At 46.2% G+C, this 285,624-nt stretch overlaps 4 protein-coding genes across 6 annotated transcripts; 1 reads left to right on the top strand and 3 right to left on the bottom strand.

Moving 5' to 3' along the window:
- Positions 1 to 5,464: 5,464 nt before the first annotated feature.
- Positions 5,465 to 86,108, bottom strand: LOC119445505 (dehydrogenase/reductase SDR family member 7). 3 transcript variants are annotated; one of them, XM_049663343.1, is made up of 8 exons: positions 85,952 to 86,108; positions 85,040 to 85,189; positions 83,030 to 83,136; positions 82,732 to 82,927; positions 79,586 to 79,632; positions 72,506 to 72,628; positions 6,905 to 7,071; positions 5,465 to 6,013 (listed from the first exon to the last, which is right to left on the bottom strand). In XM_049663343.1, exons 1-8 carry the CDS (start codon positions 86,079 to 86,081, stop codon positions 5,953 to 5,955), a joined length of 981 nt encoding a protein of 326 aa, XP_049519300.1. In that variant the 5' UTR covers positions 86,082 to 86,108; the 3' UTR covers positions 5,465 to 5,952. The 3 variants fall into 3 exon arrangements, with proteins under 3 accessions (XP_049519300.1, XP_049519301.1, XP_037565705.1); XM_049663344.1 differs by lacking the exons at positions 72,506 to 72,628; positions 79,586 to 79,632; positions 82,732 to 82,927; positions 83,030 to 83,136; positions 85,040 to 85,189 and adding exons at positions 10,032 to 10,154; positions 19,359 to 19,405; positions 22,007 to 22,202; positions 22,305 to 22,411; positions 29,600 to 29,749 and having other exon boundaries at positions 5,466 to 6,013; positions 85,952 to 86,107; XM_037709777.2 differs by lacking the exons at positions 72,506 to 72,628; positions 79,586 to 79,632; positions 82,732 to 82,927; ... (1 more) ...; positions 85,040 to 85,189; positions 85,952 to 86,108 and adding exons at positions 10,032 to 10,154; positions 19,359 to 19,405; positions 22,007 to 22,202; ... (1 more) ...; positions 29,600 to 29,749; positions 30,505 to 30,656 and having other exon boundaries at positions 5,466 to 6,013.
- Positions 86,109 to 88,462: 2,354 nt separating this feature from the next.
- Positions 88,463 to 91,289, top strand: LOC125944269 (uncharacterized). The gene is made up of 3 exons (XM_049664616.1): positions 88,463 to 89,618; positions 89,731 to 89,920; positions 91,002 to 91,289. Exons 1-3 carry the CDS (start codon positions 88,519 to 88,521, stop codon positions 91,287 to 91,289), a joined length of 1,578 nt encoding a protein of 525 aa, XP_049520573.1. The 5' UTR covers positions 88,463 to 88,518.
- Positions 91,290 to 93,650: 2,361 nt separating this feature from the next.
- LOC125943823 (uncharacterized) lies at positions 93,651 to 111,770 on the bottom strand. The gene is made up of 2 exons (XM_049663345.1): positions 111,480 to 111,770; positions 93,651 to 94,051 (listed from the first exon to the last, which is right to left on the bottom strand). Exons 1-2 carry the CDS (start codon positions 111,525 to 111,527, stop codon positions 93,746 to 93,748), a joined length of 354 nt encoding a protein of 117 aa, XP_049519302.1. The 5' UTR covers positions 111,528 to 111,770; the 3' UTR covers positions 93,651 to 93,745.
- A 72,480-nt stretch (positions 111,771 to 184,250) lies between these two features.
- LOC119445506 (3-oxoacyl-[acyl-carrier-protein] reductase FabG-like) lies at positions 184,251 to 226,496 on the bottom strand. Its single transcript, XM_037709778.2, has 9 exons — positions 226,385 to 226,496; positions 224,295 to 224,434; positions 215,018 to 215,110; positions 211,833 to 211,971; positions 195,006 to 195,046; positions 193,897 to 193,966; positions 191,499 to 191,535; positions 186,949 to 187,012; positions 184,251 to 184,539 (listed from the first exon to the last, which is right to left on the bottom strand). The coding sequence occupies exons 1-9, from the start codon at positions 226,419 to 226,421 to the stop codon at positions 184,327 to 184,329; spliced, it is 834 nt and encodes a 277-aa protein (XP_037565706.1). The 5' UTR covers positions 226,422 to 226,496; the 3' UTR covers positions 184,251 to 184,326.
- Between the last annotated feature and the right edge of the window lie 59,128 nt (positions 226,497 to 285,624).

A 285,624-nucleotide genomic window follows, 5' to 3' on the forward strand; every position in this document is an offset into this window, starting at 1 on the left:
GCCTACTGCCAGGCTGCGCGTCTAATAGATGATGTCATTCGCTGTTGTGGATTGTAACAACCGTTGCCAAGCAATAGAGCATAAGCTAAAGACGAATAAGTGGAATTGAGCGCTTTTACAATTCCCAAGGCGTACACACGCGAGTGCGATAAGATCCAGGAACTGCCAGAACAGCGACGACGAGATAGATCTCCCCTTCAGCATGCGCTGACTCGCTTTGAATCCCTACAAATACAGGGTCTCTTTCTCGATACTTCTTATCAGGTACGTGAATTATCGGTTCTTTGATTATTCGCATTTATCACATGCGAACGTGTCGCATGGCGGTCATGCGCCTTTCTCTGTGGATTTCTAGGCGGGGCAGTATAGGCATATTTAGCCCATCGTTTACATGAAATTAGCGCAGGTGTAACTTCTAGCTCGCATGTGCCGCCGCATACTCTTTAATTCGGAAACGCATCATGTAAACGAGGCTTCAATTTACTGCGTTTTCGTGTCACAGGCCACCCGTCGGAACTCTTCGAATACTGCCACCCCGACTGGTCTCCGTCGCAACACATGGGGTATGCGTTGAATGCATCCGCCTTGGAGCGCTCAACACCTATTTGGCAGTGGCTAACTTGAATAGCAAAAAAGGATGAAGAAATGAAATACGAGCTTTAGCTGTGAATGACAAAAGGGGAATTCTAAAACTTTTGTTGACCAGTGAGAGGACGATCACGGTGCCGCCCGATGCTTGCTTCAGCCATGGCTCACGCACTCGTCGTTTGCAAGCAAATTGTTGTCTTCCAATCATCATCATCATCAGCAGCAGCAGCCTATATTTTATGTCCACTGTAGGACGAAGGCCTCTCCCTGCGATCTCCAATTACCCCTGTCTTGCGCTGGCCTATTCCAACTTGCGCCTGCAGATTTCCTAACTTCATCATCCCATCTGGTTTTCTGCCGATTAATTGTCGGAGTCATGAGGGAGGTAGCGGCCGAATACTTGCACCAGGGAGGTCAATTCCTGTTCTGGTGAGGGAGTGACTTTGATGAAGCTTAGTGGGCCTTCCTAGTTTGGTTGCACCTGAACTAGTATAGCTCCACTAGCTATACTAGTTCAGGTGCAACCAAACTGCCTTCCAATGCGATATACAAATTCAGAAGATTCATCGTCAGAAAGCTTCGTCCCACCCCAGGCACTGACGCTTAACCTTTTGCTTGTAGCTCAGCCGCTTGGGCGCCGCGGAAGTGCTCGGCACCGCATAGCTTTACCTCCTCGTATCGCGTCCTGTCGATTCCACTGATACCACTTAGGGAGCATGAATATGCAAGCAAAAGCAATGCTTCGTCACATTTAGCCCGTCACTGCAAGGACTGTAGTAGCAAGCAGTTGTTAATTGAAACGAATATCCTATTCATTCTGCTTAATCAAATTACACGAGAAATTGTGTAAGCGTTCCATACAGGCAAACACAGGGACATGTGCATTAGTCAGGCGTCTATATCGCTCTCAGTGGTAAATTAGTAGCATTTTTTTTTGGACAGAGCATAACTCATTGGTGAGAAGGAATTGCACCGACACTGTTTAGGAGGACACGCGTTAAGCCTGCGTCAAGACCACATTCACACGCGCATAGCGAGAAATCATGGCTATGCTTAGAAATGTTTATCTATGATAACAAATGTATATATTTCACCCGGTTTGAACAAAGCCTTCAGTTGCGAGTCAGCTCTCGTTCTTGTCTTTGCTTCTGTACGTATGTGTTTAAGTTGCGCTTTTTCCACCATGAATTTGTACCAGCTCGGCCAACTTTCTGCCTTGCTCCACTGAGCGTTGTCGCGTGGTGGGAAGTAGCCATAGTAGCATTCGTTGTCGCCAGCGCCAACCCCATGTGTTGCGATGGATTCCTGTCGTGGTTTCATTCATCGAAGAGTTCTGACTACTGACCCACCACAGAAACATACAGAAAAGTGGAGCCTCGTTTGCAAACCGCGTTTCCAAATTAAAGAATACGCAGTGACACAAGCAAGCTAGAATCGATTCTATTGCCAATTTTATGGTGACAAGCTGTAAAATAAATCTCAGCATAGAGACCCGCCTCGAAAATCACAGTGAAAATTGCGCGTGACAGCGATCCAACACGTTCGCACGCAACAAGTACGCACATGGTAACATAGCCGATACTTCACGTATCCCATAAAAAGTGCGGAGAACCGACCCTGTGTGTGTTGCGGATTCACAGCGAGGTCGCGCATGTTGATATGGGACATCCATCGCGTCGTCACTGTTCGGAAAGCTTCCCGGTCGTATCGCATGCGTGTGCGCACACCTGTGGGCATTCGAAAGCCCATATTTCCGCTGCTTCGTCTTTGGATTATGTTCTTTTATGGTGCACCGGTTGCTGGCACACATGACATGCAGCGCATGACACCATTTATGCAGCGCGCAGCTGTGGCAGTACGCGCTGCTCCTCGAGCAGCCATCCTTAACGGGGGGGGGGGGGGGGGGGCACATAGGGGGGTTTAGGTAGCATGGAAATGGTCGTTATTGCGTGCATATGCCCTACACATTCTCCTTGTGGCTTCCAAAGCCTTTGTGACTTTATTAAGAAACATTTTTAGTATCATAGTCCGTAGTAAATGCAACAAATCGCTATATGATTGCGCATGTGCGCAGGCGCTCTTTCCCTTGACGTATTTAAAAAGATAATGTTATTTGGAAACTTATAAAGATAAAGCGCAGTAACTACAACACAAGTGTCACGAGAACGTTTAAAGCCACTAGTACGAAGGTTAGACAAATTCATGTATACTAACCATCAACGATCACAACGCCAGACTTCCCTCTACTAATTCTTGTAGGAAACATTACGGCATCAATGGTCTTGTATTGGAATCCGTGACTTACTAAACTTTCCACGCTTGGCAAGAACTCCTGTACTTTTTTGTTGCGATAACAATTAGATGGACAGTCCAAGCGCATTTCTGCCGTCGCCGCTGTCGTCGCCGTGAGGTTCCGTATAAAGTCCAACGGCGATAAAATCGTCGCCGCACGCCGTACGCCGTATGTGCGAGTGAAAGCGTACGAGGGTGAGCCGGCAATAGTGGATCAATGAAGCGCACGCGAGGGAGGAAGGCCGGCCGGAAATGTGAGGTCTCTCGTGCGAGGGACGAGGGCGAGGCTACGGAGAGGGAGGGGAGGGGGTTTGCGTTATGCTCCCTCGGCTGCTGCTCACAGCGCGGCGGCCGCGCGCCTGTATCTTGAAAGCGATATGCGACGTTGGCGAAGTTCCCGCGTCGCAGATCGCGTAACATAGGAAGAAACTTTCCTCACACAAGACGCTTAATCATCCCGCCTTGTCTGAAGAAAATTTCTTACTAGTTTCATGACGCAAGGTAAGTACGCCACCTAACGCTGATGAAATAGTTTTTCCTATCTGCTTCACACAAGTCGGGGTGATAAACTAAGCTTAACACTTACCTTAAATAAGTCATAACATGCAACACCATGCGCTGCGGCATAAATAGTAATGAACGCCCTTCTGATGTTGATATGCGTTTTTGAGCCAGAAAACAAAGATATCGTCGTTATTTCACTTGAGAATGCACTCTAAAAGAAGTTTACAACCATGGCGGCGTATCTTCTCCCCAAACGACACTATTGAAAAAGTTTGCATTTTGGGGGGCTTATCTTGTCCGACAACAATAGTCGCCATCTATCTCGTCCCCATTTCCTTTCTCTAACACTGCGATCCATGTCGAACATGCGCGTTATCAGCGTGACAGAGCATTCTGGACAGGAAAGCAGCGAGAGCGGAGTTTTCAAGAAAGGAAAAGTAAGCAAGGGCGATGACGAGTATTGTTGTGGAACAAGATAAGCACCAAAGGATGTACACTTTTTAAGAGTAAATATTGTCCCATATATTGCGTGCATTTTCGCCCTGTACACTGTAAACAATGCTTGTCCCACAACGATAATCTTCATCTACCTTGCGCGCCTTTTCTTTCCTTAACGCGGCGTGCCCGGTATATTCAAGTCGTGAACGGCATGCGCTATCAGCGTGACTTGGCATTCTTGGCACAAAAGTAGCCAGCGCCGAGTTTTCAAGAAAGGGAACGCAAGCAAGGCAGATGACGATCATTGTTTGGGGACAAGATGCAACCCAAAGGGTGTAAACTCTTTTTAGAGTGCACTATTAAGCTCCAAAGGGTGCAAGCATTTTTATCTTGCCCTACAATAACAGTCCTCTGCCTGACTTGCGTATCCTTTCTTTAATACATTGCGCTCGCTACTTTCCGGTCAAGAGTACAATGCCATGCTGATAACGAGCATGCCAGTCGTGACCTGCAACTACCAGGCGCGCAGCGGTAAAGAAAGTAAATGCGGGCGAGGTAAATACCAATTGTAGTCGTAGGATAAATCCCTAAAAGCGTGTAAGTTGTTCTTTAAGTGAACATATGGGAGTGCTTGGGATTTATATTAAGGCGGCTCAATTCACCCTATTAAATGCTTCCACCAGTTGGGGCATATGTTGTCCCCAAACAATAACCGTCATCTATCTTAAGTGTCTTTTATTTAACGCTGCGTATCGGTTATTTCCAGGTCACGAACGGCATGCACGTTATCATCATGACGTAGCATTTTTGACAGGATAGTAGTAATCTCAGAGTTCTCAAGAAAAGAAATTCAAGTAAGGCCGATGAAGATTATTGTTAGGGGACAAGATACACCCGAAATGGTTAAATTTTATTAGGTTATCACTTGGTTCACCAACTAGTTGTCTTTATTGTGTATCCTTGCAGCAGGTGTCTTGATGACAGCAAACGTGGTAAAAGCCAGACACATCACATCGTCCCCGGGATCACCAGGCACCCATTAAACAATAGTCCACAATCACAGCATCAGCATTGTTTATGGCAGCCAGCTTGATGTCATGCAGCACATCCAATTCATAAAAAACTAAGCTGTGGGCCTGCACAAATAGGCTTCCTATGTATATTGCTGGAATCCCAAGTCAAATACAAGATGTCATATTCATAATGAAAGAAAGCGCACAGCCATTAGCACTAGCAATTATAGGAAAACATGAATGCACTAAAGACATGGGTTCGCGTAATCAGTTTTCTTAGCACCATCACATGGCTAGACAGCAATGGAATATGATAACTCTATGTTATCGAGCACAAAACAGTGCCGTAGTGGTGATGCCTACATTTGCTTATTGATACTAGGGTATTTATTCATGCAATTCTACATAAGGTAATCGCCGGGACAAGCTTTTTTAAATGCTTAGGTTGCACTGCTCCCGGTGTGCAATTTATATAGCTGTGAGGTCGCTTCTTAGCCTTATGCAACCATGTTATATCGCTGTCAGGCACTAATCACATTACCCTCACCTGCCCTTACAACGCAAGAAAACAACAATAAAGTGGATATGCTAGATTGTTTAACTACACTGACACTTTTAATTTGGCACACTAGTGCAACATTATATTTTTTAGTGGTTGGCACTGTAAGAGTTGTTAACATGCATTTAGAAAGTGCTGAAAGTACTCCACAATTCTGCCAAATATACAATAGAGAACACAGAGCCAGCAAAATGTGGTTATAAACTCTACATTTTATTGTGTATACAAACAGGTATCTTAGCAACAATATCAGTCATATTAATACAAACTGCGTGGCAACGAAAGACTGTCCTCGTGAAGTTACCAGGTTCATAACATTGCCAAAACAGGGGCACACAGCATCTAACTGTACATATACTACGCTTATTCACAGGCCCCCACTTTAAATTAAGCTTGATCAACATGCTTTGTACCTGCAGAGTGCTTCCGCATGCTCCCGATGTGCTGTGCTTCAATGTTGATACAAGAGCACAAGGAAAAGTGTATTGAAAAACAAGGTCACTTGACAAGCATATGGGCAACTATTCAACAACCAGCCACGGGAATGTTTCGGCGACTCTACTGGCCCTCCCTCATCTTCCTCACCCTATCCTCTGTGAACAGCAACTTCACAACATAGCTGCAATAAAAAAGGCCAAAACAAGTATAAGCTTCACACATGTCCTCCAAACATGCACCAAGCATGGTATGTACTGTGTCTCCTGGTTATCTTAAATAACTATGGTATAAAATCCTGGCATTAGTGGCGGTAATCTGTCGAGTAATGAGGAAGTGACCTTGTAAGAGACTGTCCCCTGCAATTTAATGTGTGACAATTTATTGTCACTTGCACAAAACGTTTTAACTTGGATTTACTTTTACGTACCAGTGACGAACGCATTATGGAAGCAGTTCCTCGACAAAGGTTTATCAGCCTCGCATTCAGGACGTAACCAAATAATAAGGCACTGATGACCCCAAATTCGACATCAAAGCCTTGATCTTTTGAGGGGGGGGGGGATGTGGGGGGTGTTGTGTGCCTACATGACACATTGAAAATCCCTGAAGATTTTGCAACCTTATGTTGAAAAGTGAACAAAAGTAGTAAGCTACAGTATAAAAAATCACAATTTTAAGGCGAACAAAAACTAAAACGACATATGCCAGTGCAGTTTTACTCTAAAAAGAATGTATTCATATGGCGAATATGCAGGGTGCACGCAAGGCTGAATGTTACGTTTATAGTTTGTACTCACAGTGTTGCCAAGGATAAGTTTCAGCTGTTATTACGGCAGCGACATGGCAAATTTCTTCAAGAAATTTGTTTTATAATCTGGCCACAATAATAGTGAATCGCATGCACTAAACACCCATGTGTGTGCCTATACTTGCTGTGCCAGTACCAAGTGCTCCTAGAAGATTTAGCCTAAAAAAACATAACACACTCATTTCCTCCATATTTCGCTCTGCTAGACTTTAGCTGTATCACAGCGATAACAGTGAATGCAAACAAAAACGAAAGTGCACTCACTTTCTGAATATGGATGGCATATACTGTGCCAAATAAACGAGGAGCAGTATGGGATTCTGGGAAATCCAGACTTCGTCCATCTTATTGGCTATGGCAACAGCGATGAGCTGAGCGCAGCGTTCGGTGGGCATGAGTCGAGCATTAGGCGTGTCCTTCTTGTTGTACAGCTGTAGGAAACAGCGTAAAAATAAAGTTGAATAAAGATGAAAAGCTATTACTCATACATGCTGTAATACATACGAAACAGCAACCACATCAAAAGCTGGTTTCACATTGAGGCAATGCATAAAAAAATTTCATATAGGAAATGGTATTCCCCCTAATTAAAGGAATACTCACATAACACTTTCATTTTCGTTTTTGGGTAATGAAGGCTCAAGCCCTCTAAACTTTAATAAAACTACTGGCAACCTTTAGAGTGCAGTGCATAATTGACTATAACAAGTATTGGTTTACTAAACCAAGCTTTGGTTTCGATATGCAGGAGCTGGTGTGTCGTGACGCTGCGACAGAATTGCTTGCTCTATTCCTGCAATTTATACGGCTGCTAGACGCGAGCGCAGCCAGAAGAATTAAGTGGTATGCAGAGTCATCATAATTAGATTTAGTGCTACTATTCTATAAGATATGTAAAAACCTTGCTCTGCGTATTACGGCCTCACGATAAGGTGGAAGCCAGGTCTGGCATTTCGAGAACAGCTTTAATACCTAAATGAAAGACAGTTTAGCCTCCATATAATGAACTTTAATATAATGAAATTCGCGATATATCAAATTTTACCTTTATAACTTCTTGCGCATAGTAGACCATATATTTGGAATCTCGATATAACGAGGTGTGTTTATTTACCGCTTAAATATAATTAAATTTCACTGCCGCCGCGACGCACTACCAAAACATTCAATGGATGGGGCACGTCTCAGTTTCTATTGCCGTCGTGGCTGCACATGGCTGTCCGCGCGGCTGAGCGCATACGCAGCCTGCTAGCCCTGTTTTAGAAGTAATCTGTCGCGTGTGCAAAGAGTGGGCGTGCTGAGATGGCTTGGCATCACGTGCGCTGTCTTCCCACGCGTTGAGTACTGGAGGTTGTGTATTCTCGAGCTTCGGAGATGCGTTGAAGCGAGAGGCAGACGAAGCATTCGCTCCCCCCTGCCAGCGCTTGTCATGACAGTGGTGTCCCACTGTGGGCGACACTATCAGCCGCGGGGGCAGAGTGGACGTGAAAGCGTGGCCGGCTTCGCTTTGTACCACAGATCTGGAGATATCGTCTACACGGCATGAAACCGTATCTTTTGTTGCCGACTCTCAAATTCAGCAAAATGATTTTTTTTTTGTCTTATTCAAATTTTCCTTTTTGAACTGCCTGATAGTTCGGAAAATATTGCGGCCCCTGCCGTGCAAGAAAAATTCTTCGGCAGCCTTGCTCATTTGCATTGAACAAAAAAAATTCCTTAAAGGAAACAAATTTTACCAATTTTGCTATATGGAGGTTTAACTGTGCTGTTTCATGTTTTGCAACCTTCACACTTGCTAAGTGTCGTTCAATTAGGTGCAAAAGGAGTGTGAGAAACGCGTGCAAGCTTAAAAATTAAATTGATTAAATTCTGGTGTCTTGCGTGCCAAAACCACGGCCTGACTATGAGCCACGATGTCGCGGGAGACTACAGATGTGTTTTGTTTCACTTGGTGTTCTTTATCGTGCACCCAATGTACGATACACAAGCGTTTCTTGCATTCTGCCTCCAACGGAATTAGATCGCTATGGCCGGTATCGAACCTTCAACCTCGTTCTCAGCTGCACCACTGTGAAATTATGACTCAGTCAGTGGCGTCCCTAGAGTGGAGGGGGGGGGGGGGAGTCTGTAAGCAACGAATACTGTCACCACCAGTCCCACGTTTAAAAAGAAAGATAAACGAGGCTACTGAAAGACCTTTCGGAGACAGTACTGCAAGGAGCGCTCTGCCTGCCTGCAGCCATGAACAATTGACTGGCACAATACAGGGTTGACTTTTGCAGGCCCTGGACGACTTCACGTACATGGTTTACGTTGCCCAAGGCTGCACAACACTGTCTCCGCGCAAGATGAAGGCTAAATAAAGGGAGGGGTTGCTATCATTATGCGTGTAAATGCTGCCAGCATTCGACAAGCGCACAGCAATACGAAAACGTGCTGCCCACCCTGACAAGATTTCAAGGCAGTCAGTGCATGCGCAAATTGTTGGATTTACTGTAACTGTTACTTGAAACCTGAGTGAGTGCTATCATTGTTCACTTCATCATCATTTTAAGGTCACAGATCTTCTTGCCTTCTTTTTCTGTTGATTAATTTTGTTTTCTTCAGTCACATGACTATTCATTAGTTTGAGATATGCTAAAGAAATGTATCTTTTTCTTCCATATAACCATTTCTTTACTATACCAGACTTCACCATATCAGTGAAAGAAACACACCGACGCCTATGGGAATGTATTTGGGACCGGCGTTTGTCTTCACAGCAACGAGGTTCTACTGTCCAAGGAAAATGAATACAATAGGCAGGGATAACAAAAAGGACTAGGATGCACAGAGTCTAAATTCTGAATGCCGACAGTTATACATAAAATGTACTTTACGGGCGCGTGTCACGTGGAATAATGCAACAGGCATTCACAACGCGGCCCTTTCGCGATACATCCGTTTAACGAGATGCACTGCATGTATAGGGTGGTTCAGCTAGCCTTTTCCAAGTTGTTAAATGAAAAACGATTTGAGAACACCGTGCAAGGTACAATTTTAAGACCTGTGGTCTTCGGTGGTCACACCTCCGACGACCGAGCACCAAAGTCTTATAACTGTATCCTGCACCATGATTTATTTATTAGTTATTTTTTCATTTTCTACATTCTGTTTAAACATTTAGTAGACCAACGATATCGGTTTTCTTGGGAATATTCCACACTTATATCCTACATTGAAACGACAATGACAGGGCAGTTGCCGGCACTTCTTTCCATTCCACAAAACGCAACAGTCGCCCGTTCTGCGTCGGGCCAATCATCGCTCTGAAGGTCAATAAACAAACCACGTGGTGCCGCCACCATCTGTAAAAGTTGCGGATCTTGAATATATTTGGAAAGACACCCACCTTGCCAGGGGTGGCAGTAAGTGCACGCTCCCGGATACGCGAGAATACGGGCCCCGGACAGGTGATGGTGACATGTAAGCCTCCTAGGATCACACCTTCCATGCGCAAGCACTCATAGTAGCCCTAAAAATTCAAGCGCGCACTCTTAACAAACCCGTTGGCACATGTTGCACGATGCTTCACACAATACATGATCATCGCTTACGCGAGTGCTAGTTCGACAATTTATGAACAAGCAGCATGAATAGCAATACTTGCAAATAAATGTGGCTCACCACCACCTAAATCCTGTATAAATTACACACGCAGCAATGTAGATATGACTGCAGTAAAGCACAGCTCAGGGCATAAAATGTTGAAGCCAAGGATATCTTCTAATACATTAAAGTCTTTATATGTTTCTTTCGTTAAAACGGCTTATACTGAACTATCACTGCAATAAAATTGCAGAGACCTACAGTAAACAACGTATAAATATTTCAAACTGTGGAACTTTTCACACAGCAAGGAATGCTTGCAACAAACAACCGTTGGTAATGATGTTCAGAGTTGGACTAAAACCAAATGTACAAGTTACTGAAAAGAGCTGTTTGCATAAAAAGGCGCCTGACATAAATGAGCGAACAATGCTAATACTCATTGCCTACCCAAGCATGTCAACGAAGTTGGGCATGCGTTCCCCAAAACACCTTGCCATTAAAGACACTAAAGGGGAAAAAATCGGATTAGCTTGCACTAGTGGCGCAAGGCTAAAGACACAGCGGAGCTGATCAGTTCCTACCTGGTCATGGCTATACGAAGTGATGTAAAGTTATACGGAGTAATGCCAAGTCATGCTAAGTTATACGAAGTGTATAAGCATTTCCTCGTGGTCCGTGGCGTCGGGGGAACGCCTCGCGAAGCACTTGCAGTCCGAGCACACGTAGGGGAAGCGGGCCGAAAGCTATGCACAGTGTACGGGCGGCGCCCAGCAGACGTAACGCTGGGATGACGTCACGGCGCATGCGCAGTAGCCCGCAGCTGGTGGGAGCTCGATCGAGCCGCCGCCAGAGGCGCCTGCTGCAGTCACGGACACCGCGAGCCTTCAGCACTATGCGGGGAAACGGAGAAGCGCGGATGGCGTCGGCAGCACCTTTGCGCGTTGCCTCGTTGGTGCTGCTATAATTTGTTTCTCTGTCTGTCTCTCGCTCTCATTTTCTCTTTCTCTCTCCCGTGCATAGCGCGCGACGCGTGCCCTCTCGCTCTCGTTTTCTCTTTGTCTCTCCCGAGTATAGAGCGGGACGCTCTGCGAGGTAGTTGCTAGGCAACGCAGTGGCAGGAAGCTGCGGCGTCGCTGGTTGCCATGGCTACGGCTCAGCTGGCTTTTCGCGAAACGCGCGCGTTTTACAGCTGACAAACAAATTCGCTGTTAAGAAAGCTCGGCAGCACGTTACAGGCCTGTCACATGTGAAGGCTGCACTGTTGATAATGCGCCGTCTCGCATCGTCGCGTTGCTGCTTTCGCAGTTCGGCTTCTTCGGCTCGTTTCCGACGCTTAGCTGCGGCTTCGCGCGCTCGTATAGCGGGGTCAGATTCGCGCCAACGAAGTACTTCTTCGACTAAGTTGCATCCTCTCAGCAGGGGATTGAAACCTATGCTGTTAGGTGTTGTATGGGCGATTTCATTGAAAGTATGCACTGTTCGCTTGATATTGCTGAGCGCTTGTAGCCTCAGCCTTACGCGGGTATAATCCATTTAGAAGGTCACGTGTTTTTTACAGCGTAAGCTGTTATGGGCTCATTCCAATAGCCATTTCGGGTCGCGATGATGCCGCCGCCGCTGCCGCGTAGCCGCTATCGCATGCGAAAAAAAGTACCCGCTATCCGCCGGGATCGAGCCCAGGCCCGCTGCGTGGGAGGCGGATACTATACCACTGAGCCACGAAAGCGCTTTTTTTACAGCCATCCACTTCATTCTTAATGTAACATAGCAAGTACCCAGCCCTGAAGCGTTTATTTCACAGGTTTTATAAACACAAAGAGAGGGAATCACACATCTACATGAAGATCAGTCTTTGCTGCAGGCACTTCTGCCACACCTGTCATTGTCTTGCTAAACTCAACTTCACCGTCAAGCAGCGAACTTATGTAAAAGCATCACAAAAGTGCGTCCACGCCGGTTTCGCGTTTTTTAGAGCTAGCATGTAGTCCGTGATCTCCAAATTGCATACAAACCTATTAATATCAGGGTTTCAACACAGCTGTCATTTTTATGGTGTTCAACTCTAAAAAATTTACGTCTTCCCAATTTGGGTATATCTGTACATTAAACACAATTTGTATGTTGTGCCAAAAGTGTGCTGCATTTGTACAAACCAAACAGACGTGTTGCAACGATTCTGGATAGGGGCAGAGCATGGAGTTCGCTGACCACGGCACAAAGAAACCCTTATTACTTAACCATGTTTTGATGGGTAAAACTTCGACATGTAACTTAACAAAAAAATCCTTAATCGCTGTTTTTACAGGATATCTTGGAAGACGCTTAAAAACGTCAGACTCGAGCTGGCTTCCACATCGAGACCGATATAGTGGTGGTGGGAATAGCATATCTATAGTGTTCCAGTACAGGCTCTTCCGTTTTACATATTTTAGGTACTCTTGAGAAAAACGCTGCTGAAAAAATCGAGCTGCCTGCTCCACCTCCCTGTAGAATTTTAGGGTGTGCACACGTGGGACTCCTTTGGCACCATCAATCCACTCACCCAAGTACCCACCGCCTAGTTGTTTCAAAGAATGACGATAATATGATTACTTTGGTTTTTGAAAAAAAAGATACCTGTGAACTTTTAGTTTTACCTCTACGTTTACAAGCCCTAGGCCTCCTTTCGCCTTACTTAAAAATAAATTACTGCACCTCATGCGCTCAAAATGTGGCTCCCATATAAATGTTGCGCAAAATCTATGCACACGATTCACGTGTGCCGGCAGACAGGGCATCACCTGCGCTGAGTACCACACAGCTGGAAAGAACAAAGTATTGCACACAAGGGCTCTGTTCAGAAATGAGACAGTTCTTCCGTGCCACTGTTGCACTTTTGCCGCGAGAGTGTCCCTTCGAATCGTAATCCGTCCGTACTGTAGGTTGGCAGTATCAAAGCACACACCGAGATAGCTATTGATTTCAGACGTCCACTTCACATCTAGAAAGGTGGTTGGTTTTGAATCCCATACACCTAGCCATGCACCGCGCACTTTTCACAATTCACTTTAGCACCAGACACTTTACAGAAGTCCATGACATGCTGCATTCCTTGGCAGACTCACACATAAGCAGAGGCACACATAAGAGGCACACATTCCTTAGAGGCACACATAAGCGTCGGCTTAGGTGAGAACTTTCAGAGAGGTATCGGCAAAACTGAAGCCTGTTATGTCACCGTCGTTTAGAATTGTTCGACAAAGGGGTTCCAAGTACACAGCGAAACGAACTGCTGTCATAGGACATCCTTGCCTAACGGACCTGTTGAGCTGTATTGTTGGTGTTGTTGGCTCATTGATCACTAGTCGCGTCGATACTTGTCGGTAGCAGACACTTATGTATTTAAGAAGGCGGTCCCCACTGTTGCAGGCCTTAAACAAGGTGAAGAGAAAGTCATGTGCTACTCTGTCGAAAGCCTTGCTCAGATCAACTTGCAATACCGCTACCCTGGATCCATCAACGGAAGTGGCTTCGCACATTATTCGCATGACATGCAGATTGTCACTGATGCGACGTCGTTTGATGCCGTATGATTGATGGTACCCGATGACATTTCCGAGGGCAAAGTCAAGCCGTCTAGCTATAATTTTAGCTAGAATTTTGTAATCGGTCGTTAAAACACTAATGGGGCGGAAATTGCTCACTGTCGGCACGTGTCGTCGGCTTAGGCGAGAACTTTCAGTGAGGTATCTGCAAAACTGAAGCCTGTTATGTCACCGTCGTTCAGAATTGTTCGACAAAGGGGTTCCAGTACACAGCGAAACGAACTGCTGACATAGGACATCCTTGCCTAACGTCCTCTGGTGAAACACCAGAGGACGCAAGCACTATGGCTGAGAAGATGCCTGTGCCTTGTTCGGACGAGGATCAAGGCACGTCAGGGAGGACCGCAGATATGAGCAACACGGTGCCAAAAGCAAGATCTAACGCGGCCATCAAGAGGAACCGTGTTAACGAGGCTCCTCGGAAACCGTCCCTGAAGAAACGTCACAAGCGTACTTTGTGACCTGTGAATATCACGCCTCCAAGGTATGTTGATCGGCCGGAGCAACGATAGTTTTTTTTTTCAAAATGGCTTACTTAAAGCTAGCAACCTTTAACTGCGTCAACTTGGTCGCACGCAGGAGGAAGCAATGGTTTCTAAATCGACTCTTACAAGAAAACATTGACATTTTATTTATTCAGGAGACTAAACTTTCATCTAGTGTGCATTTGGAAGACATGAACCACTTCGTTCGCAACCATTACTCGTTTCATTTTCCCCTGCCTTTGGAGACAGTGGAGGGACGGCCATTTTGATAAAGAAACACTCAGCGGTAGTAGTATACCCCGAATGGGACAAGGACCGAAACGGCTGTATATGCAGTGTGGATTTGGTGTACCGTAATGAACTATACAAGCTCATTTCGATTCATGCTCCGAATGACGCATCGCTGCGAAAAGAATTCTTTTCGGACCTGAGGCAGTATCTTGACTCACCGTGCCGTACCATATTTGCCGGAAACTTCAACTGTGTTTTACGTGCTTGCGATTGTTCGAAAAAGCGACTTCAGGATAGTAGCCTACCAGAGCTCCGAAAGCTTTTGCGTGACTATGACTTGCAGGATGTAACCGAACTGGCGTCAGGAAATAATGACGGTTTTACACATTGGCAAGACGACTGTCACTCAAGGCTTATTTATTTATTTCTTTCATAATTTTATTTATTTCAAAATACCCCTAAAGGCCTCGAAGGGGTATTACATAGGGGGAACGGATACATGAAAAAATGCGAGCTTTGCGCGTAACCGAAAAAAAAGAAAAAAAAAAAGAATTATACATAAGTACGACGACTAGCAAAATACACAAATAAAACAGTATACGAAATAGATTAGTCGAGTAAAAATCACAGAGAAAATACAAAACTGTCCGAAAAACAAATTAAGGGCATAAAATAGATACAATGTACAAGAAGCAATACGAGGTCTTGCTGGAAACTGCGTCAGTTGTCATCTTAAAAATTAATAAGACATGAATACACTTATACAATGTACACGCAGAACGGTAAAACAAATGATCAAAACAATATATACATTGAACAACGTATGAAGAAACGCTAAAATAGGACATTATGGATATTTACACGTAACTGTTGCGTAAAAGTTCCTGAAAGGTTGCGAAATCGGTTTGAGTAGCAATGTGTGATGGCAGGTTATTCCATGCAACTATTGTTCGGGGAACGAAGAAGTTAGCATAGTGAGCTGAGCGAACAACTAATGCGTTTTATCTTGAAGATATGGTCTGTGCGTGGAAAGAAGGCTGTCGCTGGTTCGAAGATATGGTGAAGATGCGGATGATGATAAAGTTTGTGCAGCTGCGAAAGGCGGGCAGTTCTGCGGCGATAGGATAAGTCGTCAAGCTGAGCGCGAGCTTTTAGTGCTGAAATGCTAGTATAGGGTGAATAATCAGAGAAAATGAAACGGACCGCGCGGTTTTGCAGTGATTCGGTTTATTCGGTGATATAGGTGTGACAAGGATCCCAGATGGCTGATGCATATTCGATTTTGGGGCGTATTAATGCGATGTATGCTAGTCTGCGTAGTTTAGCTGGAGCATGCTTAAGGTTGCGTTTGAGGAGGCCTAATGAGCGGTTAGCTGGTGCCAACGTCAGGCTGATGTGATGATGCCACGTTAGATCAGACTGTAAGTGAACCCCAAGATACTTATATGAAGTTGTAAGTTCAATTATGTTGTTCTTTATTACGTACGATGTTGGAATACGGTGTCTGCGCCTAGTAAATGATAATAACTTCGTTTTAGCTGTATTAAGAGTCATCAACCATGTTGAACACCATGTGTTAATAGCGTTAAGATCGGTTTGAAGAACATGTTTGTCATTGTCACATGAAATTAATCGATATATTACGCAGTCATCGGCGAAAAGTCTGATGTGGGAAGACACACAGTTAGGCAAGTCATTAATATATATTAAGAAAAGTAAAGGGCCAAGAACACTGCCCTGTGGAACACCGGAGGTTACATTGGCAGAAGGGTAATTGCTGTAGTTAACAGATGTGTATTGTACTCTGGATGAGAGGAAATCCTTAATCCATCCAATAACGGTTGGGTGTATGTTAAGGTTCATTAGCTTCAGTACTAGTCTATAGTGAGGAACGCGATCGAAAGCTTTTTAGAAATCCAGGAAGGTAGCATCAACTTGAAAACCGAGGTCTAGGTATGAAGGTAAGTCATGTAAAAAGCCAGCTAACTGTGTGTCGCATGAATAACCCCGACGAAAGCCATGTTGGTAATCAACGATAATTTTGTGGTCTTCTAAGTAGTTAATAATTTCAGTATACAAGATGTGTTCAAGTAATTTGCAAATAGTACTAGTTAAGGAGATGGGGCGGTAATTCAATGGATGAGTTCGGTCTCCAGTCTTAAAAATGGGTATGACTTTTGCCACCTTCCAGTCGTACGGAATAGTGTTGGTTGATAAAGAGTGCGAGAAGAGTGCACACAATAGAGGTGATAAACTAGGTGACAAATGTTTTAACACTTTATTATTAATGCCAGTGTGATCAAATGCCGAAGTTTATTTAGTAAAGAAGAAATACCTGCTTCGCTAACAATTATTTCTGGCATTGATATGTTAGTGAGATTGTCAAGGGATGGTGATAATGTGGTGTCTTCCTGTGTAAATACAGACGAAAATGCGCTATTCAATAAATCGGCACACTCCGAGTGGTGGACCATATCACCGTGCTCATTAACGAGTGTTATATCGGGATAGCTCTTCGGGTTTATTACGCGCCAAAAACGTTCAGGATTGTTAGTGAGAATAGAATATAGGTCATGGGTAATGAAATGTCGTTTAGATGATTTTAGCAGTGACTGATATTGCTTATCGCAGATCTTATAACGATGCCAGGAATCTGAGACGCTGTCTTTGTTGGTTTTACGATATAAACGCTTTTTCTTATTATTAAGGCGCCGAAGCTTTACGGTAAACCACGGGGCTGTCGGAGTGCAGGCTATTTTTGTTAGAGGGACGAATCGATTAATTAGTTCAGTAAGAGTGGTTTTAAGTTCAGCCCAGTTACGTTCAATGGTTTGAAATTGGCATCTATTGAGGAAATGTAGCGAAAAGTCACATAGTGTGGAGTTTATGCTGTCAAAATCCGCTCTATTGTAACATTGGATGTATTTATCAGAGCTCGGACGTCTTGGAAGGGAAACTGCAAGACTACCTGTTATGATATCATGATCAGATAGCCCATCTTGATGAGTTAAGATGAAGCACACGTCAGGATCACTGGTTAATACTAGATCTAAAATATTAGTGGATGTAGCCGAAGATCGCGTGGGACGGGTAATAAGCTGTGTTAAAGAAAAGTCGAGACAGGACTGCAGGAAACTGTGTGCCTCAGATAGGTAGGTTGCTGTTGAAAGGTTAGCCCAATCACTACCGGGGAAGTTAAAATCACCGAAGATTAGTACTACAGATTTAGGAAAACGAACAGTAATGATTTCAAGAAGCCGTTGGAATTCACGAGAAAACGTATTGTCCATGTCAGGAGGTCGATAAAAAGCACCAATGATTATAAGGCCCGCTTGATCGGCTTTACGTGTCTAGCGATCTCTCATCATACAAAGTGCGTTATAAGGTGAAGCCCGTCGCATTCTCAGATCATGCATTTGTCACAGCCATATTCGAAGAAAAGAAAAGAACAACAAGGAGGCGCAAGGAATGGCAGTTGGGGATGCTAATGAGAGTTTACTGGATGACAAAGAGATATGGGACAGCATTAGGAATATAATCAAGGAAAAAACGCATGGAGGAAGCATAGATGCCATATTGTGGGAAGACTTGAAAGAAGAATGTAAGATGTTTTACTTACAAAAGGTCACGAAAAAGCAGCTCTCAAGAAGAGCGAAAAGCTGAGCTTGATGTGAACTCTGAAAAATCTAATTGAAGCCGAAAACTGTCCCCCGGGCACCTTTGCAGAAGATATCAAAGAGTGCAAAGGACAGCTGCTATCAATCCTGGAGAAGGAGTACAAAGGTGCTATGATCCGGTCTAGGACGGAATCGCAGCTAAGAGATGAGGAACCGCTAAAATTTTTCAAGACAAAAGAAAAACAGCGGGGCAGGAAAAACAGAATAGAAGCACTACAAAGCGTCGACAGTATTTTCACGTTACAAAACGAAATCGAGGTGGCTTTTACTGAAGCATGCAAGGACCTCTTCGAATATAGAAGTAACAAATGTGACCGTGAACTATTGCAAAAATATGCCTGCAACGTTAATTGCATAAATAACGAGACAAAACAGCAAACGGATGAGTGCATATCAGAGAGTGAAATAGCATGGGCCTTTTGTAAATTAAAACCAAGGAAATCGCCGGGAGTTGATGGTCTCAGCCCTGCTTTTCACATGAAACTTTCATCGGAATTAGTGCCAATAATACGCGAAGTGTACGATGATATTATGAAACGACGATTGCTGCCGCCATCTATGCGACGAGGTCTTACTGTCTTTCTGCCGAAGAAGAGAGTTTACTGGATGACAAAGAGATATGCGACAGCATTAGGAATCCGGAATCGGCCCACATTTTCGGGTGAACACCGCGCACGCGGACAGGAAAAATACCGGCCAACTAGAGGCTAACAGCTTCTCTGCAAAACTGGCGCGCGCGACACCCCGCCGTGCAGTCGCGGCGTGTAAAGATGAAGAAAGATGGACTACGTTTTATTTATTCTAAAAGTTTTATTCCAAATGTTTTATTTTAAAATTTTATTTAAAAGTTTTCATAACATTTTACGGCACCGTTACGACCCAAACAAATACCAGAAAATACTTCCCAACTCAAGATATTGCACTGACGTACCAGCACTAGGGTTTTGTTGCTAAATCCCAAAAGTGGAAGCTTGGCATTCACTCTATTTGAAAATGATCACAACATTAGCGAAAATAAAGTTTTCATTGAAAAATTTCGCAGTATTTTTTATGAGCGAGAAGGTTTCACCATGAGTACGAGTGAATAGGGTAAAAATATGAGTGAATAGGGTAAAAATATGTGTTTAGTAAGTATGATTCTTTCACGTACCTGCAGTGCATGCTTGCAACCAATGTAGGTGGCTGAGAAAGGTGCACCTGGCCGAAAAACAAATAACTTGCTATATGCGCAACAAGGCCAAAAAATGCGTGACAGCTACAATTACGCTAGACTTATATCAGCATACAGTCAAACTTGTTGCATTTTTTCTTAAAAGAATTTAATCATTATTTAAAGCCACATGCAGCACATTAATTATCAGCTGCAGGTATTATGAGAAAGAAAGAGCTATTCCTTCACTATTGCAGTGGGAGCATGGCGCGTCGAACATCCCATTAAACCTGGTAGCAAAGTGACCGTTTCTTGGAATACTCTTCAGTCTCAAGTGAACAATTTTTTCAATTATTCACCGGGGTTGCCACGCGGCACAATGTGTTAATAAAATAACACATACGCATGGAGGTCTGTTTCAAGCAAATACTACAGCAGTGACTCATGAAGTGTATTGTACATATTTGTCAAGTACTGGAATCAAATTGCGTGAGCAGAGCATGGCAACAGACCCAAAGATCAAATGTCCGTTTTTTCTTGCCACTACAAGATAGAACTACAAAAACAAATTGCACACACATTTGTCTACGCTGTGGCTGTACGGGACCAGTAGGCATGCGTTTGCACATTTGCAAATTAAAATTAGTGTCAAGCTGCAGGATGTGGATCTGGTCCTGCACATTGCCACCCACGCCCACACCTGGGCACATCTTTCATGGTATGACAGCTATCGAAAGCATAGCAGAAACCCCTTACATGCCAATGCTGAAAAATAATGGTCAAGTTCCCTGCAGCAACATCACACACACTTGCTTATCTTTTACAGCATTAACTCCAGCTCTTGTGATGCAATGCAATAGCACAGAAAAACCGGCGATACGATAGCACATTAGTAAAGCTTGTCTACAATATCTGTAGAGGTACCTCCATCCCTAACCTCATTTCTCAAACTGGCTAAACTTCTGGAACAAATAAAAATTGCATATAGAATTATTTTATCAGCTAATAAATTAATTGCCGCTACAATACTGATACGTCGAGATTTTTCGCCTATTTGACAGGTTATGCTACCGGACCCAGACGGTGTCTAGCTGCAACTCCATTTAGTACATGTATTGACTGTTTTGAATATACATATTTTCCTAAAAAATATAATTGGCCGGAATATGTTGTCTGACAAAATGGGAACACGGAAGAGGATAGAAAACTGGGCAAGTTGGTAAAGGTTCATGGCTAATGACGGCGCAGTGAAAAAGAAGACTAAGGCATGCATAGACACAACATAAGCGCTTGTGTCCTACGCATTCCTTCCTCTCTGTTTTTCAGTGTGCGGTTGTTATTAACAATGAACCAAAATGATAACAGGATTCATTGCCGGTTTTCGATATATATCTTCAGTGGCAATTTTGTTCTGGACGAGATTATGTGTTTCGCTCATTTCACCATACTTTGATGTACTTTCAATTTTGTTTCATCATACATAGATAGTATCAAAATCATAGTAATGACGGTTCCTGCCAAGTCATTATATTGACGCGTACTCTATCTAAACGTTTCAACGACGATGACAGTATGTGCATTAACTGACTCTGAGTAGTAGGACAGGCTAATTCGAAGACGAAGAAGACGTCTTTTGTGCTTGTGATTCTCAAGCTGTTCCGCCGTTTTGTTTAACAGTGCTCCCTCTTGTTCGCGTTGACTCGTGACAATATATTAAGTTTTTTTGTATTGAAGGTGCTTTCCCTTTTTTTTCCTCACTTGTGCACTTACATGTGTACCACCCTGCCAAAAGTTTTGCATAAGATTACATAGGATTGCGATTTGGGGCGTGCAAAGTGATTTTTGAGGCCGAAGGGAATACAGATCGAATAGTGCAAAGAGCAAATCGATTATCAAATAGTTTTTGACTAATGAACAGCCATTATCTAAATATAATATAAAATAATGTTCACATCCTAGTATTATTAAAGTTAGCAGGCTTCTGTCATTACATAGTACACTATAAAGCATTGTTTATTGAAAACATAAATGGAGCATTCGGAGCAAACAAGTAGTTTCTTCACATGCACAATAATCTTAAGATAGTGCGAAGGATCACTTTATACTTGTAAAGCATGGCTACCAAGGCGACGTAGCCGGCTCCACTACGCAAGTTCTCCTCTTTTATGTCTATACTAATCCCGCTGGGGAGCAATTTTACCGTACTTTCGCTACAATTTTATCGTTAATTGTGCACAGTTGACATTGGAAATATCCGAAAAAATATTATAGAAATATTTGCATTTTATAATGGCGACTATAAGGTTCGAAGACGAATTCTAATGGGACGATACTCGATGCGTTATTTGAAACTTTCGAATATTCACGTACACACGCCTACTACTTACGCATAAATCAAAGGAAAACTTATAGCAGCTGCTTAGTACATATTACATAAAATACTGCTGCTAAGAAGCTCTCATATATTTCAGTGCCTTCTTTTTATTACACAGCATTTGTGCTGTGAAAACAGTAGTGCGGTGCAGTGAAACAATTATCGACCCTCAAAGCCGAATACTGTCTATATCGGCTACTTAGTTCAAGCAATACTGAAACTCTTGTCAAATCTACCAAATGTGCAAAGAAGAGGCAAAGCAAGAGGGACTTACCAGCTCTTCCAGCTGTGCTGCTGGTGACCACAATATGACCTTGCACGCCGTTTTCCTTAAAATACTTTACAACGCACCGCGTGAGAGATACGGCACCGAAGACATTGCAGTCAAACATCTCTTTGTCCACCTCAACAGAAATATCCTCAAACAGGGCTCGCTGGCTACGGCCAGCATTGTTAACCAGGACATCCAACTGGCGAGAAAGAGTTTAGTAGTTTAATGAGCAAGCCAGTTGACGCACCTCCACACAAACACCCGTGAATGCTAAGTAACTGTAGGGCAAACTAATGCAAACCTTGCCAAAATGGTCCAGGACCTTCTGAAGCTGCTCGCTGTGTGACGAGAAGTCGCAAATGCTGAATGGGAGAACAAGGACTTCCGTCCCTTTGTCTTTCCCAAACTCTATAAAAGTAGAGCAAATTGAGTACAATTGATCAGTGGATCTGGGTAAAATACCGAAATGTGTTACACATAATTGAATGAAAGGGGCCTTAAACAAAAAAAATATGTTGAGCGGTGTTTGTACACTACCCTTCTATAATATCAAAAAAATCACAGCATATCCACGAGGTGAATGAAGATGATGGGGCGAAGCTCCGGAAGGATCATCGCTAAACCGTGAATACTCCGAGTAATTCGCCCAGTATATGATCAAGTAAACACGTGAGAAACAGTGTGTGTATATATACAATACACTTTATTTTCTTAGACGCTTCTTCTTAGATGCTTGGTTTACGGAGTCCCTTCATTACCACGGCTTTGTGGTCCGTGAAATGAAGGGATAATGGTTCTTCTATAGGTCTCAGTGGGAAGTTAGAGAAGACAAGATCTATGCAAGTCCCCCTAATTGTCGTGAGTTTCTTATAGTCTAAGGAGACACACGTGAGTCCATGTTTTGCTGCCATGTGTTGTATGAGCCACCCGTTAGTTTGTTCTGTAATGTCCACATTGAAATCCCCGACCAACACAAAGGGTCCTTGCTTGTAGTTGTCGTGGTCGAACAACGCCGCGTCAACGAACGCCTTGATATGTCCGTTCGACAAATTTGGTGCAAGATACATCGTCATGATAATGCACCCATCCAAGTTAATGGCAGCGTATTCACCATTGTGGCTCTGAGTCGTGGGTAGAAATTTTAGATCTTGCGCATTTTCTGTTTGCTTTACGTACACCGCCAAATCACCAAGGCACGGCGTGATATGCTGTGGATATGCTGTGATCGGCATCGGCGCCGATTTCCTATTCCTTACAATTTGAAGATCCGCTTCGCACCGCAGCCGCGTGGCTTCTGCCTATCGTTCTCGCACTACGGGGTCTTCGCGCCGCCGCCGCGCTGCCTGTCGTGAAGCCGCGGCCTCTCACCGCGGGATTCTGCCGGCGAGCGCGCGCCGCTGCCGCCTTCCGTGCTCTCCGCTCCGCAGCCTTGTCTTCCATCCGGCGACTCCGAGCGAATAAGGAAGCGCGCCAAGAGCGAGCCCCTTTTATTATAGCACCCCTAGCGGTAACCCGTCGCACTACGTTGTAGGTTTTCTCATCAACTATAGACGTCAGACTCTGCCCAGGCGGCGCTGCGGAAAAACCCGCCACCAGCGCCCCCTTCGCAGCCTTGGCGCAAACTGAGTAGTGCAAAGAGAGCTGTCCGCAAGCGAAGCTGCATAGGCCACAATAGAGCCCCGTCTTTCGGTTTTGTAAAGGCACGGTTTCCTAAAAATCAAGGACCTGGAAAGCTTCTTCCGCCCATCCACGCTTCGGAAAGGGAGCAGAACGAAGTACGTGTACAATGTAAAAGAAGTTTCAGGTGTTATTTCGGCGCGCTGCAACTCGCAAGTACAGCGAGCATCGTACAACGTCGAGTTCGGGGCAAGCACTCCGACGTCCGTTCTCTAGCGCCTAAATGTGTTAAATTTGGGTACGTACATAATATCAAAGCGATGAAGTACATATATGATTAAGTCAGGTAACTATGTAGCTTACGGTCAGTGGTACAAAGCTCGCTTTATCAGCGGCGGACGGCCCCGGCGACCTTCGCCTTTTCAGTTGCGTTCTCGCTTCAGCTCTCGCTTCCTGGGCTTTCGAGCGTGTTATCGCGCATCTTCGAATGTTTTCTTCACGGTTGTCTTCCGTTTGTATTTACTGCAAATGGAGATACGTGCGTGTCCGCTTTCGCGGGATACAACCGAAGGCAAAACAAACCAGCAGACGCTTAAAACAACACACGCGCACAAATTAATGTAAAGAAACGCGACATTTTTTTTTTCTAAACACGTGCGTTACTTCGCAATTGCTCATCCAGTGCTCCCACAGCAACTTTATTGCTCAGATTACAAAAAAGAAAAACGCTGTCAAGAGGGCTCAGTGCATTGCGAAACGTGCTCGTTGTATCGAAAAAGCCGAAACTAGAAATAAGCTCGCGATACCACAATTCCCTAGAACATGATTTTGAATTCATAAAGGAACCAAAATGTTTGGTTAAACTGACCTGCCAAATCTCTCCGTTACACTTGCTGAGTAAAGTGGAGGCGGACGTGTACGTGTAAACAGGTAGAAACATCAATGGCACATACGCAGGATGGTTCACAACTTTGTTTATTCTGTTGCCAACGAAGAGGCGGCTGCAGATTCCTCAGTTTTCGCTTGGTTTCCATAGTCCCCCGTGAGGGCTACGCAACACAATTACAGCAGAACAACATTATCACACTTTCTCATGTGAGCGGCTGTGTTGTGGAGAATGCGAGTAATTCGCTTACCCAACACGCGAACGGCCCGTATCTAGCGCTCTCTCCTTTCTCCTTCATACGACCGCGATGGAAATCGGTAAAACTGAACGTTGTTATTCAGTCCTTCACGTTCATGGCAATTTACAACGCAACAGTAACGTCGATTGCGGCGTTTCTTCGTAGCGCGCGGAGCTGTCGCGGTTGCCGTCGTGCTCGCCATCGAGTGAGCCAACAAGAACTTTACGGCAGTTCGGCGGCACGTCCGACTAGCGGAGAAATTCATAGCTCTCATTCTGGCTGTTAAATGCGCAAAACATTCGCAATATGAACAAAAATTAAGTTAAATCGTTGTTTCGCACTCGCTAGCTGCTTAGGCAACTTAGCAAGGGAGTCCGACTTTGCACTACTCAATTATTACTTCTTCGCACCGACAGGTGGCGCTACGCGTCTTGCAAAACTCCAGAGTCTGACGTCTATACGAAAACCTAGCGCCATCTAGTGACATTATATACACTTATATATAGAAAGATCGACACTTCCTCTAGCGCCATCTAGTGGCATTATATACACTTAATATAGAAAGATCGACACTTACGCCATCTAGTGAACATTTCATAAAACTACAGGTGGCTACATACTACATCGGAGGAAGGACAGACCCACGCCCTAAGGAGCTTCGCCCCTAAAAAGCCACTTTTTATGAGCAGGCACTTCATAAGCCAAAAGACAAAAACGAAAGATGTTGGTGCCGTCTTGGCGTTCACGCACTAGTTTGCCGATACATCGAGGAGTTTGATGGCGCGGCTCGGCTGAAATTTTTATAGCGATAGCTACATTACACCAGGTTTTCGCCTCTTCGCTGTCGCCCCACTTTGATCCGTGGCCGCACAGTGACATCACACCACGGCCCTCGATTCTCCAGCAACTCGGCTCGTCGCGGTCGCCGCCCGGCCACCGCTTCTGCCGTTGGTAAAACCCATTGATGTTAGAAAGTAGCGACACGCTTTGATCTGCGCCGCAACACCCTCGCCGGCGCGGTGAACCTCCTCTTTTTCTCCCCCTCTTTCGCGGAGGCAGCGCATCCGCCACGCTGAATGGCTGCGACGCGCGATACTACCCCGTCAGATGACCCTGACGTCACGAAAACGGCGCCAAGCTTGCTTTCGCGCGCCTTCAGTTTCTCCCGCCCGCCATGCGCTGTCCAAGTTGTGGTCGCCCTGCCGCTCCGACCGTGCGTTTACTTGTTTACCGTCTTTCCGTAAGAATCTGAGCTTCGTTCTCTGTGGAAATGCCTGGCTGCTGCGCGTTTCAATGCAGCAGCAGGTCAGAGAAAGGGCTAACATTATTTTCTATTTCCCTAGGACAACGGAATGTCGTTGGCCGGTTGCGTGGCTCCATAACATCGGGACAAACGATTTCGCGCCTTCTAAGCACGTCTTCCTTTGCGAGGTGAATCTTACAGCTTTCCTTATATTCGTAGGTGAAGTTGCATGGAGATTTTAATGCTCTTTGCACAGCCGGACTCTTTGTTCAGTCTCAATACAAAGCACCTATAACTGTCCATATACTTTTTTTTTCAAGTGAGTCGCTTAACTTCTTGTTGACTCTTCGTGCAGTGACAAAGCTTTTTTGTGTTCTCGCGCGCGCGTTTGTTTTCAAATGTATGTAATATATAAGTTAATGGCTGTAACTCTTATTCTGAAATGGTGTGTGCGTGCGTGTATGCATGTGTGTGTGTGTATGTGCGTGTGTGAGTACGTGCGTGCGCGTGTCTGTGTGTGTGCGCGCCAAGGAGAAATACTTTGTAGTTAACGTGGTACTTTTTTTCTAACCACCCATCGGTCTGGTCCACAACCTTCGGTGCCGCCAAGATCATTCTGTAGTTCAGTGCCGTCAGATAGTAAATACTGGTAACGATTTTCATCGTGCGAAAAAGCGTGAATAAGTAATATTTTGTTGAATTAAACCAAACAATTGTCATATTTCCTGCATATATGTAGGCATATGAACTTGAGTTGGTTACTCGAAGATTAAAAATACTTCAATTATCAACTGCTCAATGATATCTTGGCAGCCGCCGTGAAGTAAAAAGCGATACGCACGGAGGCGAAGTTACGTATGTGGCATGTATTATTCGCGCATGCTCATAAAGTACAAAGCACGTGCTTCCGATAATCTGCCTCAATTCTGATAAACTTGACATCTTGAAGTCTGTAAATTAATCATCAAGTGCCATAGTCTTAGAAGTTTCCGTGTGTGCAATCAGCTTTTTTTAGAGACTTAGGGTACTCACAGAGGTGGTAGAATGCAATTTCTCGTCGTTTCATAGTGACGGAACACAGACGCGTGTGTAAAGTTCTACGTTGGCTGTTTCGCAAACACAGCACGTATTTTGCACAGTGGCATTCCGACAAAGGCTTTTGGCCCACTCATTTTGGCGAATTCACTTTAAGTAAACTATCACATTTCTTCTTGGTTACCTTCTCTGAGCCTTTTAAGAGCAAGGATTATGAACCAAATTCTCGTTTCTACTCTACGCAGCTTATATTATATGCGGCCAATACACCTTCTCGTTACAGACAACCCAAGTAGCGACGTAGAGGCAAACAGCTCAGCCTCTGCTTGGCACTCATTTTTCGGAGCGTATTTATCGAAGCGTCCTCAAAAAAATGTCACGACGTTCTATCGGAAGCGTACTTTCGTCATGACAGTTTCACAACAGTTAAATTCCCATACAACGCTTCAAAAAGCCGAATAAACAAGCGCGCGCATTGATGGTAATGCGGCTGCAGCGAGCCAAAGGACGTTTCTGCGTGCCGTGCGCACTGCGTCGGCCCGGGGAGCGGAGAAATCCGAGGAGAATTGAAGAGGAAAGCGAGCGCGCGGAGGAGAGTGTCGCTACTTTCAAGATCAAGGGGTTTTAGCGGTTGGGTACTCGCCGCCCCCTCTTTGTGGCGTCACACCACGGACCTCGATTCTCCGGCGACTCGGCTCGTCGCTGTCGCTGCGTGGCCACCGCTCCTGCCCTTGGTTGATCGCTGCAGTTTTACCCGTTGGTTAACCACAACGGCTCTCCTTTCTTAGTCTAGCGGGAAACACTGCACTAAGTTGAATAACAACCTGTCTAACTAGAAGCGAAGTCTAAGCGCAGCCGGGGGTCTGTAGCTATCGCTACTCGACTAGGTTTAACCATAACTAAACCACAGCCAATTTTTATTGGTAAAAATACATTTCTTTAACTTCTAGAAGAAGATGCAAGTATTCTCGTTCTCCTAGCGCCTCTCAGCAGATGTTATCGCATGTTCATAACGGTAAGGCGGATTTGCGGGGTGTCACGATAATGGAAAAGGTTGTAGAAGCTATTTGTCAGCATCACATCCTTTACTGCAAATTAACACATTCGTAACGTCCTTTACTATTATTTCTGTGTGACAAATGTACCAGCATTTGTGCTGTTACTTCCCCTTTGTCAGCATCTGCACAATGATGGCCTTCATTTACACACACGTACACTATGAATGTGCTGCTTAAAAATTATTTGCCAGTTTGATAGCGGGTTGTCAGCACTGAAATGTTGCGCGAAAATAATTCTTTTGCGCCATGCTTTTTCCATAAAATTGATAAAATTCTGGGGTTCTTCGTTCTCAACGCACTGTATAAACATGAAGCACGCCGTAGTGCGGGACTCCGAATCAATTCTGACCACCTGGGATTCTTTAATGTGCACCCAATTTACAGTACACGGACATTTTTGAATTTCACCCCCATCGAAATGCGGTCGCCGTGACCAGGGTTTGATCTCACTCCTCGGGCTTCGCAGTGCAATGCGGAAACCACTGCACCAGCACAACGGGTTTTCCGCAACACATTCGGATTGAGTAGTTCTTTGGTTCAATATGGAGAACTTGTGTGGCCTTTGATCCGAATACTCAGAAAAATGAAGAAACAAAGGGGAGTTTGTGTAGAGGGTTCAGTGAACTCGTTTTTGCCAGAAATGCCGAGTAACTACTGAAGCCGAAAGTGTGCTGTTAAGCAAAAACTTAAGATGAAATACGATCAGTTGGGTTTGGTTTGAGTGCTGGCTAACTAATGGTAAGTTAAATTTTTTCACACTTTTATTACATAAACTGTGAGCAAGCAATCTCAAATGCATAAGCAGCAATGCTGGATAGTCTGATAAAGAAATGCACATACGGCAAAGTCGAAATCAGGCGCAAAATAATGCAAAAAAAAAATTCAGAGCCATTCCACTCTGTGAAGGTGGCTGACCAGCGGAGCTGTATGTGAGCTTTGCGCAACATTGAATGCCGGACCTTTCTAAGAGAAACGCCACGAACCACTTTCCGTCTGGCCGAGACACGTCAATGTTGAAATCACCCACCATTACGATGGCAGTGGAGTCGGTAGGAGTGATGCAATCAAAGGTGCATACGCTTGGCGTTTGCGGCACGATCTTCGTTCGTATTACGTGCCACCTGCCATCGCTGCGCACATTCCCGCTTCCGTTGACGACGGTGTTCTTCGTAGTCCTCACCGCACGCAGCCTACCCATTGCACGGGCGGAAGGGAACTGAGATAAGGTTACGTGGTTTGTCTATAGAGCCCGTGACGTCAAACCGCAATCCATACTAAACAGTGTCCATTCTGGTTTTACTTTTTTTATTCCGATATTGCTTATCACATTATGTTTTGACACTTCTCGCCATTAAACGCAGCTGGGGAATTCCCGGCGATGCGCTTTTCTCACCCTTTTTTACACCGGGATGGGCCGGTCGTGAGTTCTATGTTGCTGCCATATTTTTTGCCAACGCATACAAACCGCTAGAACCTAGCGTATAACAGCTCCGCTGTAAAAAAGTTCAGGACGTCTTACCAATGCAGTTGTTTTTTACAAGCTCTAGGTTCTCCAAGTTGGTGCCAGAGAGGATTAGACGTGATCCGACTTTGGCCAGCTCATATGCAAGGTACTCGCCAATGCCACTTGATGCTCCTGTGATCCATATTACTTTTCCTCTCAGGGTTGCTGCAGTTTAAACCATGAAACGTTCATAGGTGACCCATTTAGCAATTATCACATTCGTAGCATTGTAATTATCAGCTAATTTAGTGTTTGGAAACTCGTATGAAAGCTAGAAAGGGCTCAGGTCGGTGATGCACGACACGCCCTCGCGAGTTTACTTCCACCCCTCCTCTTTATTGGTATTTACTTTAATGCGAAGAATGACCTAGTGTGTTTTCTCCAATTGCACTTGTTACTTTTCTGGATACATTACTGGATAAGAAAACAAGCGTTACATGGTATTCGTTAAACGGCTAAAGGATAGTATGCTTCTCGAATTCTTTATAGTGCTGCAAGTTATAATGCCCGTCGTGACGGAATGTTCACTGTAGGAGGCTTGTATTTCCCGTCCTTTCTCGCAAACGAGAAATGCACATTGCGCAATTAAATGTGTGCGTTTTGACCACTTTCAAGACTACAACTGACGCACGCAACCACTGGCACGTGTTTACCAGATAAGCATGTGAGCACGCTAAGAGTTTTCAGTGAACAAATGAGGACAAAATTGAAACACCGTTTTCATATCAGAGCAAGAGCTCCCAGAAAGGGCATGAAATGTAGAAAAGCTATAATGTATCGCGGATAATTACGGAAACTGAGGAGCAGCCCTACAGCGGGTCATTGAAAAGCCGAGACAAACATAAGGAAAAGCATAACAAGCAAAAATATCGCTTTCGCAATGAAAAAGGTTTGTTCTGCTAGACCACAGCAAGGCTTACCTATCGAAAGTCCAAACTTCGACTTGAACAGAAGCGTCAGGTCGGCGTCGGCTAGCTTAAACCACGCAGCGAATGCCACGAGCCATGAAACGGCTGTATAAAGGAGCCACGACACCAAACAACACGCCATGATTGCGAGCACGTTAACACCGAAATTAATCAGGGAGGTAAGCACTGCTTATAAGTGCTGACGAGCAGCACACAGCTTCGCAGCCGTGAGTGCGTCGGCGCAGCTGCTCAGTTCGCACGGTGCACTCAAGTCACCAACACAGGATATAAGGGCCCAACGGAAATAACACAACTGCGGAAAGCACTCGGGTAAAAACAAGAACGACTGATACAAGTGACTGCCAGTCGGTGCTTAACTACATTAGTTGTTATCGCTAATTATCGAACTTGATTAAATATTATATTTAGAGTAAAGTGTGAAGACGAAATCGTAGGTCCACCTGAAAAATTCCCGATCCCCCTTTCTATTGCTGAGTACGTGCTACGTAAACATTTTTTCCACACCTGAAGGAAAGCTCGCGAAACATACCACATGCCATATAACATAACATGCCATACCAGATGGCTGGAAAGTGGGAAATGTCATTGCCATCTTCAACTCTGGTAAAAATAATTTCCCGCTAAACTGCCGACCGATCTTTATGACCAGCGTATCTTACAAGCACATGGAACACGTCATTTCCTCCCTTGCCTTGAACGTTCTTGATTGTAAATATTTCTTTCCCTCCAGCAAGGGTTTGGCAGGAGTCTTTATTCTTTAGCTTTCTTTTATTTTAGGTCTTTAGCTTTATTCGTCAAAGGCCTTCTTGCTATTCGTGACGGTAATGTTCAGACAGATGCCACTTTTCCTGGAAGGAAGGAAGGAAAGAGTGGAGAAGGAAAGGCAGGGAGGTTAACCAGTTCAGCACAACCGGTTACCCCACTTTTCTTGGCTTTGCTCATAAGGTACCGCACCCACGCTTAACATCAAAGTTATCCTATTTAAACTGACACCTTTAAGTACTAGGTTGCATCAATGACTTCTCATCTAATGTTTCCCAGTCAGAGTTTCTTTTTAGCGAATTGTTTTCACCGATTTCAGAATCATTTGTGGTCTACCTCGATGTTCTGTACTTAGCCACTTTTATTATTAGATATTTTCGACCTTGCCCTGAATGTATCTTCTTAATATTGGCATGTTCACTGACGGCTGTATGATCTTTAGGACCGTTACTAACTCATCAGATGGTCATCATCACCAGCCTATTTTCATGTCCACTGCTGGACTCATCAGATCAGATTGCCCTTATTGAAGACGCCAATAACCTCCGAAAGCAGTGCGAGGACTGTCTAATCACACTGAACCCTATTAAATGTCCTTTAGCCGCCTCTGTTATCCATTCTTTTTCCCTTGCAACATCGCTAACACACAACTTGAATGGGTCATCTTCATCAAGATCAGCCTATTTTTATGTGCACTGCAGGACGAAGACCTCTCCCTGCGATCTAAAGTTACCTCTGTGTTGCGCCAGCTGATTGCAATTTGCACCTGCAAATTTCCGAATTTCATCACCCCACCTAGTTTTCTGCCATCCTCGGCTGCGCATCCCTTCTGTTGGCACCCATTCTCTAACTCTAATGGTCCACCGGTTATCTAGCCTACGCATTACATGGCCTGTCGAGCTCCATTTCTTTCTCTTAATGCCAACTAAAGAATATCCGCTATGCCCGCTTGTTCTCTGATCCACACAGCTCTCTTCCTGTCTCTAAACGTTATGCCTAACATTTCTCGTTCGATCGCTCTTTGTGCGGTCATTAACTTGTTCTCGAGCTTCTTTGCTAACCCCCATGTTTCTACCCCATATGTTAGCACCGGTAATGCACGCATTGTAGACTTTTCTTTTCAATGACCCTGGTAAGCTCCCAGTCAGGATTTGTAAGTGCCGGCCGTATGCACGCCAACTAATTTTTTTTCTTCTGTATATTTGATTCTCATGATCAGGGCCCCTGTGAGTAATTGACCTAGATAAAAGTACTCCTGTACAGACTCTAGAGGCTGACTGGCGATACTGGTATGGGTACTTCAGTGTGTATCTACTTACAAATACCGCGGGGCTACCTTATCTAATGATCTGCTGTGGAAAGAATATGTAGCTAACGCCATTTAAGCAGCTAACAAAACATTGGGTTACCATAGACGTCACCTGCGCCACGCACCGCAGTATGTAAAGCTTTTTGCTTAAAAGTATGGGTCTGATCAAAACTACAATACGCGTCTCTCATCGGGATCCCTCTGTAGTTGGTCTTACTAACGAACTTAAATCAGCTGAAAACCGCACCGCAAGGTTCATTCAACCGTCATATTCCTATAACGTCAGTGTTTCAGCCTTTAAAGCACAATGCGATTCATGTCCTCTCTCTTTCGCCGTTGCATTGCCACCCTCTCCCATTTGCTGTCAAAGCTGCATTACGCTACCTCGGGCAGCCGTAGGCGACTCTGTTTTGTTCACCTTGAGAGCTAGAGGTCAAACCACAAGAGAGCATTAAGGCGCGTTTATAGTCCGACGTTGTCGGTGTGTGTGTGCGTGCGTGCGTGCGTGTGTGTGTGTGTGTGTGTGTGTGTGTGTGTGTGTGTGTGTGTGTGTGTGTGTGTGTGTGTGTGTGTGTGTGTGCGTGTGCGTGCGTGCGTGCGTGCGTGCGGGCGGGCGGGCGGGCGGGCGGGCGGGCGGGCGGGCGGGCGGGCGGGCGAGCGTCATCAGACGCCGGGCGCGTCGGAGCGCATTGGCCGCGCGTCCGGTCACGTAGACGGCGGCCGCCTACCTATCCACACACTTCCGCAGCTTTCAGGTTGAGATGAACTGCATTACCAGCGAGTTTGCCAAGGCCACTGTCCCGGACCGGTACCCGATTTTGAAAATATATTTATTGCAGCGCACACACCCTTATGTAATAGCCCCCCCCCCCCCCCCCCAGCGGCTTTAATAACATGAGCTGAAATGCACTACGGTTCTCAAGAGGTGCGTACACAGCCTGACAGTAGAGAGGCGATAATTTGGAGACTATTCCAAATATCGCTGTCACTGTGTCGACTTTTGGTCTAACTATGGCTTATTGTTTGTTCTGCGCGAAAATTATGCCAGTTTTATATACAAAAGCTTTTCAAGCTAGTACACGACAGCTTGCTTTCTCGCGCATTCAGCTTTAAGGGCAGATAGTTATATTAAGATTGTCGGCAGCTTCCCACAATTCTGTTTACCCATCAGCTGGAGGTCCTTATAACAAGTTTTATTAGATACCATAAAAAGTTTACAGTTTCGTAAAAGTGAGGTATATTATTCCGATTAAGAGCCAAGTTGCAAAACAGACAGGCAGCTTTCGTTTCGTAAGAAATATAGCCCACGGTAAATGAGTTATTTTATTTCTTTCATGTTGAGCAGTACAACGAAATATCAAAGTACTTCATTCGAATAGAGAACACGCGGATGTGTACTGCATGGTTCTCCCATTCCGATCGGAGTACAGGCGACGCTCAGCGGAGGGCTGGCGCGTATAAGGCCACATAGCTATTGTTCAGGGCGCCTTCATTGTCCTTGTCAGGTGGTGCCCCTGCATCGGCAGTCGACGTGGCAGGAGTGGTAGGCGGTTCGGAGGGCGGACCCTTGAGCTTGCCGCCAGCCGCGGGGCTCAGAAGATCGTAGTGCTTCAGGGTGCGAATAGCCAGAGTGCTCGAAAACAAGATGGCCAACAGAAAGGCCACCATGGCGCAAATGCCAATGCAGAGCTGCGGCAGAGACCATCTGGAACCGGGACCGATGTCACCGGGGACAGCGTGCACCTGGATCAAACAGCCGACGAATGAACCGTTAGTACTTGACTATGAACCGTCACTGACTAAGAGCCACGATTTCACCTGTACACGCGACGCACGTATACCATGAAAGACGACGTGGTTAATGGGTACGTATTAAGTTTAAGCACCTTGAGATTGTTTGGCCCAGGGCTCGGTACTCGAGCTTGTTGTCAAACCACCCGCAATCGAACTGTTGACGCCGCAGTCTGAAGTCGCACCCATTACTTCGTACTTTGCACTGGGTCAAAACCTAAACCTAAACCACACCATATGCTAGCACATGGGAAAACCTGTGCCTAAAAATTGAACTAAGAAAACTGGGCTTTCACATAATCCGCTTGGCTCAGATGCATGTATTCTAACAGGTTGCATACACCTGCTGTGCAGAAACCTACTGAACTTGCGTGAAATTCTGACGTTCTCAGCAGGCTATCAAACCGGAACTGAAACGAAAACCAAAAACTGGTAAGAACCGTTATTTTTGTTCTATTCTGGGCATTCAACCAGAGCGTTACGAGTTTTGTCCCTCCGGAGCGAAACGGAAAGAAAAAGTAGCGGTTTTCGATTCAGGTTGGCCACGTCTTCAACAGCTTTTCAACCATTCATTGCCTCCACTTGTGTTTTAACTACGCTACCTCATTTGTAAGTACACAATATTTTGCCGTGATTTTACAAGTAGCAGCATTTTAAGTACAGTTTTCACCGTACTGTGCCAGGGGTTGAGTCTACGTAACAATATTTGCATCTTATCCGACGCGTGTACTCGCCGGACAGGGATGCGTGCAAAGTACGTGCGACGTGGACCATGCACACTTGTTACTTGTCCCCAGTATGACTGTGAACGGCAGGCATTGATCCATTCCTTAGAGCCAAAGTACATCAGGCTGTTGAGATACAAATTGTTACGGGACTGTCGACCGGATAAACCAACGAAGCAAGGCATCAATGCCCTGTAATGATATTTAATTAACAAGGCCTCGATTGAAGCTGTGAATGGCACCTTCGAACATCAACGTCTACATAATCTTGTCCTGCCGCCTGTCCGCATAATTACTCTTCATTATCTGCCATTTTCAGCTGAGCAGAGAAGCATGCTAAGGAACTTCACTGCGTTTCTTGAATATATTCACCTCTCGGTCTATTCCCCAATAAATGTTTGTTTCACGTAGATTGTAGCAGTAGTGCTGGATCTCCATCATTCGTTTGTGACTACGTGCTCCTTGAAGGAGAAAACAATAGACATAATTTTTAAGTGCAGCCTAGCAACAGCGTCAAGGTTTTGCAGGAAATAAATTTGTGCAGTTGTCCTGCTGCTATTCTATTATGCAAGTGAACTTGAATCGGTTCGAACAGGCATGAACTGTTATTTTTTCACTGTGGAGTTGAACCGTAACGGAAGCGTTTTCAGAGAACCGAAACAAAAACCGGAAAAAGAAAACATTCGTTGCCCGTAGAAAGCAGAATTTGCCAAGCTGGCGTCTCCTGATAACGCACATGTGCAAAGCCTCCAGGTCCTTTTATTTGACGGTCTTTATACACCCAATCTGACTTCGCGTCACTCAAATGTTCACAACGCGCTTATGAACAATGATGTACCAGCCATGTTATCCGTTCTTTCTGAACAAGAAAAGTGCCAAAGTGTGCGCTAATTTGAGATAACGGCTCATTTGGATGCACCAGGGTAAGCTTAATAACACCCAAAGATCGCTCATGCTTTCCTGGTACTTTTCGCCACCGTATCGTTCAGCGTATATTATGGCGCTGTGGGGGAATGCTACAGCTGTTATCCAGACTCATACTGCGTCGCCGGAAATTGGTATTTTGGAAAGAGGAAATCATTCCTCGGTCAATATTGCGATGATTTTTTTAATATTTGGCTCCTTGCCATGCACGTGAAGACTTCTGAAATAGCACCGTATTTCCTTACGATCATAATTTAAAGAACGTGGCTGGCAAACACCAAGTTCTATTTATTTCTCTACATTCGTCCAGCTCCTGTACCTAATTTGGAGGCTAACTGGTGATTAGGAATTCTTGTTGCCTTTCCAGGTAATTCAAGATTGCCTTTGTCTTCTATATAACTATCTTCAACCCTGCTCTTTCGCTTTCTCGGTTAATGTTTTCAATTATTTGTTGCAATTCGGCCCCAGTGTTGCTGAACAGGACAATGTCACCTGCAAACCGAAGGTTGATGGGACATTCACTATTGATCCTCACTCCTAAGCTTTTCCTGTCATATGGCTTGAATACCTCTAAACATTCAGTGAATAGCGTCGGAGAGATTGTGTATCCTTGTCTGACACCTTTCTGGATAGGTAATTTTCTAGTCTTCTGCCGAAGCAAGAGAGCTGTGGTATTCTTCTAGATATTTCCCAATATATTCGTGCATACCTCCTGTACACACTGATTACACAATGTCTCAGGTGACATCTGGTTTCTCTAGTTAATCAAATGCATTTTCCCAATCTATTAAAGCCATACAGAGAGGTTGATTGAACTCCGCAGATTTCTCAATTTCGTCGTTGATGACATGGACGTGATCTATTGTAGAATAATCTGTACTGACGCCAGCCTGTTTTCTTGGTTGATTCACCTGAAGTGTTCCTTGACTCTTTTGCAAACTATCTCAGTGAATATTAGCTAAATACCAAAGCAATCTATTCGATTTATATTTCTTCAACGCTTCAACTTCTGAGTTCTTATGGATTAGTATTTTGTTGAAATTCTGCCAGCTCTCTGGCCGTCTTGAACTGCCGATTCATTGCATGTAATAGGGATGGCCGATAAATTTTTAAATCGATTAACGATTAATCGTCCATCGGTTTAGCCTATAATCAATAATCTCTTTCGATGCGAGGTTCTTCGTCGATTAATCGACGTTTTTTTCTGGCGTTTTAAGAAGCACAGTTTTCAACTCACGTAAGTACCTATTTTAACGTTTGAAACGTGGAACCAGGTTAAGAAATACAAACGTATAAACTTTGGTAAACAATAATGTTTAATTTGTTAAAGGGCAACTGTAATTGCCACTAGTGACTAGTGAAGTAATAAACAATATACAGGGTGTTCATATTTAGGTTTTACGGAATTTTAAAGATCGCCTTTGGAAGGCAGCATAATTTTTATCGTTTGGCTGGGTTATTCGAAGAGGCGGACATTATTAGCACGAGAAATCGAAAGACATATTCAACCAATTAACTAAATTGACTAATGAACTTTTTAGTTAATTACTTTACGACACATATTGTAATTTACGAGTTGTAGGGGGTGAGTTTGCAAGACACATCCACTTGAAATGAATTTCCAGGCTGACACCAGTTTCGAGATATTATTTCTCAAAGTGTGGCAAGAAATACATGGGTGTTTCAGTTACTTTTGTGCTTCAATGCCTTTTTGTAAAGAAGTAAGTAGAACAACAGTGCATTTTTACCGCGACTTTGATTGCGCATATCTCCAAACTGGTGTCATTCTAGAAATTCATTCCAAGTGGATACGTATCGCCTGAAAAGCTCACTGACTGCAATTCGTAAATTGCAATATGTGCACTAAAGTAATTAACTAAGAAGTTAATTAGTGATATTTTGTGAATTAGTTGATGATGTGTTTCGATTTCTCATGCTAATGCCCTCCACATTGAATAACCGAGCTCAATGATTAGAATTATGCTACCTGTCACAGACGATTTCTAAAAATTTTGTAAAACATACCCTATTGCAAAAACCAGCGTCTTCCAGTGCTTTCCAGTGTGAAACCAGCGCGTTTTTGGACACTGGGTGGCACTGGGGACGCTGGCGCACGCTGGGAGTCACTGGGAGTCACTGCGACACTGGTGATATCGCTGGAGAAGTGCTGGGTCACACTGGTCGAGACGCTGGTTTCACTGCTATGACGCTGGGGCGCACTGGTGTGCGCTGTACACGCGCTGGTTGTCGCTGGCTCGTACTAGGGACTGCGCTGGTTTCGTTTGTGCCGCACTGCCGGAGTATAGGCGCTGTTGAATATTAAATGCTTGATACAATTTTATGGGCATCTCCTGTCCAGATAACAGACTCCTGTCCTAAATATAGCGCTATAAGTTGGGATCATAAATGTCTATGTCGTGTCGGCGATGCTGCAGCTTGGAATAAAGGTGCGTGATGCTAGCCCATGCATATATGCTGCACTGAAGTTCACTTTCGCTTTGTACATTTTCCTTTTGACTGTGCGGATAGCTGTATTCATGAACGAAATTACGCAAACGCAGATAACGCCTCGTTTTCTAGTAGTTTGTACGCAATCGATGACTGCGAGTTGTCGCAGTGTTGTACAGTCGACACGAAACCGAGCAGCCGTTCAGCAGCGTTCGAACGGACCTCAGAAAGAATGGCGCTGATTTATATTATCGCACCGACAACAAAGCTGCGATGATTCGTGTGCTTCCACTTTCCCTGCTGTGCTAAAAATAACAGTTAAAAGGTTCTGAATCTCAAATACAAACATTTTCGCATCCGCCGGTACCCACACCGAGATCGTTCGCTTCAAACGAAGGTTAAGCCTACCGTACCCGCCGAGTTCGTCTACACTCTATCGGCCCGTCTGGGCTGAGGAAACAACAAGTCTAACGAGGATAAATCACTCTGTAGTTCACCTTTCCCATCGGTGTTTTTAAACAGACCATTCTTTCGTGTGTACAGTGTCAGCATAACAAGCGATGAGCGCTGATATGACGTTATAAACATACCTATATGTGCGGTCACCGAAGGCTGTCAGCCGCATTAACCGACCGCTTCTCTTACGGAGATATGTGCCTAAATATACGTGTCGATTGAAAAGCATTGTCGAGCTATGGAAATGTTGCATTACCTTTGCGCGAAGAATAAGAAACGGCTGTCAAAATTAGCAGCAACGCCCGAACAACATTCCGGGTCGGCGGTTCATTTAAGGCTTTTTTCGTTGTTAATATACCAATAGCAAAAGCAAATCAGTGTTGCAGCACTTCCAGGCATACTATGCAATACGGACAACAACTTTTTCGTTCTGATAGAGGCGTAAGCTTTAGTTGAAGGCGATATCGCATCTACCATGTCTGTGCGAGGTCTGCGCAAAGCTACAATTGTGTCTGCACCTTGACATGGCAAAATATGAAGAGGTAGCCATGGATCGGCGTTTGTACCGGATTGGGTTCCTAGATTGGAACTTTTGTTGCATATCCCGAAATACTGATTACATGTAGTCAGCAAACAGCTGACGGTTCACCGATATAAGATCCTGTTAGTACGTTCTTCTGCGCTCGTCAGATCTGTGACATACGAGGCAATAAAGAAAAAAGAATCGGCGTGGTGTAGTGGTAAGATGCTGAGGTGGGGATCTGTAGGGCGGAGGTTCGAATCCTGGCAGATTTTCCTTGTTTTACTTTTTTTACTTTTTTTATTGCATTACAACGTTCTCTGTTTCTTTTTGTATTCGAAAAAATATATAAAGTAGCCAGGCACCACGTATTTCTCGCTCTAGAGCTGCATTTCGCACCAGTACCCCGCGCCCAGCACCTCCCAGTATGCCGCGCCTTGCCAGCGTCCCAGTATCCAGCGCGCGACACTGGGCCCATAATCAGGCATGGCACTGGGCACTGGATACTGGGTTTTGCAATAGGGTATAAATGAACACCCTGTATGTTAAAAATGGCACTTACGGAGGAGAGTGGACATGACGGAAGGAGAAATTCGAAGAGATCACCGCAGTACGACTGACATCAAGAAGTAACGGCCCAACACGTGATCGCCACATCAGAGCGCGTGGTAGGTTTAATGCACCCTCTCGGCAGGGTGCAAGGCAGCAGCGCAGCTGAACGGATGCGCGCTGATTTGAAACTACTGCGAACCAAACATTATCATTCAATACGTTGCCTCTCAGAGTCACGTGTTGACCCTATACTGCGAGGTAAAAAGCGAAGGAAATGGCTTGACGGTGAGTTCTCTTGCCAAGACTTGCTTCTTCACGTAGTGCTCTCTCCTAGTTTATTTCTTCATCCACGGCGGCGGCCTCTCTCCGGCCCCAGGCAGCCTGTGTGACGTGTGCGTAGAGCGGAGAAGCACTTGGCCAGCTCGGCAGGGCTCGGGAAAACAGTCAACGGTCGCACGCGGTCTTCGCAGCTGCGTTGTCGTTGCTGGTACTCCGCATTCTATAGTACGATTTCAAAACTCCCACGCCACTTTAGTCACTGTCTAGAAAACGGTTAATTGAACTGCTTTAATCGATTAAACCGAATAAATTAAAGGTAGACATCGATAACAATTAATCGTGTTGCGGCATACTTTTAGTCGATTAATCGATTAACCGTTCATCGATATTGCCATTCCTAGCGTGTAAAGGTCCGCACGCTTTTCAAGCATATCATCACTCATCTTTCAATTCATCGACTGTTATTCCATCTTCTGCCACTTTTCCCCGGGACATGTCTGGCATGGCCGTTGCAACTTCATCGCTAGAAGTAGTAGTATAAACTTGATTCCGCTTATCCTTTTAATCATTACTTCCAATGAAGTTAGCGTTTCTGCTCGGGGTACTGCTCCGCAGGAGCGCACGAAAAACAGCGCTCCTGCCGAGCAGCTCTGTGCACACCACACCTAAGGTACATTGACACGAACGGAAGAAGGAGGAATTTTCACAGCGGATGGCGTATCACGTGACGCGCGCGTCATCAAAACGTGCAGCCCTCGCCTAGTCCGGCCTTCCCCGCTCGCTGTCCGGATTGAAAATGCTCACCGGAATTTCCATCCATCCGTTTGGCGGTAGTCTGACCTCAATTTAGCGTAGTAAGTGTCAAATCTGTAAACATCGGACGCATTGGCGTGGCTACGATGGCGTGTCGTCGGCTTGAAGCCACGTGTGTTTTTGTTGTGCAGCAGTGACCGCATGTACTTTTGTTGTGGTGCAGCGGGAAAGGCGAGTCATGGTTGCGCGCGCATTTCTATTTACTCTGACCGCGAAGTCTCCGTGACCTCAACATGAGTGAGGTGCACAAGTAAACGCTAAGTGACGAGGCAACCGTGCTTTTTTGGCTCTTGTTGAGGGATTCACGGTGCTAGAGAATATACAGCACGCCGATCCACCTTAAGGTGGATAGACACACGAGGGCAACATCCCGCCTTCTCCGCGGGCCAAACAGTCACGTGATAACTTGAATCCGACGCAGCCAAGTTAGGTCGCATTCCCCTAGCCAGAGCGCCGTTTTCTGAATCCGCGTGCGTATACTCTCGACTCCAACGCTTGTTAGCTACTGCGCGTTTGCATACTCGGCGTGCTCTATATGCCATTGCGCTATGAACGTTTCGCGTCGTTTTTCTTGCAAAACGACATTCACCTAAGGAAGAGCTTCTCTCCACTCCGAGGAGACTACATTCTCGTGGTACCTTCAGCATTGCGCCCAGAGGTTCTGCAAGCTCTTAATGATGACACAACGGCTGGACACCTTGGTTTTTCCCGCATGCTCGCGAGGATACAAGAAAAATACTACTGGCCTCGCCTCACTGCCGACGTCGCCCATTACGTAATGGCATGCCGAGACTGTCAGCGACGCAAAACACCGCCGATAAGGCCAGCCGGACTTCTACAGCCGATAGAACTACCTCGCCGACCGTTCCAGCATATCGGGATGGATTTACTTGGGACTTTCCCAACGTCGACGTCCGTGAATAAATGGATCGTCGTAGCTATGGACTACCTCACCCGCTACGCCGAAACAAAAGCCTTGCCCAAAGGCAGTGCCGCAGAGGTAGCCAGATTCTACGTTAAGAACATCCTCCTGCGTCACGGTGCCGCAGAAGTCCTTATCACCGACAGAGGTACGGCCTTTACGTAAGAACTAACTCAAGCCGTCATGCGATACAGCGAGACAAGCCATCGCCGGACCACCGCCTACCACCCGCAGACGAATGGCCTCACCGAGCGCCTCAACAAGACCATCGCCGACATGCTGGCAACGTACGTTGGCGTCGAACACAAGACGTGGGATGCCATCCTTCCGTACGTGACCTTCACATACAACACGGCCGTGCAAGAAACGACGCACATGACGCCGTTCAACCTGGTCTGCGGAAGGCACCCGGCAACGACGCTTGACGCCATGCTACCGGACGTCACCGACGAAGAGAATCTCGACGTTGCCATCTACTTGCAGCGTGCCGAAGGTCGACAGCTCGCCCGCCTGCGCATCAATGACGAGTAGAGCACCGAGAGTCAGCACAACAATGTTCGACGACGCTATATCGAGTACCAGCCCGGTGACCGTGTTTGGGTCTTCACTCCGATACGCCAACGAGGACTTAGCGAGAAACGGTTACGTCACTATTTCGGACCCTATAAGATGATCCGACGTATTGGCGCACTGGACTATGAGGTCGTGCCAGATGTCATTTCGCAATCAGAGCGGCGCCGCGCACGACCTGAAGTCATCTACGTGGTACGTCGTAAGCTTTTCTACGCGCGCTGACGAACTTAGGTACTTTGTTGCTTTGTTATTGTTTTTTTTATTAGGCGTGGTTTTGTTTTTGCTTGCGTGTTTGTTTGTAGCATCGTGACGATGCTTGTAAGGGGATGGTGTTGACACGTGTACATGTTTATCTTTCACCGGTGACCGCTTTTCACCGGCTAACAATTGTCAAAACGTTATCACTAGGCACAGGACACGCCTGCATGTATCAGAAGTTTCTCGAACGTTATCGATGCTTCTATCCGTTGTCTGTTGTCACCGACGCTTGCGTAATCTGATTGTATGACCAACGCGATGTGTCTAGTACTTTATGGAAGACACGCGGGAACCAGGCATTACTCTGGAACCTTCGATGACTCATGAGCCGCTATTCTGGACATTCCGCCATTTTCTTCGAGGCGTGACGTAGGCGCGACGCTTACAAAATGGCGCTGATGGCCCCTATTTGCTTTCGTAACGTGACGCAAATTTGACGTTTCGCCTAAGAAACTGTAATGTAGGCATTGAACCTAACGTACCTGATAAAGCAAAACTGTTTTCCTCCCCAGTAAAAATAAAGCAGCTAGCTCAAAGCGTACGATTATTCCATCAAAATGTTTCTCGCTTCCGTCGTCTGCATGCGCACAAGCTGTCGTCTGCTTCATTAGCTAGGATGCGTGTCCTCGGGAAACGGAATGAGTCATCGTATATTGGCGCCCACGCGCTTGCTTTCTATAGCTTGAAACAACATGCGCGACCTACCAGTGATGATGAGGGCACGCCCTAGGCCGCGTTATCGCTATCTCGTGAAACGCAAGTGACTCAGCCCGACTCGTCCTGGCTGAGCAGCGGCCGAATATCATCGATAGCGTTGCGCGCGCCACATGTATCCGCTTGCGCGACGCAAGCGCCGGCGCTGCCATCTCTTGTTTACTTCGCTGCTTATACTCGCACCGCGAGAGGAAACTTCAGGGCGCCGCCTTGCGAAATTTTTTTTTTATAAATTAAGAAGTCACCATTGTCATAGCCTTTATGACGCGATAAATCATTAATAATAATTACAACACAAACGCAATAGTGAAAAGTGGAAAATGTCACCGAAAGTTTGTAAGTTTCAACCAATATTATTTCAAATAAGCGTGTTTTAAATAAAAATGATGGATCGAAACACAAATGCTAACACCACCCGAGAGCGATGCAAGTGCTATGAGCACGTGTTGTGAACAAAAGATTTTCATGACCCCAAATGACAGGGAAAATGCGGCGATACGCATGCCTCTCGACCGCCGTTGCATATGGCCGCTCATTACCATAATCCGCGCGGCTCATCGCACCACAAATTATGGCGGAAAATCTCTGCAAGTGGCGGCCCAGCGCAACGTCACGCAACGGTTTACGAAACAGCCCTTTCTGTGACGCTCCTCACAGGATATTCCTTCAGCCAATTAACAAACTGACATGCCGGCTATCTTGCAACGCCGCCACATATTCGCGAAATTGCAGATACATAGCACGGGCTTCTGCACGCTACCGTCCACTTTCTTTTTAAAGCGCTAAAGTCGCTATATAGGTGCCAAGGACCACAAAAATGTATTAGTCGATAAAACTTGCAGCTCCACGTCACGTTTCGTCATTCTGACGAAAACGCAAAATTGCATTTTGCAAAACTTCCGTTTCCCGGCACGAACTTCAAAACACGTGACCTCTGGACCGCCAATGAGACAGCCAAGATGCCTGATAATGGCGGCCGTGCAGCCGCCATGCGTGTCCAGAATAGAGCCTATGTATAAAAGCCGACGCTTTTCGCCGCTGATCAGATTTCGACGATCGCCGACTGTGTTCGCCACTATCGTTCTGCTTCGAGTGAAACTTGCTTTTGTGGGCACATGTTTGCCCAATAAATAATCGGTTTCGTCATACACAGTTTTACGACTGCTTTCTTCACTGTCACTACCACGTGACAATACGAAGAGAACTTTCCGTACCGAAGTTTCGCGACTAGAGAGTCGTCTGGAATACTCCGTGACCAGCGCCACGAGTACACGAATAGAGACTGTTTCCTTCTTGTCTAAAGCTGGGACGGGGTCGACTTATTGATTTATTATCCTAAATGTTGGCAATAAATATGTGATTTCGCTAGCTTTTAAAACGTTAAATTGCTACATGAATAAAGGATGGCGATAGGGAAAGTGAATCCTTACATCTATTTAGCAGTTGGATACCAAACGGGGCGCAGTCATTTTCAAGGTCAAAAACGGCACGAGAGATGAGATATGGCACTTTCTATATAGTTCTAATATCTCGAAGGCAGGGTTGGGGGTGCAAGCTTCCCATGTGGTGGTAGAGACGCGTGGCTCACCTCGAAGCTCACGTTCTTGGTGGTGCAAGCTGCTCGTGCTATACCAATGTGTGTCTCGCTGATGTCGGAGCCCACGTAGCTTCCTAAAGTACGGACGAAGAATTTCCGTTTTCTGTCCTGGACGGCATTCGACGTCGACGCAAACACCATCCTTGCATGAAACATTCGGCGTAGTTAAAGAGGAACAGAGAGGGAGAAAATCGCACAGACATTTTTTAAAACTACTAACATCATGGTGCAGGATGCGACAATAAAATCAGGCTCTACATTTGCACTGTGGACGCTCACACTACTCCGGTAACGCGCATAGCTTCCGTTGCCATTCCGGTACTCTTTGTACCGGCCTATAGACTAACAATAGTCTGATGCGTTGGCCTGTTTTGTCCATCAAATCTAATCATTTAAAAGTCGTTTTAATAGCTTCCTATAGCTAGTCAATTTACTTCTGATGAAAGGCTTCTCACTTAAAGCTTGTTGATGCATATTGGAATAACTTGTAATTAAAACAGCGAGACATGTACACTCTGTACCAATGTAAAAGAGAATGCTCAGAGAATGAATTAATTTGAAGCAGACGAGGGAGCGAGTTGTGAAAGTCCATCTACTGATGGTATGAAACACGTACAGCTTGGTTCGTGTACTGGACGATGTCTGCAACCATCGCAGGCGGCACTACGGACCTTGCCAATTTGTACTGCGCCGACAGGTGACCGCCGACAAAGCAGCGTTTGTACAACTCTTCGAGGCTCGTAGGAGGCCGCTCGCATGCAGCACCGTGCCACTCGCCCGACATTCCTGCGCTCATATCGCAAAGCCGTGCTTCAGTCGAATGTACAGGCGTGTGTGTATGTGTGTGTGTGTGTTTGTGCGTGTGTGTGCGCGCGTTTGAGCCTCTCCTGCGCAATGACTAAGTTTTGCCACGAGCAATGTCCCGAAATGAACACACCGACCCATAGTCTAAGATATAGTCCGTACATTCGAGTGCAAAAGTCTAGAGACCACGGCATCAGCAAAATAATAATAATAATAATAATAATAATAATAATAATAATAATAATAATAATAATAATAATAATAATAATAATAAAGTTGGAGTGGCTTAGCTCGGCTATGCCAGGATATACGTAGCGTTAGCAAAGGTTCAGCTGATTATTCTTAGCTTTCCTGGTTGTCTCCTACGCTCAACCGCTAATTGCCAGGCAACTACTTCGGGATCCGATGAGTCAAGCTTCTCCGTTCTTCTGCGCTCTTGAGCAGCATTTGCGCTCTCCTCCGTGGCTATACCACACTGGCAAACGCCAGTCAGAAGCGCAGTGGCTCCAGCACAGTGTCAGACGGCGACTCCACAGCGAGCGCGCGCCGGCGCCAGTGCGTCTACCACGTACGGCTACGACGTCACTCCTCTGTAATGCGCAGACCGGCGGCGGTGAGTCGCGCGCGACGGCGGCGGAGTGCGCGAGAGGTGCCGGCTCCGGTGGCTCCGGTGCGCAAGCCGTGTGACATCACTGATCCTTGCGCATGCGCAGCACGGCTCTTGATGTGCCGCGCGAAACGGGCTTGGCTAGGCCAGTGTAGCTAACGCTACAATAATAATAATAATAATTTCGTCTAGCACAGCCGTGAAATATGATATCGTATTGACCCTTTTCGCGGGGCAGTTTGCTCAGGAGGAACGAAATGGCGCTGTCGGCGGCACCCCACACGTCGCCTCAGCGAAAGCGCACAGATGTGAAACCATTACAACTTCAACCATGCGTCTGTGCAATCAGCTGTCGGAAATCCAATTGGGTGTTCGCTAACGCACTGTGCTCTATTCAGGCTGCAAAATGTGTAGCGGTAGAGGGAAGAAGTGTTGTGTTGTCGGCTGCAGAAATAGTGACTGGCGTATAAAGGAATGGAATGAATCTGTGTGACCCAGTGCACGAACCACTGCTACATTAGGACTGCCTGTGTTGCCGGCCCTAGCGCGATACGCTGCCTTTTTTCGATTATAAATAATTCACTCATCCGCCAGCGTTGTATCGCTAACTTCCAAAGAAAACACTTCAACCCCAGAACATCGGCAACAGTGAATACCGCTCGTTACTCAGTTACAAAGGGAGTAGTGCCGCTTATTTGCATAGTAAGTTTCTGGCACGTTATGTACACGCATCTAGCCCAACTCACACGCAAACCTACGCCCACTCTATCGCCAACGTATCGCTAATAAGTGAATGGGCGCACACTTCAGTCAATGCGCCGATACATGGGTGACAGCGACTACACCGACAGCACACGAATGTTCGAACCTGAATGTTTTGCGGCGTTCCACATAGCAAACGACTGGCTATCGATAATGCGTCTTTGCTATAAGCTACTGCAAAGTACAGAAGGTCTATGTTCCAAGCCCTTGCACTCAGCAAGAGCAAATCTGTCGAAGCTAAGCACAGCCGCGAGTGATTAGGCAGGAAATAAACAATCAGATAGTGACCACACCGAAGAAATTTACTGAGTCAGAAACGCGACAAGCTGCTGCTTCAAAGTGTTTGCCAAACAAAAACCGAAGAGCAAAACATACTAATGCTGATTTAATTCATAAGTGCAAAGTTTGGACAGCTTGGAATACATTTCTAGCGCTGTTTTAGTACATACAAGCCCCGTATACGCAGCTCGGGTCTTTTGGACGAGGCGTAATTAAGGAGCTCAGAAAGATCTTACATGCCCTCCGAAGCTGTCGCCAAAGCTTCGTGTCGTTCAACCAGCCACCGTCCACAATATCCGCCTATACAGAGGTTTGCTGAGCCGCACCGGGCGTCATGCCCATCTATTGTAAACTAGGAGGCGACTCAGGCAGCTCAGGCTAGGAAGGGACGCCTCACCATGTGATCCTACATGGCGGCACCCATGGGATCGCCGCGAAAAGGGTCAATAATTGCATGACACTAGTCACACCGGTGCACTTAAGCAGTGCCACTTGATTTCAGCCTTTATGCCTTGCCTACGAAGAAAAAAATTTTAGCGGCACCTCTGGTCTTTGGCGGCGTGACGACGATCGCATGCCAACGGCTGCGCACCTGCGTTCTTTCTCCTTCGCTCGTTTACAACACGGAGGCCAGATTCTCCTCTGAACCTTCGCTTTACATTAAGGCAGACCCCACGCACTGTCAGAGTTGGTCTAAGCGAAGCTTGGGCAAGCCGGCGACACGTGTGACGGCACATCTAGGCAAGAGATGCGCCGGCAGAGATGCGCAGCAAACTTGGCGACGATCCCACCATCAAGCTTATTGAACAGGCAGAACTTCTGAAGTGCCCGCGGCGCAATGGAGCACCGCAAAGCCGCCTTTGATTTTGTGTGTGTGAACATGGCTCCGTACTCGCAGTAGCGATCGTAGTGGTGCCTAGTGGTTTAGCTCACTGCAGTTCGACGCGCAAAACAAAAGAAAAGAAGGAATGAAAGAGAGACAGAGAGAGAGAGGGAGAAAGAAGAAGAAGAAAAAAAAGAACACGTTATATTCGTGTCACGAGTCTGAATATAACGCAAAACGCCATCTGAGGCCGTAAATTTCTTAGAAAAAGCTCGCATCGTACTCGTGTAAATACGTTATGACGCGGAGGTAGTGTGGTTTCAAAAATGTAAGCCATAATAGTTTAACATGTTTTTATAGTACATGCGGTTCCAGCAAGCCACCGAAAGAAACGACGTTTCACGTTAAAAAATCTGGGGTTTTACATGCCATAACCCCGAACTGATTATGAGGTATGCATAACGGCAAATTCTTATGCGGTATTTGATATCAAATATGTCCGGCTTACTAAGCGGCTCAATTATTATGCGTCTCAAAATAATGCAGCCCAATGGGCATTCTTTATGAAAAAAAATATTTATTCATAAATAGGTGCCACTGAGAGTCGTTTTGCGCGCGGTTCATACACATATATAGCATAGGACCACATTATAGGAAATTTATAACACTCATCAAACAAACGTGGAAACGCACATTACACAAACACTGAAACACTGGGCATAGAAACCGGGAACATCGCGTGACAACCAAACACTCTAACCACTACACCACATCACTACGCTGGTGCAGAGGCCTCGCATAGCTGTTTGTAGATACATTTGTACTACCAAGGCTACCGTTTTACGTATGTCGATTGTTCTCCGTCGGCGATCATGCGTGGTATACATGTAGTTTGCGAAACTGTTACCGATGCTTATGTGGTTGGTGATAGTAAATGTTTATTTAAATGAGTAGCAGTATACGAATACTGCTTTCAACAGCTGTCATGTGGGGCGGAAAGGCTAAAAAGGGTAGGTTACGGAGCATGGGACTGCGCGAAGATAAACTGCTTCAGCAGGCGTCTGTTTTAAAGCAAAGCTTTACATGTCCAGGCGAAATCGAATATGGCTAAGTGAAATCGCCTGTGTACAGAAAACTATCATTCATCAGCACTGACTCGAGCGTCGTCGTCTTCTTCGCAGTCAGCTCGTTGGCGCCCCTCGTGTTGCACTCATGCTCGTGCTCGGCAAGCGCTAGTACCACTGCTCCCGTGTTCATCGTCGTCGTCTTCTATCCACTGTTGGCTGCGTTGCCGCTCATCATTCCAGAGTAGAACTTCACTTTTCTTCTGTCGTCGTAATGGGAGGCCGCGTTTACGGGGGTATAGCCATTGCTTAAGGGGTTATGAGCCATTCATTGTCTTACCTAACGGACAGACTTAATTTTGAAAAAATTTAATTTCTTCTAGTCAGCCTCTAGAGTCTGTAAAGGAGCACGTTTATCTAGCTCAATTACTCACAGGGGACACTGATCACGAGAAAGAAATTTATAGAAGAATAAAATTGGGTTGGAGTGCATACGGCAGGCATTACCAAATCCTGACTGGGAGCTTACCACTGTCGTTGAAAAGAAAAGTGTACAATCATTGCATTCCACCGGTGCTAACATATGGGGCAGAAACTTGGAGGTTAGCAAAGAAGCTCGAGATCAAGTTAAGGACCGCACAAAGAGCGATGGAACGAAAAATGTTCGGCCTAACTTTAAGAGACAGGAAGAGAGCGGTGTGGATCAGAGAACAAACGGGGATAGCCGATATTCTAGTTGACATTAAGCGGAAGAAATGGAGCTGGGAATGCCATGTAATGCGTAAGATGGATAACCGGTGGACCATTAGGGTTACAGAATGGATACCAAGAGAAGGGAAGCGCAGTCGAGGTCGGCAGAAAACCAGATGGGATGATGAAGTTAGGAAATTTGCAGGCGCAAGTTGGAATACGCTAGCGCAAGACAGGGGTAATTGGAGATCGCAGGGAGAGGCCTTCGTCCTGCAGTGGACATAAAATATAGGCTGCTGCTGATGATGATGATGATGATGATGATGATGATGATGATGATGATGATGATGATGAATTTCGAAGTATCGCGAACGGCAATGGCAGGCGAATGCTGCTAGCCACACAGCCGAGCAAACTCGAGACATCGAATGCAAGCGAGAACGGCGGAATGCGGGCATACCGTCAGTGACGTCGTTCTCTCCGTAGCAGCCGAACGTGTGCGTAACCTCATAATTAAAAATATTTAAATGAACCCTCGGAATTAACCCAGTAATAAACACCGGGGCCGCACGTTCCAGCGTCGCTGGTTAATCCTCTTCACGGAGTGGTAGGGTTGACGAATTTTTTCTTCAATGTTTTGACTTTATTCGCTATGCTGTAGATTGTTCACTGCGGCCTCTACTCAACCGGAAACGTGGCTTTGTCTGAGAAACGTTTAGCCTCATTCACAAGGTTCACTTAAAATGATTCGCTGGCAACATGCGCACTTGCAACTACATTTAAGTGCGCTTGCTTCAAGGTTGCCCTGCCTTGACGGTATAACGGCAATAGGGCTCCGATATTCTGAGACGTGGAATAAGCGGACGAGATTTTGCCGGCCCGTCGAAGTTTGTTGAACCGACAAATATTTCCATTCACCTCCGCTGGCCTCAAGAGGGATGCCCTGTCCGAAAGACTGACATACATAGCTTTTGTGAGTATCAAGAAGAATGCGCTCGAACCGATCCTAATATGCTGCTTCGTTGTAGTTAATGATTCAGTGTTTATTTTGAAGCAGCAAGGCGCACCGGTATCTCCGCCATCAAAGACTATTGTAACTGTATTGCAAATATTGGAAGCTTCACTGCTTTGTACACGCTAGCTTATTTTCACCTCTTCACCTACCAGGCGCATGTAAGGTTGCGACTAGCTACCGTGGCCATACCTGCAGTTCCGTCGAGGTTAAAGAAATGAAGGGAGAAAAGAAATCGAGGCATGGTTAAAGAACTTATTTTGTGGTACTTAGCGTCCCGAAACTGTTGTAGATTACGAGGGACGCAGTAATGGAGAGCTCTGGAATAATTGCGGCCACCTGGAGTAATTTAACGCGCACCCAAACAATGGCACAAGTGTTTTTGCATTTCCGTCGGAATGCGACACGAGCGGACGAAACGCTGTCATCTTGTTACCGTGGTGACTATCGCCGAAAAAACGACTGACCTGTTTGAAAATGTCTTACAACCAGGCGGGATTTTCCCGCCATGTCGATGCTGGCAATGGCTCCATTCATAGCCTTGCAAGGCGATTTTTTTTTACCTCGGCGGCGCTTTCGCCCCGACCGCCTGCTGTCTCTCCTTCCTTCACTCTTTGTTTTTGCTTCTGCCGTGGTTGGCGACTCGGACGCATATTCGAAAAACCGCCTCTCTAGGTTGTGATGCGTATTGACGCTGGCGCGATGCTTGTGTTCACTGCAAGCTTTTCCATACCAGTTTGCGCGCCGTCTCAACTCGTACTCCTCCGCCCCTCCCCCCAACCCTTTTGCAATACTGTCCCCCCTGTCTACACACATGGATGCCTTTGCCCGAAAATGTCGACGACTGTGTCTGCAGAGGTCCGCGCAGCACAGTCGTACACGATGAACTGTGCTCCATCTTCCTCCGTACAAAGAGAGAAAGAATAAACTTTTGAAAGCATTAGTTCGAGAAGCCAGCCGAAGCAGGAGAGCCCACGTAACTGCGGTCACGGCGGCGCCTTGCCGAACCCCGACGCGACGATTCGCGCTGAAGAAAACCCACGTTCACTCTGTTCTAAGGAGCTCTATTCTAGGGTACGTAGAGGTCCTGGTGGCGCCTGGAGAAGCCCAATGGTTTATTTGGTAGCTCGCTCATACTGTTTATGCTAGACAATGCTTCGAAGCATCCTCCTCGGCTTTCTTTGCTACCACCCCCATCTCCTTTCTAGCTTTCTAAATAAATAGAGCTTCCATAACGCACTGCCACGCGGGTTCCTGCGCCCAGTGGCTCACGCACGCAGTAAGTCCACCAACATGGCCCATTGGAAACAGCTTTTTTTTTTTTAATTACCCGCGAAGAAAACAAACAAGCTGCACGCTGAAAGCTTTGCCCCGAAACTATACATGCTGTAGTCGAAGTTTCATCTAATTGGATTCGGCACCTAAAAAGAAAGCACAAAGGTGAGTACACGCAAAAAGAGAAAGGGCTGGCGAGCCAGCCGAAGATAACGTCGGCCTTCACCGCTGGGTGCAGCTCGGTGCCTGTTCATCGAAAGGCTGCTCTTGATGACGCCATAATCAACATGATTTGCACTGACATGGAGCTCTTCCGTGTTGTCGAGAGGGAGGGATTCAAACAGTTCGTAATGGTAAGTTTGACAATATTAGAAGCATCTAAGCCTATAATATTGCTACTCCCTTAAGTGCTACTTCTGTAATATCATGCTAAAGTTGGTCATGTAGGCCTGAGCACATGTTTTTTTCTAAGTCGAAGGTCACAACGCACCGAAGGTCCACCTTTAGTTAGCTAGAGCCAAGGGTCGGCGTAGTGTAAAAGTGTGAACGATCTGCCAATTTCTAAAAGAAAAACCAAGAGATAAGTTAGTGTACAAACCAATGCATTATTCCAGCAGATACTGGAGGGAGAAACAAAATATCCCTGCGCATTCGTTCCCATTGAGAAAAATTGAGGCCCACACGAAAGTCGCAAATACTCTATGCACGGCCTGAACTCCTCTCGCGCGCAGTTTAGTACCTGATGCACGTAAATAAGCTTTGCGACGAGGAAGACATTGCGTACCTGCGCACAGGCGAACACAGAATGTTCTCCTCACCCCATCCATGCTTGCGAGGCGCGCTTGACATGCGTGAGTGCGGACGAGCTGTGCGGCCCAGTGTTCCGTATTTGATGCAAAGGCACGACAAGGTGCTCGAGCGGTGCACTCTTGCAACTAATACCAGCAGATCTGGAGGGTTCTGTTCCCCATTAGCCAAATCTTAGTTTTCTCCACATTCATGACCGCTCCAGGCGCCTGACAAAACTGCTCAGTTAATATAAGGTCTTCTTGAACACTACTTCTTTCAGCATAAAAATACGCTATGTCGTCATTTTAGCATTATCACGTTTAAGCTTAAACAATATTATAACATTACAAGCCGTTAAAACATCCTGACCATGCAAATAATGTAGATAGCGGGAGAACTGCCCCTATGATTGGAATGGTGGTTGTACTGCAGGAGATATGTCACCAAGTTACTATCCCTCGACCTTCTTAACATGTTTTGCGTATTTTTGCAGTTCTTAACGCGTTTGATGACATCATCTTTATGGTGCGTTCATCGGTAACTTGATAAAACTGTCAACATGTCCTTCCTACGTTGAGGAATTACAGGAATGGAATCGAACTGTCCGGCCATTCCCGGAGTGGGAATGGGCTAAGTTTTTCATTCCGAGGAATTGAAAGGAATGGAAACTACGGCAAGTTCTAATTCCCTGGAATGGAATTGGAATAGAATGGGGTGCACATTCCGCAACACTGGTGGCAAGCCGGTGAGATATGGACAGCACGCCTGCATACCTAATTATCTTGAAGGAGAGATTCAATTCGGATTTGGTATCGTGTACGTTAGTTGAGTGCCTCTGCCTTCGTTGTACGAACTGCGCTCTATCGACACAGTTATTAGTAGAATAAGTTTTTCTGCTACCACCTGAAGTATGCTTTAGCGGCATGTCCACTTGATCTGTGTACGCGATCTGAAAGCATGCTGTACACAGAACACAATTTTCAAAAGAGAACAATTTACTAACAATACAACGAACTGCCCAGCAAGTTTCGCTGTAGGTTTTTAACATAGAACGAGGACTTATATATCAAGCTCCGAAAGCCAAAAGTAAAAGACAAACTGCAACAGGAACTACAAATGCATATAGGCTGTGTTCGGGCCTTCAGCTTTTAAAATGTGAAACAAACATAACGCATGAACTTGCATCAACTTCATGCGGTTGTGACCAACAAAAGTTCGGCCTCTCAGTACGCCGTTTTCTCGCTCATTAAAAAAAGTTTTGTTCATAACCAAAATTATGTAAAATAGCAGATAGGTACCACATCAGAAACAGAACACACATACGTACTAAACTTGCTGTAAGGTCATATTTTCTATAGATAAGTTAGCTAATTAGGAACTTAGACAGCTAAGTGATCGCAGCTTTAGTGCAAAGGTAACAATCCATGACTAGCATCGAAAAGAAAGAATGAAAGCGCTGATGAAAATGTACGTATATGAATTGAAGACCTCTTTTGGGAGCCCAGTAACATAAAAATATTTTGTCCTGCGGAGAACACTCCGTATACATGTCGCAGTGTTTGGGTGAACGCACAGATATCCAAGTGAAGTTTTTTATGTATACATTTCCTTTTCAAATATGTATTTCATTTTGACATAATTGCTTTGTCATCACAAATACATCAGATATCCTTTGTATATGTTCAGAATGATTTGTCCCGATGACTCCTGGACCCCTAGGCGACCGTCGTACCTGGAAGGAAAAGCAAATTCCACTCAATATTAGACAATTCCAGAAACTTGTTCACCGTGGCCATGTTAGGGCTATGTTTTGTTCAATAGTTTGTCAAGGCCATTATACTAGTGATCTTGTACAAAACAGGTCTCAATGTTAACCGCAAGCGTCTGAGGCTGCGAGATAACGATCCGATGTCTTTTATGTGACTGCCCTCATTGTGGTGTGGCAAAAAAAAAAAACTCGACTGCACTCAATTGCACCTTGTTGGAGGGGAGAATTTCTACAGGCTGTGCTGAACACTCATTGAGCACACGTTCTTTCCCTTTTTAATTTCAATATCGGCTCTTCTGTTCATTTCGTTCCCTCTATACCCTTTCCCCAGTACAGAGTAGGTCGCTTGTACACTGGTTAACCTGCCTGTCTTCCTGTCTTTCTCCTATCTTTCTTCCTCCTCCCTCCAAGAGCACGTATCAGCATTATCAAACTAGGTGTCGATGATTTACTTCAGAAAGCGGAACATTCTATATCACACACTTGACATGTGTATACCTCAACAGATTATGAACTACATGCAAACGTGTCCGACCTTTGAATTTACAGCATTGTATTTGAAATTTCACTGGCATGATTAGAACCAAAGTCCATCCCTACTTAATCTGGATACAGTGAGCGCATACGTAGTGTAAACAAAGTAATCAAACCGTGACAATAGGCGAACGCACATAATGCTCTGAGCAAGCAACTAAAGCGAGTAAAATACGTTCAGTTGCGTTCTTCACGCTATGCGCAAACACATTTCACATATACTTGGCCTCTTCGAAATGAACTCAATGTGCTTGGGCTTATGGTTTATTTCACACTCACATTTCTTCACACTTGCAGGTAATAACCAATGGGCCCACATTGTCAGCTGCCACTCAGAGGCACTAATTTATGTCCCTTACACTTACTGGCATTCAGCTGCACCTGCGTTTATTTACACTCGCCTAAACTAACTCAGTCACTTCCCACTTTTGTGAAATTAGCAGAAATGAGTGTGTGTCTACCTGTACTGACATTACAGCGCGTGTGAGTGCTTCAATGCCATCCGCATGCCAGCAGTATTGTAAACACTTGTCTCCTTCTGAGCCTCACCTCAGTGTTGTGCTGGCAAAATATCACCTTTTGCTTCGTGTACTTCATGTACTGCATGCTCTTTGCGCACTGCGATGAACAGCCACTCTGGTCCGGACTTTCGCTTACCGGTGCTGTGGTCCACTCTATAGTTCCACTGGAGAGCCGGAGTCTCTGCTTTCTTTGGTGGCGTTGTTATTAGTCTGGGCCACTCCGACTTTATATATAAGTTCATAATAAAGGTCTTATTAAGGCCTATTTTGGGGCTAGTAGGTAGATCGTGGCCGAAAATCAACGCTACACCATAATCACTAGACAAAAACAAAATGTCGAACTAGTTGACAAGTTCTTTTAGTTGTTTCATAGTCATTTAGCTACGCAGCGCTGCTTTTTAACAACGTTATGAAACGTCGCAACTACTAAAAGACCACAGCTTTTTCAGCCTGCAATAAAACTTAAACTGCTGCGCTCGACGTGAGATAACGTGCCGTTGAAATTTTGGCAGTGGCATAGAAGATCGCCCATGTACCCGTTCGTTGTGTTGTTTGTTTTTTCTGGCTTGCCAAGCGTCTTATCACGCTAAGAGTGGTGTTTTTGGTATTGTGGAAGGGTAATTTACTGATACAGAACAATTAATTTTTCTCTTTAGTGTCTCTTTAACCCCGGAAAGCCTAAACACCATTCCAAAGGGAAATTGAAAGCAACTTATTCACCTTTATATCTGGTCACCGAGAGTACCTTCGTACAAAGAAATGACTTTTTTATAGTAAAAGAAATAGTGTGAAAATAATTATTTAGTAATTCATTTTCAGAACTACCCACAATTTACAACTTCCTCCAACATATGAAAAAACAGAACTACGCTCCTATGCGCTTTGCGTTAACTTTCCTGAGTTTAAATCATAGTCCGGAGGCGTCAAATTGAGCTTGTCAAAAGTTACGTGCAGTTATGTAGGGTCAAGCCAACGCCTGGACTTAGCTTCAAAAAATGACAGTCAGAACAAGAATATAAAGAGAAATAAAAATTCACCTCCCATGCACCCCGTACAGATGGTAAACCAGTGAAGCTGAAATGTGCGGCCCCGGTATGGGCCTCACGTGATTTCTTTGTTTCTTTCCTTCTTTGTTTCTTTGTTTCTTCCTTTCTTTCTTTCTTGTCCCTGGCTCATACCCATATCCGAGGCACGTATGCGCCACACGTAATTTTATTATTGTTAATCGGGACGTAACTGACGAGCATGTGACGTTATTGATGGCGTGACCTATCAGTCATGTTAGTCATACATTTGTACCCTTCCATGCCAATTTTGGTTATACCAAGTGATCGAGACGCGAGTTTTCGATAGCTTAATTTCCACCGGAGAGTTCTTGGGGTCGGACCACTAGTGTTTCAGCCTAGTCATATACAGCTTCGCTGTAAAACCTCTGATGCTCAGTCGGGCCGGGAGTGTAGATGGAGAGGATAAGCTTGTTGGTCGCCAGAAGTCGACTCTCTAAACACAGCGTCAGTCCTGTGTCACGAATAGCAATGAGTCAAGGAGCCGCCACACCATTGTTTCAGCTGCGGATCCCGTCGCAACAGTGCCAGCAATGAGTCTAAAGCTGCTGCGCGTTGCGACACGTCCGGAGAGAGACTTCCTCCACCCGAGATTGATTGTGGGGAAGGGAGCAGACACGCGGGAGGATGAGGGCACGCGTGTCACGACAGAGGATGGATTTTCGGGCAATGAAAACAGAGCGGGGGTCAGAGGGAAGGGAGAGAGGAGGTGTTACGGGTGTCGAAAAAGAGTCGACAATGCGATCCACAAGGTCATTGTTGTGGTCGTGACCATGTGCATGCACCCAGTGGATAGCAACGTTCAAACGTGTAGAATCTTGAATTTTGTTTATCTGCTCACAAATACGCAAAGCTTTCGTCACTTGTTTGAGAGGCTTAACTGCGCCGAGGCTGTCAGTATAGATGTGGGCTTCGTTGATGTTAGGAAAGTTCACAAGGGTTTCAGTCGAATCGTGTATAGCCTGCAGCTCAAAAAGTAAGGGGTCTGAAAATTGTGGTGCATAGCTGCGACTGGCTTGGACCTCAGGGTGTGCCGGACTTGAGAAGGCTATTTGTCCTCCTCTGGTGATAACCGCCGCGTCCGTGTATATCACACAGCGTCCCGTAGGTACGTTCGTTTCTGTCGGTGCAATCGATTGAACCCACCGGCAGAGCTTTGTCGTCTTGTTAGTGGTTACTGATGTATACTTCCATGATGGAAGATTTTACAAGTTCGTAGCCATAGCACAATCTCCATAGAAATAGGAAAGGAGCGCCGCGACTGTCGCTCTCGGGCATATTTTGAGTTTTCTTGCTTGCTGTCGCTGTTCAACGAGCTCAGAAATGGTTTAAGCTGCGCGTGCTCTTTTAGCGTTGGTATCAAATCAAATCAAATCAGGTTTATTTTTCCATAAAGAAATGGAGGGAGGCCTGAGCAAAAAGTGAAAACTAGTTCACTTGACAAAGGCTCAGGCACCCGTTTACATGGCAGACAGCAGTCATGACCAGAAGGTGTTAAACGAGGGAGGGCCGTAATTGCTCTCATGATACTTCTATTGATATCCTCAAATTTGTCCCACTGTTCAGCAGTCAATCTTAGGAACTGCGCTTGATATATGATGCGAGGCTGCAGGACGGAGCGCACGAGCCAGCGCGCCACGTCCGTGCGAGCCTCACCACTCCCTGGCACAATTCTGCGAATCGGGTGAACTGTTTCCGCTGATGTCTTGCTTATCTTCTTGATCCACTTCACGCTAGAACCCGACTCATAGAGTAACATACAAGGATAAGAGAGGACACTTCCATAGGCCCCTGCGGCCGATTTTGGTTCGCAGCGCACCTAGCGGGTGTGTGGAATCTACGCAGACTCAGAGATTGGGACCACAGGAAAACTGATCTGGAAGGCTATCTTCTGGCGATTAGAAAATGTACACGGCCTCCAAGATTGCTCCCGTGCGAGTGCTCGTCCCGGGGGCTATCTTATGGCCATATTTTGATTTTTTTAACGCGTTGCTTGCATGCATCGAGTAGCTTCGTGTAAGCTGTACCGCCAGAGCTGCAAGCACACGATGCCACTGTGTGTTTATGCAGACACTTTAAAAAACATGACAAGTGTTGGAAGAGACGAAACTTTATTTTTCAGTCATTCTCAGTAAGCACATGTACACTTTTTTTTCGCAACGTTAGATGAACGCAAGCACAAAAAGATGGGTGCACTGCAAAATGAGAGGCATGCCAATACAGCTGCCACATGTTGAGAATAAATATTAAAAAGAAGGAATAAACAGGCGATATTATGAAAAACCCCACAGAACAGTAAAACTGCGGAAGATGGCATTAGCATTAAAGAGGAAAACAACGCTCGTCCTTTGAAGCCTAACCTTTCTTATTAAGTGGTAGTTTCGGGCTGCATAGCAAACAAGGAATGAAGGCTGCTCACTGCAGTTGTCAGCCAACCACGCTCTCTCCCTGTCCTGCCGTTGTTACTGCACCTCGCAACACAGCAGTAATTCCCGTAGTACTTGACTATGGTCGGTATGACCTGAAAAAAAAGTATTGGTGATGTCTTCTCTCCCGCCTTCGCACAAATTTTCACCTACGCACTTCAGATCGCCCTTTCGCGAAAAGCGTCACGTGGAATTGTCGCAGCTAAAAAAAAGCAACCTTCGGTGCCATGCATGCGCTACTGAGGCAGGAGTGTTTCTTCAGAATACGTCGTAGCCACAGCTTACAAACATTCTTCTCAATTCGCAAGTTCTCTCTAATTGCGCTCGTAACACAGGCTTCAAGCAATCTGCGGACGCCACGAATAACGATCCTAAGCATAACGTTTGCATTCTTTCACAGAAGTGCAACACACGTGCATTAAATTCAGACTACGTACACCGCCGTGTGCCGACTCACTTTCTCGAGCCCAGAAACGATTTTATCGCAAACGTGCTGCACAGCATTCCAAATTGCTGTTTCTTACATATTGTGAAGCAATCCACGAACATCATGCGCGAAGTGAAGAACACAAAAAGTTGTCGCAGTTTCACCTTAAAGGCGAAGCATCAATTGCGATAGCAAATTTGTAGAGAGCTATACGGAGTAATGATAGTAGCTTTATCAGCTGTATAAACTTGGACATGCAGCAGCACCGGCAACACGCAGAACTGTTGTCGACGCCGTCGGCGTTTTGCCCACGTTCGCACAAAATGCGTGCGGCGTTGGTGACTGTTGCCGGAGCCTCTGATATAAATAGGCACTTGGTGCCGCAGCTAAACGTCGCCTCCCCCCCCCCCCCACCCACCCCCGGCCTTTCGCGCGTCCGAAGAAGGCGCGTTTGCTCTACATATATGGTGATTGTGAAGGCGGGAAGAGACAGAGACGCCTACTTCTGCAGCCCTTAAGGAGAACCGCGCAGAACGCGCGTTTGTTCTCCGCCGTGCGTTCACTCCCCGTGAAAGCGCGCGTCCCTCGCGCCCTTTCACTCGCACATACAGCGTTCGGCGGCGCGCGGCAACGATTTCATCTCCATTGACGTCATACGGAACCTCACGGCGACGGCGACGCCGACGACAGAAATCTGCTTTGGAGTGTCCATATAATTGCTATCGCAATAAAAGCTCTCTGCGCCGAACAGCACAATGCGACAAATGTTAACTTACGGCTCAAGTGACAAATACATAAGCAATTTGCAAAGTAATGAAGGAAAAAAAACGTAATGAAGGCATTCTTACCAAGCAGCAGCCATGCAGACAGACACGTTCTGGCAGGCGAACCCAGCAAAGACCACGCAGACGTTATCGCACATCTTTTGTAGCGTCGCCTTGCCTGGTCACACCATGGCCGATATTTTGTAGCGATGCGTTATTCTTTATACTAGTCTTATCATCCACCGCTCACGGCCGGCTGATCCCGTTGATAACGTCTACGTCTACAGCCACATAGACAAGTAGACATATAGTGCACTATAGAAAAGTTACTACAATAGATAAGTAGTACGCGTGTTCCCTTGGAAACAGGGAGTGTTGTATTGCCCTCTAGCGGGCGGCATGAAGCTGCGTAGCTCGGCCGCTTTTAGGCTCAAGTGGCCACTCTTGTAATCCGTATGTTACTCTATGCCCGACTGGCGAACTTCCAGGCCAAGAATATCTAGCTTTTTAGTCTCAGGAATCTGCGATGAACCAATCTTGAGATGGAAGTTGCTATCGGAAACTGACTTTCTGCCCGCTTTGTTGGCAACGCGCGCATAGCGAGATTTCTTTGTCGATCTCTGGAGTCCCGCAGACTGTACGTAGTCGTATAACACATCAAGACCTTTCTGAGTTGTTTACATTGTATCTCGAGGTCTCTGTGAGTGGACCACAGTGTGACGTCGTCGACATAAATGGCAAATCTTATATTATCAGCGTCTTGTAGTGTATATGCTAGAGGCAAGAAGGAAATATTAAATAATAATGGTGCCCGAAAGGAGCCTTGTGGTACCCCACGGTTTCATGTAAACTAACCGAATTCCTGCCCGTCTACACTTTAAGAAAAAGCTCGGTAGGTTAGGAACGAGTGTACTAATTTCTTCACCTGAAGCGGCAAGCCGAGCGTGTCCATGTTTCGTAGAATCGTCTCGTGATTTACATTATCGTACGCTTTGGTTATGTCAGTAGACCCACAGTGCACACCAAGTGACTGTAAGGTGAAACGTGCGGGACTTCATCTGCCAGTATGGCTAGCCCATCATCCGTATCTAAGTAAGGCCTGAATCCGATCTGAGCTGGACGGTATTTATGGTTGTGCTCGAGCCACCACGAAAGCCGAGTAGCCAGCCATCGCTCAAACAGTTTGGAGAAAGTTGGTGTCAAAGAAGTTTGCCGGAGAGCTTCAAAGCTTGTTGGTGGCTCTCCTGGTTTTGGTATGGGCACCACTACGGAGTATTTACACTCAGGTGGGAGTGATCCATCGATCCATACGCTATCCATAACCTGGAGTAAAGTTTCGATGGCCTCACCTTCCAAGTTTTTAAAAAGTTCATACGGAAGACGGTAATGTCCAGGCGTTGAATGTTACTTTCCGCCTTCGATTGCAGCAAGTATTTCGGCTTTTGTGAAAGGCATCGTAATGCCCAAATTATCATCCGCAGCCACCTCCAGTTCAATTTCCGGTGCAAAAGCTACAGTGTAATACCGAAATCACTGCGGCTGTCAATTTTGGTGCAAACTTCATTCGGAAGACACGTCATTGCCCTGGAGGAACGACGTCTACTGCAGGCACGCATTATGGAAACAAAAGCCACTATCAAGCGACTGGAAAACGAAATTTTTTTTCGCAGGACGTGCCCTTTAGACTGACCAACCCAGTGACTACTTCGACATTGCGCTTCATGCCAGCAATGTCGCCGCCGGATCTCTAGAAAGGAAACGTCAGTCCCAAGAAAGTAAGTTCTCTTCTCCTATGGCAGCACATACGAGTGTTCCCGCAAGAGGCAGGGGAGTGACAAGTGTACACAACCTTTCTTCGCACAAACTTGTTTACGCTGAACAAAGCCTTCTGAACCGAGGCCTTAACTTCAACACAGGCGCGTTACCGGACGCAGCTGAGATTACTTGTGCCGTCCAATAAGCAGTGCGCTTGGTTGACGCAAAGAAACAAGATGAGGCAAAGGTTCGGGCCATTGGTGTTCTCTCCAAACTACAGTCTGCTAAATGAAAGCCGTTGCCGTTGCCAGAAAGGCAGGCCTTGAAACGGTTGAAGGAGAACGAAAAGATAGCTATTCTCCCTCCGGATAAAGGGGGATGCAACTGTTGTTCTCGGCCGCACTGACTACGTCTCAAAGATGAAGGACCTGCTTTAGGACGATGAAACGTATAAATTGATAAAACGCAACCCAACTCGAAAAATCGAATGTGAGCTGCAGAAACTTCTGTTCAATGTCTTCCAGTTCGTGCCACTTGAGAGTAAGCACCTTTACTACAAACTGCTAGGTCATAACGGGTCTGTGCCGGCAATTTATTGTCTGCCGAAAGCGAACGAACCTGACGTGCTCCTGAGACCGATTGTCGACTTTACCCGTTCACCACTTTAGAGGCTATCCAGCTACCTTCACAGTGTACTACGCCCGCTAGTTGGAAAAACTACGTTTGTGAAAGACTCAAGACATTTCGTGGAAAAGTTAAAAGAGTGTACAATCGACGAAGACCACATCACGGTCGCGTTTGACGTAAAATCTGTTTACGTGCGTGCCTGTCGATTTTGCGATACAATGTTGCAGAGAAGCACTGGAACGTGATCCCTCTTTGCCTCTCGCACGCCTATTCACGTCGATGACTTATGACGTCTGTTGGAGTTCTGCCTCAAAAATACGTACTTTGTATTCAATGATCATTTCTATCGACAAGTCTTCGGGACCGCCATGGGGGCTTCTGTATCAGTCGTGTGCGCTAATATAGCTCTGGAGGCCATCGAGGATGCCGCGTTGTCGTCGCTCTCCCCTGCCCCGAATTTCTTCGTCCGTTACGTTGACGACTGTTTTTGTGTTATTCGCCGCAGAGACGTCCAACAGTTCCTGGCCCATCTGAACTCATTCAAGCCCAGTATCCAGTTTACGGTGAAATATCAAGAGAGCAGCCGCATCGCTTTCCTTGATGTTCTCGTGGAACGCATGGACCAAGGTTTCGCCACAACGGTATATCGAAAGCCCACGCACACGGGACAATAGCTCGATTCCCTTTCCGTACACCCTAAGGGCCATTAAGCCCTCGGTTGTGCCATCCCTATTCAATCGCCCCTTCAGTCTCTGTTCGAGCCCTACAAGACGCAGAGCAGAACTGGACACGGTACGGAAGGACTTGTCGAATAGCGGATACCCACGTCAACTGCTCAGAGAGCAGGAAGGTCGTGCCTCAGCGCCCAACCGCCAAGCAGTTACAAAGAAATGTAAACGCGCAGCCATTCCGTATGCGTACGGGGTAAGCGGAACTTTGGCAACAGTTTCCAATAAGTACGACGTTTGGGTTGCGCATGTCCCCTCAAGCAAGTTACGTGGTCAAATGATGCGAATAAAAGACCCCTTGGAACGATCGCGGTACCCCGGTGTTGTGTATAAAATACCGTGCAGAGATTGTGACACATCCTATGTCGGCGAGACCGGTAACTTCAAAAAACGCATAAAACAGCGTCAGTACGATGTCGCCAAGGGCAACTCGTCTTCAAACGCTTTATCCGAACACCACGAGAACACAGGTCACTGCATAGACCACTGCAGAGACAAGAAACTGCGATCAAGACTAATGCTTGAATCGCTGCACATTCAGACGAAGCAACATGAAATAAATAGGACACGTGGGCATCTGCCATAAATCTACACACGCGCACTGCGCCATCTATCTCATATTTAAACAAGAGCCACGGCGTTTGCTTTCATTGTTATCAAGGGTCCCATACGGGGCTCGAAACGTCAAGTTTTATTTTCCAAACATGTATTTCCATTGGCGAGTGTTAGTGTTATTTCGCTATTTATGGACAGTGAAAGAGCAATTCGCGCCGCACTTATGGCTGTAAATCCATCGCCATTATTGGTAATATATTGTTGCTCTTAACGTTGCTATTTCTTTATTTTTTCTCATGAAGAGCTTACTGAGTCGCGTTTCCAAACTCTTTGAAGTTAGAAATTTATAGACTGAAGTCTGACCATCAACGATCTTGCCACATGCACTTTAATTCAAGGCGTATGTAACTTTCATTTGCATCTCCTACCAGAACCCCCAAATGACACACTGATTGGTGGCTTTCCCGCCAAGCTTGCTGCCGCAAATGTACTTCATTAGAGCCAAGACGACCACAAATGTGACGCTATATCTTTTACTCAATAAAGACAACATTCGTGCTACATCCATGAAAGAGATACGTCACTACCTGTGCGTTATACTGCTCATAATTTAGGTGAGGTCAATAAATCCAAGCTGACAAGGAAAACTTTGACTCGAAACTTGACGCAAGGCTGACAGACCAACTTGACGCGAGACTTTAAAACGGGATTACCGTCATGTGGCGTTGCGCTGGCGGTGAAATTTAATGAGCACAGCCAGTTCGAAAGCGCTAGTGAGGGACGACTGTTCCTCAAGTACAATTTACCCACAAAACTGCGGGCAAACAAGGTCGGTTTGCACACAGACAAAACAAGTTCGGATACAAACAGCATGAGAACCTTGGATTGACTTCAGGTTTGATTTTTTCAACCAATGTAGGACCTTGCAGTAGTATTGAGCGTACTTTCCCCAAATTTATGCAAAAATATTGACCGACACGCTGGCACCCGCGAAACAGAAAAACAAGCATAAACAGTTATGAAGTTTCATTCCTGTAACTGCATGCACAGTCTATATGCATCTCCTGGCGGCATTTTCCTGGCAGTTTGGACAGGGTAACTTTACCTTGCGTCGACAAAATAGTAAGAAATTTTCTTCACACAAGGCACTTAATCACCCCGCCTTGTCTGAGGAAAATTCCTTACTGTTTTCATGACACAAGGTAAATACCCCACCTAAAGCTGATAGAATAGATTTTTCCAATCTAAGCCAGGGTGATAAAATACATTAACACTTACCTTAAAATGTCATAACATGCAACACCGTGCGCTGCGGCATAAAAGTAGTGAACGCCCCACTTCTGATTTTGATCTGTGTTTTTGTGCCAGATAGCAAAGATAGCGCCGTTAATTCATTTGAGAATGCACTCTAAAACAAGTTTACAACCTCGAGGGCGTATCTTCTCTCACAACAGTAATAGCCAACTACCTTGGCCACATTTCCTTTCTTTAACACTGCGATCCTTGTCGAACATGCGTGTTATCAACGTGACATAGCATTTTCGACAGGAAAGTAGCGAGAGCGGGGTTTTCAAGAAAGGAAAAGTAAGCAAGGACGATGACGCTTATTGTTGTGCAACAAGCCCTAAAGGGTGTAAACTTTTTAAGAGTAAACAATTGTCCTATATATACCGTGCATTTTCGCCCTGTACACTCTAAAGAATGTTTGTCCCACAACGATAATCTTCATCTACCTTGCGTGCCTTTCCTTTCCTTAACACAGCGCGCCCGGTATTTTCAAGTCGCGAACGGCATGCGCGTTATCAGCGTGACATGGCATTCTTGGCACCACAGTACCGAGTGCATAGTTTTCAAGGAAACGCAAGCAAGACAGATTACGTTTATTGTTATGGGACAAAGATTACTGTTGTAGGGCAAAGCCAAAGGTGTAAACACGTTTTAGAGTGTACTTTCAGGTCGCACAAACTCTAAAAAATGTTTACACCCTTTGGGTGGTTTCTAGTCCCCAAACAATAATCGTCATCTGTCTTGTCCTCATGTATTTTCTTTAACGCCACGAGCCCAGTACTTCCTAGTCACGAGCCGCACGCGCGTTATCAACGGGACATTGCATTCTCGACAGGAATGTATGCTAGCGCCGAGTTTTCAAGAAGGAAACGCAAGCAAGGCAGATGATGATTATTGTTTAAGAACAAGATACAACCCAAAGGGTGTAAACTCTTTTTAGAGTGCACTCTTAAGCTCCAAATGGTGCAAACATTTTTATCTTGTCTACAATAACAGTCCTCTGCCTGACTTGCGTATCCTTTCTTGAAAACTGTGCGCTCGCTACTTTCCGGTCAAGAGTACAATGTCATGCTGATAAGGAGCATGCCGTTCGTGACCTGTAACTACGAGGCGTGCCGCGGTAAAGAAAGGAAATGCGGGCGAGGTAAATGCCAATTGTAGTCGTGGGATAAATCCCCAAAAGCGTGTAATCTGTTCTTTAAGTGAACATATGGGAGTGCTTGGGATTTATATTAAGGCATCTCTATTCACCCTACTAAATGCTTACACCAGTTGCGGCATATGTTGTCCCGGAACAATAACCGTCACCTATCTTAAGTGTCTTTTATTTACCGCTGCGTGTCGGTTATTTCGAGGTCACGAACGGCATGCAGGTTACCATCGTGACGTACATTTTTGACACCAAAGTAGTAAGCTCAGAGTTCTCAAGAAAGGAAATTCAAGTAAGAGCCATAAATATTATTGTTTGGGGACAAGATACACCTGAAATTGTTAAATTTTATCAGGGTATCACTTGGTTCACCAACTATTTGTCTTCCTTGTGTATCCTTGGAGCAGATGTCTTGATGACAGCAAACTTGGTAAAAGTTAGACACATCACATCGTCCACGGGATCATCAGGCACCTATTAAACAATAGTCCCCAATCACAGCATCAGCATTGTTTATGGCAACCAACTTGATGCCATGCAGTACATCCAATTCATAAAAAGTCTAAGCTGTGGGCGTGCACAAATAGGCTTCCTATGAATATTGCTGGAATCCCAAGTCAAATAGAAGATCTCATATTCATAATGAAAGAAAGTGCACAGCAATTAGCACTTGCGATTATAGGAAAAGATGAATGCACTAAAGACATGGGTTCGCGTATTCAGTTTTCTTAGCACCATCACTTGGCTAGACAGTAATGGAATATGATAACTCTATGTTATCGAGCACAACACAGTGCCGTAGTGGTGATGTCTACATTTGCTTATTGATACTAGGGTATTTATACCTGAAATTCTACATAAGGTAATCGCCGGGACAAGTTTTTTAAATGCATAAGTTGCACTGCTCTGGGTGTGCAATTTATATAGCTGTGAGGTCGCTTCTTAGCTTCTTGCAACCATGTTATATCGCAGTCAGGCACTAATTAAATTATCCTCACCTGCTCTTACAGCATAAGAAAACGCCATCAAAGTGGGTATGTTAGGATGTTTAACTACATTGGAACTTTTAATTAGGCACACTAGTGCAACATTATATTGTAAGTGGTTGGCACTGTAAGAGTTTTTAACATGCATTTAGAATGTGCTGAAAGTACTCCACAATTCTGCCAAATATACACTAGAGAACGCAGAGCCAGCAAAATGTGGTTATAAACTCTACATTTTATTGTGTATACAAACAGGTATCTTAGCAACAATATCAGTCATATTAATACAAACTGCGTGGCAACGAAAGTCTGTCCTCATGAAGTTACTAGGTTCATAACATTGCCAAAACAGGGGCACACAGTATCTAACTGTACATATACTACGCTTATTCACAGGCCCCCACTTTAAATTAAGCTTGATCAACATGCTTTGTACCTGCAGAGTGCTTCCGCATGCGCCCGATGTGTGTGCTTCAATGTTGATACAAGAGCACAAGGAAACAAGTATTGAAAAACAAGGTCACTTCACAAGCATATGGGCAACTATTCAACAACCAGCCACCGGAATGTTTCAGCGAGTTTACTGGCCCTCCCTCATCTTTCTCATCCTCTCCTCTGTGAACAGGAACTTCACAACATAGCTGCAATAAAAAAGGCCAAAACAAGTATAAGCTTCACACATGTCCTCCAAACATGCACCAAGCATAGTATGTACTGTGTCTCCTTGTTATGTCAAATAACTATGGTATACAATCATGGCATTAGCGCAGTAAGCTGTCCAGCTATGCCGAAGTAACCTTGGAAGAGACTGTCGCACAGCAATTTAATGTGTGGCAATTTATTGTCACTTGCACGAAACGTGTTAATTGTGATTAACTTTTACCTGCCAGTGAAGAACGCATTATGGAAGCAGTTCCTGGGCAAAGGTTTATCAGCCTCGCATTCAGGACGTAACCAAATAATGAGACACTGATGACCCCAAATTAGACATCAAAGCCTTGATCTCTTTCAGGGGATGTGGGGGGTGTTGTGTGCCTACATGACACATTGAAAATCCCTGAAGATTTACTTATGCAGCCTTATGATCAAAAGTGAGCAAAATGCGTAAGCCACTTTATAAAAAAATCACAATTTTAAGGGCAACAAAAACTAAAATGGCATATACCAGTGCAGTTGTATTGTAAAAAGAAAGTATTCATATGCCGAATATGCAGGGCGCATGCAATGCTGAATGTTGTGTTTATAGTTTCTGCTCAAAGTGTTTCAGCTATTATTATGATAATGACATGGCAAATTTCTTCAAGAAATTTTTTCTAATTTGGCCACAATAAAAGCGGACCACACGAACTAAACACCCATGTGTGTGCCTACTTGCTGTGCCAGTGCCAAGTGCTCCTAGAAAATTTAGTCTAAAAAACATAACACACTTATTTCGTTCATATTTCGGTCTGCTAGACTTTAGCTGGATCAGAGCGATAGCAATGATTGCAAAAAAAAACGAAAGTGCACTCACTTTCTGAATATGGATGGCATATACTGTGCCAAATAAACGAGGAGCAGTATGGGATTCTGGGAAATCCAGACTTCGTCCATCTTATTGGCTATGGCAACAGCGATGAGCTGAGCGCAGCGTTCGGTGGGCATGAGGCGAGAATTCGGTGTGTCCTTCTTGTTGTACAGCTGTAGGGAACAACGTAAAAATAAGCTTGCGCATAAACGTGAAAAGTTATCACTCACACATTCTGTAATACATACGAAACAACAACCACATAAATAGCTGGTTTTACATTGAGGCAATGCATAAAAAATTTTATATAGGAAATGGATCTTTCCCCCTAATTAAAGGAATACTCACATAACACTTTTTACTTGTAATTTTCTTTTTTTTTGGTAACGAAGGCTCAACCCCTCTAAACCTTAATAAAGACTACCGGCAACCTTTAGAGTGCCCTACCTAATTGACTATAACAAATATTGGTTTACTAATCCAAGCTTTGGTTTCGATATCAAGGAGGTGGTGTGTCGTGACGTTGCGATAGAATGGCTTACTCTATTCCAGCAATTTCTGCGGCTGCTAGACGCGAGTGCAGCGAGAAGAAATAAATGGTATGCAGTGCCATCATAATTAGTTTTACTGCTACTATACTATATGTTGTCAGATAACTTTGATCTTAGTATTATGGCGTCACGATAAAGTTTAATCCAGGTCCGGCATTTCGAGAATAGCTTTAATACCTAAATGAAAGACAGTTTAGCCTCCATATAATGAACTTTAATATAATGAAATTTGCGATATATCAATGTTTACCTTTATAACTTCTTGCGCATAGTGGACCATATATTTGGAATCTCGATATAACGAGGTGTGTTTATTTACCGCTTAAATATAATGAAATTTCACTGCCGCCGCGACGCACTACCAAAACATTCAATGGATGGGGCACGTCTCAATTTCTATTGCCGTCGTGGCTGCACATGGCTGTCCGCGCGGCTGAGCGTATACGCAGCCTGCTAGCCCTGTTTTAGAAGTAATCTGTCGCGTGTGCAAAGAGTGGGCGTGCTGAGATGGCTTGGCATCACGTGCGCTGTCTTCCCACGCGTTTAGGTTGTGTGTTCTGGAGCTTCGGAGATGCGTTGAAGCGAGAGGCAGACGAAGCATTCGCTCCCCCCTGCCAGCGCTTGTCATGACAGTGGTGTCCCACTGTGGGCGACACTATCAGCCGCGGGGGCAGAGTGGACGTGAAAGCGTGGCCGGCTTCGCTTTGTACCACAGATCTGCAGATATCGTCCACACGGCATGAAACCGTATCTTTTGTTGCCGACTGTCAAATTCAGCAAAATGATTTTTTTGTGTCATTCAAATTTGCCTTTTCCGACTGCCTGATAATTCGGAAAATATTGCGGCCCCTGCCGTGCAAGAAAAATTCTTCGGCAGCCTTGCTCACTTGCGTTGACCAAAATAGAAATTTCCATAAACGAAACAAATTTTACCAATTTTGCTATATCGAGCTTCAACTGTGCTGTTTTATGTTTCCCGTCGTTCACACTTGCTAAGTGTCCTTCTTTTAAGTGAGAAAGGAGTGTGTGAAACGCGTGCAACCTTAAAATTAAATTGATTAAATTCTAGTGTCTTGCGTGACAAAACCACGATCTGACTATGAGCTACGATGTCGCGGGGGACTACAGATTAGTTTTTTTTTTCACCTGGTGTTCCTTATAGTGCACCCAATGTACGAGGCACAAGCGTTTTTTGCATTCTGCCTCCAATGCAATGCGATCGCTGTGGCCGGGATCGAACCTGCAACCTCACTCTCAACTGCGCCACTTTGAATTATGACTCAGTCAGTGGCGTCCCTAGAGGGGGGGGGGGGGGGCGGCGTCTGTAAGCAACGAATACTGTCACCACCAGGCCCCGTTTAAACGAAAGATAAACGAGGCGACTGAAAGACATTTCGGAGACAGTACTGCAAGGAGCGGTCTGCCTGCCTGCAGCCATGAACAATTCACTTGCACAGTACAATGTTGACTTTTGTAGGCCCAGGACAACTTCACGTACATGGTTTACGTTGCCCAAGGCTGCACAACTCTGTCACCGCACAAGATGCATACTAAAGGAATGGAGGTGCTGCTATCATTATGCCTGTATAAATGCTGCGAGCATTCGACAAGCGCACAGCAACACGAAAACATGCTGACCACCCTGACAAGAATTCAAGGCAGTCAGTGCATGCGCAAATTGTTGGATTCACTGTAACTGTTAGATGAAACCTGAGTGAGTGCCACTTCATCATCATTATAAAGTCACAAACCTTTTTGCCTTATTTGTTCCATTTATTACTTATGTTTTCTTTAGTGACATGGCTATTCATTAGTTCGAGCTATAGTAAAGAAATGTATCTTTTTCTTCCATACAACAATTTCTTTACTATATCACTCTTCACCATATAAGTGAAAGAAACAGGCACTATGGAAACAAGCCTATAGGAATGTATTTGGGACTGGCGTTTGTCTTCACAGCAACGAGGTTCTACTGTGCAAGGAAAATGTATACAATAGGCAGGGGCAACAAAAGACGAGGATGCGCATAATCTAAGATCTGAATGCCGACAATTATATAAAATGTACTTTACGGGTGCGTGAGACATGGAATAATGCCACAGGCATTCATAACGCGGACCTTTCGCGATACATCCATTTCTACGAGATGCACGACATATATAGGTGGTTCGGTGGTTCAGCTAACATTTGCCAATCTGTTAAATGAAAAAGGATTTGAGAAACACCGTGTAAGATACAGTTTTAAGACCCATGGTCTTCGGTCGTCACCCCTTTGACGACCGAGCACCAAAGTCTTATAACTGTATCCTGCACCATGATTTATTTATTAATTCTCTTTTTAATTTTCTACATTCTCTTTCAACATTTTAGTAGACCAACAATATCTGTATTCTTGGGAATATTCCACACTTATATCCTACATTGAAACGACAATGACAGGACAGTTGCCGGCACTTCTTTACATTCCAGAAAACGCAGCAGTCGCCTGTTCTGTGTCGGGCCAATCATCGCACTGAAGGTCGACAAACAACCGCCTGGTGCCGCCACCATCTGTGAAAGTTGCAGATAGTGAATACATTTGGAGAGACACCCACCTTGCCAGGGGTGGCAGTAAGTGCACGCTCCCGGATACGCGAGAATACAGGCCCCGGACAGGTGATGGTGACATGTAAGCCTCCCAGGATCACACCTTCCATGCGCAAGCACTCATAGTAGCCCTGAAAATTCAAGCGCGCACTCTTAACAAACCCGTTGGCACATGTTGCACGATGCTTCACACAATACATGATCACCGCACACGCGAATGCTAGTTCGACAATTTATGAACAAGCAGCATGAATAGCAATACTTGCAAATAAACGTGGCTCACCACCTCCTAAATCCTCTATAAAATTCACACGCAGCAATGTAGATATAACTGCAGTAAAGCACAGCTGAGGGCATAAAATGTTGAAGCCAAGGATGTCTTATAATACATTGAAGTCTTCTATATCTTTATTTCAGTAGAAATACTTACACCGAACGGTCACTGCAATAAATTTGCACAGACCTACAGTAAACAACATATCAATATTTCAAACTGTGGAACTGTTCACACAGCAAGGAATGCTTGCAACAAACAACCGTTGGCAATAATATTCAGAGTTGGACTAAATCCACATGCACAAGTGACTGGAAAGAGTTGTTTGCAGAAAAAGGCGTCGGACATAAATGATAGAATCATGCTATTACACTTTGCCTATCCCAAGTGCATCAACGAGGTGGGGAATGCGTTCCCCAAAACACCTTGCTATAAGAGGACACTAAAGGGGAAAAATCGGGTTACCTTGCACAAGTGGCGCAAGGCGAATGACACAGCGGAGCTGATCGGTTCCTAGCTAATCATGGCTATACGAAGTGATGTAAAGCTATACGAAGTAATACCAAGTGATGCTAAGTTATACAAAGTATATAAGCATTTCCTCGTGGTCCGTGGCATCGGGGAACGCCTCGCGAAGCACTTGCAGTCCGAGCACACGTAGGGGAAGTGGGGCGAAAGCTATGCACAGTGCACGGGCTGCGCAGCAGACGGAACGCCGGGACGACGTCACGGCGCATGCGCAGTAGCACGCAGCTGGTGGGAGCTCGGCCGAGCCGCCGCCATAGGCGCCTGCTGCAGTCACGGACACAGGGAATTGTTATGGGATATTCTTCAGCACGAAGGCATAGATGACGATTTCGTGGAGCTGCGGAGGGAGATATATAGATACAACCAAGTACAAGTGGTATGGGAAGGTCGAAAAGGTAATGAAATGGTGGCAATTCACCGAGGATTGAAGCAAGGATGCCCTCTGTCCCCATTGTTGTTCACGCTTTACGTTAAGGCTATAGAAAGACGACTGGAAAACAGCGCATTAGGTTTTGATTTATTCTGCATGCGTAATGGACAAATGGTGCAACGGAAGGTCCCTGGACTGATGTACGCAGACGACATTGTGCTACTAGCGGACAATAAAAAAGATTTGCAGATACTTGCGAATATCTGTGGGAATGTAGCGACAAATCTAGGCTTTAAGATAAGCACAGAGAAATCAGGAATTATGATCTTTAATGAAGAGACGAGTAACTTCAAGGTGTCGATTCAACAGCAAGTAATACGTATAGTGAAGCAATATAAGTGCCTCCGCGTACACATAAACGAAGGAAAGAATTACTCAAACAAACACGAAGGTAATCTGAAAATACAGGGGAAGCGGAATGCTGCAATAATGAAACAGAGAGCACTGTGGGGCGACAATAAGTATGAGGTGGTGCGTGGAATCTGGAAAGGAGTAATGGTGCCAGTGCTAACATTTGCAAATGTCATTCTATGCTTCGGATATCTTGTCGGGTTTGGAAGCTAACCAAAGGTCAGTAGGCCGGTTGGCTTTGGGAGCCCACGGTAATACCTCAAATGAGGCAGTGTAGGGTGACATGGGTTGGGCCTCTTTTGAAGTCAGAGAAGCACAAAGCAAAATTAGTTTTGAAGAAAGGCTCAGGAACATGGATGAAAATAAATGGGCGGCTAAAGTGCACAAGTATCTCTTCATGAAAAGCGTGGACACAGAATCGAGGAAGAGGCCAAGGAAATTGGCAACCTAGTACAGGATAATTGAAACTGTAAATAGACAACCAGGAGTCATCAGAAAGAAAGTGAGAGAAATAGAGACAGTGGATTGGATGCAAAGAATGGAAACAAAAAGGACAATGGAAATTTACAAGAACGAGAAGAAAGAAATTAGAAGGGAAAATCTGTACAGTAACACAAAGGGCAGTGTCTTGCCATTTGAAGCTCGAGCCGGTTGCCTAAGGACAAAAACATACCGGAGCAAATATTCGGAACTAGATGAGGCATGTGTATGCTGCAGTAAAGATCCAGAGACCACTCAGCACATCCTAATGGAATGCGACGGGATCCACACAGCGAGAACCGTAGGTAACGCGCAACTCCCAGAAGCGCTTGGGTTTACAGTGGAAGGAAACATCAACAGATCAGCCATAGAGATAAGCAAGAGACGAATTAAGTACTGGTGGAAAAAAAGTAGGGGAAAGATGGATATGACCTGATCTCTTAAAATCATAGGTAGCGGTACAAGGTAAATTTTTGAAAAAGAAAAAGAATAATGAGAGGTTTACAAAAATCCTAGATAAAGAACATGTATAGCAAACCTATGTATAGTATACTCCGTTTCAAAGGGGATGCCAATAAGGCATCATCATCATCATCGACACCGCGAGCGTTCGGTGCTAATGCGGCGAAACGGGAAAGCGCGGTTGGCGTCGGCAGCACCTTTGCGCGTTGCCTCGTTGGTGCAGCTACGATTTTTTTCTCTCTCTCTCATTTTCTCTTTCTCCCGTGCATAGCGCGCGACGCGCGCACTTTTCTCTCTTTCTCTCGCTCTCATTTTCTCTTTCCCGAGCATAGCGTGCGACGCTCCGCGATGTAGCTGCTAGGCAACGCAGTGGCAGGCAGCGGCGGCGTCGCTGGTTGCCATGGCTACAGCGCGGCTGGCTTTTCGCGAAACGCGCGCGTTTTACAGCTGGCTTAAACAGATTCACTGTTAAAAAAGCCGGCAGATCCCACGCCCTGTGGGAATCGATGTTATGCGAAGCAGTGTGCCTACCAAGTTAACGAAACGACCATGAGAGCACCAAGGCTTAGGCGGCTGTTTCATGACCTTCATAACACGCATGTCATGACATTCATCTCATGATTCCTGAGGAGTACCTTTAGCTAGGCCCAAGAGACCTTAAGGCGAAAGTCTTAGTCATGCTCCTTTCTATGACTATAAATGTTTAGCCTTTTCCTTCATTTAGTATCACATCCGAACCCATTACATTGGTTTTCGAGTGTTAATCATCTTTCGCTGAGTCAGTCATGTTTGCTGAGTCATGGTGATGACTATGGCTTCTACCACCATCCTTTAGTGTTTCCCTCACTTAGTAGCCACGTGCGAACCCATTTCAGCGGTTTGTGAGTGTTACTCTTTTGTCGCTGAGTCATTGTCATTTTCGCTGAGTCATGCTCATGACTATGGTTTCTACCACCATCCTCTAGTGTTCCCTCCCCTTAGTAACCACGTCAGGACCCATTTCAGTGGTTTTTGGGCGTTAATTTTTTTGCTATGTCATTGTCATTTTTGTGGAGTCATGCTCATTAATGAGTTTACCATCATCCTTTAGTGTTTGCTTCACTTAGTACCCACGTCACAAGCCATTTTGGTGGTTTTTGAGTGTGAATCTTTTTTCGCTGAGTCATTTAATTTTTGCAGAGTCATGCTCAGGACTATGACTTCTACCATAATCATTTAATATTTCCTTCCCTTAGTATTCACGTCCGAACCCATTTTAGTGGTATTTGAGTGTTAATGTTTTTTTCGCTTGGTCAATGCCATTTTAGGCGGCTCTTTCATGACCTAAATGACAGACGTGTCATGATATTCATGTCATAACCTATTATTTATGTTCGCCATACACACTTCTCATACTATGCCAATTTTGGTAAATACCAAGTTAACGATGTGACCATGAGAGCACCAAGACGTAGGCGGCTAGATAGATAGATAGATAGATAGATAGATAGATAGATAGATAGATAGATAGATAGATAGATAGATAGATAGATAGATAGATAGATAGATAGATACTGTCAACGTAGCAAATGTTCACCAAGAAATGCTGCGCTATATAAAACGTTCGGCAGCATGTTACAGGCCTGTAACATGTGAAGCGAAAGCTTGCTGCGCTCTTGGTAATTCGCCGTCTCGCATCGTCGCGTTGCTGCTTTCGCAGTTCGGCTTCTTCGGCTCAATTCGACGCTTAGCTGCGGCTTCGCGCGCTCGTATAGCGGGGTCAGACTCGCGCCAACGACGTTCTTCTTAGACTATGTTGCATCCTCTCAGCAGGGGATTGAAACGTATGCTGTTATGTGTGTTGTATGGGTGATTTCAGCGAAAGTATGTACTGTTCGCTTGACATTGCTGAGATCTTGTAGCCTCAGTCTTACGGGGGCATGAGCCATTTAGAAGGTCACGTGGGTTTTTTCTTGTACCAACAGAGCAGACTCCGCGTTCTTGTTCGTTGTATAAGTGATTCCAATGAATGTATTCACTGTTCGCTTCATTTCGCTGCGTGCTTGTTGCCTCTGCATTACGCGAGGGATGAGTCAATGCATTTTTACTTGCTTTTGCTGGTGATGACGATTTTTGTAGCAATGGACGGGATGACGCGTTTTGCTTTTCAAGGACATCGGGGGTATGAGCCCTAATAACTGAAGCTCTACTAGTAAATCACCTTTCTAGAACACTCAAAAAGTCACGCTTGCTGCCAGTGATGTTTGATAAGCTAGAAAAGATTGAAAAACGAAAGCATCAGCCTCGATTCAATTCTGTGAAAATGGAAGCAGAGCGAAGCTGTTGCCGTTGATGATGAGCAGCATGATGAGCAGCACCGCCGCATGATGAGCAGAGATGAGCAGCACCGCCACAAGCGGCGTTCGTCACGCGCGCACGCACGTGTGCAGGAGTGCGGCATACATGCTCATTCCTCAGCTGGTCCCAGCGCGAAGCGTAAATGCCGTATTGAACTAATTAAATTTTTCAAAGTAAATTGCGTCAGAGAATTCGCAAAGAACGACTTGCACACAAGCTGCAGGCATGATATCTTCGGATTGTTTTTCGAATATACGAGAAAACGTATTTCCGTTACGCGGGAACTCAAAGACAAAGCCCTCTTCCAGCTGCCGTTTGAGGTCTGTCCAAGTGGCCGCGACCGCGAGGTGGAGGTGCGGTTTTTGGATCGTGTCTGCCATTATGTCGATTACGGTCGCAGCACACGCTGTGCGGCAGATGCAGCGGGCAGAGCGGCCATGCATTGTGTGCGCACAAAGTACGTGACGCGCGCACGCACGTGTGCGGAAGTGCCGCACACGCCCTCATTCTCCAACGCTCTCCACCAAGCGCAAGTGCGTTATTGAACTAAACGAACTGCGCTCAGGTGTCGCGTGTTGTTTTTCTCGCCCAAGTCCTGTCCCTTCGTCGTTTTGCGCAGCAGGGTTAATGATGTCGAACCAACTAGCCCAGTGATGGATTTTTCCTGATTGAACTGCTCGAAGTAAACTTCGTGAGAAAATTCCTGAAGTACGACTTACACACAAGCTGCAGACATGATAACTTAGGATTCTGATTAGAATATACGATAATAACGGCAGCGTCATATGAGAATATCGTCTGTTGACGTCATCACATCAAACGTGGCGTCACGCGATGACGTCTGCGTCAACTGATGTGACCTGATGACGTCATGCGATCCCTCTCGGAGAAGCAGCACACTGAGCTTCCCGATTCATTACACTGTCTCCGCAATCGGCCCCCAATTCCGTGGGACCACCGCGCACGCGGACAGGAAAAATTCCGACCAACTAGAGGCTGCCAGCTTCGCTGTAAAACTGGCGCGCGCGACACCTCGCCGGATTTTGACAGCGTCTGCCAAGGCTTAGTGTAGTTTTCATGAGTAAAGATGGACTACGTTTTATTTATTCTAAAAGGTTCATTCAAAATGTTTTATTCTAAAATTTTATTCTAAAATTTTATTATAAAAGTTTTCATAACATTTTACTGCACCATTACGACCCAAATACCAGAAAATACTTCCCAACTCACGATATTAAACTGATGTATCAGCACTAGGGTTTTGTTGTTAAATCCAAAAAGTGGAAGCTTGGCATTCACTCTATTTTCAACTTATCACAAAATTAGCGAAAAGAAAGCTTTGCCAGAAAATTTCGCAGTTTAAATGGTCTATTGTTTTTCTTGAGTGCCCGTTTAATTCTGCAATGTAGCAAAACTAGAACTTATCGACACACAGGTACCCTGGCTAGCTTGCATAAGTTGGTTCATTTTATTGCTGACTGTTTGATTGATCAAACAATGAAGTTAACTGATTTAATCGTCCCAACGCTGCACATTTCTAATAAAGAGTACCACAAGGGTGAAGGTTAATTCTGACATCTTATTTCATAGTGTTTAACAAAATAGCTCTGAAAACACACATAGGTGCCTTCAACTATGTCTCCATCAGAAGTACTGTGCGCAGCACCAGATAGGCAGAACATCCAAGTTGAGTCATTTTAGCGCCAATAGACTTCAAATTGTGACACTGGATCTTAGGTGCGTTCTGTGTTTACGCCTTAACAAGATGTGGGGCATCCAAGAAGTGTGAAGGAAGACGACGAAGTGCGGCTAGCTAGCTGAATCTCGATAGGCACTCTGCTGATCAAGGCCGTCGCGACTCACTCTACTCCGCTTATCAATAAACGCCTTTTGTTGGCGTAACAATGTGTATTAAAATAGTTATCGCTTTACTAGTCGCGTATTTAGAAGCAAGGTGGCAATGTGGGCAAGTTGGTTAGGATTAATTCTGGTGTGAAACATAGCCAAAAAACAGAGACAAAAGGCGGAATAAACGACAATCAGAGCCGTGTTGTCGATTATTCTTTCTTTCTTTCTGCCTCTTGTGGCCTTTAGGGTTGTCTCCGCTTATAATGCCGATTAAGCAGAAGCTGTAAAATATTTTTTTCATCAGCGAGAAGGTTTCACCATAGGTACGAGTGAATAGAGTAAAAATATGAATATAGTATGCATGATTCATTTACATACCTGCAGTGCATGCTTGCAACCAATGTAGGTGGCTGAGAAAGGTAAACCTGGCCGAAAAATAAGAGACTTGCTATAAGCGCAACAAGGCCAAAAAATGCGTGACAACTGCAATTACGCTAGACATATAACTTGTGTCAATGCAATACTCGACAGGATTTTATTGATTGCAGCTGTCATCTACAATAAGAACATTAGAAAAATGTTGCATTAACACTCAGCTTCACGCAGGTTTCTTACTAAGGTCAGAAAGAAACAACTTGCATGACCTAGCGGTACAATTGATGACATGCTTGATAAGACTTCAAAAAATGTGATACTGGTAATTTCCTTGAGCTGTTCAGTGTTGCTATGGGGAGGACTGAACAAAGTTGTACATGCCAATCTACAAGTATATGACTGCAAGAACATAAATAAGTAAAGTTAATCACGTTCCACCAGCACATGGTTCCATCAACACCAGCCATGTGCTTTCACTAATAGTAGTAATAATGATGACAATGACAATTATTAAGATCAAACGCGGGAGTTACATAATAGCTCCAGCCCAGATTATCCTAATCTAAAACAAATGACAGGCAATTAGCATCTTGTAACAGCAGCGAGAAAGCAGTTAGAAACACATTTGGCTAGCTCTACAGTTATGAAAATTATTTATTCACGCAGTGCTTCAAACTCTTTCCTTGCTATTCAGGACATACGTTACGTAGATATCCCCTTCAGTAATGAATCTGATACATTGTAAAATGCGTAACAATTACGTAATTTTACTCCAAGGTGCTGCAGACTCGTTCGGAAGAAGGTCAAAATGGTCGGATAATATTTTGGCACTTTGGCCTGTCCTCATAATGATAAAGTATTAAAATTTTGATCTAGCATACAGTCAAGCTATTTGCATTTTTTTCATAAAAGTTTTTAATCATTATTTAAAGGCACATGCACATATTAATTATCAGCTGCAGGTATTATGAGGAAGAAAGCTATTCGTTCACTATTGCAGTGGGAGCATGGTGCGTCGAACATCCCATTAAACATGGTAGCAAAGTGATCTTTTCTAGGAATACTCTTCAGTCTCAAGTGAACCGTTTTTTTAAGTATTCACCGTGGTTGCCACGCGGCACAATGTCTTAATGAAATCACACATACGCATGGAGGTCCATTTTATGTAAGTACTACAGCAGCGACTCATGAAGTGTACTGTTCATATTTGTAAAGTACTGGAGTCATATTCCATAACCAACTGACAAGGGTGCAACTGACCCAAAGATCAAAGCAGTGGACATAAATATAGGCTGATGATGATGATGATGTCCATGCTGTGGCTGTATGGGACCAGTAGGCATGCGTTTGCACAATTGCATATGAAAATTAGTGTTAAGCTGCAGGATGTGGATCTGGTCCTGCACATTGTCATCCACGCCCACACCTGGGCACCTCTTTCATGGTATGTCAGCTATCGAAACCATAGCAGAAACCCCTTACATGCCAGTGCTGAAAAATAATGGTCATGTTGCCCGCAGCAACATCACACACACCTGCTTCTCTTTTACAGCATTAACTCCAGCTCTTGTGATACAATGCAATAGCACAGAAAAACCCGTGATACGATAGCACATAAGTAAAGCTTGTCTACAATATCTGTAGAGGTACCTCCATCTCTAACCTCATTTCTCAAATGGCTTAACCTCTGGAACAAATAAAAACCGCATATAGAATTATTTTATCAACTAATCAATGAATAGCCGCTAAAATTCTGATTCGTCGAGATTTTTCACCTATTTGAGAGGTTATGCTGCCAGACCCAGACGGTGTCTAGCTGAAACTCCATTTAGTATACGTATTGAATGTTTTGAATATACATATTTTCCTTAAAAATATCATTGGCCAGAATACGTTGTCTGACAAAATAGGAACACGGAAGAGGATAGAAAACTGGTCAAGTTGGTAAAGGTTCATCGCTAATGACGGCGCAGTGAAAAAGAAGACTAAGGCATGCATTGACACAACATAAGCACTTGTGTCCACGCATTCCTCCCTCTTTGTTTTTTAGTGTGTGGTTGTTATTAACAATGAACCAAATGATAACAGGATTCATTGCCGGTCTTCGACATCTATCTTCAGTGACAATTTTGTTCTGGACGAGGTTATGTGTTTCGCTCATTTCAGCATACTTTTATGTACTTTCACTTTTGTAGTAATGACGGTGCCTGCCAAGTCTTTATATACTAAGTTGTTTTGTATTGAATGTGCTTTCCCTTTTTTTCCCTCAGTTGTGCACTTAAATATGTACCACCGTGCCAAAACTTTTGCATTAGATTGCAATTTGGGGTGTGCAAAGTGATTTTTGAGACCGAATCGAATACAGATCGAATAGTGCGAGAAGCAAATCGAATATCGAATAGTTTTAGAATAATGCACAGCCATTATCTAAATATAATATAAAATAATGTTCACATCCTAGTATTCTTAAAGTTAGTAAGCTTCTGTGATTACATAGTACATTATGAAGCATTGTTTATTAAAAGCATAAATGGAGCATTCAGAGCAAACAAGTAGTTTCTTTGGATGCAGAGGACTCTTAGATAGTGCGAAGGATCACTTTATACTTGTAAAGTATGGCTACCAAGGCGACGCAGCCTGCTCCACTACGCAAGTTCTCCTGTTTCATGTCTATACTAAGCCCACTGGGGAGCAATTTTACAGTACTTTCGCTACAATTTTATCTTTAATGGGGCACAGTTGACATTGGAAGTATCCGAAAAAGTATTTTAGAAATATTTGCATTTTCTAAGAGCGAATATAAGGTTCGAAGACCAAATCTAATGGGACGCTAGTCGATGCGTTATTTGAAACTTTCGAATATTCACGTACACACGCCTACTACTTACGCATAAATCAAACAAAAACTTGCAGCAGCTGCTTAGTACATATTACATGAAACACTGCTGCTAAGAAGCTCTCATATATTTCAGTGCCTTCTTTTTATTACACAGCATTTGTGCCGTGAAAACAGTAGTGCGGTGCAGTGAAACAATTATCGACCCTCAAAGCTGAATACTGTCTATATCGGCTACTTAGTTCAAGCAATACTGAAACTCTTGTCAAATCTACCAACTGTGCAAAGAAGAGGCAAAGCAAGAGGGACTTACCAGCTCTTCCAGCTGTGCTGCTGGTGACCACAATATGACCTTGCACGCCGTTTTCCTTAAAATACTTTACAACACACCGCGTAAGAGATACGGCACCGAAGACATTGCAGTCAAACATCTCTTTGTCCACCTCAACAGAAATCTCCTCAAACAGGGCTCGCTGGCTACGGCCAGCATTGTTAACCAGGACATCCAACTGGTGAGAAAGAGTGCAGTAGTTTAATGACCAAGCCAGTTGACGCACCTCCACACAAACACCCGTGAATGCTAAGTAATTGTAGGGCAAACTAATGCAAACCTTGCCAAAATGGTCCAGGACCTTCTGAAGCTGCTCGCTGTGTGACGAGAAGTCGCAAATGCTGAATGGGAGAACAAGGACTTCCGTCCCTTTGTCTTTCCCAAACTCTATAAAAGTAGAGCAAACTGAGTACAGTTGACTTACAGTGATCAGTGGATCTGGGTAAAATACCGAAATGTGTAATGAAATGAAATGAAATGAAATAATTGAATGAAAGGGGCCGTAAACAGAAAAATATGTTGAAATGTGTTCGTACACTACTCTTCTGCAATATCATAAAAGCCACTTTTCATGGGCAGGCACTTGATAAAATAAAAGAGAAAAACAAAAGGTGTGTTGGGGCCGTTTTGGAGTCACACACCAGCTGCCCGATACATCGATGAGTTTGATGGCGCGGCTCAGGTAAAATTTTTTACCGGTAAAAATGGAACAACATTCCATTCTAAAGCAGCCAATGACTTAACTGCTGTGCCACAATGGCCCAAATATCAAAAAACACTTCGACATCTGTGATAGTCCTAGGGTTCCAATGTGAAATAAAAAAATGATAGCGCGGCCTTCATTTATCCGTCGAATACTTTACCTCATACAATAAAATATAGTAGAGTATTGACGAAACGCTGAATCTAAATAATGCAGTGTTTCACTTCAGTATTTCTTAAACTAAATAATTACGCAAATATGCCTGCACACTGCATACAAGTTCAAAATGATGTTTGAAAAATTGAGTCACTGACCAAGTCAAAACAAAACAGCGTAAAGTCCAAATAATTGTCAAGATGTTTTTGCTTCGACTTAGGTATGACCCAATTTTCAAGAATCTTTTTACCTGGCCCTATGGTATTCCGTCAAATGCTTTATTTCAGGTCTGCTTTCAAAACTGAAGGTTTCTAGGCAGTAATCCTGCAAAAGACAAGCACCTCCTGAACACCACTCCATTGTTTGCATCGTCCGGCTTAGAGCATTTCTGTAAATGCTAGAAGCAGATGCAAATACTCTCGTTCTCCTAACGCCTCTCAGCAGATGTTATCGCATGTTCATAACGGTAAGGCGCAGATTATAGTAATTTGTGGGGTGTCACGATAATTGAAAAGTTTGTAGAATCTATTTATTAGCATCACTTCCTTTACTGCAAAATAACGCATTCATAACGTCCTTCACTGTTATTTGTGTGACAAATGTACCAGCATTTGTGCTGTTACTTCCATTTTGTCAGCATCTGCACTATGATGACACTTCTTCTACACTTCCGTACACTGTGAATCTGCTGCAGCACATACTCTGACAAGCTTAAAAATTATTTGCGAGTTTGCCAACGCGTTGTCGGCAATGAAATGTTATGCCAAAATTACTTATTGCACAATGCTGTTTTCATAAAATTAATGAAATTCTGGGGCTTTACGTTGCAAACTCACTATGTAATTATAAAACACCCCGTAATGGGGGACTCCGGATCTATTCTGACTACCTGGGATTCTTTAATGTTGAAATCACTGACAATTACGATGGCAGTGGAGACGGTAGGAGTGATCCAACCATAGGTGCATGTGATGATACGTGCTGCAAACGCTTGGCGTTTGCGGCACGATCTTCGTTCGTATTACGTGCCACCTGCCATCGCTGCAAACATTCCCGCTTCTGTTGACGACGGTGTTCCTCGTAGACCTCACCGCACGCGGCCTACCCATTGCACGGGCGGAAGGGAACTGAGATAAGGTTAGGTGGTTTTTCTATAGAGCCCGTTACGTCAAACCACAATCCACACTTCCCAGTGTCCATTCTGGTTTTACTTTTTTAATTACGATATTGCTTATCACAATTCGTTTTGCACTTCTCGCGATTAAATTCAGCTGGGGCATTCTCGGCGATGCGCTTTCATCGCCGTTTTTATCACCAGGATGGGCCAGTCGTGAGCTCTGTGTTGCCGCCATGTTTTTCGCCAACGCACACAAACCGCTAGAACCTAGCGTATAACAGCTCCGCTGTAAAAAAACGTCAAGGACGTCTTACCAATGCAGTTGTTTTTTACGAGCTCTAGGTTCTCCAAGTTCGTGCCAGAGAGGATTACACGTGATCCGACTTTGGCCAGCTCATATGAAAGGTACTCGCCAATGCCACTTGATGCTCCTGTGATCCATATTACTTTTCCTCTCAGGGTTGCTGCAATTAAAACCATGGAAATGTTCATAGGTGACCCATTTAGAAATGGTCACATTTGTTGCATTCTAATTACCAGCTAATTTAGTGTTTGCAACTCATATGGAAGCTAGAAAGGGCTCATGTCGGTGATGCACGACACGCCTTCGCAAGTTTACTTCCACGCCTCCTCTTTATTGGTATTTCTTTTAATTCGAAGAATGACCCCATGTGTTTTCTCCAATTGCACTTGTTACTTTTCTGGATATATTACTGGATAAGAAAACACATGTTACTTTTCCACGGTATTCGCTAAGCGGCTAAAGGTTCGTATGCTTTTCGAATTCTTTATAGTGCTGCAAGTGTTTCATGCCCGTCTTGAAGGAATGTTCACAGCGTGAGGCTTGTATTTCCCGTCCTTTTTCGCAAACGAGAAATGCACATTGCGCAATTAAATGTGTGCGTTTTGGCCACTTTCAAGACTACAACTGACGCACGCAACCACTGGCACGTGTTTACCAGATAAGCATGTGAGCACGCTAAGAGTTTTCAGTGAACAAATGAGGACAAAATTGAAACACCGTTTTCATATCAGAGCAAGAGCTCCCAGAAAGGGCATGAAATCTAGAAAAGCTATAATGTATCGCGGATAATTATGGAAACCGAGGAACAGCCCGACAGCGGGTCATTGAAAACCCGAAACAAACATAAAGAAAAACATACCAAGCACAAATAGCGCTTCGACAATGAAAAGTATTTGTTTTGCTAGACCATAGCAAGGCTTACCTATCGAACGTCCGAACTTTGACTTGAACAGAAGCGTCAGGTCGGCGTCGGCTAGCTTAAACCACGCAGCAAATGCCACGAGCCATGAAACGGCCGTATAAAGCAGCCACGACACCAAACAACACGCCATGATTGCGGGCACGTTAACACCGAAATGAATCAGGGAGGTAAGCACTGCTTATAAGTGCAGGCGAGCAGCACACAGCTTCGCAGCCGTGAGTGCGTCGGCGCCGCTGCTCAGTTCGCGTGGCAGCCCAGCTGCTCAGTTCGCACGGTGCGCTGAAGTCGCCAACATAGGATACAAGGGCCCAGCGGAAATGACACAACGGCGGAAAGCACTCGGGTAACAACAAGAACGACTGACACCGGTGACTGCCAGTCGGTGCTTAACTACATAAATTGTTATTACTAATTATTTAACTTGATCAAATATTATATTAAGAGTTAAGTGTGAAGAAGAAATTGTAGGTCCGCCTGAAAAATTCCCGATCCCGCTTTCTATTGCTGAGTACGTGCTACGTAAACATTTTTTCCCCACCTGAAGGAAAGCTCGCGAAACATACCACATGCCATATAATATAACATGCCATACCAGATGGCAGGAAAGTGGGAAATGTCATTGCCAACTTCAAATATTGTAAAAAGAATAATTTCTCGCTAAACTGCCGACCGATCTCTTTCATCAGCGTATCTTGCAAGCACATGGAACACGTTATTTCCTCCCTCGCCTTGAACGTTCTTGATTTTAAATATTTCTTTTGTTCCTGCAAGGGTTTGGCAGGGGTCTTTATTTTTTTGCTTTCTTTTATTTTAGGTCTCTAGCTTTATCCATCAAAGACCTTCATGCTATTCTTAACGTTAATGTTCAGACAGATGCCTCATTTCTTGGAAGGAAGTAAGGAAGGAAAGAGTGGAGAAGGAAAGGCAGGGACGTAAACCAGTTCAGCACAACCGGTTACTCCACTTTTCTTGGCTTGGCTCATAAAGTACCGCACCCACGCTTAACATCAAAGTTACCCTATATAAACTGACACCTTTAAGTACTAGGTTGGATCAATGACTCCTCGTCTAATCTTTCCCAGTGAGAGTTTCTTTTTAGCGAATTGTTTTCACCGATTTCAGAATCCTCTGTGGTCTACGTTGAGGTTCTGTACTTAGCCACATTTATTATTATATATTACCGAACTCGCTCTGAATGTATCTTCTTAATATTGGCATGTTCACTGACGGCTGTATGATCTTTAGGACCGTTACTAACTCATCAGATGGTGATCATCATCAGCCTATTTTCGTGTCCACTGCTGGACTCATCAGATCAGATTGCCCTTATTGAAGACGTCAATAACCTCCGAAAGCAGTGCGAAGACTGGCTAATCACCCTGAACTCTATTAAATGTAATGTCCTTTAGCCACCTCTGTTATCCATTCTGTTTCCCTTGCAACATCGCTAACACACAACTTGAATGGGTCATCCTCATCATGATCAGCCTATTTTTACGTCCAATGCAGGACGATGACCTCTCCCTGCGATCTAAAATTACCTGTCTTGCGCCAGCTGATTGCAATTTGCACCTGCGAATTTCCGTATTTCATCACCCCACCTAGTTTTCTGCCGTCCTCGGCACCCATTCTCTAACTCTAATGGTCCACTGGTTATCTAGCCTACGCATTACATGGCCTGCCGAGCTCCATCCAGCTCTTTCTCTTAACGCCAACTATAGAATATCCGCTATGCCCGTTTGCTGTCTGATCCACACAGCTCTCTTCCTGTCTCTAAACGTTACGCCTAACATTTTTCGTTCGATCGCTCTTTGTACGGTCGTTAACTTGTTCTCGAGCTTCTTTGCTAACCCCCATGTTTCTACCCCATATGTTAGCACGGGTAATGCACTGATTGTAGACTTTTCTTTTCAACGACAGTGGTAAGCTCCCAGTCAGGATTTGGAAGTGCCTGCCGTTTGCACGCCAACAAATTTTTATTCTTCTGTATATTTGCTTGTCATGATCAGGGCCCCTGTGAGTAATTGACCTAGAGAAACGTACTCCTGTACAGACTCTATAGGCTGACTGGCGATACAGGTATGGGTACTTCAATGTGTATCTACTTACAAATACCGCGGGGCTCCCTTATCTAATGATCTGCTGTGGAAAGCACATGTAGCTAACGTCATTTAAGCCGCTAACAAAAGATTGGGTTTCCATAGACGTCACCTGCGCCACGCACTGCAGTATGTACAGCTTCTTGCTTAAAAGTATGGGTCCGATCAAAACTGGAATATGCGTCTCTCATCTGGGATCCCTCTGTAGTTGGTCTTACTAACGAACTTTAATCAGCTGGAAACCGCACCGCAAGGTTTATTCATTCTGTTATGTACTGACGTCACATGTACATTTCATCGCTTATCACCCACGCAAGCAGCGGTGGCCTTATCACGAGTTTCACTCATGCTATAAAAGGAGTGTGCGTCAATAAACCTACGTTCATTTCACCACTGGGCGTCCGACTGATTTACTACATTGGCGACGAGGCGGACCGGCCCGGCGAGGCCGCCGTTGAAGAAGGCGGGATGGCTGTCGGCAAGATCGGCGAGTATCGTCTTGGCACGGGCGCGTCTTGGGATGAGTACGTCGAGCGGTTGGAAATGTTTTGCGACGCGAACAAGATAACGGACGAGCAGAAAAGAGCAGTTCTGCTGAGTTGTTGCGGCGAAGCAGCGTACGGGCTCATCGTAACCCTGGTGAAGCCAGTAAGACCGACCATGGCAAGCTACGACGAAATCAAGACGGCCGTTCGCAAGCACCTGCATCCGAGGCCTTCCGAGCTGCACGCAAGGTTTTTGTTCTACAGGAGAAACCAGGCGGCTGATGAATCGGTGGCAGACTACGTCACGGCTCTGCGGAAGCTAACGGAAGACTGCGGTTTTGGTGACAAGCAACTACCGCTGGACGTCATGATGCGAGATCGTTTCGTGTGCGGCATCAAGAACGAAGCAGTCCAGCAGAGACTTCTCGCCGAGCCCAACCTTACGTTCCAGGTCGCGTACGACATGGCCGTGACAGCTGAGGCTACAGCAAAGCAGCAGCGAGACATACGCAACCAGGGACGAGACGAGACAAAAGACAGCCAGGGCCTAATTCAAGCAACTCGCACGAAGCAAGACACCGCAGCGGAAGAGTCCAGTTGCTATCGCTGCAACGGTAAGCACGCTCCGCATTTATGCAGTTTTAGAAAGGCGGCATGTTTCAAGTGCAAGATAATCGGACACATTGCGAAAGCCTGTCGTTCGAAAGACGAAGTTAGAAAGTTTCAAAGAAAAACTTCACACGAGCAGAAGAAAAAAGAGAGTAAAAGCAAGGGCGCCTACGAAATGACCGAATTATTTTCCCTCTGCGAGGTGAATGAGCAAGAAGAAAAATTCATGGTTGAAGTACAGATTGAAGGGCAGAATGTACCCATGGAAATTGATTCTGGAGCATCGTGCTCAATTGTGAGTGAAGAAACGTTTCGCTCTATCGAGGGAAAGCAAAGTAAAATACCCCTTCGAGAGTCAAGCACAACGCTCGTAACCTGGTCAAGAGGCGTTGCCTGTAGTTGGTCGCGCAAGTGTTGTGGTGGAATTCAAGGGTTGGACGGCAAAGCTGCCTTTGTTGGTAGTGAAGAGAAGCGGTAACAGTTTGCTTGGGCGGAACTGGTTTAGGCCGTTGGGCATTGGGCTGCATGGAATTCAGCAACTGAATGTTGAAGACGTCACTTCACGATTTTCTGAGGTGTTTCGCAGTGACCTTCCTGGCTTCAATGGACCGCCAGTGCACATCGAACTGAAAGACGACGCCAAACCAACGTTCCTCAAAAGTCGTACAGTTCCACTAGCACTGAAAGACGATGTGGCCAAGGAAGTGGACCGCTTGGTGCAACAAGGAGTCTGGGAACCAGTCGAGTACTCCAACTGGGCAACTCCGCTCGTGGTGGTAAGGAAAAAAGACGGAACCTTGCGTCTCTGCGGGGATTACCGTAGCACGGTAAACAAGGCAGTTAAAACCAGCGGGTATCCTTTGCCTACTGCCGCGGAAATATTGTCGACTCTCGGGTCAAGCAAGATATTTACTAAGCTCGACCTAGCTCAAGCTTATCAACAGCTTATTCTGGATGAGTTCGGCCGAAGTGCTCACAGTTAACACTATCAAGGGGCTACACAAGGTCAGGCGGCTACCGTTTGGAATTTCTGTCGCGCCATGGGTGTTTCAACGAGTCATCGACACGTTGTTGGCAGGCATTCCTGGCGTTAAAGCTTATCTTGATGATATCCTGATTTTCGGGCGTAACGCAGCAGAACACGCAGAAAGACTGGAGGCTGTGCTGTCGCGTTTGCAAAGAGCGCAGTTGAGAGTTAACAAGAAGTGTGAATTCAACCAGACTAGCATTGAATTCTTGGGACATCGGATTGATAATACAGGGATCCACCCGAGCCAAAGCAAGACTGACGCCATCCAGCAAGCGCCAACGCCCACTAGCAAGAAGCAGCTGCAAGCCTTTTTGGGGCTACTGAACTTCTATAGCAGTTTCCTCAAGGGCAGGACCGGAGCGGCGGAACCTCTATACCGGCTCCTAGACCACGACCACGAATGGGAATGGAAAGGTGAGCACCAACGTGCTTTCGAGAAGCTGAAGAAGCTACTTAGCTCCGATGCCGTACTTGTTTCTTATGACCCCGAGCGTCCCTTGATACTGTGCTGTGACGCATCCCCTGTAGGGGTGGGGGCGGTGCTGGCCCATAAAGCAGCTGACGGGAGGGAGCAACCCATAGCTTATGCTTCACGAACTCTAGGCGCAAGTGAGCGTAACTACGCCCAAATTGACAAGGAGGGTCTAGCAGTCGTCTTCGGGGTAAAAAAATTTCATCAGTACCTGGCTGGGCGAGAATTCACGGTGATAACAGATCACAAACCGCTTTTGGGTTTATTAAACACGGACAAGCGAGTGCCGGAAGTACTGTCACCCAGAATGCTGCGCTGGATTTTGTTGTTGTCTGCGTATAACTATCGCATCCAGTACAGGCGAGGTGAGGACAACTCCAACGCTGATGCACTCAGTCGACTGCCAGCCCCCGGGGACGAGGACGAACCACAACCACCTGGAGACGTGCTTCTACTGGAAGCTGTCGAGTGTGCACCGTTACAGGCACCGGACATCGTCAAGCTGATCAAAAAAGACAGCGTCTTGACCAGGGTGAAGGACTGGATCCTGAGTGGTTGGCCTTCGACACAACTAGACAGCACGTTTACACCATACGAGGTGAGGAAGACAGAGTTGTCGTTGCACCGGGGTTGCATACTCTGAGGGAATCGTGTGATAATTCCCGAAGCCGCAAGAGAGCGAGTGCTCCAACTACTGCATGCAAATCACCCGGGGATGAGCGCTATGAAAGCAGCAGCTAGAGGGCTCATGTGGTGGCCAAAAATGGACCACCAGATTGAAGAGTACGTACGGTACTGCCAGACATGTCAGAGCAACCGACAAAGTGACCCCAAGGCTCCCGTTCACTTTTGGGTCAAACCAGACCAACCTTGGAGTCGTCTACACATGGATTTCGCGGGCCCAGTCAAAGGAGATGTATTCCTTGTCGTGGTAGATGCGTACAGCAACTGGGCGGAGGTTGAAATCATGTCATCAATGAAAGCTGCGGCCGTCGTGACAAGCTTAAGGAAAATGTTTGCGACACATGGTGTGCCAGACGTTATCGTTTCGGATAATGGAACGGCCTTCACAAGCGCTGAGTTGCAAACCTTTTTGAAGTGTAATGGTGTGCGTACTGTTTTTACTGCACCTTATCATCCCGCCAGTAATGGCAGAGCCGAGAGGATGGTAAGAGAAGTGAAAGAAGCTTTAAAAAAGCAACGGGAAGGAACAACACAGTGCAAGATTTCGCGATTCCTGTTTAAACAGCACACGATGCCACATTCTGTCACAGGGAAATTGCCAGCAGAAATGATGATGGGGCGAAGGTTGAGAACTGCGCTGGATCGTCTTCATCCGGACCGACAACATGCACCTGAGGTTCAACACCCAGTTACCAAGAGGTACTGTGTCGGTGACACTGTCTACTCTAAAAGCTTCACTCCAGGTCCCAGGTGGAAGGCGGCCAGAGTGGTGGCGGTCAGAGGCCCGGTGTCGTATACGGTCCAACTGGATAACGGCGAGCGCCATCACCGACATCGGAACCAACTGAGAAGCGCCTGGACGAGGTCCGAATCAGACAAAGGTACCGGGGAGGGCTGCCATGCCGAGTTGTTTCCCACGGCAACACGACCCCAGCCGCAGCCGACGGCCCCAGAAGCAACCACAAGGGCAAGCCCGAGTCAACCTGTTCAAGAGCCAAGCGCAAGACGCCCACAGCAGCAGCTGACGAACCCAGAGGCACCAGAGGCAAGCCCAGAGCATACCAACCAAGATTCGATCGCGCCTCGAAGGTCAACGCGCGTTCGACGGCCTGTCCTACGTTATGGCATTAATGAATAGCCCAACGTAGCTTTGTATTCTTTGTATAACTAATCTTAGAAGGAAGGAGTGTTATGTACTGACGTCACATGTACATTTCATCGCTTATCACCCACGCAAGCAGCGGTGGCCTTATCACGAGTTTCACTCATGCTATAAAAGGAGTGTGCGTCAATAAACCTACGTTCATTTCACCACTGGGCGTCCGACTGATTTACTACACATTCGTCATATTCCTATAACGTCAGCGTTTCAGCCATAAAAGCGCCAATGCGATTCACGTCCTCTCTCTTTCGCGGTTGTATTGCCACCCTCTCCCTTTTGTAGTCAAAGCTTCATTACGCTACCTCGGGCAGCCGTCGTCGACTCTTGTTTTCACCTCGAGAGCTATAGGTCAAACCACAAGAGAGCATTAAGGCGCGTTTATAGTCCGACGTTTTCGGTGTGTGTGTGTGTGTGTGTGTGTGTGTAAGTGTGTGCTTGCGCGTGTCTGGGCGTGCGTGCCTGCGGGCGAGCGTCATCAGACGCCGGGCGCGTCGGAGCGCATTGGCCGCGCGTCCGGTCACGTAGACGGCGGGCGCCTACCTAACCACACACTTCCCCAGCTTTCACGTTGAGTTGAACTGCATTACCACCGAGTTTACCAAGGCCACTGTCCCGGACCAGTACCCAATTTATAAAATATATTTAATGCAGCTCACCCACCCTTATGTAATACCTCTCCCCCTCCCCCCCCCTCCCCAGCGGCTTTTATAACATGAACTGAAACGCACTACGGTTCTCGAGAGGTGCGTACACAGCCTCACAGTAGAGGGACGATAATTTGGAGACTACTCTAAATAGAGCTGTCACTGTGTCGACTTTTGGTTCAACTATGGCTTATTGTTTGTTCTGCGGGAAAAATATACCAGTTTTATATACAAAAGCTTTTCACGCTAGTACACGACAGCATGCTTTCTCGTGCATTCAGCTTTAAGGGCAGATAGATATATTAAGAATGTCTGCAGCTTCCCACAATTCTGTTTACCCATCAGCTGGTAGTGCCTATAACATGTTTTATTAGATACCATGAAAAGTTTACAGTTTCGTAATTGTGAGGTATATTTTTCCGATTAAGAGCCAAGGTACAATACAGACACGCAGCTTTCGTTTCGTAAGAAATATATCCCGTGGTAAATGTCTTTTTTTATTTCTTTCGTTGAGCAGTACGACGAAACATCAAAGTACTTTATTCGAAGAGAGAACACGAGGATGTTTACTGCATGGTTCTCCCATTCCTATCTGAGTACACCCGACGCTCAGCGGAGGGCTGGCGCGTATAACGCCACATAGCTAGTGTTCAGGGCGCCTCCATTGTCCTTGTCAGGTGGTGCCGCTGCATCGGAAGTCGACGTGGCAGGAGTCGTAGGCGGTTCGGAGGGTGGACCCTTGAGCTTGCCGCTAGCCGCGGGGCTCAGAAGATCGTAGTGCTTCAGGGTGCGAACAGCCAGAGTGCTCGCAAACAAGATGGCCAACAGAAAGGCCACCATGGCGCAAATGCCAATGCAGAGCTGCGGCAGAGACCATCTGGAACCGGGACCGATGTCACCGGGGACAGCGTGCACCTGGATCAAACAGCGGACGAATGAACCGTTAGTACCTGACTACGAACCTTCACTGACTAAGAGCCACGATTTCACTTGTACACGCGACGCATGTACCATGAAAGACGACGTGGTTAATAGTTACGCATTAGGTTTAAGCACCTTGAGATTGTTTGACCCAGGGTTCGGTACTCTAGCGTGTTGTCAAACTACCCGCAATCGAACTGTTGGCGCCGCAGTCTGAAGTCGCACCCATTACTTCGTACTTTGCACTGGGTCAAAACAACCACTCATGTCAACGCGATAGGTGAAAGTTCGATGGCGCGAACGAACTTTCAAGGCGCTTAGCAACGCTTTGTAGACGTGGTGCCTAAACCGCACCATATAATAGCACATGCGGAAGCCTGTGCCGAAAAATTGGACTAGAAAAACTGGGCTTTGACATAATCCGCTCGGCTCAGATGCATGTATTCTAACAGGTTGCATACATCTGCTGTGCTGAAACCTACTGAACTTGCGTGAAATTCTCACGTTCGCAGCAGGCTATCAACTCGGAACTGAAACGAAAACCAAAAACTGGTAAAAGCCGTTATTTTTGTTCGATTCTGCATTGAACCATAACATTACGAGTTTTGTCACTCCGGAGCGAAACGGAAAGAAAAAGTAGCGGTTTCCGATTCAGGTTGGCCACGTCTTCAAGAGCTTTTCAACCATGCATTGCCTCCACTTGTGGTTCTGACTATGCTACCTCATTTGTAAGTACGTGCACGCTAACACAACAGGAGCCAAAAAAGTGACGGTTGCCTCGTCACTTAGCATTTTCTTGTGCACCTCACCCATGTCGAGGTCGCGCAGGCTGCGCGGTCTCAGTGAATAGAAATGCGCGCGCAACCACGACTCGCCTTTCCCGCTGCACCACAACAAAAACACATGCGGTCACTGCTGCACAACAAAAACACACGTGGCTTCAAGTGGACAACACGCCATCGTAGCCACGCCAATTCGTCCAATGTTGATAGATTTGACGCTGACTACGCTGAATTGAGGTCAGACGACCGCCAAACGGACGGATGGAAATACCGGCGAGCATTTTCAATCCGGACGACGAGCGGAGGAGGCTGGACTAGGCGAGGGCGGCACGTTTTGATGACGCGCGCGTCACGTGATACGCCACCCGCTGCGAAATTTGCTCCTTTCGGTCGTGTGAATGCACCTTTCACGTAACGCGCGCGTCATCAAAACGTGCCGCCCTCGCCTAGTCCAGCCTCCTCCGCTCGCGGTGCGGACTGAAAATGCTCGCCGGTATTTCCATCCGTCCGTTCCGCGGTCGTCTGACCTCAATTCGGCGTAGTCAGCGTCAAATCTGTCAACATTGGACGAATTGGCGTGGCTACGATGGCGTGTTGTCGGCTTGAAGCCACGTGTGTTTTTGTTGTGCAGCAGTGACCGCATGTGCTTTTGTTGTGGTGCAGCGGGAAAGGCGAGTCGTGGTTGCGCGCGCATTTCTATTTACTGAGACCGCGCAGCCTGCGCGACCTCGACATGAGTGAGGTGCACAAGAAAATGCTAAGTGACGAGGCAACCGTCACTTTTTTGGCTCTTGTTGAGGGATTCACAGCGCTATGAAAAATACAGCACGCCGAGTATGCAAACGTGCGAGCTGCTAAAGGTGCATTCACACGTACGGGCGGAGGAGGAATTTTCGCAGCGGATGGCGTATCACGTGACGCGCGCGTCATCAAAACGTGCCGCCCTCGCCTAGTCCGGCCTCCTCCGCTCGCGGTGTGGACTGAAAATGCTCGCCGGTATTTCCATCCGTCTCCTTGGCGGTCGTCTAACGTCAATTTAGTGTAGTCAGCGTCAAATGTGGCAACATTGGACGAATTGGCGTGGCTACGATGGCGTGTTCTCGGCTTGAAGCCACGTGTGTTGTTGTTGGGCTGCAGTGACCGCACGTGCTTTTTGCTGTGGTGCAGCGAGAAAGGCGGGTCATGGTTGTGCGCGCATTTCTATTTACTCAGACCGCGCAACCTGCGTGACCTCAACATGAGTGAGGTGCACAAGAAAACGCTAAGTGACGAGGCAACCGTCACTTTCTGGCTCTTGTTGAGGGATTCACAGCGCTATGGAATATAGAGCACGCCGAGTATGCAAATATGCGAGCTGCTAATAAGCGTTGGAGTCGAGAGTAAGCACGCGGATTCCGCAAACGGCGCTCGGGCTGTGGGAATGCGACCTAAATCGGCTGCGCCGGATTCAAGTGATCACGTGACTGTTTGGCCCGCGGAGCAGGCGGGATTTTGCCCTCGCGTGTGTATCCACCTTTAGGTGCATACAGTAGTCTGACGGAATTGACAATAAACTTCAAGCTATTGACACGTGTATATGTTTACCTTTCACCGGTGACCGCTTTTCATCATCATCATCATCAGCCTATATTTTATATCCACTGCAGGACGAAGGCCTCTCCCTGCGATCTCCAATTACCCCTGTCTTGCGCTAGCGTATTCCAACTTGCGCCTGCAAATTTCCTAACTTCATCATCCCATCTGGTTTTCTGCCGACCTCGACTGCGCTTCCCTTCTCTTGGTATCCATTCTGTAACCCTAATCGTCCACCGGTTATCCATCCTACGCATTACATGGCCTGCCCAGCTCCATTTCTTCTGCTTAATGTCAACTAGAATATCGGCTATCCCCGTTTGTTCTCTGATCCACACCGCTCTCTTCCTGTCTCTTAACGTTGGTCCTAAGATTTTTCGTTCCATCGCTCTTTGTGCGGTCCTTAACTTGTTCTCGAGCTTCTTTGTGATCCTCCAAGTTTCTGCCCCATATGTTAGCACCGGTAGAATGCAATGATTGTACACTTTTCTTTTCAACGACAGTGGTATGCTCCCAGTCAGGATTTGGTAATGCCTGCCGTATGCACTCCATCCTAATTTTATTCTTCTGTAAATTTCTTTTCTCGTGATCAGGGTCCCCTGTGAGTAATTGACCTAGATAAATATACTCCTTTACAGACTCTAGAGGCTGGCTGGCGATCCTGAATTCTTGTTCCCTTGCCAGGCTATTGAACATTATCTTTGTATTCTGCATATTCATCTTCAACCCAATTCTTACACTTTCTCGATTAAGGTCCTCAATCATTTGTTGTAATTCGTCTCCATTGTTGCTGAATAGGACAATGTCATCTGCAAACCGAAGGTTGCTGAGATATTCGCCGTTGATCCTCACTCCTAAGCCTTCCCAGTCTAACAGCTTGAATACTTCTTCTAAGCATGCAGTGAATAGCATTGGAGAGATTGTGTCTCCTTGCCTGACGCCTTTCTTGATAGGTATCTTTCTACTTTTCTTGTGGAGAACCAAGGTAGCTGTGGAATCCTTGTAGATGTTTGCTAAGATATTCACGTATGCCTCCTGTACTCCTTGATTACGCAATGCCTCTATGACTGCTGGTATCTCTACCAGCAGTCATAGTCAATCTATGAAAGCCATGTAGAGAGGTTGATTGTACTCCGCAGAATTCTCGATTACCTGATTTATGACATGGATATGATCTATCGTAGAATATCCCTTCCTGAAGCCAGCCTGTTCTCTTGGTTGGCTGAAGTCAAGTATTGCCCTGATTCTATTGGAAATTATCTTGGTGAATATTTTATACAACACTGAAAGCAAGCTAATGGGTCTATAATTCTACAGTTCTTTAACGGCTCCCTTGTTGTGGATTAGTATAATGTTGGGGTTATTCCAGCTCTCTGGTACACATGAAGTTGTGAGGCATTGCGTATAAAGGGCCGCAAGCTTTTCAAGCATGATATCTCCTCCATCTTTGATTAAATCTACTGTTATTCCATCTTCTCCAGCAGCTTTTCCCCTGGTCATGTCTTTCAAGGCCCTTCTAACTTCAGCGCTAGTTATAGAAGGAGCCTCTGTATCCGGTTTATCACTATTTTGAATGAAAGTAGCTTGGCTGTTTTGGGCACTGTACAGGTCAGTATAGAATTCTTCCGCTGCTTTTACTATGTCATCGAAATTGCTGATGATATTACCATGCTTATCTTTCAGTGCATACATCTTGCCTTGTCCTATGCCAAGCTTTCTTCTTACTGATTTAATGCTGCGTCCATATTTTACGGCTTCCTCAATCTTTCCCACGTTATAATTTCGAGTATCCCTTACTTTTTTCTTGTTGATTAGTTTTGACAGTTGAGCGAATTCTATCTGATCTCTTGAGTTGGACATTTTCATCTTCTGTCGTTTCTTTATTAGGTCCTTTGTTTCTTGGGAGAGCTTACCTACTGGTTGCCTTGGTGCCCTACCTCCCACTTTTCAACGCTTTTCAACGGCTAACAAATATCAAACGTTCTCACTAGGCACAGGACACGCGTGCATGTATCAGAAGTTTCTCGAACGTTATCGATGCTTCTATCCGTTGTCTGTTGTTACCGACGCTTACGTAATCTGATTGTATGATTAACCCGAACTCTCTAGTACTTGCTGGAAGACACGCGGGAACCAGGGATTACTCTGGCACCTTCGATGACTCCTGTATAAAGCCAACGCGTTTCGCCGCTGATCAGATTTCCACGATCGCCGACTGTGTTCCCCGCTATCGTTCTGCTTCGAGTGGAACTTGCTTTTGTGGGCACAGGTTAACCAAATAAAGAGCCCGTTTTGTCATTCACAGTTTTGCGACTGTTCTTTCACCGTCACTACTACGCAACATTGAAGTGCGAACACACTTTATGCTTTCCTCTTCTTCGTTGTGTGTTGCCTTATATGCACGCTAGATATTGATACTTCTGCTTGCACAGACTCAATTAATTTGCAGAGCGACGGTTTTCGCTCTAACAACCTTGGTGCCTCCAAAAACGTACGAAGACTTATTGTTTGCTACATTCCGATCAGTGAAACGACCACGTCATATAAGCTCGAGAATGGAGAGCACAGTTTTCACACTTGCGGTTGACCCTCTCGTGCCGTAGGCAAGGACACAGACAAGCCACCCACTCAGAGCCAGAACAACAAGCTGCTCCATCCCCAACCACAAGAAACAAAACTCCTTAATAAACGCCGCACCGAAATGGCCAGGAAGCAGCCAAGGTAAAGAGCATCTGATCCCACTTCTGGCCCAGAAAGAATCAGAAAGGAAACAAACTACGAACACAAAGAAAAAGAAGCAGAAAACAAAGCCATGAAAGAGAACGTCCAACCAACGAGGTGCAAGAAGCATTAAGCGGTGTGCGAAGCCGACAGTATCTATGGGACAAACGTAACGAGTAATGGGCATTCCTACGACCAACAGACAAGCAGGAGACACCCGCCGTGATGGCGTATTGGCTTCGGCGTTGCGCTGATTAGCCCGATATCGCGGTAGCAAATCCCGGTCACGGCAGCCGCATTTCCATGGGGGCGAAATGAAAAAGACCCATTTACCGTACATTATGTGCAGGTTAAAGAACCCCAGGTGGTCCAATTAATCAGGGGTCCACCACTACGGCGTGCCTCGTAATCAGATAATGTTTTTGGCACGTAAAACACCCTAATGTTTTTTTTAAAGACGATAGTCTTTATTAGGCTACCTAAACGCGAAAAACTTTGTCTGTCTCTCGATTCAACCGCTCGACCAAAACTAACCAAGCTACTAGCACTGGTGGCACGGGGTCATACACGTCAACATTAAACAGCGAAGAGGAAAGCTCAGACCTACTTGTGGCAATATATATGCACATAAGCGTGATCCGCAGCGTTCATTTAATTAGGAATACACATTGGCCTTGTTTTTCGTTAGAAAATGAAAAATCAACGCATTAGAAATGGTGTCGAAGACACGCTACGCGTAAAAACAAGCTGACTAAAGCCGCGGCTCTCTAGCCGACTTAGAGCCAACAGTAATAAAAGGTCCCAATAGATGGCGCGAGAGCAGGGCGAACACGGGAAATTTCAATTGCATGCAGCAAAACCTCAATTGCATCCATCATGAGAGGAGTGAGAGGGGAGGGGAAGAGCGTGAGGGGTGGGAGGGGGGAGAAGAGAGGGTTTCACGTATCAGGGGCGGCAGAAGACTACCGTATTTCGACGTCATTTGCAGTAAAGCAAGATGCGGCCATTTTTTTTTGAAACCACAGAAACAAGGAACAGTCGTCGCCGCTTGCGATGAAAGCGCGGTTCGTGCGACTGCTGAAGCAAACGCGTTGGTCATTCGGTAAAGTAATTGTGATACAGAGGAGATGGCTTGGGCGAACTCACTAGCGCCGCCGCCCGCGAAAGCCACTGCGGATGCCTGGATGCCGTACGAGGATGATGTAATCAATAATTCAGATGACACGCGTGATCCCGGTAGCGCCCATCCGCTTAGAAATGCGAAGCTCGGAGCTAGGTCTTCCGAAATCTCAGTATAAGCAGAGAGCACCATTGTTAAGAATAGACGCCGAATGCAACACCATGCGAACCGTTTCCTCTTTCCTTCACGTCTTTTTCTCTTTTTCCTCTTCTCCCCTTCTCCTGTGTTACCCACCTTCCATTACCACTTCATTACAATGAAACAAAACTAATCACAAACAAACATGGATAGATAGATAAATAGATCGCCACCTGAAAGTCTGCGATATACCCTAAGAATGCTAGCGCTATATAAAATTGGAGGGAGCGTCACCTGACAATCTTGAGGTCCAGTCTAAAAAATATAATGAGGAATGCGCCGTCGTCAGGTGATTGGCAAGCGCTAGCTTTTAGTCGCCTATTTTTACATGCGTAAAGTTCTGGCGCCATCTATCGCACAAGCAAACATTTGCAGTCATTAGTAGTGTACAACCTCTGCAATTTGGCAGCACACTTGGTTTGCCGTGGTTAGTCGCGCACGCCGTAAGTTCTTGTAAATCCTAATGGGCCATGAAACCGAGCATGGATATCGAAAATAACGCATGATTGTCGCGCATACTTTGCTGTCGAAGCATCGAGACTCGTATCTAAAGCAAGTACATGTGTCTGTTTGAAACGATAGGACAAAACAAACGTTGGCTTCATACACACGAAACAGGCGGCCGTCACCTCATGAACGCACGTGTAAACGTTACTACGAACGAAGCAATCCCTTGAATTCTCCGGCAGCCCTGTAGGCGTATTCGTTTTCGCGAGCCACCGCGAAAAAGGAAGCCCCGGAGAGAAAGAGGCGTCAGATGAGATCGGCTGGATGAGGCTAACGACGATGCCATGCTCCATCCCAGTCTCTAACTGCGTTTCTTTTATTAGCGTATTTCACGCACTTTCCGGGGCTATCTATGTGTGTATGTTTATTTGTATCTAGCCGTTTTTCCACCTACCCGGTTCTCCGGGCAGTCCGTAGTCGAATGGGTAGCGCATCAGGATGCTGTGTTGAGGTAACAGAGTTCAAAACTGGACGTCCGGCCAAATTGGGTCACTGAATATGTGGCGATGTACACAAATGTGGCAATGTACACATATGTGCCGATCTTCAACCAACCTTTTTCACGCCGGCAGGGTTAGATGCAGGACAAGGTAGGTACCATTGTTCTTTTTAACGCCGCCATGGAACACTGGATATTTGCCACCCATTCCGTGCTGGTCTTCAATTAATCTTTTTGATGCCAACTTGGGCACGGCGGCACTCACGGAATGCGGTCCCCTAATAACAGCTTATCTTCGTTCTACAGCATCTCCTCGGACTGCTGCTCCACGCCGGTCCGAGTTTCGAGCCACCAGGACACGCCGGAACAACATGTGGCGTCAATGTCACCAGTATCAGCGCACGACATTCCGTGCCGATCAAGTCATGGGATCCCGTGCTGCATCCTTGGTCGCCTACCTGCGCGGACGCTGGGCGCATAAACTGTGCGCATAGCCTGTGCTCAGCGCCACCACTCAATCCAGGAATGGATTACTTGCTTGAGATATACCATCTCAAGCAAGGTGGTGCCATTCGGCACGGCGGCACTCACGGAATGCGGTCACCTAATAATCCGCTTATCTTCGTCCTACAGGTGAGGAAGCGATATGGAAAGTGTATCCGTTAAACCAACCCTTTCTTAGTTGTGCAGCCGTGCCCACGACTATGTGCTGTTGTGATTGAGCGCGCGGTGCCTATACATAAACTTTTATTGCTAGGCGGAGATATTGAGACGAATCGAGGCCCTTAAATCAAACAACAATTAAAATAAATAGCTACGGATACAAAAGAGATTAAGGAAAGTCGTCTGACTAAAATAGACAAGAAACTAGACTCGCTGACAAGTCTAGAAGAAAAGGTCGACTGTTGTCAAGAACGAATAGTAAATATGAGTATTCTTATCAAATCCATGCAAGAAAGAATCGACGATCTAAAGAATCGTAGCAGGCGAACTAACCTGCTAAGCATATGGGTTACCGGAGGTAGAGAGAGAGGCACCCTTGATACTTGAAAACGCTGTGAACAAAAACATAATTGTAGATACCGTAGAATTAAAATCAGTAGCAATCTAACGTATACATCAGATTGGTAGAGCAGCGCCAAACAAGTTTAGGCCTGTAATTCTTAAACTACTGGACACAAGAGACAAATCTTCAATACTAAAACGGGGATACAAGCTTAGAGATACAAGCCTATCCATTGGAGAACACTTTTCGAAACGCGTACGCGATATCCGAAGGAAACTTTGGAACAGTGCGGCAGCAAAACGATGAAATAATGAGAAAGTTGTCCTTGTTTTTGAAAAGGTATATATAAATAATCGTGCATATGTTGGAGCAATGAGAAGGAGGACAAGGTACCAGTTAATAAAAAAAACGCGTAGAAGTGGACTTAGCTATATTGCAAGGGCAGCAAAGTCGGTGAACGTACCCAGTGACATACCAAAAAAGGGAGCTATTACTCGTCACACTGTAAAATCCGCAAACTAACACTCCTCACGGTGAATACAAGAAGCGTAATCAACAAGTTTGAATCCCTTGAAAATTTTATCATTGCTCAGAACCTCACCTAGCTGCCATCACAGAAACATGGCTCACGCCTGACGTTTTTGATGACAGAGTTTGCACCGCCTCTCTATTCGATGATCCGAAAAGACCGCCCCACATGTGGTTGTGGAGTGGCGTTATTGATAAAAACGGGGCTTTCCTTTGTAGCTCTTCCAGAGGTACAAAGCGCAGAAGCAATTTTTTGCAAACTACTTTGTGACGGTACGAGCACATTCATAGGTTGTGTTTATCGGAGCGCAAACTCTGGTGACGCTTCTATCGCTGTCATTCATGATTACATGGAACGTCACTTGTTTAGTTCACGTGTTGTCCTCATGGGTGACTTTAATGTGCCAGATAATAACTGGAATAGCCTGTGCTACTCATCATGAGCTTCGGATGCCTTGTTTGACCTCACGCTAACCTCCAATCTTCATCAGGTCATTTCACGCCCAGCCCGCTCACAGGGAATTACTCAGAATTGACGTGATTTGATCTTTTTCAGTAATCACTTCGAAATAAACCGTATAAAAACTGATGTAATCCATGGTATATCTCGTCACGACGTATCAGTGTGCATCGTACCTCTTGGTGACACCATAAACACTCATTCATCTATATCTGTATAGTAACAGACTTCGAAAACGCCGATGACGATAGCATACTAACGCACCTCGCTTATGAATTCCAGCATTTTTTTAGAAATGGGTTCCGTTCCTTCAGTAGATGTAGATTCCCTTTGGTTTCGCTTCAAATCGGTTGTACTTTACTGCATCACTCATTGCGTACCTACAAACACAAAGCGCCCTCCAAAAAATCATTCGTGGAGCACGCGAGAAGTAATTCAGGCAAAGCGACGTTTGAAAAGGTTATGCAGGGCTATCAAAACCAAAAAGGGCGGAGGGAGGGGAGAATACAAAATTCACAAATTACCGGACGCCATCGCGGAATTCAAACTTATAGCTAAGCGTGCTAAACAGCACCATTTCGATGTATCATTACCTAGTTTTCTTGTTAATATGCCCCAGAGGTTCTGGAATTACTTTCGTGCCAGTAAAACTGTTACATCGGATCTCCTTCCCGAAGAAAAAACTGCTAAGGCTAACGCATATAACGAATTCCTTTGGTCAGTGTTTACTATAGATTATAATATTATACCCGCAAATATAACGCAACATTACACGAACATCGGTAAACAAGACATTACGGACGCTGATATTTTCAATCTACTCCTTCAACTTCACCCCAAGAAAGATACTGGCTTCCATGATATACCTAGTACTTTCCTCAAAAGATATGCGGAGTGGTGTAGTAAATATATTGGCCTAAGTTTCCGGTAATCATTCACAACTTCACAATTACCGTATGATTGAAAAATTACAAAGGTAATCACGATCCACAAAGGAGGTGACACAAGATTACTTTCAAATTTTAGACCAATTTCACTAACTAGAACATCATATAAACTTCTCTAACGCATAATCCTAAAGTACATGACAGTATTCCTAGAGCGCATAAATTTTTCTGTGCTAAACAAGTTGGTTTTCGCAATGGTTTATCGACGGTAACTCAACTAACACAACTAGTCCACTAAATTGTTGTTACAGTTCATAACTGCGGTCAAACTAATTTGATTCTACTCGATTTATCTAAGGCTTTTGGCTGTGTGTGTCACAGCAAATTATTAGCTAAAGTTGAAAATGTTTTTGGTATAGGGGAACTTTCTGCTTAGATAAAAGGCTTCTTAAGTAACCGCTCGCAATTTGTCGTTTACGAAACAACGCTTTCTAACACAGTCGCAGTAACATCCGGTGTTCCTCAAGGGTCTGTTCTCGGACCATTGCTTTTCCTACTCTATATTGACGATACCACAGCTAACATCAAGCGCAAATATACAACGATTCCTGGACGACTGCGTCATTTACAGAGAAATTAATCATTACAAGGATCATACTGAACTCAATAATTCTCTCGCTGACATAGGTAATTGGTGCTCTAAATGGCAGATGAAAATCAACATACACAAGTCCGCGATCAGGACTGTAACCAGGAAAACAGCGTCATCGATCTTTATATACTCAATGAACGGTGCTCCACTTAACAAGGTTGACGAACATAAATATCTAGGCGTTACATTAGGTTCGAAGCTCAAGTGGGACAAACATATCGGTAACATAATCTCGAAGGCGCTGAGCAAACTATTTTTCTTAAAAGGAAGCCTGGCGTTCGCAACCAAGTAAACGAAGCTGCTAGCCTACACATCATTTGTAAGGCCTGTTCTCGAATACGCTAACACAGTCTGGTTTCCGCATACGCTGACTAACATAAGCAAGTTAGAATCAGTAAGAAGAAAAGCTGTGAAGTTCATAACAGATATAAACGTACAGACTCGCCAACAAATCTTTTAACCCAGTCCGGTTTGCGAACACTATCCACAAGAGCGAAACACGCTCGCCTTAAATACTTGTTTCTACTAAAAATAACTATAGGGTAGATACCTGCAAATACATTTCATTTTCCCAGGTTCGACCTACACGCAGTAAGCATGCACACAGATTGACAGAATACGTATGTAAAAATTACACGTTTGAGTACTCTTTCTTCCCGCTCGCAATAGCAGAATGAACTAACTTGACGCTACTATCAGCTACATCGAACCATTATCGAAATTTATCTCACACACAAAAAAGTGTGTGTGCGTAAGAGTGCCCATGCATGCAGGGGCATCGGCACGGATTTCTTTGTTCTCTAAGAAATTTTAATAAACCTAGTCATTTAGAAGAGTTTATTTGTTTGTCGTAAGGATTTTCAACCTTCGAAGCTTAATTTTAGTTACTTCTGTCTCATTACTTGGCCCTTGTGATACCTGTGCTATCGTTATTTTCCTTGGCGATTTTTCGTAAAGCTTCATGTCCTTTTTTTTCCTTTCTTTTCTTCATTATTTCTATTCTATTTATTGTATATTTTGTATAACTTACACTGCATATATAGTTTTTTCTAACCTTAATTTTGTTTGTCTTGCACTGTACAGAAGAATTACTGTACTTCCCAACTGCCACGCTCTCGAAGGAGATCGGCAGTATTGAAAATAAATAAACAAATACATAAAAAATTGGGTCACTGGGTGTGTGCCAGTGGGTATGTGCCACTGGGGAATCTCCTACGCTACAATGATAAAAAAGTCCCCTAAATGTCTTTGATGCTGTGTGGAATCGAGCCCACGTGACACGGTTTCCTCAAGGAGAGTAACTCGACGGTTTAGGAGGCTGCGCAACTAGTGCACCGGGTGTGTGCCGCTTGTCAATGAACGCCTTTCGCACCATCGCTTTGACGAGCTGCGCCCTTTTTCAAGGGGTTTGTACCGCGGTTAATTGAAGAGTGCGCGGCAAGCGTGGGAACTATCCTCAGCATTGGCTGGCACCGGCGCGCCACGCTTCTAATCTCTCAGATCATGCGCGGACTTCTCGGCAGTGCAATTAAATGGTGTAGCTAGTACAGAAAGAAGCACGGTAGAACAGCCCGGTTGCCGCATGACGTGTTGCTGAGCGTTCACGCGCACCGGCACGCCCTGCAATTCGGAGGCCACATTAAGGCATCGCGGCGGTCGCGCTAGATGGCGGCGAGCTCTGCTAGGAAAGCGCGATAGAAGAGGCCCGCTACAGTACACGCCTCTGAACTCATTTCGACGGCGGTAATAAGTCGCGTCCCTATATTCATTCAATGCTAACGCGTTACCACCGACCGTCATCGTGAGAGTGGTTCTGCAGCAATAGTTTAGGGCGAAAGCATTAAAGGGCAGCTGAAGCACTTCAACAAAAAGTTAGCTTTCAACGAATTATATATATATATATATATATATATATATATATATATAGAGAGAGAGAGAGAGAGAGAGAGTTTTCAGCCCCCGAATACAAAAATCATAGATTTAAAGGTCAGAAGTCAACGCTAGATTTAGCAAAAACAAGCCGCAGCGTCTGCAGGACCCACCGCGGGTCGTTTAACGAGCTCTGATGGCGAAGGCGATCGTTACGTCATCTTAGATATCGGCGAGGAGCGTGATTCCAATAGAGCGCTCACGTGACCTAAGTATGACGTCATCCTCGCGCCCGGTCTTTCGCCGCTGCGCTCGTAGCCCGAAGCGGGCGGAGCTTCAACGAAAAGGTAAACCGCGATTGTGGCGCTGCTACGCGCCGCCAATCGATAACCTTCGATAATATAGCCGATCAATAAAATAACCACAGGAGTTGAATTTTACTGTGTCAGCCTTCCACACCCTTGTAAATCTTCAAGTTATAAAACCACCATTGATGGTTGAACCCACGAACTTTTGTGTTAATAAAGCGAAGATAATGGATGCACAGTTGATTAAGATATGGTTAAGGTAGTCGTACCCACGTCATTTCGTGGGAGTCAAACCCAGGGCCATTGGGGTTAATAAGGGAGTTCATGAAGGCGCAATTAATTAGGGTAGAGTTCATTAAGGTACTCGAACCCCCGGCCATAGGTGGGAGTCGTACTCACAACCTGTGGTATTAATTTAGGCGAAGTTAATTAAGATACAGTTGATTAAGATATTGATGCGGAACAGGCACCACAGTGTGGCTGCAGTGAAGAGGAGGAAGACGACGTCTTCCCGATTGTTATAGGGTCGCCATCTTGGCCGCCGTTAGCCTACGTGTAAATATATCGTAAATAGGCTTGTACACCTGTCAGCAAAAGTATGCGGACCACAGGGTCGCCGAAAAAAACTGATTTTCTTCGTAACTAATAAGCATAAACTGGAATTGACGAGTATGTTGAAAAGTTGGCAATACCAACCTTGAACTGCAGCCCTCAATTTCAAGTTGGTTTCGCAGGCGGAGGAAAAAATCGGCTTTATCGCGTAACCCCTGGTCCGTATACTTTTTCTCACGGGTGTACATCAGCTACACGTAACAATACCATTAAGGCACTGAAACCTACAATATTTGGCGGCGGTCTGACCCTCTACCATTGGTGGGAGTCGAACCCACGACCTTTGTTGGAAGAACACAAGTAATAGGAGGTAACAACGCTTTCGAATGAGAATGTCAAGTAATGTAATGAATGTCTCCTGAGCGGGTAGGCTTTCGTCTTCATCCTCTTTAGCGCACGCTAAACTGACTGTCAACTTTTTAAAATCCAAATGCACCGAGCCTCTCCGGGGATATTTTAGCCCTCTACGCGCGGGTTACGCATGCGTCGTCGATACCCGGATAGCACGACGGCTGCAGTGGCACCGACGGTGTGAACGCTGCTAGATCAACCGTTTGTTGGCATCGTGTGGTTGCTAATATGGAGGCTCGGGTTTTCGGCCTTTCATTTGATTAGTGCATACGTGAGTTACTTCATCACAGTCAGCCCTGTAGTTTGTAAAAATGGAGATAGCTGTCGTATTCATGCCGAAAAAAAGTAATGTGGAGCATTTGTATCCCCTCAGTTTAAAACAAATCGCATTTTTATGCAACGTTACCTTAAGCGACTAATTAGTTGGGAATGTAATCTTCGCCAGCACTTTAGTGATTCATTTGCCATCTCGCAAGCAGCCCTAACTATATGGACAAACGAGAACAAGCATGTTTGAGCCATCTGACATTATGATAGCTGTATGAAATTCAATGCGCGTGAGTGTTTTGTTGTTAAAGTGCTAACTTATGATTACAAAAGCATTACATCATAGTTCAAAAACGAATTGATAGCCATGTGGGGAAGTTCTTGGATCCGCATGGTATTGAAAAGTACCAGATGCCTTAACTGTCCTATAGCGCCTTAGCTGGAAATTCCGAGACCTCCTCGCGGCATAAGTTTAGTATATTCAGGGAAAATGCTCTTTTGCAAAGGAGTGATGATAGCATCTTAAGACTGGTTTCGCAAAGGCTTGACAGAAGCAAATAACTTGAAATGACTCATTTGAAATGAATTTAGGGTCTTACGTGCCAAAACTAGGAGTTGATTATGAGGCACGCTGTAGTGGGGACTCCGGATAAATTTTGACCACTAGGGTATCTTCAACGTGCCCCGATGCACACGGACACAGGCGACTTTGCATTTCGCCCCATCGGAATGCGGGCACCACGGCCGGTATAGACGTCAGACTCTGGAGTTTTGCAACACGCGTAGCGCCACCTGCCGGTGCGAAGAGTTATAATTGAGTAGTGCAAAGTCCGACTCCCTTGCTAAGTTGCCTACGCAGCTAGCGAGTGCGAAACAACGATTTAACTTAATTTTGGTTCATATTGCGAATGTTTTGCTCATTTAACACCCAGAAAGAGAGCTATGTATTTCTCCGCTAGTCGGACGCGCCGCTGAACTGCCATAAAGCCCTAAATTTCTTGTTGGCTCACTCGTCAGAACGATGGCGAGCACGACAGCTCCGCGCGCTACGAATAAACGCCGCAATCGACGCTACTGTTGCGTTGTAAATTGCCATGAACGTGAAGGATTGAATAACAACGTCCAGTTTTACCGATTTCCATCGTGGTCGTATGAAGGAGAAAGGCGAGAGCGCTGGTACGGGCCGCTCAACTTGTTGGGTAAGCGAATTATTCCCATTCTCCACAACACAGCCGCTCACATGAGAAAGTGCGATAATGTTGTTCTGCTGTAATTGTGTTGCGCATCTCTGACGGGGGACTATGGCAACCAAGTGAAAACTCAAGAATCTGCCACGGCCACTTCGTTGGCAACTGAAAAAACAACGTTGCGGACCATCCTGCGTACGTGCCATCGATATTTCCACCAGTTTAACCACACATTTTGGTTGCTTCATGAATTCGAAATCGCATTCTAGGGCATTGTGGTATCGCGAGCTCATTTCTAGTTTTGGCTTTACCGATGCAACAAGAACGTTTCCCAATGCACGACTGCGTTTTTTTTTAAATGTGAGCAATAAAGTGCTGTAACAGCACTGGATGAGTAATTACGAAGTAACGCACATGTGTAGAAAAAATGGTGCGTTTATTTACATTTATTTGTGAGCGTGTGTTGTTTTAAGCGTCTGCCAAAAATTCAAGGGTACTGAGCGGTGCTGTAGCTCCCGTGAGACAGGAATATGCGGCGCGCAGGCACTGTAGGAAGCTTAATTACTTTCGTTATGTTCGCACGCTGTTTGCTGCCTTGGAAAACGTCTTCTGTTTGCTGCCAAAAAAGGCTATGGGAGAATTTATTCTCTGTAAATAATTACGACATTAAACATTACGATACAATGCTTCACCCCTTGAGGGTCGAATTCTTTTGGCAAATGCGACCCCCCAGGGTCGATTTATTTAATTGCTGATTTAAATTCTTCTAAAGAACATATTTCGAAAGAAAACGGTCGTAATTTTTTTTAGAGTGACCGTAAAGTGACGAGAAAATCGTTTGTGTTTATTCACGAATGTTTATTCATGAATAAGAAGATAAGCACACTGAAAAATGGTTGTGTGTACGTCCGGAATCCGAAACAAGTGAGACGCCTTCGTCTTATCGCCAACAAGGTGCGATAGAGCTTTTGTGGTCTCCAAAAAAAGGAAACTCAAAAACGGCAGCATCGTTTGTGTATATACGCGCCTGCCCGTGAACAGATGTAATCGCGCCCAGTGAGCCATAAACGATCGAATAACAAGCGGTCACCCTTTGAGAGATTTGAAAGCAGATATCCATCAGTTTAGTGTGTGCAACAACTAGCAAATGCTAACACGTGTTCAAACGAATAAATGCCAAAATATTGCTCGCGATCACCTTTAGGTTTGTTTTGCCTTCAGTTGTACCTCGCGAAAGTGGACACGCACGTATCTCCATTTGCATTAAATACAAACGGAAGACAACCGTGAATAGAACATTCGAAGATGCGCGATAACACGCTCGACCGCACAGGAAGCGAGATCTGAATCGAGAACGCAACTGAAAAGGCGAAGGTCGCCAGGGGCCATTCGCCCCTGATAAAGCGAGCTTTGTACCGCTAACCATAGCTAAATGAATTAATCATATGTGTTCTTAATCGCTTTGACATTATGTACGTAGCCAAATTTACCACATTTAGGCGCTAGAGAACGGGCGTCGGAGTGCTTGCCTCGAACTCGATGCCGTACGATGATCGCTGTACTTGCGAGCTGCAGCGCGCCGAAAAAACACCTGAAACTTCTTTTACATTGTACACGTACTTCGCTCTGCTGAGCTTCCTCCCTTTCCGAAGCATAGATGGGTGGAAGAAGCCTTCCAGGTCCTTGATTTTTAGGAAACCGTGCCTCAACCCAACCGAAAGAGGGGGCTCCTGTGTGGTCTATGCAGCTTCGCTTGCGGACAGCTCTCCTTTCACTACTCAGTTTGCGCCAAGGCTGCGATGGGGGCGCTGGTGGCGGGTTTTTCCGCAGCGCCGCCTGGGCAGAGTCTGAAATCTATTTGATTCTGCGACTTGGTGCTAAGCAGCGCAACACCAGGCTCGTTTGACGACCCACGATGTTCTGACAACATGGGCTGTATGGACTGACGGTGCTCACCCTATCTTCGGAGGGCAGCAGCAGCAGAGAATTGAACGGGGACGGCATGGGTTGTAGGTCGCTGCTCGAGATGCTGTGCAACTGCAACGGCGAAGCACCCGCGCCAACTTGTTCCCGCCTGCCCTGAGGTGCCAGTGCGGGAAGCCGCTGTCCACCGTGGAACGCGTGCTGCTGTAGCTTATGCTGTTCTACCGACACCTGCAAAGGACACGCGAAAACAGCTGGTAGCGACAAGGTTCTTTCTCGTTCGAGATGTAACAAATTTTAAGGAAAGACAGCAGACGTAAGCTGTTCCTGCGGCTACGAAATCATTTGATGCGGCAACAGCATCATCCCCCGGTGAAGGCCAGCATCGTGCTTGTTTGCTTGTATTGGCTGCCTGACGTTTTCCTCAAGTAAATGCGTTCTTCTAGTACGGGGAACTGAACAATAACCCCGTGGTTATAAGGCGGTTTTTTATAAGGTAAGGGTGCGGTCGCAAAAGAATAAAACATCATGCCAGCTTTGCCGATCGCCTGGTAGCTGCCTGTAATGTTTGTAATGCGCAGCCGCAGTTGCCTCACGTGTTACGATATGCGCACATGTCGGCCTCGCGTATTGTTGAAAATCCTGCGAATAGATTCAGCGCAACTCAAGACGGGGCTGACGCTTCCAACGTTGAAACTACGACGATTTGAACAAAGGGATAGGTGTGCTTACATGCTGGTTAATTTTTTTTCTACAATAAGCTTCACGTGCCATTCTTTGTATATCTGTCTCTTGTACACTCATTGAACACATGTGCTGCTGATTAAAGTGGTGCGTTGACAGCGCTCATGCCACGTACACACTAGCGGCAAAACGCGCACGGCGCGCCGCCGGCGACAAGACGCGCGCCGCGAAAGCAGCCGCGAAACGGGTTTTTGTTGCCGCGGCATGGATCGCTCCTGGACTGATTTTTTGCGGTTTGCCGCGTGCCGCGGATGAAGGAGACCAATGAGAGCGGCCCGCTTCCGTGACGTCCGCACGGGAAACTGGTGCCATGCGGACCCGCCCGACAGCTTGTTTCTAGTTTCGCACTATCATCTGCACGCGTCAGCTCCCGGATAGTTCGAAAAGGGGAGAGGAGTCCAGTCTGTCACGTGATTGCCGCAGCGGCGCGCCGCCGGTTGGTGTGGCCGCCCTGCCGCTGCGGCGTTTTGCCGCCGGCGGAGCGCCGCGCGCGTTTTGCCGCTAGTGTGTACGTGCCATTACAGTGGTCTTTCAGGTGACCCGATCGCTCTAAGGACTATACCTGCGCATGACGCCTCTTCCCTCGGTCTGTCAATTACGCATGTCATTGTCCGGACTGTGTTGCGATTGCCACAGTATCAATGACAGATATAAATTTTCCGCAAATATCCTTACCGGTGTACTCGTGAAACCTGCGAGCCTATCACTATGTTGCAAAGGATATAAAGGTGTCAGCTTGCTTAAAGTTCCCCTTATCAGCGGACTTCGACCATGACTCAGTGGTAGGACGCTTTTTATTTCTGTGTGACCCAAGCTCCACTGTACAAAGACGTGATAATATTTTTATTGTTTCATCTGTAGCCCTCACCCTTTCTTCCCGTTTTCTTCAGTTCGTTTATCGTGGTCGTTCAATAAAGGGTTCAGTTGGTAGTCAGCATTTCTGATGTGCCATTTGTCCTTTATTTATGCGACGTCTTTCAGTCATTAATCGGCACACGAAATTTTTTTCGCTTCCATGAAGATGTGAATACGCGGTGAAAAATCCCACCCGCGACATTGTGCTTGCAGGACTACGCAGAGCGAATGATAGTCGTGGGAAACGTTAGCACCAGTATGCAAAGAAGGCAGTACAACATGAGCAAGGAAAGAGTGCGTAAAACGTTTTGATTGGTGTAGGTGGGTATGAAGGAGACATTGGCCACTTTAAGTGTGCGATGCTTTCAAACCATCTGTTCACGTGATCTGCAGCTAGATAAGTAAGATATTCATTGGCAAACCCCACGGGCGTCACAAAAGGTTGTAAAGTGCAATTAAGCTATGCATAAGGGTAAGAGTAGCAGCTACAGCGCCAGCAATGCGGGTGTTGTGAATTTGGCCCGGCAGACGCCTCATTCGTCGGTAGATTTCAGCCGCAGCTCCTTACCTTCCTCATTAAGGGCGCAGCTGGCGGCTGAGTGGAAGGCATTCTCGTCCACGAACCGCTCCTACGTCCTCCTGCCCTGCCAGGAAACGTAGGCGATCTCAGCGAGGCGCAGTTGAGCTCGACGTCCGAGAGCGACGGCTGAGGACTCCGCGGACTCGACTGACTCGATCCTGTCTGCGACATCCTCGATTGATCTTCTTCTTTGTTCCGACATTACTCAGCTCCAGAGCTGGCGCTGAAATCGCGCGGTCGGCCACCATATCGAAAAAAACTGAAAGGCTGAAAGGATTATTTGGGAATGAAGAAAAAGAGGAAGGGTCACTCGTAGTGGATTTTGCATCACGCTACCTATTTTCCAATTGCAACACGAATATATGGTGTCGCACATGTCAAAAATTCTGCACAGCCCACGCATTGTGCAAGGGCGATTAAAAAAAGAAAAAAGTAGACGAACTTATGCGAAAGTGCTAATCGTCATCTCACAATCATTTTAGATATTAATGTGATTAGCATCGAAACGACGCAGCCACATCGCCATATTATTTACCTCTGTGAAGCCGTCGTCTTCAATTTTCTTTTACCGAGATCTTCTTCACTTCTCTGCGCGCAATGCTCATCGCTCAATGCACTCTCTGATCCGACACTGTTCAATTAACTTCTTTCTTCACATTCGGCTGCTTTTGATGCCGACTTTCTCACTTCACTGTAGCTGACTTCTTCAACTTTCTATAGCCGGCATCTTCACTTCTTGCCTGCTGTTCTGTTTCACTACCTGGTCACCTACCAGTGTCACTCTTGAGTCATAGGTCAAGAATGTCGCCGCACCAAGTTGTCACATGCCCAGTTGCACATACCCAACAGGACAAGTTGGCGTGAAGGAGGTGAGAAACGGACATTATACTGAAACGTGCGGGAAGTTCCCAAGGAATGCTAATCGCCTGACATATTTAGGAAATGACAGAGGTGTCGCCTTGTTGTTAAATCCTTTTGGGTAATATATACTCTGGGTTGTAATAGGAAGGCAGAGAGAAAATTATGCGGATGCCAATCAAAGTAAGCGAAGGTATTTGTGCTGTTTGCCTTGATTGACGGTAATTAGCGGTGGTGTTGACGGCGAATGTTTAATTTATTCAGCGTTTAGTCCAATACGAGAGTGGTGATTAGATATTGTTACGCGCACGTCCAAACGACTGTTTCAGGGACTTGTCAATGTAGTTTTCTATTTTTCAGCGAGAAAATTGCATGATAAACACCTATTCTTTCTCGTATTTTGATCTCGTTTAGGGCTGCTGGTAAGAAATGTGTTTCGAAGCATGGTGCTACCAGGCCATGTGCAACGAAAGATACAACGCTAGGCGACGTCTCAATGCTTGCCGCAGGTTAATTCTATGAGTTCCGAAGAAATTGAACAACTACCATCGCTAATATTGTTTCGCTAATGTAGTTTGTAATACGGTGGTTCTCGATTGTCCCACATAAAGCAGGCACACCACGGGGGTAGTGATATTCGAGCCCGATCGTTGATGTCGCGACGAGGTTGGCTCCTGCGAGCGTGACAGGTGACTTTTCCTCAAAACGTTGCTTCATTTTGCGCAAAGCTGGTGGACTTATGCGCAACGCTGACTCCTAAAGGAGCCTAGTACAGTTACTCTACTTGTCAGTAGAGTCAGTGGACAGGGTATGGCATTTCTGTCCCAAGCGCTGTGGACGCACCGACACGCCTACACGGGTGTCCGATTGGCTGACGCCGCTCAGGTAGCCTTCCAAGCACATCATTGCAAGCAGGTAGGCACTGAAAAGCATTTTCCACTTTGACGGCGTGCCGTGCTCGACACAATGTAGCGACGAAACCCAACTTCGAAGTTATTTGTTCATCATCTTTGAGGAAGCTTGACGAAACAGTATCTACGTTATTCAACTGTCAGAAGGATGTTAAAGTCGGCTTCGCCGATGCAAGCCTTAAAGAACAGCTTCAGAAAACATTCCGGAGTTGCGGCAAACTCAGCAGCTAATGATAAACTTCTATTCAGAAATTCCTAAGGATGTATTCTATTGTAATAGAGTCGTTGCTAAAAACCGTCATCAGCCATTTTGAAATACCCTCATGTAGTTACCACTGTGATAGCCTGCTAAAGTTATATCCGAAATGTGCACATCAAAAATCAAATCCCGATCTGGTTGCGAGAAATCTCTGCGAATCGTAACAAACCGCATTTTTATTTACTCCAGAATGTATTAAACACAACTGGCTAAGTTTTAGGCTCCGCTGGTAAATTAGCGCGCGGTAGTTTTTTAATCTATGAAGTCAACTACTGAAACCAAACAAGCTCCCTTGCGCTCTTCCAGCTGAGTGCCTTTTTGCCTTTGTTTCAGCGTTGTTGTATTCCAGAACTGTTACCAGCTCTCACCAGTCTAGGATTCTCCAATAAATATTATTCCATATACGGGTATACATGCAAAGTAATTCAAAACAATCGCTGGTATGCGCGAGCGGAAGTGACCAAGTTTAAAAGCATATATACAAAAACCATTCACATTAGACGCGCTTGGAATATGGTACCCTTTCTCAAGGGATGTTTTCATAATATGCACTGGTAATCTCTTACGTTGAAAGACTAACAGGCTTGTCCCTCTCCAAAGCAATGCGCGGGCTTTTTTGTTTGCATGATGCACCGCTAACGTGAAAGCACACTTTCGGGCAATTATTAACCATTGTCTATTGCACATTGTTCACTTTAAATGAGAACGAATTACAGCGTGGAGATTTCGGCACAACATCACCGAACATAATTACATCTCGTGCATGAATCAACTTCACCTACTGTAACAACGTACTACAGGAGCAAACACCCTAATCTTCTCTAATTGGTGCGCGATTTTACGTCTTGTTTTCTTAAATGCGATGCTTCCTCAAGTGTGAAAAATAACTACCCCATGGCGCACCGTGTCCGTCTCAGGCCGGCACTTTATTGTTTGTCGCCAGCGTAAGTCTGACAATAACGAGAATATGACGGAACGATGATGATGGCCTGATTACGTCGGCGACAACGACGAAGGTATGCGTACCACGTTGATGTTGAAGGCTTGTCATGGTGTTCTGCCGAGTTTGATTTCGCTCATGCCTGCAGTGTGCGGGGCGACAAGCCGTGCGAGATGGACATAAGATACGTCCTTACCGCAAGCAAAATCCTTAGACGAGCCAAAGAGTACCTTTCATTACAAGGCGATGCTCAGGGGGAGAGCGACAAATATTATTTCTGAAGGGATACTAGTCCGAGTTGTCACTGTTGGTGTCCAGCTCGGTCCCGGTAATGCTGCTGAGTCCATTTGTCTGAGCCCCTTCAAGTTTTCGATGCGTGCGAACAGGAGTTTCCAAGCCTAGGGCGTAGCTGTTGCGGGCAAACGGTCTAGCTGTGCGAGATGTTCCGATGGGAGGGCGTGATGTCTTAAAGAATTAAAATGCGTGCCGCTTTAAATAAGTGTGAAGTGCCGTTGGGTATTTGAAGCGTAATTATTACGCCCGTTGGCCCGGTATGTCCTTAATGTGGTGTTGAATTAAGCTCGGCACTGTCTCAGATCAAAGAAGCGCCTCCATCCCCGAGTGAGCCCGTGCTCACGAGCCCGTGCAGCAGAGTCTTCCCGAACGGCTGAAAATAAATATCGTTCCTGATGCTTTAAGCCTCGGTTCTTTCCCCTGAACCGTACGCCATTATAAACAGTGGTGTTTGATAGCGTCGTTGGGTAGTATGCTTGTGCCTGGTAGGTTAGCACAGCGTCATTCTCTAGCGTTAGTTTTTACTGTAATGGTAAAATGAGTCTGTTTTCTTCCATTTCTTGAGCCGATTATGGACGTTGCTTAGAGCGAGCAGTCACAGCCATGCCCGTGGAAGCCAGGTCCGCTTGTAGATTAATACGTCTCCATCGTTCTTTCGGTACGCTCGGCGACTAAGGCTTGACGCGATATGTTTATATCAAGAGGGTCACTACGCATTCGTGCCGTTCTGATTAGGTGTGCATTTTGGTGTAAATATGCAGTTCTCTGAGGCCCATAGTTTCATCGAAGCGGCGTCTGCGTGCTTTGACTTGGAGCTAAATTGGCGCACTCGAGCAATAAATACAGCAGAAAACATAATCGTCCTGAGGGAGGCAAACCGGACGCGCGTCTGGTTGACGTTCCTACTTTTGCATCCGGATTCCTCCTGGGACAAGAGCGTCAGAAAGTGCTAGTTTTGGCGCAGCATAGGAAATAAGAAATATAGAATATAGGAACTACAGCGGCCGGAGAATAAAAACGCCATATAAGTTTAAATATTTGTATTATTACTGAATATGGAAGTTTGAACATATTTTTCAATAATTGCATGAATTAATATTGCCGTCTCATTAAGGAACGCATGGTCAATGAAAGAGAATTCATTTACAAAAGAAAAACGCCACAGTTGGGGCACATTTGAAGAATGCCTTCGTGGAGTTCGAAAATCAAATCGAATAGCAGGATTTATTGACCCAAGGCAACACAGGGGTTTTAGTAGCCGTGGTGTGGGGCGGCGAATAAATTTGGAGCATGTGGGGTAACTTAAGGTGGTGAGTTTAAGTAAGCGAAGATTTCAGCACCCACCTACATCAGAATTCGTCTCCAGCCACCTATAGTCCTACCCGCAGCCAATTGCTAAGCAGCAGAATGCCCTAGCCACTTAGCCACCACGGTGGATTTATGTGTGAAAGTAAGAGCTACACAAGCTTCGCAAGACTTCGTTTGCTGTCATTTTAATGCGAAACCATTATATGCCCCATTACGCGAAAATCTGGCGTGTTCATCGGCGGCGTGACCGAGCGATGATACCAATAATGGCCGATGGCGCAAGGAGTAAAAACGCGTCAAAAATGCTCGGATTGAGGTCAAGTTCTCTGGGAGGTTCCTATAAACAAAGTACATTAACGACATTGGAAAGAAAACTTGGTACAGTTCGCTGTGGGTGGGAATCGAACCCGGGCATCCAGGGATGCGAATGAGCTTCCCTACGCCACGGCGGCTCCACGGTTCTGGCTGAATAAAGGCGTGCCTAGTGCGTGGGTCATTGCCCACGTCAAGTCGCAGACATCTGGCTGACTAAAGGTTTTACTAAAGGGACGGTATTGCTTTCGAATTCCCACACGTAAGCAGTCTTAGGTGCTTCTGCCGATGTTTTTAAACCCATTGAGACTTTTTTCATCGATTACATGTAACGGAGGTGCAGTTTTAAGTTCCAAAAAATATTCGTGAGGAATCGTGCCAAATAATTTCGACAAATGACTTTTTTTTAACTTAGGCAATATATTCTCCAAAATAGTTTACCGAAACGTTCCTCAATACAACTGGCATGCAGCTATCGACACAAAATCTCGCTATATACACGTTGCCAACAAACCGGACAGGAAGTTAGTTTTCGATAGCGACTTCTATCTCAAAATTGGCTCTCCGCTGATTCCTGAGATAATAGAGCTGCCTGGAAGTTGGCCTGGTAGTTGGTCTAGCGTAAAGTAGATCAAGAATATTAGCGAAACATCAGCAGAAACTTATCACTGGATTCACAGAATTGCACAATGAAGTGGCGGGGCTCACACTGACGTAGCTGGTTGCCTCGTGCGCTTCGTCCTGCAGCCTCACATTATATATCAAGCGCAGCTCGTACTACTGACTGCTCAAGAGTGGGACAAATTTGATTTTATCAACACAAGTTACGTAGGTAATTACGGTGCTCTCTGGTCTAACACCTGTGCCAACACTACAAGAACACGCGCAACTTGAAGGTTCCCTGAAACCATTCGGACAAATTTTGTAGACGCTTAGGGTACAGCTGCAGTAAAGCATTAGCTCCACAATTTAGCTGAAGCGTCCCATATTAAGAGAGCTACGGACGATTACAAGTTATCCTCCTCTCTAGCCGCGCGTTTCCTCCTCAACACGTTCGCCGAGTGATCGGAGCTACGCTCCGCCTTCTCTGGCTCTGCGTCGTGATATGCCGTTGTGCTGTCTATTTCCGGTTGTCTTGGAGCCAGCGCGCGAAGCCTCGCCAACCTATGCGCTAGCCGATTGACCGTCTTTTCCCTGCCACAGTAATAGCAAATGGTTATTTAAAAACAGCGCTACCAACACAGGACACAGAAAAGAGAGTGTACACACAGGGCGCTGACACACAACTGCGTTTGTTAGAGAAGCACGTCTACTGTACCTAAACGACGCCTGTTCCTATTCAACGCGGTTGTGTGAGTCAGCGTCCTGTGTATCCACTCTCATTTCTGTGTCCTGTGTGGGTAGCGCTGCTGTCTTTAAATAACATGGAAAACCACCAACTCGCCCAATCTGCCGTTCTTCAAGCGCAAATGGGCTTGGCACGACGCGGAGCGGAGTAGCACTGCATGGGCCGATTTTTCCAGCCCGGGCCTGGCCCGGGCCCGTTTTTACGTGGGGCTGCCCGCCCAAGCCCGATCAAAACGTTTATGGGAAGACCCGGGCTTGGCCCGGGCCCGGAAAAAAGGCCTGAGCCCGGCCCGAGCCCGGCCCGAGCCGGTCTCGAAACCGGTCCGAACCGGGCCCAAGACCGAAAAATACATGTTTTTCAGACTTGAGACGCGCGCGAATAACTCGCTGCCCGTTACATGCACACCACCAGAAAGCCCGAGCCTGGCCCGGGCCCGTGTCAAAAACCCGAGCCCGGCCCGGGCCCGGGTCAAAAAGCACATGCCGTGCCCGAGGCCGTGCAGGGCTCTAGCAACGCTGTACACGCACTGGCGGTGGCCATTGCATTGGAGCGTAGTTTCTTGGTGTAGGTAGACATGCGGCATCGGCAGAAGGGAGTGCCGTAAGGGCGGCATACATTGGTATCTGACGAGCGCTGGGGCCGTCAGAGCAGGATAGACGCAAAGCGGACGTGATCTCTTGCTTTATGATATCGCGTAAGCCGGTCGGTGAAGAAGGGAACTTTTTTTCGTAGCGCAGGACGAACACCGCCCGTGGAGCTCTTCACGAACGATGTCGCGGATCAGCGTGCGCAAGTCCATGGCTAAGGGCGACGAATGTCCGAGGTATCGGTGCATAGCCGAAGGAACAGGAGTTCCTCCAGTCGCTGGCAAGTAGTGCTCACATCCTATATGGTAGCATTATTTTGCATAGCAATGGTGTTGAAGGCGATGGTGTTGATGCCTTTGATAATGTGGCGTATTCGGTCGCTCTGGGACATAGTGGCGTTCACGCGCTTGCATAATGGAAGCATATCCTCAATGTAAGAGGTTTATGATTCCCCCGAGAATCGGATGCGCTGACCGATCTTCTTTTTCGCGACGTCAGCGTGAACAGCGGGATCGCTGAAAGTCTGCTCAAGCTGTTGCGTGAACGTCGCTCAGTCGGGAAGATATATCTGGCTCATGGTTCCAAAACTAGGTTTTCGCGACAACGGGCGGGTAGAACAGGACGTTCCGCAACTTCTGTGAACTGTCCCACTTGTTGAAGTCGCTTATGAGGTTGACGTTTTGGAGCCAGTCCTCGACCTCATCCACTCGTAGACCAGCGCAGACTTTTGGGTCGCGCTGGCGGCTGTCGATAGCGAAGGCTGCTGTAGAGCGGTGGCATCGGACATGCCTGGATTCACTGGAGCAAGCATGGGCTGGTGTTATGCGGTGACTGAAGGAGCTCCAGTCAGTGCCAGATTAAAGAATTTCGGGACCCGGGGCTAACTGCATCCTTTGGGCCCCACTGACCACAATGATGATGATGATGATGATGAAGCCTGATTTAAGACGCTGAATTTTTCGAAGCCCACATGGTACGTTCGCTGAATAGGCATAAAATATGCGTAATCTTTATGGGTTCAGGAAACTAATTGTTAATGTGATTTCTACAATTACTTAACGGTTATTATCTGACGTACGCGTCGATATTTTTTAAAGCGTCAGTTCATCACAAATTCACAATCAGCCGAAGTGCCACATTAGCACACAGCACGGACCAAAAAATAGAAGTGCATATTCTTGAAAGCACCATTTTATTCCCCGCAGGGGCGTCTGCGTAAGCAGGCGTTTGGTGTGTTGCGACACCACGGACCCGAGCACATGAGGGTTGGACCCTCCCGGGCGTAGCTTGCGTGGCTTTGCCGTGTCCGGTGAAAGAGGATCCTGGGGGTTGAGCTGATGCCGGGTGTTCGGACCTTTATGACTCCTCGGCAAAAGCAACACACCTCTTGGGCCTCGGCTTCACGTAGACGGGACCCCCGGACTGACCCACCCGGGAGAAATTGGCAGTCGCTTTTTCCTGTCCTTCTCTCTCCAACCTTCGACTTTCCGTCTCCTTTTAAATCTTTCCTGTCTTCTCTTAACTTCTGTTTACTTCCTTTTTCTGAGGCGGCAAGGGTTAACCTGGTGTATGGTATCCAACCTTGGGTATGCTATATTGAGTTATAGTAGAAACATACAGCTGGCGTCCGCGATTCCTCCGGGTTTTGTAGCGTCACCTTGTTGGGCTCGGTGGTGGGCGGCTGGCGTCGCTACCGAAATCAAATAATCTTTTATGGATTCGACATCGTTTCCACGCCTCCCCGATCGTCCTCTCTCTAAAAGAGGGCACACCGATGAAACCTTTCTGTTTTCCGCAAAGAGCATTGACAAATTTCCACGGTTCCATATTATCCACACTGAATGCCCAGAAATGACCGCAAGATAATTCTCACCTTTCCTTGTGCCGAAGTGTCTTACGGACACAATCGTACCAGGTTACAAAGTCACGAAAATGGCCAGTGGAGATCTTCTCCTAGAAGTTCAGAACAAGACCCAGTATGACAAACAGGACACCCTCCTCTCCTTTGGCAATACTCCTATAACCGTAACTGCACACCGCTCCTTGAACAAAGTTCGTGGTGTGGTATCTGACAGTGACCTCTTGAATCTAACCGAAAAGGAACTCCTTGACGGATGGAAAGATGAAAATGTTGTTCAAGTGTAGCGAATCAAGATAAGGCGCAATCACCAGGAAATCCCGACAAAGCCCTTAGTCCTAACTTTTGGCTCCAGTATACTCCCAGAATATATCCAAGCAGGCTACATAAAGGTACGTGTCAGACCATATATTCCTAATCCTCGCAGGTGCTTCAAGTGCCAGAAGTTTGGTCATAGCTCCCATAGCTGCCGTGGCCGAATGTCCTGCGCAAAATGTGGTGCTAATGAACACGCAGATGAAAATTGCACATCTGACCCGCATTGTTCAAACTGTGATGGAGATCATCCTGCGTACTCGCGGTCTTGCCCTGCTTGGAAGAGAGAGAAGGAAATAATCACTCTAAAAGTGAAAGAGAACATTTCGTTTATTGAAGCAAGGAAGCGATTTTCTTTTCTAAAACCTTCTTATGCCGATACGGTGCGCGTGGGGGCTGCGCCGCACCGGCCTCTAGCAGCTGTCCGAACCACACACAGTGTGCCGGCAGCAGCTACTTGTGCACCCTCGGTGGTGGCAGCTGCCGCTGCTTCACCTTCGTCTAAGAAGGGCCAGCAGGCCTCCGAGCCTGTGGCCTTTAAGGCCCCTGCACAAGGAGCGAGGCCTTAAAAATTGTCCCATGTGCCCCGGCAAAGGGCGAACAGCACCTCCCAAGAGGCGATGGATACTTCTTCTTGCCCCTCTGCGACTCTGGTACAGAGGGAGCGGCGTGGCTCACTCGAGCGCGCCAAAAAAGAAAAATCTCGAATCACTGCTCCACAAAAAATTACAACTCCTTAACCTAAATATCTTGTTTTCTACACAGAGCATTCATTTTGTTTTTAATTAATATGGCTGTGCAAATGTTGCAGTGGAACGTCAGAGGTCTTATCAATAATCTAGATGACGTCCAAGAACTCATCCGTCCCTTCCAGCCAAAGATGCTCTGTGTACAAGAAACACATCTGAATGCATCACATAATAATTTTTAAGCAGTTCGTAATTTTTAGAAAAGATCGTGATGGTGCTCTCACATCATCAGGAGGCGTTGCGATAATTGTTGATAAGTCGATCGCCTGTCAAGAGGTTACATTACAGACTCCACTTGAGGCTGTGGCAATCCGCGCCATATTGCATGATAGGCACGTAACACTCTGCTCGTTATATATTCCACCAGATTATGTATTCAATAGGATGGTTTTTGAAAACTTGATACCCCAGCTGCCTCAGCCCTACATGGTGCTTGGTGATTTTAATGCTCACAATACGTTATGGGGCGACTCGCGGTGTGATGCAAGAGGTCGCCTCATTGAAAATTACCTGCTGTCTACAGGTACCTGCCTCTTCAATAAGAAGGAGCCTACATTCTACAGTACGAGATACAACAGGCGCTCTGCCATAGACTTATCAATTGGCTCTCCTTCACTACTACCACATTTCGAATGGTCAGTGATCAAAAATCCGTATGGAAGTGATCACTATCATATCATTCTGCATACGGCAGAACAATTGGGACATATTCCCTATCTGCCTCGCTAGAAGCTAGAGAGTGCAGATTGGCAACGATATCGGGAACTTAGCTATGTATCTCGAAATTCTATTAATAACCTAAGTATAGATGGTGCGGTCTCAGATATCACTGCTGTCATAATTGACGCGGCGACAAACTGTATACAGCAGACACAGGGTTCCACCACCATGAAACGAATCCCTTGGTGGAATGACGCATGTAGAAAGGCGCGGAAAGATCAAAATAAGGCTTGGGGCCTTTTGCGTCGTTCACCAACGACAGAAAACCTTATAAATTTTAGACAGATGAAATCAAGAGGGCGGCGCACACGACGTCAAGCACGCAGAGAAAGTTGGGAAAGGTTCCTTTCAACAATCAATTCTTACACGGATGAGGCTAAGGTGTGGAAGAGATTGAGAAAATTTTATGGCCGACAATTGCACCCACTTCCTTTGGTGAATGATCAAGGGGAAAGCTTGGCAGACCAGGCTAGCGCCCTGGGTAACCAATTTGAAAAGATGTCTAGTTCGGCACACTACTCCGAGTCCTTCCTCAAACGTAAAGCTATAGCCGAAAAGAAGCCACTCAATCGTAAGGGTGGAGATGATGAACCATACTAGCGTCCTTTTACTCTTGCCGAATTTAAGGCTGCACTGAGCAGCTGTAGCAACTCCTCACCTGGAGGTGACAGAGTTAAATATGACATGATAAGATAACTGAACGCTGAAAGTCAAATGGCATTACTTTCCCTTTTTAATAGAATTTGGGCTGCGGGATACATACCTTCCACATGGAAGGAAACTATAGTAATTCCTATTTTAAAGACAGGCCAAGACCCATCTTCAGTATCCAGCTATAGACCAATAGCGCGCACAAGTTGTATCTGTAAGCTTTTCTAGAAAATGATTAGCCGACGATTGCGCTATTACCTGGAAAATAACAATGCGCTAGATACATATCAGTGCGGTTTAGAGAAAACAGATCAACTGTTGACCACCTTGTTCGAATAGAAGCAATTATAAGAGATGCATTTGTCCACAACCAATATTTTTTGTCGGTCTTTTTTGATATAGAGAAAGCCTATGATACGACATGGCGCTATGGAATACTACAAGACCTATCGTCAATGGGGGTACGAGGCAAGATGTTGAATCTCGTAGAAAGTTATCTCTCGAATCGGACTTTCCGTGTTAGACTTGGGAACACATTGTCAAGACTTTTCGCTCAGGAAACTGGCGTATCTCAGGGAGGTGTCCCTGAGTTGCACGTGTTTCATCGTTAAAATGAATTCGCTTCGTTCTACCATACCACCAACAATTTCTTACTCTGTTTACGTCGATGACGTCCAGATAGGTTTTAAATCTTGCAATCTGGCCATCTGTGAAAGACAAGTCCACCTTGCTGTTAGCAAAATGTCGAAATGGGCAGATGAGAATGGCTTCAGGTTTAACGCTCAAAAAAGCACTTGCGTGCTTTTCTCTCGAAAGAGGGGTTTAGCTGCAGATCCTGCCATTGAGCTGCATGGAGTACATCTGCCTGTACGTAGCGAGCACAAATTTCTGGGAGTATACTTTGACTCAAAGTTAACTTTTACCCCCCACATTAAATACCAAAGGCAAAGTGCCTAAAAGCAGCCAATATATTAAAGATACTGTCACACACCGCTTGGGGCAGTGACAGGAGATGCCTAATGAATCTTTATAAGAGTATCATACGTTTTCGCCTGGATTATGGATCAGTCGTATATCAATCTGCAAGGGCAAGCGCACTAAAGATGCTTGATCCTGTCCATCACTTAGGGCTCCGCTTAGCGACGGGGGCTTTTAGAGCAAGCCCCATTCCCAGCCTCTATGTTAAGTCAAACGAGTAGTCACTCAACCTTAAAAGGTCTTACTCTAGCTTTATGTACTTTCTGAAAATAAATTCAAACTGCCAACATCCTTGCTACTCCGTCGTAAATGACACTATGTGTACCACACTTCTATAACCGACCTACAGCAACGGCACCCTTCTCACTGCGGGTGAGGAAACTCAGCGAAGAAAGTGGTGTTCCACTGCTTGAGCATCATGTAATGCCTCCAGCAATGCCGTTACCGCCGTGGCAATGGCAACTTTTAGATTGTGACATATCGTTTGTTGAGGTCTCGAAGCATGCTCCGGAAGTACATATCCGAATGCACTTTCGTGGACTTCAATCCAAATACTCTTGCCCGGAATTCTTTACTGATGCATCAAAGTCGCATGCTGGCGTGTTCTACGCGGCAATCGGCCCTTCCTTTTCGGAATCCGGTGAAATGCATCCAGAAACAAGCATATTTACGGCTGAGGCTCATGCCCTGTTATGTGCAGGGAAGCATATAATGAAAACAAAGCTTCAAAAATCTGTTATATTCACTGACTCTCTAAGCGTAGTAAAGGCATTAATATCCCCTTGTAAACACAAAAATCCTGTGCTCAGTGAGCTCTATTCAGTGCTGTGCACAACACATACATCTAACCAACGTGTCACAATATGCTGGGTACCAGGCCACAGAGGTATTGAGGGCAACATTCTTGGAGATAAAACTGCCGTTTCCCTTGTAAGAAAGGGGAACACCTCCTCCACAGCTGTACCCGCAGTAGATTTGGAGCATTTCTTGCGCAATAGCCTTATGAGCTATTGGCAGCACTCATGGGATGCAGAAACCAAAAATAAACTTCACGCCATCAAACCACAATTAGGGAATTGGCCACCCACTAGGAAAACACGAGAAACCGAAGTCATTCTTTGCAGCCTAAGAATTGGCCACACGTATGGCACGCACTCTCACCTGTTGACTGGTAACGAACCCCCTTCCTGTAGCAAATGTGGTGAGACGCTAACTGTAATCCATGTCTTAATAGAGTGCAAGGAATTAGAGCATCAGCGAAAGAAATATTTCCCCTTAGCATACAAACAATACATTCTTCCACACCCAGCAATGTTTCTGGTCGCAGAACCGTTCTTTGATCCCAGGTTAGTACTAAAGTTTCTTGAAGATGCCGGTACATTACGAGTCATCAGCCCCCTACATTCGTAGCACATCCTCTCTTCAGAGGCTGCTGCTGCGACAGCATTATTGTAGAGCATGTGCCTCTTAGCCCTTGCGTTCAAGGGCCCTGTTGAGACACCGGTGCTACTATCACGTACACGTTTTATGACATTATCACTTCACGACAAACCATCCATGGTCATTGCTGACATCTCCGGTCATTGTCATCATTTTAATAGTTATATATGTTTTACGCAAGTTACAGCGACTGATTTTAGACCTATTTACAGCCATTTAAGATCCACCATCCACAGTACATTTTTTTTATTTCAAAAATAATTGATTGGGAGCTCATCACCATGTGTATGGCGCTCTTTGGCCATATCTGGCCCTTGCGCCAAGAAAACCCATACATCACCATTTTATTAGGCATTCAATCAAGTTATAAACGCATAACATTCAACAAAACGTATGTACTATTATAGCAATTGAACATTGAGATAACCATACGAATCATGTACAATGATTTATTTTTAAATCAATGTTTACATTAACTACGACAAGGACAAAAAATCACGTCGGACTCAAGCTTCATCACTCGGGACAAGATGGGAACAAAGAACGACTTCCTTCACACTGTTAATTCATTCACCAAAAACTATCAAGTGAGAAAAAACGAACGCGACGGCTGTCAAGAAGTTGCTCAGGTCGTTGGTTTTCGATAACGTGAGCAGGAAGCACGCTCAGCAACTGTTTTCTTTTTCAAATGGTCGAGTGGGGCCCTGAAAGTTGGGGGCCCGCAACTGCAGCCCCCATAGCCCGCACCTTAATCTCGCACTGGCTCCAGTGAGAACGCGCAAGAGGTCTTGGGTAACAAAAAGCACCTTGACCACTTATAGGGAACCACTTTATCCCAATGGACCTCCTGCTGCCACCACGAATATTAAGCTGTGCAGCTGATGATGATATATACAGGTGAAGGAGATGTACAATAGATCATGATATGTAGAGAGGATGAAGATGAAAGTAAGGCATTTGTTGCGGTCACATTAGTATTCTGTTTTGGTAATAGCAAAATAAGTGTCAATTCTCTGTTGCATTTGCAATTACCCCAACTCCTTGCATTGCGATCGGAACAGTTTGCTGCAAACAGCCGAAAAAAATCAAACATGGCGTCCTCACACAATCTGCTACTTTCAGGGCATTTTTCTCGCATAAAAGCGTCGGAAGTGGCTCTGATTTATTGATTGATTAATTAACGGGGTTTCTTGGCGCAAGGCCAGTTCTGGCCATAGAGCGCCATACCCATGGTAATAATCTGTTGATTATGGCACATGAAATCTGTATGTAACATGGCCGTAAAGAGGCTTAAAATCAGTCGCGGTATAAATGCGTAAAATAGAGGGAGTGCCTCGTGAGGATTCTAGCAGATTTTTAAAGATTGCTTGGAGAAAACAGCGCAGATGGCGTTTTTACACAGAAGTTCTATGAGGAGGGTGGCATTGCGGACGAGAAAGAACACCCCAACAAATGCCTGATTAACAAAAATTTACAAGTTAACTTAAACTACGACATTCATGGTAATTGTTTATATGACTGAAATGAAGAAAATACATACAAACTCCAACCTATTGTTTTCAAATTGTGGTATCCGCGGACAGTTCGAGATATCAAATTTCAAATTTTGTCCCTTCTACAAAGCGTATACCGAAACCAAGTGCCCCAAAAGCTCAAGAAGTTCAGCCCCGAATTCTCGTCTGAGGGATATGCACAGTGACAAAATTGTCGTCACAAAATTGAAGGATAGCAGCTCACAAGGATTTACTCTCGGCGATTCTGTGCTGACCAGATAAACTCACTCGTCAAGTGGCGGCCGCGTTCGAGCCAGCTCTCTAAGCGAGCTATAGCGGCGCTGAAAACCTTATCGGGGTTTCATGGAAGCGTAAAAATAGATAAAAAACGTTTTCATTCTCAAGGAATGCGAAGGAGGCATGTAAATGAATTTCCCCTGATGCTTTCCTTAAAAGATGTGCCAGACAGCGCTGTCCTGGCTTGTCTGGTAACATTAAGGTACTCCGTAACGCAGTGAGTGAATGGGGTCCTCGCGTGGATCGAGTATCACTTCATTCAGACGCGCACAGTTGTACACGTCACTCTACGTGCATGTGGGTCCTGCTTCCAGTCACGTCACAGCTCTGAAAGTTTTCAAAGTGTTTTGTGAAACCTGGTCCATTTGCAAACAGCGATCGTAGGACACGACTTCGAGGTTGACGTCCTCGCTTATGAGGCTGCCAACCTTCACTCAGTCACTCAGTAAACGGATCGAGACTCGGGAAGCCTCTGTGTGGAGGGTTCTTAAGAACCACAGTCTGTACCCTTATTTCCACGTGTGCTTTCATCGGGAGTTGACAGAGTTAGACTATAAAAATAGGCTAGAGTGCTACAAATGGAATCTTATGTGGACAGATGACAACGGCAATTTTCTCGAAAATGGGATGCGGACCGTTCAGTCAAAGTTTGAAGATTCTTTAACAGAATTGAGAAATCGAATACAATTGTGAGCACACACTGTGGGGCCCGAAAGTGAAAGGTTAGTTGTGAGGTAATTTACAAAAAGTGAGAGCCCTTCAACCCTGTGAAGAGGGACGTCCAGCGAAGCTGGCACTTTGGTGGGATTTGCTATGTTGGGGTTTCACTATATGGGGGGTTTGCTATGTTGAATATGACTGCAAATAAGATTGGCAAACCAACCCCTTTGCTACGTATTCGGGAAAGAGGCTTCGGTGCCGGTTCCGAGTAGCACTCTGGGGTATTCTTTAACACTTAGACGATGGCTATACAATGCCCGGCTCAGACAGAACTGGCTCAGCGTCGAACGAAGGCTTTGTTAGCGCGTTGCGGGGAATCGGACGCGTCGGCTTTCACGGGCGATGGCGTTTCTAGCGCGCTATTCATGCTTTTCTACGACGTTCCCAGACAAGAGTCCTTGACCAAGCACCGTATATAGGACCAACGTGAACTTCTCTCACAACCCACTCCTCCATTGGCCTACTTTTTTCGTAGACCACCATTGGTTGGCGCGCCTCACGCTCTCCCCCTCCAACGCGAGTATTGTACGGCATGATCTACGTCAACCCCCCCCCCCCTCCTCGTTCTCCTTTTCAACTGCACGCTCTCATAGCATTCTGACCGGGTTGAGCTCTTCTTTTTCTCTCCTCTCCCGCGAGGTCACGTGGCTTTTCTACACGCGGACACGATCTCCTGGAGCCTAGCCCTTAATAGCTTCGCTGTAACATCTAAATGGCAGTAATGTAGCTTATTAACACCACGTGTACTGAAATGGCAACAAAAGTGCACTCAAGGAAAAAATACTTGAAAATTGACATATCTGGGATGTAAATAGTTCTTCAGAGATGACAATGTGAACGTGCAGAATGCACATTACTGAGTTGACAAAAACGCTCAATGGCCTAGAGCCCATAAACAGGTCCAGTAGTCTTTGAACGCGTGGTGCGGGATCTATGGCAACTCAGTTGTTGGACCGTATATCTTTGAAGGTAACCTTGACGCAGGACAATACTGAATGAAATTATTTCAAGGTGTCGTGGATGACATCCCGTGTGACAAGCCTCTCAGTGACCATCAAGAGATGTGGTTCCAGCCTGGCGGTTAACCACCACTAGACGTTTCAGCTCGTGCTACACTGTGTCCAGGGAATAACATCCCTGGTGGTTGGATTGGATGTTCAGGACTTAGGTCGGGAGTCTTAGAGGCCAGAACATGACTCCGCTGTACTTCTTCATATGGGCATACGCTAAAGAACAGGTATTCATCTTAGGGCCAGTGGATGTCGCTGACCAGAAGAAAAGAATAATCAATACAAGCGGCAGCATTCAGAAGACATGGTCAGCACATCCCTAAGCTCAATTTAGGAGGTTTCTGTTGTGTATCGCAGGCCAGTCGATGCAGCTTGAATCGTGTATGTACATTTTTCGTTTCGATAAGTTATCCTTACAGTAGCAAATCCTTTAAGTGCGCCTATTCTTTGAGTGGCACGTAAATGAACATGGCCATTGTGATTATTATGTTCTTCATATTATTTTACAGAACTACAGATGCTGACAGATACGAATGAATGAATTCTGGGATTTTAGGTGCCAAAACCACGATTTGATTATGAGGCACGCCGTAGTAGGGTGCTACTTAGAGATGGGTCGCTCAGGAGCGAGCCAGATCTTGTGAGCGGCTCTTTTTAAAGAGCGAGTGAGCCGTGGTTCAGTAAAAATGAGCGGCGGTTCTTTTGGAGAAAGGGAGCCGGTTCTCTCGCGTTCAGACAGCCGTGCCGATGCGTTCCGTCAGAGCCGGGCCTTCTGCTGGGTGCGACTTCCGCGCCATCTATTAGCGGTACGAGAAAGCAACTTCCTCCCACCCTTCCTCGCGAAAGTCGCCTTCCCCCCTTGCCTTCGGCTGAAGAACGAAAGAACCGCCGCTCACTTACTGAACCACGGCTCCGTCGCTCTTCAAAAGAGCGGCTCAAAAGATCGCTCGCTCCTGCGCGCTGAGGGGCGAGCCGGATCTCTCGAGCCGCTCTTTTGAAGAGCGAGGGAGCCGTGGCACTCAGGAGCGAGCCGGATCTTTTGAGCCGCTATATTGAAGAGCGAGGGAGCCTTGGTTCAGTAATTGAGCGGCGGTTTTTTCGAAGAGAAGAAGCCGGCTCTCTCGTTCAGTGAGCGTGAGGAACCGTTCCTAGAGAGCGCTAAGGAACGAGCCGGATCTTTTGAGCCGCTCTTTTGAAGAGCTAGTGAGCCGTGGTTCAGTAAGTGAGCGGCGGTTCTTTCGGACTGAGGAAACCGGTTCTCTCTCCTTGATTGAGCCGTGCCGAACCGTTCCGTTAGAGCTGGGTCTTCTGCTGGGTTTCGATTTCTGACCGGCGAATGGTGGCCGGTGTGGGCAGACTCGCGTTATTGGTATTCGCTCGCAGTGTGTGGTGTGCGCAGCAGTCCCTTTGGTTTATTGTGCGTCCTATGGCGTGGTACCCAATACCAGCGAGGGGAGAAGCAAAGAAGCCTTAATTGGCAAACGATGGGTAGCGTTCATTGCCTGCTGCTGTTCGAACGCTGTCTCACGACTGCGCTGGTCCAATAACACTTTGAAGATGGTCTTCCGTGTCTTTAAAGACTACATGTGAATTTACAGTTTACTTCCTGGTCTTTATTTGTGGTAATTAGTGCAATCATGAAAATGTCGCCCATGACATCAACTTCAGTGCATTTTCTGAGCGTGTATCATTAGCACGTCATTAAAACAAGGCCAATGATCTGTTGTGTTGTAATACAACTTCATTTCTTTTTTTTTTCTTTTTTTATCCTGGCGCATGATGGCGTGATCGCCAGAATCGCGCGTGCACTCAAGAGATAAAAACGATAGGTACGTGCGGCAGTTTTGTGGATCTTTCGCATGATTTTTGTATTGTACTTCAAGAAATGATTTCTACATTCATTTTGGATGGCGTTACAGCTTACTCATATTATAGTGAACGTACGTATGTGAATAAATTAATAAAGTTAAAACATAATGTACAATCATTTTGTGTTCTTATTTTGACAAAAGTTGATTTAAAAGTACCACAACAACAGACAAGCTTCTGTAAAGACAATGAAGTTACTCATTTTTTTCTGAAAAAGTACGTCGTATTCTGCCTGTTACAGTATCATAAGCATTTTATCCCCACTATCAGACAAGAAAGTATCATTACAACTAAATATTCACGCTTTTATTATATGTAAACATATTCTCTAAACATAGCGGAAATACCAATAACATGGTTATTAAATTATGCATATACCGTTCCTTCAAAGCCAGATAACTATAGAATATGCATAACACAGGTTACACGTTAAAGGGTCCCTGAAACGGTTCGGACAAATTTTGTAGATGCGTAGGGTGCAGCTACAGTAAAACATTCGCGTCACAATTTAAGTGAAGCGTCGCATATTAAGAGAGCTACGGACGGTTACAAGTTACCCTCCTCCCTAGCCATGCATTTCCTCCTCAACTCGCTCGTCGAGTGATCGGGGATAAGCTCCGCCTGCGCTGGCTCTACGTCATGTTGTGACGTACGTTGTCGTCTATTTCCGGTTGTCTTGGAGCCAGTGCGCGAAGGCTCGCCAACCTCTGCGCTAGCCACCCGGCCGTCGATCCCCAGCGAGAGCGATTAATCAGCGGGCGTTGCGAGCGTTCTGTCGTAGCGCCGAGCGTGTCCGGTATTCCGGTAATCACAGGCGGGCTGGGTGTTTTGACGGATATCCAGATGCGTCAACTAGAGCCCCTCCATACCGCTGTGATGAAGGAGCTTCTAGACGTACGTGAGCAGCCTGATCGGCATGCACGGTCCAGCCATCTGGTGGCGCAGAGCTCAAACAGCCAAATACAGATCTAATATCCCTGTAACCAAGTGTAAAGCATTTGAAACATATAAAAAGACAACGTGTTCAAGATTACGCTCCGGTCAAAAATTTGAGCCAGCAACAAAGTAGAAAAAACTTGGTTACTATATTAGCTGTGTGTTTGGTTGAGCTTTGTGCCGCCAGGTGGCTGCACCGTGCATGCTGTTCACGTTTGCCCCTCCGTTCATCACGTAAAACGTAGTAAAACGGCCAGTACACTTACGCTTGCATTCACCTGAATACCGGACAAGCTAAATTCTATTGTGGCAATCCTTGGACGTGATGTGACTGCCGGAAACGCGTAGATGCTGGCGCCATTTCGATACCGTCAGTCCGATGGGCTGCAGCCACTGCGCTCGTCTGCTGCCTTGCATCGGGGCACGAAGTCGCAGCTTGACATGTCGCCGATCGCTACGTTTGCAGCCCACAACGCAAGGGCGAACGATGGTGCTTGCGAAAAGAAAGAACAAGACCAACACTGACCGCGCAGCTCTCCTCAACACGGAGCATGTTGACCCAAGCAGACGACATTTGCTGTGGGCCGGAAGTGCTTTTTGTGTAGTGATACATGTCCTTGTACATTCTCTTTCTGTTACTTTCTTTTTATAGAAACAAATTGACTAACATCTAAACTATTATGAACAACATTTGTTCACTATAATTTTGGAAAAGTTATCCATGACGCGCCCTGGGCAGCCAATCGGATAGCTGGCCCAGCGACGTATTCTGGGCAAAACACGTCATCTGGGCAAAAAAAATCTGCCGCTTGGCGTGCTGCAATCGGTAGCGATGTACATTTTTAAAACCTTATAATAAAGTACACGCTTTACGTGGAGCGCTTAGACGCGTCAATTATTGATCAGAATGACCTAGTCTAACGACTCAGTACGTTTGTACACAATCGTCAAAATCGTTTCAGGGTCCCTTTAAAGTGAACCGGTGAACTGTTCAAATGAACCGGTTCATTTCAATGACCTGAGCCGTTCCAAGCTGCTCACTGAAGTGAGCCGTTTTGCCCATCTCTATTGCTACTGATTAATTTTGACCACATGGGGCTCTTTAACATGCACAGAATGCGCGGCAGAGGGGCGTTTTTGTATTTCGCTTTCAACGAAATGCGGCCACCGTTAAAAGTATTTGATCCTGCGACCTCTTGCTTAGCAGCGCGATGCCCTAGCCGCTAAGCCACCACGGGGGTTGGTCTTTACGGTAGATGGCATATCGCTGGAGTCAATTAGTTTGTGTAAAACTTAGACGCGCGGCCTTAACATGGAACAACTTGGGCTAATATTGCGATAGTAGTTCAGTTTTATCGTCAAGGTTGTGATTATGTCATCTAGCATTCCAGTACATTATTTGCGTCGCCATGTAATAACAACATTGGGACGAATTACAACAAATGTTTAAGGACCTTAACCGAGAGAGTGTAAGAGTAGGGTCGAAGATTATTATGCAGAAAACAAAGGTAATGTTCATAGCCTGGCAAGCGAACAAGAATTCAGGATCACAAGTCTGCCTCTAGAGTCTGCAAAGGAGTACGATTATCTAGGTCAATTACTCACAGGGGACCCTGATCACGATAAGGAAATTTACAGAAGAATAAGATTGGGTTGGAGTGCATATGGCAGGCATTACCAATTCCTGACTGGGAGCTTACCACGTTGTTGAAAAGAAAAGTCTACATTCATTAGAATCTACCGGTGCTAACATTTGGGGCAGAAACTTGGAGGTTGGCAAAGAAGCTGGAGAACAGGTGAAACACCGCAAAAAGCGCGATGGAACGAAATTCGGCCTAATTTTAAGAGACAGGAAGAGAGCGGTGTGAATCAGATAGCATACGGGGATAGCCGATATTCTAGCTGACATTAAGAGAAAGAAATAGAGTTGGGCAGGCCATGTAATGCGTAGGGTAGATAACCGGTAGACCATTAGAGTTACAGCATGGGTGCCGAGAGAAGGAAAGCGCAGTCGAGGACGGCGGAAAACTAGGTGGGGGATGAAGTTAGGACATGTGCAGGCCAAAGTTGGAATCAGCTTGCACAAAACAGGGGTAATTGGACATCGCAGGGAAAGGCCTTCATCCTGCAGTGGACATAAATATAGGCGGATGGCGATGACACCAAATAAAGGTATGCTATGTGTGTCACATATAAATCTGAATTATTATTGAAGGATCCTTGCCTGGACCTGTTATCCTATGTTTTTGTGTTTTGTCGCGGTCAGAACTCGCCGATTCTTAGGAAGTATGGTGCTGGTGTTGTTTCTATCGCCTCCAGGGAGCCACTGGATGCCCGGACCTGCAGGCCCTTTGTCCGTGGTTCAGGCCTCGCCTAATGAGGAGAGAGGCCTTATGTCCTGACGGCACGGTAGTGACCGTGCTATGTTGTTCAGTGGGTATTGTAGTTCCTGCCACCACGGGGTCAGGCGCTTCAGCAAAACGGCTGGCTGCGTGCCGGCTGGGCAAGTGGCGATGACCGCTGCGGTGCTACCCCGTGACGCGCCACCACGTCAGCATAGTGCGTTGTGAGAAATGCTGAACACCTTGTCCGAACTCCTTTCAAGAAGATGTTTACTGCGACCTTAAGCCAAATTATTGTACAGAGGCACACAGTACAAATTTAACACCATTTTTCTATTATCCACAAGGCGTGACGCCAAGTTCGAAAAAATTATTACGGAGAAAACTAAGGATACAAGTTATTAGTATATCTTACAGAGAACATCTCTTTAAGTTTACACGCCGTTGTGGCGTAGTGGCAACCCAAGGGCCTGGGTACGTATCCCGGCCGTGGTGGCCCTGTTTTGATGCGGGCGAAATGCAACGCCTTTGCACCGTCCATTGGGCACACGATAAAGAACCCCAGGTGGTCAAAATTATTCCGGAGTCGACCAACACTTCATAATGAGATCGTGGTTTCAAGCGTGTGTCTAGTAGAGCACTGCACGGGCTCGGGCTTACCCGAAAGCCCGGGCCCGGCCCGGCCCGTGGGCCGGGCCGGGCCGGGTAGAGCAGTTTTTTCACGGGCTCGGGCCGGGCTCGGGCACGGCGTGTGGTTTTTGACCCGGGCCCGGGCCGGGCTCAGGTTTTTTTGACGCGGGCCCGGGCCGGGCTCGGGCTTTCTGCGAGTTATTCTCGGGCTTCTCAACTCTGAAGAACATGTATTTTTCAGTCTCGGGCCGGGTTCGGGCCAGTTTCGAGTCGGGCTCGGGCCGGGCTCGGGCTTAAGGTAAAGGGGTGGCGGGCCGGGCCGGGCGGGTAACGTAGATTATTTCCGGGCCCGGGCCGGGCCCGGGTCTCGCCATAAAAGTTTTGATCGGGCTCGGGCGGGCCGGGCCGCCCAATGGCCCGTGCAGTGCTCTAGTGTCTAGCTCCATTCTTACTCGGAGCCGTTCCGAACTATAAAGAAAAAGCTGAACATAAGGCATTCGGACAAATATGCAGACCGAATGAACCTGATAATGAGGGTATGCCTCATAATGATATGCTGTTTTAGCACGTAAAACACAAGTTATTTTTTAGACAAATTGATGTGGTATATGACATGTAAATAGTTTTGATATTTTTGCTTTTAAGAAATTGTAACAAATGAGTGTGAGGCCGCTATGTAACAATTTCTTCCAGTCACATAGAAGAGGTATTGACATTTGCAATGAAGCAATACCAAGAAGATACGAGAAATCCTGATAGCGTTATGGTCAAATAATCCCAAGAACATGCTCTTCGAACAGGTAGGCCTTGCTAAAAATGATGCCATATAAAACGTTTTGGTACCATTTTATTTTTGGAGACTATTGCACAGCCAATTAAGCAATGTCTGTGTTTACAAAGCACCAATAAAACATCTTTTGTGGAAAATAGTTAGCTGCTTGGCGTATGAAAGAAATAAGAAAAACAAATGGGTTCCTAAAACATGAACCTAAAATAATAAAACACCTGCAGCACTCCCACAAAGTGTTTAACACAGCTAAATTTCCCCAAATTCGTAACTTAATTGTCTCCTCCTGATAATTTTTTTGTTCATTTGGTCTACAGGGTACCCAGTATTCTCGATTTTCGCTTGGTTGGAAGCATCGGTACCTTAGTGGCAGTCATTGACATTGAGTTGCCGATGAATTGTATGACAACTTTTTACTGCGGAAAAACCGGCGCATTTTTTGACATTGCTGAAAGGATAGAGGTCATTACCAGCAAATTTAAGAAAGGGAAGGCCTACATAAGTGTTTCTGGTTGGCTTTGCCTTTTGAATCTTTATTACATGTTCGAATGTATAATGAAATTAAAGCAAATAAGAATATACTACACACTTTCTGTATTTTTATGTCACACATCAAACCGATACCTTCAGTTTCAGTTTCACCGACAATAAGTGGAGGTAGAAGTGTGGTCTAAAAGAGGCAGCGCAGAAACGTAATTTTAGTGCAAAATAATCATTAGGGATCGCACATCTAATTAGAGGAAATAAATCAAGTTTTCTGAAAAAAAAGATCGTTTTCAACTTTGCGCCAGACCTGAAGGATATAAAACGATTATTGTGCATACCAGAGAGCTTAATGTACACGTGCCAGGAGACAAGCCGTTGTTGAAAACTGAAATAATTCTGCGCACCTCGTGCACACGAAAATATCTGACAGGAAACTTTGGCAGCAATAGCCACTGCAGTTTCTTTCATGTGCGGTCTTTTATGTTGTTAGCCGCGGGATAAGTCAGAATCCATGAACGCTGTTTTACTACCCTCTGCGATGCTTGCCTTATTGCTTAGTTGAGTATTAGTGGAGGGGTCTTCGATTTCTATGGCACTGTTCTTTTGCAGTATGCTATTCATACGAGCTACTTTCATAATGTGAAGCAAAACCTAATCCAACCTTCCAACCCTACACATGCACCAATTAGATATAATAGGCACGCGCAAGTGATAGAGAATACAAAGTTTTAGTAGTGTAGCAAGTTTACTTGTAAAGGTAGCCATTTGTATTGGTATTGTAGAAAAAGCTGAATAAACGTGCGCAGGTGGGCACTGCGTTAGTTTTCTACATCTTGCTGCCAAAAACCTACGTGCGGACTCGTTTCCGTCATCGCACGTTTCCAAGCACCTTCTACTCAGCCGCTTCGCGCTGCGGGTGGCGAGGACTGATCAGATAACGCATCGTTCATGATCGACGTGGATGCCAGTCCTCAATCTCAAGAGCTTATCGGGTGGATCGCCTCAAGACCAAGCGGTCAGCTCGACGAGCAAATACGAAGATTCTGCAGGAAGCACAGTTGCCATTACAGATCATACCCAGGACAAACCCAAGCTTTCAGGTAGTTTTGACCGTCTGTCTGCGAGCAACAACGAGCACTCGAAGAATAACGATGCACTCGGAGAGCACATTGCTGATGATGAGCTGGACGCAAAATACGTAACTGCTGCTGAGTATAACGATCAAGCTATCAGCATACTTGCCGAGATTCGCTGCAAGATCGACGCTTGGGGACTCGTGGCCAGTACACCGGAGACTGCTCCTCAGAATCCAACGCCGACAGTACTTCACGCTAAGCCCTGATTTGGCCCTAGGCTTCCGAATATTGATATGCCAAAATTTAAATGCTACATTCACAAACCGGCAACTTTCCGGGAGCCGTTCGAGCAGTCTGTTCATCTCAACAACGCTATATCGACAACGACGAAGTTTTTCTATTTATGGCATTAATTTGTGGAGGAAGCAGCTACGGCTATCAGCGGTTGAACGACTTCGGAAACTTGCTACTCGGGTGCCGTAGATCTTTTTAAAGCACGTTTTGGCTACCGTAAAAAATAGTGCAGCACCACCTGTCAGCGCTTCGCAATCCACCTCATGTAAAGTCCGGAAGCAACGTATGAGGCCTCAGGCAGCGGCATGATGCCGCGCAACTTAATATCCGCTGTCTGGCTGCACTAAATGTACCCACTCTCAGTTTTTCTGCAATGCTGATTGATATTCTACCGAAGGCATTGCCATACCAGATCGTGCTAGCATATATGCGAGGAAAACGGAGTCAAACTTGAAGACAACATGAGTCATACGAACGTCTCGGAGCCAGCACTGGCAGCTGCAACATCAAAAAAGAAGTTAGAACAGCTGCTGATGCTCACACGTATTGAGGTAGAAAGCCGAGAACAGGGCAACTCATCGTCACTACGATCTGTCGATGACCATGCTGAGAGAACTCGAGGCGGCAGCACCGCTTCTGTACTGCAGAGTGCGTATGACGCACTCTGCAGTACAGTGTTTCTTCTGTTGAGCAAGTGTTTCTTCTGTAGATCTAAGCACGGTAGACGCGCCAGTGACGCCAACCTCTCTCTTGTTTCCAAAAAAGAGAAGCTAGCTAAGGATCACCACTGTTAGACATATTGTGGGCGTTTATTACGCACGTTTTCTTCATCTGTATATTATCATCATCATCCTACGTTGCGCGATCCTCATCTTCAGTTATGTGTGATCATCATCATCTTCGGGTGTGTGCTTTTGCTGGTTCGCTCCCAAGTCTCGGGCCGAATAAACGTCCTGCCAACAGAGACATCATAAGTGGTGGAGGAGCTCTTCGATCCTCAGTCCTTTGTCCCCTCAGTCTACCCCCTGGAGCTACGTTGAGGCCGCCGCTTGCGCCCACTGTCCGCTAGCATGTCTCAGGACGCACCACCTTCCACTTCTACCGCTACCGTTCTGACACCGCCAGCCACCCCTTACATCCTAAGCAGCCACCAGCGTGACCCCCATCTGTTCGCTGGTCTTCGTGAAGATGTGGAGGACTGGCTGGACGACTACGAGCGAGTAAGTTCCGCTAATCATTGGGACGACACCAACAAGCTCCGCCACGTCTCCTACCTGACGGGTGTGGCGAAGACATGGTTCATCAACCACGAGATAGACTTTACTGACTGCGCTGCCTTCAAGCAGCAGCTGCGCCAAGTATTTGGTACACCGGCCTTTCGTTCTACCATCGCAAAGAAAACCCTCGATACTCGCCAACAGCAGCCAGGCGAGTCTTAAATGTCGTACATAGAGGATGTTCTTGCGCTTTGCCGCCGTGTGAGTTCTTCCACGCCAGAGTCAGACAAAGTGCGCCACATTCTGAAGGGCATTAGATCTGTCGCCTTCAATGCTCTTGCCATCAAGATACGATGGACCGACGCTAGTTGCAGCCCAAGGCGACCCTGTTCGACCTTCCGCTCTTTGCACTGCCCGTGTCCTGATCGATGATATCCTGCACTATATTCAATTAGCTGTGCTGTCCCCGTGCGCTCATCAACTTATTTTTGGGTGGGATTTTCTCTCTTCTGCGTCCGCGGCTATTTGTTGTGGCCAACGCGTCGTCCATCTTACGGACACCCGACTACTCATTTGGGGAAGACGGGTACACGCCGTTGCGCCTGATCGCTGCGGAAGATACCGAACTGCTTCCCCGCCGACAGCGCATTATTACCATTATGTCTTGGTCTTGCCCTCTTCCCGTTGCCTTCATAAAGGCATCGCTTTTGCACCAGGTGTGGTTCGATTTTACAATGGCTCGGCGCTTGTCAACGCCACGAACGCGACATCGGAGAAAATTCTCCTTCCGCTAAGCACGACAGTGGATTGCGCGGTCGACCCAGGGCCTGTATGCGTCGTGCCCCTTACGACTATGTCTTCCAAACACCCTTCTACTTGTGCTACTGCTTCTCCCTCCGCCCTTACTGCAGCCATCAGCAGTGACTTGTCACCTTCACAGATGCAGCAGCTGCTTGCTTTGTTGAACAAACACGCAAATTCTTTTGATGTCCATTCGTCGACTCTGGGCCAAACCACAGCTGCAGCGCATCGCATTCAGACAGACGAAGCGTTGATAGTGCGCCGTCGCCCGTACCGCGTGTCCCTAGCCGAGCGGAAAATCATAGAAGAAAATGTCGCGGACATGTTACAACAGAAGGTCATCCGGCCCTCAGCTAGCCCTTGGTCATCTCCGGTTGTTTTAGTGCGAAAAAAAGACGGTTCCGTGCGCTTTTGGGTCGATTACCGGGCCCTCAATAAGATCACTCGAAAGGACGTATACCCTATGCCTCGCATTGACGACGCCCTTGATTCACTACAAGGTGCAGAATACTTTTCAAGCCTCGATCTGCGTTCCGGCTATTCGAAAATTCCCATGCACGAAGACGATAATGAAAAAACAGCGTTTGCCACCCCTGATGGACTTTACGAATTCAACGTCATGCCTTTCGGGCTATGCAATGCACCTGCGACTTTTGAACGCATGATTGATACCGTGCTGCGTGGCCTGAAATGGAAAACTTGCCTCTTCTACCTGGATGACATTGTCGTCTTTTCATCCATATTTCCGCAGCATCTGCAACGCTTGGATGAAGTTCTCACGTGCCGTGCCGACGCTGGTCTTCAGCTCAACACGAAGAAATGCCGTTTCGCCAGCAGATCTATTAAGGTCCTGGGGCATGTCGTGAGCAAGGAGGGCATACGTCCTGACCCTGACAAGATTGCTGCGGTCCTTCGCTTCCCTCGCCCAGAAAGGCCTAAATACTTGCGAAGCTTCCTTGGCCTCGCTTCTTATTTCCGTCGCTTTATACGGAACTTTGCCTCCATCGCTGCGCCACTACACAAGCTACTTGCTGTCGGTGTAACCTTTCACTGGTCTCAAGATTGTGAAGCAGCCTTTGGCATGTTGAAGGGCGCCCTCACGTCTGAACCTGTGCTTTGCCATTTTGATGAGACTGCACCGACTCTCTTGCACACAGAAGCTAGCGGTCACGGCATCGGTGCCATTCTTCTGCAACGCGACAACTCTTCGCACAAGAGAGTAGTTGCATACGCTAGTCGCGTACTCACCGATGCCGAGAAGAACTATGCAATAACTGAGCCGGAGTGCCTGGCTGTTGTTTGGTCCGTACAGAAGTTTCGTCCCTATTTGCACGGGCGTCATTTTACAATTGTTACAGACCACCACGCATTATGCTGGCTCTCCACTCTCAAGAACTTGACTGGACGGCTGGGTCGCTGGGTTCTCCGCCTGCAAGAATATGACTTTGACATTATTCATAAGTCAGGCAAAAAACACCAAGATGCTGACGCTCTTTCTCGTTGCCCGCTTCCTGCGCACCCACTTGACACCACGGCAACTGCGTCGCAAAGCAGCTCTTCGGATGTCACTTCCGTGCCGGTTTCCTCTCTAGCCTCAATAGACCGCCTTTCTCCGGACGACGATCACACATTTGCATTTCGCCAACGGGCTGACCCATATTGTAGGCGTATGATAGACCACCTCTCTGGCGCTTCTCACCCACCTAACGCGCGGCTTCGACGTCAACTCGCACAACTCAAGCTGGACAATCACGTGCTGTATCGGCGCATTTACCACCTTGACAGTCAACGCTGGGTGCCCGTTCTACCGCGCTCTCTTCGAGCCGATGTCCTCAGAGCATTCCACGATGACATGACTGCTGGCCATCTCGGTTTCCACAAAACCTACGATCGCATTCGAAGCCGTTACTATTGGCCTGGCCTTTCTACTAGTGTGGCGAGATACGTCGGTTCCTGTTCTCCGTGTCAGCGTCGCAAACTTCCAATCTCTGCTCCTTCCGGCGAATTACTGCCTATTCCGTGTTCCGCCGCACCATTTGAGGTTGTTGGTATCGACCTTTACGGGCCCCTTCCTGTTACTGCAGCTGGAAATCGGTGGAGAGTGACCGCCATCGACCACCTGACGCGCTACGCTGAGACAACATCAGTGATCACTGGCTCAGCTTCGGAAGTTGCCGACTTCGTCCTTCAAGCTATAATTCTGCGCCATGGTGCTCCTCGAGTACTGCTAAGCGACCGTGGAAAGTTCTTTCTCTCGCATCTTTTAAACGAAGTCCTACGCGCCTCTGGTACCACCCATAAAACAGCTTCGAGTTACCATCCACAGACTAACGGCTTGACAGAGCGATTTCATCGCACGCTTGCCGACATGATCGCCGCATATATTCAGCCTGATCACAAGAATTGGGACAAGCTTCTACCGTTCGTCACTTTCGCCTACAACACGGCCGTTCTGCATACCACCGGCTACTCGCCATTTTACTTAGTTTACGGACGGTCGCCTACTTCCCTTCTAGACGTTTCTTTCTTCGATGGTCCTGTTAACCCATCTGCATCGTCTAGCGAAGAATTCCTTTCACGACTCGCCCAGTGTCGCCAGCGTGCTCGCGTCAACACAGCGGCCAGGCAACACGACCGGAAGATCATTTACGACACCCTACATCGTGTTGTGTCCTTCCGACCTGGTGACGAAATACTTCTATTGACGCCCCTTCGCACACCTGGTTTGTGCGACAAGTTCCAGCCGCGTTTCATCGGGATCTACATCGTCCTGGAGCAGACATCGCCCGTCAATTATCGTGTGACTCCTGTTGTCGCCGCCACAGACCGCCGTTGTCGCAGCACCGAGGTCGTTCATGTGTCCCGCATGAAACCCTTCACGCGACGTTCTTCGTCGCCTTGACTTGCGGCCAGGATGGGCGCTTCCACGTGGTGGGGAAATTAGTGTGGGCGTTTATTACGCACGTCTTCTTCATCTGTATATTATCAACATCATCATCCTACGTTGCGCGATCCTCATCTTCAGTTATGTGTGATCATCATCATCTTCGGGTGTGTGCTTTTGCTGGTTCGCTCCCAACTACTCGGGCCGAATAAACGTCGTGCCAACAGAGACGTCATAATATGTACAACACGAGGTCACCACGCGCGGTCTTACCACGTCAAACTCATTTGATCAGCCTATCACGGAAGACACGCTTCGAGTATGTGTGACCCTAACTACCGAATGAAAACCACTACAGCAGAAACTTTGCGGCCAGCGGAGGCTTCGGTTAGCACAACAGGGATAGTATCTTCGCAGTCAGTATTGCTATGCGACAGAGAGTCCACAAACGTTTGCGCACAGAGAAGTGTATCTGCAGATTTTTCGTGCTTTTGTCGTTCTAAAGAACAGGTCCAGATACATCAGAGCTATTCTGGATGGAGGCAGTCAGAGATCATTCATCACAGAAGATCGTGCTGTAAAACTGCAACTGCAGGTACTATGAGAAACCAAAATTTCATTCAACGCGTTTGGCAACGCATCCCCAAGTTCTGCTGAAATACGAAGGGTTGTTGAAATACCCCTGCGTGGCCAACACTGTTCCGACATCCATATTGCTCAAGTAATTGTAGTTTTCGTATCTTTCACGACATTACTGCGCCGACAGCTGATAACTTCATTCAGAAGCTGCGATGTGAGAGCCAATTTCTTGCTGACGAAAATAATTTTCTTGAAGGGGAGACAGAGAATGACCTCAACTTCTTGATTGGCGCTGACCATCTTTGGAAAATCATGACAGGAAAAGATGTAAGGAGCATAGAAAGTCCAGGACTGGTCGCAATCGACATGGAATTTGGATGGACACTGCAAGGGTACAGTCGCCAAAAAGCCTTTCTTGACTGCGACGCTAACCTTATGGTCTGCGTCCTGCGAATGGAAACGATTAGTGACGATGAAACAACCTCGCAGGTTCTCCAGTCGTTTTGGCAAGTAGAAGCAATGGGCATCGCAGATTCTAGCGAACCTCCCTCACATGAGTCCATTGCACGCTTCCAAGGAACAGGTCGCAAGAAAAATGGCAGATAAATGGCAGATACACTGTGGCGCTACCTTGGAAGGACGATTAGAAAGAGCTACTTGGAAACAACCGTGATACCGCGCTCACACGGCTACAAAAACTGGCAAAGTGGCTATCGATGAATGAACGATTATTGGAGTGCTACGACGCAGTCATCCGGCCACACTTGGAGCTAGGACACGCTGAAGTGGTACCTAAGAATTTTCTTGTTGACCAGCCCACCTAATGTATTGTATAGGGTCACCTATTTTATTCAGAGTAATCGATGACCACCCAGCTCCGGGTCGTGATCGACGCATCGTCACATGCTCAAGGCTTTCCATCACTCAACGACTGCCTGTATAAAGGGGTGAACCTCAATCCAGAGTTACTAAAAGTACTACTTCACTTTAGGCAGTTTCCGGTCGCCATCAACTCGGATATGGAGAAGGCATTCTTGCAAATTGAGATACAGGAGACCGACTAAGATGCATTCTCAGGTTTAATGCCATTCCCGTCAGCCAATAACAATAGCATTGTCGAATGGCGCATGGCCAGGGTCCCATTTGGATAAACATCAACCCCTTTCTTGCTCATGGCCACTATTCATCACCACTTGGACAACGCGACTGAGGGGGGGGGGGGGGCGGGAGTATGTTGAAAAATACGAATACACGTGCGCAGGCGGGGACTGGGGAGAGGAAGAAGTTGGAGCGATGAGTAGGTCTCTGTCTGGTTTCTTCGCGTCTCGTTAGTTTTCTACAGGTATAGCTGCATGAGGTATAGCTGCTATAGCTGCAGCGTTGGCCAGATCAGCCGATAGCTCGAGAGCCCAGAGCAGTTCATCTTCTTCGTCCAGGCGCCCGCGCGCATCGTCCAGAAGAAACACGCAATATGCATGTAGCAATATTATGGTTTGTCTCACATCTGCAGGAGTTCCGGATTGACCCAGCGAAGCGGCAAGAATATCTGAAAAGGACCACATTCAACTATCGCTTGTGCCGTGCAAGACAGCTGATCGAAAGCGTTTTCGGAATAATGTCCAGCAGGTGGAGAATTTTAGGACGACCATTTAGGGCACCAGAACAGACAACAGATAATTTAGCAAAGTCCTGCGTACTGTTGCACAATATCCTACTCAGCTATTCACCACAATCAAGATCCGCATATGGCTCTCCAGGTTCCTGTGATCACTAGGACTGGGATGGCCACATTTTGAAAGATTGTGGTGAGCTGCTAGTGAGTCTACCAGGCTTGGAAGATTTCACTGGGTTCGGGCAACGCATCTACAGGCAACGAAGATTCCCTTGTTCGTACACTAATGTTACTGCACTTCGTTGCATTCGCCGGGCAGCTATGAATGTTCCTGAAAGCTTGGCAACATACTTTATGGATGAAGGACGGGTGTCATGGCAGAAGATAGTGACCCGTGCAGCAAGAAAGGTAGTGATGCATAGCAAAAAAGTAACAATTCTAGAAAGACAATGCAGTGTATATTTATGTATGCAGTGCAGTGTATGTATGCAATGCAGTGTATACAATGTATGTATATTTGTTTCCAAGATTGAACAGTCATATTTTCACTGATTATCACTGTATGTGAGAGGTTACAATATGTCAAAATTAGGCAATTGGTAGTAGCTACTAATATATTTTCAGGGAAAGACAAGCGTGCCGGCTTTACACTTTTTAACGTACCGGACTAACGCGCCCTCTTCCTGCCAATTCTTCTATGCTGTTTCGTTGTCGGCATGGCGTCCTCTGCTGACACCACTGTTTCTGAACCATTTGCTCAACGCCTATGTTGTTGCATAGATTCACAACAAAGAGGCGTAAGTTAAAATTTATTGTTCATCGCACGTGCATTAGTGGGGTTGTGTATTGTATAGAGTATGAAGAGTTTCCTAAGTAGCAACTGGTCGTGGGACCTCCTATTATTACTGTATACAAAACAGTGTTAGTACAGCAAAGAGTAAAATACTTGAAATGCCAAAAAAATACAACCCGGTGGGAAGGATTATGAATAAAAAGAAAACAAGTAATTAATTGTGAAAAGTACTTATAAGAATAATAAATAAATCAATATAAGAATGAATACTGAGAAAACAGAACCGACTACTAATGATGAAAAAAGTTACATTGTGCTACACATTTACAACGACAAAAATTTTGCACTGTGAAGCATACACAACATATGGGATGGTGAATCCGCAGTAAAAGAACGCACATTATACATCCTACAAAAATGAGGAAACTTCTAAGTACAGCCCTACTGAATAAAAAGCAGAAATCAGTAAAAAGGAAAAAAGAAGGAAGAAGAGACAGAAACACAAAATTACACTGCGAAAGCCCTCATTCCTTAAATGCATCTTTATTCGGGCAATGAATCTTAAAAAGTACTCCAGCACGTTTTCTGTAACTATTATGTTAACATATAAGTTGATAAAGAATCAGTAAAATGTAGTATTACCACTTACGTATCTCGCAGCACAGGTATATTTGTAGTTAATGTGGAATACAGAAACACACCCGATATTGCGCGTATTAGACACTAGATGCTACTCCTGTAGGTCACCGTTATTTATAATAGGGATATAAGGAAGTAATGCATCTACTTCTACGGTTCTGCTTTCCTTATGTGAAAGCAGAACTGACTGAATGGTTCCTCCATGAACCACTTGATAGCAGTAGCTGTCAGCGCTCAGAGTGGAGCAAAATACCAATTCGTAAGCACGGGCTATCGGGGAGTTGGCGTGGGAAGTAAAGTGAGGAAAAACCCTTTCATAGGTATATGGCAATAAATCTATGTGCATATGCTGAATTACAGCACGCTGAATAAAAAGAACCTGCGATCTGGTGCTTAGCTGTTTTAGCGTGTTTTTTGACGAGAATAAGATGCTGTTGCATTCTTGACCATGACAGAAGATGCGCTTCAATGTATCCGTGCAGCAGCGAGATGCGACGAATGAGCGCAGCTCCAACCATCTGCAACACAACCATTCACAGTGTCGAGTGATAACGGCGGCAAACATCCATTTTCCTGATGCTTAATCCTCTAGCGACGTGACCTACGAGGTGGTTGGTGATGGTTCATGCTGCTCGAAACGCCGTCAACAGGTGCCTGAGGTAGTGCACGTAGTGCGCATGAAGCCATATCATACAGAGTGAAGTGGACACCGCCAAGCTGTCAACTACGGGTCTTTCCGCCACGATCTGATCAGCATCAGGACGATGCTCGCTCTGGTGGGAGGGTAATTCCGCGTCGGTATTCGTGCACAAGTGCGCCCTGGCGCCGACAAAGACGACCCGGCTTCTCGAGATTCCGGAAGGCATCTAGAGAAGAAGAGATTCTTGTTGTTGGCGCCTCTCTGGTTCCTTCTCCCGAGTACGGTCCGGTGCTTCTGTAATAAAGCTCCTGATGTAAGGAAGAAGTGCGTCGTGTAGAGCTCCGCAGCCGGATCGCCAGCGCCACTGAAGTGGGGCTCGGGCTCGACGCTGTTCCTGGTGCGCCTGGCTAAACCTATGCTGCTGTGTCTTCCTGTCGGCGTCCTTCGTGTCGTCCACAGCCGTGCTAGACTTCCTTGTCATAATTGGTGGATGTTTGCGGGGTCTCCTGTAAGCCTGGAATCGCGCAGCCGGATCCTCCCTGCCATCATGACCTCCGCAAGCGCCACGAGCTTACCACCACCTGCTCCCCAGTCCTCTGTATGCCCCGGCACACTCCGTCAGCGGGACCCTCCCATCTTTAGCGGTGCTGATGACCACGACGTTGATGACTGGCTATCATCATACGAACGCGTCAGTCTTAATAACAAATGGGATGACACCACGAAATTGACCACCGCCCCTTTTTACCTCACCGGAATTGCCCACTTGTGCTTTCGCAACCACGAAAGCGAAGTCCCAAGCTGGACTGTGTTCAAGACAAAGTTCAGCAAGGTCTTCGGCCGCCCTGCGGTTCAAAAGCTTCGTGCCGAACAGCGTCTGCAGTCGCGCTCTCAGCAGCCTGGTGAGACCTTCACGAGCTACATCGAAGATGTCATCGCTCTCTGCAAACGCGTCGATGCATCAATGACTGAGGGCACTAAAATCAAGCATATACTGAAGGGAATCGACGAGGACGCGTTTCAGATGCTCATTTCAAAGAGCCCCTCTAATGTTGCCCAAGTAATTGAACTCTGACAAAGCTATGACGAGCTCCACCGTCAACGCCTCCTCACCCGCCGTCCTGTTACCCATCAGGAATCGTTGTCCAGCTTGACCTCTCCTTTTCACGATTCCAACCTCCTCTCGCAGATCAAGGCTTTCGTCCGGGAAGAAGTTGCTCGCCAGCTCTCCCTAATCTCCAACCCGCCGGAGTCCAGTTCGTCCCTTAGCCCGACCCTACGACACGTTATAGAAGAACAAGTGTCCGAGGTCCTTCCTCTGGAGCGGGCGCCTCAACTCACCGCCCCACTGACTTACGCAGACGCTGTTGCACGACCACGCCCACCGACGTTCCGGGCTCCGCCTCCGATGCCTAGCCCTGTTTTTACCTCCACGCCACCACGAGCTCCAGTCCATCGAGCAATTAATCCCTGGCGCACAGCGGACAATCAGCCGATCTGCTATTCGTGTGGTATTCCCGGACACGTTGCACGCCTGTGCCACCGCCGTCCACTCCATCCACGTGACGAACCACGCACAGCAGCGTACGACCATCCGTTGTCTTACGCTCCAGACCGCGATTTACCTCTTCCCCGCCCTAGCCTTCGCCCAGTTTCTGACCGCCGTTCTCCTTCTCCCCGTCGTCGCTCGCTCTCCCCGATGCGTCGATGTCCCTCTACCGCTGACACGGAAAACTAAGCGGCGCAGTTCCCGAGGCAAGCACTGCGTCATCGTCGCAACGCTCAAGCCCTCTTCTTTCGCCGCCCAACGTTATTGATGTCGCTGTTGAAGGTGTCTCTGTGCTTGCCCTCATTGACACAGGTGCCGCCATATCAGTGATTGCCGAAAAACTATGCCGCTCAATACGAAAAGTCCCGACGCCTTTCTTCGGTCCATTACTCCGCCCGGCCACAGCACAGCACGTCCAGCCGGTGGCTGCGTGCACCGCCAGACTTGAAATTCAAGGAGTGCTCTACATCGTCGAGTTCGTCGTTCTTCCCCACTGTTCCCACGATATTATTTTAGGTTGGGATTTTCTCTCTCGTCACCAAGCTGTCATTGATTGCTCCCGTGCTGAAGTCGCCTTCTCTTCGCTTGGCAATGCCATATCTGACGACGTTTCGCTTTCCTTCACCAAGTTATCCCTCACTGACGACATCCAGATACCCCCGCACGCATCCGTTCTGGCACCTGTATCCTGTTCCATTGCCTCCGACTCTACCGTACTCTTCACACCTTCCACTGCTTTCGTTCGTCGCCACATCTCACCACTCCCAACTGCGCTGCTTGGCCTTCAAGCAGGTGCGGCTCACCTTCCTGTCTACAACCACTTCCCATTCCCGATTACGTTCCTTCGCGGTGAATCTCTCGGCACTGTGGAGCCTTACGACACCATTACCGCGTTGAAACTTCCTAATGGATCGTCCGAGGTCAACACCCTCTCCGGTTGTCCCGTACCTGCCACATCGCCTGAAGACGTTTTCAGTCACGTCATCGACAACGCCTTAAACCCCAAGCAGCGCCATGACCTCCTCCGTCTCCTCGACAAATTTCGCCCTGCTTTTGACAGCCATAGCACTTCTCTGGGTCGAACGACGACTGTATGCCACCGGATTGACACCGGTGCTCACTCACCGCTACGGCAGCGACCATACCGCGTATCTTCGACAGAACGACGCGTCATTCCATACGGATGACGTATGAAATCCATACGGATGCTAGCGGCGTTGGTCTTGGCGCTGTGCTCGCCCAGCGGAAGCCCGGCTACCAAGAATATGTTGTTGCTTACGCGAGCCGCACTCTTACGAAAGCTGAAGCGAATTATTCAGTCACGGAAAAAGAATGTCTAGCGATCATCTGGACCATTACAACATTTCGTCCATACCTGTACGGCCGGTCTTTCGATGTTGTCACCGATCACCACGCACTTTGCTGGTTGTCGTCCCTCAAGGATCCCTGCGGCCGCCTAGCCCGGTGGGCGCTGAGGCTCCAAGAGTACGACATCCGGGTTGTCTACCGCTCAGGCAAGAAGCACGCCGATGCCGATGCTCTTTCGCGCTCGCCTGTCCACACCGACATTGTCAGTGTCTCCGTCCTAGACGACCCACTTCCCCCATTCGCTTCTGTCGACATGGCTTTGGAGCAGCGCAAGGACTCCTGGATTTCATCTTTGATAGACTACATCTCTGATTCACCTGAACGCCCACCATCCCGAGCGCTACGCCGGCAAGCTTCGCACTTCGCCATCCGCGACGGCATCGTCTATCGGCGCAACTACAGTTCCGACGGCCGCAAATGGCTGCTTGTAATACCCCGGCAGCTCCGCACTGATGTATGCGCCGCTTTCCACGCCGACCCTCAGTGTGCATACGCTGGTCTCTTCAAGACGTACACCAGACTACGCCATAGGTTTTATTGGCGTGGTATGTACACATTTGTGCAAAAGTACATTCGCTCTTGCACAGAATGTCAACGCCGCAAGCCTGATCCTTGCCGCTCTTCTGGACCAATGCAACCTTTGCCGTGCCCTTCACGACCTTTTGACCGGGTTGGAATAGACCTATTCGGGCCTCTGCCATACACAGCTGCTGGCAATCGCTGGGTCATTGTAGCTATAGACCACCTCACGAGGTATGCCGAAACGGCCGCTCTACTCGCCGCGACGGCTCGTGATGTTGCCTCCTTCCTGCTTCAACGCTTCGTGCTACGTCATGGCGCTCCCCGCGAACTACTGAGCGACCGAGGCCGCGTCTTTCTCGCCGATGTCCTTCAAGAACTTCTCACTGAATGCCGCATTATTCATCGCTGTACCACCGCATATCACCCGCAAACAAATGGATTGACAGAACGCTTTAACCGAAGTCTTGGCGACATGCTTTCGATGTATGTCACCTCCAACCACACCAACTGGGACCTCATCCTTCCCTATGTCACGTACGCCTACAATACGGCACCCCAGGCAACGACGGGCTTTTCTCCCTTCTTTCTTCTGTATGGCCGAGAACCGTCATTTCCCATTGACACTATTCTTCCTTACCGTCCCAACTTGTCAGAGGTTACACCGGTTTCCGAAGCCGCCCGGTATGCAGAAGAATGTCGGCAACTAGCTCGCTCCCTTACAAGGCAAGAACATGCGCTACAGAAATTTCGTCATGACGACGGGAGCCCCCACACCCAGTTTTCGCCTGATGCTCTCGTTCGGTTGTGGGTGCCTCCTACTTCGACACCAGGTGTCTCCTCCAAGTTTGTATCTCGATACCATGAGCCCTACGGGGTTCTGCAGCAAACTTCTCCGGTGAATTACGTCATCGAACCTCTGACGCCCCCTACCGACCTGCGTCGCCCAGGCCGCGAAACTGTCCACGTCGATCGGCTCAAGCCGTATCGCGAGCCCTTCGTCCTCACGACGCCTTAGGCCTCCTGTGCGGCTCCGTCTTCAGCGAGGGGGGAAGATGTAAGGAAGAAGAAGTGCGTCGTGTAGAGCTCCGCAGCCGGATCGCCAGCGCTACTGAAGTGGGGCTCGGGCTCGACGCTGTTCCTGGTGCGCCTGGCTAAACCTACGCTGCTGTGTCTTCCTGTCGGTGTCCTTCGTCTCGTCCACAGCCGTGCTAGACTTCCTTGTCATACTGAGCTTTGTGCATCGCGACAATATAATGAACAAAAGAAGAAGGGAAACCGAGAGTCTTGATTTTTGTTATTCATGACCCTATACCAGACACAACCATGAAGTGCAGGAAAGCATCGGGGAAATTAGGCGTGGTTGAATTCTAAATAATGAAGAAAAGGGAAATGAAAGTGGACGAAAACATAACTTGCCGCCGGTGGGAGCCGAACCCACAACCTGCGCATTACGCGTGCGCTGCACTATCAATTGTACTGCAGCGGTGGCTACGAATCCGTCCATTAACTTTGGTATATAAGTTGACTAGATCTAGCCCTGGGAGTGTTAAGTACCGCCACACAGAGTCATGGCGGGCTCATGTGAAACATCCATTTTTGCCCGATGGCGTCATCTAACACGTGAACTTAGGAGAGGAGGCACGTGGCTAATAACCCCTCGTCCGCTACCTAACGACATCAAGGCTACCATACTCGAGGCCCTCGCTATGAACGAACGAGAGAAGAAGGTGAATCTAGGGGCTTGCTTTTGTTACTCATGGCTCTATGCAGCAATCAGACAATGACACCCAGGAATGAATCGAGGAAATTAGCTATGGTTGAAATTGAGATGTACAAAATAATGGACAAAAGCGAAATAAAAGTGGACGAAAAGATAACCTGCCACCGGTGCGAACTGAACCCACAACGTCCACATTACGCTTGCGTTGCAATACCAATTGTGCTACGATGACGGCTATCAATCCCTCCATCAACTCGATCTACTCGATCTACTTGTGATATGTTATCAAAGAAGTGTCGCAGAAGATGACAAGTTCTAAACAACCATCCGTACTCGTTCGAGACTGTAGAAATTTATACGTATGCCTTTCGTGTTGCGCACGTCACCAAGCTCTTTTCAACGCGCAATGAAAACTGTACTAGGTCCACTGTAGGATGAGGCCTGCGTCGTGTACGTTAACTATATTTTAGCCGTGGGCACAACACAGGATAAACACCCGTGGAACCTAGACGCTGTTCTAGAAAGCTCTAGGACGCTGCCTTCAGACTAAACCGCGAGACACCGCGAGAAATGTATATTCGGGCGGAGTTATGTATGCTATTAGGGTTACATTTTCGAGCATGGCGTCCAACCGCTCCCCGAGAGAGTAGCAGCCATAGCACAGTATCCCATACCGACATGCGTGAAACGGCTCCTGTAGTTTCTTGCGATCGCTTCTTACTAACGAAAGTTTGGAATTTAACGTGTACGGCAGCGCCCCCAACAGACCTCGTTAAGAAAGGAGCAGTTCGTGAATGTGACCAGCGCCAGAAAAGCACATTGCAAGAACTGAATCACAAGCTGACTCACTGCACCCTGTTGAGTCATTTAAACGAAGAATGGAAAACATAAATGCATACCGACGACAGCCGAGGTCGCCTCGGGGATTTGCTCACGCAACGCGACTCACATGGAACTGAAGAGATCGTCGCTTAGGCTAGTCGTAAACTCTCAGGTACTTAGCGTCACTGCCACTGTAAGAAGCTCGTGTTTCTAGAAGTGGCCTTGAATGTCGACAAGTTTACACATTTCCTGCTTGGACGCAAGTTCACAATTGTGACAGGTATTGCCACGATCATATAGGTGTTTCCGAAGCAGCAGCTAAAGCCCCAATTCAAACGGTAGATCATTTGCCTTCAAGAGTGCGCCTAGGACGTGCGACAATCGCCGGTACTTTCAATCACGTAACTTAAGCTCTTTCTCGAATACCCGTGAATCAACGGCTCGCACAGAAATGAAGGTGGCGCATATTTCTTTTTTTTTCAGCGACACATCTTCAATGCTGAACACGAAGATGAAGATCTAAATGAAATCATCAACCCCCTTGGAGTCACACCGACCAGCTAGAAGTTTGTGTTCCAGGAAGGCACTCTGTATTGTCGTTGTTGGCAAAAGAATCAGCGAGACGAACACCACCTCCTGACTGTAAACAGGTAAGGGCAGAGTGAGGGAGGTCCCGACTGTGTTTTAATTTTTAGCAACATTTTTATGAGGTGGGAAATGACTCTGTAGGAAGGGATCAACCTTAGTTTTGCGAGACTTAGCATGAATTTTTTGAAAAAAAAATATTTCTCCACTGAAATTGCATTAAAAGAGCGTTTTAATGACTTGAAGATTTTAGATATTTGAAGGTATATTAACTCTAGAATGAAGGCATTGTACCCTGCCCAATTTTTGCAATAAATCTACATCCCTTGTACTTTCAGCCCGCGGGTATAAGTTTATGTCACCCACAGTATGCTTGTGAAAAACTGCCAAACTTTCGTTTTTGAACAACTGCCTTTTAATGACCCCGAAATCATGTTTTTTAAAGCCTTGTTAACTAGGCAACGGAGGTAAAATTATTTCTGACAAATTTTCAAAGGTTTCTCGCAAGCTCAATAACAGATCAAAAGAAATATGCAACTACAACACGTATTTATTTCATTATTAAATCGTCAAATGCAAAATTACGGAAATATCGAAAATTGCTACATTTTAGAGATATTTAAAAATAATTATCGACGATATTTATCAAAAGTTTACATAGTACTCATCCAGGACTGGTAAATGTAATACTGCAAGGACACGTTGCATTTTTTTTCTTTTAGGTGAGCAAGTCGAGCCTATTTTAATACTCATGTAAGGTTAGTGTATATGAACGACGCACCAGCCTGAGTGGGAAAGCGGGATGACGCCATTGCAGTGGATGAGCTAGCTGGATATGTTCAGCGATGAGCGCGAAATGCACCCGTGTACTTAGATTTAGGCGCACGTTAATGAACCCCAGGTGGTTCAAAATTCCGGAGTCCCCCACTAAGGTGTGCCTTATAGTCAGATCGTGGTTTTGGCGCGTAAAACCCTATATTCTAATTTTTTAAATTTTGGATATGTTTAGATGAGAACAGTCGTAAAACGGGTCCCGAATATTTTTTATTCTCACTTAATTTGTTATATTAGGCATAAAAATACTTTCACGCCGCTGAACTGCGACTACTCTTTTAACACACTTTATTTTTCACGAACACCAAAATGGTTCAAAAATCTAGTTATTGATTCACAAAACGTTGCACATATCGAAAGCGCGTGGTATATAGAACACAGTTTTCTACTCGTTAACCTTTCTACTACACATCTAAAGCATATTTCGCACGGAATTAAGCAATTTGAATTGGATTAGTCTTTGCACGGTGCGGAAGACTAACACCACTTTGCATCGGCCTAACATCCGCAAGCGACTGGTTTAACCGCTAGGTCAAATCAGACGACACACGGCTGGTTGTCTCCATTATTTAAACAAATTACGGCAGAACTCTTCTCACGATGACTGTCGACCATAATGAAATTAGCATTCGAGCAATACAACAATACACCGTCTTTCTGACGTCACGTTTACCTGGCGCGTGCAGCTGTCGTTTTGAGACTTTTGTTCATTCGGCTGACTATAGCCGTGGTTGCTCAGTGGGTGTGGTGTTGAGCTGCTGAGCACGAGGTCGCAGGATCATATCCTTGTCACGGCGGTCACATTTCGATGGGGACGACATGTGAAAATACCTGTGTACTTCGATTTAGGTGCACGTTGAAGAAGCCCAGGTGGTCGAAATTATCCCGGAGTCTCCCACTACGGTGTGCCTCACAATCAGACCGTGATTTCGCAACGTAAAAGTGCATCATTTTTTTGCTTCGACTGTATGCGACAAACTCCGAAGCTTCCAACTTTGCTACGACACTAGTTTGCCAAGGTCGTCCATGAATGTTACGGCATGAATACGCCTAGACGACGCCAACGCAGGGACGATGATGAATGGCGTCAATGAAACGTGAAAGGCGGTATAACGCAACGGCCTCTCGACAATGACATTTCGATTTATAAATAATACTAGTAGCATAAAAAGTACCGCGTGACCCCGACCATATGAGAACGTGAGATAACGGCGAGTGTGTGACAACGACGGTGCAACGTCGACGGTATCACGACAACCGGATGACGAAGCTGGAATGAGGATGATGGCATGACAGCGGTGGCATAATCAACATTGAATGAAGACAGCATGATATTGGTAGAATGATGAACAAGGAATGTCGTCAATGGATCGACGAAAAAGGTGTGACGACGACGGAATGAAGTGATTTTTTTAATTATAGGGTTTTACGTGCCAAAACCAGTTCTGATTATGAGGCACGCCGTAGTGGGGGACTCCGGAAATTTGGACCACCTGGGGTTCTTTAACGTGCACCTAAATCTAAGTACACGGGTGTTTTCGCATTTCGCCCCCATCGAAATGCGGCCGCCGTGGCCGGGATTCGATCCCGCGACCTCGTGCTCAGCAGCCCAACACCATAGCCACTCAGCAACCACGGCGGGTGCGGAATGAAGTGATGTCGAAGGGAAAAGAACAGTGCGACAACAACGATATGACGACGACTATTTTGACGATGATGGCTAACAACGACAGCATAGCGAGAGTCGGATGTCAAAGCTAGGATGGCGACCATGGAACGACCGCGACTGCATAATGGCGACGGTATGACAAAGATGCAATGACGACGACGCAACGAGTTCGACGGCCTCACGACTACGAGCACAAACACTAGTGGCCCAAGCTAACAGAGGACTTGCTGCACTAGGTTCGACTAAAAGGCGCGACGACGATTACATGACGAGAGTTTGATCACTTAGCTGCAATGACGACGGTTGAAAGACCACCGACGTCACCACGACTGCGGTGTGACAACGAATGCCTGACCGACGATCGCGTGTCGGCAACAGCATGACGAGAGTTTGATGACAAAGATGCAATGACGACTATGCAATGACTACGAAGGAATCAGGACCACGAGTACATACCATGTGGCCCTGGCTATTACAAACTTGGGCCACTGGGTCAAGTTAGAAGGCGCGACGACGGCGGCATGATGAAAGTCAGATTACGTAGTGGGAATGACGATGATGGAAGGACCACGACGGCATCATGACCACGATGATACCTAGCGGCCCAAGCAGGTACACAAGTTGGGCCACTTGGTCCGCGTGAGAGGATAGATAGTAGATAGATACATAGATCGATAGATAGAATGATATGTAGATAGATAGGTTCAAAACGGTGGAAGTATGCAAAGAATGCTAATTGCATTGACAGTAAGCCGGTGAACCTAACTGAACAGCACCTATACGCAACCGCATAGGTAGCCAAATCCAATCTCGTTTCATAGTTCTAGGACGACACCATACTGTATTGTGCTTGGAAAACTGCTGAACGAGAAAGAACCAGTAAAAGTAGACACGCCCATGAATGCTGGATGCTCGATGGCATGAGAGACACTGTTCAATAATTTTTTTTGCTGGGCGAGTTGGTTGATAATGCTTAGGAATAATAAAATGCGCAGCACAGACAGGGACAAGAGGTCATGAGACACTGGCTAGCGCAATTCATTTGCGATGAGTTGAGCTATGTATGAAAGCAGCTCAGAGAGAGGCAGGAAAAACAACTTTGCCGTGCACGTGTCCCTCCAGAAAAAAAAAAAGAGAAAACGTTCCCCGTCAGAACTGGCATCACTGTGCTTGATTCCCTCTAACTGAACGAACGCAGTGTGGCTGAACGTGAGAGAACTGAAGTAGGGATAACAATGAGACAATACGTGCCACATAAATGTGTTTTTCCGAGCGTGAAAGGAGCCCGCGAATACACGCACAATTGCCCCGCGACTGGTCGCTCGAGGCACTTTGCCTGTATTGGCGGGCTTCTTTCACGCTCGGAAAAATACTTTTATATAACACGTATACGGAGCAACAGAAAGCTGTATCGGTAGTTTTTCATGTCGCTGTACAATTTTCTCATTGACACTTTGATAATTAGGGCAGTACTTCTCGAGTTAGATAATTAATTACAATTAGCTAATCAAAGCTCGGCAAGGGAAAAATTACTGGCGGCTACTCCACTGCACTGGAAACAATACGCACTAGGTTTGCTTCGCGTAACGCCGTTCCTCTGTTTGTATAAATCATGTAGCGCGATAGCTGGGACACCCAGTATATATATATATATATATATATATATTGTGAGACGTCGACCGATGCGATGTCTTTATTACATAGCAGCCGCACGAGATAGAGCCGAAGCACCACACGAGCGAAAACATGACGAGTCGTATGTACAACGGACGATGGCGATATGCACAAATAGCACTCACACTAACTTCCCCCCTTCAGGAAAGCCGTCAGCAAGACCACAGGCAATAAAGGGTAGGTAAGACGAATGTATGGTTTCAGGCATGAGGCGTGAACGAATTCTGCAGTGTGGGGGCCGCGGTCAGTAGCTCAGCTGACAGCAGTGATCCGGTATTTAGCGGCCGAAGTTCTTTGCAAAACGTTGTAGGGGCCGAGATATCTATGAAGAAGTTTTTCACAGAGCCCATTTGCGCGAACAGGTGTCCACAATAGAACTTCGTAGCCTGGGCGGAACGATGCAACGCGACACGTCGCATCATGGCGAATTTTCTTTTTGTCATGAATGGCAGCTGTGTTGGCGCGGGCAGTTTCACGGAAGCAGGCGATGCGAGCAGCAAAATCTACTGGAAGACACACGGATGGAGCAGCAGATGCTGAAAGGTGTGTAGTGTCCAAGACGAAAGACAGCGCAAGACCGTACACAAGGAAGAGGGTACTGTAATTACTTGGGCGTTGGACGGCAATATTGTAAGCAAACGTCACGAAAGCTAGAATGATGTCTGAGTTTGTGTGATCGGGTCGAACATACATAGACATTATATCGGACAAAGTTCGATGAAAACGCTCTGCAAGACCAATTGCTTGCGAATGGTACACAGATGTGGTTTTACGGGCGCTGTCAGAGGCCTGGAGAACTTCACTAAGCCCATGCGACAGGAACCTCTTGCCACGATCACTCAGGAGCACACGAGGTGTGCCGTCGCGCAAAACGATACCGTGCACGAAAAATTCGGCGACTTCGGAGGCAGTACCAGAGCAAGGAGCTACTGTCGCAGCGTAGCGCGTTAGATGGTCCACTGCGGTAACGATCCTGCGGTGACCAGCCGGCGTGAGTGGGAGGGGTCCGTATAAGTGTATGCCCACAATTTCGAAGAGGGGGCCGGCACTGTAGAGGCTGCATAGGACCGGCTGGAAGTGATGTCGAGCGTTTTCCGTGTTGGCATGACGCGCAGGAGCCAACGTATTTCGCTGCAGAGTTGGAAAGGCCCGGCCAGAAACTGCGCGTGTTGATTCGGTTGTAGGTCTTGTGAAAGCCCAACTGGCCACCCGTTGCGTCGTCGTGAGATGCTTCTAATACATGGAGTCGAAGTGAGCGAAGTGCGACTGGGACCCATCGGATACCGGAAGGATGGTACATTAATCGAAATAACGCTCCATCGCGAAGCTTAAAATGTGAAAATTGTCCTTTTAAGTGACTGTTGGGGGGTCGTGCTAAGCGATTGAGTCGGTCGATCAGCGTACGGCAGTACGGATCAGTAAGCTGGAGCGAGATGAGGTCAGTAGACGGAAGAAAGTCAACTGAGGCAACCGACTCTATCGGGCTACTGGGCGCGTACTTAGATCTTTGACTAGATGATGACGTACAGACCGAAGGTGAAGCATCGGCGTTTGGTGACAGCGGGCAGCGCGACAAAGCATGGACATCTTGATGCTGTTTGCCAGACCTATATGTGACACTGAAGTCATTCCGGCAAGCGCACTACCCAACGGCCGAGGCGTCCAGGCAAGTTTTTCAGGGACGACAACCAACAGAGTGCATGGTGGTCGGCCACAATTGTGAAATGGCGGCCTTAGAGATAGGGTCGAAATTTTGGTATTGACCACACGAGTGCGAGGCATTCCTGTTCTGTGATGGTGTAGTTGCGTTCAGTAGGAGAAAGAGTACGACTTGCATAAGCCACGACTTGCTCTTCATAGTTTAATTCCGCTGCAGCAGAAAAGCGGCAATTTCATGCCCACTTGCATCAGTGTGTAGAATAGTTGGTGACGGTTGCATCGAAATGACGGAGCACGGGTCCTGACGTGAGACATCGTTTGAGGGTCTCGAATGCGGCTTCACAGTCGTCCGACCACACAAAAGACGTACTGGAAGTCAGAAGTTTGTGTAGAGGAGCGGCGATGGTGGCGAAGTCATGGACAAAGCGGCGGAAGTAGTCCTAGAAAGCCACGGATGTCTTTAAATGTGGTTGGTGGCGGAAATTGCAGCACTGCAGCGATTTTATTGATATCCGGATGAATGCCAGGCTTACTGACGACGTGGCCCAAAATTTTAATGCGTCGGCTTGCAAAGCGACACTTTTTATTGTTCAGTTGGAGACCAGCCCTTGCTAGACACGTCAGAACTTGGTCTAGACGTTGAAGGTGCTGGGAGAAACTCGACGAAAAGATGACAATGTCGTCCAAGTAACAAAGGAAGGTCTTACATTTTGAGCCACGGAGTACTGTATCTATCACACGTTGAAACTTAGCTGGTGCATTGCACTGTTCGAAAGGCATCACGTTAAACTCGAAGGGGGTCATCAGGTGTAGCAAACGCATTCTTTTCTTTATCCGGCTCCTGCATCATAATCTGCCAATGTCTAGAGCGCAAGTCGAAGCTCGAAATTTACTCGGCGCCTTGCAATGTATCCAAAGCGTCGTCGATACGAAGCTTTGTATAAACATCCTTACGAGTAATCTTGTTTTGCGGCCTACAATCAATGCAAAAGGCGCACATAACCATCCCTTATTTTAACAAGCACAACAGGAGAAGACCGAATGCTTGGTGAAGGCCTTATAAGGTTGCGTGTCAGCATGTCGTTCACTTGTTCTTCTACAACTTTTCGCTCCGAAAGTGACCCACGAGCCGTCTGTTTCAATTGGGTGAGCAGTTACAGTGGCCTGACACAAACCTCGCGAAGAAACGAACGTTTATTTTAAATATTTATTACTCTGGCTCTCTGTCTCTCTCTTTCATTCTCTCTCTGCTTCTCCTCTCCTCATGCATTGATTTGGTCGGGCGGTTAAAAAGTTTTTCGCGCTTAGGTAGCCGAAGAAAGACTATCGTCTTTAAAAGGACGGAGAAGAGTGAAGAGCGCTAACTTCGACTCGATATTTATTTGCAGATGAGCATGATTTATATGCGCAGCATACAGAAAAAAACAAAGAAAGAAGGGGAACCCAGAGCCAGTGCATCGTTGATGAGTGAGATCACTTTTTTAACATGTGCCCACGATTGCCCAACGCCAAAGTCATCTTGTAAAGATGACTTGTAAATATTCCCCTATCCATAAACACTGTTTACCTTCTTTCCGTACTCACTCTTGTAGAAAATGCGACGAGCGATTGCCAGGAGTGCGTTGCTTGCGCCGGCAGAATTCGCAAAAGATAACGCCGAGGAGCTCAAAAACCAGGAACATGTAGCTAAAAAATTCCGTCGCCTGAAAGACTCAAAACAGGCTTCGCGCCTCCGCATTTGTCTTGAGTCTGGACGCGTCTGGCATGGTCTGGCTGGGAACCTGTGTTGTCTCTATACGTTGTGTACGATCGCGTCAACTAAGGCCAAGTTTTGTCAAAAACGAGCAGTCGCCCGTGTACTTGTGCTTTTCAAGAGCAGGGAATGCGGACCGGGAAGGGGGAATGCTTGGAAATCAGATGTCTTCGTCATAGTTTATATACGGTATTGTGTGGGATGCGTCAGGAGTTTCCTACGCCATGTTTGTGAAAGTGAATTGCATTTTTTCGTAATGTTGCCGATTCACCACTTTCGCACTTTCGGGTCCACACGCAGTTTTCCTATAAGGCCTAAATACCAAAATGATGCATGTTTGCAATTTACCTTCTTCAGCTGATGCCGTCCGGGAGAGCTACTTACTGGAAATACTGCTGCTTTTACTACCACAACAATGTAATAACGCAGAAAAATCGCGGAATGAACATTTGCATCGGGCAAAATAAACATTTCCTCATTTCGCAAGGCGTCTTGCGCCTACTTTACGAAATTACATGTTGCACAAATGACAGCTTCTATGCAGACTTGTAAAGATCGCTCGCAACCTTATTTACTTTACTAAATGAAAAACAAAACGATTGCACACCAAGACAGCGCATGGTTGAGCAATAGAAGCAAGAACTGGTGTTGGGCTGATCAGTGCTGCCGGCGTAACGCGTACTAGCCAGCGTTCAAATTGGGCGCACCCAAAACCGAAACTGGAAGCGTGCTTCAGCTGTTCAGATCAGCCACTTGGTACGCTGCAGTTATTTCTGGTGCTGGGTTGTATGGGAGTGTCCGCTGTTGTGGAACTTGTCTCTCTATGCATGGTCCAGTCATCCAGGTGCTCCTTGCGATGAGTGTTAATTTTAAGTAGTTATCGGTTGAAATGCGGTCCCAGGAAATAGAATGCACAAGTATACGTGTTAATACAACCGAACACGACGTCCAGCAACATTCACTGCGCCATGTCGCCTGCCGAATGACAAGGCCACTAATATGAATGTCGCGAGGTACGCACTGATATACGGTAAATATATTGTATGCACACGGACTAAGAAAGCACGAAAGAACAAAGCACATTCCTAGAACAGTATCTCGAGATTCAAGTTCAAAGGAAGAATGCCTGATGCTTTTGGCACTGAGACTTGAGATACTAAAAAAAGATAGCTGGCGGTTTTATGACAGTAAAGTGCCTATTTATTTTGTTTTTCCACCTGATGATCTTCTTTCGTACTATGAACCCAGTGCGCACAAGGCGCGGCTGCCTTTTACACCTGCCCACAGCAAGCTGGGGAGAGCGAGGCAGTGTACGCATAGGCATATCAAACGCCTTGTGCCGTTTTTGCCACCCACTGCCACCCACCCCATGGTGAAGTATCGTATCATTTTCTGACGCCGATTTATCATTCTCGGAAGATTATCGCAGCAGCTGAGACAACCTCTCTATCTATCAAGTATATATCCTCTTACGCCGACACAGTGAACCAATACCTGCTTGGGCCACTAGGTATGTGCTCTGGCTCATGTGCGGTCGTGGCCGTTCCATCGCCGTCATTACAGCTTTGTCATCGGACACCCGTCATGCCACCGTCCTCATGCCATCGTTATCATACAGTCTTCATGCGTTCGCTGTCGCACCGCCATAGTGATGCCGTCGTGGCCTTTCAATCGTCATCGATCCAGCTTCGTGATCAGAGCCGTCATGTCGTCGTCGTCATGCCATCCTTATGATACAGTCGTTATTACATTCGTTGTCGCACCGCCATAGTGATGCCATCGTGGCCTTTCAATCGTCTTCGATCCAGCTTCGTGATCAGACCCGTCATGCAGTCGACGTCATGCCATCGTTATCATACAGTCGTCATGCATTCGTTGTCGCACCGCCATAGCGATGCCGTCGTGGTCTTTCAATCGCCATCGATCCAGCTTCGTGACCAGACCCGTGATGCATCGGCGTCATGCCATCGTTATCATACTGTCGTCATGCATTCGTTGTCGCACCGCCAAAGCGATGCCGTCGTTGTCTTATAATTATCATCGATCCAGCTTCGTGATCAGACCCGTCATGCCGTCGTCGTCATGCCATCGTTATCATACAGTCGTCACGCATTTGTTGTCGCACCGCCATAGTGATGTCGTCGTGGTCTTTTAATTACCATCGATCCAGCTTCGTGATCAGACCCGTCATGCAGTCGACGTCATGCCATCGTTATCATACAGTCGTCATGCATTCGTTGTCGCACCGCCATAGTGATGCCGTCGTGGTCTTTTAATTACCATCGATCCAGCTTCGTGATCAGACCCGTCATGCAGTCGACGTCATGCCATCGTTATCATACAGTCGTCACGCATTTGTTGTCGCACCGCCATAGTGATGTCGTCGTGGTCTTTTAATTACCATCGATCCAGCTTCGTGATCAGACCCGTCATGCCGTCGTCGTCATGCCATCGTTATCATACAGTCGTCACGCATTTGTTGTCGCACCGCCATAGTGATGCCGTCGTGGTCTTTTAATTACCATCGATCCAGCTTCGTGATCAGACCCGTCATGCCGTCGTCGTCATGCCATCGTTATCATACAGTCGTCACGCATTTGTTGTCGCACCGCCATAGTGATGCCGTCGTGGTCTTTTAATTACCATCGATCCAGCTTCGTGATCAGACCCGTCATGCAGTCGACGTCATGCCATCGTTATCATACAGTCGTCACGCATTTGTTGTCGCACCGCCATAGTGATGCCGTCGTGGTCTTTTAATTACCATCGATCCAGCTTCGTGATCAGACCCGTCATGCCGTCGTCGTCATGCCATCGTTATTATACAGTCGTCACGCATTTGTTGTCGCACCGCCATAGTGATGTCGTCGTGGTCTTTTAATTACCATCGATCCAGCTTCGTGATCAGACCCGTCATGCAGTCGACGTCATGCCATCGTTATCATACAGTCGTCACGCATTTGTTGTCGCACCGCCATAGTGATGCCGTCGTGGTCTTTTAATTACCATCGATCCAGCTTCGTGATCAGACCCGTCATGCCGTCGTCGTCATGCAATCGTTATCATACAGTCGTCACGCATTTGTTGTCGCACCGCCATAGTGATGCCGTCGTGGTCTTTTAATTACCATCGATCCAGCTTCGTGATCAGACCCGTCATGCCGTCGTCGTCATGCCATCGTTATCATACAGTCGTCACGCATTTGTTGTCGCACCGCCATAGTGATGTCGTCGTGGTCTTTTAATTACCATCGATCCAGCTTCGTGATCAGACCCGTCATGCAGTCGACGTCATGCCATCGTTATCATACAGTCGTCACGCATTTGTTGTCGCACCGCCATAGTGATGCCGTCGTGGTCTTTTAATTACCATCGATCCAGCTTCGTGATCAGACCCGTCATGCCGTCGTCGTCATGCCATCGTTATCATACAGTCGTCACGCATTTGTTGTCGCACCGCCATAGTGATGTCGTCGTGGTCTTTTAATTACCATCGATCCAGCTTCGTGATCAGACCCGTCATGCAGTCGACGTCATGCCATCGTTATCATACAGTCGTCACGCATTTGTTGTCGCACCGCCATAGTGATGTCGTCGTGGTCTTTTAATTACCATCGATCCAGCTTCGTGATCAGACCCGTCATGCCGTCGTCGTCATGCCATCGTTATCATACAGTCGTCACGCATTTGTTGTCGCACCGCCATAGTGATGTCGTCGTGGTCTTTTAATTACCATCGATCCAGCTTCGTGATCAGACCCGTCATGCAGTCGTACGTCATGCCATCGTTATCATACAGTCGTCACGCATTTGTTGTCGCACCGCCATAGTGATGCCGTCGTGGTCTTTTAATTACCATCGATCCAGCTTCGTGATCAGACCCGTCATGCCGTCGTCGTCATGCCATCGTTATCATACAGTCGTCACGCATTTGTTGTCGCACCGCCATAGTGATGCCGTCGTGGTCTTTTAATTACCATCGATCCAGCTTCGTGATCAGACCCGTCATGCCGTCGTCGTCATGCCATCGTTATCATACAGTCGTCACGCATTTGTTGTCGCACCGCCATAGTGATGCCGTCGTGGTCTTTTAATTACCATCGATCCAGCTTCGTGATCAGACCCGTCATGCAGTCGACGTCATGCCATCGTTATCATACAGTCGTCACGCATTTGTTGTCGCACCGCCATAGTGATGCCGTCGTGGTCTTTTAATTACCATCGATCCAGCTTCGTGATCAGACCCGTCATGCCGTCGTCGTCATGCCATCGTTATCATACAGTCGTCACGCATTTGTTGTCGCACCGCCATAGTGATGCCGTCGTGGTCTTTTAATTACCATCGATCCAGCTTCGTGATCAGACCCGTCATGCCGTCGTCGTCATGCCATCGTTATCATACAGTCGTCACGCATTTGTTGTCGCACCGCCATAGTGATGCCGTCGTGGTCTTTTAATTACCATCGATCCAGCTTCGTGATCAGACCCGTCATGCCGTCGTCGTCATGCCATCGTTATCATACAGTCGTCACGCATTTGTTGTCGCACCGCCATAGTGATGCCGTCGTGGTCTTTTAATTACCATCGATCCAGCTTCGTGATCAGACCCGTCATGCAGTCGACGTCATGCCATCGTTATCATACAGTCGTCACGCATTTGTTGTCGCACCGCCATAGTGATGCCGTCGTGGTCTTTTAATTACCATCGATCCAGCTTCGTGATCAGACCCGTCATGCAGTCGACGTCATGCCATCGTTATCATACAGTCGTCACGCATTTGTTGTCGCACCGCCATAGTGATGCCGTCGTGGTCTTTTAATTACCATCGATCCAGCTTCGTGATCAGACCCGTCATGCCGTCGTCGTCATGCCATCGTTATCATACAGTCGTCACGCATTTGTTGTCGCACCGCCATAGTGATGCCGTCGTGGTCTTTTAATTACCATCGATCCAGCTTCGTGATCAGACCCGTCATGCCGTCGTACGTCATGCCATCGTTATCATACAGTCGTCACGCATTTGTTGTCGCACCGCCATAGTGATGCCGTCGTGGTCTTTTAATTACCATCGATCCAGCTTCGTGATCAGACCCGTCATGCAGTCGTACGTCATGCCATCGTTATCATACAGTCGTCACGCATTTGTTGTCGCACCGCCATAGTGATGCCGTCGTGGTCTTTTAATTACCATCGATCCAGCTTCGTGATCAGACCCGTCATGCAGTCGTACGTCATGCCATCGTTATCATACAGTCGTCACGCATTTGTTGTCGCACCGCCATAGTGATGCCGTCGTGGTCTTTTAATTACCATCGATCCAGCTTCGTGATCAGACCCGTCATGCAGTCGACGTCATGCCATCGTTATCATACAGTCGTCACGCATTTGTTGTCGCACCGCCATAGTGATGCCGTCGTGGTCTTTTAATTACCATCGATCCAGCTTCGTGATCAGACCCGTCATGCAGTCGTACGTCATGCCATCGTTATCATACAGTCGTCACGCATTTGTTGTCGCACCGCCATAGTGATGCCGTCGTGGTCTTTTAATTACCATCGATCCAGCTTCGTGATCAGACCCGTCATGCAGTCGTACGTCATGCCATCGTTATCATACAGTCGTCACGCATTTGTTGTCGCACCGCCATAGTGATGCCGTCGTGGTCTTTTAATTACCATCGATCCAGCTTCGTGATCAGACCCGTCATGCAGTCGACGTCATGCCATCGTTATCATACAGTCGTCACGCATTTGTTGTCGCACCGCCATAGTGATGCCGTCGTGGTCTTTTAATTACCATCGATCCAGCTTCGTGATCAGACCCGTCATGCCGTCGTCGTCATGCCATCGTTATCATACAGTCGTCACGCATTTGTTGTCGCACCGCCATAGTGATGCCGTCGTGGTCTTTTAATTACCATCGATCCAGCTTCGTGATCAGACCCGTCATGCAGTCGACGTCATGCCATCGTTATCATACAGTCGTCACGCATTTGTTGTCGCACCGCCATAGTGATGCCGTCGTGGTCTTTTAATTACCATCGATCCAGCTTCGTGATCAGACCCGTCATGCAGTCGTACGTCATGCCATCGTTATCATACAGTCGTCACGCATTTGTTGTCGCACCGCCATAGTGATGCCGTCGTGGTCTTTTAATTACCATCGATCCAGCTTCGTGATCAGACCCGTCATGCCGTCGTCGTCATGCCATCGTTATCATACAGTCGTCACGCATTTGTTGTCGCACCGCCATAGTGATGTCGTCGTGGTCTTTTAATTACCATCGATCCAGCTTCGTGATCAGACCCGTCATGCAGTCGACGTCATGCCATCGTTATCATACAGTCGTCACGCATTTGTTGTCGCACCGCCATAGTGATGCCGTCGTGGTCTTTTAATTACCATCGATCCAGCTTCGTGATCAGACCCGTCATGCCGTCGTCGTCATGCAATCGTTATCATACAGTCGTCATGCATTCGTTGTCGCACCGCCATAGCGATGCCGTCGTGGTCTTTTAATTACCATCGATCCAGCTTCGTGATCAGACCCGTCATGCCGTCCTCGTCATGCCTTCGTTATCATACAGTCGTCATGCATTCGTTGTCGCAGCCCTATAGTGATGCCATCCTGGTCTTTCAATCGTCATCGATCCAGCTTCGTGACCATAGCCGTCATGCCGTCGTCATCAGGCCATCGTTACCATACAGTCGTGGTGCATTCGTTGTCGCGCCCCCATAGTGGTACCTTCGTGGTCTTTCAATCGTCATCGATCCAGCTTCGTGACCATAGCCGTTATGCCCTCGTCGTCATGCCATCGTTATCATACAGTCGTCATGCATTCGTTGTGGCAGCCCTATAGTGATGCTGTCGTGGTCTTTCAATCGTCATCGATCTAGCTTCGGGACCATAGCCATCATGTCGTCGTCGTCATGCCATCGTTATCATACAGTCTTCATGCATTCATTGTCGCAGCCCTATAGTGATGTCGTCGTGGTCTTTCAATCGTCATCGATCCAGCTTCGTGACCAAACCAGTCATGCCGTCGTCGTCATGCCATCGTTATCATACAGTCGTCATGCATTCGTTGTCGCGCCCCCATAGTGGTGCATTCGTGGTCTTTCAATCGCCATCGATCCAGCTTCGTGACCAAACCCGTCACGACATCGTCGTCATGCCATCGTTATCATACAGTATTCATGCATTCGTTGTCGCAGCCCTATAGTGATGCCGTCGTGGTCTTTCAATCGTCATCGATCCAGCTTCGTGACCAAACCCGTCATTCCGTCGTCGTCATGCCTTCGTTATCATACAGTCGTCATGCATTCGTTGTCGCAGCCCTATAGTGATGCCGTCCTGGTCTTTCAATCGTCATCGATCCAGCTTCGTGACCATAGCCGTCATGCCGTCGTCATCAGGCCATCGTTATCACACAGTCGTGGTGCATTCGTTGTCGCACCCCCATAGTGGTACCTTCGTGGTCTTTCAATCGTCATCGATCCAGCTTCGTGACCATAGCCGTTATGCCCTCGTCGTCATGCCATCGTTATCATACAGTCGTCATGCATTCGTTGTGGCAGCCCTATAGTGATGCTGTCGTGGTCTTTCAATCGTCATCGATCTAGCTTCGGGACCATAGCCGTCATTCCGTCGTCGTCATGCCATCGTTATCATACAGTATTCATGCATTCGTTGTCGCAGCCCTATAGTGATGCCGTCGGGGTCTTTCAATCGTCATCTATGCAGCTTCATGACCAAACCCGTCATTCCGTCATCATGCCATCGTTATCATACAGTCGTCATGCATTCGTTGTCGCGCCCCCATAGTGGTGCCTTCGTGGTCTTTCAATCGCCATCGATCCAGCTTCGTGACCATAGCCGTGATGCCGTCGTCGTCATGCCATCGTTATCATACAGTATTCATGCATTCGTTGTCGCAGTCCTATAGTGATGCCGTCGTGGTCTTTCAATCGTCATCTATCCAGCTTCATGACCAAACCCGTCATTCCGTCGTCGTCATGCCATCGTTATCATACAGTCGTCATGCATTCGTTGTCGCGCCCCCATAGTGGTGCCTTCGTGGTCTTTCAATCGCCATCGATCCAGCTTCGTGACCAAACCCGTCATTCCGTCGTCGTCATGCCATCGTTATCATACAGTCGTCATGCATTCGTTGTCGCAGCCCTATAGTGATGCCGTCGTGGTCTTTCAATCGTCATCGATCCAGCTTCGTGACCAAACCCGTCATTCCGTCGTCGTCATGCCATCGTTATCATACAGTCGTCATGCATTCGTTGTCGCGCCCCCATAGTGGTGCCTTCGTGGTCTTTCAATCGCCATCGATCCAGCTTCGTGACCAAACCCGTCATTCCGTCGTCGTCATGTCATCGTTATCATACAGTCGTCATGCATTCGTTGTCGCGCCCCCATGTGGTGCCTTCGTGGTCTTTCAATCGCCATCGATCCAGCTTCGTGACCATAGCCGTGATGCCGTCGTCGTCATGCTATCGTTATCATACAGTATTCATGCATTCGTTGTCGCAGCCCTATAGTGATGCCGTCGTGGTCTTTCAATCGCCATCGATCCAGCTTCGTGACCATAGCCGTCACTCCGTCGTCGTCATGCCATCGTTATCATACAGTCGTCATGCATTCGTTGTCGCGCCCCCATAGTGGTGCCTTCGTGGTCTTTCAATCGCCATCGATCCAGCTTCGTGACCATAGCCGTGATGCCGTCGTTGTCATGCCATCGTTATCATACAGTATTCATGCATTCGTTGTCGCAGCCCTATAGTGATGCCGTCGTGGTCTTTCAATCGCCATCGATCCAGCTTCGTGACCATAGCCGTGATGCCGTCGTCGTCATGCCATCGTTATCATACAGTATTCATGCATTCGTTGTCGCAGCCCTATAGTGATGCCGTCGTGGTCTTTCAATCGCCATCGATCCAGCTTCGTGACCAAACCCGTCATTCCGTCGTCGTCATGCCATCGTTATCATACAGTCGTCATGCATTCGTTGTCGCGCCCCCATAGTGGTGCCTTCGTGGTCTTTCAATCGCCATCGATCCAGCTTCGTGACCAAACCCGTCATTCCGTCGTCGTCATGCCATCGTTATCATACAGTCGTCATGCATTCGTTGTCGCAGCCCTATAGTGATGCCGTCGTGGTCTTTCAATCGTCATCGATCCAGCTTCGTGACCAAACCCGTCATTCCGTCGTCGTCATGCCATCGTTATCATACAGTCGTCATGCATTCGTTGTCGCGCCCCCATAGTGGTGCCTTCGTGGTCTTTCAATCGCCATCGATCCAGCTTCGTGACCAAACCCGTCATTCCGTCGTCGTCATGTCATCGTTATCATACAGTCGTCATGCATTCGTTGTCGCGCCCCCATGTGGTGCCTTCGTGGTCTTTCAATCGCCATCGATCCAGCTTCGTGACCATAGCCGTGATGCCGTCGTCGTCATGCTATCGTTATCATACAGTATTCATGCATTCGTTGTCGCAGCCCTATAGTGATGCCGTCGTGGTCTTTCAATCGCCATCGATCCAGCTTCGTGACCATAGCCGTCATTCCGTCGTCGTCATGCCATCGTTATCATACAGTCGTCATGCATTCGTTGTCGCGCCCCCATAGTGGTGCCTTCGTGGTCTTTCAATCGCCATCGATCCAGCTTCGTGACCATAGCCGTGATGCCGTCGTTGTCATGCCATCGTTATCATACAGTATTCATGCATTCGTTGTCGCAGCCCTATAGTGATGCCGTCGTGGTCTTTCAATCGCCATCGATCCAGCTTCGTGACCATAGCCGTGATGCCGTCGTCGTCATGCCATCGTTATCATACAGTATTCATGCATTCGTTGTCGCAGCCCTATAGTGATGCCGTCGTGGTCTTTCAATCGCCATCGATCCAGCTTCGTGACCATAGCCGTCATTCCGTCGTCGTCATGCCATCGTTATCATACAGTCGTCATGCATTCGTTGTCGCGCCCCCATAGTGGTGCCTTCGTGGTCTTTCAATCGCCATCGATCCAGCTTCGTGACCATAGCCGTGATGCCGTCGTCGTCATGCCATCGTTATCATACAGTATTCATGCATTCGTTGTCGCAGCCCTATAGTGATGCCGTCGTGGTCTTTCAATCGCCATCGATCCAGCTTCGTGACCGTAGCCGTGATGCCGTCGTCGTCATGCCATCGTTATCATACAGTATTCATGCATTCGTTGTCGCGCCCCCATAGTGGTGCCTTCGTGGTCTTTCAATCGCCATCGATCCAGCTTCGTGACCAAACCCGTCATTCCGTCGTCGTCATGCCATCGTTATCATACAGTCGTCATGCATTCGTTGTCGCGCCCCCATAGTGGTGCCTTCGTGGTCTTTCAATCGCCATCGATCCAGCTTCGTGACCATAGCCGTGATGCCGTCGTCGTCATGCCATCGTTATCATACAGTATTCATGCATTCGTTGTCGCAGCCCTATAGTGATGCCGTCGTGGTCTTTCAATCGTCATCTATCCAGCTTCATGACCAAACCCATCATTCCGTCGTCGTCATGCCATCGTTATCATACAGTATTCATGCATTCGTTGTCGCAGCCCTATAGTGATGCCGTCGTGGTCTTTCAATCGCCATCGATCCAGCTTCGTGATCAAACCCGTCATTCCGTCGTCGTCATGCCATCGTTATCATACAGTCGTCATGCATTCGTTGTCGCGCCCCCATAGTGGTGCCTTCGTGGTCTTTCAATCGCCATCGATCCAGCTTCGTGACCATAGCCGTGATGCCGTCGTCGTCATGCCATCGTTATCATACAGTATTTATGCATTCGTTGTCGCAGCCCTATAGTGATGCCGTCGTGGTCTTTCAATCGCCATCGATCCAGCTTCGTGACCATAGCCGTGATGCCGTCGTCGTCATGCCATCGTTATCATACAGTATTCATGCATTCGTTGTCGCAGCCCTATAGTGATGCCGTCGTGGTCTTTCAATCGCCATCGATCCAGCTTCGTGACCATAGCCGTGATGCCGTCGTCGTCATGCCATCGTTATCATACAGTATTCATGCATTCGTTGTCGCGCCCCCATAGTGGTGCCTTCGTGGTCTTTCAATCGCCATCGATCCAGCTTCGTGACCAAACCCGTCATTCCGTCGTCGTCATGCCATCGTTATCATACAGTCGTCATGCATTCGTTGTCGCGCCCCCATAGTGGTGCCTTCGTGGTCTTTCAATCGCCATCGATCCAGCTTCGAGACCATAGCCGTGATGCCGTCGTCGTCATGCCATCGTTATCATACAGTATTCATGCATTCGTTGTCGCAGCCCTATAGTGATGCCGTCGTGGTCTTTCAATCGTCATCTATCCAGCTTCATGACCAAACCCGTCATTCCGTCGTCGTCATGCCATCGTTATCATACAGTATTCATGCATTCGTTGTCGCAGCCCTATAGTGATGCCTTCGTGGTCTTTCAATCGCCATCGATCCAGCTTCGTGATCAAACCCGTCATTCCGTCGTCGTCATGCCATCGTTATCATACAGTATTCATGCATTCGTTGTCGCGCCCCCATAGTGGTGCCTTCGTGGTCTTTCAATCGCCATCGATCCAGCTTCGTGACCATAGCCGTGATGCCGTCGTCGTCATGCCATCGTTATCATACAGTATTCATGCATTCGTTGTCGCAGCCCTATAGTGATTAAAGAGAAACTGAGACTTCCACCCAAATGTAGCAATTCGCTACTGTGGAAACCCAACCGGGTTCCTCGAAAGAAAACCTCGCAGTTGAAGAAAAATTCGTCCTGGTCCGGGACTCGAACCCGGGACCACCGCCTTTCCGGAGCAGCCGCTCTACCATCTGAGCTAACCAGGCGGCTAGCAGATGGCAGGGCGAAGTCGAATTTGTCGACAACTCGAAGCAAAGGCAAGTATATGATGTAATAATTCAGCGGAAATCCGCTAGGTGGAGATAAGTAATTAAAGAGAAACTGAGACTTCCACCCAAATGTAGCAATTCGCTACTATGGAAACCCAACCGGGTTCCTCGAAAGAAAACCTCGCAGTTGAAGAAAAATTCGTCCTGGTCCGGGACTCGAACCCGGGACCACCGCCTTTCCGGGGCAGCCGCTCTACCATCTGAGCTAACCAGGCGGCTAGCAGATGGCAGGGCGAAGTCGAATTTGTCGACAACTCGAAGCAAAGGCAAGTATATGATGTAATAATTCGTTACATACATACAGTTTCAGTTTCTCTTTAATTACTTATCTCCACCTAGCGGATTTCCGCTGAATTATTACATCATATACTTGCCTTTGCTTCGAGTTGTCGACAAATTCGACTTCGCCCTGCCATCTGCTAGCCGCCTGGTTAGCTCAGATGGTAGAGCGGCTTCCCCGGAAAGGCGGTGGTCCCGGGTTCGAGTCCCGGACCAGGACGAATTTTTCTTCAACTGCGAGGTTTTCTTTCGAGGAACCCGGTTGGGTTTCAATTGCTACATTTGGGTGGAAGTCTCAGTTTCTCTTTAATTACTTATCTCCACCTAGCGGATTTCCGCTGAATTATTACATCATATACTTGCCTTTGCTTCGAGTTGTCGACAAATTCGACTTCGCCCTGCCATCTGCTAGCCGCCTGGTTAGCTCAGATGGTAGAGCGGCTGCCCCGGAAAGGCGGTGGTCCCGGGTTCGAGTCCCGGACCAGGACGAATTTTTCTTCAACTGCGAGGTTTTCTTTCGAGGAACCCGGTTGGGTTTCCATAGTAGCGAATTGCTACATTTGGATGGAAGTCTCAGTTTCTCTTTAATTACTTATCTCCACCTAGCGGATTTCCGCTGAATTATTACATCATATACTTGCCTTTGCTTCGAGTTGTCGACAAATTCGACTTCGCCCTGCCATCTGCTAGCCGCCTGGTTAGCTCAGATGGTAGAGTGGCTGCCCCGGAAAGGCGGTGGTCCCGGGTTCGAGTCCCGGACCAGGACGAATTTTTCTTCAACTGCGAGGTTTTCTTTCGAGGAACCCGGTTGGGTTTCCATAGTAGCGAATTGCTACATTTGGGTGGAAGTCTCAGTTTCTCTTTAATTACTTATCTCCACCTAGCGGATTTCCGCTGAATTATTACATCATATACTTGCCTTTGCTTCGAGTTGTCGACAAATTCGACTTCGCCCTGCCATCTGCTAGCCGCCTGGTTAGCTCAGATGGTAGAGCGGCTGCCCCGGAAAGGCGGTGGTCCCGGGTTCGAGTCCCGGACCAGGACGAATTTTTCTTCAACTGCGAGGTTTTCTTTCGAGGAACCCGGTTGGGTTTCCATAGTAGCGAATTGCTACATTTGGATGGAAGTCTCAGTTTCTCTTTAATTACTTATCTCCACCTAGCGGATTTCCGCTGAATTATTACATCATATACTTGCCTTTGCTTCGAGTTGTCGACAAATTCGACTTCGCCCTGCCATCTGCTAGCCGCCTGGTTAGCTCAGATGGTAGAGTGGCTGCCCCGGAAAGGCGGTGGTCCCGGGTTCGAGTCCCGGACCAGGACGAATTTTTCTTCAACTGCGAGGTTTTCTTTCGAGGAACCCGGTTGGGTTTCCATAGTAGCGAATTGCTACATTTGGGTGGAAGTCTCAGTTTCTCTTTAATTACTTATCTCCACCTAGCGGATTTCCGCTGAATTATTACATCATATACTTGCCTTTGCTTCGAGTTGTCGACAAATTCGACTTCGCCCTGCCATCTGCTAGCCGCCTGGTTAGCTCAGATGGTAGAGCGGCTGCCCGGAAAGGCGGTGGTCCCGGGTTCGAGTCCCGGACCAGGACGAATTTTTCTTCAACTGCGAGGTTTTCTTTCGAGGAACCCGGTTGGGTTTCCATAGTAGCGAATTGCTACATTTGGGTGGAAGTCTCAGTTTCTCTTTAATTACTTATCTCCACCTAGCGGATTTCCGCTGAATTATTACATCATATACTTGCCTTTGCTTCGAGTTGTCGACAAATTCGACTTCGCCCTGCCATCTGCTAGCCGCCTGGTTAGCTCAGATGGTAGAGCGGCTGCCCCGGAAAGGCGGTGGTCCCGGGTTCGAGTCCCGGACCAGGACGAATTTTTCTTCAACTGCGAGGTTTTCTTTCGAGGAACCCGGTTGGGTTTCCATAGTAGCGAATTGCTACATTTGGGTGGAAGTCTCAGTTTCTCTTTAATTACTTATCTCCACCTAGCGGATTTCCGCTGAATTATTACATCATATACTTGCCTTTGCTTCGAGTTGTCGACAAATTCGACTTCGCCCTGCCATCTGCTAGGCGCCTGGTTAGCTCAGATGGTAGAGCGGCTGCCCCGGAAAGGCGGTGGTCCCGGGTTCGAGTCCCGGACCAGGACGAATTTTTCTTCAACTGCGAGGTTTTCTTTCGAGGAACCCGGTTGGGTTTCCATAGTAGCGAATTGCTACATTTGGGTGGAAGTCTCAGTTTCTCTTTAATTACTTATCTCCACCTAGCGGATTTCCGCTGAATTATTACATCAGCCCTATAGTGATGCCGTCGTGGTCTTTCAATCGTCATCTATCCAGCTTCATGACCAAACCCGTCATTCCGTCGTCGTCATGCCATCGTTATCATACAGTATTCATGCATTCGTTGTCGCAGCCCTATAGTGATGCCGTCGTGGTCTTTCAATCGCCATCGATCCAGCTTCGTGATCAAACCCGTCATTCCGTCGTCGTCATGCCATCGTTATCATACAGTATTCATGCATTCGTTGTCGCGCCCCCATAGTGGTGCCTTCGTGGTCTTTCAATCGCCATCGATCCAGCTTCGTGACCATAGCCGTCATGCCGGCGTCGTCATGCCATCGTTATAATTACAGTCGCCATGCATTCGTTGTCGCACCGCCATAGTGATGCCGTCGTGGTCTTTCAAACGTCATGAATCCAGCTTCGTGATCAGACCCGTCATGCTGTCGTCGTCACACTTTTTACTCCGACCAAGTGGTCCAAGCTGTCTAATAGCTTGGGCCACTGAGTATAGGATCGGGGTCGTGATGCCGTCATCGTCATTCCAGCTTTGCCCTCGGAATCTCATCATGCCATCGTCATCCCGCCAGGGGCCGGAAACTCCCTATACCTCCCATGGGAAGCTCTGTCCCATGCCGATACGCGGCGGCAGCGGTGCTTCCACCAAGGTAAATATACCTGGTAGCGAAGCTTCCACATAAGCCCATACATTCAAAACATGGCGGCTCATCGGCGGTTCATGGGGCTTAGCGCCATCTGTGTGAGGAGAGAACACTTCCTAGGAAGAAAAAATAATTTGACGTCATATCCGTTAAAAACAGAAGTAACGTCGTTTTGTTCCCATAGGCGCGAAATTTGTTTTCGGAGGTCTGCCATTAGAGCTGTATGTTCAAATGTCCCACCATTCGACTTGATGGGCGGTCCGAGCTTTCAGCGCGGAAAGCGATGGAGGAAAAGGTCAGCCATACGGGTGTCGAAATCGCATCGCTGCACAGAACATACCTTCTTTGGAGGCCGGCGAATGCTTTAGGCGTTGATTGCGTAGAGTGCTTGCCCTTTCGTCGGACACCAAGCCCGTCGGCCAGCGTTGTCGCACTAAAACAACTAAAGTAAACAAGTATCTGACGATCGAAAGTCACTACTTTTGACTGCACAGGTTAAGAAACAATAAAATTACCCGCGTCGCCTAATTCAGACAAACGTCGACATGCAAAACAACACAAGATGTGTGTGTGTGTGGGGGGGGGGGGGGGGCGTATTGTAACAGGTGAACTTTGCGAGCGTGCCTTTCGAAGCACTCCAAGAGCTGCATTGCGTTGCAACTGATAGCGGCGTCCACGCCCGCCGCTATCGATGGGCGCTCTCACGGTATTTATCAATAATGATCAAGTAAAATAGAGTGGTATCTTCTTTTCTCGCCATGCGTATATAAATTGGATTGGGAATTTTATTTTCCTTGAATGAATCTAACTGCGTCTCGCTTTAATTAAAAAAAAGCCTTTTTCTTTCCCAGTGTTTATTCCGTCCAAACACAGTCGCGCTTCAATCGCTGCTCCCATAACCACCCTTGCTGATGTCGGTGACAATTGGTTCTGAACCGCTTTTCGCCCGAAGCTTCGCGACCTATGTGGATCGACCTTGCTTCCACCTCTGGCCGCCGCCGGATATCCTGCTGGAAATAATTCACAAATTAAACAATGCCTCCACGACGTCACTGATGAGATTAGAAGGTAGATGGAGAGGGCGCGCAGCCGGGAGGGTTGCAGCTGAAGCCTTCCTTTCCCACTTCGCATGCAAGCGGACTGTGTTCGTGCTCTCTTGCACGTCCGCTGGCCGTGCGGCGACATTGGCCAAATCGCGGAGCAGAACCCGCTAAAGTGTGTCGTGTATTAGGAAGCGCTTTCTTCCTACGAGGTGTACCTTGCAAGCTGCTATTCATTTTCTAAACCACTTGGACATTGCTCGTACGCACCAGTGCCAAGCTATTAAAATGACGAATACTTACATAGCGAACCGTTGGTAATTACCAATATTCGTGGTTAATATATTACATTTTGTCATTTCGTGAAAGTAGTCGTTTTGAAAGTGCTAACTTGCGGTTACGTTTAGGGCTACACTTCAACTAGTCCACAGATATACAGGGGAGGTGGGGGGGAGGTAGCATAAAGAATATAACTACCTGGCACCATCAATCGTTAAATTTGTTCGTGTGTTGTGAATCAACTAAAACTAGCCGGTTTCCTGGCCAGCCGAAACTCAACACAAGTAAAAGTTGTACGCTTTTGTCTTTATTGACACATTCGGTACTGGAAAAAGACTGACCTTCACGCAGAGCGAAAGCAACAACCTCCAGAAGCAATTTTCATTCACAACCGAAATTTGCACGTAATGAGTGAAAATAGATTCCAGAAGATCCAAACCAATGCGAGAATTATTAACCAGCACGGCTGCGTCTTTGTTTTTTTTTAACCTTGGCTGTGCATGTGGAGAAAGAGTGAACAAAATGTATAGCCCAAAAACACGCGCTCAAGCCCTTCCTTACAAGTATTTCACCGGCAACAGATGGACTGTCGTCATGACGAATGAGTCGAGCGACACTGCTCTTATGTCAGTCCACTCAGACTTGCACAGAACTGGTTTGCTTATGCAAAATCAATACCTGCTCGGAAAATAGAGTGAAATACTTGTGCTTACCCGTGGTCATTAGGAAACATGATAACTTCGCAGAACTGAAATTCCCTGTGTTCGAACACCACAGAGCAGCGCAACACAAGTGATGCCCCGATTTAGCCACCTTTGTTTAATGCGTGGTTGACCTGGTTTCCTGCGTCTTCTGTTCGTTGCACGCCTGAACAAGCTTGTCTGTTTTATTTTTTCCATCTTCACACTTGGGACGACAACCGAAGCAGACGACCAAGCGTGATCTGACTTATTATATCGCTGAGCGAGTGGCAAGGTTGAGCGGAGGCAAGCTTCACGAACGCACGATTGCGACAACTTCCCGTGCTTCGCCCGACTTAAAATTCACAAAGAGAGAAATAAGAAAAATAACTTAGGATGTCCGGCAACCGCTAGGAGCGCGCATGCTCCTTGAAACCGAAACTAGCTTTACTTTCCGGGGGCTGATCCCGCCATCGTCGTCACGCAGTTATCCTCGTGTCGTCGTCGCCACACTGTCGTTTTAGCGTTGTCCTCACTGCAGCAACGTCAATCCATTGTCGTGATGCCGTTGTCGTCATACCACTTTCGTGGTTCAATCGACGTCAATCTTTCTTCGTCCTTGTATTGCAATCATACTCACATTATTAAGTCGTGATTAACTCGCACATGTCATACCGTCACCCTCAGACAGTTGCTATCATGCCTTTTTTGTCAGACTGTCGCCGTACTGCCATCGTTGACGTCCCGTCACTGTCCATCCAGCTTCGTCATCCAACATTCTTCATGCTGTCGTCGTCACACTATCGTCATCTTATAGCTTTCGTGATTCATTCATAATCGCGCCATCGTGATTATGAACTCATACCATCCCATTGTCATGCCTGCGAATAGGAGTAGTTTCTTTTACAAACGCCTATTCATTCCTAATTGGAAAGGAGACAGTGCCTATTGCAGCACATGCGGTGTATGTGACTGCCCCAGATACGATTATGAGAGGAGTGCCCTATAGAATCTAGAGGCTGACTTGCAATCCTTAATTCTTGTTCTCTTGCCAGTCTATTGAACACTACTTTGTCTTCTGCATATTATTCGTCAACCCTACTTTTATGCTTTCTCGGTTAAGGATCTCAATCATTTGTTGTAATTCGTCGCCATTGTTGCTGAACAGGACAATGTCATCTGCAAACCGAAGGTGTCTGAGATATTCTCCGTTGATCCTCACTCCTAAGCCTTCCTGGTCTAACAGCTCTAAGCATGCAGTGAATAGTATTGGAGATAACGTGTCTCCTTGCTTGACCGCTTTCTTGATAGGTAATTTTCTACTGTTCTTCTGGAGAACCAATGTAGCTGTGGAATCTTTGTAGATGTTTCCCAAGATATTCAGGTATGCCCCCTGTACTTCTTGATTACGCAATGGCTCTATGACTGCTAGTATATCTACTGAATGAAATACCTTTTCATAATCTATGAAAGCCATATAGAGGGGCTCATTGTGCTCCGCAGATTTCTCGATTGCCTGATTAATGACATGGATGAGATACATTGTAGAATATCTCTGCCTGAAGCCAGCCTGTTCTTTTGGTTGGTTGAAGTCATGGGTTGACCTGATACTAGTGGGAATTATTTCGGTGAATATTTTATACAATACTGAAAGCAAGCTAATGGGTCTATAATTGCTTCAATTATTGAACGTCTACCTGCTTATGCATTAGTATAATGTTGGCGTTCTTCCAGCTCTCTGGTACACGTGAAGCCGTGAGGCATTGCGTATAAAGGGCCGCAAGCTTTTCAAGCATGATATCTCCTCCATGTTTTATTATATCGACTGTTGTCCCATCTTCTCCAGCCACTTTTCCCCGGGTCATGTCTTGCAAGGCGCTTCTAACTTCGTCGCCAGTTATAGAGCTAGCATCTGTATTCTGCTCATCACTACTTGGGATGATAGTAGCTTTGCTGCTCTGCGACACCGTACAGGTCAATATAGAATTCTTCTGCAGCTTTTACTATGTCATCGAAATTGCTGATGATATTACCCTGCTTATCTTTCAGTACACACATCTTGCCTTGTCGTATTTCAAATTTTCTTTTCACTGATTTCATGATGCGTCCATATTTGATGGCTTCTTCAATCTTTCCCACCTTATAATTTCAAATGTGCCTTACTTTCTTTTTGTGAATCAGTTTTGACAGTTCAGCAAATTCTTTCCGAACATTTGAGTTGGACTCTTTCATGCTTTGTTGTTTCTTTATTACATACTTTGCTACTTGGGAAAGCTTACCTACTGGTTGCCTTGGTGCCTCACCTTCCACTTCAATTGCTGCTTCTGAAATCAGCCTTGTTACGGTTTCATTCATTAACCCCATCTTATCTTCATCCTTCTGTTCTAAAGCTGCACACTTCTTTGAGAGCGCCAGCCTGAATTGGTCGGCTTTTACCATTACTTTGTATAGGTTGGCCTGTTTCTTCTTGAGTAAATTTACGCTCTCTCTCTTCAAACTCAGAGAAATCCTAGACCTCACTAACCTATGGCCACCGCACTTTTGCCCTACCTAACACTTCTAAATCCTTAACTATGCTGGCATCGGCAGACAGTATGAAATCTATTTCATTTCTTGTTTGTTCATTAGAGCTTTTCCCGGTCTTTCTGTTGCTGCGCTTGCTGAAGAAGGTATTCATTATTCGGAGCATATTCCTTTCCGCAAATTCTGCCCGCATCTCTCCTATAGTGTTACTAGAGTCGATGCCGTATTTGCCAATTGCCTACACCCCCCCCCCCCCCACTTTTGAATTGAAGTCGCCCATGAATACAGTATACTGAGTTTGCACCTTTCTCGTCGCTAATTCAACATCTGCATCAAACTGTTCTATTCCTTCATCATCGTTACAGGAGGTTAGGGCGTAGGCTTGTACTGCCTTCATTCTATACCTCCTATTCAGCTTGATTACGGCGACTGCTACGCTGTCAATAATGCTGTTGAATTCATCAATGTTGCCCGCTATGTCATTATGCGTTCGAAATGCTAGCCCGTATCCTCTTATCTGGAAGACCTCTGTAGCAGAGGACGTGGCCACCAGTATATAATCCTCACCAGTTTTCGCGTCGTTATAGCATCGTGATAATTTATTTATCGACTTCTCATTGTCGACATGCCATCGTTGCATCGGCATCACTCCTTCTTTGCCATTCCACCATCACTGCGGCGGCATCGTACAGTCTTCATCTTGCCGCCGTGCTCACGGGCGACCTTGGCAGCCGAGTGCTTTAGCAAAGTGGAAGAATATCGGAGTACGTCACATGTAGCAGTAGCAACTGAAGGCACAGAATTACAAACACACGTATTAAATAAAATACACTTCAACAATATTGTCTATCGCTACATCGCTTCATTGATATTCGCTTTACTGTCGACATTCATCGTGACACAAATTTCGTTGTAGTATTTTTGTATGGGTCTCTATAAGTTATAACGAATGCCGTACAAACCCATATGACTGTCTTCCGGGACCTGTTCAAGCTCCTTTCATTCTATGTAAAATGGGGTGCTATAAGGTAATGATATTCCAAACTTTTCTATTCATATTCTGCAATCAGCTCACCACTATGGGTAAAAGCAATTTCGGGCCACTCCCAACTTCGCCTGCCTGTCACGCGACGTCACGAAAACCGCGATTACTCCCCATCTGGTATAAGGTGTACAGACTAATTTCGCATGATTACACCGCACAGAAGAAAAATAATTACTCCTGATTCGACGGCTTTTCACCATTAGCCCTCTGCTATTGGTCCAATGTTTTCTGGCTACGCCCACTTCGCCTGTCTGTCACGCGACCTCACGAAACCGCGAAAAGTCACCGTGTAAAAGTACCAGGTACGCGAAAAAATGCAATAATATGCCGAACAAAACTGAACCATTTTTGCTGAATAGCCAGAGTCTGTCCCGTTCTAAAAGGAATAGAAGATGGCTTCCCGCCGATCGCTCAGGCCCTCGCTACTTGCACCTGGCGGTGAGCGTGTATTTATTTGCGCATAATAAACCTTTTTGTGGGGCAGTGAAACGTTATCGAGCCCTTTCGGCACATATAAGAGATCACTCTGCCAACTCTTCCTTGCTGAGGATCCGTTTTAGCGGCGTTGTTATCCTTCCTTTGCACTCCGCCGCGATTTTCGACCAGCCACCGCAAGCTAAGTAAGGCGCAGCGGACCAATCGGAGAAGCCGGTACCACCCTCTTCATGCGGTTGTCTAGTTTCACTGTGCTGGTCGGTCCCATCGAAAGCCTCTCCACTTGAGCGTGCTCCTCGCCTCTTGTCAGCATATTAGATAAGAAACACCTCTGAGTGCAGTCAATGTTATTGGTTTTGAAAGCGAACAACGGTGACCTCCCATGAACGAGGAGAGTGTTTGGTTGGGTTGTTGAGACAACGCCGCGGGTCACCACCCGATGCTTGCGTTGGTGGTTACGTAAATTTGACGTCAGGTGATTCGAATAAAAACAGCTTGAAGAGCTTTACGTTATAGCACGCATGGTTGCAAGCGGAAGTGTGCCTTTAATACAAATTTTTTCGTATTATTTTGTATGTAATATATAATACAACCAGCCCAAATGCTTCGCCAAGTACGCAATCGTAGTAATAGAAGCATCTTTAGGAAACACTGTCCAAAATTTACGCTATGTGGACACCCCACAGTGAGGTATCAATTTTATTAGAATGCACAAAGAAGCAGGGCAGGTAATTCTACACTTGATCTGCTAATTTCTGTCGGCGATAGGCAGATCTGCACCACTCTTTACAGCCCGCTGCGCCGCCATAGGTCCGACTAGGAGACTTCCACCATCGACCGGCAGCGAGTGCCCTGTGATGAATGAGGCATTGTCCGAAGCCAGAAAAGCGATTGCACGGGCGGCTTCTTCGACAGTTCCAATGCGACCCATCACGGTCCATGCGTCCAGGCGAGATCGGAGCTGAAAGTAATACAAATATCATGATGAATCACTGTTACACTCTTGCAGGCGGCAGCTACATCTTGTTAGACAGAGGTGTGGAGAATGGGAGAAAATATATTTCATTATTGACATCTATGACATCCTGCATATATGACATCCTGCATTTAGTCTGACTTGGCTGTCTAGGCGCCACGACCTATTTCGGAAACACCACGAAGCGTGTGCACTTTTTGAACCTGTTTAGCTCAGCATTGCTGAAGCATGGGATATAGGTCACAAGAGGCTAAAAAAAAAAAATAAACTCCCGCACTGTTAGGAAAGCAATATCTCCTGAGCAAAAGCCTTTTCAAGCAGGCATTTAGGTCTGGGTAATATTTAGAGTGTCTCAATAAATTATACAGCCAGAGTCGGAAACTGAAACGTTTTGTACCAGTTTTTGTTTCCGTTAAACCAAAAATGGTTCACTTGGGGCTCAACCCAGGAGCGAAAACAAGACGGGTCAAACCTGCTGTAACTAGTTCATAAATAGAGGCAGAAATTACAGCAAAACCGCGCAAATTTATTTTGGAAAAGAACTTGACGCTCCGGCTTAGCTGAACTACAAGATTACCCGTGTTGTTTGTTCTTCAGGCCGCAGTTACATTTATTTATTTATTTATTTATTTATTTATTTATTTATTTATTTATTTATTTATTTATTTATTTATTTATTTATTTATTTATTTATTTATTTGACAATACGGCTGCAACAATGCTGCCCAAGCAGGAAAGGGTTTACAAAGGATGTTTTGTCAACAGTTTTTCATATAACACAGAAGGTGTTAAAAATTAAAATTAAATGATGGGGTTTTACGTCCCAAAACCAAGATCTGATTATGAGGCACGCGGTAGTGAGGGACTCCAGAAATTATACCGTGCACCTAAATATGAGTACACGGGTGTTGTCACATTTCGCCCCCATCGAAATGCGGCCGCCGTGGCCGGGATTCGATCACTCGACCTCGTGCTCAGCAGCCCAACACCATAGCCACTGAGCATCCACGGCGGGTAGAAGATGTGCATTCAGCAACACTTTCCTGTAAATGATTTCATTCTGACCTCGTAGCTGAATAAATTATTTCTGAGAAGCATGCCTGAACTATATTTATAATGAAAAATACGCGGCGACCTGTGTGGAGCATAAGTAATATATGTGGCATCTGCGAGACCCATTTGGTTATGAACCAACGAGTAAGAAAATTTCAGCCTGGCGATGTTTACGACGCACTTGGAGCGGATGCAGTCCGAGTTTGCCTAGCATACCAGAGACGGATGTCGTTTTGTAATCTTAGCAAGTAAACCGTGTAGCCAGGCGCTTAATTCGCTCATGTTTGGTACTTTCCTAGTTAATGTATGGGTAATTATGAAGATTCATTTATATTACATGATCTTGTTTGAAGGAACCACTCTGAGCCTTGAATCTAGGACTGTCTTAACTAAATATTCTAAGACAGTTCTTGATGCTTGCTTAATCGATATGTCCCTTGATGTTTTGATAATTGACGTCAACGACGTGATCAACACGGCAGTTCAAAGGCACACTGGGTGCAAGCAACGAATATATGTTCTCCACGTCGCCGGTACTCTCCCTCGCAAGTGTTTTGGACACGTTAGAGTCTGGCGAGTTCGTGCACAGTATGCGAGGCAAAATATTGTCAAGTTAATACTACAGCTATTACTCCTCGTTACGCAATACGATGAAAGTCGTACTAACGATGCCGCCACATTTAATATCACGGGAAGTTGGTGCGTATTTACAAATGAGGTAGCCGAGTTGAGCCACATGTGCAGGCGATGCATGGACGAAAAGATCCAGAAAAGGTGGCCAACCCGAACAAAGCACCGGAATTTTTAGAGCGCAGCTCTTAATGTCCTGTTCCAGCGGCGAACGTCGGCGGCGGCGTAACCGAGCGAACGAGCACAACAGCGAAAGCTGAAATACGCGAGCCTCCAACGGCGGAGACCAATTAGAGTAGCCGCTTCAGTTACGTGCCCGCGGGAAACTGGTATGCGCGACGCAAATTGTGATGTACTTTCTGGAAGCCAAGCGGCATTCGGCGAGTCATGTGTAAAAGCCGACGCGCTTGGCCCGCAGATTAGATACACCAACGATTGCCGACTCTGCTACTTGTCTCTCTCAAACTCTTTGCCTCAATACATCGCGTAATGAAAACACGTTTGGAGCTGCGCCCAAGTTTCGCATTAGGGAGTATCGTAATCGTCGGTAATTTTTTTTCCTTTCGGTTTCGCACCGGGGTGATAATAATTGTCTGCTTACGGTTCAAACCCGGTTCGACAAAAATACATTTTTTCCGGTTTTATTATCAGTTCTGCTCCGATACCCTGGATATAGCCATTCTATATATGGTGTGCATTACTAGGTCTTACCATTTTCTTGGTCTCGGAGCTCATTTCATCCCTGAACACCATTTTCGTTTCAATTGGACCCGGACTGAAGAAAAAAAAATAAAAAAGAACTTCAACCAGCAACGCACGTGTTATATGTCAACGCAGTCTCTGGAGGCACAACAGGTCTAGCGCTTGCATAACGGTAGAATGCAGGTTTGTACTGCACGTGGAAATATAAGCCTTTTTCCTGCATTTTAACATATTACTGTGAGTGATAAACGCTAAGGTAAAAAATATTACGGCCGAACTGATCTCTCGATGACTGTCGATGGTAATGCGATTAGCATTAGAGCAATGTAGGGACACTCCGTATCTCGGAATTCATGTTTATTTAACATATGGGGTCGCCATCGAGACGACTTCCTTTGGCTGCATGCGACATGCACTGTCTCCGTTATCGTCCCATTTTGCTATGCCACTCACTTACCAAGACCTGCCACGAGCATGATGGCATGGTACGACTAGGTAACATCATCATCATTAGCCTGTATTTTTTATGTCCACTGCAGGACGAAGGCCTCTCCCTGCGATCTTCAATTACCCCTGTCTTGCGCTAGCGTATTATAACTTGCGCCTGCAAATTTCCTAACTTCATCATCCCATCTGGTTTTCTGCCGACCTCGACTGCGCTTCCCTTCTCTTGGTATCCATTCTGTAACCCTAATGGTCCACCGGTTATCCATCCTGCGCATTACATGGCCTGCCCAGCTCCATTTCTTCACCTTAATGTCAACTAGAATATCGGCTATCCCCGTTTGTTCTCTGATCCACACCGCTCTCTTCCTGTCTTTTAACGTTAGTCCTAAGATTTTTCGTTCCATCGATCTTTGTGCGGTCCTTAACTTGCTCTCGAGCTTCAGTGTTAACCTCCAAGTTTCTGCCCCATATGTTAGCACCGGTAGAATGCAATGATTGTACACTTTTCTTTTCAACGACAGTGGTAAGCTCCCTGTCAGGATTTGGCAATGCCTGCCGTATGCACTCCAACCCAATTTTATTCTTCTGTAAATTTCTTTCTCGTGATCAGGGTCCCCTGTGAGTAATTGACCTAGATAAACGTACTCATTTACAGACTCTAGAGGCTGACTGGCGATCCTGAATTCTTGTTCACTTGCCAGGCTATTGAACATTATCTTTGTCTTCTGCATATTCATCTTCAACCCAATTCTTACACTTTCTCGATTAAGGACCTCAATCATCTGTTGCAATTCGTCTGCATTGTTGCTGAATAGGACAATGTCATCTGCAAACCGAAGGTTGCTGAGATATTCGCCGTTGATCCTCACTCCTAAGCCTTCCCAGTCTAAGAGCTTGAATACTTCTTCTAAGCATGCAGTGAATAGCATTAGAGAGATTGTGTCTCCTTGTCTGATCCCTTTCTTGATAGGTAACTTTCTACTTTTCTTGTGGAGAACCAAGGTAGCTGTGGAATCCTTGTAGATGTTTGCTAAGATATTCACGTATGCCTCCTGTACTCCTTGATTACCCAATGCCTCTATGACTGCTGGTATCTCTACTGAATGAAATGCCTTTTCATAATCTATGAAGGTCATATACAGAGGTTGATTGTACTCCGCAGATTTCTCGATTACCTGATTGATGACATGGATATGATCCATCGTAGAATATCCCTTCCTGAAGCCTGCCTGTTCTCTTGGTTGGCTGAAGTCAAGTGTTGCCCTGATTCTATTGGAAATTATCTTGGTGAATATTTTATACAACACTGAAAGCAAGCTAATGGGTTTATAATTCTTCAATTCTTTAACGTCTCCCTTCTTATGGATTAGTATAATGTTGGCGTTCTTCCAGCTCTCTGGTACACTTGAAGTTGTGAGGCATTGTGTATAAAGGGCTGCAAGCTTTTTAAGCATGATATCTCCTCCATCTTTGATTAAACCTACTGTTATTCCATCTTCTCCAGCAGCTTTTCCCCTGGTCATGTCTTTCAAGGCCCTTCTAACTTCATCGCTAGTTATAGAAGGAGCCTCTGTATCCGGTTAATCACTATTTCGAATGAAAGTAGCTTGGCTGTCTTGGGTACTGTACAGGTCAGTGTAGAATTCTTCCGCTGCTTTTACTATGTCATCGAAATTGCTGATGATATTACCATGCTTATCTTTCAGTGCATACATCTTGCCTTGTCCTATGCCAAGCTTTCTTCTTGCTGATTTAATGCTGCGTCCATATTTTACTGCTTCCTTTTTAATTCCTGCTTCCGTTTTAATTTCGAATATCCCTTACTTTCTTCTTGTTGATCAGTTTTGACAGTTCAGCGAATTCTATCTGATCTCTGGAGTTGGACATTTTCATGTTTTGTCATTTCTTTATTAGGTCCTTTGTTTCTTGGGAGAGCTTACCTACTGGTTGCCTTGGTACCTTACTTCCTACTTCAATTGCTGCTTCTGAGATTAACCTAGTTACGGTTTCATTCATGACCTCTATGTTGTCTTTATCTTCATTTTGTAAAGCTGCATATTTGTTTGCGAGCACCAGCCTGAATTGGTCTACTTTTACCCTTACTGCCTCTAGGTTGGCCTGTTTCCTCTTGACTAATTTCACTCTTTCTTTCTTCAAATTGAGAGAAATCCTAGACCTTAATAACCTATGGTCACTGCACTTTACCTTACCTAACACTTCTACACCCTGCACTATGCTTGGATCGGCAGAGAGTATGAAATCTATTTCATTCCTTGGTTCTCAATTAGGGCTTTTACAGGTCCACTTTCTGTTGCTGCGCTTCCTGAAGAAGGTATTTATTATTCGGCGCCTATTCCTTTCCGCGAATTCTACTAACGTCTCTCTTCTTGCATTCCTAGAATCGATGACGTAGTTTGCAATTGCTTGCTCACCAACCTGTTTTTCCCCATTTTTGCATTGAAGTCGCCCATGACTACAGTATACTGAGTTTGCACTTTCTCATTGCTAATTCAACATCTTCATAAAACTGTCCTATTTCTTCATCATCGTGACTAGAGGTTGGGGCGTAGGCTTGTACTACCTTCATTTTGTACCTCCTATTCAGCTTTATTACGACGACTGCTACCCTCTCATTAATGCTGTAGAATTCATCAATGTTGCCCGCTATGTTCTTATGGACTAGAAATACTACTCCGGATTCTCTCTTATCTGGAAGATCTCTGTAGCAGAGGACGTGGCCGTTAGTCAGCACTGTGTAAGCCTCACCAGTCCTTCTAACCTCACTAAGGCCAATAATATCCCGGGCAATGCCTGATATTTCTTCAAACAGTCGTGCTAAGCTAGCCTCACTCGAGAGGGTGCGCGTGTTGAACGTTGCCAGGTTCAGTTTCCATTGGCGGCCTGTCCGGACCCAGAGATTCTTAGCACCCACTGCCGCGTAGCAGGTCTGACCGCCGCCTTGGTCAGGTGCTCCGCAGCCACTGGGGACTGAGGGACATGGGTTAATTGTCGGAGTCATAAGGGAGGTAGTGGCCGAGTACTGCACCAGGGAGGCATATGCATAACGTATCACACGCTCTAAAGAAGATTTGATGAAAGGTTGACGTACATGTAATATTTTCCGCTCCGCAGAAATTGCTTAGCTTATGCAGTGCCACTGATCGATTTGCCAAGAAACGCGGAGGTTGTAAAAAGAATCATCAGACCCCTTTTGTGTCGTGCGTAAAGAATGTTGTGTATCGCCTTCCGTTATCGTGCGGGAGAGTTTACATTGGGCAGTCTGGGAGGTGCCTGAATGATAGGTTAAGAGAACAAGAACAAAAATTGAACCGATACCGAGATGGTCATGTTTCTGTGCATTGCAGTGATTGTGGGTGCAAACCCTTGTTCAATGAGTGTTCCGTTTTGTATAGAAATGTAGATAAAGTTACGCGAGAGGTTGTTGAAGCCACTCTGAGAGCGAGGGCCGGTGACAGCTACATCAGCTCCCCTTCAGTTGCGCTGACTACAAATGAATTTGCGTTCCTGGATGCGGCTGGTTTTCATGTGCGATGATTGGGCCTTTTCTGTATGTGGGCCTACAAATACGGTTGTTTCTCGAAATAAACACTCAGTTGAAAGTTAGCGCTCGTTCTGTTCTCTCGTTCTTGTCGGTGTCTTCTAGCGCTATGACCACCTCTGATGTATCTAACTAACTAGCCCAAAAAGCCATACTTGTAGATTTTGAGGTAATTTTGAGAATATTAAATCGCAAACCGCAGTTCTTGGGTATATTATATTGCAAGCCGCAGTTCTCTGTTTCAATTTAGAAGTCCCGGATACAAAACAGACATTTCTACGCCAGATGGGCTGGAAGTGGAAGATATGCTGTATATGGTTACGAACAGGTGGCGGGCACTGACCAAGTGAAGATGAAAAAAAAAAACACAGATGCCTCAGGGCCCGTGCGGGTTCCCGTGTCACACTCCATATGGTTGCGGCTTAAGGGGCGCGCACAGAGAAGTAAAAAAAATGTTAAGGTAGACAAATGCTTTAGCGATGGGCACCTGCAGTTTAAACGCCGGTGTGTTGATGGGAATAGAAATGGAATGAAATTATTTGTGAGCACTCACTTGATGCAGTTCACACGAATTCCATACGGGGCATATTCTAGAAGGATAAAAAAGCATGTCGTCGCAAACTCTGTAGCGTTTTGAATCACTTTTGTTAAACTAATTATTTTATGCAGAAAATTCACGCGTACAAGTAGACCACACTTTGTAGAGGCTGAGTTCTCTAAATGATCACAGTTCAGGACACGGCATCGAATTCACAATGAAAGATCCACGTCCACATATATGGCTCCGCCACATGCTTGCTATTCTTTGTAAGCAAAATACCTTGAAGCAATCGCGGAAAAGGTATATAGAGTACACCTGATCTGGTACATAAACTTCAAACATATCTGTGGAAAGAAGAGGTTAAGCTCTAGGCAGACACCATATTACTGGCAGCGCTGTAGGTCCCAGCTACTTACCATTCCACAACAAAATTCAGGGATCTTTATGTTGCCAGGTATTTTTCTCGCGGAATATATTTGAGGGCAAAGGCTATTCGTAACTTAAAGGCAATTGTTTTCAACAAAATAGAAGATAGCCTAGATTGACAAAGATTTAAGGGCATGACCCCTGTTAGGTATGAAGATTCACAGCTGGAATAAGGTTTTTATAGTGATCTTAGCAGCTACACTTATTCAACGTAACGAATGTTTAACTATAGAGTAGGAGTTCACTACTACAAGGCCTGCTCTAAATAATGTCAGTATACATTTAGTATAGCACATTTACAAAACGTACCCAGTAATTTTTATTTTTGATGCAGCCGGACACACACAAAAGACGCAGCTCAGGGCCACCGTGATGAACCATAGCATAAGGCTAAAGAAATGTTAGGTTATTTCCTTCGCAATTTCCGCTTTGTCTCAGTTATATATTTTATAGATTGCAGATTTGTTCAAAAATACAACAAAATGGAGAACCTTACGGACCTGTCTATTGTAGAGTAAAATCGTTCCATCGACTTCACCAGTTTAGCTGGATTAGATTATTTGTTCTGAGTATATCCTCGAAGCGACTGCTGCAACCTTAAAAATATTGTTGTATGAACAATTTTGTTTTCTATGAAAAGGTGAAATGAGTAAACCATTTTTGTAAAGTTTAATCAACTAACAGACTGCACGCGAAATTTTTATGTACTTTTCTATTTACTGACTAGGGGATTTTCATAACACATAATGCAAGAAGTGCTCTGTGCCGTTAGCGTACTTCAAATCGTGCTTTTAAGATGACGATTCTGTGTAGTGTTTCTTGGCGTAAGGACCACGTATGACCAAAGAGTGCTATGCACGTGGCGATGACTAGTGAATAACTTGACAGTGAAATGCAGGAATGAATTGCGAATGGCAGATGTAACCTGGCAGTAAGTACTTTAAAGATCACGACCGCACCAACTGCGATATGCAGAAAAAGTCTGACGCCAGTGGCCGCAGAAAAAAATTACTTCTGGCGACGAAACGGGGTGCCAGCCAACACTGTAGCAAGATGTTTCTCGATCGATAAAGAACAATTTTTCTCCTTTTACCATACGATGGGGCCATTAAGTTCAGTAGCTGTGAATTAAGATCATTCAACATCGGACTGTACTGATAACAGAAGCACAGACAAGCACATAGGCGGGCCGTAAGAAGAAAGGCAATCACAGAGGCCAGGCGAGTCCTTTCATTAGGGAGGTCTCCCAACAGTCGCAATCTTTGTGACGAGTGTTGGAGTCGGGGACACAAATAAAAAATAATTATGCTTACACGCCTAGCTCCTATTTTCAATGCACCCCTCCCTAAACATTTAGACCCTTCCCTGTTTCAATTTTTGGGGAAACCTCTGACCCCACGACGTTTATTTTTTTAATAGCAGAACGCGCCGTACCATACCTTGAATAGTAACCATAATAATATTAATATTAATAATTACAAATTTTTACAGTTTCTCCGCAACTGTCCCCATGTCTTGTAGTAGCGTTGGTTTTATTGAAGAGACCCCAAACAAAGCATGCTTCCTGACGGCGCCTTTCCTTTCTCCCGCGATCATGCCATATATGCTAGCTGCGACGAGCGAAAGGTCGTAATTCGCCCGTTTCTCCACGCCACTAGCTTTTCTCATTCTCTGTCTCCCCTCCGGGCTGTTGCGTGTGAGCACAAAGGTAAGTGCTGCAGCTTCTGCGATCCTTTCGCAGAGGGCTCACACTCATTCACAGCCTTCCAGAGGGCATTCTGTCGAGGACCAGGGAGTTCCAGAGGACACTGCTGCGACGCCTCGAAGTTCGTTGGAAAGGTCTCCCGCGCTCCTGCCATGTACATTACACGCATTCTCAACCACCCGCGACCCGGCTTGCAAGACACCAGCAGCAGCAGCAGCAGTGGAAAAGTCGAAGGAAGAGGCACCAAAAGCTTCGCTTTTAAAAGAAACCGATACTCACCCAGAGCAGAAATCCGTGTGAGCGCATCGACACCAGCTTTGCTGATTCCGGACAAAGCAACTGTGGGCACCTTGCACAGACACATACGTGTATGTATACATCCGTATACCAAAAATAGTTCAGTAAATCATGCCTACCCTGACGAAAGTAACTGGATCCTATTGTCGCCTTAACGCCAGTGAATGTTACATTATCAATTTGCAGCTCGCTGGAGAGAAGAGGCTGAAATCTCTTATTTTCAGTAGCCAAATGATATATTATTTTAAAGTTATTGCCATTTGTCCTAAATTCGATGTTTCATTGCTTATTTTTTTTCTTTGCGACTAATTGAGTTTCCAGCTCTTCCACATTTTTCTCATTCCCGTGGCACATCTTCGAATGTAATGCTGAATATTTCCGAATGATATTGAAAACCGGTGTTTTGCAGCAATGCTACATTTTGTGAAAATAGAGACGCCTCAGGCGAAGAAACCTAGAAAAAAAGAGGCGCCTTCCTCGTGCGAGAAGTATCCTGCGAGCCCATGGCTCCGGACACATGAAACGCGCTCAAACGCTTAAGCTAGGCGGTCATTTACCCATTGGCGAATTTCCAAGGACTCTTAACGACATAAAATTAGGTGCGTGGTCAATTACCTAAGAACAAACGTATCTCGATTGAAATGACAGAATACTCTATTAGAAACAAAGACAAATTTAGCAGTCCGTATTTGTTATTAAAACGCAGTGAAGCTAAATAAATTTTCGCGTAGGATATGAACATTTGCTTTGCTAATCAGAAAGAAGGAGGCTTTGGTTTAAGCGCGAAAGTATGGGGTTGGTACTAAGTATACCGGTGGCATTTTTACATGCTCAGGAAATACATCTGTGTCTTATTATTTCAGTGGTGTTTTTTGTGGTCGAGAGGGCTTTTGTTGGAGTAGATCAAACGTGGACTATAATAATATAGCACGTTTTGAACGGATAATCGATGCCTTGAACGCACGAAACCTTAGTATTGCTGAATATACCCACATGTATTTCAGTTCAATGAAACTGAAAGACGTACCAGCCGTCTCTCTTGGAAACTTCGCAGAGGCTGAGAACAAACGTACGAACATAATTGCACTTACCGGCCTCATTGTTCCAATGGTCGAGACGTTTACTATATTTCCTGGAAATAAAAAGAAAATGGAAGCAACAAAGCAAGATATTTACGTCGGTGAAAGACGAAGAATTATTTACTTGGCAAAAAGTAGCGGACTATTGAATTTTCGATTTCCGCACAACGACTAGAATTAGTAGTCGTAATCGTTTTTTTATGTATATCAACTGTATCGACTAAGCAAAAATTGTTCTGTGTATATTTAGGTTTACTGTCCAAAACCCTGTCTTAGTACAGAAAACACTAGGTAACCGAAGCACATTTACCTATTACTTTTAAGTCCGGAGTAATAATATTGCCTTTTATGGCAACCTGTCGCAATTTCACGTTAAACAGTGCTACAATTTAATGCACGAGTTTGTACTCACCGGTGTAATGCGTTCCCTGTGTGCGCTTTCTGTGTTTGAGTTGCTGTTTTAACTGACGTCGCTCTCTCCCTGAGAAGGTTACCAGTATGTAACCAATCATCCGAGAATGACATTCGATAAGCAGCGCGGATATGTGGTCATTAGGGGCATTGTTTCCCGGAGGAAAAATCTTGATCAGCTTCATAATCAGATCATGGTTCTGGCACGTAAAACCCTATTTTTCCTAGATAAATAGTCAGGAACATCTGGCGTTGCGTGGCGCCTTCACATCTGCGATGAGTAGACTTTACTCACAAATTTTGCAGGATATCTAGTACCCTTTTCTGTATGTGTTGTAGAAGATTACAAAATAAAATTGCGCAGCAACCACAGACGACAATTACAAATTTAAGCGAGTAGGCGAACGCTTCTAGAAACCTATTCCTTTATTAAAACAATGTTGTTTCATTCTGTTATTTTGAGAGAACAGAGCCTTAACCAGATAGAGAGAGATAAAAAGGCAAGAGAAAGACAGGGAGGTTAACCAGAAAATATATCCGGTTGGCAACGGTGTACCGGGGGAGGTACAAAGGGATACGATAGATGAGAGAAAAAGATTACGAAACGAAAAGAAAAAAAAAAGAATGACACACGCACAATACAGAACTATTTATGTGGCCGCTGTCACGGTTTCTGAAGGCGTTACATGGTGTTACACAGTGTCAGCATCCGACTAATACATCATACGTCACACAGTGCGCAGCCACAGCTTGTCGCAACTTGTGACACAGCCCGGTATCTTTTAAATAACGCAGCATTGCCTTCATAGCGACTCGCGCTGAGGTTCGTGTAGGCCAGTTTCCAAGAATGTTGTGTTCCGCAAGTGGGCGCTTGTCCAGTTGGTCTAGCATGGCTGGGAGGGCTGCTCTTTGCGGGTTGAAACGAGTGCATTCGCAGAGAATGTTCGCGATCGTTTATCTGCACCCGCGGAAGTCACAAAGTGGGCTATATGCCATTCCGATCAGAAAGGAGTACGCATTTGAAAATGATACTCCAAGCCACAGACGGACTAGAAGGGTGCAGCCTGCCGTGGAAGGTCGGACGGAATACGGAGGTGTATATTAAGTGTTCATGGCATTAAGGCGTGCACGTATGAAGTCTGATGAATTCCATTGAACCAATGTTAGGTTACGTGCAAGCGCGGAAAGTTTTTTTCGCTGCGTCGGCTCTCGATAAAAGAAGGGCAATGAAGTTGATGCCGTCATGGGCAGTTCGGGCAACTGTGTCCGCATGATAATTACCATGCGTGCTACAGTGACTAGGTAACCATTGATACATTATATCATGTTCGTCGTCGACTACTCGATGGTGGACGTGTGTTATCTCTGGGACGAGCTCCTCATGGGATCCATGACGCAGTGCTGAGAGTAAAGACATTGTAGAGGGCTGCCTTCGAATCACGGAACATTGACCATGGATGGGGTGGTTCCTCCTGAATGAAATAAGAGCTTCAGGGAGGGCTACCAGTTGAGCAGCTGTCAATGACGATACATGTGACGTTTTTAGTTGTATTTTGACGGATCTTGTTGGAATCATCACCGCGACAGCTGAACTTGCAGGTGTGACTGAGCCATCGATGTAAACATGTACGCGGCCACTGGGCACCTCATGTAAAAGCGCTAATGTGGCCTGTTTCAGGGCAAACTGTAGCATGTTAACTTTCTTCGTGATTCCTGGGATGGTGAGGCTTATTTCGGGTTTGTGCATGCACCATAAAGGTAACGATGGTTTTGCAGCAGACATGTGGTTCGACGGCAACAAGGTACGATTGGCAGCAATTATAGAACTGAAAGTTGTGTGTGGATTCTCTGCACGTAAAGAGCAAGATGGTGAGAAGGCAGTCAGGCAACGTGCGGAATTTGCGCCCTCAGAGCGTCGGTGGCTATGTACGTTGGATGATCTCGCGCTATGTCAATCGTTGCCGCTGTAGATGCACACTTCGAAGATAGAGACATGTCCTTAAGACTTGAGCTTGTAATCCCTGGAGTGCCCGCAGGCTTGTTTTGCAGGTGTTACCTAACACATGTAGGCTGTATCTTGGGAAACCGAGAAACAAGGCATTACAAAGCTGCAGCATTGACCGCGGCGATGTGCCCCATAACTTTCGGTCGAGCAACTGGAGGACGCGTGTTATTGTCTTTAACTCACTAATTAGGCAGGACACGTGCAGGCATCATGATAGGTTGCGGTCGATAATTACCCCTGGACTTCGGTGTTTCCGTGCGTTTGCAATTGCTTGCCCATTGACGCTTACAGAGTAAGGCTTCGTTGACTTCCAAGGGAATGCAACAACGTGGAATTTCTCTGAAGAAAACTCTAAATCCTGTTTTCGCAAGTACCACGATGTTAATGCAGCTGCCTTTTGTAGCTTGGCTCGTACTTGCAGTCGTATTACAGCAGACAGCTATATGTAGATCTTATCAGCATAGGCTGATACATGAAATATGTTGGTCAAGCATCGGACAAGGCCAACGAACACTAGGTTGAATAGTGTTGGGCTCAACACTCGGTCTTGCGGTACACCATGGAATATTTGGTGGCGAGTAGAGGCTCAATCCTCGGTCATCACGAAGAAATGTCTGTAGGTTAAATAACTGCACAGTCGCTGAAGAGACTTTTGGCAGCGGCTGCAGCAGCTGTGCACTGCATTCAATCTCCGGTATTTGATCGTCTTACAGATTGCCTGCCAGCCACTGCCTGCGTTTCTGAGTTCCGGCTATCAGCTGAGCTGACCGCGCATAATCTTCTCTCTGGACGTCACTACAAGGTCGATCCACATAGGTCGCGAAGCTTCGGGCGAAAAGCGGTTCAGAACCAATTGTCACCGAGATCAGCAAGGGTGGTTATGGGAGCAGCGATTGAAGCGCGACTATGTTTGGAGGGAACAAACATTGGGAAAGAAAAAACCGTTTTTAAATTAAAGCGAGACGCAGTTAGATTCATTCAACTAAAATAACATTCCTAATCTATTTTATATACGCATGGCGAAAATAGAAGATACCACTCTGTTTTACTTGATCATTATCAATAAATACCTTGTTTCAGCGCCCACCGTGAGAGCGCCCATCGATAGCGGTGGGCGTTCACGCCACTATAAGTTGCAATGCAATGCAGCTCTTGGAGTGCGTGGAAAGGCGCGCTCGTAAAGTTCACCTGTTACAATACGCCCCCCTCACATGTTGTGTTGTTTTGCATGTCGACGTTTGTCTGAATTAGGTGACGCGGGTAGTTTTATTGTTTCTTAACCTCTGCAGTCAAAAGTAGTGAGTTTGCGACCGTCAGATACTTGTTTACTTTAGTTGTTTACGTGCGACAGCGCTGGCCGACGGGCTTGGGGTCCGACGAAAAAACGAGCAGTCTACGCAATCTACGCCCAAACTGTTCGTCGGCCTCCAAAGAAAGTATGTTCTGTGCAATGATGCGATTTCGACACCCGTACGGCTGATCTTTTCCGGCATCGCTTTTCGCGCTGAAAACTCGGAACGCCCATGAAGTTGAATGGCGGGGCATTTGAATATACAGCTCAATGGCAGGCCTCCGAAAACAAATTTCGCGCCTATGAGAACAAAATGACGTCACTTCTGGTTTTGACGGATATGACGTCAAATTATTTTTTCTTCCGCCGGAAGTGTTCCCTCCTCACACAGATGGCGCTAAGCCCCATGAACCGCCGGTAAGCAACCATGTATTGAACGTATGGGCTTCTATGGAAGCTTCGCTACCAGATGTATTTACCTTGGTCACTATTTGCATCGACGACCTACCACAAATTGACGCTCGGAGCAACGTGGTATGAAAGAAGAAGCTGGGATCGCCGCCCTTGACTTTTGGCGGCGGCTGCAGCAACTGTGCACTGCATTCAATCTCCGGTATTTGATCGTCTTACAGATTGCCTGCCAGCCTCTGCCTGCGTTTCTGAGTTTCGGCTATCGGTATCACCTGAGCTGGCCCCGCATAATCTGCTTTCTAGACGTGACTATTTGCACCGCTGATCTACCACAAACTGGCGCTAGGAGCCCAACGCGGCATAAAAGAACAAACCAGGATCGCCGCCCTTGACTTTTGGCAGCGGCTGCAGCAACTATTCACTGCGTTCAAGCCCCGGTATTACATCGTTTCACAGGCTGGAAACTTGAGTTTGGATTATTATTATCGTTTTTTTGCATGATTTTTATTTGCTGCTGCTGCTGCTTTCAAAGCAAGTGCTTGTTGTTCCTTGCTTTTGTTTTTGTAATCGTTGGCATGAATCCTGAAATAGCGAAGGCACATAAAAATGTGCGTCACGACCTTAAAGAAATGCGGGCTTCATTGGAAGGAGAATTAAGAAATGGAAATCGAGAAATAAAAAATAGCCTAGAATTTTTCGGCAAGGGGTTTGAAGATTTAATAGCTAGTCAAGGCTAACCGAAAAGACAAGACTGAATTTCGCGCTGAGAATGCCTCTTTCACATCAGAATTCTAAATGCTGAAAAAAACGAATGTTCGGAAGCAAAGAAAGGATTCTGCAACTAGAGCAATAGTCTAGGAACAGGAACCTTGAAATCAAAGGCATTCCAGTCGCTGACACCGAGAGTCTGCTCAAAATTCTGGACAAAATTGGCAAAGGTGTAAATGAGCCAACTGCGAAGAATTAAGTGGAGGCTTTTCACAGAATGCCAACGAAGGAAGAATGCCGGCAGATCCCACGCCCTTTGGGAATCGATGTTATGCGAAGCAGAATGCGGGGAGCTGAACAAGTTATCGTTCGACCATGAGAGCCCCAAGACGTAGACGGCTGTTTCATGACCTACATGACAGGTATGTCATAAACTATCATTTATGTCCGAACCCATCTCAGCGGCTTTTGAGTGTTAATCTGTTTTCGCTGAGTGATTGTCATTTTCGGTGAGTCATGCTCATGTCTACGACTTCTAGCATCATCCTTTAGTGTTTCCTTCACTTAGTGCCCACGTCCGAACCCATTTCAGTGATTTTGAGTGTTAAGAATTTTCGGCATATTGTAAATTTAAACGCGAAGCATTTCTTGGAGAACATTTTCTACTTTGACAGTATCTATCTATCTATCTATCTATCTATATAGCCGCCTACGTCTTTGTGCTCTCATGGATGTTTCGTTAACTTGGTATGTACCAAAATTGGCATATTATGACAAGAGTATATGAAGAACGTGAATGATATGTCATGACATGAATATCATGACATGCCTGTCATGTAGGTCATGAAATAGCTGCATACGTCTTGGTGCTCTCATGTTCGTTTCGTTATCTTGGTAGGTACCAAAGTAGGCATAGTATGACAGGAGTGTATGATGAACATAAGTGATAGGTTATGACATAAATGTCGCGACATGCATGTCATGTATGTCATTACAATGACCCAGCGAGAAAGATTAACACTCAATAACTACTGAAGTGGGTTCGGACGTGGGTACTAAGTGAAGGAAACCCTAAAGGATGCTGGTAGAAGTCATATTCATGAATGAGCATGACTCGGCTAAAATGCAATGACTCAGCGAAAAGAGATTAACAATCAAAAGCCACTAAAATGGGTTCGGACATAAATGATAGTTTATGACATGCGTCTCATATAGGTCATGAAACAGCCGTATGCGTCTTGGTGCTCTCATGGTCGAACGTTAACTTGGTCGGATCCCCGCACTCTGCTTCTCATAACATCGATTCCCACAGGGCATGAGATCTACCGGCTTTTTGCTGAGTCATGCTCATTACTATGACTTCTGCCATCATCCTTTAGTGTTTCCTTCACTTACTACCCACTTACGAACCCATTTAAGTGGCTTTTGAGTGTTCGTTTTCACTGAGTCATTGCCGTTTTGCTGAGTCATGCTCATGTCTGACTTCTACCACCATCCTTTAGTGTTTCTTTCACTTAGTGCCCACGTCCGAACCCATTTCAGTGGTTTGTGAGTGTTCATGATTTTCGCGGAGTCATTGTCATTTGTCCTTAGTGATGCTCGTGACTATGACTATCATCATCGTTTGGTGGTTCTTTCACTTAGTGCCCACGCCCGAATCCATTCCAGTGGACTTTCAGTGTTAATCCTTTTTCGCTGAGTCATTGACGCTTTTGCTGAGTCATGCTCACGACTATGACTTCTAGCAGGATTCTTTAGTGTTTCCTTCACTTAGTACCCACGTCCAAACCCATTTCAGTGGTTATTGAGCGGCAATATTTTTCGCTGGGTCATTGTCATGACGTACATGACGCGCATGTCACGACATTTATGTCATGAACTATCACTTATGTTCATCATACACTCCTGTCATACTATGCCAATTTTGGTACCTACCAAGATAACGAAACGACCATGAGAGCACCAAGACGTAGGCGGCTGTCTTATGACCTACATGACACGCGTTTCATGACATTTATGTCATGAGGTATCATTTATTTTTGTCATATACTATTGTCATAGCATGCAAATTTTGGTACATGCAAAGTTAACGAAACGACCATGAGAACACAAAGACGCAGGTGGCTAGATATATAGATGGATACCGTCAAAGTAGCATATGTTCGCCAAGGAGTGCTTCGCATTTAAAATCTCAACCGAACATCGTCGTTCAGTTTGTACGCCGTGCTCATCATGAAAATTTATGCCCAGAACTGAAAAACATTGCTTGCTCTAGCCATCGCAATGAAAAGGGAAAAGAACTGGTGCTTTGCATGGACGAAGAATGGAAAGGCTTTCGCAAGGCAGACAGAATCCTCACGTGCGCTGCGCATAGCCCATATGCGCGAACTAGAGAAGATAAAGCAAGAATATTCTCTGAAGGGCCTACTGCCTACGACACCATAGATGTAGACACGATAGATAGAGCTTACCTCGCGCGAAGCGAAGTTCGCGTACTGCATGCGGACAGTCTAGGGAAGTTGACTTTCATTCACCTCAATGCGCAATCTGCGCGAAATAAGGAAGATAATATTCTTTCTCTGATTGCTGGATTTGGTTTTGAGCCTTATGCTTTAATGATGATAGGAACGTGGAATAGGGTTGATTCTGATGTTCTTAGGCCCCAAGGTTACACATCATACTTCTTAAACCGTTCTTCGCGATTAAGCAAAAAGCTAGCTTGGCACAAAGCTAATGGAAAAGACCTAACTTGCCGTCTTATAAATCCTGATACTTGTAATGCAGATGATTATGAATTATTGAGTGTATAATGCAGTGATATCGTTCTGAGCCACCTCCTTGGATCAATGAAGAAGATGACAATCGCCGGGACGTTGCGCGGTGTTCAGCCATCTTGAACATCTCTGTAAATAGTCTGTTTATTTACCGTGCCTCTCTTCTCATCTATTTGACGCCCCGTCACAATAGTGTTTTTGGTGTTCTTTATCGGCCGTCGGGGGGAAGTGTTCCATGTCTCATTTCTTTTTTTGACAATTACCTAAGTTGCGTTACCGATAATGGCTTTAAGTTAGTTCTGGCAGGCTACTTGAATATCGAGCTGCTAGATGCTTCTGCACAAGAAAGGGAATTGAGCAGAAGCCTGGAAGTAAATGGTTTCTCAAACGGAACAACTGCACCGACAAGGATTTTTAACAACCCATCTACTTTGATTGACCTCTTTGTCACAAACCTTCATGATTCAGGTCTCTAGTCACATGTAGTAAGCACACGTATCATTGACCACCTGCCCATATTTCTGATCGAAAAATCACAATAGATGCAAAACTACGAATAAAGACAGTACTGAAATAGTTGTAAGGGATATTAAAAATATAATCTTCATGCTTACCGCAGGGAACTGTCCACAATTGATTGGTTGAGTGTTTATTGCATCGAAGATTCAAAACTAGGATATGAGAGTTATTCTTAATGTTCAAATCTGTCTACCATAAATGATGTATAATGACCTTACCATAATAGCAAAAAAACATAGATAACGAAGAGCTGCGTGAAAGAGACAGGTAAGTAAAATAAATTATTCAAGGCCATCATAACAACAAAGAGCGCGTAATCCCTTAAAAATTTTAAAGCACAAAGGAATAAGGTCAACAGCGTATTACGGAGCTAAAAACGAAAATATTTAAAGAAGCTTTCCAACTACGAGGTAATGAAAAATGGCGCAAAAGCGAAGCATCAATTGCGATAGGAAATTAGTAGAGAGCTACAGGGAGTAAGGATAGTACTTTTATCAGCTGTATAAACTTGGACATGTAGCAGCACCAGCAGCGCGCAAGCTGTTGTCGACGCCGTCGGCGTTTTGCCCGCGTTCGCACCGAACGCGCGCGGCGTTGGTGACTTGCCGCTGCCTCTGGCGGCGGCTCGGAGGTTTTCGACGAGATCAAAACGGGACACTCGTCGAGCAGCGTCGGAAGTCTTTACCACCTTCTCGCCTCGCAACGTTTTTATATAAATACGCATTTGGTACCGCAGCTAAACCTCGCCTCCTCTCCCTCCCGTCCCCCCACGGCCTTTCGCGCGAGGGAAGAAGGCGAGTTTGCTATCCGCCGTGCGTTCGCTCCCCGTGAAAACGCGCGTCCCTCGCTGGCTTTCACACGCACATACAGCATACGGCACGTGGCGATGAATTCATCGCCGTTGGACTTTATACCGAACCTCGCGGTGACGACGACGCCAACGGCAGAAATCCGCTTGGGGTATCCATATAATTGATATCGCAATAAAAAATCGGACCTAGCGTAGAAGCCCACTGAACAGGTCCCTTGGGCGCCGCGGAAACGAGGCGAGCACATTAATAGAAATTTGCATAGACGGCAAGGAATTTCAGAGGTGGACTTGGCAAATACTTATAATTATTTCGTGTCCCTCGCAACTAGGGCGCATGATCCAAAGTGCACACAGTTCCTGGGTCACAAGTAGAAGGAAAGTGCTTTACTGGTTCTGACGTCTGTAGACAAAATAATCAGTCTATTAAGATCCATAAGAAACAGTAACTGCTGTGACGACGATGGATTTGAAATCCGCCCCATTAAATATCTCCTTGACATAATTGAATGCGTCTTTAATTCTATCCTCGCTCACAGAGTTTTTCCAACATACAGATTGCTAATGTCGTAGTTCTACACAAAGGTGGAGATAAGAACGTGCTGTGCCATTACAGACCTATTTTGATCTTGCCAGTATTTTCGAAAGGCGCAGAAAAATTTATTCATATTCCCATGACTTCTTTTCTTAATAAGCATATAATAACACCCTCGCAGTTTGCTTTTCAGAAAGGTCATTCGACAGAGCATGCTCTTTTGACGCAAAAGGAAATAATATTGGACGCTTTTCGACGCGTGTTAATTGGGTATCTTCGTTTGTTACTCCAAAGCATTCGACCTTATTAACCACCTCACTTTAATTGAAAAGCTCAGCCACTATGGCTTCCGTGGTGTATATTTAGAATTAATTCGATCTTTCCTTCATTAGCGCCAGCGGAAAGTGACCGTCAACAACTGTACGTCTGATTTAGGAGCTTGAACATCAGGAGTTTCACAATTAAGCATCCTGGGACCTCTATTGTTTTGCTTATATTGTCACGGAGCCAAGGATGATGCAGTGTTCCGCATAGCAGGGACGAGCAGGACTATGCAGAGCTAACTTGTGCTTCGCAGAAACTCAAAAAAAAATTGCAGGACGCTTAAGCTTCGCTTTTAAGAGTAGAACGGGATAGGGTTATCGGGACCCATTCGCATCGCAACGCGCGGCTGTAGGTCTGGTAGAAATGCTGGAAAAGAGTTTGTGTTTGAGTTTCCTCGTAGCAGAAGTAGGTTTTCTCGTACATTCAAAAAACAATCCCACTGTGATTGGTGAACAATCCGACGGCGAACCCGACGCCGCGTTTACCATTTTCCTGACGGATGTCACTGTGAGAAATTCAATTTTTTGTTCTCCAATACCTTGCACCGCGTGGAGGGCTTGCGCGGTCGGGGTGGTTGGGGATGATTTTCTCCGCTACCCGCATCGCACGCCGACGCCGGTTGCAGATGCCGGATTTTCTGCGACACGGGGCCCTTAACGCTGTCGTTTTAAAATACAAGCAGCGAAGAAGCAGCCAACAGAGCGACGTGCACAGGCGATCGGCGGGTCCCTGTTTCAGGCAGCGGTCGCGAGCGGACACGTCCTTCTCTTACGCTCCGTTGTGCTCCGGCGTCTGCGACGCCATTAGCGTTCGCCGAGAAACGAGTCAGCGTCTTGCCTCGCATTGTGCTAGCGACGAGAGGGCGACACATTCTTGCTTTCAGATCAGATAGCCTGTGCGGCTTACAAAAGGAGAGGGAAACAAGTACTTCGCTTCGAACATAGATAAGACAACCAGGCGCGGCCAGTCAGCGGCAACGAAACACATAGGAAAACGAACAAGAAGGCATGGTTTGCGGCAGTATTAATGGCCTCGTTAACATTGATCACTCCGATAAGTTTGTTATCTACGCTGATGACAGCACTACACTAATTACAGCGAGAAACCGAAGGGATGCACTTCATAAACCAAACGAAGTGCTTATGAAATTATCAGTCTGGCATGCTGCAAATTCTCTTATAGGACAGCTACCAAGACAAAAGCTGTCCTTTTTTAGACAGGTGAGTCGTAAAATTGATGACAAATTGGTATGAAGTTTGAAAATTTATACGTTGAACTTGTACCTACAGTTAAGTGATTAAGCGTTCTTTTCGAAGAGCACATGTCATGGAATCCTCACGTAGACGCTACAGAAACTAAATTGTCTCGAGTCGCCGGTATACTTTCTAAACTACGTTAATCATTCCCAGCAAATGAGAAGCTTCTTATTTATAGCTCTGTATTTATGCAAGTTTCAAGTTACTGCTACCTAGTATGGGGTACTACAACTGTTTCAAGCATTAATGATTATACATAATACAAAAAAGGCTGTTCGAGCGATTGCGAATGCTTCATACGAAAGCCATTCAGAGCCACTCTTCGGAGAGTTGCACTTAGTTTCTCTTCCTAACATTTACGAGTATACACTCATTGGGCGCTAGGAAGTGGAACTCAGGAAAACATACAATTCGCTCCAGACTGTTGCCTGTTAGACACATAGCAAAAATGCACGTGACACTCGATATCACGAAATGTGCGAAGTTCTCCGTAGCAGGAGCCAATATGGTTATCAAAGGTTGTGCAGTTACCATATCTACTAAATAAATTACTTATATTGCGTATGCACCATATCGGTCCTGTTTTTTACAGCGACGCTTTTCAGTGCTCACTCTTCGGTGGTCGCGTCCGGCAATAGAAAACAAATTACACCATCATCCCGTAGGGGATCCCTGAGTAGTATGCGAAGCAGCCATGGGGTCGACTCAAGGTAGTTTTATCAGCTGCATAAACTTGGACATGCACCAGCAACGCGCAGAACTGTTGTCGACGCCGTCGGCGTTTTGCCCGCGTTCGCACCGAACGCGCGCGGTGTTGGTGACTGTGGCCGGTGCCTCTGGGGCGCCTACCGTCGCGCCTCTAACCTAAGCTGCTTCGCATTATCGGGCGCGGAGCCGCAGGTGTTGCCATTCGTTGCACAATCCGGAGAGGAGAGGATCGTCGGAGAGGAGAGGAGATGAGACAAGGAGAGGAGAGGAGGGGGAGGAGGATGCGCATGCGCAGTAGGGGTGTGAACAACGCACAGTAGAGGGAGGGAGGGAGTGAGATAGCCCCGACCATAAGATGCTTCGCATCTAAAAAACACAGCATGTCCACGAAGTGAATGATGATGAGTCGGCGAAGCACTTGTGCACCGCAGCGCCCCTAGCGGACTCCATGCAAACCAGAGCTACGGACGACAACGACGAAGAGGGGGGGGAGGAGGGCAAGGCTCGGCCCTAAGGTGCTTCGCCCCTAAACCTCGCATTTGTATGTGCGACTGAAAGCGCGAGAGGGCGAGGGAAGCGCGCTTTCACGGGGAGCGAACGCACGGCGGAGAGCAAACGCGACTTCCCAGTGGAAGGGGAGCGCTGGGCGAGGAGGGCATCGAGGCACCCTACACTGTGCGTGTGTGTGCCCGCTCTCCCACTGCGGAGCATACGCGCAGCCCTGCCGGCCTCTGCTGCCTGTGTCGCGGACAACGGCGTTTAGCCGTTCCGTCTTGAGCGAAAGACGGCAAGTCTTGAGCAAAATTCATCAGCAATCTCAAGCTCTCGTCGACCTTGGGGCAAAGCGAGACATATACAAGGAACACGCTGTCAGTGGGGGGGTCCAGAGGGGGAGGGGGGGTCGCAATCGCTCCCCCCCAGCCGTTCCACCCCACTCGACAGTGATTGTTCGGCATGTGGAATTTTTTAGGCCGTTGCGGCGACCATCGCTGTCCGGCGCGAGCAAAGCCACTTCTACCTGTTTGTTAGGCGCGATGCTGGCTGACGCAACCGCCGCCTTTGTGGAAACGAGCTAATCGCTTCCTCCCCACCCCCAATTTTACCCCTTCAGAGAGTAGAAGGTCGTTGAACTCTTTCCCTGGGTATTTGGAGGTTACGCCAGACTTTTATTTCTGAAGTAACTACTGCAGTAAATATTTATGTAATTCACAAAAATGACGATGAATGCCCTTTTGACGCATTAAAGCTTCATTAACGAGATGAATGTCATTAAAGAGATATAGATTGCCAGACTGAAGATTGCGGGATAAAGTTGAACAAAGTTTGTAAACACACACTTGTATCTACTAAGAAAGATGTTACAAAAATTATGAGACATACAAAATGTATTGTCGCTAATAGGCACTATCTCCGAAAAAAATAAAAAATTTTCATTGAACTGGCGTTCCGGGCTGGTTTGCATTGTCGCTCTCAGAGTCAAAGTCCGACGTAAAGGCAGCATCCTCAGACTCGCTGCTGCTCGATCCATCGATAAAATCAGCCGCAGACGAAGCAGAATCCCGAGATCCATGTGATCTCTCGAAGCGCACGCGCCGCTGCCGGAGGCGGCCATCCTTACTTTCTACTTTAACGATGGCAAAACGGAGCGCGTTCAAAGGATTACTGCCAAGCGGGAGAAATGCGAACTGCTTATAAAACAATAATATAGTGTACCTCCTTCAGGTTCGATGGCGGGGTGTGTCCGTGAGTGGCGCGGAAGGTATCAAAAGCTGCTTTTCGACCTATCGATAGCGGGCAAAGATTCCCAATGGGAGCGGTAGGGAAAGAGTTCAATCAACGGGGCCGTCAGCGCGGCAGCAAGAAGGGAGCTTTCCCTTCTGCCTACTTTACTGAGAGTCACGTGTTCCCTTGCTCCGCACTGCTGCTGCGTTAGGAGTCCGTACTGGTACGAGCCCCCTTTCGGTGTCAAGAGATGTGGAAACCATTCAGTGTCAAATACGCGCCTTTCGTCACACAGAGTGGGCTTTCCTCATGCTCCAAAAGAAGGAAGCACAAGTCACCTTTAGCGCCTCATACGAACAATTAGGCGGCAAACAACTCGCACAGCGCGCGGCGACCAAGGCGTAAGTTTTTTCCCAATATTTGTTGTATATAGAATACAACGCATAAAATTTGTGGCACTGTTCCTTGTGAATAACTTATGAAAATTGCGATGCAGGATGAAGGTCAAATCTAGGAAACGGGACGTTAGGATGCTCACACATTTTCTCTATATTGCCGTCTGCAATGAGTGGGTCGAATACGGTCGCGATGCAACGGGGAATCGCACCTACAACAAAAAAGGGGCTTTCTCTCCTGCCTTTCAAGCAGGATGTAGCCGAAACACTCACCAGATGTAACCCAAGTCGTGGTGGTAGCAGGGCATAAAGGTACGAATGTAGACCAGCAGCTTGACGATTTGGACACTTGAGCTCCGTTGTACGGTAAGTATCTGCGTTAAGGTGTTTTGGGCTTGCTTGGCAAATAGAACTCACGTGTCCAATTATTTGACACCTTCTGCAGTGAAATGGTTTGGGTACGAAAGGTCGTACGACATGCTGAAAGTGTCCGACCTTTACGTGTGATGACAGGCAGTCACCTTTGAAGACGAGCCTTCGACAGCTCAAATTAGCAAAGCGCCGAGATTGCAGCAAGGCAAAGCCATCTGTCGCAATTTTGATTAAAATTGGCAGGTCGCTGTCGCTAAACGAAGCGTCAATATCGTAAACTGCACCAGCAGTGGTTTCGTTATTCTGTGGAATGAGGTAGTGGACATTAATGTTGCTTAGGAGCTTTACTGCCATCAAAGAAAGCATCGATTGCGCTTTGGTTGTGGACATCAATAGCCAGGACGTCCTTTCGATTATTATTTCTGATATCCTTAACCTCTCCTGGGACAAAAGCCTCCAGAGAAACGGAAATCACTTGTCGATTAAGGCGCTTGAGGTTGACCGTAGGTCTGTCAGGCACAAAGAAAATTGTGTGGTGATCGCCTTCGCCGTGGCATGACAGTTCACTTCCTTCCTTACTGCCCGCTTTTCTTTCCTCTCTTGGCCTTCCGCTGTACCACTCTCCCGAAGCCTTCTTCATTTGACGCGTCATCGCTTGAGTCTCGTCGGTGGCGGCTTGACTTGGAGGGCAGTTTCTTTTCCTTGATAGAGGCAATGCGTGCTTTCTCACGTTCCTTAAGCGATACGGGCCTGGACTCACGCGTGTGATAACATTGACGCAATGTTTCCTTGCACCTCGTTCCTCCCATTATCATCCCCCATTGTGACCCTCTTTCTTCCACTCTTCCCCTTCCCTTACGTACAGTAGCGGGCCAGATGCCCCATTTTCCGGCCGACCTCTATACATTTTGCAATCATTAAACTACTTCTTCTCTTCCTCGGGCCGGTTCCTGCCGAAGTAGGCACGTCGCGTCGGCGTTCTGCCGACTCCACTTCTATTGCCGTTGCAATGGGAGTGACGTTTCCCAGTAGAAAACGGGGAAAAGAACGAAAATACGGCAGCGCGATAGAACAGTGGTCTAGTGGTTTGTACAAGAACCGCTTCGTCATATAGAACATCTGTAGCGTTAGTGTAGGTAGCAAGCGCGTGCGTCCCAAGGAGCTATAATAGTAATATTTCGAATTGCGCGATTGTGCCGACCCGAAACTTGCTTGCGCTAGAGAACGGCCCCGTTTTAGCGGCGCCTTGTTATTGGCATGGAAAGCCTGACCACCACCAACCACCGGCCCCACAAAAGCAGGCGACAGAGCCGAAGAAAGCTATTCGCTTTAAAATCGGAATGCTATGTCACAAACATTCAATTGTGAGTACTTGCACTAATGAAGCATTATTGGTTCGTATCGCAATTTCTGTGGTCATGTTTCTAATGGTGAGTGTTTCTCACTGTTAACAAGTTCAAGAGACGTTGAATGTTGCATTGACGTAGCAATTCATAAGATATCAGCAGATATAATGCATTCAGACAAATAAGTAATTATTGTGAGAAAAAAACGCGACAGCGTTTAGTGCATACTGTTTCTTACTGTGTGTCGATTAAAGAGCGAGCAGACGTCTTGGCCGACAGGACGCGCACGGGAAAGACATTTCGCGCAATAAAATTTTGTTGGAGGTGAGGCTTGTCCGTCGGTCATGTTGTTCTTGTATTTATTTCGCGCTTCGATCTAGTCAGTATGGAACTGTCTAAGAAACACAGATACTCAGGAGACTTCCGTTAATTCAACGCCACCACATGGCGTAATAGGTAAAACTCGTTTGAATAAGTGAACATGTTCAGCGGAAGAAGCTGGGCGGCAAATTGCTTTCAGCGTGAAGGGCACATAGGAACCTAATGAGCACGCAGGACGAGCGCTGAGAAGGTATGCATAAGACGCAGCTTGTCTAGTTTCTTAATTCTTGTGCGCCCACGCTTGTGCTTAATTCTTGCTGCGCTGCAAGGAAAAATAGGTACGTATTTGTTGTGACGGAAGCCGCTATGACATGGGTGCACTAAAAAGCACTTCTTAGCTTTGAAAGAGCACCGCCGCCTCAAATGGCGCTCTTTAAAAGGTTTGTTTCGGTGACTGCGGTATGACGGCGTAACCGTGATGACAGATATGTGTTTACGTGAAGACCTGTGTGTCATCGTATATTTGTCTGTTGATTTCGAATTGCTCAAGACACTGATTCTGCACACGAACAATGGCATAGCATAGTAGCAACTGTCAAGTCATCATGAACACGGCATCGTGAATTCTGTAACCTACCAGTTAGCGGTGATACGCTTCACATAAAAAAAAAATAAACGCACTCGCATAACGCCTGTAACGTGCACAAAATTATGCTCTTTAGACTACCACCATTCCCTTTAATTTATGTGAGTTTAATATCATTTTATGAGTCGCGCTTATGGTATCACAAAAGCAAGAACATCGCTATATCGCAAAAGCCGAACAAGATAACAGTTTCATTTTATCCTTATAATAATAAAAAAAATATTCTCAATTCCCGCATCTGGGGACACCTAATTCAGTAACACCACACTAAGAGCATATACACAGACCTTTTGTCTTTTTGAGGTAGGGCAGTACTTCCTGCGTTATGTGGAACACGGAGCGCAGATTTGTGTTAATACTGGCATCAAATTCCTCGAGCGGAATGTTTCCTACCCGAGCGATTGGCGCTGAGCCAGCACAGTTGACCTAAGAGAAAACAAAAGCGGAGAGATAACGATTTGAAATCATTGTGGTTGTTTTATGACAGTGATGATCTGACATAGAGATTACCGATTACCTAAACAAGTCAGTAGTCTGGCACACAGAGCTACATATAATCAATCAGTTGCTGTTTGAGGGAGCTCACCAGAACGCTATGTTGTGGCATCTTGCTTGGCCGTGCTGCTTGGTAGAAGCCAAAGAGGGCAAGCTTTCGCCTTTGAAAGTAAAGTTCGCAGAGCAATGATGTTTTTTTTTTAAATAGCTGCTTTCGTAAAAGGATACATAAACACACATTCGTGGCACTGACTGGTCCATTTTATTTCTGCAGAAGAAAAGCCTTGTCGCCACTTCGACTAGCACATTTGCTTCCCTAGCTCCGCATGTTACTGAGTATCCCACATGTTAGTACGGGTAGACAGCAGTAGCTGTACAGTTTGCTTTTTAAGGATTGTAGTAAACTGTGGGTCATGACTTGGTAATTCCTGCCATACGGTCTCCAAACCATTTTTATTCATCTCTGAATTTCCCTCTTACCGGGGTCAGCTGTGAGTATTCAGTTTAAATAACGGTACTCCTGCCCAGATTCTAGTGTCTTGCTGCCGATTGTAAATTCTCGTTCTCTTGCGAGGCTATTGAAGGTTACATTTGTCGACTGCATATTATTCTTCAACACTACCCATACACTGTGTGGGGTCAGGTCCTCAATCGTTTGTTGCACGTCATCTCCGGAAATGTTGAAAAGGACGATGTCACGGCAAACCGCAGGTTTGTGCGATAATCACCATTCGTTCTCACTCCTAATCCTTCCCAGTATAATAGCTGGAATATTTATAAGCATGCAGGGAATAGCCTTGCTTGACCCCTTTTCTGATGGTATTTTGCCGCTTTCATTTCTGAGACTTAAGGTAGCTGTGGAGTGTTTGCGGATACTTGCTCCTATATTCGCGTATGCTTTCTGTACTCTTGACTACGCAGTACCTTTATGACTCCTGCTACCTCTACTGACTCAAATGACTAATCGTAACCTGTGAATTCATATATAGAGGCACGTTTCACACCGAAAATTTTTCAATTACCTGATTTATGACAATAATGAGGCCAATTGTACTGTGCCCTTTCCTTAAATAAGCTTGTTTTCGGGGTTTACTTAGGTCAAGCGTTGCCCCTATTCTATCAGGCGGAATTGATGTCTTGAGGCATTGTCTATAAACGGTTGCAAGATTTTCAAGTATACTTCTTACAACTTGCAATAAATAGTTCATTGAATATTTTGCTGCCAGTTTTCTTCGGTGTATGTCGTGTAAAACTCTTCTAATGTCACCAATAGTTACACATAGAGCTTCTGTATCCTGTTTGTCACGACTTTCAGCCAAGTTTCTGTGGTTGCTTTGGGTACAACACTTTGCTATTTGACCGAAATTGCTGATGAACTTACCGGCTTATATTCCACGGCGAAATTTACTTCCCCGTATTTTAGTGCTTCCTCAATATTTTCGACGTGATAATTTCGGCTATCTCACATTGTCTTCCTGTCTATCAACTTTGACATAGGATTTCACGTGTTGGAGGCTTCCATGCGTTGTAGCTTCCTGATTAGGTCGTGTGTTACTTAGGAAAACTTTCCTTGGAGTTGCATTGGTGCCTTACCTCGCACTCCAGTTGGAGCTTTCAAAATATGTCGTCATTATCTCTACGCTATCTTTATATTTTATTCGAAAACCGTATATTTGTTCTCAAGCACTACACTGAATTCATCTACTTTTACTCCACTATTTGGATGACCTGCTTCTTGTTTACCAGTTTTCCTCTTTCTCACCAAATTAAGAGGAATTATTCACTTCACAAACCTATGATCTCTGCATTTTGCGCAACTTAACATATTTACATCCCGCACTGTGCTGATGCCGGCGCAGAAGAGGAAATCTAGTTAATTTCTCGTTTTCCCGTTAGCGCAATCGCACGTTTCCTTCCTGCTATTGCCCTTTATTAAGAAGGTATTAGTTACTCGGAGCTCATTTATTTTCGCAAATTCTACCCACCCATCTCTCTGTAAGCATGGAGTTGATTCTGCAGTTGCCAATTGCCTGTTGTCCATCCTGTTCTTTTCCCCACGTTGACACTGAACTCTTCCGTGACTACAGTATACTCAGTCCGCACCTTTTTCATTGCTTATTCAGTGCCCTTAATAGCTGTTCTTACTAACAGCGGAGCTGTTTAAGCCGGCCGTTATTGCGTTAATCGTCTCCATAAAATGTGGGTCGATCCTGGCGGTTGTGCAGATAGCGTCCAAGCGCAATGGCACATATCCTTGTGAAGTAGCAAAACTGAGCCTCGTTAAGTCTAGCTAAGCATGGTTGGGACTACTTAAGGTTAGTCATCAATAGCCAATCGATAGCCAATAGACAGATAGTAGAAAATCGATCAATAGTCCATAAATTTCGTAAAATGCTGGGGACGACTTCGTAGTGCTTACCCTAGCCCAAATACGTAGCCAATACCTTACAATAGCCAATCAATAACTGATCGATAATCAATCAATTATCAATAAATTCCGGAAAATGCTAGGGATCACTTGGTAGTGCTTAGCCTAGCCTAAAAGCCACGACTAGCTGGGTGCCCATCAGCTACGTTGTTTCTTCAGCATTGAGCGTCCAGTGGAAGCTACGCTAGTTCTTTCTCGTAATTATTACGAGACGTTAGAGCGTACGCTTGTACTGTGCAATGGAAAGTGTGAAATTATTATGCGAACTGCCTATTAGTACCGTGGCTACACGCAAAACACGCAATAAGCAAGCAGCGATCAATGATCTAATTACTTGCACAATCCAACATCACATGCTAAATACTGTTTCTTTCTTTCACTCAGCTTTATTTTTTCTTGTTCTAATGACACATATTTTAACGGGATTGCATACTTCCTTATTGCAAACTAAAAACTTCGATGCTTCAATGGCGACTACTACAGTAATGTTCCTGAAATATAAAGGAAAGGTTTACCTGTATTCATTTTGGCGCACGAAACAAAACTTACCACAATATCAATTCTTCCGAAGTGCTCTGCTGTTTCTTTAATAATGCCAGAAACGGCTTCTGTATTCCGAATGTCTGCCGTGGTAACGAGTACCTAAAGAAGACGGATGATTCCAATCACTTCATTGCAATATTTGGTTAATTATTCTGGCTTGCCGATAATAAAAAGTGACATTTTGCAACATGAAATTGACCGAAAGTACGCGAAAAACCGTTGCAATAATTAGCTGGTGCGTCACCGTGCTCTGATATTGTTCGTTTATCAGGCTCTGATGCACGCTAGGCGTAGCATGATATATAAATTTATCTTTACTACGACAGAACCTCTTTAGTTGTTAATTTGAGAATGAAGATGTCAGTTCCTCAACAACAGGGGAAGTTCTCCCCGTGATGGTCGAAAAAGTGCAAACAGAGAGCTTTAAATGTGAAATACCGTTATAAGCAATATGTACAACATGTACAGATGGCTCATTGCAAAACATGTTATTTAAGAAGCGGCACTAAAAAGGAACAGTGAATTACAAGTTGACGCTGTCTAGTTGTAGCTTAAGCCCGAGCTACGGCATAATGTATGTAATACTGCATAGCCTCGCCTATTGAAGAGGGACTCTGGCAACACACACACACACACACACACACACACACACACACACACACACACACACACACACACACACACACACACACACACACACACACACACACACACACACACACACACACACACACACACCACACACACACACACACACACACCACACACACACACACACACCACACACACACACACACACACACACACACACCACACACACACACACACACACACACACACACACACACACACACACACACACACACACACACACACACACACACACACACACACACACACACACACACACACACACCACACACACACACACACACACACACACACACCACACACACACACACACACACACACACACACACACACACACACACACACACACACACACACACACACACACACACACACACACACACACACACACCACACACACACACACACACACACACACACACACACACACACACACACACACACACACACACACACACACACACACACACACACACACCACACACACACACACACACACACACACACACACACACACACACACACACACACACACACACACACACACCACACACACACACACACACACACACACACACACACACACACACACACACACACACACACACACACACACACACACACACACACACACACACACACACACACACACACACACACACACACACACACACACACACACACACACACACACACACACACACACACACACACACACACACACACACACACACACACACACACACACACACACACACACACACACAATGCTTGCTCGTCCCAGTGTTTACCGTGCCAAATAAATCCTATGCGAGAACAGGTAGGCAAGGTCTTAACCCGCGCCAGTGACAACACTCACAGCATCAGCACAACACATCTCTCAATATGCGTCTGGTTGTACCTCTCTTACGCACAAATCGCATACATCCCAGATGACTAGTGCATTCTTCTATTTCTGTGTTGAAGATGATGAAGAGAGAGAATACGCGTGGGGTCGGCTATGAAGGCTGGTGCAGTAATGCTGTCCGTAATTCGACGGATTAGCTGTAGTCGCCAGCAAGTTAAACAGAAGGACATTTCCCACATCGTTCTGTCGTGCCGAAAGCCAGAATCTAAGCAAGCACCTTTACCCACAAAATAACGCGGCTCAGGATAGTGTTTCTATTCGAAATCAGTGGTTCCACGGGTAGGCAGCGGAGGTACGAAGGCTGGAGCGTGATGGGGCCTCTTGATCTATTTGTATGCAGAAGAAATACCGATAAACTACAAACTCAGAAACTACTCGTACGGTCAAGAAAAAGCCGATTTGCGCCTTGTATTTATTCGAAACAAGTATTTCAGATCCGCGGGCCATTTTCTTGAGTAGAATGCTTCGGAAAACTGTAACCAAAAGCACAATCTGATTATGAGGCACGCCGTAGAGGGGGACCCTGTAATCAATTGGACCACCTGCAGTTGTTTAACGTGAACGTAAATCTAAGTATAGGGGTGTTTTCGCATTTCGCCCCCATCGAAATGGGGCCGCAGTGGCCGGGATTTTATCTAGCGACGTCGCGCTTACCAGTCCGACACCACAGCCGCTAAGCAACCACGGCTGGTAATACATATAGCATCAAAGGTACATTCAATCCCGGTTGTTTTGCAAGTGCTATGCACTCAATTTCCGCAGCGCTCCATTCTCAGCAGCTGTGAAACATCCGCCAGGAACCGCACGCTGTTCTATCTTTGCCGGCTCTGTGCGCGGCCAAACCATGGGGCAACGGTCGGACTAGCAGCAATGTCATTGAAGGACACCCAGAGTAATATACTACGTGATGCGTGAACTATATACAGAAGGCAGTTCTATACCGTGGACACCATGCATGATGGTGCCACGCACACGGAAAATTCACGAGCACATTGTTTCCTCAGGATACGCAGGCACAAAAGTTAACGCCTGCGGTGCGGGGATTATAGATGGTCGCATAGTACTTTTGGGGTTCTGTTGTCGTGGCAAGTAGTCACAACATCCTGACACATCTTTGGCGTACAAAAATAGGGAGAATCGTAGTTGACTATCACGTGCAGCCTCCCACATTTTTAGCTATAAAGCGCACGAACGCTACAATGTGGTCGTACGTCGTCCTGAAAGGAACATCGCATTAGACAACTCTTGCACAGGAGAGTGCTTAGTGTACTTGGTAGTACTTGAGAGTAATTCTGAGTATCGCTACCTAAATCGATGCGTGAGGGACGGTCGGTCGATATAGCTAAAAATGTGGGAGGCTGTACATGTAATTGTTACGCATCGTAACCTACCCTGGTTAGTTGCCAATAAAGAAAAAAAAAAGAACGAACAGAACACAAAATAGAATGCAGTAACTCCACTGGAGTTGTCTAAGTATGCGTAACCATACCCCATATTTTGACTTGGCACACCCCTAACTTAAGCTGGAGCACCCGCAAACTTCAGTTGGCTAACCGCAAAATGTCAAGTTGGCCTACCCCCAAATTTTTGCTAGTCGGCCCCAAACTTCAATTGGTCCCCCCGAAATTTCAAGCGGGCCCACACCGAAATTTAAGTTGAACGCGTCCAAATTTCAAGTTGGCCCATCCCAAACTGCAAGTTGACCCACACCGACATTTCAAGTTGGCCCAACCCCAAATTTTATTGGCCCACATCAAATTTCAAGTTATTCAGTTGCCAACTAGCCTAGCTTGCTCTGTTAATTCAAGTTGTCCCATGTACAAAGGTCAAGTTGGCCCACCCCAAATTTACCTTGCCCAGTCCCACATTTCAAGTTGGCCCATTTCCAAATTCCTCATCTCCAAATATCAGTTGGCCCACCGCAACTTTTCACGTTTGCCCACCCTGAAATATTAGTTGGCACGTCTCCAAATTTCAAGTTGAGCCACCACCAAATTTCAGTTGGTCCAGCCCTGCTATAAGATTCCCAATGCATTTTCTATGGAGCTCTATGTATCTATAAGGGTATTGGCTTTTATTTATTCAGTTGTTCAATACTGCTTATAAATCTACCAATTACTAAATTTACGCTAATATAATGATTAAATGTCTTCGCAAATTACGCATTTTCGTGCAAAACAAGGCGATGGGGCAGGGTTACTCGCCAAAGAATGCTTACACATTAAAAATGCATCTGCAATATCCTTCGAATAACAGCTCGAAGGACTGCAAGACTGCCACACATGTACGAACAGATGCAACATTCTAACACGATTCTGTGCATTCGGTTCCATCCGCGACGCCACATTTTTAGCATTTCTTTCATCACATTGCAGTCATGCAAGGCTTTCAAGGACAAGCTTTCCCTACGTATAAGACAGCGCCATAAAACCTGTGGTTGCACTAGCCCTCATTCAGAGGTGTTTTCAATGTGTTTGTTGAAGTTCCTCAACAATGCGGATGCGTTTCTTTAAATAGATTATTTCTTCAAGGGTTAGCATTAACGTTGCAGAGCAACAAAGGACCTATGCTTATGCGGACGTTCTAGCCGCATTGACACTGTGGTCGTGCGCGGCTCGTGCACGGTGGGTTAGAAGGTTGCCACAGCGGCATGTTTGCGTTTGACAGAAATATTCTGTAAATGGGTAAGTATGATAGCCATATGCAAATCCTCAACAACTGATGAACCACCAAGTGGTCCATGTTCTCCTCAGATCTGCTTCTGGGAATCGATCGCACCTCCGTTTAAATGGTTTCAGAGAGAGAGAATTTATTAGAAAGGCAGAGAGGTCGGCCTGAGCAAGCATGCTCTGGCCTGCTATCTACATAGGAGAAAAAGGAAAGGGGGAAAAAGAGTGATGAAAGATGATGATGAGGACAGGAAGAAGAGGTGCATATACGAGTATATAATAGACAGCTTTACCAGAGCGCCGCTTACGCTCCACTCTGCTTAGATTTCACGCTCTGAGATACTGCAGGGAACTGCGTAGATTTGGCATTTGATAAGCGCGTCTTGCCGAGACGCGAGCGACGCGCTATCAACTCGGCTGCAAAACGACGAAAGCCCGGGATACATGGAGCGAACTTTCTCGACGAACTTCACGCGTCAAGTAACGACGCGGCGACACGACGCAGGATGTTCGCTGTGTCGCGATCACGGAGGAAGGTTTCTTGCTCCGTGGTCGCGATACATGCGGCGAACGCCGCCGCGCGTTGGCCGCCGTGTTGGCGGCGGTCCCGGCCGCCCGCTTCAAACTGAATTTGGCGTTGTCCTTGTAGAATTCACTTCGTTGGTAGCAAATTACTGCGTAAACGGCTTTCACTTAGTCTGAGGCCGCTTCGACGACAGAGTATTATAGATAACCTTGAGTAGTTTTCGAGATCGCTTCTCGTTTCGAACGCGTCTAAGCCTAGCGAAAGATGATGATGATGATGATGATTTATTGGCATCCCCTTTGAAACGGGGCGGCGACAAATAGTCACCTAGCCTGCTTGATTTAATCAGGTATATTATACATGTTCTTTATCCATCATTTTTGTATACCTCTCATTATTTTTATTTTTAAAAAATTTACCTTGTACCGCTGCCTATGATTTTAAGAGATCAGGTCGTATCCATCTTTTCCCTGCTTTTTTTCCACCAGTACTCTAATCGTCTCTTGCTGATCTCTACGGCTGATCTGTTATGTTTCCTTCCACTTTAAACCCTAGCGTTTCTGGGAGTTGCACGTTACCTACGGTTCTCGCTGGGTGGATCCCGTCGCATTCCATTAGGATGTGCTGAGTGGTCTCTGGATCTTTACTGCAGCATACACATGTCTCATGTGTCATGAGACACATGTCTCATACATATTTCTCAGCATACACAAAGAAATATCCGGTGCCAGCGCCATCTATCGGGGAAGTCGGGAGATAGGCATGACGACAGCATGTGGCCTCTGAGATCAGAAGATTTCTGTTGAAGGTTGTTGTTTCCTCGCAGATCACCGGATATGGGATGTACAAATACAACGCGATTCCTGAAAGACCACACTAGGAACTACTCAATCGGTGCAGAGACATGGAGACACGACAACACCAACGCGATTGCAGACGACGCGAAAAGGCGCGCGCGCGAAACACCAGCATGCATTGCGACCGGAACTAGTGCCTCCTGATTGGCTGTCGTCCACCGCTGCGCGCTAGACGCTTCCGGCGGCGGCGTTCGCCCGACGAAAATGTTTGGACCGGCAGATCGGCTGCGGACGCCAAATTTCAGAACGCCGGCCGTCGGACGTTCGCCGCCCGACGAAGTTCTTCGCTCGGACGCCGGTTATTCGCTCCATGTATTCCGGCCTGAAGAGGCCAAGTAGACACACTGTCCAGCTCCGCTCAGTCGGCTTTGTAGCGGAGCCAGGGATGCAGTCTTCGTTCCGCTGCCGGTATGAGCGTTGTGCCCAAGCGCAATAGCGTTCCCGCTAAGCGGTTGTTTGGCATTTGCTAGCATATGCTGGTCTGAGCGGAGCGGACCGCAAGCGCTCAGCTAAAACACTCTATTAACAGTGATGTTTCCTTAAAGCCTTGTGTCTAGTACAGCGATCTTCAAGTTAACGTAATCCTACACCTGCTCAGATGCATATGTTGCTTGAGAGGCGCTACAGAAGTTTTAAGAAAGATAATTGAAGTTAAGGAACAAATATTTCCAAGTTGGAAGCTTAATATGAAATAATTACAGTGCTTGCATAAAATACAAACAGGTATCAAGACAAAAAGAATGCTGGTTGTGAACTCAAGACCATCGTACCTAATGTCCTGTTCTCTTTATCTTCTTTCGTAAAGGCAGTGCTTAAAGTCAGGGGGGAGGAGGGGGAGACACCGCCCTTCCCCCTTGCAGGTCAACTGGAGCACTGCGGCACCCATTCGATAAGCGCTGCAAGTGATTTTATTACCAGTAGTGCCTCTTGTGGGGCACCGCCCCAAGGGACTTACTCTCCATTGAAGGGAGAAACTTGAAGCCCTGCTTATAGGTGCTGCAGATACTGAGGACCCTCCTACAAACGCATTGATAGAGTAAACAACACTATCGCTGCTTGATAATTTTATTGCGCGCAACGCAACGACTGCTACAGGATTGCCTGCCAATATGTGTGCCAATACAAATGATGTGTAGTTAGTTAGGGCCTGGTTATGGAGCTTCTGGGTTACTGTTTTCATTGCGCTAACAATTGTCTGAGGTCTTTAGAGAACGCACATTGCCGAAACTTCTACAAATGTTGCCTTCCTGCCCAGCTTAATGTTTTCTCTGATTGTGTCCCCGATTTCTATGTTCACTGTACGGTCCGTGAGGAAGCTTTAATATAGTTGTATAGCTTGCTTCCTACATTTAGGTGGTTGAGGTGTGACAGGATCGCTTGATGTTTGACGTTGTCAAACGCTTTGCTGACGTCCAGTCTCACTATGACTCTCGAGTCGCTAGTCTTCCTTTCCAATACTTGTTCTTTGAGTTGTAGCATGACGTCGTTTGTGGATAGTTGTCTGAATCCAACCATGCTTTCTGGGTAGAGTTCCTTACTTTCCAAATATCCGTTGAGCCTGTTCTGTATTACGTACTCCATGAGCTTGCCTACACAGGAGGTTAACGATATTGCCCTAAGGTTCTCTAGTTTAAGTTCTTTCCCTGGTTTGGGGATGAGGGCTATCCCCTACCCTTTTTAACATTGCAATGATCCGGCTGCCAGAAAGACTCAGAAAGCTAGAGGGCCTTTTCCACACTCTCTACGCTGACGACCTCACTCTTTGGGTCGACAGAAGGGGGAGCGATGGCCAAATAGAAGACACCCTACATAGGGCAATCTGGGAAACGGAAGGCTATCTGAGACCCATAGGGCTAAAATGCTCGCAGGAAAAGTCGGAGATGCTAATCATGAGCAAGCAGCAGGTCAATATCCAGCTCCTGGTCAACAACACCCCCGTCCCAAGGGTGGACAAGATCAGGATACTGGGTATGTGGATACAAGAAAATGGGAGAAACACCGAAACAGTAAACAGACTAGGTGCCACGACCGACAAAACTTGCAGGCTCTTCAAGAGGATAGCAAACAAATACGCAGGGATGAAGGAGGCGAGCCTACTTAGGCTTGTCCACTCTTTCATCATTAGCCGAATCACCTACGCTATCCCGTACATAAAGACAACTAATGCAGAGAGAGACAAGGTAGACATCCTCATCAGGAAAGGTGTCAAAACCGCCCTAGGTTAATCAGCGTGCACATCAACAGAGACGATCCTCAACCTAGGAGTGTCAAACACCCTAGAGGAAATGTGCGAGGCGAAACTCACGGCACAATATGTCAGACTAACTGGCAGCAAAACGGGCAGAGCCATCCTTAGGAAACTGGGCTACCGCAATCCAGAATCGCTAGAGGGGATAACCGCCATCCGCAAAGAAATTGCCAACAGGTTAAGAATACCCTCCATCCCAAGAAACATGCACCCAATACACAACGAAGAACGCAGGAGAAGCAGAGTCCAAAGACTCCAAAGCTCCCTCCTCCAAAAACGAGGAGTAGTGTACACCGATGCGGCAGAGTACCCAGAAGGGCACTACGCTGCAGTAGTAGTGAGCGACAAAGGCGAGCTAATCTCGAGCTGTAGCGTGAGACAATCTTCACCAGAGGAGGCAGAGATGGCTGGCGATTGCCCTGGCAATCACAAACCTCTCACCAGAATAATCATCACCGATTCTAAAACTGCAATCAAAGCCTATGACACTGGTAAGGTGTCCAAAGAGGCCTCCAAAATTCTGCAAGCAAGCAAAGAGAACGTACCCAATGACCTAATTAGAATAATATGGGCGCCCGCTCATAGTGGACTCACAGGCAACGAGATCGCCAACGAGGTCGCCTGAGGACTCACACACCGGGCCTCAGCGCAGGCAGACTACTCCCTGTCTAAAAAGCGAGACAACCACATACACAGAAATTCAACACTATAGAATGGGCAGGACAACCCTTCCTACCCCCCCCCCCCCCCCATAGATCTCTCACAAAGAAGGAAGAAGTAATCGGGCGAAAACTGCAGACAGGTACCTTCCCAAACACGTATATCCTACACAAATGGCATCCTGAGGTGCACTCTTCGAAATGCAAAAACTGTGAAGGCATAGCGATCCTAAATCACATGCTCTGGGCTTGCCCAGCACTAAACGGTCTGCATGGAAACAAAGAGTCATGGGAATCCTCCCTTCATAGCCAGGAAGAACAAGCCCAAAGACAGGCCATTTGTCAAGCCCAGGCCGCCGCCGGAAGCCAACTGATTCCGGCCGACGTCTAGGGGGGAGATAGACGGTGAAAGGGGGAGCTGCGTCTCACCCCGATTACCGATACTTTCTGACGGGTGCAAATAAAGTGCTTTCTCTCTCTCTCTCTCTCTACAAATGTTAGCGCGAGACATAATTCTCAGCGAACGCAGTCGCTCATTCTGTACAGTACTTTACGCGTACTGAACTTGAAGACCGAAATAGGATTACTACCGTGTCTTGTGTAAAGCTCAATCTTGGCCTGCGGCAGGTGGTACTTAAAGGCAATCATCATGATTTGAACTTTAGCATGACCACAATGGCTTGAGGTTGCGACAACTACCACAGACTTAGTTAGCAATATAAAGTGAACCAGCATACCTTTATAATGAATACCTCCAACAACTTACTTCCACTCCAGTAGCGCCGTTTGCCTTGCACTGTTCAGCCACCCTGTCCAAAGCAGCCGCGTTCCTCGCGGTGATCGAAAGCGAGCAGCCAAGTCTGGCGAAGTGCAAAGCCGTGGCCTCGCCGATTCCAGAAGATGCACCTGCGATACGAGAGAACGAAAAGATCAGTCAGAGGTGGCTCTAAAGTTAAATTGTGGCGAAAGTAGAGGTAGGAATAGTAGTATTGTCTTGTTGTTCTTTTGAACATATTTCAACGGTAGAACAGTATACAGAAAGAGGTACTAGAGTATACTGCTGAAAGAAGACCTCTTGGTCCGAAACATATGAATATGTGTTGAGCCGTTATAATGTACCTAATCGCTTCGCGAACACATCCGATGTAAGGTAATACGCTTTACGTTTCGGTGGCTAGTGGAATATGTTGTGGTGAGCTTATTAGCAAGCCTACGAATACAATTTAATTATAGTGTCAAACTAGGCGAGTAGGTGCCGATGTCTGTGTCCTGTTTCCATTTATTGCCTTGTGCCTTGCTATAAGTGTCATTCATAACAAACATTTAACACACTTTAAAAAATATCCTCTTGAACGCAACGTTCTGTGCAACACATGGAAATCGTATTGAGAATACGCCGACCTTGAATATTCGAGTTGAGAGTTTATTTTACCGAGCTCGAAATAAAGCGCACTTGGGAGAAATAATTACCACGTGATGAGGGACTCGCGCACTGTGTGGTCGTTAGCATCCCCAAACGTGCTCCTTGCAAATTGGTGCCGCTACACGTAAACAATAATTAATCACCTATAAACAACGTTTATCAAAATTGCCTGCTCAAGTGATACGGCAGCACAATATAGCGGTGGAAAACTTGCGCCTCTTCACGGAGGCTGCGCGGCGTTTCTACTATTCAGACAATAGGGAGAGTGCTGGGTTATGGCGGGGGATGGTGACCTTGATAGTGGATGTCACCTCGGTGTGGCCATTTTATTTTATGTCAAGTGCATCACTTCAGTCTGCGTCCAATACATGTTTATCAAGCGATGTTCTTGGAGGAAAATAGAGTAGCTTTACGCAGGCCCAAAATCGCGCTACAGATTTTGAGGTTGTGAGCGTTTTAACTAGATCTTCAAAACGTTTACGTGAAAAAAGCTACAATTATTCAACGAAATCGACGAAATCTTTAATAATGTGCTCGCGGGTTCACCATTGAGGGTGTTAAATTTCGACATTCTTTTACCATTTAGATGCATAAGCTTCGCTAATTTTTCCAAATAGGAGATGACCAATCGGACAGTGAAAAATACTTTATTGCTTTCGCATATCATGCACCCACTTTCTTCATGTTTATGCATGTTATTTCAAAGACCCCGAAAAAAAGCGGAAATTAAGTAAGTCCACTTTCTTGACGCCTTCACAGCACATGACGCGCTGATAATGAGGTATCGTTTAGTGAACAATATCTTGGCTCGGTAGCCGCTCTCCGTTATTAATAAATGAGGAGTGGCGTGTATTCGAAATGAACAATGAAGTCCGTGCCGTACTCGCTTTTATTGTCTTCTCCCGGAGCTCAGTTATGCTGGCTGGCATAGTCAGCCGTGCGTCAATTGCGCGTGCGTATAGTTATGCACACTCAAAAAGTTCGATTCGCTGACCACTAAACGCGATGCCAAATTTAGCAAGCTTTCCCTTCTGGATCACAGCTAAAAGGACGTGCCCCTAGCATCACATTCATTTCAGCCAGTCTGCGCTTGCGCGTAGCCTCGCCTCAAACCATCGCTCAAGCGGCAAAATGCAAAAATGGTAAATAAGTCGTTTTCGCGATTTCATCAACAGTGCAGTTAGTGCCGGTCCAACTGTACTCTGCACAATTATCCAAGTTCGGCAGTCTTCAGCGCAGCCCTAAAATTGATTTTACAATCTTTCTGATTCTCGCTTAGCACAGTTCTTTCAAAGCCACCGAATGCTGAGTAATAGAAACTTCTCATCGAGTGATGTACACGAAGGCTCTCAGAAACAGCCACGATATTGTTAAAACAGCAGGAGTTGATTGTAAAACAAGAAAGGGCATTTTCTAAATTGAGAATAACATACCAGTGATGAGTGCAACTTTTCCACGCATACTCGGCATGGCGGCAGCGTTTAGTAGGTCGAGAACAGCGGCAGTTGTTTCAAAAGTAGAGCAGTTTCTCTGCAGGCGGACGCTTCAGTTGCAAACAGGTGTGCCAGCTATTCGCAGGTTTCCTTTTATATAAAGGGTTTGCTTGCGAGCTCGCCCCCTGGGATTGAAATCAGAAAGCTTCCCGTTCGTAATAAAAAAAAAAAAAACGAAAAAAAAAACGTTTATGATTAGCCCGTTCTGCCTGCGTATGCTGTGGTCAAAACCGGCTTCAGCTTTCGATCTGGTTCTTTTCTATGTTTAGCGTTTTGGCTTTGTTTACTTCGCAGGTCAGGTCAGCTTCTAGCGCGTTCCACAATGTTCCCAATGATAGAACGGACACACGCACGCACACTGCCATCAAGACTGCGACATGATATGTATCATATTGAAACGATAGAGGAAAGTTATGCCACAGTAGGGTATCATTTTATGTTTCTGATACAAGCGGCTTCGGGACATTTAAGCAGCTGCTTCGCGTTTCCTGTTAGAAACTCTGCCAAGTTGTTTTCCATTTCAAGACTATTATCGGATGTTGGCACAAACAAATTTATTTAGCTGCTCAATGAAACATGATGACGCTTGAGAATGAGAATTTTTCGCACTAGGGTCATTGCACGCCAAGTGACCCAGACGTGTGCCTAGTCCATCCCAGCTTTTCTTTTTAAAAACCTTACTGCTATTAATTGTCATGCAGAGGGTATAGCTATCGAAAATTATTTTTGATCAAAAGAGTGTTCAAGTGTGACGTGCTTTCAAAGTTGTCTGTTCAGCAAAAAAAAGTGAGTCAGCAGGTAAAAATAAAATAAAAGTTAGTTCACTGCGATGCGCCGCACAAGCTCGCCCTTTAATACTTACCAGGATTCTACAATTAGTTGCCGTGCTCAATGGAAACTTCAGTAAGGAAATGTTTCTTATGAGTCTCTAACTTTGAAAATAGTCACTCAAATTGATACATTCCTAAGAACAGTACTATTCATTGGCTTATTGTAATACCTTCACTGTACTAGATCTATCGGTCTGTCTTGCTGTAAATAATTTACTGTGATAATACTACCTGGTTACTTCATGGAAAAAGAAATTCTGGACTATTTGATTTTTTTAGTCAAACTAAGTTACCTTGGAAACTGCGGCTGCTGATCGGCCATGGGGACAGTGAAAGTAGTGAAGGATAGGTTCGCAAGTATATAACATTGAAGGATATTATTACTCGTGGAAGTCGAGTACATTCTAATAGCATAGGGAAGAATGCAAAAAAAAAGGAAATTACACTCCAGATACTCCCCTGACAATTCACTCTAAAGTTATGCAGATTCCACACACTATGTGAGCATGCGCATCGCGACCAGAGATGCACAGAAACTTTGGCGACGACTGCATCCAGCAACCGTCAGAAAGTACCGGAATGCATCCGCCAGGAACCTCAACCATTTCTCCGTGAACAGTGCCGCTCGTGGCCACTTTGTATCCGCGTCGGGAACGCTACGCGGACGCTCAGCGTACCGGTCACGGTACGACGGCAGCAAACGAAGCTGATGGCGACCGTGAGCAGTCGCGCACTGTTCATAATGCTTGGTTTCCGGGCTGTACACGGCGCTGAGCTTTTTTTATGAATAGAAGTATAACGAACGGTGGACTCTTCTACTAAGAAGGCCACGTCTGTCAAGGTTTCCGGGCCCTCCATTCCTCAAACACGGATAAACGCTCCGTCTATGTCGAGGACACTATCATGAGGACATCCATGCCATCGTACTGGGGGCAATTTTCTACACTTCTTCCTGTTGCCCGCTTGTAACAGGCGTGTTTTTATCCTATTCGCCATTTCAATTGTAAAATATATCAAGCAACAGATACATACCGCAGTAGCTTTTGGCAGCCTTCTTACAGATCTGCGGAAAAAGAAATGAGATTTAACAAGGATGCAACCTTTCACTGAATTTATTGCTGCCGACAAATTGTTTACTGCATATTTTTAATGTCCTATGGGCCGCTAACTTCCCCCATCCTTGCGGCCTCCCAATATAAAAGAAAATACCTTACATCGTAAAAATGCATCAATCTGCATTCCCGCGATGCACGTAATTGTTTGATTAGCTTTGCCGCCTTTATTAAATAGGTACCGCAACGATAAACGCAATGACATTTGGAAGTTTCCTCGAACTGGGTGCTCATAATTAACAAAGATCCCAATTTCAAAATTCAAACAGCAGGGTTGCACGAGAACAGTTGCACCTAAACTTCGCGGAGCTTCATCTCCCATTGTTGCGCGGGGAAGACAAAATGTGATAGGAAAAATTGGCATCCACCCGCATCTAGCACGAAGATACAAAGGGAACCCGCGAGGGTTCCTCTGAAACAAAGCTTTGTATTTGGAAAATTTGTCCTCGCAACCAAATTCGTCTGCGTCTGCAGGGAAACTGCTCTACTTTCGAACCAGGTGTCGCTGTTCTCGACCTACCGAACGCAGTCGCAATGCCGAATATGCGGGGGAAAAGTTGCACTAATCACTGGTATGTGACTTCGCAATTTACAAACTACCCTTTCTTGTTTGAGGATCTAGTCCTGCTTTTGAATAACGATATCTTGACAGTTTATGAAGGCCTTCATGAACGTCACTCCATTATATTTTCTATTATTCTGTATTCGGCGACCTTAAAAAATATGATAAGCGCGAATCAGGGAGAATGCGAAATCAATTTTATGGGTGCGCCGAAGACTGATGGACACGCGTAATTGAGCATAGTGCAGTGATATCGGCGCCAACTGCATTGTTGACGAACCCGTGAAAACGACTAATTTACCATTTTTGTATTTCGCCTCTTGAGTCATGGTTTTAGGCAAAGGAGCGCGCAAGCGTAGTGTTTTTCACTGTACCGTAATTGGTCACCTCCTTTTTGAATAATCTTGAAAAAATAATGTGCTCGCGAATAGTGCGTGTGCGAGGTAACATGATGCATGCTGTCCACGGTATAAAACTGCCTTGTTTATATGACTCACGCATCGCTTAGTGTTATTACTCTGAGCGTCCTTCAATGACGTTACTGCAAGTCAGGCCGTTGCCCACGGTTTGGCGGCGCCCACAGCTAGCAAAGATAGAAAAACGTACGATTGATGGTCTGGCTCAGTTTCCTGTTGAAACTCTAAACACGCGTCAATGAACTTTGCGCTTGGGATCACCAAAAGGAGCACACAAATAATTTTTGCATTACTTTGCAGTAGTGCGACCATCAACCAGAGCTTGCAATTTTTTTGAAGACGATAGAGCGCAGAACGGGAGCGACCCTATTTATCTGTTTCCTTTTTTTCTGCTACACATAATGCTACACGCTGTTTCGTGATATTGTGCCGAATATTGTCGGGCTTTGATGGTTTCGTACAGTATTCGGGTGCTACAGTTTTCTGAAGCATTCTGCTGACGATAGCCGACGGAACTGACGTGCTTGTTTCCAGGAAGGACAAGGCTAAAATCGGCCTTTTCTTGCCTGCACCAATACTTTCCGATGTTGTAGTTTAACGCTATTTTTTCTGCATACAAACAGACAGAGGCACCATCACGCTCCCGCCTTCGTACGACCACTTCCTAACTGTGGAAACACTGATTTCGAACAGAACCTGTATCCTGCCCGCGTTATTTAGTGGTGTTAAAGGTGCTTGCGTACATTCAGGCTTTCGTCACGACTGAGCAATATGGGGATGGTCCTTCAGCTTACCTTACTGGGGACTAGCTCTAATCCGTCGAATTATGGATAGGATTACTTTCCAAGCCTTCATAGCCGAACACGCGCGTTTTCACTCTCATCTTCGCCTCTCCCTATGAACCATTAATTTCCGACACAGAAATCCAATAACCACCTTGCTGTTTATGATGTGGTCGGAAGCGTGCGTAAGAGCGAAAGTCACAGTCACTTATTGAGAGATGTGCTATGTGCGATAGAGCGAACAGGCAGCATTCCAACAAGCAAAAGGATGACCGTTTATTTCACAGTGCACTTATATAGACACGGATCACCTGATCCATAACACAAGGAATGCGCGCACTGGGTGCGCACTGATATGCGACGTCACGCTATAACACTTCTTCCCCCTTAGATTAACTTCGAAAGTCACTGGGTTGGTATCTGTTCGGGGGATGTCGCACACGGGCACTACGACGAAGAATTGGCAGCTCGGCTGTAGGTGCAGGGTCTGGCTGGTTCGAAGAGCCGGGGGCAGCTGTTCCGGGCGTGGGCGATTCAGGTAGCGGAAGCTGCTGATTTGCAGACTCTTTCGCGCCTGGAACCCCGAGAGGTGGCACGGCGACTGGCCCACTAGACATCGGAGCAGACGGATGAGCTGTGTCTTCCGAGGCTGTAGGAGCAGTTTGTACTGGCGGAAAGCTTGAGGAACCCGAGCTTGCGTAGCGGGCTCTGATGTGGTCCACATGCGTAAATCGCACAGCCTGCGACACTTTCACCAGATAGGTAACGGGACTAACAACTTGCGTCACGACACCATCGTCCCACGACACGCTTTCACCTCGCACAGTTTTGACCCACACAGCGTCCCCCACAGAAAAACATCGAGGAACCCCACGCGACACATCATGGGTTTCTTTCATGCGCTGTTGCTGCTCCCGCATGGAACGCGTAAAATCTGGTTTAAGCAAAGAGAGCTTCACCCGTGGCTGTCTTTTCAAAAACAATTCTGCCGGGGTCTGGCTAGTGGTACTGTGTGGAGTATTCCGATAACTCATAAGATAGCTGTCCAAACACTCCAGGAAGGAATGCTTCTTGTGGCTAAGTCCGTCATGTAAAACCTGCTTCAACAGAGCTTGTTTGGTTGTCTGCACTAAACGCTCGGCCGCTCCGTTAGAAGCGGCATGATACGGCGGCGTCTTAACATGCCTTACACCATTCACACTCAAGAACGTTGAGAACTCTTCCGAAATGAATTGCGGTCCATTATCACTCACCAGTACCTCGGGTAGACCGTAAGCTGCAAACACACAACGTAACTTTTCAATGGTTTTGTTAGCAGTAGTGGATGACACAGGCCAGACCTCGATCCATTTCGAGAACACGTCGACGAGGACTAACAACGCCTGGGAGCCCTTTACAGCATAGTCCACGTGCACGCGTTGCCAGGGTCTTGTGGGATAATTCCATGGCTGCAAAGGAACAGGTGAAGCCGCGTTCTGAACGGCCTGACACACCCGACACTGTCGAACGTAGCTCTCAATCGAAAGGTTGAGACCCGGCCACCAAACAAAGCTTCTTGCGAGCGCTTTCATGCGGCTAGCTCCCGGGTGGTCTTCCGTGCAATTGATGCAAAACCATTAGCCGAAGCTTATCAGGTATGATCACCCATGATCCCCATGTTATGCATTCTTGCTCTACTGATAGCTCATCGCGACGTGAATAAAATGGTCTCAACTCTTCGGAGCACTGCGAAGGCCAGCCATTTAGAATGAAGTGTGTCACGCGAGATAAGGTGGGATCACGTCTGGTAGCTTTAGCCACGTCATCAGATTTTAGTGGCATGCTGTCAAAAAGCAAGAGACACTCGGGAGGCTCGTCGGCCGCTACAATAGGCCGTGGTAGCCTGGACAGAGCATCAGCCACTTCAACGTTTCTTCCTTTTCGATATTTTAGTTTATACCTATATGCTGCCAACGTCATTGCCCATCTTTGCATTCGAGCTGCCGCAAGGGTAGGCACAGATTTGTCTTGGCCTAATATTCCGAGCAGTGGCTGATGGTCTGTGTAAAGAGTGAACTCTCTTCCATACAAGTAGCGGTGAAATTTTTTTAGCCCAAACATCAGTGCTAATGCTTCCCGCTCACCCTGAGCATAGTTCTTCTCAGCTGATGTAAGTGTTCTAGATGCAAACGCCACTGGCCTCTCTTGTCCCTCTGCAGTCTCATGAAAAAGAACAGCACCCAAACCATAGGGCGAAGCATCACATGACAGCGCAATTGGTTTCGCTACGTCGTAAAAGGTGAGCACAGTACTCTTCACAAGCAACTGCTTCGTAGCAGCAAAAGCTTCGCTACACTCCCGTGTCCACGACCACTTTTCGCCCTTGCGCAACAGACGATACAATGGTTCTGCCACGCAGGCAATGTTGCTTAAAAACTTTGCGTAAAAGTTTAACATGCCTAGATAAGCCTTTAGCTCTGTTTGACAAGTGGGCTCTGGCGCTTCCGTGACCGCTTTTATCTTTTCTTCCGTGGGATAGATACCATCAGCGCACACAGTGTGACCTAGATAAGTCACGGTGTCCTGAAAAAAAACGACATTTTTGTTCTTTCAGAGTCACGTTGTAATCATTAAGCCGCCGCAGAACTAGTTCCAACGTCTTTTGGCAGTCGGTGAAGTTTTTTCCGGACACAATGACGTCATCTATGTAGCAACCTACGTGCGGTATGCCCTTGAGCACCTCATCCATGAATGACTGAAAAATGGCTGGCGCGCTGGCTACACCAAACGGTAACCGCTGGAACTCGAAAAGTCCCATGTGCGTGTTAATGGTTAGCAGTGGTCGGGACTCGGTAGCGAGCGGAATCTGCTGATACGCGGCTGAAAGATCCAGCACACAAAACACCTTGCCACCCACTATTGCAGAGTACAAGTCTTCAGGACGAGGCAATGGGTAGTGGTCGGTCTTTAGCGCGGGATTTATTGTTACTTTGTAGTCCCCGCACAATCTCAGTGAGCCATCTTTTTTCTCAATCACAACCACTGGCGTTGCCCAATCGCTTTGCATCACGCGGCGTATAACTCCGCTTTTTTGCAGCCTTTCCAGCTCCTTTTCTACGTTATCTCGTAGCGCATATGGAACGTTTCTGGCCTTGCCAAAGACTGGCGTACAGTTCTGTTTAAGAACTATCCTTGCTTGGTAGTTCTTTACTACTCCGGGTTGCTTAGAAAACACCCCTGGGAACTTTTGTTTCACTGCTTCCACCTTGCTAGCGTCGCTTACATTTACGGACAACACACTTTTCCAGTCAAGCCCTAGCATCTCGAGCCAATTTCGCCCCATCAGCAGTGGAAGCTGTTTGCCGTGATCTTTGACAATGATAACTGGCAGTCGTAAAGACTGCTTTCCTGTCGTAACGATAACGTTGCATTGCCCCTTCACTGGAATGGGTTCCCCAGTGTATGTTCTTAGGATGACTCGTGATGGCTCGGACTTGACATGAGGAAATGCGTTCAGCTTAACACTCTCAGGAATTAGGGTTACAGCAGCTCCCGTGTCAATCTGCATGCAGATGTCTTTCCCTTCTACGTTTACTTGCACTTCGTATCCAGAACGAACGGTGTTAATAACATGGTACACATCTAATTCAGAGTCCCTATCAGAGCAGTCCACCACGTTCGCAGTTTTTAGTTCTCTGCACTTGCTGGGACACATCTTCTGTAAATGGCCGATTTGTGAACAGCTGTGACACTGGACATTCTTATACCAGCAAAAACTAGCGGCATGCGCCTTGCCACATCTTTCGCAGATTCGCTTGACGTCCTTGAATTTCCGAAGCTTCAATTTCTTTTCAGTTCCCTGAACTCTTATCGTCATGGCATGCAGCGTCGCTTCCTTGCCTTCTGCATGCAGTAACGCTGTTTGTCGCGCAGCCTGCTCCCGGTCCAAGGCTATCTTGCACGCCTTTTCAAAGGTTAAACTGTCTTCAGCAAACAAGGCGAGTTGCGTTTCTTCGCGTCTTATGCCTGCCACTAATCTGTCTCGCAGTGCGTCTTGCAGGAACAGACCGAAATCGCACTTCCTTGCTAAATGCTTTAAGGCCACTATGAAATCCTCGACGCTTTCTTGTTCCTCTTGTGCTCGCTTGTTAAATTTGCAGCGCTCGGCGATCACAGAACAGCTTGGGCTATAGTGCTTCGTCAACAGCACTGTCACCTCTTCGAAGGATTTGTCCCCAGGAACGGCGGGTACTACCAAACTTTTGAGCACCTCGTACAGCGGTGAGCACTGTTAGGGTGAACACGCGAGCGCGTGGCCGACGGCACTGTCAGCGCCCCGTTACGGTCATCACTGGAAACATTGCGCATGCGCATCACGCCTTCCGCGAAATAATTGTTCCACCGCGCGCATGACGTCATGAATGCACTTGTTCGTCGTCTGCTAGCCGCATTTTTGTTTTCTAAGCCCATGCATCCTGCATTAAGATTTCTTTAAACATCTGTGCTTGAACAGAACAAGACAAAAAAACTTGTATATCTATGGGGGCGTGTCTATTCGTTCCCTTCAAAGTTGTTGTGCATGCAACGCCGTATATAAAACAACCAAACATCTTTCGCAGCCGTTCATTCTGTCGCCAGATCGTATTATGGCTAGGGTTCCCGATGATGAACGGCGCTCAATTGTCGATCTTTCCCTGAAAGGTTATTCCCAGCGGTATATTGGCGCTTTAGTTAATAGGCCCCTGAAGACTGTGAACAGGATAATTCAAGCCTACAAGTATGACGGTCGCATTCAGGATGCACCCCGCGCGCCCCGCCCTAAAGCTACCACAGACGATGAAGACGCCCTCATAGTTGCAGCTGCTGTTCGTAACCCTTTCTTGCCAGCCCCAGCAATACGCGAGGACTTGGATTTGGACGTTTCGGACACCACTGTTCGACGTCGCCTGCGTACTGCGGGCCTTCGCAGTCGCGTCGCAGCGCAGAAGCCACTACTAACGGCGGCAAACAAGGACGCACGACGGCAGTTCGCTGAGCTGCACGAAGCATGGACATCAGAAGAGTGGGGTCGCGTCATCTTTTCGGATGAGTCGACGTTTTCGACGCGACAAGACCAAAGATTGCGTGTTTGGAGACTACCAGGCACACGGTGAGGCAAACTTCCTGCTTTGAAAAGCAATTGTTTTAGTTAACGTCACAATGCCACGCAGGAACGACCCGGACAACGTGCAAGGTGTTTCTGCCAGTGGGAGATCGAGTGTGAACGTGTGGGGTGCTGTTTCAAGATATGGTTTAGGGCCCCTGCAACGTATACGTGGACACTTATCGTCGGAACAATACTGCAACATTTTGAACAATGTGCTGTTGCCATATGCGAGCAGTTTATTCCCAGACGGTGATTACCTGTTCCAACAGGACCGGTCACCGATACACACGGCGCGGGCTGTCAAGGAGTTCCAGGCGGAGCAGCACATGCAGCTACTGGAATGGCCTCCGAAAGGAGCGGACCTGAATGTGATAGAAAACGTGTGGGGCCGTCTGAAAGCTTCTTTGGCAAGGAAGCCCCTTTATTCCGCGACTTCGGACCAGTTGTGGGCGCAAGTCAGCAACGAGTGGGAAAGGCTGAAAGCCGATCGGGAATATGTTCGATCACTTTACGACTCGTTACCGTCCAGAATAGCTGCAGTCGTTGCTGTAAGTGGTCACATGACTCGCTATTAGATTTGCTCATGTTTTTATATTTGTTCTCATGGTCTTGTTTAACTTGAATTGCAAAAGTGCAATTTTCTTGAATAAAAAGTTTAATAATTATCCCTCTTACACTCACTTTTTTCCTTCACGCGCCAATCTTCAATCCAGATGGACCTTGAAATGCAGAAGGTATCAGCTCAGCGAACAAAAAATGCGGCTAGCAGACGACGAACAAGCGTATCGATGACGTGATGCGCGCGGTGGAAAGAGTGTTTTCAAAGCACATGCTGCGCATGTGCAATGTTTCCAACGATGGCTGTTACGCGGCGCTGATAGTGCCGTCGGCCACGCGCTCGCGTGTTCACCCTAACAGGGCTCACCGCTGTACGTTCGTGGTCCTATCACGCTCAGAAATACGGCCAGCTTCTTTTCCTCTTTGATATCGTTTGCAGTGACGAAATGCTCAAAGCGTTCTAAATAGGATTCAAAATTCTGCTCCTTCTCGTCGTACTCGTCTAGCTTCCCCAGTCGCGCCATTTCCAGTGCAGTGACGGTATACTTATCGGTTCGCTCTCCCGATGACTGCGTTGACTCGTTGCTGTGGTACCGACGATTTCAACCGTTCCGGGCCAGGGCTGCCGCCGCCTTCCTTTCCGTGGCTGTCGACCGCCGACTGTCTACGATACTGCTTCAGCACTGAGCTAGTGGAAGCGGGCACATCCCATCCTCGTCGCCAGTGCGATAGAGCGAACAGGCAGCATTCCAACAAGCAAAAGGATGACCGTTTATTTCACAGTGCACTTATATAGACACGGATCACCTGATCCATAACACAAGGAATGCGCACACTGGGTGCGCACTGATATGCGACGTCACGCTATAACACTATGTTATGCCGTGAACGTGGCCACCGGCGCTTGACAAGGTCTGGCGTACCTGTTCTGGCAAAATATTCATTTCGCAAAGTAAACAGTGAGACGAGAAAGTATACGTTAGCAACCGAATCGTTTGTGTGCGTGTTTTTTATTGCTTTTTTTTTTCTTTTAAAAAGCTAGCAAATACGCTGTTCAGACGTCTGGGTTGTAGTAAGGGTCCCTCTTCAACCGGTGAGGCTGCGTACTATTACAAACAATATACTATAGGTTTGGCTTTCACTACAAGCACCCCGCGGGGGCGTGAGCGTTGAGAAGACGTTTGGTGTGTTGTGACGAAACCACGGACTGGAAGGAGAAACTCAACAGAAACTTCAAAAGAAACTGAAACGCCACTGGCAATGGTAGTAGGAAGCTGAAACAAACAATGGGCTACACGAAATTTAGCCACAGTTAGGTTTCAAGCTCTTCACAAGGAAAATACGGTGAACCTAATTCCCATTTAGTCGATTCAGAATAAGACACACATATGGCACCCACAATTTTCTGCTGACTGGTAATGAACCTCCAACCTGTGGTTGATGTGGTGAGAAAGACCATCCCCCACGTCCTCTTGGCGTGTCGAGAAGCAGAAACTGAGAGAAACACTTTCCTCTACATACAGCCAGCACAAACCCCTCCATCTGGTAATGCTTTTGGTTCAGAATCGTCAATTGACACCAAAGCAATCCGAGGTTTCTTCCATTTGCATTACTTACTATTGTTATTATTCCAATAAGTTCGTAGCGCATCTTCTGGCCAGAGGATACCACTGCGATTGTAGAGTTATGTATAGCGCATGCCTCCAGGCCCTTGGGTTGCAAGTGCTACCTCAAGGCAGCCGTGCTTCTTACCAGTTTTTACCACTGAAATATTTAGCACATATAATATCCTTTTACAACGTATACTTTGTGTTTATAGCGTACATCATTAGTCATTGCCATATTCTTATTACATATACATTTACGCATTTTAAAGCGACTGTTCTAAGGCTCTATTGCAGCCACATCACATCTACCTCTCGTAATTCACCACTACATTGCGAAGTCATTGACACTAGCCATCGACACTAGCCTGACCCTCTTAGCCATAGTTGGCTCCTGTGCCATAATGGGTTTTCATCATGCAAAAAGCGTAAAGGATATTGTCATGTTGCTGTGATGGTGAGAAGCACAGTAGCAAAACTGTGAACCACGTAACTAACTCTTTATTTGGCGAGCTTGAGACCAGAATAAGCATGTGAGAGTCAAAGCACTACATCTTACCGCGATGTTTTTGATTTTGCTTCGCCCCATCTTGGCCAGACACCATTGGTAAACAATCGCATTGATACTGGGGATATTAGACTCATCCATAGGCGCCCTTACCGAGTGTCTGCGACTGAAAGCCGTGTCACTCAAATAGGAGAGGTGGCTAAATACATCATTGAACCACCCTCGAGCCGTTGGGCGTCCCCTGTGGTGCTTGTCAGAAAAAAGGCGAAGCGTGGCGGTTTTGAATCCACTATCAGCATTTTAAGAAGTTTACTGAAAAAGGACATCTACCCTTTCGCGCTATAGACGACACACTCGACGCACTCCATGGCGAAAAGTACTTCTATAGATATTCTGTCCGGCTATAGGCAAATTGCCGTTGATAAACAAGATCACGAAAAGACCGCCTTCATTACATCGATGTGCTCTCCCAAGCTTTAAAGTCATGCCCTTTGGGTTGCGTAGTGCCCCAGCAAGCATATCCAGCTTTTGAATTGAATTGAATAAAACTATTTGATTATATACAGCGTGCTCTCGCTTGTCGGCGTCAGCACTATGGTCGATAAACACACGATAAACACAAGGTGTGTTCCTAAAGCGGGTGAGCTTGTAGGGGCTGGGCAGGGGATGGCCACAGTGCGCAAGCCTTTGCGCCATATGTTCAGTGGCTGTTCTGTACATCAGGGTTTAGTTCGCGTGGGTGCCACCACGTGGCGTATTAACCTTAAGCTTTTTAAACTTTCCGCGGTGACGCAGTGATGACGTCATTGACACAAAAATAAAACCTTTAAAAGTTGTCTCTACGCCCTGAACTTCACCACAATGCTTGTTCCGCCAGCGCTACCAGTGTTCTTGACAAAGAGTAGCCATTAATCTGCTGGAAATTACTTATCCTAGAAGCGTTTAATTGCGACACGGCAAACACAGTGATGATTGATTTCGGGATTTTCAGGGGCTTCCAGAAAGGCAGCCAGGGTTTTTTTTCTATGAAGTCAACGTGCCAGAATAACCTTCGGAAGCAATCCGCGGCAGCCTTTTTTCAGTCTGAACGCATTTTGTAATTTTCGGTAAGACTTGACGTCCGAAAGTCGCACAGTTACAATGAGAGACGCCGTTGTGGACATTTATTGTTTATAACGTAACGGTGTCGTTGAGGTGCCCCAAGCAATCTTTATATTCACACTCATGGCATACCGCTAGCAGCACTCTATTGAGAAAATATGCCCTTACGTATTAAGATGGATAGATGAACAACTTAGTTTTGCACGTTGAGGCATACACTGTAAACACAAATTAGCCCATATGGGCATTTTAACAGCTGACATGCCCTTTTTCCTCCCAAGCTCAAAACATGTACTCCCACGAGATGGAGTAAAACAAGTTAGAACCTTTATTTTACCCCCGACCACATTCAGATGAACATTAAGGGGATGTTGCGGTAGTAAAATGGGGGTTTTCAAAAAATAACTGGCGTTGGGTAGATAGGGAGTGCTGAAAAACGCCCATATCTGACCCAAGCCAAACAGCTAAAAGCCGGCTAAAAGCCGGCTTAAAGCCAGGTAACAACTCAGCCGCCTGCCATGACCAACATGGCTGTCACACCGAGCGACAATTTCAGTAGAATTTCTGCAATCAGATTCGAAAAATCCCGCGCAATGTGCGTCCCGCGCTGTTTTTCTGTTTGGAGTAGCCGCGCTAGCGCTGCGGGCGCTACAGGGAATGCCGCGCCAAACCCGAAACCACAGAAACGTCGCGCCGACGGGTCTTTGGAGTGCGCGCGCTCGAAGCGACCAAGCGGCAGCCATTACCGCCAGCGTCGGCGCATTGTTCTGCCGTCGTTGGTGTCTCTCGCAGTTTTCAACTGCCAAACTCCACGGTAAGTGATTTTCACTAAACGATGCACGTTCTGGTATGCATATGTGTTCTAGAGGCGCTGATACGAGTTATTGAAGGCCTCAGTGCAACAGTTGGCCGTCCCGAACCATTTTGCAAACGTTGCCTTGCACGATCACCGTGTTTGTGCGAGCTTTGTCGTATTCGAGGCGAGTGCTTAGAGTGGAGCGATAGTACTTAGAAAATATGATTTTAGATGATGACCAACTTTGCCATGTCTTTGAGGTCTGTGAATTGGATGGCTGTGAGCGTTCTTGATGTTTCCCCAAGTGCAAGCCACTACAGAGAAGTTACGTGCAGTGCGGGGTGAGCTAAGCCGCCAAGCTTCGCCGCCTAACCGCGGCCTTAAAATGTGTCAACTCGTTACTGCGATGCGCGTGTGTGCGGGTTTCGGCGCTTCTTTGTGCGCGGTATCTGCTAGCTGTTGCGTACGTGGCGCCAATCCCCTCGTACGGTTGTGTGCAGTAGGTCGCTTACTAAGCGCGCACTGTGTAGATTTGCCGGTACACTCCGGGCCGGCGTCTGTCTCCTTGCGCCCAGGCCGTTGATTGTGCAGGCAGTGCGCGATTGCTTCGCGTAGCCGCGCATCTTGGTGAGCCAGCACCCGTCGACTTCTGTCTTGGAGAAACTTTAGATTACCGTTCAGATTACCGGATACGCCGTCACTCGACCCTTGGTGGGCAGAAAACGATGCGGTTGGCTTGACGAAACAAATTTACGCGATAGCGTTGCTGGTATTAGTTCACGGGAGCGTAGCGCGGTGGCTGTGTTATTTGCTGAGGCAGCGACTACGCCTCCCATGCAAGCACTATGCAATATCTATATAGTCGCCGCTTGTACACTGTTATTATTAGACTGCCCGCTCTGTGCACTGGACGCCTCGACTTGTTTAATGTTTGTTTTGCTGCTGCGCCATTGCGTACAAATATTAAGTTTTGATTTCTAGATACCAAATTAATACAAAGTTGCCCTTTCAAAATCACAATATTATCTCACTTGACAGTGTGATCCTACCGTGCACGAGTATTAATAACTCAATTCCTGCTGCTGGTCAAAAAAAAAAAAGAATGGTTGGCTGATCAACCCAAATCTGAGAAAAATGTGCTTTAGGTCCGCCACTGTCTATTGTAAAAAGAGATACTACCTTGGTATTCAATGTCAGTGACACTCATTAATTACGCATCCTCTTGACTGAAATAATTTGTCTTAGAAGCCATTCAGTTTAGGTTATCAGTAAACATTTCTTGGCATAAGTGCATAGGGGCATGAGTTGGGTAACGGCTTTAATTGTAAAGAGCAAAGCCTGTTAAAATATAAAATTTTGGCAGGCATAGTTTACCAATAATGTAAGTTGAACAACATACAAAACTCAGTGTAGCAGTGAAAGTAATCCCATATTAACTTGCGGCCAGCTGTTGCGTGCTCTATGTGACATCGCTATGTCTAATTTTTCACTTGTGTTTCAAGACTGCAGCCGTTTCATTGCCAGCTGTGAGGATGAAGCAGCTTCATAGAGGGACATCAGACGCCTTCGAGAAGTTCCCCTTTTCAGCAAGAGGCCTAGGTATGCTCTTACCTAGTTTCTTTACCCTGTATCTTTTACCTCCTACAATGGCTAGTTTTGTGGCTTCAGTTAGAGGTATTGCTGTGACACCTGTTCCATGGGACAGAACACATATATAGGCATGTGTGTTTCAGTAAGAAAATAAATATACTGAAGGAGCCCAACATGACGTATTTCAGGACAACTGTATCATGTAAATTAATATGTGACAAATAAAAAAAAAAACTAAATGACAAGACCTGATGCACAGTGTGCAGATGTGTGCATCTGAATAACGATGAAAACCTTGTGCAAGTTTAAAAAATATTCACTAGGTTATTTTGTGTGGTATTATTACCATTGTTCTCTATCACATTATTGAAAAACTGTGCTCTCTAGTATTGTATGGTTAAAAACACTGTTCAAATACATCACTTGCCTTCACCGTCATATGTATAGAACATATGCATAGAAACAGAGTGGAATTCTTAAAAAGTTGTTTTGCTTCACCGACCTTAATTTTAGGTCTTTGTCAAGTTTTCCCATCTATTTAAAAAAAGTATCACGAACACGTTCCAGGGTTTACAGGCAGGTTAAGCACATTGTGCCAGATTATGGAGAAGCCAAACAGGTCCCAGTGTCTATAGTGGTGTCTGGTAAACGCAAGTTTCTTGAGTAATGCTTTATGCTTAGTACCAATTGGATTAAGTCATGATTTTAGCAAAATGTTTGTTTTCCAGGCAAAGGTCATTTGGTGTGTGTCCAAAGAATCACACTTTTTAATACAGTTGCTCATTCTCATAAGTCCACAGCTTGGTAGATGAAATGCATGTACCTCGTAAGCATAGTGTTTGGCCTTCAGCAGAAGGAAGTATTGGCACGTTTGTATGCACATAAAGTAGCATTATTACAAATGTGAAAACGCAAGTGAACAAATGACACAGCTATGCATAAATATTTTCACTTGAGCAGATCACTCAGCGCAATCCTTAGGAAAGTAAGCAAAAATATAATAATGTGCTTATAGGATAAACAGTACCGACGTTTCAGGCGCATGGCCTTTTACTGTCATAAACAATAACAGTTTGTTATTTAGCATTATAAAACTATTTGCCTTGTTTGTGTCCAACTGCTCTAAATTTTCAAAATTCTCGTTGATCGCATTAGGAAGGTTTTGGGAGTGTGTTGAGTAACTGCCAGAATTAAATTTGTAATTGGAGCCGTCATACGTGTGATAAAAAAAAAACATTTTGGAACCAGTTGACTGTTATGCAGTATGGTAAGTGTGCATATTAGAACAGTCACTTATATTTTTATTGTAGACATGTATAAAGTGTGTATGTACACATCTTGAAGCCGTAGACTGTGCAGTTTTATTCAGATGTGTGAATGTAGGTTTTTCTGTAAAGCATTGTCTAGACTTTCTTAGCAGTACATTAAAGTGCGAAACAAAGAGAAAAACATTGTTCAAACAAAATGGTTAAAGTTTACTCTTAAGAGTCTTAAGCACATTTGGATGACTTTACAGCATCTAATAAAACAAGAATAGGAACTGAGGTGCTCGTCACAACCACATGGCAACAACAAACAGTGAAGACAAGGAAAGAAAAAAGGAACAGAAGTGAAGTGGTCCAAAGGACAACTTGTTGCTGATGGGAGCTGTATTCACAGCTGCATGATGCATGCAATCTTTTATTGAGTTAAAGCAACAGCTCTTCCTCCTGTTCACTTTGTTGTGCATTTCTGTGTGTACTAAGTCTGGCCCTGGTAGCGTTAGGCAGTGCCACATGTGGCCTTGGTGCTGGACGTAACACATATTTCTTACTGTATGTGTCATGTATTATGTGAATCTAAATTTTTTTGAATTCATGTACCCCGCAAAAGCTGCACTTGAAACTATATGCTATATACACCACCATTGCCATGAGTAGCACTGGCTGACAGTCCCATGGCCAGACATTGATTTGCCTTGCTTAACTATTCTGCAAAACTGTTTTGCATACAAATGTGGTAATTAGTACACATGCTAAATGCCTCACAGCATGAAATTTTTGATGTGTATCTTACAATTCTTGTTATTTTGTTTTAACTCAAGATGCCATTCTACCTGTGCTGCATTGTGTGACTGACCACTCCAAGGATCTCAGCAGAATCATTACACAGGTGTGTACCTTTGTGATTCTGAGTACGGGTATTTTTGTAGTTTAGGGTTTGGTGTAATTGCACAGATGAAATGAAAAACACATTAAAATATGAGCTGACAGGCACTGTCTCCAAACTTCAATTGCAAGAGCAAATCTTTACCAGTTGTCTTTATAGCAATACAAAAGAGCGTGCACATCAAAACACCAGTGTCTAACAAGCAACATCATTATAGTGTAGAAGAAACCAAAACGTCATACGAAAACTTGTCCTAAACTAGGGAGTGTATTAAAATATGAGAAAGACGATTTCATAAGAGCGACATTTTCTATATTGGAGCCTTAAACTATTTCTTGGGCTACTCTGTCTCGTTTCTTGAACTCAACTTATGTCTTTTGGTTAGTTATTTTACCCAGATCGCTGCATATTTTGGCGTAGTCGACGATGAATATGTGTGACCGCTACAAGTGGCAAGCCGCACTCCCCGCGATGAATACTGCGAACAGTACTGTTATTGCAGCAAAAGTGCCTACAGCTACTTCTGTGGAAGATCATGCGAACTGAATAACCTATATAAAAGCATAAGGTGACTCCGCTAAGAGCCTTTTATGCCCTACACACCAGACTAATATGCAAGATTTAGGTTATCTTGCAACCAAGACGCCCACATACAACGCTTAAAGCATGATTAATGTGGCGAGGTGGGCACATTGGTACATTATTATGAGAGTTTCAGCACAAGAAAACACAAGGACGACACAAAGAAACGACCAGAACGAGCGCTGAACATACAACAGGTTTTATTGTAGCCCTTTTCACATATATTTCACTACACAAACATCATTAGCTGCACATGCATCGAAACACCATCTCTTTATCTGAGAGTTGTATCGATGGCACACTAACACACCTTTCCCCTAGCCGGGAAATACGTTCTGCCTCAACAATATATTGAGTGAAGCGCGATTTGCTTTTCATAATGACAGACGTGTTATGCAGGTCAGGTGAACAATCCTTACATGTTCAACAATAACAAGTCAGGAAACCTTGAAAGTCTTTCCCTTGATGCGTGTTTTTCACATAAGTAGTTTGCATGCTCCCTAACACTTCAACTAACATTGATGCATCTCCCAGTTTGGCCAACATACACCTTTCTGCATCTTGGAGAGATTTCATAGACTACACCTTCTGCACCATCAACAAAGGGTGGAGGGTGCCTATGCTTTGTGTTGTAGGCTTGCTGCTTTCTTACCTCTGGGTCGGTCATTGTGCAGAGCTTGGACACCCTGTTAGGTGCGGTGAATGACTTTTACATCGTACTGCTGGGCCACCTTTTTCAGGTTGTCTGAAAGCTTGTGAACATGCAGTATCACAGCTACCTTCTGCGTGTGCAGTGAAACTATGTTCACACGCTTTCACACAACCTGAAAAAGGTGGCCCAGCGGTACGACGTAAAAGTCGTATTCACCGCACCTAACAGGCTGTCCAAGCTCTGCACAATGACCAAACCAGAGGTAAGAAAGGAGCAAGCCTGCGGCACAATGCATAGGCACTCCACCCTTTGTTGATTGTGCAGAACGTGTAGTCTACAAAATCTCTCTAAGATGCAGAAAGGTGTATGTTAGCCAAACTGGGAGATGCGTCAACGTTAGTTTAAGTGTTATGGAGCATGCAAACTACTTATGTGAAAAACGCGCATGAAGGGAAAGACTTTCAAGGTTTCCTGACTTGCCATTGTTGAACATGTAAGGATTGTTCACCTGACCTGCATAACATGTCTGTCATTATGAAAAGCAAATCTCGCTTCACTCAACAAATTGTTGAGGCAGAGTGCATTTCCTGGCTAGGGGAAAGGTGTGTTAGTGTGCCATCGATACAACTCTCAGATAAAGAGATGGTGTTTCTATGCTTGTGCAGCTAATGGCGTTTGTGTAGCGAAATCTACGTGAAAAGGGCTACAATAAAACCTGTTGTAAGTTCAGCGCTTGTCCTGGTCGTTTCTTTGTGTTGTCCTTGTGAGTTATTGTGCCGCAGTTCTCGTAATAATGTGGTGTGGATTTTTTTCTTCTTTTTGAGTCTGTTGTTTAAAAGGTCATTTTCCTTTTCAGTGTGTTAGATAAAGTCAGTCACAGGAAAGTCGCGACTATATTTTGATTTCAGCAACCCTTTATGTGACATGACACAATTCCTTCACATGTTGCAACCAAGCTTATTTTTTAAATGTATGCCTTTCTTTCAGCATGGAAAAAAAATCTGACATGAAATAAGGTGATAAGTACTGTTTATGCATTTGTACGATGTTCTGACAGAAAGGTGAAAAGTAATAAATCCATGCTTTCATAAATTTTCTACCTAATCTACAAAATTTCTTAATGGGAGTGAGACAAATTCATTTGTTTGCACTAGCCTATATCAGAAACAAAAAATGACAAACTTAGCTTTTAAGAGGGCCCTGAAAGGGGCCCAGTGGGGGGCAGTTGGTGTGCATGTCCTCTTTTCTAGTGCAGCCATCGCCGCATATCGCTGTCGGTGCAGCTGAGCACATATGCAGCCTGTGCACCTTGTTCTATAGGTAATCTGCTGCATGTGCAAAGAGTGGGCATGCTGACATAGTGTGGCATTATGTGCATTGTCTTGCTGCTTTGCGAGCACCACTATAACATGACAAAAGCAGCGTGTGGCCATTTGGTTATCCAAATTCTGGTGTAATGGCACCATAAAAAGTTAACGAAGATGTGTACACATGGCACAAGCCTCAGCTCTCACCTCAAGCTTTATAATCAAGAAACAGACATATATAATGATAGTGGTGACATGATGCGAAGTTATCTAATAAAATTTTTCGTGCAGTGCACCTGATAGATGACTGATGCATTTGTCATTCTTTTTAAATTTCAGAAGCCACAATTGCCTCGCAGGTTCTTTGGTCATGATGTGTGGCTACAGTGTGAGTTTTTTTTAACAGTACTGCCGCCACATTTGTTGGTGTTTCATAATGCGTGAGGGCAGGTTGTTTCACACAGATGAGTCATGCTCTCCCAATCACGCATTAATACAGCATCCCATCTCTCCAATGTAGGCACAACCTTTTCAGGACTCCAGACTGTACACAACACTTGTGGCTTAGTTTGCTGGGTGCATATTATGCTGCAAGCCATAACCAACCTTCTTCATTTTTTGACTTCTGCCTTTTTTTTGTCACACCACAAAACCGTCTTAACAAGGGCCTGTAAAAAAATGATTGGCACAACTGAATTAGGCATGGCGATGGAATATATGAATGAGATGAGCCAAGTCAAAAACGGACGCAGTTGTTTCGTATGCTTTTGGGCTTTTTCATGGGAAAAAGCGCATTTAGTCCCTATGGGCTAAACGTTTTTTTTTTTTTTGCTGTAGGAAGCTTGTGAAGAGAGATTTGCTCTGATGTGAGAAAAAATACTGCAGCCAGGAAAACAATTTGGTTGTTGCATGTGGCACGATTTGAAGGAGGTGGTGCACTGTGTAACAGAGGTTGTGTACAGTTGGCCATGGCCATCTTGTTATGCCTACATTGTGTAGACAGGCATTGTATTAATATGCGATTGGGGTGAATCGAGTTGTTTGTGCCTAACAAATCTCATCCGCACATTGCAACATACTGCAAAAGTGGGTTCATTCCTGTGTTCCACAAAACGCGTTATAGCCCAAAATTATGGAACTTGAACATCATAACAAGCACAAAGGAACATGGACCCAAAGAGACACACAGACTGGATGAGCACTAGTCTATGTGTCTCTTCTTCGTGTTTGCGTTCCTACGCGCTTATGATGTCCAAGTTCTGTTATCACAATCTAGCCCAAACTTCTGCGTTGAACAGAAATTATGACCAGAGAGTACATAAGATAATTAAGCTTTGGCAGAGTCACAACGCAAAGGACAAATGCATCGCCTATTCTCAGTTACATTGGATGAAGAATTTGTTTTTGAATGAATGATGTCACTTCATATCACCATGTGTTATGTCCGATTTCTGTTTTCTTATTAAAGCTAGAGTTAAGAGTAGGCGCTTGTGTCCTGCTTGTCCTTGTCTGCATTTACTTTCTGTGATGTCATTAAGCTAGAATAAATCTATGACATGAACTGCCAGTCCATATAGCTATACATTGTATGCAGTATGGCTGCTGGCCTGACTTTGACAAGTGCGAAGTAGCAGTAAAAACTTCAGAAGAGTAGAACTTTGGGCTAGTTGGTGATGCGTATTAGAGTACGGTGAAGTGCAATAGATAGGACAGTGTGAGGTGAGGCTCACGGGCCAAGCGCAACTGACAACTGTGGACGTTTATTGGAAAATTTTGCTGCACCAGGGCAATGCACGCACCAAGACACCCGCAACCAGCAACAAACAGAGCAGGCATAAAAAATAAGGAAATACGGCAAATATTGCTACTAACGTGTGCACGATCTCTTTTTCAAACGTGCTAATTGGGAAGCACGTGTACACTGTCAAATGGCACAAGAGACATAAAAAAACGAAACAGAAGTAGAACTAGCTCAGCTTTGGCTACCTGTGAATTGCGCTTCTTTGTTTAAAGTGCCACCAAAGCCACGCTAACACATGTATCAGATCCAGAATTGCAAAGAATTTTCAATTAACACTGCTTCGAAAAGCTCACATTCAAATTTTTTCCACGGCCTACAACTTGCACATTCTTCAACTACATATAGCAACCACAACTTTGGCAGTCCAAGGCAAGATCCAAACTCTTCTCCTTATTTACAACACCTGAAGTGCTGTCGCAGCCTGTTGCTCAGGCACTGGTCAGTCTGTCTCAAGTAAACACGACCGCTGCTTAAAGGAATTCTGCACATGACAGAAGTAGCGCATGGGACATACTGATACTCGTGTTTCGTCGTACAGTATTTCCTTACTCGACTACCCGAAACGCGTTTGCACAGTTGTGCCAACTTGCATGGCGCAGGAAACACAGCAACCACCCCATAAGTTGTTTGAAACCTTATGCACATAAGCATTGCCACCTTGAGGGGGTGGATGTGTTGCTGAGGTTTCGCACAACTTAAGGAAAGTAGCAGGGAAGTATGGGTGAATCTTGTGTTTTCTGCACTATGCAAGTTGGCACAACTGTGCAAATCCGTCGCGGGTAGTCAAATTAGAAAATACTGTATGACGAAACATGAGTATCCGTATGTCCCATGCGCTAATTCTGTCAAGTAGAGGATTCGTTAAACTGTGGTTGTGTTTACTTGCGACAGACTGACCAGTGACTGAGCGACAGGCTGCGACAGTACTTTAGGTGTTTGCAATAAGGAGAAATGTGGGATCTTGCCTTGCAGTGCAAAAGTGTGTTATTGTGGCTTTGGGGGCAGATTAACCAAAAAATGCAATTCGTAGGTAGCCACAGATCAACTAGTTCTTCTATTTCTGTTTTCTTGTTTATTCCTCTTGGGCCAGTTGTGCACAGTGGGCAACGTACACATGCTTCCGAATTACCATCGCATCCATAAGAGGTTGTGCATACGTTGTTAGCGATCTTGCCATATTTCTTTGTTTTTTTGCGCCTGCTCTGTTTGTTGCTGGTTTCGGGGTGTCTTGGGCACATGTCCTGCTGGAGCGAAATTTTCCAATAAATGTTCAGCTGTCAGTTGCGCTTGTCCCGTATGTCTCACCTCACCTTGTCCCATCTATTGCACTTCACCATACTCTAATAGCAGTAAGAAAAGCAACTAACTCACCCGAGCAATAAACAAGGCCCACAGAATTGCTAAGTTGAAGAAGAAATGTTTCAGTGGAAACACTGAAACATTTCTGAAACAGTGTTTCAGTCCACAAAACAGGTGAAATGTTTCACCTGTTTTGTGGACTGATAAGGAAATGGCATACTTGTTTGCAAACCAATGACCAGGTGCATTTTCCATGTGCATACATTATTGTGTGTAACTGCTCCCTGCTTCTTAGGTTTTTTTATGGCTTTTATCACGCATTCCAGAGTACTTGACTGTTTGTCTGTTGTAAAATTAAATCAGTTGTCATTCAGCACGGCATGTCATTTTCTATAAGCCCTTACTTTGTCTTTGTCCTTGGCGCTGGTCTTAAATATGAATTTCCAAATAGCCTGTTTTTCAGATTATGAACAGAATACTTCTAATACGTATTTCATTACAAAAACTTTCTCAATTTTAGGAAGAAAACCTGCTGACCCCAAGCATGGTGTGAAATGAAGAAATGGCACTCCACATCCATAGAGCTTGATTTCCCCTGTTTCATGCTTACTGGTTGGTATAGCCAGTCTGTTAGCCAAATTTTTGTTTCTTCCCTATTGAATGCTCAAGAAAGGCACCAAAACTGTCATTCATTGAAAAAAAATTTTGTACTTGCAGACACTGCCACGCACAAACCCCTTGACCTCATTCGTGTTTTTAAATGAAAATGCAGCTTCTGTGTGCAGCAATAGGCTGACAAGACGAGGGCAACCAGGAAGGTTGCGACATTGGGGATCAAGAGTTGTCCAACAAAGAAGGTCTCAAGCTGAAGCCAACATCTTTACAAAGCAACAAATGGATTTAGCGTGAGACATTCCTTGTTCAACCAGATAAGCCTCCTTGTCGAAACATGTGCTCTAGCCTGAGGCGTACATATCCCATTCTACCACTCTCGATCAACAATGCACCAATACAATTAGCAACTCGTGGCAAGGTCGTAAAGTCATGTTCGAAGGGAATGTAGTGTGCACCCTGCAAGGTAGCATGAATAGTATGTTATTTACTTGAGTGAAATGCAGATTTGCTTGCAAGTTACTTTATCCCCATGTTATAATTGGAAAGCATGGTTCCTAAGAGAGAATAATGATTTGAAGTTCACTCAGTTTTGCTCCTTTATGTCAGTTCACACTGTTACGGTTGCTACACTACCAGTCCTGTCTGCAACTGCATAGTAGTGTTCCGAGTACGCAGCCCAGTTCAATAGAAGAATTAGGCTTTTTCCTCAGAAAATGTGCTGCTGCTTCACAGCTTGATGCAGACAAGTATTTTATATCTGGATGGTGACTCCAATAGGACGTGCTTTTTAAATAAGAATGATATGCTGTTTCAAGTGCAATTAATGCAATTTCAAATGACCTCAGCTTGGGGGATCACACGATGGGAGGCCAATGTGAGAAGGATGATTTGATTTCTGCGAACAAGGCACTTGAACATGAGAAAGCATGACTTATTTCATCTAAAGTTGCTACTATTGGATATTATCAGGGAAGGTACTTATTCATGGTGCCATTTGCAACATGTTACAATGCTGGCTTAATATTTTGCACTGGGTGGAATAAAAAAACCACCGCTTGCACAATATTCAACTTAACAAGGTAGCCATGCTAAAGTGTCCATGCAGAACACAACTCATGCACTATTAGAAAATAAATACACAGGGTGATCGTTTCTAAGTTTTATAGAATTTTTTTTAAAAATCGCCTGTGCCAGACAGCATAATTCTTCTCATTGAGCTGGACTATTTGAAGAGGCAGATTACTAGCACAAGAAATCGAAACACATATTTAATTAGTGAAGGAAAATTTCAGTAATTAACTTAACTGATTAGTTTACAGCACATATTGTAATTAACTAATGGTAGCCAGAGAGCTTGCAAGACGTATCCACTTGAAATGGATTTCCAGGATGACACCAGTTTTCAGATATTTCGCAAAGTGTGGGACGAATTACATGGGCGTTCCAGTTACTTTTGTTCTTCAATGCAGAAGATAGCATTTTGTTAAAATGTAAGCTGAACAACAGTGCATTTTTAGGGCAAGTTTGATGGATCTCCAAACTGGCGTCATTCTGGAAATTCATTCCAAGTGGATATGCCTTGCAAACTCACAGGCTACAATTTGTAAATTGCAATATGAGCTGTAAAGTAATTCATTCAAAAGATAATTAGTGGATTTTTGTTAATCAACTGAATATGTGCTACGATTTGTCATGAAAATAATGTCCACGTCTCTGACTAATGCAGCTAAGGACTAGAATTATGATATCTGCAGCAGGCTATTTTTAAGAATTCTGTAAAACTTTAAAATGATCACCCTGTATATAGGGGACCCTGTTTGGAACTTTCACAAATCTAGTCATAAACAAAAAGACCAAGGATCAAATCCCGGCCACGACAGCCACATTTCGATGGGTGCGAAATACAAGAACACCTGTGTACTTAGATTTAGATGTACATTAAAGAATCCCAGGTGGTCCAACTTAATCCAGAGTCCCTTACTACGGCATGACTCAGAATCAGATGATGGTTTTGGCTCAAACACTATAATTAAATTTTTAATCTTTAGAAGCCTGCTCGAAAATGCAACACAATCACTAGACCAAATTATTTAGCTTGTTTGCATGATGAGTCCCAATTTTTTAATTTAGTACTTCGGTATTTATCATCGTATGTTTTGTGCTAGTCCATGCAAAATACCACTGGTCGGTCTCATTCTACAGTCCACTGTTAATTTTGGGTGGCAAGCTCAACATATAGGCTGCAAAATTGTGGAATGTCTGCCCAAAGTAACAGTTCAAACACATGATTCTGTATTTATAGTTCAAATGGGATGAGATAAGATTTCTTAAATTATCATTTCTTTTGTTTACTAATTTTATTGTGTTAGGACATGTAGAATAGTATTGACTGGCATGTTTACAATGTAGTTTTTTTAATGCAGACAGTTTTTTAATGGTGCAAGAAATGCTTTCATTTTGACAGAAAGTGAACATATTATATTTGTTACATTTGGTCTCTAATAAATTTTGTTCTTTAGTGTGGGTGTGTGTCGGGTATTTTTCCTTTCAGCGAGTAGCAACTGCTCTTGAAGGCCCCTGCTGACCTCGGAGGCACTGCCGATTCCTAGCATTTTCGCGAGGACGACTGAATGACAGCACAAGGTTTGCGAAGAGGGGCTCTGCGATCAGTGAAAGGAAAAGGAAGTCGAAGTGCAGCGACTGGTTCATTCGTCATTGTACCACGTGTGCGCGTGACTTCGTCAATGCCCAGGGCCGTAGATTGTGTCACGTGAGGCGAGCACGCGGCGAAATGTTTCGTGGCGGGACGCCGCCGCGCTTACGCAGTGGACGGAATACGGCAGGCTAAAGTGTAGGACGCCGGCGATAGCTACAAGCGACGGTATTCGTGCTGGGCAAACGCATGCTCGGACGGCCCCGTTCCCTTGGTGGCCGGCGTCCGACATTTCGGCCTGTGCCAACAAGCATTTCGCTTCGTGGTCGCCCCACGTAAACTAAAACGCCTTTAATTGCATCCATTAACTCTCTAATTAATACAAAAAACGCCCTAAATGCCGCCTTAATTTCAGAGCAAATGCTCCCATTTGGAAATGATAAAACTCCCATTGTGGCCTGCAACACGTCCCACTCAAATGGGGGTAAAGTGGGCATATTACAGTACTCCCGTAGTATGCCGAAGGAATGCCCACCTAAATGGGAGTTTTATCATCGTACGCCGATTCAATGGGAGCAAAAACATGTACAAATGGGAATGCGCTAGAGGACAAGCGAAAAACGCCCATCTGGTTGTTTTTCTGTTTGGTGTGTAGGGCACATCACAAGAATAGTGCAAAATATATCTGTGTCGTCGTGCATTATCATGCTGTGGCCGAAGCTTCTCAACATGGCAGGTCACTTTTACTGGCCACCGGACAAGGTACACCGTGTGGTAGGATCTTCCACAGCGGTGGCCTAGCGGTAGAGCGTCGGTTTCGCACGCAGGAGGGTCCGCGTTCAAATGCCGGTGCCGCCGGAAACCCAGTGGTTTTAGGGGTGAAGCACCTTAGGGCAGAGCCTTGTCCCTCATAGTCCGTAGGTCTGGTTGGCATGGAGACCGCTATGTATGTATGTATACGTATATATACATATTGTCACTGTTTACAGAATGTATTTACAGGAGATAGACAGCAGCTGAAAACACAGAGAGGCTGTTGCCACTTCGTCCTCTTCTCCTTCGTCGACATTGCCTGTTTTCCTCACCGTAACACAACCCCCGGCGGAAAAAGCACCGTCCCGGTGCTTCAGACGGGGCCATCGGGAAGGGCATAATAGGGCTTAAGCCGAGAGACGTGTACGACGTCGGGTGATGTGAACCGGTTGGCACGACGGATGTCACTGGTATGATCTCATAGGTGACATTGGTCACTTGACGTAGAACACGGTAAGGACCTTTGTAGCACGGAAAGAGTTTCTCGGAGAGCCCCACACGTCGGCAAGGGGACCAAAGGAGTACGAGAGAGCCTGGTGCAAAGTATGTCTCACGATGGCCGCAATTGTAAGTGTGCTTTTGAGTTTCCTGCGATGCCAACAAACGAGTACGGGCAAGCTGGCGCGCATGGTCACCGTCGGCGATGGCGTCGCGGGCATACTCGGGCCGTGAATTCCGTACCAAGAGGAGCGAAGCGTCCAATGGCAATTTTAGTAACCGGCCGCGACAGGCAGCAGCACAACGAGACGCTAGCTGGTGGTGGAACAACATTTATTGAAGGCACCGCTGCCATATATATATATATATATATATATATATATATATATTGCAGTGGTGAAAGGGTTTAGGAGAGGGAACGCCGCTGATAACTCGGCGCAGGAGCCGGAGGGTGGAAAGGGGTATACGAACGAGAGGGTGCAAAAAGCGTGCGCGCGCACAGCTGGCTTGGCTGGTGCGCAGTAACGTCAACAGACAATATAACAGCAATACGAGGTCACGACCGACGAGCAAGTAAAAGGGGGAATACCGAGGAGTATCGTGGCGTGACGAATTATAGGCGAACGTGACATAGGGTAGCGCAATATCCCAGTCCTTGTGGTCAGGTGAGACGTATTTCAATGATGTGATGGTCCGATTAAGTCGCTCAATAAGACCGTTCGTTGGTCTGGGGATGATAGGAGGTAGCGAGTTTGTACTTGGTAGAACAGGAGTGTAGGATATCGCCGATGACTTGGGAGAGGAAAGAGCCGCCCCGGTCGGTAAGGGGCTGTCACGGGGCGCCATGGACTAAAATGATATCCCGGAGTAGGAAATCGGCGACGTCAGTTGCGCAGCGGGTGGGAAGCGCTCGAGTGATGGCGTAGCGCGTCGCGTAATCAGTAGCCACAGCGATCCACCTGTTGCCGGAGCTGGACTCGGGAAAAGGGCCAAGGAGATCCAAACCCACGCGGAAGAATGGCTATGTTGGAATCTCGATCGGCTGTAAGTACCCGGCAGGAAGCACTGCTGGCTTTTTCCGATGTTGGCAGGACTTGCAAGCAGCTACTTATCGCCGTACGGAGCGCGGGAGGCCGGGCCAGTACAAGCGGCGGCGCACGCGGTCGTAAGTCCGAGCAACCCCAAGGTGTCCGGCAGTAGGTGCATCATGAAGCTCCTGAAGCACGGTTAAGCGGAGGTGTTGGGGAACGACAAATAGACAGCGCCTGTGTGTCCGTGCCTCCCTTCTTGTGGTCGTCTGTTTGCGCTGTCACCCAAATTTTCTAAATAGAAGGGAAGGACCGTCATGGTGAAAATTGCGGCAGTACAATATCCCGTCGTGGAGGACGAACCACCGTAACGATGGATCAGTGGGAGCAGATTGCACTCGGTCAATGAGGGTCCTCAAGGTAGCGCCATAGCGTTGCTCCTGGGCCATGTTCAAAAGCTGAGAAATGGAAAGAAAACTTGTGGAAGCATCCGTGTCGGCGTTGGCGGTCGTGGGTACAGGGTAACGGTACAAGCAGTCAACGTCATTATGTAGGCGACCGGACTTATACACCACAGAATAGGAATACTCCTGTAGCCGCAAAGCCCATCGTCCAAGCCTCCCTGTGGGATCTTTTAAGGAGGAAAGCCAACAAGGGCGTGGTGGCCCGTTACAATAGAAAAGGGCCTGCCGTATATATAGGGGCGGAATTTTGCTACTGCCCACACAAGTGCCAAACATTCGCGCTCGGTAATAGAGTAATTCCGGTCCGCAGGTGACAAAAGACGACTAGCGTACGGGATAACACGTTGACGGCCGTGCTGAACTTGTGCCAAGACGGCACTGACGCCGTTGCCACTGGCATCGGTGCGCACCTCTGTAGGGGCTGACGTATCTAAGAGTCCTAAAATCGGCGGGGTGGTGAGTATGGTGGTAAGGCGAGAAAAGGCGGCGGCCTGAGAGTGTCCCCATGAAAACGGCACATTTTTCTGCAGAAGGTCTGTCAGAGGGCGCGCTATGGTGGCAAAATCTTTAACAAAGCGACGGAAGTAGGAGCAAACGCCCACGAAACTGCGGATATCTTTTTCGGACTGTGGACAGGAAAATCTTTCACGGCGTGAATTTTCTCTGGGTCCGGTCGGATGCCAGCGCATTGACCGCATGGCCAAGGACTGTAATTTCACGGTGGCCGAAGTTACATTTCTTTGAGTTGAGCTGCAGACCAGCCTTACGAAAAACAGCAAGTACAGCTCAAAGGCGGTCAAGGTGTGTGCTGAAAGTGGGCGAGAACACAAAACGTCATCTTGGTCGCAGAGGCAAGTCGACCACTTGAATCCTTGGAGTAATGAGTCCATCATACGCTGAAAGGTAGCCGGAGCGTTGCAGAGCCCAAAACGCATAACTTTGATGTGGTAAAGACCATCGGGAGTTATAAAAGCGGTATTTTCACGATCGAGATCATTCACAGCGATTTGCCAATATCCGGACCGTAGGTCGATGGATGAAAAATACTGTGGCCCGTATAGGCAATCACGGGCGTCATATAGAAGAGGTAATGGGTAGACATCTTTCGTCGTGATGCGGTTGAGGTGCCGGTAGTCGACGCAGAATCTTCATGTGCCGTCCTTCTTCTTACTAGCAGAACAGGTGACGACCAGGGACTTGACGATGGCTCAATATGTCTTTCGCGAGCTTCTTGTCCACTTCCGTTTTGATGACTTGGCGCTCCGAAGCTGAAACTCGGTAGAGTTGCCGATGGATGGTAGGATTATCGCCTGTATGTATACGGTGTTTGACAAGAGACGTCTGGCCTAAGGTACGGTTGTTTAGGTCGAATATATCCTTGAACGAAAGCAATAAACTGCAGAGCTGTTCAGCCTCCACAGGCGTGAGACTCGGGGCGATCATTTTCTTAATGTCTTGGTCAGTAAAATTGGTAGACCGGAAAGGTTCACAGGACGTGTCAACGGCAAAAGTTTCAACGCAGTGGATTTCTAAAGCAATGATTGTAGCCAGGGTAATATCTTTAGGCAGAATTTGCTTTGTGAGCGCGAAATTCACCACAGGGAGATAGGTGCGATTCTCTTTGACTCTCAGTATTGTATGCGGGACGGTAACGTTGTGGCTGAGAACGATGGCAGTTATTGGAGCGGAGATGTAATCACCATCGGGAACTGGCACAGATGGCGCCATTTCGATGTACTGAAAGGCCTGGGGTGTAACGGGTACAAAATCAGTCGGTTTCAGGCGAATTTCGTGAGGTGTTGTAGGAACGTCCAGCAGAGGCAGGTCAAGACGCACAGTACTTGAGGAACAATCGATGAGCGCTGAATTGGCAGAGAGGGAGTCGAGGCCTAGTATGAGGTCATGGGGGCATTGGTCAAGCATAGTGAAAACGATGACAGTATGGCGGCCGGAAATGCTCACGCGTGCAGTACACAATCTGACCAAGGCCACCATGCTGCCGTCGGCGATTCGTACGACCCGAGTAACGGCAGGCGTAACAATTTTCCTTAAATTCCGGCGAAGGCGGCTGGTCATAATCGATATCTGTGCTCGGGTATCTATGAGTGCCGTGACGGGTGTGCCCTCAACGTGGACGTCGAGAAGGTTACGTTTCCTAAACAGCGTCAAGGGAGGATTTTGCGGCGAATTCGACATTGCAGCACTACTCCGAGGTGCCGCATTGCCTAGTTTTCCAGCTGGGATGGTCATGGGTAGGTCGGCGAGGGCGAGCGGTGAAGCTGGGGCGCACATGGCTGGCGACGTTGAGGCGAGGGCGAGCGAGTATAGCGGCGAGGAGAGGTAGCGGCGTCGGACGCGTCGTAGAAGCGATGGGGTGAAGAACTGCGGGGCGAACTTGTATTCCAGAACGTGTTTCGAGGCGGGGATGACCAACGGCTACGGCATTGTCTGGAAACGTGACCGATTCGGCCGCAGCAGAAACAGATCGGCCTGTCATCTTGTGTACGCCAGTCCGATGGATTCCGGGTATTGTAGGGATAAAGGGCACTGTACGGTGGACTGCGATAGGACCGAGGCTGAGGTGCAGGGCCGGTTCCAGGACCACTCAAACAGCCGGCGCTGGGGAGACCCATTTTAGCAATTTCCTGGCGAACCACGGCTTGAATCAGCGATATCGTCTCAGCAGTGTTGGTCCAAGACATCTGTTGAGGCGAGACAGGAAACGCTGCTTCGAGTTCGCGGCGCACAATGCGGGTCACGTTTTCACTTTGTGGTGGCACCCTAGATTGGTCGGTTGGGTCGGTGCAAGAAGAGGTCGCTGCAGTATTTGGAAGCCGTGTAAACTGATTATGCTGATTATGTATACGGCAGCTCTTCGCTTGCTCGAAACGGCGGCATTCCTTTCTGACGGCGTCGATGGTCGATAAGTTTCTAAAGACCAGAAGGTTGAATGCGTCGTCCGCGATACGCTTGATAATGTGCCCAACCTTGTCCGCCTCTGGCATTGACGTGTCGATTTTATGACAGAGGGCGAGGGCGTCCTGAATGTAGGAGACGTACGACCCCAGCCGCAAGACGTACGGTCTTGCGGCTGGGGTAGAGCAACGTACTGAGTCTGCGTAGTCGGCGATGCAGCTGCAGACGCGGTGCCTGCCGCTGAATGCACGTTCCCAGGCTGGGCGAGACGTCCGCTGCGGAGCTCCGTGGCGAAGACGCGTACCCCGCACCTCTCACCAAAATGTCACTATTTACAGAATGTATTTACAGCAGATAGACAGCAGCTGAGAACACAGATAGGCTGTTGCCACTTCGTCCTCTTCTTCTTCGTCGACATTGTCTGTTTTCCTCACCGTAACAATATATATATGTATATGTATAGTATATGTACGCCAAGCTCTGGCTTCCGGAAGCCGGAACCGGAAGCCGACTTCCGCTTCCGTTTCCACTTCCGGTTCCGCTTCCGGAAGCCAGCTTCCGGCTTCCGGAGAACGCTTCCGGCGTTTTTCTCTCTCGTCCGTAGCTAGGGGCGCTGCGGTGCACAAGGGCGTTCGTTCCCGACGCGCGCTCTCTTTCTCGTCCGTAGCTAGGGGCGCTGCGTTGCACCAGGGCGTTCGTTCCCGACGCGCGCTCTCTTTCTCTCTCCTCCGTAGCTGTGGTTTGCCCGAATGATCCCCCGGTGCTTCGCCCACTCATCATCATTCACCTCGTGGATATGCTGTGATTTTGTTTTTCTAATGAGTAGAGATGTCCACTGGCGTGGTGCTTGGTTCTCCGGGGGGTTCATACCTTGAAAGGGGGGTCCAATAGAGATTTACAAACTGTCTCTGGGCGCCTGGTTGTTCAACCACAGACGGCCTTCTTGAAGAGCGTCCGCCGCGGCTGTGGGAGGCAAGTTCTGCCGTCGGGTACCTACGGGTAAAATAGGCACAAGCGCGCTCTCGGCCTGGAACTCGGCCATTATGGGATCTCAATGCTTGCAACGGGGTGTTTGACTTCTAGCCGAAGGCGTCACCACCTGAATAGGTGCATTTGGGGTGCCACATGGGAAATGGCCACCATGAGAGCGGCCCATACATCACTTTTATTTTGTGTGCTCACGAGATTTCGACGGGAATTTAGGGTGCACACTCCTTTCCGAAGCGTATAACCCCAGAAGGCAGCCGAACGGCAGGCCGGGGTACACTTGTGGCCATTTAAACCAGTGGGTGCCCGGCTGCGGTGGGAATCGAACCCACCACCTACTGCAGCCGAGGCGGTCGCTCTACAACTAGATGTATATGTATTACTTGCAGTTAGTTGTTAAAATACTTTCATGTCACTGTTACCCAAGTGGGTGAGCGAAGACCACTATTTAAGATGATTGCACTGTGAAACATGCGGTATTTATCTGTTCTCCATATTGTCTGCCATGCTGCCGTTTCGCCTTTGTAACATAGCCGCAATGTAGACTAGCAGGTATGGAGAGCCAAAAAGGCTGCCAACATACTCAAAGGGATCGCGCACAACTCCTCACACTTGCTTGTGTTCAAGTGTAGCGCGAATATCAAGGACCTCAATAAGGAATGTTGGCAGTTCGAGGAAGGTGACAGTCGGCACATGAGACCATCTGTTCGAATCCTCATCGTGCGAAGACAGTTACGAGCAGTCGAATAATGACACCGTAGAGTGCATTGTCTCTCATGTGATAGAATCCGCGTCCCAAATTTCAGTCCTGACTCACCCTGCAACGACTGACGACGAGGCATCTCGCTTTTAGCTGCAGCCGCCCGATATTTGCCGGGCACTGGCGCCGGCCACAGGACCAAATGAGCCTCTATTCAATGCCTGCTGGCATTCTCACCTTATTTTTAATCTGTCTCAGAAGAGTCTGTTGCTGGACCTGTTGGCACATACTTTTAGAAACGATGCAACCCAGCCTTTACGGTGCAAACACCCGGAGAGAAGTAAACGGACACACGCTGAGAGTAGCAGCAAGTGTAATGAAACAACCACACAGAATTTCGCAGGGAAACCAGAGCGCGCACGTGTCATATATATATCGTCAACATCAAAGAAAAAAACACAAAATGACATCTAGTAACAATTTTTTTTAATTACCTATCTCTTTCTTTGAAAGCGATAACGAGGGTACACTAAAACATTGATTGTGACCATGTCGTCAGATATGGTATGCTTTAATCAGTTCTCGTTCGTATCGTGTGCTTCTCCTGCCAATAATTTGTGTGTCTTCTAGAGCAGGAGGGCAGCCGCACACTTGGAAATGAGCAGGCAGGTTTACTGCTCCTCCTGATTAGAAAGACGTTTCGTGTTCTAAGCGGACATTAATACAACGCCCCGTCTGCCCTCTATACACGCGAACACACGTCAATGGTATGCGATAAAAAACATTTTCGATGCAAGTTGGGATATTATAACTGGTACTGCAGGCATTCCTAGGTTTGCGATTTTCAATTATAGCACAGAGACTTGACATCTTGCTATGGCGCCGAGAACACAACCCGAACGCCGTGCCTTGTGGCAACATTTCTCACGTTTTGTGAAACCTTGTGGATATACGGTATGACTTCCACTTGCTTACGCTCCTCATTGGCAGGGCTATGTGCTCTGCCTTCTATTTATTTTTTCAACTTTTTCGTGTTTTGTCTCGGCTACGGCCTTGAAAACAGTGTCAGGAAAGCCGGCCACCTGTAGACGCTTAATCTGATCATGAAAACTTTGCTCCATTGAATGATGGCAGCTTCTATTCAGGGAATTGTTGATGCAAAGGGTGGCTATGACATACTTCACAAGTTTAGAGTGCGACGACTCGAATGGTAGAAGCTGTTCCTGGGTTCGAGGCGCTACATCCAGCAGACATGAGTATTGTCAGAGAAGGTTAGTTTTAAGTCTAAAAACCTAATTGCATTGTCTGATGCCAGTTCTTTCGTAAAATTTCGAGCCTTTGTGCACGCTCTGAATGAGCTAAAATATCGAATGATACCAAGTCTAGTTCCAAAGGGTGCTTCAGGTTTAACAAGATCACAAATTCATCAACATACCTGAAGACCTTGACTACATTATAACCACTTAAAGAGCTGCTCAGAGCTTTGTTAAATTTCGAAAGAAAAACATGGTATAAGACGGGTGCCAGACTAGACACTAGGCAGATATGATTATTTTGCACAAACAATTCATCCTGAAATTCAACAACTGTCGACGATAGGTACATGGTTAGAAATTCCAGGCAAGAATCAGTAGGAACACCACAGGCGTTCTGGAACGGAACTGCCCCGTTTTCTTCGATGAGCTCCCGCACAGCTGCAAACAAATCAGCATGTGGCACTGAATAAAACAAGTCCTCTATGTCTAAGGAGAACCCCGTGCTGGGCAACGCATAGTTCAGCTTGGAACCCAGCGTGCCCCATCGCGTCTCTTGGCAACGGTTCAACTTATTGCCAGCAAGGCGTAGTCGGAAGAAAAGGTACGCTGCATACCTGAAGGTGTGGATTCCTTTCTGCATTCTGGTGAGAGGCCACGTAGAAGCGGCGAACGCTCACTACGCACCGTGGTTCGCTATTTCCGTGAGCAGAACCTCAGCTTACTACAGACTGATAAAGAAGGCGGGTTGGTTGTACTCTCAGAACAAACGTCCGTGTTGTGAGCCTGGGGCCTTACCATATAAGTACTTGACCTCTAGATCCGAGAAAAGATTAACGTCCTCGACATAAAATTTATAGTGCAAACTAAGTGCAAGCTACATTGGGCAGTGATCCTTGCTGGACTTCCTACACAACGCAGGGTTGCATTCGTATTTATAGGCTTTTATAGCTTTTTTTCTATGTCGTAATAAAACAAAATTGCGAACTACGATACATTGAAGATTTGAAGCAAGAAATTTTTTGGCTTGCGCATTGGTCTGGTCATCGACATTGTAGTCGAATCATATCATCTGATTATGTTTCTGTCCAACTGCGGCTATAACTTCCACGCTCCCGTTTTATCTCAATTACTTTTATATGCACAGGAAAAAGGAAATAAATGCGAGAAAACTGTTGCGTGCCAGGACATTTATACTTTGGCATTTTCAAAATTGCGATAATGAGTGGTATTCGTAAATGTAAGCTTTTGCTGCGTAACGCAGTCTGGGTTAGTGAAAAGCCATTGGTTGACCATGCCACATCGGGTACACGGGCCACTGTAGCGTTTGCTGTGGCAGCAGTAAAGTGGGGCCAGAACCTTGGTGGGCCTTGCCCTTCCTCCATTCTTTAACTCTGGCGACGACCATCATCCATCAGCCCGCCTCCTCATTTTGAGCTGCACAGTCTTTGCACAGAAGGGCAAAGAAATTTTTCTTCACAATGACGGCCACCAGGATTCGAATAAATGTGACCGCAGCAACGTGCATTTGGGAACTGGGCACACTAACCACTATGCTACCGCCTCGCCCCGCCACCTCTTCCTGCTTTTCGTTATCATCGCGGACGTTGACAAAAAGAAAGAGAGAGGGAGAGAAGAGAAAATGATAAATGAAAGGCAGGAAGATTTACCAGTACTGAGCCTGGTTGGCCACCCTGCACTGGTGGAAGGAAAAAGGGGAGAGAAAGATTAGGAGAATAAGAGAAAGTCCACTGTGGACACTGCCGACGTGGTAACTGTTCCTTGCTCTATCACTGACGGTCACTCAGTCCGGATCACAGACGGTCACTTAAGGTCTGTAGTGTTCAAAAATTGCAGCGGCGCGTTTGTGGCATTATGTAGCTGCGATATTCGAGGCCATGGTCCCAAGATCTTGTTCAAGGTCAATGATTTTTTGATCCAGCTCATTTGGAGCTGTGCACAGGTCATGTCTTTTGTTTTAAAATGATGGTCACTAGCACAGTAGGAGTTCTATGGTCTCCTCGACACCGCAGGCATTGCACTCGGCGCTATCAGCCATTCCAATCAAACACATATGCATCGATGAATGCAACGCCCAATCGTAAACGGCACAGCATTGTTTCCTCGCTTTCGCGGAAGGACCAGGTAACAGTCGCAGTTCCATAGATGGGGCGAGAGATAGCAACCGATGCTGGGTGAATTCAGGTCTGTGCCACTTCTCCAATGTCACACGGTGCGAGCTCGTTGCCGGAGATACATGCTACATTTATACAAATACATTTATGCTTAAGCGGCTGGCTGGCCAATGACCTTCACATGGTCAGGCTACTCTCATTGGAGCAGATGTCGGCTTGCGGCTGCGCACAGATCGTCGCCTTAGCGTAATTGTTAATTTCTGTTGCTCAGATTTTTTTAGTTTAAAACTGAATCGCTGGATGAAAGTGACACATACCGTTTCGTTTTCACTTTCTTGGTCTCAACCCAAAAAGTCGCAGTTTCGCTCAAAAGGCGTAGCATCGATTCCAATAGCAAATTATTACACAGCTATCCAATGTAAGAATAGTAGTTTTATCGCCCCTATAAACTTGTAAACATAGGCACCCTAACTAAATTAACAAGCATTGTGTCACGCACGCACAAGCAAACATGAACGCATCTCACTTGATGACCGCGGAAGGTCGCTGTCAAAACGCTGGAGTGAGTCAGCGCGGCGACTTCACCGAGCAAATTGAGCCTTCGTGCCGGCGCTCGCATCAACGCGATCTTAGCCGCGAGAACACAGGGAGGGCGGTCCCCGCCACCGTCGCTGATGACTTAAGATACAGCCGCGCGGGCGGTCTCGCGGCGCAGAATGCCGCTCCACCCCCCCCCCCCCCCCCTTCCTCCCGGAGCCTTCCGGCACAACGGGAGCCCACGGACGCAGTAAAGCACGGCCCCTCCACGAGCCAACCCACCCCTGGGAGCCTTCAGGTCCGGTTGGAGTGCGCGGCCGCAGTAAAGCACAGCCCCTCCACCTTCTAACCCTCCCTCCGGAGCCTTGTACGTGACTGGAAGAGTGCACGCTTCCTTCCCACTTCCCGCCCTTGCATGCGCGAGCCGCGATTGCCGGATCACCGTCGCATGCTTCTACTAGCACAGACACCGTACGTCGCGCGGTGACGATTTTATAGCCCGTGGACATTACACGGAATCTCACGCCGACGACGATGGCAGAAATGCGCCTGGAGAGTTCATAAATTGCTGTCGCAATAAAGCACACAACTTTATCGTTAAAGTAGTAACCGCCTTATTATGAATGAGGTAAATACTCATTTACACAAATGAATTAAAGAAAATTAGCATTAGGATACTACGTAAAGTTGCTGCAAATACAGGCCGGCGCCACGTGTCGATGACAGTGCACCGCACTGTCAATACACGCGGCCGAATAATGAAAACAGAAAATATGGCAGTTACAGTTCTCGCCACTTATTACACTGCTCATAAAACAACCGCACCATGAGACACAAAGAAACGAAAAAAAAAGCACGGTGCACAAAGGTTATGGGATGTTCAAATAATAAAAAGTAGGACTACAACGAAGAAAAATGAATTATTACAAGCCTTCGGCCAAACAGTTGCAAACATAAAGTTCCATCAACCTCAATATACATTTGAACTAAACAAAACTTGGAGGAGGATTAAGCTTCGCCTTTAAGAGCGGAACGTGATAGCATTCTTTAAAGATCTCTGACAGCTTCTCACGCTTCCCAGCAACTGCAGTTTATGTAACGGTAATGTTCACCGGGAAACGCTTGCGGCGAATGCTATGCACGACGGCGAGCTTTCTGGTAGAAACGCGTACTGTTGCGTGGACAGATTCCGGAGGTTGTGCAACTCCCGCGCCAAAGAAATTGCATCATTTTCAGGTTTCTGTTATTGTTTCGCACTTTAAGTATTTCAGCCAGAAGATATAACCTAAAAGCCAGCCATGCGCTGTCGGTGTTTTCTTTCATGAGATTGGTTTGTGGGCTGTCATTCTCAAAATTATAAGCAATAACTTTGTCAAGAACATAACAATGTATCAGCAACTTTAGCGATAGAATGGTGTGGCAATATTACCCGTTACTTTCAGAAATAGCGCGAATAAATACACATACACATGAAGACACGGCTGGCACGGACGAGCGCTACTACCAACTGTTTATTACAATCGACACACCTCCGATTTATAAGGTGAACCACGTACACAAGTGTCACGCCATCTTGTCCATGCCAGGTGAGAAAAACAATTGTAAAAAAAGTGAGCACTACTACTATATTGCTCAGACAACAGAGTTCAAGTAGTTCAGTTTGGCACTGTGCAAAAGAATAGACGCTTGGCTTATACAAATAGCTGAATTTTTGTGGATAAAGAATGCTTCTAGAGCCACTCGAGCCGTGTAACTTGCCGATTTGCCTAACAAGGTGGTCTCATAAAATCGGGCCTCCCAACCACACCTGGTGATATGGGCAACCAAATGTGTATACCTTTAATCTTTTCTCTTAACTTTTAGCGCCCAGGCAATCCGTAGCACGACCTCTTAACAGAGGTTTCTGCTGCGGTAGCTGCGTTAAAGAAGACACCTGCCTCACAGCCTTGGCTCAAAGGCCTTAAGGAGGCATACGTGCTATTTCCATTCGCTTGCATTTTAGCCTCATGATCACTTGTCATTCGTACTGTACCCATAGACCACTCCACATATCACTATCATAATTTTATACTATATATCGTTTTACGCTTCTACGATAGCGATTGATTTTAGACCACTTTACAGCCATGTTACATCCTATCATCGCAAATAATCAATCAGCGCTTAACACAACATTATCAGTCATGGCACTCTTTGGTCATACCTGGCCCTTGCACCACAAAAAACCACATATCATCATCATCATCATCAACATTTAGCGCATGCTCCATGAGCCGGTCGTCAAAGGGCAACCGGTGATTTTTTGACCATGTCAAGGTAATAGAATATTAAGTGTCCCGAGACTCCCCTGTCACGCGTCTGATAGGAGAATTGTTCCGCAATTTCAACAATAATTTTAAATAAGCAAAAAATTGCGAAAACGAAACCGAAACCTGACCAAACAGCTGAGCGAACCTCTTCGTGGGGCGTCACGGGTGTTCTCCGGCGGGGAAGGTGCCCAACGTATGCCGGTATCGCCCGCGGGGCGACCGAAATCGGCGAAGAGCAGACGCTCATCTGAATTATGACCACGCCTGAACTTCGGGTGATATTGTAAGCTGCAACACCTCTTCGGATCTGTAAAACAATGGCATCTATGATTCTGACGAATTCAATAGCCCCGAATCATCGTTCGCATTCGACCCGCCACCACGAGAGCCAGCGCCTGTGCGCCATTTATCGCGGCTGCAACATGAAGACCAAGCGTAGCCCTAACCACTGATTTTATACGTGATGCTGGCTGTTTAAGGTGTTTTACCCCTTCTCAGTGAAGCGCTTGGCATACTAACTGCAAGATGTGGAGGACGACTTTCCGCATTTGTATCCCGCAAGAACGCAGCTGACAGTCCAAAGCACCGATTCGTTACATTGTTTACATCGGCGGGCACAGCGACCGCTCGTCGTTCGCTTTAGATATAATGCTAGCCGCTCATCGGTGACAGCGAATAATGTCGGAACATAGCAAAACACGCCGACGTTTTGCATGTAAGCACCGTTGGGCGTTGCATCTGAGGATTCGATGATATGAGAGACCACACACCTTCGAAAACAGAGTGGGAGGCCGTATTGTACGGGAGCGTTGTTATGCTGCCCACTTATCATTCTTCGTATACTCTTCATACACACAATGTGTCCCACAAGTATATAGGCACAGATGAGCACTATGCTCGTAGGATCGTTCATTTAGAGAACGCATAGTTTTCGCGCGTAAACGCCGATGTGACACCACTGGCATTTGAACGAGGCGGTTGTTTACGCTACGGTTTCGAAGGGGTCTCCGCTTGCTGCCCATTTAGGGCATGCGAAGCAAACAGTCCATTTCAGAATCTAAATAATGAGGCAGCACAACAATTATTACGTAAACATGAAATCGTGTACGTAATCACATTTAATATAGGGAAGCACCGGTGAGTGCGACTGGCCGCCTTCGAGAACGGCAACGTACGGATGTTGATAGCACGTCGAGTCGTCGCTTCTAGCTTTTGAATGTGCACTGTACGAAATGAGAAATAGTTTATTCCAAATCCGTATAAGCCAAAACTGAACTACAGAAACAGTTTTCTTCATCCTAATGGCTGGATTAAGTTCAGTCAGTCGTTCAGGTCCACCAGCATTAGGCGCACGAACTCGGTGACTGTGTTATAGGCTTAACCTCGGCTGAACGCGATCGGCATCGGCTCTAAACAGTGTGTGCGGATGGCGAGGGCTGAAGTTTGTGCAGCCAACGACGCAACATGACTTACGTGCCCATCAGGTGCCCGCGTCCACAGGGAATGCAAGATCTCGCGACAGCAACTTCTCATGCCAAGCATGAGCTCACGATTGTCTCGTCGACTCCTCCATGCTCTCGGCGCTGTCGTCTGCATGATCCCGGCATGCTCTGCGTGTAACACTACTGACGTCATACACAATGTGGTCTGTAACTGAGGAGGAGTTGAGGTACGGTGTTCGAGTCAGTGAATTAATTTCGTTTGTAAAAAATCTGTGCAACTCTCAAACCTGATTTTTTGAGGACATGACGGAAGTGTGCAGAGGGACGTACCCAGCGAATTTCATCGACATCCGTTGACATCAAAAAATCATCACCGGAGTTGCCCTGTAATGCACCGTTTGGTTTGGCCGATGTACATTTTCCCGCACAAGGGAACGGAGTATACCACTCCTGTCGCATATATATATATATATATATATATATATACCTTACGAAGCGGCTATCGTGGCTGGTTCGGCAACTTCGTTTGTTGTCACCGCAAATTGAAGGGCAGAGCCTAGATAGCTTATTAGGAGCCGCCAAGACCACAGAAATACGATGGCTGTTCGCCAACTTCTTCAGGTTGTGAAAGACCTTATGCATACAGGGTTTGTCCAAAAAGTAATGTCAGTGATTATATTGTGAAGCGACTATACGTCTCTGCACGCTATGACCGATTGGAATTAGAGAAGGGGGAAGTTAGCTTACGGACGCGCGATAGCTCAGTCGTCTGCGACCATCTGGTGAGTAAGGACAGGATTTTCCGTGAAAGACGTTTTCATTTTATCTGCAAGCCGTAATACAGCGCTTGTTGGAACAAAGTATTGCCGTCAGGTTTTGAGTGAAACTAGGCAAAAGCGTAGTGGAAACTTTTCCTATGATAAAGACGGCCTTTGGTGATTATTGTTTGTAAGAAGGTAAAGTCTATCGTTTGCACAACGCCTTTTTAGAAGGCCGTGAAGAGGTCAGCCATGAAGCCTGCGCTGGACGGCCATGAACGACCATCACCGACGAAAATGCGACGCGTGTGAGAGATCTTTTAAACTCAGACCATTGTTTGAGTGTCTGTTTAGTGGCATGGACATTAAACATTCCAAAAAGTACCGGTCACGCGAATTTGCCATATAATTTGCAGGCGGGAAAAGTGTCCACAAAAATTGTGCCCAAAGTGTTAACGGACGATAAAAAATCGCGCCGAGTTGAAAGGCGCCAGGAACTTTGGTACTTTTGTCAACGTCATTGTACACAATGTTGGGACTTGTGTGAAAATCATTTTATACAATGCCATAACAGTTGACGAGTCTTGGGTGTTTGAATAGGATCCATAAACAAAAAGTCAAAGTTCCTAGCGACACACCTCAGCGCCTCCTCGCCCCAAGAAGGCCAGAATGAGCAAGTGAAAGGCCAAGACCACGCTCATTGCGTCCTTTGACATCAGGGTGCTGGTCAACCACGAGTTTCTACCACGTGGTACAGTCGTCACTGGCAAATTCTTCTTGGAAGTGCTCAATAAATTCAAATGAAGGATTCATCGCGCCCGGGCTGACATCGCGGGAAATTGAAAACTTCGCCATGACAACACGCCAGCCGCCACCACTTTCCTTGTGACCAGATTCCTGGCTGATTGAAAGGTATCAATAGTTCCCCAGCTGCCCCACAGTCCTGACGTGGCTTCCCCAGACTCCTTTTTTCGTTCCGCACTCGAAAATTGCTTTGAAAGGACATCATTTCGGGACAGTTGACGAATTCAAAGAAGCTTGCACCAACACTCTAAACGACATTCTGGAGGAGGCATACCGTGACGGCTTCAATGACTGGAAGTCTCGCTGGAAGCTTTGTATCGACGCAGGAGGTGCCTATGTTGAAAAATTTTACTGTGTTGCACCAATCTGACCAGTAAATTTCTGTTATTTGACTCACTAACATTACTTTTCGGACATACCCTGCATAAGGCATGACTAAGGGTCGCGCCATCTGTCGCTGGGTCTCAGCCCTTTTCGCCCCAGCCCTGTTCTTTACCTTAGGCTGGGGAGATTGGCCACCGCACTAACAAGCAACTCAGGGAATCGCACTGCTAACTGGCGACCAATCTGATTTTCGAAGCTATGCTGCATTGAATGCGGGCACGACTAACCGAGCGCAGCATCCAGGCATTGAAACACGATGCCCCTTTTTACTATTTTTGAGTGGGCAGAGTCAAAAGGCTAGAGACCCTTCTTGACCCGTGGGAGGTACTCCCAGGAAACATGGCCTACGCTAAACCTTAGCCTGAGATCCAGGAACTGTAACCCCTCAGTACCAGGCAATTTATAGGTGAAACCCAAGCCCTGCCCTGCTTGAATAAAAATATGTAAATTACCCCCAGGGGCAGTAAAACTGCCCTCTTTCCTTAAAAGAATTTAAAATGTCATCGACGTACCTAAACACTTCAAGAACCTTTCCACCATTAAAATCCAAATGGAGCACTCTGTCACTATCAGCTAGAAGATGTCACATAGAATCGGAGCCACGCAAGACCCAATACACACTCCTCTGCGTTGCAGAAGAGGCTGCTCGTTAAAAACAATAAATTTTTCAAAAACAATAAATTTTCAAATGTTTATCTTGAGGTACTGAGTAAAACATGTAAGTCCTCAACGTCGACAGACAAGCCATAAGCTATACCCTCGTTGTGTCTCACATATTCCGCGACTTCTTCAGATTTGCTCACGCGTAAAGGATCAACAACCGTTAGTGACTTGAGGTTATTCAGTAAAAACTGACATAATTCTGCCCCCCCCCCCCTTCGCTCACAATGGTTCTGAAAGGGACATCTAACTTATGCGTTTTCGCAGAAAAGAAAGCCTTCAGACTCTTCCCCTTCCTATTTCTGATAGCATTAGCAATACCATTTAATTCCAAGTCCTTACAAAATTTGATGAACTAAGGATTAACCGTCACCGCACTTTTCTTAACAGGCACAAAGTTCTTGTCCACTGCCGCTTGGGCTTTTTCATTGAACATGCCGTTCGGCATAACACGAAACCCACCTTCCTTGTCGGCTTGTGAGAGATCCAATCTGTTCTGCCTGAAGTAGTTCAGTACGTTCTCCAGCTTTTTATTCCTACCCCGGAGTGGTCGTTGAAGGGCACATCTCCTTAGGCAGTCTACAGCATCCAAGAGACAGCGTTCCTTGTTCTCCTTACTTGACCTTGAAGAGGGCTCACGGTTAAACGGTTAATCCCAACAAGATCATGAGTGGAAACTTGGGTAGGAAAGGCGAATTTCGGTTCCTTCTTTAGGATCTGAGACACATTTTCAGGTAAGCCATGAATTAATCACCCTCGATGACCGCAGACAAGCACTGTCAAAACGCTGGCTTGAGATAGCGCAGCATGAGCAGTGACCGAAGATTGGTGCGGTATATCTTTAACGGAAACTGAGTGGCGAAAGGCTCACAGCATAGGAAGGTCAGAGACATGTGGAGATCTCTTTCGAGATACGGTGCGCCCGACATCCCTCAGCCGGGCAAAGTACAAGTACGCCGTTGCTTGCAGAGTAGAAGCAGCGCCCCATCCCTCCCGCGCTGCCTTCCTGATTATCCTTTCGCGTGGGAGATTGAGACGCCAGTTCCCCTTGCGCCCGGTCGCAAGATACGCATTTAGTGCCGCAGCTAAACGCCGTCTCCCCTCCCTCCCGCCCTGCCATCCGTCCACGGCCTTTCGCAGTACTGGAGACGTAACGTTTGCTCTCCGCCGTGCGTTCGCTCTCTGTGAAAGCGCGCGTCCTCTCGCACTTTCACTCACACATACAGCATACAGCACGCTGCGACGATTTTATCCCTGTTGGACTTTATATGGAACTTCACGGAGACGCCAACGGCGACGGCAGAAATGCGCTTGGAGTGTCCATATAATTGCTTTCGCAATAAAATCGTAATGTTAAAAAGTCAGTGGAATACCAGTGCGTTTTTACCACAAGTTAAGCAGCCCTTTTCTCAAAGCAGGTGTTTTTGAAAATTTGTTCTAAGTGAACGTGCCTTGTGACATCACGGGCTTGGATTTGTATATAGTGGTAAGTGAGCTAACGGAATTAGCTAAAAATTTGATTAGTAATATTTGGCTAGTTAGACAATTATGCATTTTGATTTACACTGTAATCCAGCTCATTTAGTGTCAGTGTGTGAGAACGAAATGAAAGCAAAAACGAAAACAAAGAACGACACGTTTGACAGTAACAAACACCTAACCGAAACGTTATTTATTATTTTGTTGCGGAGTGAAACCGATATATTTTTGTTTGTTTTCGGTTCAACGAGAAAGTCGGCAATCCGAAACAACCTACGTCAGGCAACGTCACCATTAGGGCGTATCTCATGGTTCCGCATAAGGGCGTATCTCAGGCAGCGATAGTGCGAGCGATAGACGGTCATGCGCTTCATTCTAATGGCATCTTTGGCTGGTCGTGTTAGAGTGCTCTGGTAGCGCTACAAAGGTCGTGTCAAATGGTTACTGAGCGTTACCGTTTGCAGAAACGGGTCTATCTGATGATAACGAAGCAGGATCATCACTTCAATACCCGGTTACTGTCGTATTACAGTTTTAAAGTTGTTTTTCACCAGTTTTGTAGCACGGCCAGATCGCTCTGAAACGACCACTCGAAGATGCCATAATTAGTCTGCCGTTCGGTGCACTAGCAAATCGGCATCGTAGCAAATGCCAGAGCTTGCACGCTGAAGAGGTTAGCGTTTCGTTTTCTACGGGTCCAACGCTTTGTTACCGAAGTTTTATCATTCGTTTCTGTTCGTTAAAGCTTTTTAAGTTCGTTTTATCGGAACAGTGGCCTCGCATTTCGGCGAATACTCCCGACGAGTATTCTCGTCGCAGGCGTTCCGTTTCGTTTGCCCTGAAGTCACGGTCGGCGGCTCTTCGCTGCCGTTTCGCCAGGGATTCTGAAGCTCTCACGCTAGAATCGGACGACAAGCTATGCTTAACCATTTTTCTCGACAGGGGAAGGGCTGGTGACTTTGTGTCTCCGTGTGACCACGGTATTTCAAGGGCGCGTTACCGGTCCCCGAGCCCACAGGGGTATGTGCCTTTGAGCTTGGACGCTTCCTGCACTATCACCAGGATCGGCCCACGTGACAGGGGTATGTGCCATTGAGCTTGGACCCTTTCTGCGCTATCACCAGGATCGGCCCGCTTTTCAGCGTGACACCACCACCACCACCGGCGGCACTTGTGAGATTATAAATCTTCGCACAAAAAAGTGATACTACCACCACCGGACCAGAACAGCGTTTCCCGATTCAAACGCGAAGCCTCTTACAAGCACGCACAGCGAAAAGCCGCAAAGTAAGCAGGTAGTGATGTTTTCGCAGTCTACGATGATCTTGCTGATCCGCCAACGTTATCTACAAATAGTACGCTGAGCTGCTGGAGGCGTGCGCTTCATTTTGCGGCTGGCATTGCGAGGCAGAAAAAAGGAGAAAAAAAAAATGCCTACTTGAGCTGCCCATGCAGGATTGCAGTCAAAATTCCAGAGGAGCTTTTTTCTAATATAAGTTGTGTAGCAGTCTTTTTTAAATTTTGCAAGTCTCCACGCATTTAACATTTGTCCGCATATGACTCGAAGAGCATGCCAGTTTTCGTGCATATTGAAACCTCTTGTCACATTCCGTTCATTAGAACAGCGGCAAGACATGCATACGACGTTTGCATAGTGCTCTTCAGCGCTAGGATAAGTAATTCACTGTAAAAACATCAATTAAACGACATAGTGTAAAAATTGTCCGCGTATGTCCTACAACATATCTAAGTGAATGTGCCCTGTGAAATCACGGGCTTGGATTTGTATATCGTGGTACGTGAGCTAACGGAATTAGCTAAAAATGTGATTAGTAATATTTTGCTAGTTAGACAGTTATGCATTTTGATTTACACGTTACATTTCGACAAATTCAATCTCGCTGCTACATTTCGTTCTTCCAGGACACGGAAAAACCATGTGTGTAACGTTTTCAAGAGCTTGTACGAAATATTACAGTATAGAACAGTTCTCAGTAGCAGTGCGGGACAGTTATTCAGAAACTTCATTATGCAAGCCTGAATGACAGATTTTGTTGGCATGTAGTAAGCCAAATGTGTTCTTTTCAGCTTACGCGAAATGTTTCTTTTCCATATAATTAAATATGATACTTTCAACTTTACTGATACCATTGTCACCGCCTTTAGCTTATCCTTCTTCACTTGCAAGTGATAGGGAATTTACCTCAGGATACATGTTATCATCTTCGTCTACACACTTTTGGGCTAGATTTTTTGAAACAGTTGTTGGAACCATAGCGATTAGGTCACGTGGACAAAGAAGCATGACAAAGACGGGCGCTAACTTTCAACTGATTTTTATTTCCGTAAGTGACATATTTATAACGACAAAATGCAGCCACCCGGGTACAAAGGTTATCAATTACCGCGCGTGCATCCCTGCAATATCGAGATATGTACTATAGGCCGTTTACCTTCCACTCATAGCTACAGATGGGGCGCTGACGCAGCTCACACCTGCTTCTGCTATCAAATAGCTTCCACGATTTCCCGCGTGTTCTTATCAGTATTTCTGTGTACGCCGGACATTTCTTAATCAATGGTTCACAACCACTATCGTCACAGTGCACTGATACATACCCATCCGTCATATCGGTTCAATTTTAACAGCGGAGCTGTTTAAGCCGACCGTCAATCCGTGTGCCGCGAACAAAGCCTCGTTGAGCGATAACGTCACCTTGGTTGCCTAGCAACCACGTCGCGAAGCGGCTTGTGGATCGCCTCCTCTCCGTGCCGTGCACATGGTGCCTTGACATGGGACGTTAAGGAGAGGGAAGGAGAGCATGCACGCGGCGCGCGCTATGGTCGGGAGAGAGAAAGAGAAATGAGCGGGCAAGACGCGGCCAACCGCCCTGCAGCTTTCTGCAGCTGCCGGCAGACGGCGACACAAGTCAGGAGCTAAAAACAGTCCATGAGGCTGTAAAAAGGAGTTATGATGAAAGCTCGCAGATTTGATGAAAGTTCGCAGATGAAAGCACTGGGAACTGAACTTCGTGATGATGTTCACAGTATGGATCACATGAACGCTGTCTTTGAAGACATTCTTCAGAATGGCGACGCCATCAAGGTGGAAGATGCTGAGCTGAAGGATGAAAATAGTAAGCTACGCGCTGAACTCGATGGAATCAAGAAACGCCTTTCGGACGCGGAATCTCGTTTAGGACACTCCGAACAATATTCTAGGAACAAAAACAGTTAAATTAAAGTATCGAGGAAAACCCTAACGATGACGTAACTGCTGTTTGCAAACTTCGACAACTTTCAGAGGTTAGCGTTGCACCAGACGACATTGAGGCTTGTCACCGTGTTGATGCTAGAAACAAGCCAGGCTGCATTATTGTACAGTTCATGCGACGACAGAAACGGGATGCCCTGGCTGAGAAGGCAAAAAAGCTGCGCCTTAAGAACAGCGACTTTGGCAATAAATCAGCGTCGTATGTCTATGTGAATCATACCTGCTGAGTCTCCCGAATTACCGGGGAGACTCCCGGATTTGGACCGTTTTCTTCCGGTTGTACGGCTGACAGGAAAATCTCCCGGAAATTGCAGGTGTGTCCCATTTCTATCCGCATCGAGCGCTTTGTCAGGTCTCATTGGCAAAAAGAATCGAACCCAATCCAATCCAGTTGGAAGTTCATCGCGCAAAAAATTGGCAGTAAGTTAGTAGGGAAACCCTATACATGCGCTATTTCGTTAACCGCAGAGCCGCTTCTTACGCTGACGGGGTTGTTGTGTGCCCTAGTGGCCCTAGCCTCATTAAGCTAGTGAGCGAATGCCGCGTTCCGCCACTAGCAACACTATACTCTCCATCGATCTCCTCGGCGTCAGCCGCTCTGGAATTGCGTAGGCCCACAGTAAGTCATGGCTTTAAAAGCCAAGAGTGCAAGCGCAAAAAGTGTTTTCAAGTATTTTAATGTAGTGCTCAGCCGAAGTGAGGTTGGGTATTTTGATGATCCCACACAGCAATGCAGATTGCGAGCAGCAATTCTACATGGGGAAAAATACGAGGATGCACTGCCGCTCGTCCATGCGTCGTTCGTTTAAGGCGCTGGGAAACGTCATCCTCGCAAAATGTTAAATGCAAAAATTTCTTACAATCAGATATTATCTGAAGAATGTTTGAACACCCACCGTGGTTGCTTAGTGGCTTTGGCATTGCGCTGCTAAGCACGAGTTCGCGGTATGCAATCTCGACCACGATGGCTGCATTTAGTTGGGGGCGAAATGCAAAAACGCCCGTGTGCCGTCCATTTTGTAAAGAATCCCAGGTGGTCGAAATTAATCCGGAGTTCACCACTACGGCGGGCCTCATAATCAGATGGTGGTTATCGGGCGTAAGACCCGAGAAGGTTATTAAATTTTAAAGGAATCTTGAAGACAGAATGGGCAACAACGAAATACTTGCAAAATTTAGACCTTGGTGTTCATGTGGCCATTTGTATATCTGTAAATAAAAATTGTAAGGAAGTTCTCCGGTCAGTACTTGAAAATATAGACGTCAGGGGGTCGGGGGGGTTGTGTAACCGACTGAACCTAGCGGTTGTATGTATTGTATGTATGGTTGTATGTATTAAGAGATAGCTGATTATTCTGACGCAGATAGAGGAACTTAAGCCTTTGATTTTTCCTTCGCAATTTTAGTGTTTGTATATTATTCATTTGCATTAAGTATGAGGGAGAGTCAGTTGGACGGTATTTTGAAAATATAAAGCGTACAGCTTTTCGCTTAATTTTTGTTAATGCATCGATGTTGCGTTTCGTGTACAGGGTCCCAAACAATTGCGGCATATTCTAGTGTAGGCCTTATAATACAGTTGTAAGCCAACAGCTTGGTTTCCGGAGATGCCATTTTTAATTTATGCCTGAGCAGACCAAGTTTTCTTAAAGCTGAAGCACATGTAGTCATAAGTACATCACATCATAAGTACATCATAAGCACATGTAATCATAAGCACATCAGGTCATAAGTAAACGGTAAAGGGTGCTTTTTTTAGTAATTCTCATAGAAACTGTTTTATTAGTGTTGAGCTCCATGTTCCACTGCTGGCACCAGTAATGAATGCGCTGAAGGGTAGAATTTAAAAGGACTTCGTCTTCGTGGCATTTAATTTCATTAAATAAAACACAATCATCAGCAAACAATCATAATTGAACGGGGTGAGCGATTACTTCTACGATATCATTATTATATATTAAAAATAACAAGGGGCCAAGCACGCTGCCTTGAGGAACACCGGAAGTAACTGGTGCTTCATCTGAAGGGAAGTCGCTTATGCTGACGAATTGTGTGCGCTTAGTTAAGTATGCAGAGATCCAGCTAATTAAGTATGGCGGTATTTTTATGATTTCGAGCTTTTCAATTAGTTTATGGTGACAAACAAGATCAAATGCTTTTCCCTAATCCACGAACATCAATCTGACCAGGTTTATCAAGAATGCTAGCAAAGCTGTGGATGACTGAAGCCAACTGGCTGACGGTGGAAAAGCCCTTCCTAAAGCCATGCTGTACCGGTGTGAGGATGCTGTTGTCACTTAAGAATTCTTTTATCTGGTTAGCTATAATATGTTCCAAGAGTTTGCAGCAAGATGAAGTAAGGGAGATCGGTCGATAGTTGGTTATTAATGTCGCTTCGCCATTCTTAAGCACCGGTACAACCCGAGCGGTTCGCCAATCTTTGGGAAGGGTGGCGGAAGATAAAAATACACTAAAAATGCGCACTAGAAAACGTACAATCATCTCTGCATAGCGGCGCAAAAAGGCGTTTTGGATGTTATCCGGTCCTTGTGATGATTTCTTTTTTAAATTTAGCAGCATATAAACCACACTAGGCGTCGATATAACAGCAGGGTCAAAATAACAAGGGGTATGGCTGAAGGGTACATGGTTCTAGACACTTGAAAATACGCTGTGAAAAAATTTATTAAAATGTCCCGCTATACATCGCTTCTCAGTAACAGTTACGCCGTTGTGCACAATGGAATCAATGGGTTTCTTTGTGCTGGCTAGATGGTTCCAGAATTTTTCTGGTGCACTGCGCATAAAGCCTGGCAGGGTATATTGAAAATACCGTTGCTTAGCCTTGGATACCGCCTGATTCAAGGCTTCTTGAGTGTGCTGGATTTCACTGCAAATGGCATGCCATCGCTTTAGTCTTTTTAGTTTTCGTTTAAGTTGCAGTACATTTCGTCTAATCCACGGATTACGTTTGGACTTCTTTTTAACTTTGTTTGGAATAAAATTATCGAGACAGAAATGGCACATTTCTTTGAACTTATTCCAGAGCACCATCACGTCATTCCCATCAAATTCGCTCAGGCAGTGATCTAAGCAGTCCAAAACACTTTCATCTCTGGCACGGGAAAAATCCTTCACAGTCAATGTTTTATCTAGGGCAGTATCGCAACGTTCCATGGGAAATGAAAAGTAGACAAGTTCATGATCTGAAATACCTTTTTCTACAGAGGTGACAAAACTTTCAATAGAGCGACTAATAATATTAAGAGCAAGCATAGCTTCACTATCTTCTTGTAAGCGCGTCGGCTGTGTTACAATTTGTTGCAAGTTATTAGTTAGCATAATATCAATCAAGTAATCGACATTCTGATCGTGACTTTAAGCAGCATAATCCCAGTTAACACCAGGCAGATTGAAGTCATCAACGAGAAGTATTTTATCCTGAGAAAAAGCCGACATATGCTGACAAAGGTTATTTAGGAACTGGGTAGGTGACTCAGGTGCGCGATAAACAGCGAATAATAAAAAGGATCGCCCCCAACAGCGAAGGTTTAGGCCGATACTATCGTGATTTTCAATCTGCCGAAGTAGAAAAGCGGGTATGCTATGTTTGACTAGTACAGCTACACCACCTCCTCTGGAAGGCCTGTCACGTCGAAATACTTGATAAGAAGGTGGAAAAACGCTTGTGCTATCAATATCATCGCGCAGCCAAGTCTCAGTAATCACAACAACATGTGGATCGTAACTTAAATGGGTAGCCTCAAGCTGGGCACTTTTGTTCACTACGCTGCGGGCATTTATGTTTAAAAGCCGTAGATTCTTAGTAGTCGGACTTAATTCATTGAGGTGTGGATGAGCTTTGACGAGTATTTAATTCTATTCTGAAGTTAGTGTTTTCGTCCCACATGGACAATTGTCCATCCACTCGTAATTTATCATTGATAAGGTTTACTTTCTTGCCCAGTTCCTTATCGCTTTTCGCACTCTCCCACAAAAGTTTCCGCTTTCTGCGCGTGTCCAGAGAAAAATCGCTTTGAACTGACGTTTTCGATCCATTAAGCTTGTAGGCGTTTTTCAATACTTGCTGTTTCTCGTTATAATCTTGAAAGTAAATTATAACTGGCCTATTTTTGCCAGGTTTGCCCAACCGATGAATTCTTCCTACCGAGTTGCAGGTAACATTAAGTTTCTGCGAAAAGATATCCCTCAAGACTTTTTGCTTCAGATCGGTATCAGTTTCGGCACTGACTTCTTGTACCCCGAAAACAATCAAATTTGACCGCCTGCTCCGGTCTTCTAGGTCATTAATTTTTTATGCAGAAGATTCACAGATTGTTCAAGGGATGCAACGCGAGCACCTTGTTTATCGATTTCGTCGAATCGTAACGCCATATCTGACATTAACTTTTCCATTGTGCTTTGCTGAGTCCTGAGTGCCGCCACTTCAGCGGTAAGTTTGTATTGCCCTTCCAACAGCTGTTTCAGAAGTTCTGTCTGAGGGCCAGGGTTCAATTCTACGTCCCCGCAAAGAAGCTGGCACACACAATACACATTGTAGGCTTGTTTTTGGGTCCCTCGGAAGAGTGAAAACAACCTAAATGAAAATGAGGGTAGCCCGCACCACAAACGTATCGCAGGCTTAAACCAATCAAACAAAAATGAATAAGGGTAGAACCCAAAAAGTAATTTAAGGAAAAGCCAATTGGAAAAAAAATTTAAAGAATGCCGAGGGTGAGCCGACCCAAAAGCAGAAAAGAAATTCGGCCAGATCCTGTCACAAGGTGGAAGCTAGGTGTCTGCCATGGCATGGCATGTCGCGTCTCAGCTGTTTATTTGAAACACACACGTAGTTCACAGACATACATACATAGAGTAAGAAAAGGGGAAAAAGAAGTATAGAACTAGATAGAGAAAGGAATGACATAGATCGAACAGCAAGGGAAAGAAAAAAGAAAGAAAGAAAAAGGAAAGAATAAGGAAAGAAAAGAAAAGAAAGAAAGAAAGAAAAAAAAAACATTAGAGCAAACACCAGCAGCAATGGTCCAGATAGCACAGTTGGCGTGCATGAAGAAGGCGTCCAGGAGGCATCAGCAGTACCGCCAGTTCGGGCCCGTGACATCGAGCAGGACCCAATGACACCAATGACGGACGGCACGGCCTGGAAGGCTAGTTCAGGGATGACTTTTAGGCTCAAAGAAGGAGTCATGAACAGAAAAAAGGTGAGAGAGAGTGATGATGATGATGGTATGGACCAGACATTCCGTCCCAACTGTCCCCGGAGGCAAGCTCCACCTTTGTTGGCATAACAAAGGACAGCAGGAAACGAAAGCTGAAAGTGAGTAAAAAAAGAAAGAAAAAGGGGGGGCACGCGCTTGAACATGGTTAAATTACGCAGTTGCCGGGCATGTGAATGAGGCTATGAGGTGGTACAATTGAATGAGTAGTGCTCTCTTCCGCCTATTAATGAGCAAAGCATTATAATGATTAGTTGTTATTCTCGTTTGATAGTTGTCCTTTAACAGGCGGGCGAGATGATGGGTAAGAGGACATTCATTAAAAAAGTGTTGCACGTCGGTGCATGGCAACCCACACGCACAATTGCTATGAGGGGAGAGGTTGAAGCGGAAATAGTAAAAAGGCATCCTGCCATGTGCGGTAATGAAGTGTGCAAGTGGTTTTGGAGGTGGGAAAAAGGCCGGTATATTGTTTATGTTGGGAATCCACCGAAAAAGTTCCGTGTCCGTGTTGTCACGCGTCCACGCCACGTTCCACTGCGCGTAGGAGGAAGTGCGCATTTGAGATTTGATGATGGTCGGAGAGGCGAGGACGAACAGGGACAGACCCCGCGAAGCGGCAGAATTCGCAAAGAGGTCGGCCAATTCGTTTCCTTCAACTCCACAATGCGCGGGGACGTGAAAGAGAGCGACGGGACGGAGCGCACCAATTGATAACAGGTGTTGTTTGATGTGAAAGACATGCGGATTAGTGGTAGTGAGAGATGATAAGGCGGTCAATAGCGATAAACAGTCAGAGTATATATGAACCGGAGTATTGTTTGACAGAGAGCGGATGTATGCGAGAGCTTCCAGAAGTGCAATCGTTTCCGTTAAGTAAGAACTTGTGGCGCCAATGATTTTGTATCTGCCAATTTTGGTAAGCCGGCCGTGAGCGTTAAGAAGGAGAAAAGCCGAACCAGAGGAACGTGGCGTGAACGATCCATCCGTGTAAAGATGGTAGACTGGGAGGGATGTGACAGTGGGCACCTCATCAATGTGGAGGCGACGAAAAAGGAAGCGGTGTTTCCGGCTGGGGTGAATGTCCCAGGGATTAAGAGGGAATTGGATTTGCTGCGGGTAGTAGGTGGTAGGGCCATAGGAGGTAATGGCTTTGAGTGTAAAGAGTGAGAATTGAGCATTTAAACGAGCCAATTCAATAGGAAGTGGTAAAGTATTTGCCAGAACCTGTAGTGATGACGTTCTAGTTGTGCGGAATGCGCCGGTGAGTGTTAATAGCAGGGTGCGCTGAATAGATAGAAGTTTTGTCTTAAACTGTGAAGTAGGAAATGGCGGCCACCAAACGGGGGATGCATATGTAAGAGACGGAAGCAGAACCTGATTATAGAGAAGGCGGAGAGCAGATGGCGACATCGAGTAGTGCATGCGGAGAAAGAGGAGGAGACGGGAGGAAAGAAGATCTGATTTATTGCGAAGATAGTTCAAATGATCATTAAAAGTGAGGTGCGTGTCGAAAACCACTCCGAGAATTTTTATGGAAGTCCGAGACTTCAGTGGTTGTCCGTTCACGCGAACAATGGGTTGGCGGATGCGACCAAATGAAGATGAATGACTATGTGAGAAGTAGAGGAAGTGAGACTTCTCAGCACTGATGACCACTTTGGCGCGGTGCGCCCACGCGGAGATCAGTCCGAGCGCGATGGAAGATTTCGCCTCCAACTCTAAGCGGTTGGGTGCCGAAACCACCACAACCGTGTCATCAGCATATGCCTGTGCAAACACGTCAGCAGGGAAGGGGAGGTCTAATAAGCCATAAATAATGATATTCCACAACAGTGGACTTATGGTGACCCCTGGGGGCTGCCCAATGTTGGAGCGGCGGACACTTCACATGCGCGTGAACGGAAGATCACTCTGCGGTCTGTAAGGAAGGATTTGAGCAGGTGATAGAGATTAGCCGGGCAGTTATGGGACCGCAAGAAGTGTAACACCGCAGGGTGCCAGACGCTGTCAAAGGCGCCCCTGACATTGTAGGCTATGATAACGCACTATTGTAGGCATGGCTCGACCAATATACTGCGGCAATCACTGCTAAGCGTAGTAAAGTATGAACTAACCTGCGCTGTACAGAAGAAAGGCTAAGACATCATGCCGAAGCTCGGTCTGCCATGCCCACTGAACTCGCAGAGCTGCAGCTGTTCTTTTATAGTCGGGCATGATGACGTCACTTGGTCCCGAGGTGGCGCTGAGGGTGCGTCGCAGATGATGTCCTCGAAAACGAGGCACTGCGTCACTGTTCCCGCTGTCCACGAGCAAGATTCTTCCGGCGGTATCTTTAAATGACGAGAAAATTGATGAAGCGTCGTTGACGCTCCGGCTGAGTTCAGCAGAAAAGCCTGCGCAATACAGAAGAAAGGCTTAGACATCATGCGGAAGCTCGGTCTGATTAATATAATAACGAACATAGATTCTGTTCTTGGCAACGGCTGTTTTTGTGGATGCATTCATACACGAGGACAGTTTCGCAAGCTGCAATGCTGTCGATATTGAGTACAATCAATGAAATGGGAGGGTCACTACATGATGAAGTCAGATATAGTGCGATGCTAGCTATCATTTTGGTGACGAGAATGCTGATAACTTTTTTCATGAATTGACAGACATGGCGTGGTCGTTCATGCACGGTAATTGTGGCCAAGGCTTCCGAGTCAATGTGTCTTTATCCAGCCAGTACTAAAGCAAAAGTGTTGTTTTTCTCGTCTGTGATGCTTTCGTCGACAAATGAAGTTTCAAAACTGATGCAACTAAGTGAACTACAGCAACTGAATTTCAGCAATGCTGTAACTGTGTCCATTTTAATTTGAGATCCGGTCGCAATAAGTACGACCACTTTTAATGTTTCTTTAGCGAGGTTAAAATTGTGTTTGATATTCTGATTTTTACGGAAACGTGGTTTACTTGCGAAGAGGATGCGTATGAAAAGCAAGGTCTTATTTTGTAAACCGCTATGAGAAGCGCGGCGGAGGCGTGTCTATCTCAGCCTCAAAGTGCGAATTACTTTCTGAATTTTGTTGTTCTGCTACTCACTATGATACACTTGTTCTGAAATCACGGAAATCTTTATTCTGTGTCTGCTATCGCCCACCTCGCGGTGAAGTTTCCTGCCTTTCTTTAGCTCCTGGAATTTGTAAATTATCATACATATCATATAGTTTTAGGCGGCGATTTTAAGAATAATTTACTTGCAGATAATCCAATAGAGCTGTATTTAGGTCTCTCTTAGGTATACACAATTGCCAAAATGCAATACCTTCCCCAACGAAGCTGGCACCCACCACAGAAACGCTGCTTGATCTCCATTGCAAATGTTGATTTGCACCGCGTGCACTCTGGTGTCATTAACAACTGCCTCAGCGACCATCTTCCAATATTTATTTCTGTAAATGAGTCATCTAAAATAATTGATAATTCTACACCAGTAGGACATGTTTCATACAGCTCAATTAACTATTTAACATTAACCACTTTTCGTCAGTCTATCTCACGTGTAAGCTGGGATGATGTTCTGAGTGAACTTGATCCGGAAATCGCTTACGACAGATTCTTAGAAAAGTTTACAGCTATCTACAATTCAAGCTTTCCACAAAAACATTTAACCAACCGAAGAAAGATCGTAAGCCACGGATAACGACTGACCTTTTGCAGTTAATGAGAAAACGAGAACAGCTGTACAAAACATTCATTCAAAATAGATGTCCTGATGCGCTTAGCGCTTTCAAAAAACACAGAAAACATGTCACTACGGAACTTCGTGTTGCTAAGAAGAAATATAATTATAACCGCTTAATTTCTTCGAGTCAACGTACTGGGGACATGTGGCGCCAATTAAATACGATATTTGGCAAAAGTACTGAACCTATCACAAGGATGTCGAAAGTCAACGCGGAAATTGCTGGAGTAGAACTAGCAAATGCATTTAATGAGTCGTTTCTTTCTAATCTCCCATTATCGTCTGGAGGCGATAGCCTGTCTTGCATGTAACCGCGCTGCGAGCATAAATGTTTCTGCGGCCAGTGTCTGAATCGGAAGTCATTACAACCTACACTAGTTTAAAAAACAGCACGGTCACCGATATGATAGATCTGCAGATAAAACCGGAAAATTCGTTATTGATTTGATGGCGCATTGCCTCACGCCTATAATTAACAATTCCCTTTCATGTGGAGTATTTCTTCGTAAAATGTAATGCTAAAAAATTACAGAAATTGCAAAAAAGGTGATAAGGACGACTTTACGAACTAACGTCCAATCTCAATTTTGCAAGTCTTTTCAAAAGGTCTTGAAAAAGTAATTTTAACGCGTTTTATTTCACTTACTGATCGCTACAAGATGTTAACTGACTCGCCAGTACGGCTTCAGAAAAGATAAATCTTCCGAGCTGGCACTGCTCACGCAAAAAGAATATTTGAAATGTTTGAAAGTCATAGCTTGGTCCTTGGCATCTTTCTAGATTTCACAAAAGCCATTCGATAATATTAATCACAACATACTCTTTCAAAAATTGGAGCACTAGGGCATTCGAGGGAAAGCTCTGTCACTTGTTTCTTCGTACCTACAGCATTGGTTGCTGTTTGTCATGATTGATGGTGACTCTTCTTCAGATAAAGCCAATTATGTAGGTGTTCCACAGGGAAGCGTTTTTGGTCCTTTTCTGTTTTTTCTTTACATTAACAATATCGTTAACATTGATCATACGGCCAAGCATATATTACACGGCGACGATACTAGCCTATATTTTGCCGGCTGGGATGTCGCGTGCCTGTCTTTTCGCGCAAACGAAACACTTCGTCGTATTCACGTGTGGGCTACAAATATAGAATTAAAGCTAAACACTAGTAAAACTAAGGCCGTTTGGTTTCACCCACGAAAAAAATTCTGCGAACTCCCGCGACTATTTCTAGAGAATTTCGAAATAGAAGTTGTAGGAAGTTTTTAAACGCTTGGCGTAATTTTCTCAAATAATTTGTCCTGGAATGCTCACATTAATTACTTGTCAAAAAACCTGTCCAAAGAAATTGGTCTCATGCGTCGACATTGCTCTACGTTCCCGCTTTCGGTTAATAATATTCTGTACAATGCTCTATTTTCTTCCACGCTAAACTACGGTGCACTAGTTTGGGGAACAGCTACAAAAGAAAATATAAAGCAGCTTCTTTCACTTCAGAAGCGTGCAATACGCCTAGTTTTTAAAGTTCCTGGATGAATCCTGTCTGGATCTGCTGCTGAGTTGCCAGATGTTCCCAGAGCCGCATTGAGTTCCTCCATAGTGAAAGGGCTATTGTACCCTCCTGTGGATGGCCTTTTATCACGGATAGGTTTCCGCTCCTCCGCTAGCTTGTGTCTCATGAAGGCGAATGTATAATGTGCTGAGCTGAAAATATATCCAAAATGTTGACCTATTGCAACTGCTTGGTGTTCCAGTGCATCACCAGCAGTGCTGACCAGAGCCACCGGGTGAGCA

The sequence above is a fragment of the Dermacentor silvarum genome, chromosome 3 (assembly GCF_013339745.2).
Source record: "Dermacentor silvarum isolate Dsil-2018 chromosome 3, BIME_Dsil_1.4, whole genome shotgun sequence".
NCBI lineage: Eukaryota > Metazoa > Arthropoda > Arachnida > Ixodida > Ixodidae > Dermacentor > Dermacentor silvarum.

Bases quoted from the DNA above. Each gene is read 5' to 3' on its own strand.
- LOC119445505 (XM_049663343.1), bottom strand. From the start codon at position 86,081: ATGGCGTGTTGTTTGGTGTCGTGGCTGCTTTATACGGCCGTTTCATGG. The intron at 79,633-82,731 runs GTAAGTCCCTCT...TTTTTCGGCCAG, and splicing joins CAGCACAGCTGGAAGAGCTG to GTTTACCTTTCTCAGCCACC. The intron at 72,629-79,585 runs GTATGTAAATGA...TTGAATTTTCAG, and splicing joins GTTGCAAGCATGCACTGCAG to GGCTACTATGAGTGCTTGCG.
- LOC125944269 (XM_049664616.1), top strand. From the start codon at position 88,519: ATGGCTGTCGGCAAGATCGGCGAGTATCGTCTTGGCACGGGCGCGTCT. The intron at 89,619-89,730 runs GTAACAGTTTGC...GGTGTTTCGCAG, and splicing joins GTTGGTAGTGAAGAGAAGCG to TGACCTTCCTGGCTTCAATG. The intron at 89,921-91,001 runs GTAAGGAAAAAA...TATCGCATCCAG, and splicing joins GGGCAACTCCGCTCGTGGTG to TACAGGCGAGGTGAGGACAA.
- LOC125943823 (XM_049663345.1), bottom strand. From the start codon at position 111,527: ATGCCGTCCCCGTTCAATTCTCTGCTGCTGCTGCCCTCCGAAGATAGG. The intron at 94,052-111,479 runs GTGAGCACCGTC...TGTTTGATCCAG, and splicing joins TGCTGCCCTCCGAAGATAGG to GTGCACGCTGTCCCCGGTGA.
- LOC119445506 (XM_037709778.2), bottom strand. From the start codon at position 226,421: ATGCCGAGTATGCGTGGAAAAGTTGCACTCATCACTG. The intron at 215,111-224,294 runs GTAAGTTGTTGG...CGTCTTCTTTAG, and splicing joins ACGGCGCTACTGGAGTGGAA to GTACTCGTTACCACGGCAGA. The intron at 193,967-195,005 runs GTAAGTGCAATT...TGTCTGTGCAAG, and splicing joins CCATTGGAACAATGAGGCCG to GTGCCCACAGTTGCTTTGTC.